Source organism: Ambystoma mexicanum, chromosome 6p (genome assembly GCF_040938575.1).
Source record: "Ambystoma mexicanum isolate Mex_15411 chromosome 6p, UKY_AmexF1_1, whole genome shotgun sequence".
NCBI classification, from domain to species: Eukaryota; Metazoa; Chordata; class Amphibia; order Caudata; family Ambystomatidae; genus Ambystoma; species Ambystoma mexicanum.
Genome location: NC_090935.1, coordinates 86381696 through 86670053, shown reverse-complemented (window position 1 = coordinate 86670053; position 288358 = coordinate 86381696). Strand labels below are relative to the sequence as shown.

General features: G+C 44.6%; 1 protein-coding gene across 1 annotated transcript; it reads right to left on the bottom strand.

Moving 5' to 3' along the window:
* Positions 1–45880: 45880 nt before the first annotated feature.
* LOC138510692 (extracellular calcium-sensing receptor-like) lies at positions 45881–284404 on the bottom strand. The gene is made up of 7 exons (XM_069626466.1): positions 284292–284404; positions 268788–269079; positions 163841–164686; positions 117092–117328; positions 113523–113653; positions 50300–50319; positions 45881–46782 (listed from the first exon to the last, which is right to left on the bottom strand). Exons 1-7 carry the CDS (start codon positions 284402–284404, stop codon positions 45881–45883), a joined length of 2541 nt encoding a protein of 846 aa, XP_069482567.1.
* Positions 284405–288358: the final 3954 nt, after the last annotated feature.

Here is a 288358-nt window from a genome sequence, read left to right as displayed (position 1 = left end):
AGGGACTTCCCTTTTCTAAGACTTCTCCTTCTGGGATTGCTTGTAAACATGCTTCTGTGAGAGCTGGATCAAAGGCTAGATCGGGATCCTTTTTTCCCCTCGATATTGAGAGATTTATCAGCCTCTCCAAAGCCTAGGTTTCCTCTGTGCGTTCTGTCTGGCTCACTTCCCTTAAACTGAGGGAACAATGCTCTTTCTAAAAATGTCTTGGGCAATTTGATCCCCTCAACGTATCTCAAAAGGGATTGCACCATGATTCCGTAAGAGAACCTTCACATCTCCCCGGAAGTCTGGATCAATAACGCCTGCTAAAACATCTATCCCAAACTTCCACGCTGGTCCGGATTTTGGTGCCAATCATATGTAATATCCTGGAGGGGGTATCAGGACCAAGTCCATAGGAATCATTCATCTTTTCGCTGGAGGGAAAATAGCTTCCCTACTACTGCAGATATCAAACCCTATTGATTCCTTTGTGGCGATGGAAGGGTTGGAGGCTCTTTGACTAAGTTTTTGAAACTTTAGGGTTCCCAATTGGTTTCAATTGAGTCACATCCCATTGCTGACACCATATGTGATACATATTATTATTGTATCACGTCTTAACATGTACTCTATGCTGCATACCGCTATTCCCTATTGTCTACTAAGACATGTTATACTAGAGCCATAGTGGCTGAGTCATATTACTTTAGACTTGCAATGTACTATGTTACTGCTCTAATGCCTCGGGAAGTGCCTGTGAACACCCACATTAGCATGATCTCATCTGTTGAACCCCTTCGTATCATACTGTCTTACAGCGTTTTCAGATATTTATGTTGGATATCTCTGACTGTACCTAAGTGCATCACACTGACATAGCACTGCCTGAAACTCATTTTATAAATACCAAAATTGTACATGTTGCCACTTGTATTATGCTTAAATGTATGTAAATCAAATACCCATGGTAATTGTTAGCATTTCGTAAACAGTTTACGCTACATCTGCTATCTGCTCACATAGCACTGCCCCATTGTACTTCCTGTCTAGTTACTAGCACCTCTGAAACCACCGACCCATATCGCCACTAAATAAGCAGAAGAGTCGCCACTAAATAAGCAGAAGAGTGTGTTCAGCCCTGTGTACTTAACCTTGCCACCCTGCACTATCTTCCTATCTTCAATTGGCTATCGCTAGTGCCACCCTTGACCTCAGGTTTGGAGTACCTAGTCTCCAAGACTATGACTGGCCTGCTTCTAGGCCAACAATCAGACCCACATCACACCAACTGTTAAAACCGAATTGCAGTGATATGAAGGTAAGGGACCTGTTACAGTTGCCTGCTGCCCGCCATATTTACTGAGGGAAACCTCTACCCCCTGGGATAACTCATACCAAGGCCCACCTAAGGCATGGCACTGCACTGCAGGCGCCTATATAGAGGTTAGAAACGGCATTGCCCGTCTCTATTGCCTGCACCATACCATTACCCCTTGCCCTACTCCCTTCCTCCCCAAAGCCTCCCCATTTGCAGCACCCCTCATTCCACCATCAGATAACCAGCCACCATCTAGTTAACCCATTTCCACCGAAGTCCTAGATCACCTGGCTAATCATGCCACTGTTACCCCAGTAACTAGTTCTAGACCTGGACCCCTTGCATCCTCCCAAACTAAACAGCCACACGCCAAAACTCAGCTCCAGCATCCGTCATCTACGCTTACCATAACGTCCGCCGAGCAGGACCCTAATACCACTGGTAAAACATCCACACCCCCTAGACAGACCTGCAAGCTGCTCAGCCAGCACACACCGTCCGGTGCCCAGACACAACATGTCTTGCGTGCACTAGTATCACAACTTTAGTAACCCAGAACCTTAGCACCATTCCTGTACTAGGACCAGTCAGACCTGCCAGACATTCGTCATGAACACGCCATAACTACTATCACACCTACTCCACTACCCCCATTCTCAATGATCCCCCACATACCACTAACACTTCACTGTTATACACACCAGCTAGCTCATTACTTGATTAACCCCTCTTGTCACAGCAAGAACAGGGGATGACAACACCTAAGAGTCCCATCCTTGCAGCCCTTACCACTATTGATTTGGATTCTTCATCTCACTCAACAGCCTCCAACTCTAGAAGGGTGCATTGTTAAATGCGCGCTCCTAAGGAGCTCATGCCATTGATATCCATGACTTACTTCTGGATCATCAATTAGAATTTGTATAGAAGTGGTTATAGCCCCCCTCTCAAACTGAATGTAATGAAGATAGACCCACTCCCCCTCACACCGAACAGACAACTTGTTGGGGTGATCAATGACTCTAAATGTTGTAGAAATCAGAAATGTAGTGCCTCACAGAAAAGCACTATGGAGGACTATCCATTTATGAAGTTAGAATGTCATGTACAGTAGAGAATGTGCCAGGTAGTACATCTTATGATACATTATCAAATAATCTAGGTTCAAAACTAAGCAGATCTGAAGTTATGGGTAAAAATAGGTTGGCCAGGCATTTCGTAATTGGTCGACCATTCTTCTTTTAAGACAAAGTCCGGCACTCTAAGATGGATACTTGCTTGAGTACAAAAATGGTCGATTTTTTGCTAATTTATGATGACCTCAATGGACAGTCTTTTTTTAAAAAAGTTCATCCAGGGGACAATGGTGGGGGAATGAGTGAGTACAAACCTGTTTAGACTTGTTCTGAGTGGCAGATAGGCCAACCAATCATAAGTAGGAAGAGGGATTGTACATAGATCATGCCATATAAGTCAACGAATCACAGGCAGGAAAGGGGCTGTACTTATGATCAGGCCATTACCTCACCTTCCTAGAGTGCATATAAGGAAGGGTGAGCCTAGTGATTTTAGCAGAGTCCCAGAGATGTTGGTGATGCTGTATCCTGTGTCTTGCCTGCTGGAAGAAATAAACCTGATGATTTTTTGAAACCAGTCTGAGTGTCCTGCTTTGCTCCAGAGTTTCTTCTTTGCCCAGACATGCCAATGCCCAGGTGTAGGGATGATGGACCCTCCTCTACATTTGGCGAGCCAACGCCAGCAGTCCTGAGCTGATGTCTCCAGGACAATAACTGAACCTGGAAGACAATGTAAAACATGCTATGAGGCCTGAAAGAGGAGGAGAGAGAAAGAGAGAGATTGGGGCCAAGCTGCAGTTGCCCGCACATCCCTAAAGAGCGAGGTCTTGCAGGCCTGATAGCATGGCAGAGGGCCTTGGTACCTGGGGGTTGGAGAGGGCAATTTGTTTTTTGGCAGTCTGAAAATTATTTCAAAGTTATTTTGGAAAAGTTCCAAAGAATATTTAAATTGGGAAATTTACGAAGGTCTTCAAAAAAAAAATCTTAATTTTTAAGAAAATGTTTAAGAAAACTGAGAGCTAACCAACCCTTCTTCATGTTCAGGCGTAATACTATAAGATGGCTGGTTACCAATGATACAACTGGATAGTTAAGCCCGGGACAGACTAGAAGTTATGCCCTATTGACTCTGCATAGCAACCTCTCCCTGACCACCCTTTTATGCTCTGTGATACCTGTCACTTATGTATTTATCCTCTCACCTTATCTTGTATTATTCACTTTAATCATTATATATATGTTTTCCTCGTATAATTCACTGTTTCTGACTCACTGTATCCAATCTTTATCTGCATCTACTGTAACTAAGTTGAAAGTATACCTGCAACCTACTTGCGAAAGGCACCCAGTATAAACACACACACAATTAATTATTTAAAAATTCACTTTAGAAGAATTATTTTTGTGTTTATGTTTGAACAAGCTTTCAGAAACAATTGTAATCACTCATGGGGAACCCCTCTAAGAAAAATGTTTTTGAGATTATCTGTTGACGGTCTTTCAGAAACAATTTTTACCACTTGTAGGGAACCTCCCTAAGAATTATTTTCAGAAAAGCAGTGTTTTTAAAGTGTAATATGGTAGCTTAGAAGAAACAGGTTTGGGGTAAAAGTTACTTAAGAAAGAATAAGGGCTGTATATAGGGAGTATGATTGGGTTGAGGGGAGAATACCAAGCAATCAGGAGATACTGTGAGAAGAGATCACGAGAGAGGATACGCCTTAAGATACCTGTGGGTTAAAGATCACAGAAGAAACAGCACCTAGAGCCTTGTGAGACAAGGCAGTACAGAAAACCAACTTGTTTAAAGACAGTTGAAGAGGGCAGTTTAAACTCTGTAGGAGTATTTTTAAGAAGGCAAGACAGGGCCTGAGGACAGGACTGTGTGATTCATGTGGCCAGCCAGTCTGTTATGTTTGTCAAAAAAGTATATTTATGTGTTGTGTGTTGTGCACTGTACATTTGTGTATACATATTGAAGGATTGCAGAGAATGCATTTTATTAAATGAAAGTGTATTTTATTAAGTTTTAAGGAAAAGTGGCACCAAGCCAGAAAACTTAAATGTTCAATTATGGAAAATAAATGAAATAAATACATGCTATGGATGAAAGTATATAGTGGCATGTTGTTTAAAAGTTTGAATAACACAAATGAAGTGAACAAAATAAAGAAAAGGTAGAAAAAAAGTTGTTCACTTTGAAACATTATAGAAACCAAAATCCAGTAACTACAGAGTTAATTCTTGTATTTGCCAAAACTAGACAGGTTAATTTACCTAATGAATCCCATACAGCGAAAAACTGCATCGATCTTGATAGAAACATGCAGAAGATAAGAACTGACAACATTTGAGAAATGGTGCTTTAATTTAGATTGTGTAAATCACAGAAGAGTGAGTTATAATTGTGCTAATGCAGTCCTTTCGTTAAAGAATAGGAGTTGAGATACACACAGGGCTTAAGAAGGAGCTCCTGTGCAGGAGAAATAGATTTATTTAACTGTGTAGCAGATAAATCCCGCACGAAGCGATCTACGCAGTTAGATGTGGTGAGTTATGTTCGCAGTGTATGGTCTTTGGGATGGAATGTGGTTCAGGACTGTGTGCGCGGCAGACATGACAGTAGATAAATGATGCAGAAACAGATGTCAGGAAGGTTTTTGTTGAAAGACGGAGCAAGTTAACTCTTTAATCGAGAAAAAACGGATGGTTTAAAATTGAAGAACTGGAGAGTTTGGTTTGCTTTATATTGTTGGAGCACTTTTTAGAAAGTACCTGGGCTGGGTCCCAAACATAAGAAGAGTGTTTAAAGCAAGCTGACAATGGATGCTTTTTGATTCATGCATTATGAGCAAAATGTATACGCTATTTTGGTGGTGCATTGAAATTGATTAGAGAAGGAGGCATGTTATTAAATGACATGGATTGTTATGTGGGCCGTAACTAAGGAGTTGAGAATAGAGATGGCAGCACGCATGCAAGTTTAAAAAATGCATCAAATAAATTTGCACCGTAGACAGATGTCAAGAAAGGAAGAGATGTTCCCGGTGATATATACATTATGTCTGAGAATTTCAAAGACATTTGGAAATAAAATCAGAGAAAAGGTGCCCAGGAGCACACAATTTGAGAGAGGTGTAGATGAGATTCAATTTGTGTTTTTGTGTGCAGAATAGAGTGAAAAGCAGGCCAAAACATTAGTGAAGGTCATTGAATTAAGCTCAGATGCGGAAATGAAATCTTTCTATCTTAGTATAAGGGAATCAGTGAATATTGAAAGAAAGCATGCATAGCCATGCACATGAGAAGGTATGCATATAAATGCATACACATGGAGAGAAATCTATGCAGACATATATACAAAAGTGCACATGATTTTATGGCAGAGTAAGCAATTTGTGCAGAGAATTTGTGTGAGAAATGGAATCTCTAAAAATCCTAAGGGATAAGGCAGTAACTGATGTGTTAGCGCACATATAGAGTTAATATAGAGTTAATAAAGGATGATTAAAGTTGCCCAGACTCAATGGTAAGAGCATTGAGGACACGAGAGTGCAAAGCACTGGTTGCCTAAACGGAGAAATGATGAGAAATTTAAAAACCAGCAATGACGAAAAGCTAAGGTTTAAAAGAAGCCCTTATCGACGCATGAGTTGATAGTAGATCTATTTAGAATAGATTTGAAAGTCGAGGTGGACTTAGAAAAATATTGAACAAGAATGATAGAAGTCTATCGCGATACACAACAGAAGGAAGCCCCACAGGGGAAGAGTGAACAATGATCGAGTCACAATATGCAGTTATGCGTCATGAGCAAAGCCTTATGCAGTATAGGACCCAAGGGGTTGTCTCTTAACGAGACTGACTCTGAATAAGAAATGATGAAACGGATGATGAAACGGAAGGGTTATGCGAAGTAAGAAAATGAAGAGATCGGATGTAGACCTCCCCATATCTCGGACGTCACACTCTGGTGACACGGCTAAATTGACCTTATTAATAGGCAATTCTCGAGAGGTGGGACTGCATGCCCCCTAGTGTACAGTTCATAAATCAAGGAGGGGCTTTGATGAATGAGAGAAGGAATATTGAGTAGACTCCAGTTCAAAGACTGTCCTTTTTGCCATATGCAAATGGAACTGATATAATAAATGTGCACATGTAGAGACTCATATTAGGGCGGGCCTCGTGCGCACCACAGGGGGATTTTTGGACCCAGTAATAAGGGGTCACTCCCCTTGCGACTAAAGATGACAGCCGTTGAGTATGCCATGATGAGGGTTGACAGTAAGATCATTTTGTGACATAATGTATTGAACATGTAGGGGGTTTTCTGTTTAGGAAAATCTGAGGGTATGTTGGTGTCTCCCAGGGCTACTGCCTATGCAGGGGTTGTGTTAAAACTGGCTGATCAAATAGTCAGACAAAGAAAAGAGAATTCTGCCATGGGCGCATCTGAAAGCACTGGAAGAAACTGAACAAACTCATGGGTGTTTGTATTTGGAGAAATTTTTTGATGAACCCTCGAGGGTAAAGGAAGAGATAGTGGCAGTGGGGGAAATTCTCTTTATTGACAGTTCTTCGAGAATCAATCAGGGTAATAGACTTAGAGATACAGGTGCCGCTGGGGTAAAGGACACGACTAATGGAAAGGTGAGGTATTGACAAAATGTATGCCTACTGTTTTGCTTTTCATCACAGGCTGCTGAATAAGAGGCGCTGATTGTCGCGCCAGAGAAATCGCGCTGACCAGGAAGTAATGGTGTACAGTGACCCCGCCTATCAGACCTCGACAGTAAATGCAGAACTGCAGAACTAGCATGTTGGAAAAGGAGCGGTGACCTACGAGCGGGCAGCACTCCTGTGCAGCATGCAGCAGTATAAAATAGACCCATGGGAGCGAACACTACGACTCCCAGTAGCCATTATAGTAGGGTAATAGGATAGCTACACTGCCTTGAGTACGTCAATAAAAAAAGCCACGCCGCAATGAGTGCGAGGAATGGTTCGGTTTGAATAAAGTAGAACACGTTGCATGTTGTATACGTAAGGTGCACCGTATGCAAAATGGATTTACTGCAGAGGGCAAGTACAAATAGGCCCACATGCAGGCTCAGCAATGCGCAAACACTGAATAGTGGTGGTTTTAAATGGGAGAAATTATTTTACAAAGACATGAATATGCATGCCTCTACGGTAAAACAGCCTCAGAGGGTGACTTGATGCGTTCAGAATTGCTAGTGGCACTAGGTTTTAAGGAGTACCGACAATTAATAATGGCAAAGGGAGAACAATTTGTGTTCTAGTGGAAGACATTGGGACTGTATGTCCATGCAGCAAAGACAGAACGTGAATGAATATTAGAAGGTTGAGGATGTTTATGGAAAACTATGAATGTAGTTTTTAGTTTAGTGAGAAATTAGCAGTCTCTGGAGGAGAGTGTTATGACGAATTTTTGGTATATTTGCAACAAGCCAGTGTTTAAGGAAAGGATTGGATGATAAAAACCTGAAACATGATGTTGTTTAAGTGATGAAGGGAGAGTGTGTTTTGTTTTGGGAAATGCACCATTTGAATGAGGGTGCATCCATAGTGGCACGTACAGGGCAAACGATGGATGAGACGGTTCTGGTAGCGACCAAAGGTTTTTATTGTTGTAGCAAAAGCACAGTATTATAGATAACTGTGTGACCTAGTGGAAAAGTGATGAGCGTATTTGGTGAATTTAGTTTCAGATAACGGATATTTACGAGCAAAGCGGGGGGGGGACAGATGACCTCCGTAAAATAAGAAACTGCCATAGAGTAAGGAAACATGGCAAAATGATCAAGGATTAAATAATAAAAAAGGATCATGGAGGACATTAATGGCTCTCATGAAAAGGTTTAGGCAAAGTAACGTCACAGATGGTGATATATCTAGATAGGGCTTAATGAAGTATGATGTGGTGCTTTCTTTGGGAACATCACACCTTAAAAGCAAAGGAAAGGGCATATTTTAGTATGTATGACCATAATGTAGCAGCATCCAGCATAAATTAAAGAAGATTGGAGAGAGTGTCAAAACCAATAATTGAACTTTAGGATTTTTTGGCATGGGTCCAGAAAAAATGAATTAGGAGAAAATGAAAATAAATAATTTACCTTAAACAATATAGGAGTAAAGAGCTCAGTTTAAAAAATTGGTGTCATTCGGCGGTACAAAAAAAAAGTAATAATACATTAATGGAACAATAAATGAAGAAATGATTGGGTGAATGAAGGAATGCATCCTAAATGAAGAGGGGAACATAAAAAGACAATGGGCCTCATTACGACCCAGGCGGTAAGGGGTTTACGGCAACGTAAACAGCGCCGACCCTTACCGCCTGAGTACGAGGTCCCTTAGCGCCATGGCGGATTTAACACCTGCTTTTAGCAGGTGTTAAAATCCATGGCGCTAAGGGACCATGGAGTTAATTACGCCACCGTAATTTACGGTGGCGTAATTAACGCCTTCCCCACTCCCATTATGCCCTATGGGGCAAAAATGGGAATGGGGAAGGGTAAATGGGGATTGGGGACTTACCGCCCCGCCAAGGTCGGAATGGGGCGGTAAGTCCGCCAACCACCATGGCGTAAACGTAGTTTACGCCATGGTGGTAAAGTCACGGCCCAGGCGGTAACTTACCGCCTGGGTCGTAATCAGGCCCAATACATTCAAAATAGAAAAAACAAATAGCAACAGTAAGCGATAAAAGCCAAAATTGAAAGGTTGTACAGAGCAATAAAAAGATGTATGGAGTAACAGAGAACAAAAAGGAGTATGGTTGAACAAAATTGGGTTAACAAGACAAGGACAATTTTGTATAAAGCCAATTGAAGAAGAACGTACGAGGGTAAGTACATTACAATTTTTTGATGCCTGTAACAATGTTGTTTTATGTTACAGATGATGAAATTCATGGACCTTGCATGAACATAGGAGGAATGTCTGCATGGCCTTGGTAGGAAAAGAGACAGAGGTAAGTGTTAAGTGAATGGAGAGAAGAGAAAAGAAAAAAGAGGTCAGTAATGGATCACACCATAAGGGTGTGGACACACTGTTGATCATTATTATAGATAAGAGGACCCAGGTGAGTAACAGAAAAAGAGGCAAATAGAAACACAGTGTCTTCAATTATGTAGCCATTTTTCCCCAAGATAGGTGCAATCAGGGGTAAAAGAGTAATATATAGATGAAAGCATGGCCACTTCAGACAACGCAAAACATAGAAGTCGTCAAATGGAAGGTGGGTAAAAAAATGTATTTGTGGCACGCCAAAGGGACAGACTTGGCGAGTGTATGATAATGTTTAGAATAGGCAAACAATGTACGTTTATGATACAATATGAAGGCACATAGCAAGAATTGGTGTCATAGTCTAGAAAAACAGGGGTAGACTAGATTAAGCGTAGTGGGGTAAGGAGTAGATAATGTGCAGCAAAACGTTTTATTTGTCTCAACAGGATGAAAACAGAGCACAGAAGAAAAAGACAATGGTCCAACGCGATTGGGAGAAAGACGATGAAACAAGGCAGAATGAAGCATTTACAGCTATGCATCAAGCATTTACAGCTGAGCGGCAAGCATTTACAGCTAAGCGGAAAGTATTTACATCAAAGCAGAGAAACAGACTGAGTATTAGCCCTAACATTGAATAGGGCTGGTGAAAAGTGTTATTGTTTTGTGCACCAATGAATTATGGAGCACCTGTGAGTTAAAATGGCTTAAAATAGTGAGAAATGATTTTAAGAACACAGACGGAGTCTAGGTTGGGAAGTAACTTGACCTCCTTCCCAGTACCCAAATGACTTTTGTCTCTATTTCAATTCTCAACAGAGAACAGGGATCCCTGCAAATGATGTCCTCTTCTGCTACAGATGTGCCTAGAAAACTGAGAAGACGACAATATGTTTTTTTTAAATGTTTTCTGTTTATTATGTATTTCAAGTATCTCTACATCTTCCCAAGAAGCCATCGGCTGGATTGAGTCATTCCTGAGTAACAGATCTATGCGTGTCTTCTCCACTTCAGCCTCCGCTGACCCCATCCCCATCACATGCGGGGACCCTCAGGGATCATGCATCTCCCCCACACTGTACAACGTGTTCACAAATCCCCTGTTTGATGATCTTGACGGTCTGGGTATCACCTACACTAATTACACCGATGATACCCAGATCCTCATCCCGTTGACGGGAGATTACAATAAGGATTTGGCCTTGGTGAACAGGGTGTACCTCATCATCAAGGCATGGATGGCCTCCCACAGTCTATGCCTGAATGATGACAAGACTGAACTCATCATCCTCGGATCCACCTCAAACCTAAACAAACTGGATCACAACTACACCAGCTTCATCATAGATGGCAACTCTATCAAGGTAGCCAAGGAAGTGAAAACCCTAGGAATCTACCTAGATTCTTCCCTCTCCTTCCACAAACAGGTTAGCTCCATGGCCTTTTCCACAGCCTACACATGTAAGCTAATAAGAGCAGCCAAACCTTTCCTATCCACCCAGAGCTGCATTACCCTAGCCAGAGCCCTTGTACTATCACAACTGGACTATTGTAACGCCCTTTATGTAGGAGCCAACAAACAGGTTACTAATAAAATCCAAACTCTGCAAAACAATGCTCTCAGTGCAGCGCTTAGCATCCCCAAGAGGGAACACATCTCCAACATCAGGAGAACCCATAACTGGCTCGCCACCACCGACAAAATCCTGCTCAAAGTAGCCTCCTTAACACACAAATGCCTCAACAACGCAGCCCCTTGCTACTTAGCTGACAGAATAATAAGATACACCCCTAACAGGCACACCAGAACCACCAATGCAAACCTGCTCACAGTTCCCAGGTTCAAACGAACCAAAACGGGCGGCAACAGGTTCCAGGTGAAAGCAGCCCAACACTGGAACTCCCTACCACCTTCCTTAAGGACACCTCAAACCTACCCCCACTTTAGACGCAACTACATTCAGTGGATAAAGAACAATGACCGATAATTTACCATGCCTTTGTTAATTATGTGAATATGTATACTTATAAACTGTATATCTCTGAATCCTTCGCAACTGCCTTAACCTATGTACATACTGTAAATTACTCTGTATCATTGCAACTGCTCTAACCTATGTACACACTCTAAATCACTGTACAGCACTGTAACCAAGCTGAGAATAACCTTGCTGCTCCTGCGCCCTTATACCCTCGGGTGTGGCGCGCAATACAAATGAATAAACATAAACGTAAACATGATTGTGCGCTGCAAGCGTCTTCCCTTTGAAGTCCATAGATGGCATGGCCTTGACTAGGGGTGGTCGAAACGGCCGATAATTTGCTCAGCAGACAAATTGCAGAATTCTGGGCAAATTCTGCCACTTCGCCAGCATCCGCTCACAGAGCAAAATTGCCAATTTCAAGCTTTGTCTCCCTGAAATTCTGTTTTTTATGGGAATTCTGTTTTTTTGGTGGCCACAAAAAGTTTCAGACTGAAAAAAGAAAGTTTGTGGAAAAAACACCATTTCAGATGGTTTGCCAGTAGACATTTATATTTTCCATGAAATTTTGTTTTAGTGGTCAAAAACATGATATTTCAGGGAAGAAAACACATTTCAGGAAGCAAAATATGCATATAAAATTGGCACAACAGCTAAAAAAAAGTCCCTGCATTCAGAACAGAGCTGGAGGCGAATTTGGGCAATATGGTTCCACCAGCAGTGATGGTAACTTTTCCCACCCCTAGCCTTGAAATGAGTGGTGGGGACACCTCATGCAGGCCTCCCTGGGCCTCCTACAAACGGCTGCGTGAGGTACACCCCCCTCCATTTGGGGTGGAGGGGAGAGGGCCCCCAAAAATGGTGGGGCAGGCACCCCAGTGGGTGGGGCAGTAAGGTTTGGGCACCCCGACTCCAGATTGGCACACCAATGTGCCCCTCTGCGCCAAGGCAGGTATAGTTAACAAAGAAAATAATTCAAAATGGCAGGCTGCTCTTTAGCGGGGACTGAGGGCCCCCCTACACCGCTGTGGAATTTTCTACTGTGAAGGGGGGTGCACCTCTCCACCCCCACCCATATTGGAGGGGTGGCCCATCTCATGTAGCCCTCCCCAGGGGCATATAAGGGGGGCTGTCCTGCACTCCTCCCTGGGCTCAGGCTTCCGTTCCTAGGAGCAGATATCTGGTCCCAGGGAGGGCTGCATGACATGGCACCCACTCCATTGCGGGTGGGGGAGGGAGAGGGTCAACGCCCTATCCCATTACAAAATTCCCCATCCCTTTGGGGTGCCCCACAGCCCCCCTAAAATGCCTTCCACCATTTTCACTTTTTCCTTTGGTAACCCAATTCCCCTTGGTGCAGAGAGTCACATTGATGTGACTGGGGTGCCCAAACCTTACTTCCCCTCCCACTGGGGGACCTGTCCCACAATTTTTGGGGACCTCTCCCCCCTCACCCCAAATGGGTGGCGGGGGCACCTCATGCAGGCCTCCCTGGGCCTCCTACCAACGGCTGCTTGAGGTACACCCACCCTCCATTTGGGGTGGGGGGAGAGGGCCCCCAAAAATTGTGGGACAGGCCCCCCAGTGGGTGGGGCAGTAAGGTTTGGGCACCCCGGGGCCAGATTGACACACCAATGTGCCCCTCTGCACCAAGGCAAGTTTAGTAAACAAAGAAAATAATTCAACATGCCAGCCTGCCCTTTAGCGGGGACTGAGGGGCACCCTACACCGCTGGGGAATTTTCTAATGTGAAGGGGGGTGCACCTCTCCACCCCCACCCCAATTGGCGGGGCGGCGCATCTCATTTAGCCCTCACTAGGGGCAGATAAGGGGGGGCTGTCCTGCACTCCTCCCTGGGCTCAAGCGTCCCTTCCTAGGAGCAGATATCTGGTCCCAGGGAGGGCTGCATGACATTGCACCGACTCCATTGCGGGTGGGGGAGACGGGGTCACCACCACGTCCCATTAGAAAATTCCCCGTCCCTTTGGGGTGTCCCAAAGCCCCCCTAAAATGCGTTCCACCATTTTCCATTTTTTCCTTTGGTAACCCAACTCCCCGTGGCGCAGAGGGACACATTGGTGTGCCAATCTGGCCCCGGGGTGCCCAAACCTTACTGCTCCACCCACTGGGGGGCCTGTCCCACAATTTTTGGGGGCCCTCTCCTCCTTCGCCCCAGATCCAAACCAGTAGAGCAGAGCTGTAACCAGATAGTTGTCAGATCCAGTTCAGAGGCCGTGCAGTGTCCCAAGTGCCGTGCTGAGTGCAGAACCGAGCGCCTGAATCCTGTCCGGTGGCTAGCAGATTCCAGTCCAAAATCTTTGACCAGATCTTTGACGGGCCTATTCCAAAACCATAGTTGTGATTATCTATAGCATAGAATTGTCCATAGCCAGTATCTTAACCTTAAGAAATCCTATCCAACCCATTCCATCATATCCAGAACTGCATCTATATAGTCCTTTGTTAATGGTAGTGTTAAATTCATCTTTGCGCTAATATATTTGCTGAAGAAAGACAAGCGTCTTGGCGGGCAAAAGTCAGAGCAGAGGCGCCGCTGTTCTGGTGGCTGTTCCGTTGGGTATCGTGCATCCTCATAGCCTCCCTTGTAATTCAAAAGCGCATCTTTCATTTGAAAATCTTGACTCTTTTTGAGAAAAATCGACCTCCACTAAAACCTTCATAACTTCTGTACCGTACATGCTAGAAACGTGTCAAATTGAAGATAACATCCTCAGCCTTCAAACAAACCTAAAACCGCATTCCAACTCCTTATAGATTTCCCGCAATCACGTTTCTCATGCTCTGAAAAGTGTGCCTCGAATTCGCGTTTGGCTCAATTTCATCACTTGTAAAACAGCTATTCTTTGCATCTGACCTCAGAATTCAGTTTCCATCTGCTAGTTGTTCAATCATCATTGCTAGTATTCACCTGAAATGATACAAAGCGGCTCCGACTAGTTTTGAATACAATTAAGTGAATTAAATCCATTTTCCGTGTTTTTCCCATTCATTCCAAACCACGTTCAAAAGCATTTGACCTGTTTTAAAATCATTCCTGTTTCTCTCTATGCTTGCTGGGGGGAACTGGGATTGAAACTGGATTGGTTGAGATTGTTTATTCCTGAAACCTGTTTTCTCCCCTTCCATCTCTTTATACTGCATATTGGGGGGGATTGATTAGTATCAGGGGGAAAAGTGACATTGCATTGTTTTCCTATCCATATCAAGTATTACTCTATGCTGCATTATTTTCTTATCCATACTCATTCTGATTAAAGAGAGTGTTGATTGTTGTGGTATCACCCCAATGGTAATCATTGTATACATATTAATAGTGTGATATATATATATATATTGTTCAAATTCATAAAAATAAATCTTCTAACTTCGCAAAACAGCCTGCTTCCTGGATCAGTGAGACCGGGGGGATTCAAAGAGAGGGGCGTGATATAAGGGTACATCATTCAGAAATAAAAGAACTTATAGACATAAAAATATATAATTAAGGGTTCCAACTGCGCATCACACGCTTGGAATTGACTTAGGTGGAGTGCCGGGTTGAAATCACTTACAGGCACCTCATGCAGTCCTCCCTGGGCCTCCTACAAATGGCTGCGTGAGGTACACCCCCCTCCATTTGGGGTGGGGGGGAGAGGGCCACCAAAAATGTGTGGGATAGGCCCCCCGGTGGGTGGGGCAGTAAGGTTTGGGCACCCTCTAATGTAATAGGGGGTGACCCTCTACCCCCTCACACCAAATGCAGGGGGGGCATCTCATTCAGCCCTCCCTGGGGTCAAATGACCCTTCCTAGGAGCAGATATCTGCCCCCAGGGAGGGCTACAAGGGGTGCCCCCATTTCCCCTTGGGGTGAGGGGGAGGGCTAGCCCCCTTTCCGTAAAATAAATCCCACTCCCACCCAAAACTCCCTTTTGTTTTTTTTCGTTTTTTTTTTTGTTTTTTATTTTGCCCCCTTCCCTGGGGGCAGATGATCAGCCATCTGCCCCCAGGGGGGGCTAACCTGCAAGCCCCATCCTATGGGGGGCCTGCACCCTTATTCCTGGTGGCCCTCCCTCCCCTCCAATTGGATGGGGGGCCACCTCATGTACACCTGCCTGGGGAGGGCTACAAGGGGTGGCCTCCTTTCTACTTGGTGTGGGAGGGGGAGGGCCACCCCCCTTTCAGGTGGGCAAAACAATCCCTGGAGTCTAGGGACCCCCCATCGAAGTTGATTTAGTATTTAAAAAAAATATATATATTTTGCCCCCTTCCCCGGGGGCAGATGATCAGCCATCTGCCCCAGGGTTCAGCACATATGTGTCCGCATGCTTTGGGGGCCGGGGGGAGAGGGCTGCTTACTGTAAGTAGCCTCCTTAACCCCCACATCACAAACGTATCCCTGGTGGTCCAGTGGGCATTGCTGGGCATGAATCGAGCGCTCTGCGCCCTCTCCGCGCCCAGAAATGCTGTCACACAGGGTGTCGTTGGAAAGGGGAGAATCTCCCCTTTCCAACGACACCCTTTCTGAAAAAATCCCTGGTGGCTAGGGCCCCCAAAACCCTCCCCCCTTCCCATCACATTTTGTTTTCCCTGAATTTTTGTATTTTTTTATGCCCCCACCCCTGGGGCAGATGGTCACCTGTCTGCCCCCAGGTGTCTTTATATATGGGCCCCCATGCTTTTGGGGGCTGGGGGGGAGAGGGCTGCTTACTGTAAGCAGCCCCCCTCCCCCCACGTCACAAACGTATCCCTGGTGGTCCAGTGGGCATTGCTGCCCGCGCATCAAGCACCCTGCGCCCGATCCGCGAGCAGCAATGCTGTCACACATGGTGTCGTTGGAAAGGGGAGAATCTCCCCTTTCCAACGGCACCTCCCTCGATCTCCGGCTTGAAATACAGCCAGAGATCGAGGGGGAGAAAGGTGAAGACTCACCTTCTATTTTCACTGGAGCAGCCCGTGCCAAAACAAGGTGCCAAAAAGAACGAGCTATCTCATCCTTGGCTCTGCGTATGCAATTTCAAGGACGAGATACCTCGTCCTTGGCACTTAACGGGTTAATAGAAAAGAAGGTCCCTGAGCTTGCTCATTAGCAATATATTCAGGGATTTGGGACATGGCTCAGAGCTCGCCAATACACAAATGGATGTTCAGGTGGACGATTTCAAGGGGAAACCCACAGAAATAGCAGGCAGTATTAACATGAAGAAGTGAGCGGAAGTACGTAACGACACCGTAGCTTCTTATTTTATTCTTGGAATTGGAACGTAGCCAAAGATATACGCCAGGTGTCTCTAACCAGACTCTGATACAGTGGCTAAATGCTGCCATTTCCCAAATACCTGAATATATCACAACTGAGCAAGCTCATGGACCTTATTTTCTATTAAGAAGTGATACTGTGCCCTAAGAAGGACCAATTTGCCTGTATCAGTGTCTTTAACATTCTCATCCTATCTTCTTTTCACAGATGCTGGTCCGTGACGAGCATCAGAACGGCGAAAGTGAGGGATAGAAGCCAGTGCTGGTGAGGGATCATCTTCAGAGCTGCAGGTGGAGCTGAGAGAGGTTGCGCAATGTCACTGGTGAGTATTTTAGTTGCTATTAGATCTCCATTGCTGATATCTGCTTCTGATCAATCTTCTTTCTCTTGCTTGCAGGTCGGGAGCTGGAGCCTGCTGGTAAGTTTTAAGCTGCATGAGCAGAATAACGCGAAGCAACAGGCACGCCTGGGAGTGGCCTTTATAGATATCCACTCCCATCGACTAGATTGCACCTCCCAGTGCTTTCCTTGGCCTGCTGGTCAGCCATCTTGGTGGAAACAAGAAGTCCCTCATAGTCCTTGCCCCTTGACAGCAATAAGCACCAGGCGTGCCATAAATGGTTCCAGCACCAGTTCTTCTGGACCTGAGAGTATCCCTTGTGTGTGTCTGAGGAAGCAGTCTGGCCCTTAATAGTAGAGAGGTGTGCAAGTATGGGGTGGCTCTAGTGATCTATATCCTCAAATAATTGCCATAGATCTAGAATATCTTTTCTTTTTTGGAATTAGTTCCCTTTATATTTTGCTGCTAAAAAGATGGACATTTTTTCTGGTATTTTTCTGTTATGGGAGCCGTGCTCTGCCCAGGATCCTGCCTAGGGCCTGTGGGTCCAATGCCTATCTCCAGTTGCCACTGCATTGGGCCGGATCATGCTCTTGTTGCCCTAAACACCCCAGCATTGGTAGTGCTTAACTGCAATGTTTAGCCCTCTCAACGTCCACATTGTGGCCGAACTTCAAATGACACACGTTCATTTGTCAGACATTCCTTTGCTGAACATTCAGGTACCAATGGCTTGTCTTTTCAGAATAATGTGGGACATTTGCAATGTAGGCGTACCATTGAAGGACTATCGAATGCTAGTGATGGACATATGAATCCTAGACAACTTGTCAATAATTTTGGAATTACGGTTTTACTGGTGCCAAAATGGATAAAAGAGACAAAGTGTTCTGCAATATGAGTAGCAGGATGCGAAGGAGGGAAAATAACTATACATCTCAGAAATCATCAGAATTGTTGAGTGTGATACAACAGAGTTTAGACTGTTTTCTTCGACCGCTATCTTGTTTTCAACTGTTTTAGCACCATGTTTTCAGGCAGCTGCGAATGCAAAGTGGCTCCAAATTACCAGGTGGGAGCTTCTGCAGTTAGCAAATTAAACAGAGAAGGTTTAACTTCAATACGAGAGGGGCTTACGGCAGTGAGGTTGATGACCCCACAAAACAGGTATGTCTTAGACCTGTTGACAGCTATAGAAGGGGGTTTTGAGCAAAGATTGGTGCAAGCTGCTGCACCGTAACACCAGCTAACGATGAACGAAACTGTAGTTTAACAGCAGACATAAATGCTTTACACAAGTTAAACACAAAGATGTAAGAAGAATCTAGCAGTGTCATCAAGGAAGATTTGTATGATGCCATTTTTTCATGGTTGCCCACGTGGTTGGCTCAGGTCCTGAAGGTATTGGTCCCCGTCCTCGTATGGCAGTCATTGTTCTTTGCCCAACCCAAGTAGTATTGGGTTGTTGTGCGCAGCCTGGGGGAAGCTGGGGAAAAGAGTACGGAGAAGATTTGGGAGAAGGAGGGGAGGGGTGTTTAATTTGGAAGCAAGAAAGGAAGAAGGGAAGTTGGAGGAAAGGATTGCTAGGTTAGTAGGGGTGACAAAAATGTTTAATAGATCAGAGGTACTATTTACAGAACCACCAGAACAACCATACAGAAAATTATGAAACACGCTGGGTGAGTTGCATTGGCGGAGAGTGTTGTGTTATCCTCCCCCGGTCTTTAGAGGAATGTGTAGAGGAGGGATATGGCTTGAAGGGGTCTCTGGAAGATGTGGGTAAAGAAGAGGAAGGAGAAAGGAGGGACGGGGTAGGAGTTCTGAAGCAGGTGCACCGGCCACTCATGTGAATGCAGGTACAGTCTGAGAAAGATCATCTAACAGGACATCAGGACGTCAGCAGTGACATAATGGCCATGTACCATGAGGACATTATCAGGGTTCATACATTTAGGCTAACAGTGAAGAGGTGACGATCCAGCACACAGTAGTACATTTTTGCTTTCCACATAACATAGGCAGTGGTTGCATTATATTTTGCGTTTGCCAGCATTGTGGCACATAACATTGTACTGTTTGCATGCACTGCACTTCATAGAGAAGATGCAGCACATCATTTTTCGTGCAGCACATTGCCCCAAATCTCAGCACGACCCACAGCACACTGCATGACACTAAATTTACCACTCCTTATCTGCACGACACAATTGCAGAAAATACATGGTGCATGGTGCCACATTTCTGCATGTATCATACTACATAGAGAACATGCAGCACATTGTGTGACACACCTGACCACAGCCCAGCTCATGACACTACATCTTCGAGTTACAGGACAGCTGGACAGAAGTTGCATTGCACACAAGAACACTCTCAACTTCTGGCGTAGCACACACACACACACAGCTCACCACAGTATATTTTATCACATGATGGGCATGTGAACCTTTTGCTTTTGGTAGTTCTATAACAAATAGTGTGGAGCACATGACATGGCAATAGTGTGTCTTGTGCCTGCAGGGATGCTACGTGCTATGAGCAAGAGCTGTGCCATTTTGAATAGGCCTCAGTTAGAGGCACTAAGCTGCTATTATAGTGTACTAGGCCATAGTTGTTAACTGAGAGCACTTGACTTGAATTTCGTCTTGTTCTGCAAACAAGCGTGAGCTCAATGGCAGGTGGGGAGGGGTGTGAGGTAGTTGCCAGCTCACTATAGCAAGGGATGCATTTCTCAAGTGACGAATGCCTGGTCCCAGACAACAAGTACTGCCTCATCAGATTGGGAAAGAATACATAATGTTTGTGAAGGCTGCAGCAACGGTTCTCAGGCAGCCACAATCCGAAATGTGCTGAATAATATGGAGAATTCAGCAAAAAAGATGGTCCAGGAGCTGTGCTCGGCAGTGGACCTGTCACGTTTTTATATAGAAGGCCATTCATTGCAGGGAGGGTACTAGAAGGCAGTGTGGCAGGACTGGCAACATTTAACAAGATATGGAGGTACATAGTGATCAGGTGCAGATGGTGGGAATGGGAAATCAATAGACATGGTTTCTTCCATGCTGATTTGTTGCTTATTGGTGCATCTCAGTGGGACGTGTGGTATGGTCCAATTAAAATGAAGCCCTTTATCGAACTGCTTTACCAAGATGGGATTGGCACATTTTTTGGATTGATCAAGGGGGGTGTGACCATGTAGGGTGGGTGGTGTTCTTTCTGTGACAAAATATTACCTGGCAATAGTTTTAGAACAATGTATAGGGTTGTTTAGGTGGCTGGGTATGTTTTTGTTACATTTCTCTGTGATATGTTAATGTTCTGTTTGTGGCTATAAAAGTTTAGCCCTCAAGGGGCGGGTTGAAGTTGGCATGTTCTGTACATCTGGCCGTGAGGTACGAATACATTTTGTGTTTTTTCATGCATGTGGTGCACTCCTTTCTGAGTTTTTGTGGATTCTTTTTCCCAGCTTTTGGTCCTGAGTTGGGATTGCCCCCAGCTCTACACCTTCTAAACACTTCCCTGCGCTGCAGTTGCCTAGTTAAATTAAAAGGTGGCAGCAGAGTGAACTAGATTGCTTTAGGAAAGAGCTCTGCATTTCTAAGTGTTTTGTAAATGGGTGAAAAACAGAGCCGTCTGCAGACCCAAAGTGGAGAATGTGACACTTGCACTAGGACCCTCGCCAGCAGCAGCAGAAATGGCCATTTGATGGCATACTTTTACATTAGATGGAAGTGCATGCAGGCTCAGGCCTCAGATGGCAGAGTTATCCACCAGGTTGCAGAGGACCTGCAGACTTGGTCATCAGAAAGAGCCTTGCGCAAGGCCTTCTCTATTTCCCTATCTGAGAACTCTCTAGGTTTGTTTCAAAGTCCCTTTGATTTAGACAGAGGGACGCTGGTAATTTTCTCCATTTCACCTAATTGTCATCCAAAAGTACTAGAAACATATCATTTTAGCCTTTGGTTCAACTTTGCAGTTTTGTAGGGAGTGTCTGATGAGTACTGCATATGTGGCTATGACATATTCATTGTTTAAAACCTCACATTTTCTAGGACTGTATTTGGGATCAGGGTCATGCTCAGTTTGTAGATGTCCTCACCCGACCCCTTCCAATCTGTAGATGCCTAGCCAGTCATGTTTTTTTCTTTGCATTCTGTGACTTGTAGTATGAGTTTTAGAATGGAAAACGTGTAACTACAATTCCCAGAATGAAAAGAAAAAAACAGGACTGGATAAGCACCTTCAGATTGGAATGGGTCATGTTGGGAACTATGAGGCTGGTTGTGAAGCTCCAGGGTTGCAAGGACACTCTGGTTTGTTTGTTGCTGCTTCTTCCAGGAAGGGCTGTTGGGGGTGGAAGCAGCTGTGATGTCACAAGGGCTTCTTCAGCTCAAGGTTCCATGGTTGGCATGGTGAAGTGAGCAGAGGGGCCATGTACCAGGTCGAGGTAAAGGCCAGGACAGCCACAGTTAGGAACAGCAGAGACTGGGACCAGGGGAGGGCTTGAAACCCCAGAAGATACCAGAGTCCTCCTTCTGGTCCAGGGTCTTCTGAGGACCTGCTGCATTGCTGCTGCTGCCCCTGCTGCAAGAGCAGAGAGCCTTTCTCAAGCTTGGTGCTGAAAGAAGTGGATCTGGGGTCTAAAGTAAGATACTCTTAGAGGTGTGTTTCAAGCCTGTCTGTAACATGAGTGATGCCTGACTCTGAAATATGTTACTATGCCCCATGTCATTTAGGAGAGGGTCACCTACTCGTGGAAATATCATTGCATTCTGGGTCATGTAGTTCTATAATTCTAGTGGATAAAAGGAAAACTACAAGTCTGAGTAGTGGAGAGTGGTGGAGAGTGTTCTCTGTGCTTCTTACTGGACGAAAAGTCTGTTGTTCCTATACATTGTGAAGGAGGTGGAGCAACCCTTCAGTGAGCATTCAAAGCCATTACTCCCTAGCAGAGCATTACAGAGTGGTAGAGAGTGTTCTCTGTGTTGTTGGGGCTCTGGGGCTCTGGTGCTCAGAGGCTTTTTTTCTTCTTTGCATTTTGTGACTTGTAGTATGATTTTAGAATGGGAAAAGTGTAACTACAATTCGCAAAATGCAAAGGAAAAAACAGGACTGGATAAGCACCTACAGATTGGAATGGGTCATGTTGGCAACTATGAGGCTGGGTGTGAAGCTCCAGGGTCTCGAGGACACTCTGGCTTGTTGCTGCTTCTTCCAGGAAGGGCTGGCGGGCGAGGGAGCAGCTTTGATGTCACAAAGGCTGCTTCAGCTCAAGGTTCCATGGTTGGCATGGTGAAGTAAGCAGAGGGGCCATGTACCAGGTTGAGATAAATGGCAGGACAGCCACCGTTGGGAACAGCAGAGACTGGGACCAGGGGAGGGCTTGAAACCCCAGAAGATTCCAGAGTCCTCCTGCTGATCCAGGGTCTTTTGAGGACATGCTGCATTGCTGGTGCTGCAACAAATGGATCTGGGGTCTAAAGTAAGATGCATGTACATGTGTGTCTCAAGCCTGTCTGTAACATGTGTGACGCCTGTCTCTGACACACATTACTATGCCCCATGTCATTTAGGAGAGGGTCACCTACTCCTGGACATTTCTTTCAATTCTGGGCCATGTAGTTCTATATTTCTGGTGGATAAAAGGAAAACTACAAGTGGAGCGACCCTTCAATGAGCATTCAAAGCCATTACTCTCTAGCGGGAGCATTGCAGAGTAGTGGAGAGTGGTGGAGAGTGTTTTTGGTGCTTCTTACTGGAGGAAAAGTCTGTTGTCCCTATCTATTGTGAAGGAGGTGGAGCGACCTTCAGTGAGCATTCAAAGCCATTACTCCCTACCAGAACATTGCAGAGTGGAGGAGAGTGTTCTCAGTGTTCCTGGAGCTCTGGGGCTCAGCGGCTCCTCCAATTCTTTGGACTGGCACCTCGGTAAATTAGCTAAAACTGAGAGAGGCTGCACGGCTGAGATCTCTTATTAGATCTCTTCCTATTTGTCAGAGGTGAGAGCTTTGTCATGACACGTGACACGTGGCAGAAAATTGCATGGAAAAAAGCAGGAAAACACAAACGCAAACCTTGATCCTTTTGTAAAAACTGCCCTTAAATGCCACACAACCGTCACAAGATGACAAGGGACTCCTACCCCGGCTCATATGTTCCGCGAACAAGAGTCTATCTGAGGCTGTTTGACAGAGACTTTTTTCCCTCTGGCCAATAGGAAGGGAGCTTGCAATCTGCAACAAAGTCAACACGAAGCAAAATACGCTAATACATGGAGTCAACAGTCTGAGGTGGGTGTGGAGTGTGTGGGTATTGTGAATTTATTAAAAGCCAAGAAGGCACCTACCTTTTTGATGGACTTTCCTCCCCAACCCGAAGCATTATGTCCCCTCACCCGTTCTTAAAGAGGTATCAACAGGGAAATGGTGGAAACAAACAAACATGATTTAACTGACACTGAAGCGCTTGAGCTTAGCTTACCTATGTTAAATGACTTGTAAACTCCATCTATAGCGAATAAGAGTTTGGCTAAAACTATGGATTGTTTAACCCAAATTGTGCAAATCCTGCAAACCCCATAATGCAAAACTGAGTCTACATTAGGCCCTAACTTATTGGGAGACTGCAATATGGGAAGTACAGCGGGAATTTTTGGGCCCAAAGAGAAGAGATCTGCAATGAGCCTAAGTACATCTCTTGCTATCCCAAGCATGGCCCAATCAGGCGAATCAGATACATCGAACTCTAATATGGCAACAGCACTAAACCCCATGGATAAGTTAGAAATAGGGCTGAAGCCCTTGGAACCTTTCAATCAAGCTTCAACACCCAGTACAATACCTAGCACAATAGTGATTTCTAAGCTTGAGGGGGAACCTTCTTCTTTGGCTGTGTGTTTGTACAATACCTAGCACAATAGTGATTTCTAAGCTTGAGGGTGAACCTTCTTCTGAGGCACTGCATTTGTACAATACCTAGCACAATAGTGATTTCTAAGCTTGAGGGGGAACCTTCTTCTTTGGCTGTGCGTTTGTACAATACCTACCACAATAGTGATTTCTAAGCTTGAGGGGGAACCTTCTTCTGAGGCAGTGTGTTTGGTTAAGGACATAGCACTCATTAATGAGAAACTGGAACACAATTATAACGAAGGCAATATCTCAGGGGTTTTATTAGAGACACAATGTCTAGCTAAAGAAAGGGAAAAATAAGGAAGAGGTGGGCGTAGAATCCATCATAGAAAAACATCCAGACTCTATAAAGGATCCCAATATTCTAGATGGGGATGGGCCGGGCCAGTCAGAATTAACATTGACACAAGGTCGACTTCCCTCAAACATCCGTTCTATACATTCCATTGCGTCATCTTTATCTTGAACAAGTCTGTAAGAGTCTCTTGTCTTGCTAGAGACTAATCAAGCCTCCTCGAAACTATACCAGAGTGTGGCATTCCAATCACATTGCAATATTATGGCAGCATTGACCATTGAGCTAGCCCCCTTTTTAAATTATATTTAAACATCAATGACAATTCGAAAGATCATGCAACCATATTAGCAGTGATCCACTCCAAATGAACCCTTGTAGAATCATTTATAAGTTCACTGTTAACAAGAGTGGACCATGAAGCTGAGACCTCTTTCCGACTCCAAAGGAAACTGCAAGAGTTATTGGAAATAGAACAGGCTGTTAAAAAATGATTTAGGCTCATTATTAGAGATCCTAAAAGAACAAAAAGGTGAGCAAGCAATGGTTTGACATTGGTGTCTCAAGACAAATGTAAGGTATGGGAGGAAAGGTCTTCAAGACCCCTCCCCTCCATTCCGACCCTCCTGTACACGATGCTTGTCCTACAGCTGCCCATGCACCTGTGCTTAGAGGTGCCAGACTGCTGCGGAACGACACATATGGATGCAAAGCTCAATAAGAGGGCTAATTACTGACTCCATTTTGTACCAAACCCTGACTCCATTTTGTATATGTTAAAGCAGGCCTCATAGCAAAGCCAGCCTGCAGGGCTGCTGCTCTCCCTTGAACTCACACACAGTGAGCCCGTTATTTACCCAACCCACTCCCCTCCGTGTCCCTGCAGCAGTCCTGTTCTCACAGGAGACTAGGCGCAAACAAGCTCCAAGTCAAACACTGTATCTCTCGCCTTCCTCCGTCCATCACTGACCTTTGAATGACCGGTTACGAGCTTGATCAAGACGGACACGTGAGTATCAAGTGCGAGCAATGCTAAAAGAAGCTAGGGTATGGATGCAGATGTAGTGCATGGAGTCGGACGAAGTGAAGGGGATTAGAGGAGAGTAAAGGTTAATATAGTCAAGTGAAAACTCGTGGGCTTAATATATTTGCTTTCTCTTTCTGCATATGGCCATTAGGACAAGATAAGGAGATTACAAGGTGAAAAAGAAATATGGGAACCTAGTCCCGCGAGGGGGTAGAAGGCGGCACCGCATAGTGCTATCTCGACTAGTGCTGGATATAATGAGGAAAATAAGTGGAATCAGTAGGAGTCTTGTATAAAGGGAAGACTCAGAATAGAGTTAAGAAACGCCTCATTCTTTTCTTCATTGGGTAGGGGCGGGGTAATGGGTGAGGGATCAAGATAGGGAACGGTCTAGCATATCAAGGAAAAAAAGGGTAAAGGGGACAGGTAGGGAGGATTTATGTTAAATGTTATATCTGATATGTTTAATGGTTGTTGTTATGTAATTGTTTTGTTGTGTTTGTTGCGCATAGTGTACACAGACAAACCGTGACAAAAGGCAGTGTTGCAGGATGGTGTTTACATATTTTGTCATAGTAAGTGTGACAAGGTGGAAAGTATCAAATACAGTGTCACGGAAGTGACATACGAAGAAGTAAAGTATTGAAGTATTGTGGATTGCATTATTGTTGTACAGACTCACAAGGTGGGGAAGGAATTGTTAAGATAGAATGGGTGCGGAAACACTGTTTGCACACATCTGTCAAAGTTTGCCAGGATACGCAGATAGGATCACAAAATACCATGATCAATGGATCACAGAGTTAAAAGGTGAAGGCCTACCACAGGTATGGCCCAAAGGGGGATCGTTCGACAAGAACTTTCTAGACATGGTAGCCACCTGCTTGTTTGTAAAGTACAAGGGCAAACAATTGCACAATAGACAAGAAATATTAGATTTATGGAGGCTCTTTGAGGAAGTACCTCCAATCTAGGGAAAAGAACAGAGCAAGGAACAGATCACATTTCCCCTGGCAGCAAATAGTAGTGGGAAGGAGGGGAAGAGAAGGAGGGCAAAATAGAAATGGCACGACTATATCCCCTCCTGCCAAAGCCAGTACCAGCTGAAGGGTAAAGTGACCCAGTGTATGTGTCAAAGCCTACATCCCCGTCCACACCCCAACCCACAGCCCCTCCCCCATACGAGTGTCCAAGAGCAGGTGGACAGGTAAGTACCCCAGCAAGTGAATATAGAAAAATTCACTCGAGATTTAGACTCACGAATAACAATGGCTCGGACAGAACTATCACGATTAAGAGATATATGTGAACAAGGAGGCTCCGGTACCTCCAGGGGAGAACAAACACAGATGTCACAACCGCTTTAGAGGTCAACGGAGGACGATTGGAAGAAGGGAGAAATATTGTTCCGAATTAATGATACACCAACAAGAATAATAGAAATAGATCAAGCAGCAAGTGAGGGGGGCACTGAAGGAGGGGGCATGGCATCAGATAGATGGGAAGAATATCGGTGCGACATAGAAGAGCAAGAAGAAGAAGAGAGGAGACTGGGGAGTGCAATAGGTGGGGTGCCAGCAGGAATGGAACACACTCCCTTCGGGAGGGTGACGGAAGAAGAATGGAATGGAAGGCTGAGGTATAGGATGGAATGAATGGCAGTACTGGGAAAAAAGGGAGCGAAGGTAAGTATAGGGAAGGCAGCAAGAAAAAAGTTGCAGTTACCATTGATACACAGAGGGGGGGACCCAATTATATACCCTGGGCCCAAATGGATACGGCTAACTTACTAAAATTGTTACCCCCGCTTTCGGGAGGGGCAAGTAAGTGGATATACACATTTGAGAAAAACACTGCCGCGGTTCCCTTGCCAGTAGGTGATGTCAAAAGTTTATTAGTGTCCTCAGTAGGTGACCAAGCCAACAGGCTGTGGGCAAAGTCAGGCTTCCCCGGAATAACACTATACTGTGACGGCCATGATGGGGCATCCTTTAATACAGTGAGAGCAAGAGTATGGGGTACACTAAGAGACACTTTTCCCGATACACTGGATTTACAGTCTGTAATGCAGTGCACAATGGGAGAGGATGAGGATGCAATGTGGAGGTCGGAGACGGGCACAGCTTGGGATCAATCAACCTCCCTGTTCTACTTTATAATCAAAAGAGGGCTCCCGAAGGAAGTTCAGAAGGCTTGATAAAATAGCTTGGATAGAAGCCAAAGGCTGGCCAGAAACATCATTGCAGAAGAACTAAAAAGGGAGATAGCCCAAAAGAGGTTAGCAGACGAGGCTAAATTAATTCAAACAAAATTAGTGAAGGTCACAGCAGCAGTAGCCGCCCTCCCTGCAGACAGAGAACGAGAGGAGGAGGATGGGCCGATAGCAATACAAGCCAGGATGGCAGCATACTGGTCAGGAAATGGACAAGAGCAATGGAATGGAGAAGAACAATACGGAGGGCCACAATGGCAAGTAAGGAGCGCCCGTGGAGGCAGAGGAGTAACCATAGCAACGGAAGGGGCCCCCAATGTCAACAACAATAGATTAGATAGAAATAGGAATAGTGGATGTAATTTAAGACAATACTGATATGAGTCGGGGTTGTTTTTTTGTGCTGTCATTTTCTTTTCAATGTTGTTTGGCCTAGTGTTGTATTGGACAATAGTATTTATATCTATTGATCTAAATGAGGTGGGGGAGGGACCAACTTGGTAAAACAGGGCACCCACCTCATATGGGACGGGTTCAAACTTATTTGGGAACACGGGACATAGAGAAATGGCACACAGTACGAAAACCACACAACCAGCACTCTTGTATCACCCCACTGCCCGATATAATAAATCTGAGTTCAGTGTCTATGAGATGAATGACCCAGACCCCTCTGAATTACCCTGATCATATGATGATCCTGATTCAACTGTATCCCTTGTACCCGACACAACATGAACAACATGCATTATTCCCTAAGGGTGCAAAACGAGATGTTGAAAGTACTGTTCAAAGGTACATTGCTCTATATAACGAGTGGGAAAAAGGTGTTACAGGGGGAACACGCTTAACCCAGCATGATGAAAGAAAAGCTCTGGGACATCCGGGAGGGAACAGAAGAAGGAAAAGGGGGGCAGGATGGAAGAAATACGATGAATATCACGGGCTAGGACTAGACGCAATAGAAGACCCACAACGCCCGCACCAGTCTAATAAATGGTACGCAGACATGAGCTTCACTGCAAAGCAAACAACTAATGAGAGCAGCTATATGTGCTCTCTAATACCCCATGCATCGGGTACTCCTAAAGTGCTGTTCCCACAAGAATCACCTGTTGCAGAGGCATAGTGTCTCCTTCATCTTGCACTATGCAGAATAAAAAATACTTTTCAAGCACACATTGTTTCTTTTGAAATGCAACAGAATGAGAAGACATGCTACTCGAGACCCCAAGGAGTAATATGCCTGAAAGAACCTTTTTTAGTAATAAAGGGAACATTATATTTGGACAACGAGTGGCAAAACGAGCAAATAACATGCAAAGCAGAAGCACTACGAGGACTAATAGATGAAAAATTGCAATGGATCCAGAGAATATGCGCCCGATATGGAACAAACACATCGCAAAGCTCACGTGGGTCACGGCCCTTGAAAAGCCATTCAAACTGCAGAAGGATATATCATATGAGCTGTGCTTCAATGGAGAGGGAAAAGTGAATATGGGTGCAAACAAGAAGTGTAGCAAAACACACATTATCCCAGACATGAAAAAAGGGACTGCTGCATTAATGGACACTTACTGGGTTTGCGGCAAACAGGCGTAGTTGCACCTTCCACAGTCATGGAGGGGTACATGCTCACTGGCAACGCTGCATTCCACCCTGATGGTGATACCCGAAAGCCATATCCCAGGGGTGAAAGGGCCGGCAACACTCAAAGATCCAGAGCCCCTGCAACCAACTGAAGACACCCCCGTATATGCCTTATCCGAGGAAAAACTGTAAAGCACAGCCTCGAGAAAAAGAAGGTCGTCAAACTATATCTCCAAGGCATCCTCCGAACTTTTGGCGGAAATTCCAGATCAGTTCCGACTGTTTAACTCCGCTGAAACGTCCGTTGCCTTCCTCGTTCCCAGTATCCATGCGCAGGCCAACGCAAAATGGCTCCAGATCACCCGCTGGGAGCTGATCCAGCTGGCCAATGACACAAAAGAAGGATTCAATGTGATCAAGGGGGAGCTAAGGGCCCTGCTTTTGATGACGATGCAGAACAGGTATGTCTTAGACCTGTTGACAGCCATGGATGGAGGTGTTTGCGAAAAATAGGGAGCGCATGTTGCACTTTTGCACCTTCTGCAGATGCGGACAATGGTATCCTTTTGCATGTCATAGCAGCCGTGCACAACCTTGGCGGGCGCATGAAGGAAGAAGAAGGGGTACAGCCCAGAACTTGGTTCAACGACATGTTTTTGTGGGTACCTTCTTGGCTCGGAATGACTGTCAAACTATTAATACACACCATTGTTTTTCTGATTTTGATTTTTTGTGTGTGCCAATTAAGCCTTAGGTGCTGCGCAGATGCAGTACCTAACAGTGCAATGATGATGGTGACAATGGGCAGTGCAACAGGAGTGGTGCAGATGACACACGAGGCACAAGTACAAACAGGAGATAATTCAGAGCCAAAATATAGGCTGACGGCCATATATAACAATGGGTGTATTGTAGACAGATTATACCACACAACCATAAAAGAGCCCCGTGAACTAGTTTGGTATGACGAGGTGTGGGTCGACCTGGAGGGGGATAGGTGTTGTATGACCTGCACCCGAGATGAGTATTCTAGGGCTGGGGAAAGTCTCAGGTCAGTGTGCAGAGCATGGATGCCATGAAAGGGAACACCTGCATGGGATGAGGCAGTGGCCGAGGAGGAACAGTGTAAAAGACTGGGTGAATTACAATATTCGTTACTTAAGTAACTAAAGGGGGGAATGTATGGGAGGAAAGGTCTTCAAAGCCCCCTCCCCTCCATTCAGACCCTCCTGTACACGATGCTTGTCCTACAGCTGCCCATGCACCTGTGGCTAGAGGTGCCAGACTGCTGCGGAACGACACATATGGATGCAAAGCTCAATAAGAGGGCTGATTACTGACTCCATTTTGTACAAAACCCTGACTCCATTTTGCATATGCTAAAGCAGGCCTCATAGCAAAGCCAACCTGCAGGGCTGCAGCTCTCCCTTGAACACGCACACAGTGAGCCAGTTATTTCCCCCATCCTCTGCCCTCCATGCCCCTGCAGCAGTCCTGTTCTCACAGGAGACTAGGCGCAAACAAGCTCCAAGTCAAACACTGTATCTCTCGCCTTCCTCCGTCCATCACTGACCTTTGAATGACCGGTTACGAGCTTCGGTCTGGAAAAAACAATTCATCTCCACAAACATGTCTCATCACTTGCAGACCTTACATTTAAGATATATACTGTGGATAACCCCCCAACCTCACACCTCTTTTGATGTAACAGATACATACCCCACGACTGTGTGCCATCCCTGTTTCACCCCCATGTCTAAATCAAATTGAACTGAACATAAAGTTATGATCCATGTGTCTGGGTCTTATATTGTTAGTTACACATCGTTCCCTACCATAGACTCTTGCTAATGTACGACTTGCTAAGTGACTCGCTCGATATGATGCAAACTGTATGGTCCACATGTCACTGGTTTTTCAATACTATGTATACTCACAACTGGTATAAGACTCCCATGCGTACACTAGAAATGGCGAGGCCACGAGGCCAATGTAAATAGAGCTATTCAGCAGCACAATGATCATGGTAAATGCAGAGGCACAGCCTATAATGTAATCAGAACCTGCTTATTATTTGTTGTAAATGAAGTGGCAATAACCTGTTTTTATCTCACTCTAATGACTCATGTATAATTGCACTAATCAAAATGGACCAAACTTAACAAACCTCAGGGTCTTCTCTCCCCTCTCTAGCAGCGCCGCACACTCATCCCCCACCATTCCCCCCTCACACTGGGTTGATGGCCAAAGTCGCTTGTCTTACTGATGCCTGAATGTAACAAACGTAACCTCTCACCCTTCAGCTGAGCCCGCACCAAGTATCCTCCCCCTCCCCCTGTCATACGATGTCCCCAAAATCCCGCCTCACATCCCCAGACTCTGTTTAAAGAAATATAGGAAACAAGTCCCTCACCCAAAAGTCTTTTGCTGTAACAGTCGCATGCCCCTCATTGGTGTACTACCCCAGCTCACCCCAGACCACTAATCCAATGAGTGGCAATGTATTCCTGTCACGATAACAAACAATAAACCATTCTTTCATGGGATCTAAGGGAATGTTTGATGAATGTGTCAACGTAATATTGTGAACAGATTAGGTACCTGGGCCCATGTAGTCTCACTTTTATTGTCCAGGTCAAACATCCAGGCCAAAATGTATAAACAAATGTTCAATGTACGTGTGGCCACAAGGGCTAATGTTAGAAAGTATATATCTTCACGATTTGGACGTTGCCTGACCCTGCACCCCACCCAGATAAGCCCAGCTGACCCACATGCTCCACGACGTAACCAGTTCTATGCCAGCCAATCCGGGAGCACCACCCCTACAGCATGGATACAGTCCTGTCACTTTTGTCCAATGACCATCATTCAATGTATCCCCTATAGCACACATCATAGATGACGTGATTTTATAATATAATGTGCATTTTCTGATGTTTGGGCAGAGCACTCTCGGAGTTTGCAGAGTTCTCTGCTTGCCCTATTTGGTTTTGGATAAACTTTACTTTTTATCTTCACCCGCACTTGGTCTTGGTCTCATTCCTTCCTGGGGTGTGTCCATTATTGACTCTTATTGGGGAGTTTTCACTTAAATCAGACTGTTTTGAGATCATAATCACTTCCTGATAAAAAGAAGTCCAATCAGGTGTAACAAAATTATTCTAGATGAAAGATCTAGGCAACGGGAACTTGCCTTGTAACACACTATCAGCAACGACGAGCGATGGAAAACTCGAAGATCTATACTTTATAGAGGAACAATCCCCTCAGATGCAGGTGCAGCTAGAAATAAATCAAGATCTTACAAGGATATTGGAAACCCCCTTCCCAATCTCCCGAAAGCTCAAAAAAAGGAAAATATCAAACAAGAAGCAAAGGGTGGGGCTTCAGCAACAGAAAGCTAAAAACTTGTGACAAGGGAAAAGAGGGAAATCTAATGACGCAAGAAACGTTGTGCATAGTATAACAAGACCACCTACATTCACAAGGAGAGTGACTAATAAAAAGAATGGCTGCTTCTGAAGTATTATCATTACTACAAATTGGGAAGGAAAAAAGAATCCTGACTACCAGACTGATCTCAGAAGATCTTCTCAATATGTCAAGATATTTGATAGACAGCGATTCTGAGCAAATGGAGAGAATAGAGACTGGTTCTCAAATTAAATCACTGATTGACTCAGAGCGCGAAGAGGAACACATAAATGTGTCCTTGTCATTGATGGACACTTGCGGAAAAAAGGATGGCTTAGAACTGAAATCTAAGATGATTAGAAGACGCAAAATGTCTAAACCCTTATTTGAAAACTTTAGGAAATCAGATCATACAACGGCATCATCCAAAAAAGAGACTGGTAGTAAAAACTTGTTTCTACATCAAATCCTATAAACAAAAGATGGCCTAGTGTTAAACCAACATAATGTATTCAAACTATTACATCATATTACAAAAACGATGTTTCATTACCACAGGAGATAGGCAGATTAAAAAGGCTGTGAAAAATACAAAAGAAATACCACATGATGACCAATGGGCTTGGATGGCTAAGGCTTTAGTGTTATTCAAGAGCAAATAACATGAAAGAAATTGTAATACTAGCGATGGGGTTGTGGGATCCTGGAACACTTGAGGCTTCGTCCACTTGTTTAATAAGAATGCACTGGATTATGAAAATGTTGATATCTTATGCTTACAAGAACTGTGTTTGATCAAGCTCCCTCCTGCAAGTCCCGAACCAAGATTCCACGAACAAAGAAAAACGTTTAACTGCAAGATAACAGATTCCATTTTAATAATAAAAACACAACTCCATAAAACACTGAAAACGGAGTGTATTCACCAAAAAACACAGTTAATCAGCAATAGTACATGTCTTTTGAAAATCCTCCAACCAGTAAAACGCCTCCTTAGGGTCAGACATAGTTTATCACCCTCTGGAAGCATCAATGTTAGGAAATTAAACTTATTCAAGAAGACCCTCACTTGAAGCTCCTTTGCCAAGACTTGCACACCTTTAAAGTCTCTCCTAGCCTCCACAAGTTCCTTAGGATAGTCAGGATAGGCATAAATGGGTTTACCTTTGAAGGAAGCAGCTCCTCTACTCCTGGATGCAATCAATAAAAATTCCCTTTTCCTGGAGTGAGTGAAGGACACCAATATGTGCCTAGCTCTGGAACCAGGGGCTTTACCAACCCGGTATACATGATCAATGTCATTTTCACTGATATTATCCACTCCATAACACTCATTAGCAATCTGCATAACCAGTGGTATCAAATCCTCAGCCTTGGGATCAGCATGCTCCATAACTCCAACCAGTCTGATATTCCTTTCCCTCAATTTCAATCCATTTCCAGGTGCTTGTTTTTCTCACTCTGTAAATCCGTTTTCAGATTTTTATAGGCTCTGTAACTCCCTGCCATCTCTGAACCCATATTAGAAGATTGTTTTCACCAATTCAGATACCCTTGTATCCAGATGTGCAACTGTTAGATCCATCTCAGCCATGGTTGTCTTGACTTCAGCCATGTCCAGAGCAACTTGTCTCATCAACTTGAACAAATTCTGAATGCTGGGGTTTTCCTCATCCATATCTGAAAGATGCTTTTGTTTTTTAGATGAAGGATTTTCACGTTCCTGAATTTTTCTTCTTAGAATTCATATTAGTATGACATAGCTTCAGGGAGGGACCAGGAGCTGCAGGTTCAAGCTGCTTTCACCTTGGCCAACATTCCGGAAGCAAGGTGTTGTTTTGGCCAGAGTGTTTTCTCTGAGGGATTCAATGGATTAGTGATGTTTTTAAAAATGAGAAATGGATTAACTTTACTGAGCTAAGGGCTACTTTGACTGTAGACATTTTTTCTATCTCAGACTTCTGGAAATTGAAGAGATGTATTGGTGAAGTGCATTGTGACAGGGATGCGAATGTTGAACCTTTCACTACTGGTGTTCAGTCACTTGCAAGTAGGGTTTATCATCGAATTGTATCGAGTTATAAGGAGAATACAGAATTACTTAATGAATGGAGCAGAAAAGTGGGTTGTGAGATCACTTCTGACCTATGGCTTGAGATGTGTGCAAACGTGAAGCTTTGCTCGATAAGTTTGACCGAATGTTCGAAACAAATTAAAATTCTCAATCAAGTTTTTTGGAGCCCGGAAAGGCTTAAAAATAGAGGTTTGTGTGATTCTGATGTTTGTTGGTGTTGCTGGAGTGAGAAAGGCAGTATAGAACATCTTCTGTTTACCCTAGCCAAACAGATCCCCAAGTACTCTAAGGAATCGTTTTCACCTCTGGGTCTTCTGTGATGTTCATCGCTCTAGATTTAGAATAGTTTACTGCAAACCCTGATACAATGGTGAATTCCTTTAGTTTTCCTACGACCTTCGTTAGGGTATTCCTGGTGTCCGCCATGTAAAGCATCACGTCATCCGCATATAATGCTATTTTTTAACTTTGTTCCTAGCTAGTACCCCCTTTATTTCTAGGTCTTCTCTAAATTGGAGTTCCAAGGGCTCAATTGCCATTGCAAAGATTAATGGGGATAGGGGACATCCCTGTCGGGTACCCCTCCAGATGTCCACCTGTTTTGATTTCTGGCCATTCACTAGAAAATGTGTGGATAGGAATGGAAATTATCCAGTATCATCTTACTAAACATTGGCCCGCACCCGAACCCCTCCAGGACTAATTTTAGGTACTCCCAGTCTAAACTGTTGAAGGCCCGCCTGGCATCTAGGGCAGCTATTGAAAATGTCTGTTTAGATCTCGTTCCCCATTCCATTATATCTATGGCCCTTCTGACATTATCTTGCGTATGTCTTAATGAACCCCACTTGGTTCTCATGAATAATGCCCAGGAGGACCTTTGTCAATCTATTTGCGATTATTTTGGCATATAGTTTTGCGTCTGTATTTAGGAGCGCAATCCGGCGGTAACTCTGAGGGGTCTTTCCCTGGTTTTAGGGTCAGGATCATCAGCGACCTTGCCATATCTAAGGAGACCAACCCTGTATCTCTGATGTAATTGAAGAGGCGGGTAAGGGGCCCCAGGAGTTGAGCCCAAAATATTTTATAGTAGCCATTCCCCAGCCCGTCCGGTCCCAGGGTTTTATTCCCCGGAAGTGCTGATATAGCGTCATTGATTTCTTGGGCCGTGATTATTCCCCCCAGTTCTTCCCTGTCCTGTTCAGTAATTTGGGGTAACGGGGTTGTCAGCAGGTAGGATCTCTTGTCTGTCCCATTTAGGTTTTCTTTACATAGTAGCTCTTCGTGGAACTGGACCATTGTTTCTAGCTTATCCTCTTAAGACTTACTTGTATCTCCCCTTCTGTTCTTAAGACATACAATGTTGTTACAGGATCTTTGTTTATTCAGCTTGGCTGCAAGAAATCTGTTAGCTTTCCCACCATGTACATAATACCATTGCTTGGTATGTAGTAGTGAATGAGCCACGCGGTCCGCCGTGTGATGTTCTAACTGTGTGCAGGTTTTCTTTAGCTTCCATCATGTTTTTCGGGTTTGGCTACCTTTATGGGTATCTTCAGCCTCTTTCAATGCCTGTCCCAACTTTTGAGTTATTACGGCCCTTTCTCTATAATATGCTGCTGTTTGCACTATAAATTCACCTCTTATTATTGCCTTACTTGCATCCCATAGTGTTTTCCAGTCAACCTCCCCGTTGTCGTTTTCTTTGAAGTAGTTATTTATTCCTCCCTCCATATGAGCCATAAGCTCTATATCCTGCAGGATCAGTTCATTCAATCTCCAAGGAGGATGCTGTTTACCTCCACCCTTTTCTATTTTGATACCCACTATTACTGGGGCATGATCAGATAGGTATTGTACCCAAATCTCCACCTTTGTCACCTGGGGGATAAGAGTGGCTGAGACTAGTGCCATGTGTATCCTAGAGTATCCTCTATGTACGGCAGAATAGTGTGTGTACTCTCTGTTCTTTTTATGGAAAAGGCACCATGTCTCGATTACACCCAGATTCCTAAAGAATTTCCCCAGGGCTTGTCTAATCCTGGAGTCTGCCGCTGTAGGCGGTAGCGTTTTATCTAGGTTAGGGTCCATTACGTAGTTAAAGTCCCCCCCTATGATAATCTGCCCTTTGCACCAGCTTCCTATCTTCTGCAGGAGCGCGGTCATGTAAACATATTGTCTGTCATTGGGTGAATATACCGCAAGGATTGTATATGTTCTCCCTTTGATTGACCCTTTGATACCCAGGTATCTCCCTTCCACTTCACGGATTATATGTTGCTTCTGGAATCCCAGTTCTTTCTTGAGCAGGATGGCCACCCCTTTCGTTTTCAAGCCACTAGAGGTGAAATATTGCTAGGGGTAGGACCTACACTGGAGCCTTTTCTCATCAACTTGTAGCAAGTGAGTCTCTTGCAGGATCACTATCGCTGCTTGCATCTTTTCGAGTCTACCGAGGATAGCCCAGCACATTTTAGGAAAATTCAGCCCCTGTACGTTTAGCAATATTATTGTTGTTTCTGCCATAGGAACGTGGGTCTCTCATTTTGACCTTGCCATTCTTTAGTGCCTTTAGGATCCTTTCCCACCTCAGCCTCTAAGGACCTCTTCTCCCCCCCCTGTACGCACTCTGGACCTCTTGTCTTGTTCAGTATATTTCGTCTTATTCCCTCCTCTCATTATCCAACTTCGAAACTCCCCACTCCCCTCCCCCCACACCCTAACACCCCCCAGAGGACTATCGTGGCCTGGGAACTTTGGATCTCTCCCCCATGTCCCCTTCAGTCCATGGGCCACCTTCACCCCCCTATTAAACTTGTGCCGGGATTGGAGCATCTCCCAAACTGGATTCCAAAGATGAACGGTATTCCTGCCTCCGTGCAGGAGTCTTATGTATATCCTTGTGACCTATCAGCTTTGACTCGGCGCTTCACACCCAACCGTTCCACTGTCCACTTTGTTTTGTTTATTCTTCTGGGATTCTCTCTCATGGTATTTGAATGGACTGGTCAATTTATTTTCTCTGTTTGCTCTCTTTTTCTTTTCTGTCAACCATTCCCAGGGGTTGTTCTCGCTGCAGGAGGCTCTGTGTTGGGGAATATCTTCCACTTGGATGCCCCGCCTGTCTTCTATTCGTAGCAACGAGAGACCGTCCCCGCATGTACTGATTCTCCTTTGTTTCCCCTTCCATGAGAAGGCGAAGCCAAATGGATAGGTCCACCTGTATGTTATTTGCTTTGTGACCGGTTGCATGAGCCTCCTCTTATGGAGAGTGACTAGTGCCAGGTCTTGGTATATGCGGCCACCGTTAATCGTGAGCTCTTTGTGGGTGCGCAAAGCTCTAAGGATGTCTTCTTTTAGGCTGTAGGAAGTCATTGCGATTAAGATATCTCTGGGTCTAGCTCCCTTTTGTTCCTCTTGGGCCCCACTCGATGGATTCTGTCGAACTCAAATCTCTCTGGTGGGGTATTGTTTAGGATACTGCTAAAGAAGTGTGGCATAGTATCCTGCTGGTCTTTATCTAGGATAGTTTCCAGAAGGCCTTTGACCCTTATATTGGACTTTCGAGATCTATTTTCTAGGTCTTCAGCTTGAAGTTCTAGATTGTTTGTGGCCCTGGCAACCTGGTCTAGTAAGATGTTACTTTGCTTTGATTCCTTCGTCAAGCATGACAGACCGTTTTCACCCACATCCACTCTATCCCCCAGGTCATTCATTTCTTTCCTGACCTCTTGTAGCGAAGATCGAAGAGAAAAAGAATTTGCATGGGGTGTGCGCTGAATTGCAGTCAATTCCAAAAGACCTATTTAGATCAATAAGTCAGTACTGAATATTAGAACCCTACAACAATATGTATAATTCAAAAAACACCATAGAAGTCAGTTTTGAGCCCCTATTGAGCTAGTTATTTAATACAGCATGAATTAGACAAGTCTGTTAGTATTTCAGCTCGGTTACATTGTGCAAATAAAGAAGTCCCCTGATGTCGCTTCTGTGAGGGTGTGTCCCCTAGCATTCAAATCTGCCAAACGTGGCATAAGAAATCAAGTCCAGTAAGTAGAACGGAACTTAAACTGTATATTCTGTAAATCAATCCAGTGTACGTATTCACTTCCAAGCTGCATTTCTTTGGTAGCACGTTAGCAAAAAGGAATTCTTCATGCAAACTATGAATGTTCCGGTCGCACAGAGGCAGATTATGGCTTCCCTGAGTGGAGATTCTTCTGAGTGCCTGGCATGAATGCTGGGTTACCTCTCTGGAACGTATTTGTTAGCCTAACTTCCATGCCCTTCAACCAGCTTAGTAGTTCCTCCTTATCCGAGGTCATCTTGGATGGAGATGGAGAGCGGATTGCTATGGGAAGGCCTTCTGGAGATGGGGGAGCAAGATGCTGTTTTGCACTCCAGCACCTCTCAAGCTGACTTTATTGGCTCTTCGCTGGCGTCCTGGATCTCGGGTGGGCGCTTCTGGTCTTGATCCCTGGCATCGAGATCACCCTGTGCGGAGCTACTGTGCAGGGAGGTCCCTCTGTGTTTCTACTGGAAGAGAGTGTTCACCGGTCTTCTGTCGGAGGTCTTGCTGACTATCGAGTGGCTCTCACTTCTCCCCCGGCACCACACTCCCTCACTTTTCCTTCCATTAGTTAGGTTATGTTCTAATGACCTCGGTGGGTGCACGGGAGTTCCGTGAGTCATCTAGTGCCGAGTATCGGCTGAATTTTCTGTGCCTTGGTGCCACCCCGGTGCGACAATCATACGGGACTCCTGTGTGCGTTACATTAAGTACACCCCTGTTCCTGGCGCTGTGTCGCTTCCATTTGGAAGCTCTACACGCCTCCTCCATCTCACTCAGGGGCCGGGGCTGGTTAGGGCTGCTATTTGGACTCAATGATGGGATTCCCCAATTTGTAAGGAACACTACGTTTGTAGGGATCAGTGCGGAAGCTTCTTGGATTTACGATTGCCACCCCTCTGGGCCCCCGGGCTTGGTGCGGGGGTTTTCGTCAAGGCTGCTTGATGAATCTCTAGAGGTGCCAGATCTGAGCTATCCTCTAACTCCCCTTCTCCTGCTGCCAGTGTTCCAGTCCGGAGGAAGGCCCAGTTGATCTCCCTTGGTCGTGTGAGCAACACTGAATGACCCAGCACCAGCACTGTAACACAAGGGGCATCAGATTCACTACCTCAGAGGTACTTGTGGTCACAATTGTCCTGGCTCCCGTGGGCTGGCTCTGAGCCTAAGAGTCTTACTGGGTTGCAAAGTGCGGGAGCTAATGTCTATGTGCCCAATCCAGCCTGGGTGTCTCCCTCCTCACCTCTCCAGGGTGTTCCGGCTGTTGAGGGGGCTGGATGCAGGGAGTCTCACCCCAGTCTGGACAGCATGGGATGTAACTAGGTCACCCAGACCTACCTTGAAGTTGTATGTGGGGTGGTCCGGTTCTACTTGCCCACTTACTTGTCTCACGGTCCACTGGGGTCTCCCCATTCCCTTCTTCCATGATGCAGGGGTCCGCTCCGCTCTCAGCCCACACGAACTCGGTAGCTGGGAGGTGGGACCCCCGGTGGTGCAGGATCTGCCGTGGATGTTGTCCTGCGTGGACCTCCCGGGGTGGAGGAGGGGGGACACGGCAGGAGCTCCCCCTGCCCACCCTCGCTGGTGAGGCGGCCCAACTAGGCCCAGGATCTCACCTTCCCGTGAGGGTCACTCTCCCCGACAGTCGACTCCTGGCCCGGTCCGTCCAGCACTTCCTCGAGATGGTTTCTCTCTGCCCAGCGTCTGATGGGTATTTTCGGACATCCGCTGCTCAGTTTACTCTTCTGGTTCAGCGTGGCTGGGCTCCACAGACTTTCCTGGATGCTGAAGCTGCATGGCGCCGTTGCTGCTTGTTTCGCCCGCATATGGCAGGCAGGTTCGTACAAGGAGGCAGCAGCCTTGCTTTTCGAATTCCCTGATTGTCCCATAGACTCTGCGGGGTGGAGGAGCAGGACTCGGCAAGGGTTACCCTCGCCCCCCTCAACTGGCGGCACAGCCCCAACTGGACTCTAGATCTCTACCTCCCGCGAGGGTCGCTCTCCCTGGCAGGCCATTCCTAGCCCTGAGCGTCCAACACCTCCTCGGGATGGTTCTCCCTGCTCTGCTGGGCTTTTCTCACCACTGCTGAGTCAAATGGGTTTCTTCGGTCGACGCTGCTCAGCCTCCTCTTCAGGTTCAGCGCAGCCAGGCTCCACAGACGTTCCCGAATGCCCCAAGGCCACACCACGCGGTTGCTGCGTGTTTCACCCACATGTTCCAGATGGGTTTTTTCGGTGAGGCAGCAGCTTTGCTTTTCAAATCCGCAGATTGTAATGTATATGGTATCCCTGGGGTGGCCTTTCCTACTTGGATCTGGTCGTTTTAGCACCTTTCTGTACCTTCCTGCACGTAGGACTCCAGGAATGCGTCCCTAGAATCCGGCAGCCATCTTGGAATCCCATCATATCTTTAATCTCAGATATCAGTGTTATACAATCTATCAACGGGTCAGATGTAGCGTTGCTCTGTTTTAATTCCCATTTAGTGCCATAGTATTCTAGTTTCCTGTCAGCAGCAAGCTTTGCTTTGTCTGAGTCAGTTTTGTTCCACTGGATGCGATTTTCACCTTGATTTGGGTATGTGTCTCCATTTGTGTCATATTTGTCAGTTCTTAGTGTCTTAGTTAATCTGACACAAATTGGCATGTGGTCACTCTCACGTCATATGAGTACAGACATGTATTCAACTAATGTTATAGCCTCAGGTTTAACAAATACATAATCTAGCGTTGATGCTGACTTACCACTTATCCTATTATAGTCTTTTTTGTCATCTCCCCCACAATACCCGTTAAGCATTTTGAAGTTATAAGTATACTGCATTTCTGCCCATCTTTTTCCTTGTATGTTAAATTGAGTAACATTGTGGGCTTCAGACATATATGAGGCAGGAAGACCTTCCAGAAAAGCACTCATCCTGGCATTAAAGTCTCCAACAACCCATATGGGCGTGTTTTTTTGCTCCAGTTGGGTTTACTGTCACAACATTACTTTATTGGGTGAATCGTAGATGTTAATAATTACCATTTCCCTAGCTTCTGATATAGTACATGATATTTTGAGCAATTGGATCATGTTAGATATTCCACAGGATTCTGTTACATGCCATGGGTGCCGTACAGTTACTAATAAGCCTCCTTTTGGTCTTCCTGGCGGTCCTTTTATAGCCAGTGCCTGGGCAGTGCTTCTGTCATCTATCTCACGTAACTCCATCATCCACGTCTCTTGGAGAGCCACCATGACACAAAGATGAATATTTGCCAATAATCCTTCAGAGGCAAACAAATGGTTTGAACCTCTAGTGTTCCATGAACACAAGAAATTATTGTTATCTACAGGGCTGCAGAAAATGTGCTTTGAAAGCTGAGGGCAGCCATTGTCAATAGCCATAAGACTTCTCACTATCATTATGGGTTACCATGTCCTAATTTATTTTTGGCCACTGCACCTAGGGGGGATAGGCCGGTCTAGAGTCGGGACATATCGCCTGTGTCATATCTGATCTCTGATTTGGCACATGGCTCTTGGTGCTCTCATTGTAAATCGATTTAGTCTCTGCACTATATTTTACAGTATTCATATGTGCAATCCCACATTTATACCCAACTCGAAACAATTTGGCATCATATTTCAGAGTATAATCCGAGGCAAACCAGACATATCTACTATCAATATATCATTGATTGTTATACTTCTAAGCGCGACAACACTATGTAATAGTCTTAATACAGATGTTTTGTTGAGGGCCATTCTTGTGCAGTGATATATTGAAGTTGTAGCAATTTTACTCTTTCACCTTGCCTCTATGTGGGCCTATTGGCAGAAAGACAGCTAGGACATGAATTATCAGTCACACGCACTTCCTCATCTCCACCTCAAACCTCTACACTGATAGATCTAGAAGCTTCAGTGGTTCCTTCAAACAGACAATTTACATTTTCTAATACAACATACTTTAGATCAGCGCACAACCTTAGCTTTAGCTTTTTCCAAACTTTATGATTGGCTGCTATATGTGGTTGATTACTATTCTCACTTACTTTCTCAACATCATGTGTCGGCATGACCATGTCATTATGTATATCATTCGTAGATTGGGGTTCAGTTGAGACTGTCATACTTTTTGATACTGTTTGTCATGAATGTTGATTTTGATCACTATTCTCATTATATAATTCACAAATTGTCGTACTTAGTACAACTTCATTTGCTACACATGAGTTTTCTTTAGTTCTTGGGGCGTTGTTGTTATGCATAATGACTTGAAAAACATTAATTTTCTTTTTCTTTCTTAGCTTTTGACATCTTTTCTCTTCACATTTTGTTAGTTGTGTCTCAGCTTTGCGTTTTTGACTCGGCTGGCGAATTATACTTTTTACGCTTTTTTCGCGACCACCAGGCATATCAGCATCACCATCAGCTCCATCGGTGGGTTCCAGAGATGCGCACATCCCTCCATTAATTATTTCCAACTGAACAATATCTATTTCAGCATTATCTATATTTGTTTCAGTTCCCTGGTCTCTAAGTATTTATCTACCCTTGTTAACCCTTGTGCAATAGTATGGACTGTACATCAGTTTATTTTTCTAGTCTCACATAGATTTTGACCACTGTAGTTAGCAAGTTTTCAAGCACAGCATACATGGACGTCGAGGTGATACTGGCATTAATTCCCATACTGGTGTCTGCTTCATTTACTGTTGACATGTTACAAACCCGGGCAGCTCGTTCATCGTGAGTGCATTCAGTATAGGATTCTACCACGACTTCTCCACTTGCATTATATTCCACTTGATGTAACTAGCTGAGTAATGGGGTTGAGGTTGCTTGATATTGAGAATCATGGTTCGCTAGTATTTTGATGCTTGGGGATGCCTTTTCACATAAGTTACTTTTTTGGCTAATGATGTTTAATTGAGATGAAAACAAACGCCAAACTCTGATGTACTTGTGTGGTTCCTCACATCATGTGTGATTAGATTATTAGCTCTAGACTGAGAAATAGGAGGTGACTCATCATTCCTTATTAAAGCTTCACAACATGGGTTCAGATCAGAAATACTGAGCTCATTTGTGACTGCAGTAACACTACTACCAGTCGAGCTAATAACCTTGTCCAGTAAGTTAGTGCCCATGCTCAGATCGGTTACATCAAACTCTGTTATGGTTGCTGTATTACTGCAGCGCATGGAGCTAACGACCTTTTCCAATACTTTAGTGCCAACGTATTGTAGCGATTCGTTCAGGGCAGCCACTATCTCCTGAACGGCAAGTTCTTCCTCATTTGCCTCTAAACATTGCGGCACCGGTGGTGGGGTTGTTATACTCCTGCATTTATAATCAAATTTAGTTTTTATTGCTGTCTTAGTCTCATTTAGATTTTTATTCGATACAATGGTCTTGGGAATGCATGTCCTGCGATATCGCAATGGATATGCACACACTGGAGCCCCAACCGCAAATGGTGCTATCGCTTCCTGTTTGGTCTAGGTGTACCTAGATCTATCTCACTCGCACTGGAGCCCACTCCAATACTCATAGTATTCTCACTTGTGGTTTTCTCCACAATCACCATAATCGCCATATTCACATGTATATTTATTATGTTCCGCCATTGTGCCGGTACAGGGCTCCAGTAAAATCATCTACTACTACAAACCAGATATACATAGGAAAGCAGAACAGGAAGGGTGGGGCAGTGGAGGGGCGGTAGGGTGGGGGCAGAGGAGGAAGGAGAGGAGAGAGTACACCAGACAGGGAAGCAATAATCACACTGTTAAAAGTGTTAAGATAACAAATTATGTCGGGAATGGGCTGAATATAGTTCAGTGAATTTCACCAGTACTTCATTTTCTTTATTAAAAGCTAATCGCAAATTATCACCTCAACACGCATAAAATATACTGGTACACAAATAAATAGTGAGATGGTAGTAAAATAGATTACCTGATAGACTAAAGACTACGGACTGAATACACTGCTTGGGACAGAACACTGGCACAAGCACTGCTCGACTGCTCGATTGACGAACAGCGAACAGTATACTTCTGAGTACCCTCCCCAATGGGCGTGTCCAGAAGCAAATATAGGACTTCCTTAAAAGTGGGAGGAACCTCTTACAATCTAAAATAAGAAAAAGACACCATATTAGAGTCTGTTGCAGTAATATACTCCTAGGTGATAGCCTAATATTACAATAGAGCAAGCCCAGAGTTGGGCAGAATAATGTCCACCTTGGCTCAAATTCGTTTTCCAAGAGCTCACACAGCTTCAGGGTGCAGGTCAGCGAACAGTACACTTCTGAATGCACTACCCGATGCACGCCCGGATGTGCGTGCGGCCTGGAGCAAATATAGGACTTCCTTAAAAGTGGAGGGGCTTCTTACAATCTTGGCTCAACTTCGTTTTCCAAAAACTCACAAAGCTCAAGGGTGCAGGTTTATACAATTCTATACATACATACATAGACTAACTCACTGTCAGCCATTCCACCATTTCACAAAACCACAAAGAATTAACTTTAAAGGTCTCGGCAACATCTGAGAAGCGTTCCACCACAAGAACCGTTAGAACCGTTACAACAATTCAAGTTCATCACCCACATGAGCACTAGTCAAGCCAAGACAAATGTGTGTCCTACACTGCAAGGTGATTTGCACACAAAACCAGGTCTTCACCCATCAGGCACCATGCCCCAACTCCCCCACATTTGCTCCACCTCTTCCATTTGTACATTTTGCAAAATCCTCAAACATACCGCTTCCCTCACCTAATCCAGCTAAATCCCCTCTGCCACTATCATTTTCCCTATTGTGATCTTCCTATCCTGCAATAAAAATGTGTGACTTCCTTTCACCTCCATCCATCAAAGTTTGTAATGTGCTCCAAGATGCTATTGTCAGGGCCAGCACTGTATAACAAGTTTAAATAAATAAATAGGAGATATTATTTTTGGTAGTGAAAGTTTGCTTTCTAGAAAAACATTAATATTTGATAGTAACTTGCCCAACTTTTCAAATCCCCCAAATTCTTCTCATTAAAGTGTGGTTGAGCAGGATTGCATTACAATCTCAATAGTGGGGAAAGTGCTTGTTCCTTAATCCTTCCACTTTTCTACTCAAGGTTAATCAACTCTTTTCAAACTGCTCCACCCTAATCCATGTCCCTGAGCCCAAATCACCAATTCATTGAACCTGGAGACCCTCTCAATTTTAGAGAGACATGTTTTACCTCTAGGCAGTACACAAATATCATATAACACAACATAATCTTAGGTCACTATCAATTATTCTTTGAATTTCCATATTCTTTGGTGTTTATATCTGGTCTGAGCAGAATAATGTAACATTTGGGGATGAAGATACAGCCCAGCAGCCCAGCACTGGAAGCCAGCATGGCGAAGATCTCCACGGCTACCATGTACCTGCCCTTAGTGCTGAGGTATGCTGGGATGAAAGATACCCAGACGCTGCAGAACACCAGCATGCTGAATGTGATGAGCTGGGCTTCATTGAATCTATCTGGGAGGTTCCTGGCAAAGAATGCCACCATGAAGCTGGCAAGGGCAAGCAAACCCATGTATCCAATAACTATATAGAACGCAATGATAGAACCTACATCACACTGCAGGATTATTCTTCCTCTTTCAGACTGTGTGTCTGTGTGAGGGTGAGGTGGGGAGGTGAGCAGCCAAGTCAGACATATGACCACTTCTCCCAGTGTGCACACCAGGACCATTGAGAAGGACATCCGAGGTCCCAGCCATCTGCTCCATCTGCTCCCAGGCTTGGTGGCATTGAATGCAATAACAACAGTGATTGTCTTTGACAATACACAAGACACAGCAGCAGTGAAGATAATCCCAAATGCAGTTTGTTGGCTGAGACATGTACATGTTGTAGGACGTCCAATGAATAAGAGGGAACAGAGAAATGTCAACATCAGAGAGATGAGCAATGTGTAGCTGAGATCCCTGTTATTAGCCTTCACTATCGGCGTGTCCCGGTATTGGAGAAATATTCCCAGCACTCCAGTTGTTATTATAGACAAGACAACAGCTACAAAGGCCAAGCCCATGCCCAGGCTATCATAGTATGAGAGGTAAACAGTGATCTTATGAATGCAGCCGTCCTTCCAAATGTTGGACGATTGGTCCTCAGGACATTTCATGCAGTTTATCATGTCTGCAAAAACAAAATACAGATCTGTTTACAGGATGCAGAGTTTATTTTAATCTGAAATTGCTGGCTCTGATTGCATTATAATTCAGGTCCACAAGGAATCTACTAAGATAGCTCAGTGAGTTACACATTTACTGCAAAGATCGTTGTATAAGCTGAAGAGGACAGTTAGTAGTTACTCTTACTAAAGGAAGGTAGCATAAAAACACACACTATTCTTACTACTTGTATTGTGTATGCTAACATGGGAGTAAGGAGGCATTACAGGTGCACATGTAGCTGCACATTTAATAAGTAATTAAGTGTTCCTCACAATATGAGTCCATTTATACTTCAGTGTTAAAAAAGTATCATTTTTCATGAACATTTATGTGTCTTCTTTCTTGAGGGTGTTTTTGGAGGCACCAGTTACACCTTTACAGTTGCTTACAAGAGCCAGGTTTTAGAGAAATGGAAGTGAGGGGAAGAATAGCTGAAATAAAGATGATAAAGGGAGAGAGAGAACACTTGCACAGCTAATCAAAACTTGGCTTCCAATTACTGCAGGTGGTGGTGGATTGACAGCGGAAGGAGCAACATAATCAGCCATTACTGTGCCTCTGCAATTGCAGGCCTGGTCAAACGTGAAAAAGATGCTACAACCTCTACTCTGGGGACATTTTGTGTGAAGCATCCTTCTGTGCTTCTGGCATGAGGCCCTGAGTATTTTGACATTTTCCCTGAGCTTATTTACATAATATACACATATCAAAACAACTAGCAGGAATGTGAATACCAAAAATGAAACCATGGGTCCGCTGCTCCCTTAGGGTTAGGTTACACCAAAGATAATTCTGTCTGCCTGTGTTTAAGAGCTGACTGTGTGGGATGTGTTGGTGGCCCCTTTTATAGATTATAGGGTGTAATTTCCGGAAATCCCTGTGCAATTGCAGTAGGAGGCCCAAAGTCCAGACTTTGTTATTAAGAATGAGTGTGTGAGATTTGGCTATAGCCTTACATCGCTCCAGCTATTGCCTCCCTCAGAGAGAGAGGACTACAGTAGCCTGAATCGGATATCACTTGTCTATGGATGGTGCTTGTATTTTTAAGTCAATACAGAGACCCATCAGGAAGAGGCAAAGGTGCTGGGACACCTCACACTTTTCCCTTTCAAATGCCATGTTTAACCCTTCCACTTTGCTGAATCCTAGAACAATGAGTGGCTCCCACCTCCCTAGCACACGTGTCCCTACTCCCGACTTATGATAGTCAAACTTGGCTTGACTAGTGTCAGGTGACCGCTACTGTCTTGTGCTTTCCCTTTCTTAAACGAGCGCCTAAAGGCAGTGCCCTTCTCTGTCTGTCTGCCTCCAGGACTACCTAAGGGACCTCAACACTCTCCTATTCCCTGTAAAATATCTACTCCTCAGATATTCTTCACTCACCACCACTCCCCTCTCTCCTCTCACACCTCTCCCCACCTTACCACTAATCTATATCCATAATTTCTCTCTATGCTGTTGCTGATTTGACTGCCTTTTTTTTCGTGATTTTTTTTCTTCGAGATTTCTAATTTCGGTTTTATGACCATAAACCATATCCTCCAACTTGTCTCTCCGCCTCTCTGCCATACTGTTTTCCCCAATCTCGCCGCTCTCTTTATGCCTCACTCTCTGGTGGGGATAATGGGGTACTGGAGAAGGAAGATTGATGCAAAGGTAATGGGGATCAGGGTCAAGGAAGAGGGATGCAGGGATACATGGGATTCTGGGTGAGGAAGGGGAAGGCAGGGTAAGGCAACAGATTACTAATGGGTTACCAGGATGAAAAAGAGGGAGGTGGGCATAATGGAGGGCTGGAACAAGGACAAGTGAGCAGAGGTAATGCAGCAGATTACTAAAGGGATACTGGGACACTGGTGGGGCTTATGAGGAACCAGGAAATTGAAGATTAAATGGGGGTAATGGAATAGTGAGACGAGGAAGATGGCGGCGGTGATAAAGGGTTACTGGGACAACAGAGGCATGGTAATGTGGTGCCAGGAGGAGGAAGAGTGAGGCTGTGCTAATCTAGTTGAGGAAGAGTGAGGAGGTGTAATGGGGTACATAGATAAGAAAGAAGCTGAAGGGGTAAAAATAGGGAGGCAATGTAATGGGGGTCCTCGGAAGAGGAAGAATGAGGAGGTAGTACAGGGAGAAGGGAGAGAGGAGCGGCATAATGAAGTATGGGGAAGATGAAGACTAATGTGTGGATCTATGGATAATGGGGTACTGTGACAAATAAAGAAGTAGGAAAAGGAAATAGAGGACTGGGATCAGCTAGAGGAATGCAGAGGTAACCTGGTATAGTGTAGATGAACAGGAAGGGTGAAGTAAAGCAAACAATGACTAATTAGATTCTGGAATGAGGAAGAGGTAGATGGAGTATTGGGTAATGGGTTTATTTGGATGAAGAACAGTGAGCGGGATAATGCAACTGATTACTAATGGCAGGCCCGGCTCCAGCAGAGGGGCCCGGGATGCCAGGTCACCCCAAGGTCATTCCCTGCTCCCCCTAGAAAGGAGACATTACAAGTGGAACCTGAGGGAGTGGAGGCATGTGGGGTCTGTGGGGAGGCATTTCCCTCTAAACAGGAGGCAATGCATATCAATTAGCCATCTAATGGGCTGCACTGAAGGAGGCCTGGCCAGGATTTGTTTGCTTGTCCTAGACAATGATCTATGCCCTATAGCCAAGAAAGCACAAATGACCAGGGAGATGAAGGGCCATTCACACCTCGAAGTGAGGTAGCACTTACTCGATAAGGCTGCATACAACTATGTTCTCAATTCTAAAGTCGCAAAGTTGGTTTCTGTAATTTAAAGTATGTTTATTTTGTGTGTGAAAATAGCACTTTTTCACATCATGCTTAATAAAATGGTTGACCATGTCAAACAATAAATGGCAGGTGATGTTGATTGCACACAGATTTCTGCAGAAGGTGCATCACCGGACTGGGGACCCTTACAAAGATATTCTGCTGCATTAACTACTTGAGTATAAGCGAAGAAATAAGGTTGGTGGTAACAAAAATATAATTCTGGAGGGGAGATCAGTATAGTGAAAAAGGGATGGATTCGCGGCTTTGAATTAAACATTACGACTATCATTTCTTTGCACAACATTTCATGATATAAATCTTAAGTATGTCCTGCCATTACAGAAAGGGACAAACCATTAGCAAATGACTCTTGGTCCTATCACCAAAAGGCGCATATTAGTCTCAGTTGTTAGGCCATGTACCTTCTGCACTGGAACACAAGCAACCTCAGACAGTTTTTAGCCTTGTGGTCTAGCAGTCTAGCAGTTTTGGCAGGGCTTCTCACATTAATGGCAGAGTCAAGGATGATTTGCAGACAATGTTATGTAAGGCTGACCAGAGCAATGCCGGTGGTTATGATTCAGAGACAAACCTACATCCTTTTTTAGTTTTGCTTACTAGGTACAAGTCAGAACTCTTGCAGTGGAACACAGTTAGGAGGTAGGATGTGAGGAGAAGCACACATCCTATGGGCGTGTTTAGTCATTTACCCACCCAATGACTAGCAATGGCTATGTGAATGCCTATGGCATTACTACCAACTACCTGCACCTCACTGCCAAAACGTACCCTTTGGGAACTCTCTGTGCAAGTTTTATCACAAACGAACACCAATATTTGTGCTGTATAGGACCTGCCAGTGTTATATCTAGGCATTCTTTTGAGTGTTTAATTACTTAATTGCCTCTGTAAATGAGCTCCTGGGGTGATAACAATCTCTTAATGTGTCTCTTCAGCTAGTTGATTTTATAAGCAACTAGCAAATGGTGCCCGTACTTTGCACAGGTTCTTTAGACAGACATGATAACACTGTCATCAATTGTTGACAATCGCAGAGCAGACGTGGAGGGGAGCAGCATAATGGGACCTTCTGTGTGCTCTCTCGACCTGTCGCCTCACCCTGGCGCCAGGTGCAGTATGTTGCAGTGCATTGTGGTGCAGATATTTCGGAAACGGAGAGGCCTAGGGCCTTGAAACGTGGGTTTTGAGCCAGAACAAAATCTTGTTCCTGGCCTCCAGATGGTTAAAATTAGCTTTGTCCAGTCCTTCTATGACCACATTGATGTTTTGCACGTTGTGGTGCGTATATCTCAGAAACGGTGTATCCTAGGGCCTGGAAACGTGGTGGACCTTGAACTTCTGTTCCTCGCGTCCAGACACTTGAAATTACCTCTGCCGGTCCTTCTACAACCACCATGATGTTTCGCTGCTTCCAGCCAACCGGCTCATGTGTGCAGAGGCTTAAATCCAGGGAATGGATCGGGGTGTCCACATGTAATGTAGCCAGTGACATCCACAGAGTCCTAACAAGTAACTGTGCAAAATATGGTGCAGATTGGCTGAACTGTGTGGAATTGTATGAAGAACAAACAAAAAAACAGATTTTCCATTTGTATGTATATATATATATTCAATGAAAAAACTTTGTTAAAGGGACATTATGGTTAAGTTGCGCTACTAAAAACCTATGAAATTCAGTGAAAAAACTTTGTTAAAGGGACGTTATGGTTAAGTTGCGCTACTAAAAACCTATGAAATTCAGTGAAAAAACTTTGTTAAAGGGACGTTATGGTTAAGTTGCGCTACTAAAAACCTATGAAATTCAGTGAAAAAACTTTGTTAAAGGGACGTTAAAGTTAAGTTGCGCTACTAAAAACCTATGAAATTCAGTGAAAAAACTTTGTCAAAGGGACGTTATGGTTCCAAGTAAAACCAAAAAAAACCTTGAAATTCGCCAGTTATGGTAAGCTAAGCAACCATAACTCGCGCCACCACCGTTCACTGCTAAGACTAACACCCAGGACATCAAAGATGATATCACAAATGTCATTGATTACAATTATGTCTGGATGTTGCTCTTTCTCCAAAGTAGCACAGAGAGGTAGCAAGTCCAACCACTTCATTCCACGTACTCCATGCCAGTGTACTTCCACATGTGGGAATCCAAGATCTACAGCTACTCCACAGCTTTCTGCATGCACCTTCAACCAATGTATCCACGAATCTCCCAAAATCCAAACAATCTGTTTTCTGAAACACACAGCCATAGCTATCTTTTGTTCTCTCAGCAAAAAGAGTATCTGAAAAACTCTCTCCTGGCACAACACACCCACTAAACTTTCCTGACCAATCCCTTTCAGTGCTTATTCTCATTTGCATGACTTCTGAACCCAAAAATCCCCGGATGTAACTCCCGATGTCCGCAAACTACCGCCATGTCCGCGGACATATCGTAATATGAACAGCCCTTCTACCATTTCCACTTCTCTCTCGATGCCATTCCCTCATTGGATATAGCTAAAAAATCACCTGACCATGCACCAATCACATTCAAGACCTCTAGATCTAACTGCATAATCATATATCAGCACTGCAAATGTTCTGTGAATATCTCTGAGTACAAGTGTCATATCATTGGCAAGCACCATCTACCAGAAATACTGTACAAGTATCCAAGATTTCTACTTGCAGCTCCATGCATATCCATATGCATGAACACAAACTTCAGGTATGCATATTTTCTGACACATTTTCAAACATACTTTTAGCTTGTGTAATCTGTAAAATGAATTTACTGTATTTTTTCCATTATCCTAAAATCAACTATCACTTATAAACCTTTATACTTTTTTACTTTCTTTATACACACACTCAAATCATGTTAAACTAACATTTTTTAAATGAAATATATAGACTACATATATTCAAACAAAATTGCATGCAAGCACAATCTATGTTTAAATCTTTAAAAAAATACTTATACAATTTCATATTTTTTTGTTTTTATTTATTTATTTACTTAATTACTTTAATTTAGACATGACATTGTGGCGCTATTACCTAGAACAGCTTACTTACAGAAATAGTAGTATTCACTGGTATATTATAAATTTCACAAGACATAGTAAAGATATATTTTTTTGCTACAGTTAGTCATTCAATACAATTTGTTCATTAAGAACATATCATATGTACTGAACTGATGCAATGTATCTTATGTAAATAAATTAGTTTAATGGTTTTAAAGAAGGCACTGAGGATTTCAATTAAAAAAATCAATATCTAAATTAAAAACAGTGCTATATACAAACAAAGTTACTAATTTGAAGCTTTTACAATTGCAGTGAAGACCAGTTTCCTGAAAAGAAGCAGCCGAATTCGAAGAACAAAGAAGAACTAAGAAGTTACCTGTTAATTTAAGAAAAAAGTAGAATATCACCATAATATTTGTATTATTAATCAAACATACTATAGCATTAATACAAGCTATTTTGGTGCCTAAAAATAGAGATTGTGTACCATTTTGTCCAAAAATCTCCATGTCTTAAACAGCGATTTACAGCCAGAATGGCCCACAAATTTCTATTTTTGGACACACAAATTACCCAACTGAACCGCTACAATTTTCATATTATAGAACAAACAACTGTTTTAATTGTATACATTAGATTTACTATTTGTACTTTTCCACAACACTAGCTTACTTTTTTTTGTCATCTGAACCCCAGTTTAGTAACACATAAATTCAAGAATACCTATCCCTACTAGTTGTAGTTCCCAATGCACAATCACACACCATTACATACATCTTTATCATCTTACTCAAACACTCATGCACACAGCACACATACATTCCAGAACACCCCAACCCATATCTTCTTTATTTTTTTCAACAGACCTTAAAGAATGCCTACCAAAAGTCCACTCCGTAGAAAGCAACGCAAAAGTAGAGGAAATGAAAATAAAAGTGTCCAACATAAGCATCCATCTCTAGCAGAATTTGTAAAAAAAGTTGAAACAAAACAGCTAATACAGTCATTTAGTGAAACACAAGAAGTTTCAAGTACAAAAACTTTGCCTGCTCTATCAAAATGTAAAACAAACCAAAAAACAATTAACAGAAAATCAGCTATCACTACAGATAAAAGTACCTCTTCAAATTTTAATATAGTGAAAAGTAAGCATACCAAGAAAAGTATTTTAGCCAAAATGTACCGTCACAAAGTCCTTCAAAATCTTATAAAAACAGGAGAGAAATCAGGTTCAATGCTTAAAACCTATCGTAGGAAATTAATCTTAGAAGCGTTGATGGACAGTGCAATTCTTCTGAAAAGAAAGTTATTTATTTTACTGTTAAACAAAATGAAACCACTAACAAAACTAATAACTAAATTACAAAAAAGACTTCTCAATAAGCGAAATGTCAACAGAAAGAACTTCTTAAGTATCTTCGGAGGTGAATGGAATCACACTACGAGCACAGAACCATATTTTAATGAAGAACGGTACAAACAAAAGCAAAGAAATACAATTGCCATACATAGCAGTGGTCGAGGTTATGAAAAAGTGAATAATACCATAATGGAACAAGAAGTACTCCTTACAAAAATATGCCCTGAAAACTTAGAGTTACCCCTCCATTCAACTGAATCAGAACGCCTAGTGTACAAATGGCCATGCACGTCAATGTGTAACATTCCCAAACAATGTTTCAAATCTTTACGCCAATTCCTCAATAAATATGTAAAAAGCAAAGACAAAATCAAAATTAAATTACTGCAAAATTTGGATACCTGTCCAGTGCGCAAGTACACAGGACTACAAGGACATTCATTGGCCTGCAATACAGGACCTACTTGTAAAACCACTTTCCATGATATCAAAAGGATATTAACACATCATTCAACTATAAGAAATCTAGTCTATAAACTGTCCTATGCTAAAAGTCCTGCTTTAGCACTAGCAAAGTTAAATAACATCCTTCTACATGGTACAGCAAAAGACCTACTTGAAGAAATTCACTATATCCAGATATAATATTTTGGAAGTGAAAGCCACAGAATGAAATAGCTTTAAACCAATTAGGCAACAATTCTACACATGGCAACTTTTTGCTAAACACATACAAAAAAGAAATACTAAAATTTAAAAGTACAACAGCTGAAGTACCAAACCATGTATGTGTATGTTGCCGTAGAACATTTTATAAACGTAACACAAAAACTGTAGACCTATCATACAAAATAGAAGACAATGAAGATTCTAAATGGTTTGAATTAGCTCTCTACCTTGTAGCAGAAAACAAATATGAAATAACTGAGCCCTTAATACTTTGCAGTTACTGCACTACAAAACTTGACAACAACCAAACTCCTTCACGTGCTATCACAAATAATTTGGAATTATACCCAGTACCAAAACCCCTAAAACAACTTAATTTATATGAGAGCATCATAATTCAAACAGTACACCCATTTCAAGCAATAATACGCCTTCAACCAAAAACAGCAAAATTACCTCCTTCTGAATTGGTAAAAGGCATTCGTGGAAAAGTAGTTTATTTACCATTAGATCTAAAAGAAAATGTGCATATTCTAGGAGTGCAACGTCTAATGCAGCAATCTTTAATTATCTTAGTAAATGGAGTACCTACAAAAGACATAAAAAATATGGCGACAGCTGGTAGATTTATATAAAGTTAGACAAGCCTTCTAATATCTTAAAGAGAATAATGAATATTACAAAGAAATTAATATTGAAGAAAACTTGAAAGATACAACTGAAATAATTCAAGAAACACAAGAAGCTGGTCAATTTGAGCTACTAGATCCTGCTACAATATCAAATACTTTAGACCATTATACAATTCATCCTTTGCACTGTAATGACACCGTAGAAGATGCACTGGAAACTTACCAAATGCGTCAAACAAAAGGATCGCCAATCAGCATATGGGAAAAAAGTATAGAAGCACATGCTTTTCCTACTGGCAAAGGAGGAAGGTATGATGATAGACCTATTCAAATATCAGCTTCAGAATGCCGCTCATTACGGATGTATTCTGAAGATCCCAGATTTAGACAAAATGTGGAATACATATTCCACCTACTCTTTGGAAGTGAACTAGCAACTTTATGTTACGGAGTTGCACACTTATTAAAATCAGGATCACACTTTCAAAATATGACAGCTACACAATTATTAGAAAAAGTGCAACAAAAGGATGACGTTTTACAATCAAATATTACAAATCTATTAGCAAATATGCGTGGTACTAAAGAGTACTGGTTTCAACATCATGGAGATGTACGTTGTATGATCAGAAACCTTGGCCCACCCACTTGGTTTGTTACATTAAGTTGTGCAGAATATGCATGGGAAGATTTACATGATTTCCTACGCATTTCAAATAAAAACAAAACAAACATAGATATACTAACACCTGGAGAACTTTGTTCTTTAGATCCTGTTAATGTTTCAAGATATTTTCACCATCGCTTCATTGCTATGCTACATTTTATTTGCAACACTTCTTTTGGAGAAAAGAATACCAAGCCAGAGGAGCACCACATATCCACATGCTTTTATGGATTAAAGATGGATTAAAGATGCTCCTAAATTTGGTCAAGACAGTGATGCCACTGTTTTACAGTTTATTGTAAAATATGTCACTTGTGAAATTCCATCAGAAGCCACGAATTTTTTTTTTTTAATTACTTGTGTATAATCAAAGAAAAATGATTTTTACAAGAAGTTGTCATTTACAGTAGATGTAAATAACAGTTAAGAATAACTAAGTCAAGACGTGATGAATTCAGTGGAAGTCTCAAGAATTAATCAGGGTGAAAAAACCTCTATAGTTAGAGGAGAGTCCTTGACCGTCGAGGTCCTGTCGGACGTCTAGGTTACGGCGCTGAGTTTGTTGAAGGCTGCTTCCATTATTTTGGCCGTGACCACCGCCCAGCGGGATTTTACGCCAGATATCAAGCAACACCACCACGTGTGCTCATCGATCAGGACCAAGTCCAGCCATAAGGGAGTCAAAAAAGCTGAACGGACTTGCTTTAAAAAGGGGCAGTTTAGGAGAAGATGGCGAATGTTCTCAATAGAGTCAGAGTCTTTACACAGTCTGCACGTAGTGGTGCTGGAAAGCCATCTTCTCCCTAAGACTTTGCGAGTGTGGAGCAAGTTTAAACGCGCTCTTAGAAATATTGAGCGCAGTTTTTTGTCTGGGAATCTCAGACAGTACGCCGGGGCAATTTCAATTTATTGTAGGTAGGTGGGAGATGGTTTAGAAACTTGATTGCAGCGGCTTTGTCGATAGTGGTAATCCAATCATGGAGTTTCAGTTTTTCACTGACTCTTTGCGGGTTCGTTATCAGATCATTTAATGAGCATTGGAGGTCTTCCAGTTTGGTTTTTTGAAGGTGAGCCCATTTTTGAACCGCCTTACAATTTGTTGATTCCAGCTCCTGCCCAATGATCTTGAAGAATGGTACGCTGTCTTTGATTAAGGTTTTCCTGAATAAGGCAAGTGAGGCCCCACTGACGATGGCGCTTAGTGACACAAGGCCTAGCTCTCGTCTGACCGCTTCGATCGGGATGGCATTGGGTAGGCCTAGAAGGGATTTACAGATATAGGCCTCCAGTGTTCTCCATAGATGGGATGGTATGGTGAACATAGCATCCATGCCGTAGGTCAGTGCGGGGACCATTTTTCCCTTATAGAAATTAATGGCCGGCACTAGCGAGAATTTGCCAAACTTCCTTTCAATCGCTCGTAATTGGGAAGTCAATTGTTTGGTTTTAGCCCAAAGATGTTGCTGCATTTTGAGTTCTTGAGGCGTCCCGTCGATGAACACACCTAGGTATTTAAATTGCGGGACCACTTCGATTCGAGTTTTACACACTGACCATGACCGGGTATTTTTCAGGGAGTGACGAGAAGTGGAAAAAATCATAATTTTGGTTTTAGACTGATTTATTTGAAGATTATTGGTGGTCATGTAAACTGCCAGGTTGTCCAACTGCTGTTGAAGGCCGATCGGAGTTTGATCTAACAGGATCATATCGTCGGCATATAGTAGGCGAGACAGGGGGGAATTGCCGAACTTCGGAGGGAAGCTGCGGACCAAAGCTTCTGAATCTTTGTAGTCCCCCAAGAAAGCCACAAAGAGTGCCGGAGCCAGGGGGCAGCCTTGTTTAACTCCTCTGTGTGCTTGGATTTCTCTAGACAGGGCCCCCTGTTTATTCAACCGGACATTGAGTGAAGTATTGGTGTGAAGGGCTATTATTGCCTGTAGTACAGCATCTGGGCAGTTCCAATTTTCCAGCTGTGGTCTTGGATGCTCAACTTTGTCGAAGGCTTGTGAGAGGTCAATAAATGCCGCATACACCGTGGGGGCACCTTCTTTTATTTTAGCTTTTAAAATGGTGAGTATGAGAATGTTCAGTGCGGTGCTTCCATTTTTCTTGAAGCCTAGTTGGTAGGGATCACTGCAGGGGGCTGATTTCTCCCATCGATGGAAATGATCCAGGAGTAGGGTGGCAAAAAGTTTGCCCATGATGTCCAATAGGGCGATCGGACGGTAGTTTTCAGGGGCTTCCCTGCTTCCTTGTTTAAAGATTGGAATGATGGTAGCCTTGCACCACGATAGTGGAATCTTTCTAGTGGTTCTGCAATGATCACACAGAATGCCAATGAAGTCCACCCATTCGTCACGATGCTTCTTTAGATCTATATTAGTCAGGCCATCCGGGCCTGGAGCTCTTGACGATTTTAACTTTTGGATGGCTGTACTTATGCCTGCTGGCGCTGAGAGGTCAATCCATGGCGCTGCGGTGGAGTCAGAAGCCGGGATCATGTCCTGCGTCGGGCTGGCGAAGAGGTCAGTGAAAAAAGTGACCCAGACTTGTTCCGGGACTGAATTAGTCATGCTAGAGGCTGTGATGCATTGGGAGGCATTTACCAGGGACGAAAAGTCAGCCGTTTTCTTTGCTGTAAGGACTCTCGGCATAGATTCCGCGTCGTGTTGGTATAAAAAAGCTTGGCGTGCTCTGATCCATGATTTATAAGCTTTGTTTTAGTTTTTCCAGCGATCCCATGCAGAAACAGTGTTATCAGCTTTGGCATGTCTTTTTCAAGTTTCTCAAGGTGTTTTTTTCGTACTGATGGTTGTAGGATTTTGGAGTAGGCGGTCCAGCTGGCAAATGTTGCTTGTACTTGAGGAGCATAGGGAGGTAGTCCGGCCTGGAAGATGGGACGCAAGATTGTTCAGTCCCAAGTTCCGAGACGTAATGTTGGGTGATGGATCTAATATTAGCTGATGTCAAACGAAGGCGCGATTGTTGAGGGTTCGCTTCAACCGACGCTGAGTAATGTGCTGTATTGCGAGCAGTGGAGCTCCATGATACAGTTAACATGTTGTGGTCGCTTGATGGAGTTTTGACCACTTGAAAATCTTGAATTGCGGCACACAGAGCTTGCGAAGCAAAAATGTAATCCAGAGTAGCTGACGACCGGCCTCTCTCCCATGTCGGGTGATGGGACTGCCCTTGAAGGATCCAAGCAGCGTTGTGTAGATTCCTGGATGCCATAAGGGTCATCCAAGCTTGCCCCCTGAGCTCCGCCTCTGTGGCCTCGGCTGCATTTTGAAGATCGGTTCTGAGTTGAACACACTTCGCGTTAAGATCACCACATATGAGTACAAAGGGAGTGTTCCATTCGATAAGGATCTCATCAATGGCCTCGGCCATGGTTTGGCAAAAGAGTAGTGTCGATGTCCTTTGAGGATTCCAATATGTAGTGATTAAAGCGAGTGGCAAGGATGTGGGTTGCTTTGCCCATGGCTTTGAGTGTTCAGGAGAGGGGTTCCATTCAATTAGGGCCGCCAACACCCCGTAGGATCTGGCCGTGATCTTAAGGAGATTTAGGTTTTGATCTGACCTTATTCCGATAAGAAGGCCTGCTGAGGGACGGCCTAACAGCCCCTTTACAGCTGGGGAGATCACAATGTCGTACCCGTCCATTGACGGTTTGTCCTGGAGCCATGTTTCTTGTAAACAAAATATATCAAATTGACCCAGGTCGACAGTGTTGTGGTCGGTAAGGTGTGCATGTCCTCTCGTGTTCCAAGAGGCACAAATAGTGATCTTCATGCACAAATTTTACAATTTCAAAGACACAAATACAAAAACAAAGGCAAATACTACACCAAATGCCGATTTGGTTTCCCTAGACCAGTTACAAATGCAGGTCAAGTGAACAACCTCATGTCTTCAGTTAGACATAGTGTTAAAGGTAAGTCACCTAAAAATACATATTACATAAAAAGAAAAGAAGACAAATATATCAATGATTATAATGCAATCATTGCCCACTTATGGAATGCAAACATAGATGTGCAGTACATTGCAGACAATTCTACTGCAGTTGCACGATATGTCACAGCACACTTAACTAAAGCAGAAAAGACAGAGCTCCAAGACCTCTGGAATGACCTGTCATCAGATAAAACAGTATCTCAGAAATTATACAGCTTGGGCATAAAAATGCTCACCCATAGAGAATGTGGATCTTATGAAGCAGCTGATCGTTTAACTGGTACTTCATTGTATGGTAAATCTGAAAATATAGTATGGCTAAGTCTTGGTCCAGCTAAATCTAGAAAAAGAGTTCTAAAATCATATGAAGATATAGAAACAATAGCCAAACATGATCCCAACAGCCAAGACATTTTAAAAAACAATTTATTGGACACATACTACCCAAACAGAAGTAATACTTTGGAAAACATGTGTCTATACCAAATAGCCCAAAACTACACATACAAAAATAATATGAAACCTGATGAAAAAAAAGGTAAATATAGAGTGACAGACTGTGAAGGCAGCTTAGTTAAACTCACTAAACCAAATTTAATTAATCATATCAAATTGTCATTGAAGACTCCTCAACATAAAGAAGTATATTACATGTCCCTGCTACAACTCTTCAAACCATGTGTTAGGGAGAATTCTCTGTGAATTTCCTAACCTAGTGTGTCCCCCAGCAGCTTTGCTGGATTTCTGGAGTTTGTTTTTTCCATCCTGCCAAGAGTGAGACTCTTTTTCTCCCACTCTTGGACATGAATGTGTGTAATTCCTTTGAATATCAATGTGTTCCATGGGCTCTGAGGTCTTTTACTCCATAGGGTCTCTGCTTATAGAGAAGTCCCTCAGGAGGGAGTAGGTTATTCTCCCTTTGAGCTTCTCTATGGTCATCCCGTCAGAGGTCAATTGGCCCTGATTAAGGAGAGGTTGGAGAGTGCTCCTTCCCCCAAGCCAGTCAGAGTGACTGACTACGTGATAGGTCTCCGGAGGAGAATGTCACACATGATGGCGGAAGCAAGTGATAACTTGAAAGCTGGACAAGCATTGGTCAAGCACTGGCATGATCAAAAGGCTAACATGGTTGAGTTCATTCAAGACCAGCTAGTTCTCGTTATGATCCCAACAAGGCAGAGGTCCTTGCAAGACAAATGGATGGGACCCTTCAGAGTTGTGGGTAAACTTGGAGAGGTCAACTATCTGGTGGACTTGGGCAATCCAAAGGAGGCTCCGACAGTCTTTCCCACCACCCGACTCAAAGAGTATGTCTCAAGACCCTATGTAGGAGCGTTGCTTCTAGCATCATCCGAGGAAGAAGAAGAGAGTGAAGCTCTTCTGGTTCTCCTCAGAGGCTTACCTTTAGACGAAAAACCTGAAGGAGTAAATCTCTCCTCCAATCTGACACCCAAGCAACAAGAAGAGTGCAAATCTATGTTGAATCAGTTTGCCTCTCTGTTCTCGCTTTCACTAGGCTTGACCCCTTGGGGCCAGCACGACATACTCACTGGTGACTGTCTGCCGGTCAAAAGCAGAGGATACAGAATGTCAGAGAACGTACGAACCCACATCAAAGGTGAGGTCAGCAAGATGCTCGATCTTGGGGTAATAGAGCCCTCTACTAGTCCATGGTCTAGCCCAGTTGTGTTAGTACCAAAGGCCGGATCTAAAGAGCTTAGATTCTGCGTGGATTATAGAGCTCTCAATGCAGTCACCAAGACTGATGCCCACCCTTTGCCAAGAACAGATGAGTTGGTGGATAAACTTGGCGCCGCCAAGTTCCTCAGCACATTTGACTTGACGTCAGGCTATTGGCAAATAGCCCTGACAGACCATGCCAAGGAGAAAACTGCATTTTCTACCCCCGTTGGCTTATACCAGTTTAAGGTAATGCCTTTTGGATTGAAGAATGCACCTGCTACGTTTCAACGGATGGTAAACCAGGTTCTGAATGGGATGGAGGACTTCTGCATGGCATACTTGGATGACATCGCAGTGTTCAGCAATTCCTGGGAAGAACATGTATCCCACCTGAGAGATGTTTTGCAAGCTCTTGGACTAGCCAATCTGACCATAAAGGCGAGTAAATGCCAAATTGGACAGAGTAAGGTAGTCTATCTTGGACATGAGGTAGGAGGTGGAGAAATAAGGCCTTTGCTCAGTAAGATTGAAGCTGTGCAAAATTGGACAACACCAACTACTCAAACCCAAGTGAGAGCCTTCCTATGCCTCACTGGGTACTACAGGAATTTCATAGAGAACTATGGGACCATAGCTTCTCCACTGAATGTCATCTCCTCGCCCAAATTTCCTAAAAAGGTTAGATGGAACGAGGAGTGCAATCAGGCTTTTGAAAACCTGAAAAAGGCTCTTTGCCAAGCCCCAGTACTCAGAGCCCCTGATTACCGCTAACACTTCATTGTGCAGACAGATGCTTCGAATGTAGGAATAGGTGCCGTACTCAGTCAACTGGATGGGAAAGGTAGGGAGCACCCCGTTTGCTTCTTCAGCCGCAAGCTGAAGGATCCTGAAACAAGGTGGGCAACAATCGAAAGAGAGTGCTTTGCTATCGTGTGGGCTCTGAAGAAGTTTAGGCCGTACTTGTATGGTTCTACTTTTGTCATTCAGACTGACCACCAACCCTTGAGATGGTTAATGCAAATGAAAGGGGAAAACCCAAAACTATTGAGATGGTCGATCTGCCTGTGTGTGTTTGATTTCACCATTGAGCACAGGTCAGTGTGTCACCACCAAAATGCTGATGGTCTCTCTAGGATGTATGTCATCAACTAGAGGTATGAGATTCATCCAGGAGTGGATTAAATCCTCCTGTCCCTTAGTCTGGGGGGTGCGAGTGTTAGGGAGAATTCTCTGTTTAGGCTGAATTTCCTAACTTAGTGAGTCCTCCAGCAGCTTTGCTGGATTTCTGGAGTTTATTTTTCCATCCTGCCAAGAGTGAGACTCTTTTACTCCCACTCTTGGACATGAATGTGTGTAATTCCTTTGAATGTCAATGTGTTCTATGGGCTATGGGGTCTTTTACTCCATAGGGTCTCATATGTTTTTCTATGTGTGTTACACCGCACCCTACGTGCCGTAACACTGGGGCGTCCTAGAGGACCTCCATCATAGACTCCATACCCGGGGACTGACTACTGTCTCCCTGGGCATGTAAAGTCACCATTGGCTTTACTAGACCTAAATTTACTAACAGAACTAGTACAAACCATCCTATTGTGGACATACTAGTAGGGGTAATTTGATTACTCATAGGTCTGTTATTCGAGGGGGCACTGTCCCGTCCCCCCTCGTCGAGTTTTGGCTGGTGGCAGTGGAAACTACTTGTTATATTCGACCCCGAATATAACCCTATGGGATTCTTCCCATTGTTAGAGATTGATACTGTTTCTCGTTAATCTCTAACGTACCACCGGTCTACTTATCTTAAATAAGTCTATCGGATGGTATTTTCTGCCAGAACTCGGTTTTTAAAATGGCATCTGTGTTTGTCTCTGTGTCTCCTATACCAAAGGTCAAGCCCTTTGTTCCACTTTTGGCGGGCTCTGTACAGACACCCTCCAAGGTGGTGCCATTCTGTCTGGGTTACCACAGGTGTGTGGGAGGGGGTTTAGGCACCCTGGACTTGCCAACTCCGGTCGCACTCTGGTGTGATTGGCACAAGTGGTGAGCCTCCCCGCTCACCACTTAGCATGTGTTGATTGACAGCTAGGCTGAATGAATGGGGGTTTTCTGCATAAAAGCAGGGCTTTTGGGACTGGATCTTCAGAAGTCACCACAGGACCTAAGAATCCGACGAGGGTAAAGCTGAGCCGACCTGCAACGACGACACCTCCGGTGGAGCCCTACTGAACCGACTCACCACTTCCCGACGACAGAGGAGATCTCCCTGCCGGAGAGTCTCTTCCCCTGACTGGTGGGAACAACCAGTCCGTTTTGCTTTTTCTTCGCCTCAGGATGCAGTGGTCGAATTGCCTGTGCAGAGCACCTCGGCAACCAGATAGCCACTACCCCTGTACCGCGACCAAAAGGTGGTGCCTTGTGACGGAGCACTCCGCGGCTGGTCTCTTCCCTGGTGGTGCAACGATCTTCAACTTTCCTTCGACGACGAGATCATCTCTTCTCTTGGCAAAGACCGGACGTGCATCCACCACCAGGAACAACTGCCCCCGCCGGAGCTGTCTCTCCATAATCAAGGTACTGTGTCCGCCTGGCTTCCCTTGTTGCCGGATAGAGTGACGTGTCTTAATCCTCGCCTCTCCATAGGGTCGCCTCCAAGCTTTCTCTAGCGTGTTGTTCTGAACTGGTCCAATCTGCCGATAACAATTTGCTTCAAAGACTCGAACGCATTTCCACTAAGATACTTTTGGGACATATCGCCTCGCCTCTCTCCGAGTGGGCCTGGCCTCTGAACTTTATAATCTATGGTGGTTCTTGTCTTCTTGCCTTGCATTTGTCCGTTCAGTATTGGGACCGTGTTGATTTCGTAACCTGCTTATTTTCTCTCCCGTCCTAACAAATACTGGTGTGCCACCTAGGTTGAGGCATACACCTCTGTCTGCAAATAAGTGATGCTGGTAGAACCTAGATTTGTCGAACTATTGTTAGGGGGATTGATCTGTTTTCTTCGTAGAGTAATTGTAATTGAAGTGTTTGCCGTGATAGTGCCAAAATGTTTTCTATAGATGTGCTGCTATAAATAAATACCTTTATATCTTTACACTGAAGCCTTGTCCCGTGTTTGCTTGTCTTACTGTGAAGAATTGCCCTATCTTGTATACTCCACATACTGCTTAACTCTTCTTGAGAGAAGTCTGACTGCTCAACCACAGCTACCAAGTGAATCTGTGTGGTACAGACTGCTACCAAGTGGGTTTACTGCCAAACACCTGTAGTCCTAAATCTTTTGCAATGGTCCCAGAGGGAACTGCACAGGTTTCCGCCTAACACCATGGAGAAAAGAAGAACAATTACTAGATAACTATGACTCATATGAGGATGCTTTCAAAGCAAATGAAAGCACTATAACTGATGTAAACTTTACACAGTACAAAACAATGTTGCACAATGAACAGCAACACGAAGAAGAACTCCAAGCCCAACTAGATAAGGACACTCCTGACAGTAGTCAACCTTCTGTAACAGGAAGCCAAGAACCACTGGGAGAACCACTAATAATAAATGAGGCAGAATTAGCTATGATAGAAGTAGAAAACACCATGTGTCAGTATGAAGATAAGGAAGACTTAACTATACTACAATCAAAACTAAACAATGAGCAAAGTAGCATTTTTCAAGAAGTAACAAAACAAATTGCACATGGTGTAAAACATGAAAATAAAGAATGTTCCTGCCATAATTATAAACCTATACTACTGTACGTCAGTGGTGAAGCTGGTTCTGGCAAAACATTCCTAATCAAAATCATTAGTAACTTCCTTCAACAATTGACAAACAACAAACTGTCAGCTGTTGTCACTGCCCCCACAGGTTTAGCTGCCTACAACATAGGATGTGTTACATTACACCGATTACTACTATTACCAGTAGAACACCAGAACATATTAGACTATTATAAACTTTCTACAGAAGCTGCAATGGAATTACGCAGAGTATTGAAACACATGGAAATGCTACTAATAGATGAAGTGAGCATGGTCTCCAACCTAATGTTAGCTTTGATTCACCTCAGATTACAAGAAGTACTCAAAACAGACTATGAAGAGCTCTTTGCAGGAAAACACATTATTGTTTTTGGAGATCTGCTTCAATTAACACCAGTAAAAGGTGAGCCTATTTTTAAAACATTAGGACACAAACTCTGCCGTAAAACTGTTGGCAGCATTGGAAATGTCAACCTTTGGCAACATTTCCAGTACAGAGAATTAACAGAAAACATGCGGCAATCTGCAGATCTCACTTATGCCAACATTTTAAAAAGTATCAGAGTTGGTATACTTTCTAAAGAAGCAGAAGCAATATTGAAAACCCGGCACATTAATGCACTTTATGGCGATAATGCATGTGCTACAGATGTTATGGAACAATTAGCCAGCAAAAATGTCAATTGTATGGCCTTAATGCCAACTCTTTCAAGCTGTTTCAAATTCAATGAAATCATGCTAAGTAAAGAAATGCAACCAATCATGGAAATTAGCGCCACAGACAAACTAGATGTACATGGTATGACACTACCCATGTGTGATTATTAGCAAACAATGGGGCAATTTCTATAAGTTGACAGGGTATTGCCCTTAGATAGATACTATTAACACAAAAAGTTAGGCAACACACAACTGTGTAAAAGCTACTAGCAACCACCTGAAAAGCCAAGAATAGGTCCAGATCGTAAAACCAAACCCAAAGAGAAGGTTTTATTTATTTTATTTTACTGTGGGGTGGACTCGAATCTATTCAAAGAAGAATAGAACAAGGTTGTGGCTGAAGACAGGAGGATAGAGCGAAACAAGGGTGCTATCCCTGCCTAAAGTGCGCTCTTGACTAGGTTGCGGTGTTACAACGCCTGTCTATTAGTGACAGAATAAGAGTAAAATTGCCACTTCTATAGTATGTAATACATTCAACCTTGAGAGTCCCAACCCACTCTCTTCTCGATTAGCTTAAATCGGAAGAGACTACCAGTAAAACCAGGGAAAGGAAAAGAGAGTCAACCCAGGAAAGTGAAGAGAGTCAATTTTTCTCTCTAAACTAAACCATGTGGCATCTAATGGGATTGACAATTTTTAATAGCCCATTGATTGTCACACCCTCCTGGGGTACAAGTTGGTGCATTTTATTGTACAACAACCAGTTTAATGAGGAAAATGGTTAAAAACAGTAGATGGCATGGTACATTACCACCCTGCAGTAGGTGTCATGGAACAGGAACAGTCTGGGAAGGAACCTGTGGGATCAACAAAATGAACCACAGTTACTAGGAAGCTGCTAAATTCCACCTATTGGATTTAGGATGGCACAACACTGGTTTGCCAACCAAAACAAACACAGCACCATGGCTATCGCATAACACCACCTCAATTCCCAATCTCAATATCAAGGTCTCATCTATTGGTGTCAAAGAGTGCCACCTACATTTATTAGCCACAATGTTATTTTAGAAAAGTAACCACAACATATGTGATAATTCTAACGATGGTATGGAATGCTCTTAAACAACTCCTGAAATCGTGTTAACAACAGAGGAATCTCAACTCACCCTTGATGTTCACTCCCTTTTGTTCTAAAGACTGGTATGCCACGGATGAGTGCCCAACTTTTACTGTCCAGTCCACGTGTAATACATCTGTGAATAATTACAAGATTTATAATGATATTCAAACAGACTGGATGTCAGAAGCTCTCAATTTAGAGCGACCACAATTTATATCACATGGGCAATTATTTTAGGGCAAAGATATAAGGGGGAACAGAGAATCATAAGGTCCCGGCCAACAACGGCAAACTTGCTTTTTATTGGTAAAATCTGCAGTCAAGGGAAGGGGATAAATACAGCTACAGAATTATCCCAAGGGCATGGCCTGGCCGAACATTTCAGGACACTGCGAGTGTTCTTAGAACAGTTTCAGTTTGCTTGCGAACAAAACGGACACATATTGAGTCCTCAGAACACCCCCCATTCAGTTTATTTAGAAAATTTCAGAACACCCGTGATGTCCGCAGACAAATCGAACACAAAAAGAACGTCTAACACATAAAAAACACAACTTTCATCCTATCTCATACACTCCCACCCTCCCCAAACACTCCTACACACCAACACACTCTACTAAATACAAATTTTGAACAAAGTTTCACCGCGCTGTCCGCGGACGACCGCGAATCCAAGATGGCGGGCGCTACCGAAAATCCACGCCGTTCAATCAGCGAACACGTTGCATGTCCGCGAACATCACGCAAGCCGATTGGCCAATCAGGACACTGTCCGCGGAGCGAACAGGGAAGTTCGTCCGCGGACCGAACACAGATATCACTAATTTTTTTTGACCTACTTTTTGGTCATTTAAAAAAAAACTACTGGACGGATTTTCACCAGCACGCTTTCAGGACCAAGCCGCTGCTCCTGGTCCAAATTTGGTGAAAATCCGTCCAGCGGTTTGGGCTGTAGACGTGAGCAAAAAAAGTTTTGGGACCCCCCCCATAACTTTGCCCCCCCTGGACGAATGCTCACCAAAAATTCAGAGTGACCCAAATACTTTTTTTGCAAAGTTTGGTGAGGATCCGTCCAAAGAGAGCGAAGTTATAAGCTGCCCAAAAAGTGCTCTTCCTATGGAAACAGCAACTTAACCATAACTACATGGCCACTACCGTGGCCATGTAATATTACACGGCCACGGTAGTGGCTGTGTAGTTATGGTGAGGTTGCTGTTTCCGTTGCGTGCTTTTGTAAATTTGGTGCCAATCCATCCAGTAGTTTTCTTTAAAACGACCAAAAAGTATGTCTATAAAAATTAGTGATATCTATGTCCACTCTGCGGTCACACTTCCCTGTTCACTCCACGGACAAGATACCGATTGGCTAAGGGGCTCGCGTCATGACCGCAACACTCGACGTGTCCTCCGATTGGCTGGAGTGAGGTGTGATGTGCGTCAGATTGTTTGGATGCGCCCGAAATCTTGGATCCACCAACAGCACGGCACCAACCATAGGCAAAATGCTGTTTTGGGGAGTGTTTTGGTGTGTCACAGTGCTTGGGCAGGTTCAAAGAGTAGGAGATGGGTGAAATACTGTATTTGTTTAGGCAGCAGGTGCTAATGATGTATTCGCCATGCCTGCGCTGTCCAGGATGTTTGTAATTACTGAAAATGAGGGGTCTCATAAGGATAGTACTCACGTCCGTGCTGTGCGCAGGCAAGTTGAAACTGTTCTAAGGACACACGTGGTGTTAGCGAATGTTAAAATTGACCAAATGCCGCAGTTAAAATCTTTGTTTCTATGAGTGTGGTGCTGAGTTATAAGCCGCCATGGGTTTGATATGCTGTGGTGGTTGTGGCCAGGACCTAGAGTCTTGGGTGAATGGCCGTAGGCAGTAGGCCATAGGCCATACTCCCAAGACTCTAGGCCCTGGCCAGAACCACCGCAGCATATCACCGCAATAGTGTAGTATCGAATATCAATGAGGTGGTTGTGAGGAGGGCCTAGAGTGTTGGGTGCATGGCCAAAGGCCATGCACCCAAGACCAAATTTATACGTAGTGACGTTATAAGCCACAATGGGTGTGATATGCTGTGGTGGTTGTGGCCATAAGCACTGGAGTTATAAGCCACCATGTGTTTTATATAGTGCACGCTCATAGATTTGCTTATCTATGGCCACACACCCAAGACCCTAGGCCCTGTCCACAACCACTGCAGCATATCACAGCAATAGATACACCCGTAGTATCAAACATCGATCTGGTGGTTGTGTGGAGGGCTTGAGTCTTGTATGCATGGCCAAAGGCCATGCACCCAAGAACAAAGTTATAAGCACTGAAGTTATAAGCCAACATGGGTTTTATATAGTGCACGCCCATAGATTGCAATATATATGGCCATACACCTAAGACTCTAGGCCCTGGCCACAACTACTGCAGTACATCACAGCTATAGATACACCCGTAGTATCGAACATCGATCAGGTGGTTGTTGGGAGGGCTAAGAGTCCTGGGTGCAAATTTAGTATATGCTGCAGTTAAAATGTTTCATTCTATGGGTGTGGTAATGACTTTTAAGCCATCATGGGTCTGATATGCTGCGGTGGTTGTGGCCAGGGCCTAGAGTCTTGGGTGCATGGCCACAGGCAATAGGCTGTAGGCCATACACCCAAGACTCTACGCCCTGGCCACAACCACTGCAGCATATCACACTCATACATCACACCCATAGAATCGAATATCTATGAGGTGGTTGTGGGCAGGGTGTAGAGTCTTGGGTGCAAATTGAGTATATGCTGCAGTTAAAAAGACTGAATGTATGGGTGTGACAATGAGTTATAAGCTGCAATGGTTGTGATATGCTGCAGTGGTTGTGGCCAGTGCCTAGTCTTGGGTGCATGGCCGTAGGCCATATACCCAAGACTATAGGCCCTGGCCACAACCATCGCAGCATATCACACCCATACATACATGCATAGAATTGAATATCTATCAGGTGGTTGTGGCTAGGGCCCAAAGTCTTGCACCCAAGACTGAAGTTATAAGCACTGACGTTATAAGCCACAATGGGTTTCATATACTGCGGTGGTTGTGTCGAGGACCTACAGTCTTGGGTGCATGGTTGAAGGCCATGCACACATGACCAAAATTCTAGGTGCTAAAGTTATAAGCCACAATGGGTGTGATATGTTGCGATGGTTTTGGCCAGGACCTACAGTCTTCGATGCATAGCCGAAGGCCCTGGACACAAGACCAAAGTTATAAGAAGTGCAGTTTTAAGCAGTGAAGGAACCCAGGAACAAAGTATTAAGCCCTGAAGTTATACGCTAACATGGATTTCATATACTGAACTGGTTCTGTCCAGGACCCATGCACCCAAGAACAAAGTTCTAAATACTGAAGTTATAAGGCACACTGGGTGTGATATGCTGTATTGGTTGTGGCCAGGACCTACAGTTATAAGCTGTGAAGTTATAAGCCAGCATGGGTTTTATATAATGTGGTGGTTGTGGCCAGGATGTAGAGTCTTGGGTCCAAGACCAAAGTTGTCAGTACTGAAGTTATAAGCCACAATGGGTGTAATATGCAGCAGTGGTTGTGGCTAGGACCTAGAGTGCTGGGTGCATGGCCGAAGGCCATGCTCCCAAGACTGAAGTTATAAGCACTGAAGTTATAAGTCAGCATTGGTGTGCTGTGGTGCGGTGGTTGTGTACACGACCTAGTGTCTTCGGTGCATGGCCACAGGCCATGCACCTAAGACCAAAGTTATAAGCAATGAAGTTATAAGCAACCATGGTTTTGATATGCTGCGGTGGTTGTGGGTAGGACCTAAAGTCTGGTTGCATGGCTGCAGGATGTAGGCCATAGGTTATACATCCAAGACTCTAGGCCCTGCCTGCAGCCATTGCACCGTATTACAACCATACATCTCAAGTATAGATTCGAATATGTGAGAAATGTGTGAAATTATACTTACTTTTTAATTTGTTGAGATTCCATATATTTCTTGCATTTAGTACTTGGAGAAAATATTCTTTTTCAATTTCTGTGATAAAAGAAAAGAGCATGTTAATTTTTGTATTTTATAAAGACGTATTACATTGTATAGCAGACATTTTAGCTTTTTTTACCCTCATATTTAGTTCACAAACCAGTGTACTGTGCATTTTGCTCAGTTTCTGTGTATGATTTTCAAATCATTGGGTCTGGGGGAAAAAAATCCTTGTCGGATTTAAAAAAAAATGTTCTTTGCTATGCTACAAACTATTTCTTTGTTTCCTTTGAGTGTTCAGTTGTTATTTCTGATTAATGTTCTATATGTTGGCTTTTTGCAGATTTTTTAAACAGTTAGATACCTGTTGGCGCATTCTAACTGTGTATTTTTTTTTGCAAATCAGTGGTATTGATTTATCTGTGTGGATGTTGTACAATGTTGGGCAGTTGGATACCTGTTGGCGTATTCTAACTGTTTACAGTTTTTAATTGAATTTTTGTTAATGTTGACGTACACATTATTTATTACGTTTTGGCTTTAAGAAGATTAAATAAGCATTTGTAAGGTTTGCTGGTAATCTCTGCTTTAGAGTAATGCTACTATCATTACATTCGAACCATCCACTTTTCTTTTTGATATATGCAGTGTAGTGACCTGCATTGGTTGTGGTTCCTGTGTGGTAGATTATACCTATTGTTGTGAAGGTTTTCTTACCAAGTGAAACTTGACCGTGTGTGAATCCAGTCAGCTTGCAGTTGTTTTTGGTACCATCGGCATTGTAACGTAGAAGCATTAGTATTACGTAGTTACTATGTGTTTGTATCTGTAAGGTGCAGCGATTATCTGAATTGCAGATAGTACATAATCTGCCATGGTTTGCATTTTGTAGAAGTTGCTGAAATGGAATGGATTCACAATTAGGTATGGATACATACACAAATCGCTCATTAGGGATTTGTTCCTGTGTCACATTGTTACAGAGAGTGCATGTATGTTTCCACATGTATGAAATCTGGAAGATTTCATTTATAGGTATGTTTTTGTTTTCAAGTACTTGTAGTAAGTACATTAGAAATTCTTGTGGATCTTCTTGTGAGTTTATAGTGAACGTCACCATTCCAGCACAGTAGTCCAATTCTTGTCTTATTCCGTGAACACTATACGTGTTGTCAGGATTGTTTGTTGCATTTCTATGAAGGCCTAACATTTGCAAACACAATTGGTCTGTACTGTGTAAGTAAATGTTGTTAACAATTGGTGGCAATTGAAATAGAATATTCATTGCTACATTTGCGTAGCAACTTACACCAGTTACATTTGAAAATTTGAATGGACCAGATAGTTCTGTGTCTGAGTGATTTTTTCTGAGTTTGTGTTCCTTTTTTGGAAGATGTACCTGATTTACTTTCACTAACAGGTTCTTCTTTGTTTGTGGTAATTGGTAAAGTATTAGCTTCTTTTGATTTCTTTGAAGGATTTGCAGTCAGATCCTGTTGCATTTCTGTTTGAATTAGTTTTCTTTTACAACATTTTCCTTTTTCTGGAACAGGATATGATTTCAGATGGGGGGTGTACAGTGAACGCAGTCTATTGTATTCTAAAATGCAAGGAATATCAGCGTTCACTTTACTTGCATCAAAGTTGATTAGAAATAGACCGTCAAGTGTACGTAAGCGTGACAGTGCTACGTAGCTCATGCTTCTTTAAAGACTGTATTACCAATATCTATCAATGCTTTGTCTAGGGTAAGACTTTGAGATTTATGAATGTTGACTGCATATGCAAGAGTTAGAGAAACTTATTCTCTACGTACATACATGTCTTTGAAGAGAAGGAATCGAGCTGTTGAGCGCCCTATCCTTTTTACTTCTGAAAGTTTGTCAAAGAGAATAATGACAAACTGAATGTTGTTGTCACGTGGGTATGTTTGAAAGCCAACAACTGTGCCCCATTAACTAGTCCTTGCTCCACGTCAAAGTTACGTTTAAGCATTACTCTACAATTTAAGGACAATTTTAATATTTTTTCCAACCCAGCTGTGTTGAAGATTGAATTTTCTAAGGTATTTTAGTCTTGTGGTGGCTTGCTGACACATGGGTAGTTCATACCATGTCCGTCCAGCTTGTCCATGGAGCAAATTTCAATTATTGGTTGCATTCTTTTTTTAACATTGTTTCATTGAATTTGGAACAGCTTGCAAGAGTTGGCATTAAGGCCATACAATTGACATTTATGAGTGCTAATTGTTCCATAACATCAGTAGCACTTGCGTTATCGCCATGAAGTGCATGGATGTGCCAGTTTTTCAATATTGCTTGTGCTTCTTGAGATGGTACACCAATTCTAATACTTTTTAAAATGTTGGCATAAGTAAGGTCTGCAGATTGACACATGTTTTCTGTTAATTCGCTGTATTGGAAATGTTGCCAAAGGTTGACATTTCCTATGCTGCAAACAGTTTTACGGCAGAGTTTGTGTCCTAAGGTTTTAAAAATAGGTTCACCTTTGACTGGTGTCAATTGTAGAAGATCTCCAAAAACAATATTGTGTTTTCCTGCAAATAGTTCTTCGTACTTTGTTTTAAGTACTTCTTGCAATCTGAGGTGAATCAAAGCCAACATTAGGTTGGAGACCATGCTCACCTCATCTGTTAGTAGCATTTTCATTTGTTTTAATACTCTGCGTAGTTCCATTGCAGCTTCTGTAGAAAGTTTATAATAGTCTAATTTGTTTTGGTGTTCTACTGGAAGTAGTAGCAATCGGTGTAAAGTCACTACGCCTATGTTGTAGGCAGCTAAACCTGTGGGGGCAGTTACAACAGCTGACAGTTTGTTGTTTGTCAATTGTTGAAGGCACTTGCTGATGATTTTGATTAAGAATGTTTTGCCTGAACCAACTTCCCCACTGACGTACAGCAGTATAGGTTTGTAATTTTGGCAGGTACATTCTTTATTTTCATGCTGTACACCATGTGCAATTTATTTTGTTACTTCTTCAAAAATGGTGCGCTGGTCTTTGATAAGTTTTGGTTGTAGTACAGTTAAGTCTTCTGTATGTTCTTCATAGTGACACATGGTGTTTTCCACTTCTGTCATAGCTAATTCTGCCTCATTTGCTATTAGTGGCTGTCCTAGTGGTTCTTGACTTCCTGTTGTAGAAGGTTGACTACTGTCGGAAGTGTCCTTATCTAGTTGGGCCTGGAGTTCTTCTTCATGTTGCTGTTCATTGTGCAACATTGTTTTGTTCTGCGTAAAGTTCACATCAGTGATAGCGCTTTCATTTGCTTTGAAAGCCTCTTCATAGCAGTCATAGTTATCTAGTAGCTCTTCCTCTTTTCTCCATGGTTTAAAAAGTTGTAGCAGGGACATGTACTATAGTTCTTTCTGTTGATGAGTTTTTAATGACAATTTGACATGATTAATTAAGCTTTGTTTGGTACGTTTCACTAAGCTGCCTTCACAATCTGTCACTCTATCTCTACCTTTGCTTTTATCAGGTTTTTTTTTTTTCCAAAGTTTTGAGCTATGTGGTATAGACACATGGAGCCTCATTACGACCCTGGCGGTATTGGGTTAACGGCGCCGTAACAGGTGCCGGTGATGTCAACCCCGTACTGCCTCATTACGAGCCCTATGGTGGCTGAAATGGGAATTTTGGAAGGACCGGGTCCGGGTCCTTGGAGGGAGGAATTACCGGGCCTTCCGAACTCGGAATGGCCCGGTAATTCCTCATTTTGAGGACCCAGACCCGGATGCGATATTGGCCAATAGCGGCATGGCTATCGTCAAACTCGTAATGAGGGCCATTGTTTCCAAAGTGGTACTCCTGTTCGGGTAGTATGTGCTAGTAAATTGTTCTTTAAAATGTATTGGCTATTGTTTCTATGTCCTCATCTGATTTGAGAACTATTTGTCTAGATTTAGCAGGACCAATACTTAGCCATACTATATTTTCAGATTTTCCATACAAAGCAGTACCGGTCAAACGATCTGCAGCTTCATAGGTGCCACATTCTCTATGAGAGAGCATTTTTATGCCTAGGCTTTTCAATTTCTGAGATAGTGTTTTTTCTTTTGATAGGTCATTCCAGAGGTCTTGGCTGTAACATATTGTGCAACTGCAGTGGAATTGTCTGCAATGTACTGCACATCTATGTTTGCATTCCATAAGAGGGCAATGATTGCATTGTAATCATTGATATATTTTAATTCTTCTGTTTATGTAATACGTTTTCTTAGGTGATTTACCTTTAACACTACGTCGAACTGAAGACATGAAGTTGTTTACTTCACCTGTTTCTGTAACTGATCTAGGGAAACCAAAGTGGCATTTGGTGTAGTATTTCCCTTTGCTTTTGTATTTGTGACAACAATATTTGCCACATTTGTGTCTTTGAAAAGGTACAATTTGTCCATGAAGGTCACTATGTGTCCTTTGTGAAGGGATTTCACAAGTGACATATTTTTGGATGAACTGCAAAACAGTGGCATCACTGTCCTGACCAAATTTAGGTGCACCTTTAATCCATAAAAACATGTGGATATGTGGTGCTCCTCTGGCTTGGTATTCTTTTCTCCAAAAGAAGTGTTGCACTTCTCCGAGAGGAGGAACAGTTTTATTACAACTTAAGTGTAGCATAGCAATGAAACGATGGTGGAAATATCTTGAAACATTAACAGGATCTAGGGAGCAAAGTTCTCCGGATGCTAGTATATCTATGTTGGTTTTGTTGTTGTTTGATATGCGTAGGAAATCAAGTAAATCTTCCCATGCATATTCTGCACAACATAATGTAACAAACCAAGTGGGTGGTCCAAGGTTTCTGATCATACAACATACATCTCTGTGACGTCGGAACCAGTATTCTTTCGTACCACGCATGTTTGGAAAACAGATTTGTTTTGCTTTTTGCCTAAATCTGGGATCTTCAGAATACATTTCTAATGAGCGGTATTCTGATGCTGTTATCTGAGTGGGTCTATCATCGTATCTTCCTCTTTGCCAGTACGAAATAGTAGTGGAAAAGCATGTGCTTCTATACTTTTTTCCCATATGCCGATTGGTGACCCTTTGGTTTGTCGCATTTGGTAAGTTTCTAGTGCATCATCTATGCTCTCATTAGAGTGCAATAATGGTCTAAAAGAGTGGATACTGCATCAGGATCCAGAAGTTCAAATTTACCAGTTTCTGATGAGTTATTTCAGTTGTTTCCCTTAAGCTGTCTTCAATATTTATGTCTTTGTAGTATTGATTATTGTATTTCAGATATTGCAAGGCTTGTCTAACTTTATGTAAGTCCACGAGTTGGTGCCAAATGTTTTTGTCTTTTGTTGGTACACCATTTACTAAGACAATTAAAGAATGCTCTATTGGACGTTGCACTCCTAGAGTGTGCACATTTTCTGTCAGATCTAATGGTAAATAAACTACTTTGCCATGAATGTCTTTCACCAATTCAGAGGGAGGTAATTTTGCTGTTTTTGGCTGAAGGTGTATTATTGCTTGAAATGGGTGTACTGATTGAATTGTGATGCTCTCATACAAATTGAGTTGTTGCAGGGGTTTTGGTAGTGGGAATAATTCCAAATTATTTGTGATAGCACGTGACATAGTTTGGTTGTTGTCAAGTTTTTTAGTGCAGTAACTGCAACATATTAGGGGTTCACTTATTTGGTATTTGTTTTCTGCTAAAAGGTACAGAGCTAATTTTAACCATTTTGAATGCTCATTGTCTTCTATTTTGTATGTTACGTCTATAGTTTTTGTGTTACTTTTGTAAACAGTTCTGCCGCAACACACACACACATGGTTTGGTACTTCAGCGCATGTACGTTTACATTTTAGTATTTCTTTTTTGTATGTGTGTAATAGAAGGTTGCCATGTGCAGAATTGTTGCTAGTCTGTTCTACAACTATTGCATTTTGTACGTGGCTTTCACTTTCAAAATATTTTCTCTGGATACGGTGTATTTCTTCTTGTAGGTATTTGGGTGTACCATGCAGAAGAGTGTTATTTAAATTGGCTAGTTCAAAGCTGGACTTTAAGCATAGTACAGTTTATACACTAGATTTATTACATTTGAATGATGTGTTGATATCATTTTGATATCATGGAAGGTGCTTTTGCAAATAGGTCCTCAAATGCAGGGTAATGAATGCCCTTGTAGTCCTGTGTATTTGCGCACTGGACAGGTATCCATATTTTGTAGCACTTTCATTTTGATTTTGTCTTTACCTTTCACATACTGATTGAGGAACTGGCGTGAAGATTTGAATGATTTGTTAGGAATGTTACACATTGACATGCACAGCCATTTTTCTGGGGGAACTTTGGTAAGCAGTGTTTCTTGTTCCATGATGGTAATATTGATTTTTTCATATTCTTGTCCACTGCTATGGATGGCAATTGTGTTTGTTTGATTTTGTTTGTATTCTTCTTCATTAAAATATGGTTCTCTGGTCGTGGTGTGACTCCATTCACCTCCACAAATATTTAAGAAATCATTTTTGTTGACATTCCGTTTATTGAGAAGTTTCTTTTGTAGTTTCATACTTAGTTTTGTTAGTGGTTTCATCCTGTTTATAACTAAAATAAATAACTTCCTTTTGAGAAGGATTGCACTGTCTATGAGAGCTTCTAGGATTAATTTTCTACGATACATTTTAAGGGTTGTGGATGATTTCACTCCTCTTCTTATTCGATTCTGAAGTACTCTGTGGCAGAACATTTTTGCTAAAATACTTTTTTTTACTATGGTTTCTTGCTACTATATCAGGATTTATAGGAGCAGTGTTAGCAATAGTGGTAGCCAAAGTCTTGTTAAGTATTTTGTGTTTCGTGCTACATTTTGATAGAGGAGGCAACGTTTTTGTAGTTGAAGATTCATTTGTTTCACTAAATGACTGCATTAGCTGTTTTGTTTTAACGTTTTGTACAAACTCTGGTCGAGATGGATGCTTACTTTGGACACTTTTATTTAATTTGCTCTATTTCTGTGTTTCTTTCTACAGACTTTTGGTAGGCATTCTTTGGGGTCTGTTGAAAAAAAAGAAGGTATGGGTTGGTCTGTTTTACAATATATGTGTGCTGTGTGCATGCCTGTATGGTTTGATGGGGAAGATGTATGTGGTGGTGGGTGAATGTGCATTGGGCAGTTACAATGAGCTGGGAAGGCTATTCTTCTATATGTATGTTACTACACTGCGGTTCAGATGAGAGTAGAAAGTGAGCTAGTGGTGAAGAGAAGCATTAATAGTAAACGTAATGGTATAAAATTAAAAGTTATTTGTTTTCTAGTACTAACATTGTAAGGGATGAGTATGTTATTTGTGTTCCAAAAAAACAGAGATTTGTGTGCAATTCTGGCTGCTAATCTCTTTTTAATAAATAGGGATTTGTGGGCAGAATGGTTTAGAAATCAATGTTTTTTTTGTGTTTAAATTACATACATAACCCACACAATCTCTTTGAGGAAGAGTAAGAATATAAAGGTAGTTTTGTACTTACTTTTTTTGTGCAATGACCAGGTTTCTTCGGATATGTTGTTTGTAGTGTAGATGCTGTTGATTTTCAGGAGAGTGGTCTTCACCGCAATTGTAAAAGGAAGAAGTTAGTCATTTTGTGTGTTTATAGCACTGATGTTAATGTACAAGTTAATTTTTAAGCTTTTGTGGAAGTATTCTCGTTTGATATCTCGACAAAGTGTAGGCGTGCATTTCATTTGACTATGTGCAACCTTTATATGTTATTTGAAATATGTTAGTTGAACCTGCTTCGCAAATGAGTACAATTTTAAGTTCATGAAATTCCCTTGTTTTTTGCAGCTGTGTTGCAGATAGCACAGAGGTTTGGAAGTGATAGGTTATTATAGTAGATGGGAAAAATTTGAATACTTTCATATTATAAGTAGCAATACGAAAAACCGGGAGCACCCGAGAGGGACATGTCACCACAGCAATCAGGAACATTTATTTTTCGTGTACGATCGCATTGGAAGTAGCATTAATTTAGGCGGAAGACAGTAAAAAATGGTGTCATATTTTAATGAAAAATCGAGTTTTGCGCGTAAATCGGGAGGGTTGGCACATATGTATAGGTTATGTGGGAGATAGTAAGAAGTAGTGCGATATTTCAATGACAAATCGGAAGTCTCGCTCTTGAAGCGGGAGCGTTGGTATCTATGTATTGGCTATGCAAATTTAGTGGCATTCATTTGTTTAAAAGGATTCATAGAGTACTCTGAATAAAATATATGCATACCTGTACTTTGTAATCATGCATGTGGATATGCATGGAGCTGTAAGTAGAAACGTGCATAGTACTTTTTGTAGTAGGTGCTTTGCAACGATATGAGACTTGTATTCAGAGTGATCAACAGTACATTTGAAGTGCGGAACTCTGATGACGGAGTTAGATGTGGAGGTCTTGGATGTGATTGATTGATGGTTGTTTCACTGCTTAGCTGTGTCCAATGAGGGAATGGATTTGCGAGTGATGTGGCAATGGTAGAAGGGCTGGCTAAGAGTTACGTGCCACATGGACACCACGCTTGTCCGCAGGTAGGGTGTGCCACATACAGGGTTTTCCAGAAAATCCAGCATGGAAAGGGGACTGTAGGGATCAGCCAATCAGATGTTGACATTGTTCATTTGTGTAAGAGAGTGTGTGTAGTGAAGATGGCAGAGGTGGAGACAGTCAGGGTGTTGGTGCTCGGAGATATTTTTGTCCATGGTTTACAGCACTATTCTGAATGTAGGCATGTGGTAAACAATTTCGATGTACGAGGAGTGGAGGTGGTGTGGAGCGCTGCAACGGATTGCAATGTAGAGGCAATTCTCCAAGTTTGCAGATATATGCGTAGGATGAACAGTCCCCATGTGGTAGTTTTGAACTATGGTGCTTTCCATTTGGGCTACATGAGTTCACCTACTTTGTTAGGAGATTTGGAACAGTTGGTTCAAGCAGTCATCAACATCTTTCCACCTGCTAAAGTAATTTTTTCTGGCTTACACGCTCAAGTAAAATGGGACAACAGTTCTGTTTTTTGTCCTGATCAAAGTATTGCTAGGTGTGCAATCAATCGCAGCATGCATGCTTTCATGTTAAGAGCTGATATGTTTTTCTGCAGCCACAAGAACATCGTTTCCAGTAGTGCGGCTTATTTTGAAGTAGATGGTGTTTCTTTATCTTTTTTGTGAGATGCCATTTTCTTTTGGAATGTAAGGCTTGCTTTGGAGAAGGTTTTGTAATGATTGTAGGAGTAAACTAAGAAGAAAAAAAAATACAAAATAACAGGTGTCTGTCAGGCATCTGCAAAAAAAAACAAACAAAAAAAACGGCTCTTTTCAGAGCCCACCTTTAAGGGGAAAAGGGGAACACTATTTAAATGTACAGTTGCCACGTTCAAATCCTCTACATGTCCGCGGACATGGTGTTAGTCTGCAGGCAGCGCGTACTACATACGGGGATTCTGGGGTGAAGAGGCATGCAAATGAGAATGAGCGGAGCTAGGGATTGGTCAGTAAAGTTCACTGGGTGTGTTGTGAATGGAGAGATTTAGTGATAACGTCTTTTCCCTTCGAGAACAGACATCTATGGCTGTGTGTGCTCGAAAACAGATTATCTGGATTTTGGGAGACTCATGGATACATTGGTTGAAGGTGCATGCAGAATGTTGCGGTATATCTGCAGATCTTGGATTCCCTCATGTGGAAGTGCACTGGCATAGAGTGCATGGAATGAAGTGGCTGGACTTGGTACCTCTCGGTGCTACTTTACAGACAGAGCGTCATCCTGATATAATTATCATTCATTGAGGAGGAAACAGTTCAGGGCCTGTGTCTGGAATTTATTTGCAATTTGCAATGAAGGAAGGACTTGAGAAGGTCATGGACATGTTTCCAAATTGCCACGCAATTATTTCACGTATTGCACATAGACAAATGTGGCTGCGTTCTTTTTTATATGGTCCACAAATGGAGAAAGTGAGGCGCAATGTCAATAAGGGTGTTTGTGCCTTTCTAAGAGATATTGGCATGTCCTCTTTCCACAATGAAAATATTATGTTTCGTAGCACATTCATTTTTCGCAGATATGGAGTCCATCTTACATATGCTGGCAATTAGATTTTTCTTCGCAATGTACAAAATGCATTGCAACCTTTTTTGCCATTATAGTCATCTATTTTGCATTACATGTTGAGGAATCCAAGTTTTTCAAACACACGCCACACCACCAAAAGGCTCTTTTCAGAGCCACCACTTACTCCGAGAGAAAAGTGCATTGGTTTTGTTATGGTTGCATCCCAAAATGTTGTCTGTCCTAGGACTGTCTGCAGGCTTTTTAAAAAAATGCGCGGAGGCCTACACCGTTGACCTGGTAGTTACTTTTTTAAACTGAGAAAGGCAGCTCTGAAAAGAGCCTTTTTTAAAAATGTTTGTTGTTTTATATTTTTTGGGATTTTTTACACACGGCACACTAGGAGAGGAGGGGAAAGGAGGGTAAGGAAGGGACACCAACCATGGGGATAAGAAAGGGCAGGTGGAGAGAGAAAGATGTAGGGTGGGTCTTATTTAGGTAGGTAGCAGGTCTTCTGGTGCTCCGTGACCGAAGTCTCGAAAGCACTCCGAAGACTCTCTCCCCTGCAGAGTACTGTGTCGCAGTACATACACAATATTGTGACCTTTGAAAGGTAAGGGTCAACAACATTGCAAATGGCCTGTGAGGCAGCTGGAGGGAGGCGCTCTCCCACAGGAGTGTCTCTTGTGGAGAGAGGATCGGACACGGAGGATGCTGTGGAGGAACTCAACCTACTACGTTCTTTACATGGTACCACTTTGCGAATGTCCGCACCGTGGAACGAAGTTAGGTGTCGCTTCATGGTTGTCGTACCAAAGCTGTACTGTACGCACCAGGTCTCCCACGACTCAGCACCAAATGGCACTTTTTACAGGTGACCAGGTTCGCACATGCTTTTGGTACATTACCAAAAATGGTAAACAACCACCACACCCACGACTCCCGGTGAGTGGTGGTAGTAGGGAGTTCCCCCACCTCATTCTCTTCATCCTCTTCTTCCTCGCTCTCTACATCCTCACGCGTATTTCCCTCTGCAGGCCCTTGGGGAGGTGGTGGCGGTGGAGGGTTTGGGGTGGTGCTGAGGATGATGTAGCAAGAGCAGCTATAGATGCCATTACGGTTGGAGAGATAATCTCCACTAGAGCACTAAAGGCACCAAAACTCAATCTAGAATCGCCAGAAGTATAATGAATATGAGCGCAGGGGTGTGGCCATTTATAGGGGTGGAGGGGTGCACCTCGTGACCATATCGATCACTCAAAAGCGTTGAAAAAGTTCCAAACATTTTGTGAAAAGCTGGGGTATTTTATGGGACATGTGAAATGGTGATTTTGTATTCTGAAATAATTTGTCTTGCCTGCATAAGTTCTTTTGAAATGTTGCGGAAGCAGACAAATTGCTCAAATTAGGGCACATGCTCAGCGTGGGTGCGGTCACATGATGACGTCGTGAACACATCCGCAAAGGAATTGGGTGCCTGCAGGACACCAAATGCACAGGAACGGTCGTGCGCATGCGCGCGGGTGTTCTACGGACAGTGTTCGGGTGCTGAAACTAATTAAAAGTGCTACACAAGTGAGAAGGACACTTACGGACAGGCGCGATGTTCGCCGGATTTACGGGTGTGGTGCGCATGTGCGTAGATGTTCTGCTCACTGTACGGCCAGATGTAGTGTCCTTAGGACACCTCCATTTTGTTTGACTATGGACATGCCGGACACCGCACTTGTTCTATGGACAGTTCGATCTTCGCTGCGGACGGTACAGACAGGTATAGTGTCCTTAGGACACTCCTCTTTTGTTCATTTACGGACATCCCGGCCACTTGGTGTGTTCTAAAAACAGTTCCATCTTGGTTGCAAATGGTACAGGTAGGTGTATTGCCCTTAGGACATCCATATTTTATTAATTACGGACAGGCAGAACAGGCACTCTGTCTGTGGACATTTTAACTCTTTAAAAAAAAAAAAATTGACGCACACAATTCCATTAAAAGTAACATAACATTTTATTTTATTAAACACATTTACAGCAATTAAGAGAGAGAGAGAGAGGGGGAAGCAGACACTGAAACAAATAAATGGGAATTAGGGGTTTCCAGAGGCTCATTGTGATGGGATGAAGGGATGGAAGTTTTGTCGAAACTTTTATGTTGTTCTTCAGGATTTGGGGATAGTTCACTGGGAAATGGAGAAGTGGGACAGGTACAGGTAGCACAGTGGTATCTTATTTTTCCTTTGACGTGGTCCTCCACCAATTGCCTTCACCCATTAAAATTCTCTTTTAGCATGTCCACTTTGCCTTCTATGCGCTTCAAGGTGTCTTGTACTGTGTCTTTCGGTGGACTTTGTTCATTTTTTACCTGGTATGTTAAAAATAAATATATATATGTTATGTATCCATAAAGTACTGACTATTAATTTGCTTATGCAGAGAAGTGTGTACCATTATTATCGCTATCTTCCGACATTTCGCCATGCAGAAAATTCTCATCCAGCCAGTCCAAAGTACTGCACATTTTTGTGTGAAAACAACAGAAATACATTAATTGTTCTGCACCTCATACAAAAAGTGTACCAACATACACTTACTACTTTCTTGTAATTTGTATTCGTTCTGCTATGTTTGTCTACTGTCGCTCTTAGCTGTACAGTTTCTGTGAGGTAATTACGTTGGAGGCATATCTTTTTTTTGTTATGGTATAATTCATTTCATTACACATGGTATTTATATGGATGGGTTATGTGTGAGACGTGTAGGTTCCAATGGTTATTTATTACTACTTGAGCAGTTTTTATATGACATGATAGAACAATTTCAAATACCACCTGACTGTTTGGGTAGTGTTGCTCCCGTCCACGCCATGCTTGCGGACAGACGCTCAGTCCGTGGCCTTCAAATACCATTTACGAAGGAGGTTCAGTATGTTCTATGTTACATGTACACAAAGTAAGGGAATCCTAGTAATTATCTCCCAATTTCACATGATGAATGAGTATATTCAGTAAAAAAAAACTTTGTTAAAGGGATGTTATGATTAAGTTGCCCTACTAAAAAGCTATGAAATTCAGTTAAAAAATGTTGTTAATGGGACGTTATGGTTCCAAGTAAAACCGAAAAACCCTTGAAATTCGCCAGTTATGGTAAGCTAAGCAACCATAACTCGTGCCACCACTGTGCACTGCAATTACTAACAACCAGGACATCAAAGACAACATCAGAAATGTCTCCCCTCAAACACAGTCAGTGCTGCAAAGGTCCTCCCAGTGAGGTCTTTTTAATATGTCTCAGAGGCAGATTATTTACAACAGGAAGTGATTAGAGATGGAAAAAGGTAACTGTCTGTGACCATGCTGTGGCACCTTTATAAGGTGCTGTGATTGTAGGGTGATTAGAAATTAAGATGATACAGAACAAGCTGTGACCTTGTATGACTTGGAAAGCAGATTGGACTTAACAAGTTTGCCTGCTCTTACAAGTCCCCCTGCCCAATCCGATTGGTTTTTCGCAGTCATGTAGTGTTATGTTGGCGGAAAACCTATGGATTCCTATGGAATCAGACTGACTTTTACACCTGGTAAAAGCAGGCAGATTCCAAAAGAAACCACTGTGGATGGCTCCCGCAATCATTAATTGTGGGAGCGATTTACACTTTTCCAGACACGTAGTAGTAAAGTTAACATCAAAGGCGATATTTGCCAGTGTTTTATTCTTTACTTTTCCAGTACTTGGTGGAATGGAGGGGCCCTTTTGCTAAAAACGCCAAACACAAGTGGTCCTTCCTGTGCAATTTAAGGTTCAAAACAAAATGAATCCCTTACTGTTTTTCATCAACACATTTTCGCAATGATGCATACATTGTCAGGTTGGTTTATAATGTGACTTTTTAAAGTAATCTGTATAAATCGAGGATTTAAAACCAAACTTCAACAGATTTGTACAAACTTGAGCTTGGAAGATGCGTTGTCAAGTATCAACATTTCAGGATATGCTCAAATTCTGGCTTTACCATTTTAATCAAAGTGTGTGATCCTGGGCAAATCACACTGTGCCTTACCTGCCAACATTACGTGCCCCTAGAAGTGATTCAGTTCACAGTGTAAGCTATTTAAGAAAAGTCTCACTCATGGTTAAAGAGATGAGCAGCGCATGTGTCAGGACCTGATAAGAACACACACGTCTTTCTTTGAAATGATCATGTTACGCTCACCTGATTCTCACGGGGGCGTCGATCTGGACTGGCCCGCTGTTGCTTCCACCAGAGTAACACGTAGAGCCAAGATGACAGACTGGACAGACCCACTTAGCTTCGTTTGTTGGGCTCGTACGAATATCTTTCTGCAATGGAGAAAGGAAATGAACCTCCCGTAATCTGAGCGTTAACCCGCCTTCCCACTCCCCTTGTCTGCCCACAGAATACTCCTGAAGTCCCCTCTTAATCTCACCTGAAGATTTGGAAAGATGAGCTCTCCATCCTGCGTCGAGCGCAGGGGCGCGTAGACGACCAGTTACTTCACTGGCGTGGAGGAATTGGTGAGTTCCAGTATTGACTCTAAAGTCCAATTGTTCGTTAGAGTTCAAAAGTCTGATCTTCACTCTGCCAGATTCCTTGCAGGTTGCAGATTTAAACCACCAGAAGAGTTCCAAGTGGCAATTGGTAAGATCTTGGTAAGTCTATTGTGGTTCTCCCCTTTGGGGCCGGGGTGCGGCGGTGATGCAGAATTGACTGCGCCGACCCGAGATGAGGTGAGTACCCCCCTGTGTTAATCAGGTAAGTCTTTGGGGTGGTTTGTATTATCCTTGTTTTCCCCTTAGGGGGTGGGGTGCGGCGGTGATGCAGAATTGACTGCGCCGACCCGAGATGAGGTGATTACCCCCCTGTGGTAATCAGGTAAGTCTTTGGGGGTGGTTTGTATTGCCCTTGCTCACCTATTTGTTCTTGTCTCCCCCAGGTGTTGAAGAATGGCCTGGAGATGCTGGGTTCGAGATGGAGTAAAGGAATGCAGCCCCGGATGGTGAGTTCAGCGCGGCACTGCGAGGTGCGTGGCAATGCACCTGTGAAGGCTTCTCTCTTCCAGATCGACGAAGTGCTGGATCAAGGATTCAGGTAAGGGTTTTGTTCTGACCTCTTCTCCTTCTCCTTTTCTTGTTCCAGGTGTTCCAGGGCTGAAGCGGGCGTGGCTGAAGACTGGAGCTGCTGAAGACACGGTGAGCGTTACGCTGCAGCAAGCAGAATAACGAGAAGCACGTGTGGCTGTCCGGGTGTGGCTTAAATAGCCTTGGAAGAAGTCCCAGGTAGGTATTCTTCCACAGCCCCACCCGAGAGGAAAGGAGTCCCTGAGGTAAAGTAGTCCCTCTAACCCTCATTTGGCGTGTGGCTTCGTGCAGCAAGGTCTGCATCAGATAGGTATGCAGCATGGTCTGCATCAGGTAAGGTTTCTGTAATGAGCCTGGCGCCATAGGCGCCAGGACTGTAGCCAAATAGCCCCTAACTGGGGTTTTTGGGCATGCTTCAAGTGGCATGATGCCTGCTTCCGGGTTTGCTGGGCCTGGTCTGGCTTTCCGGGGGCACGCATCGTGACAGATCAGGCCACATTTATTGAACAAAATTGTTAAATTCAATAGCAAATCAAAGTAAACATATCAAAGAAAACACTCTAATTGACAATTGCATATAGTAACCAGTAAGTAAACAGTATGTAGACAATGCCGTAAAGGGAAGTGGCAGGGGAGCAAGGGCCCCTACTCCCTGCCAAGCACCACCCGGAGCGATACCAGGTAGACAGAAAACCCTAAACCTGCACCATCGGCCTCTTGACCCCATGTCTCACACCCTGGCTCTCTTCCCTGCATGCTACCACTCTCTAGTGCACTCAACTGAATAAGAATGATTTGCAAAAATGCAATAAAAAAGAAATTGTGCTTCAAAATGTAATTTTGTAAGAAACAAGATGTCCTATTCCTTGCTTCAGTATAATGGAGGGGGTGGGGGTGTCTTTCTCAACAAGGTGCCAGAACCACAAGCACCTCCTCCAAGGCCTACTGGGAGTAGCCACAGTGTTCAGGAAGGCATTGTTCAGAGCACACCATCTGAGATGGAACAAACACTGGTGTCTTGCTCATCAGCCCTTGCAGAGGAGGAAGCATCACCCTTTGTTCTCCCCAGCCAGGCCAGGAAAGACATGGTGATTGTTTTTGGGGGTAGTTGGGAGTGAAGATAAATGGGATTGGTGGTTAGGGGGAGATAATGGAAGGTACCTGGGGGGTGAAAGGTGAAGGAGAAGTGGATATAATAGAAAGGGGAGAACAGATGGCAAGGGATTACAGGTAGATTGAATTTGCAACACTATTTTACTTGATTCTCTTGTGCTTTGTACTGTATTTTATAGAGCTGTGAAAATGCATTTTTCTGGATCTGGGAAGACATTTTTTTACTGAATCACAGATCTGGGAAATCTGGATTAATGTCAGCACTTTGTTTAGGGTACTCCTACACCTACACCCAATGGAAATTACCCCCCCCCCCCGATCAGAATCCTGGCCCACCCAGATGCAAATTCCTGGAGCCGGGCCTGACTAATGGGGTGCCACAATGTGGCAGACGGAGACAGTGTCAATGCAAAAGATTACTATTGCAATACTGGGACCAGGAAGAATACGGATGAGAAAATCTGGTACTGGGACAAGGAAAAGTAAGACAGTAATAATGGGGTCCTTGGACGAGAGTTAGATGGAGTAATGGGGTAATAGAAAAAAGAAGAGCTAAGCAAATCTAATGGGGTATTGGGACAACAAAGGGGGCCCAAGGGGTAATGGGAAACTGATAATGCAATAAATTACATGGCATTGGGAGACGACAAAGGTAGGGAAACGGGGTACCAGGAAGAGGGACCAATACAACACACACAGGCCCTAATTTGAGTGAGATGATTCTTTTGAATACTGAAAATATGCATCTTCACGCCCCCATTTGAAATAATCCTTCCGATTAAAATGTGTGCTGTCAGTCGCAGCCTGTTTTTCTGCAGAAAAGCAGAATTTTCCCAAATGGTAACACTAGTTGGCGGTAGTCTGCTGCTGATCTTAAAGGGAAGAAAGATGTCTTAACCAACCAATGACTGTTTTTTTTTCTTTTTTCACAGTATTAGTTATTTGTATTTGAACATTATATCAGAAGGACCCCACGGCTAATGTGAAACATAATATTTAAAAAGAAATGTGCAGATGTGGGCGTGTACTACAATTTATTCTGCCCTTTACTGGCAACTCTCCCCAAACACCACTCTGGTACTGAGACAAAGAAGAGGGCTATGGAGGAGTTCAGATGGAGAAGCCAGGCATGTCCCTTTAACTGTGGTCATGGAATTGGACTAAATGACCACTACCTGTGATCACTTAGTAAGCCCAATGCTTATAAACATGCAGGCTGTTCACAATAAAGGGAGTTGCACAGCAGGCTGGAGCGTGGAGCCGGCTGGAGCTGGAAGCTGGAGGACCGGAGAGACAGGAGCGAGAGACGTATGTGGGGGAGCCGTGTCAGGCAAGGACCAGGGCCCAAGGCAACCCAGAGAAGGTCAGGAAGTCCTACGAACCATCCCTGCCATTTGCAAGCAGGAGCTGTAGGGCCCCTAGACAATCCAGTCACCACAGACCTCCGGGGGATCGAGCAGCGCTCTCCCCGCCCTCCGCAAGAGAAGAGCAAACACTTTGGAAGCTAGGAAGGCAAAGCTAGGAAAGGAACAAAACATGTTTTTGGAAACTGTCATAAGCACTTTTGAAGCAAGTGCTTATAATTTTGAAATTGATTGAAGGTGAATACCGAACAAACAAAGCATTATTGAATACCGTACAGAATAAATCAAATAAGGAGTATGATTATATAAGCACTTCTGAATGCTGCACTGAGACAAAGCAAATAATGAACGTGTTTTTAATGGAATTAAAGCAGCATTTTGTAGGTAGCAAATACCACTAAATTAATTGAATGAAATACAAGTGTTGGCAAAGCAAGTAAATTCCCAAGAAGGGTGCGAGAAGAGAAATAAGTATTTACACAAGCCAAGTGGTCAAGGAACTACAGGTTCAGCGGAAACCTGTATTGGCAAGAGCCAGAGAAGTATCAAAAGTGTAATCAAGTGAATGGTGGACGAGTTAGCCATGATACATTGGTGGAAGAAAATAATACTGATACGAGAAATACATGTCATTGTCAAAGGAAAGTAGTGGACAATTGTTGGTAAAACAGATGGAAAAGGGGTATCGGTTGCATAACCTGTAATGGGTGGACCGCATTGTCTGACAACTATGCCAAGACAAGAGCCCTACATGAAAAAACAAAAGAAAGAAGGAGTCTAAGAGTGTTGACATTAAAAGGACCAAGTCAATGAAAGTATACATGGCCTTGGCCGATTCCTGCAATCACTCCTTTGCCAGTGGAACTTTCCCTTCCCCCTTAAGCACTCCCTTGTGCACTCCCTTCTAAAGAAGCCATAGGCCGATCCTTCCTCTCCGGATAACTGTTGCCCTATCTCCATCACTCCTTTCCTGGGCAAACCCTTGGAAAAGCTGCCCATCTCACAGCTTAAACAACATGCTGAATCTGTTTGTTGCCTCCATGACCACCATTCTGGCTTCAAAGCTGCCATAAGCACGGAAACTGCCCTCTTGAACACCCGTGAAGACTTGCTCTCCAATCTTGACTCTAATCTCTCTTCTGTCCTCATTCCCCTTGATATATGCTTTGCTTTTGACATGGTCAACCATGCCATCCTGCTCAATCGCCTCCGCGACAACCTTGGTATTACAGATCAGACCCTGGCCTGGTTGACCTCCTTTCTCACCGACTGACCCTCTCAGGTCCAACTGTGTTGTTTCGTCTCTTCTATCTCTCTCTCCCTCTCTCTACTTGTGATGTTTTCCAGGGGTCTAACCTCTCTCCATGGATCTTCAATCACTAACGGGCCCCTCTTGACCACTGCATTGTTACTTTCTGCTCCAATTTTCAATGTTATGCTGATGACACTCAGTTCTCTTTCAGGCTCCCCTCAGCCAACTCTGCTTCTTCTCACATACCAGACTGTCTGGCTGCATTTCAGGAATGATGTGCCCCCATTGATCTCAGCCTTAATACAAGTAAAACTGAGATCCTCCTCATTGGGACACCTGCTCCCTCCTTTCGTCACTCACTCTGGCCGCCCACTCTGCATCCTCTTCCTGCTCCTTCCTGTGAAGCTAAGAACCTTGGTGTCATCTTCAACTTTACGCTCTCATTCTCTCCTCACATCTCTGACATCTCTTCTATCAGCTGCACCTCCTCAGAGGTATTCTTCCTTCTCTCACTTTCCCTGAGAAGCTCACTGTCCCCAGAGCTCTGGTCCTCTCTAGGCTGGACTATTGCAACAGCCTCTTACTAAATTATCACAGACCATAGGGAGCTTGTCAAGGCTACTGACAGGTAGGTAAGTACCAAAGTCCAGAAAAAGGCCCAGGCTAGTTCATCTCAGTCCGATGACAAGGGAAATGATAACAAACACACGGAGGGAAAGGATAGCGGTTTTAACCCTTACACAAAGAAAGGCACTCAAAAACATGGAAGGAAAACCCAGTCCCATGATTAGTCAGCCCCCAGAGAAAGAGTGAGGGCCCTTCTAGTGCTGAGGCAAATGTACCCTCAACACCCTGGTGTTGTTTTCTGTGTGATGATGTGACACATAAAAAGGTAGATACTGCTTGCGAGGGAAGGCCTAAGCAAGCAATGGTAAATGTTGTCTCCATTCTGAGTGGTAACGGTACCAGTTCCCGCCAATACTGAGACATTTTTGTACAGTGTATCCATAAATAGGGAAAAGTATTGATACTGCTGCAAGTATCACAGCTGTGAAGAGATAATGCATGAAGAAACAACTGTACATTCCAGGACCTAACCAACTGATAAGAAGGCTTGATGGTCTGACTTACTGCTCCATGGCCATGGTAGGCCTTAGTTGTTGGGGTAACACAACCCTGCACCGTGTTGCAGTCAATAACTCCATTCCAGTAGGGTGTTTGATAGGAAATTACATCACTGACCCAGACAGAGTCAAGGCAGTACTTAGAGCACAAGCTCAAAGAGCAGCACATGAGGCAGTGCTTGAGGTCCAAGGCCCGGAGGCAGGAGAGTTGGAGAGATCAGTCTTATCTATAGCTCCCAGTCGAGGCTTGAAGTCCCCTGAGGCTCCTACTCTTGCGTTGAGGACTCAGCATCCACTGAAGATGAACAGGTGCAGGGTGGAGGTCCTGAACCACTTCTGAAAGGGGAACCAGTGCAGAGTGAAGGCCCTAGCCTATTCAAAAACTGGGAACCAGCGCAAAGGAACTCCTCGGCAAATTCACAGACAAGGAGTTCAGAAATTCTGGGGAAGAGCACATGCAGGAGTTAGATGTGGCTGGAGCTGTCGGATCATTTCTGTAATCACTGTGCGGATTCAGAGAGGGAAACTGCCCTCAGTACAGTTTTGCCTAGGTACTGACAGGACAGGGGAGGCACACCAGATACCTTTAAATCCACTACCTGTTGTTGGGTGGTCACGTGAGAGGAAAAGTAATTTTTCTCGGTTGGGATCCCCCAAGAAGTCATAACTGACAGGGGACCGCATGTTATCTCTGTGGCTGTGCAGACACCACAGGCCTCAACAGGCCTCTGCCTGCCAACCCAATTTCCAGCGCTGAAAAGTTGGTTTAATCAGGTCCCTTAGAACTCCCTGACAATGGGCAGGGGAATTAAAACTAGACAGACACCTGTTAAACTGGAAGTGGAGTGGACTCACTGCAGCAGAGCCTCAATGTTGCTTATCAGACCATCATCACCTGTCTTCACAGGTAGCTGATGGGATTAGAATGAAACTGGGCAATGATTGAGAAGAGTCCAGAGCTTGGCCATTGGGACATCTCTCTACAGAGAGCTAAATGGACTTGATGCTTGAGTCTGGACCTCAAAATGCTAGTGCAGTTGGTATTCAGTTGTTTCCCCACCTTGAGGGTGAGGCTGACCCTTAGAAGGGTGAGTTTCAGCCTTTTTGGCTCCGGGGGCATGTAATGACTTGCCAGAACAGGGAAGGCAAGGTACTGGGATGATGAAGAGGGTACTTTGGAAAACAAGAATGAATCAATGGTAAGAGGGTACTGGAATGAGGAAGAGTTAGTCGAGATAATGGGCCACTAGAAGAACAATGGATGAGGTGGGGGTAATGGGGTACTGGGACTAGGAAGATTAAGGTATCTATCTATCTATCTATCTATCTATCTATCTATCTATCTATCTATCTATCTATCTATCTATCTATCTACCTCATATATCGCGCCACTCGCCCAAAGGCCTCAGGGCGCTCCGTAAGCGTAATATTATACTGGGATGAGGCGATGTAATGAGGTTCTTGGACGAGGATGACTTTGGAGGTTGTAATCGAGGACTGGGATGTGGAAGACTTGAGGGTGTAATGGGGCACTGAGACAAGGAAGAGTAAGGGAGGGAACTAATGTAGTGCCAGGGCACGGAGGAGTGACTTTGGGAAACATAACATATTACAAATATGATACTGGGGCGAGGATGAGGCGAGGCAGGGTAATACAATGGTTTACTAATGGGGTAGCAGGATGAGGAAGTGGGAGATGGGGTTAATGCAATGGAAAACTAATTGTGTACCCTGATGATGAAGAGAGAGATGGCATTATTGGGTACCAGGAGGTGGGGGTTATTGGATACCAGTACAAGGATGAGACAGGCAAGGGTAATTCAACAGATTACTGATGCGGTCTCTGGAAGACAGAGGCAGGGTCAATGGAGTATTTGTAAAAAGAAGATTAAGGAGATGTAAATGGAGTTCTAGGGTGGACAGAGAAAGATGAAAGATATTTTACAAAATATTTGCTTGTCCTGCCCCACCTGCCCCTATTAACAACATTTGGTGCAGTTCATCAAACAGTTCAAAAGGTATTTGGTGATGAATGAAAGCTGGTACCAGACTGATCCTGTTCATTTTCTGATAAAGATGCTGCAGCATCCTAATAAAAGTATTGCACATTTTGTGACTTGCTATGTAATGAAAATATTCAGATAGTGAGCCACGTCATACTTCGTCAAGGACAGCTGTGGTGGGCCTTTCCCTAAATATCTGCCAATAATGTGAATCCATTGTAACAGCTGCCAACTGCAGAACTCCTATGTGACTTCAGGATGGCATAGCTGAAATCAAAAGCTATCAGGGGGTTTATTAAGTAATTCACGGAGTGTTTAAGCAGTCCGTTGACTCTTTTAATGTCTAAAATCAGATACAATGCAACTTTATTTTAGAAAATGATAATTTATTTACAGGTGCTTGATCACAATTTACTGCCGTCATATACATATTGGTTCTAGGCTCTAATATCACAACATGTGTGTGTGTTGCTCTAGGGACCGTGAGGGTATGTAGAAGGGAAATAGGGAAGAAAGGTGGGGGATCAAGACCATAGGTAGATGTAAAAATAAGACATAAAAAAATAACAGTAGACGACGTGCAAATGAAAGCCAAGAGAGGGAATGAAGAGATGGAGTAATGAGAGAATGAGATGATAGGCGGCAAAGAGTATGAATAGCTGAATTAAAAATAGAGTGCAGGGGGCAAGATGTCCGCATATTACCCTTTAACACCCAGTCTACATCATCCTGTGCTTATTGCAAAGACAACCTTCCCTAGAATTGCCTAAAACATATGTTATGTTTCACTCTCTATGGCATGTTTAGTTGAAATGACATCCTGACTCTTTATTAAATACCAATATGAGTGTTCCATACATCTTCCACTGGGGAAATAGAGTATTTGAGAAAAGGATGATAGCAGCATACGAGAAGTCAAGCACGTTGAAAGACCACATGTCCCAAAATGACAAAATGTAACCTTTGGAATCTTTCTGGAGTCAAATCTTGGCATGGCTAGAAGAGAACGTGGAACACGTCCTTGTGTGCACCATTGGCCAGAAAAGAAAGTGGCAAACACAAGATTGTATAATAGTGTACTGTGGATAAGTAATCCACAGCCATCATCATTCATCAAAATAGTCACAAATGAGCCTGTTTATAGTGACGTGAATGTAGAACTGAGCCCCTCCTCCATTCATGCTCAGTACTTGGGAGAACAGTGCCTAGAACAGATTAACTTGAACATGAGCACTCCATGTAGCACAGTCAGACCAAAGCCTTTCACTAATGTTTTGCTTGGTCACACCATTTTGCATGTTCTTTTAATATATATTTCACATTTATCATTCTTGTATTCCCATTTCGTTTTTATCAATGCCCCTTGTTTGTGTTTTTCTGCTTCCAGATCTTTCCATACCTTCATGGCTGTATTGACAGCATTGAACCCATCAAATTCATCCTCAATTTACAACCTTCATGATTTACTGCAACCATTGTATGTAACTAATATATGCTTGTATAATTAATACATTAGATTTTGAACACCTGAGATTGAGAAGGTCACAAAACCAGGGGTTTTGCTAGGTCTGGAAAAGACCCGGGGCCACACTAATGTCGGGACTGTCGGGACTCGGGGCTAGCTAGCCTTTTGGTTGTAGCTCCTTGTATTCTATCCAGGGCTACAACCAAAAGACCAGGGGCTATAGCCCTCTTAGCACCCCCCTAGCAACACTTCTCCACAAAACATAGGCCAGCTTTGCTTAGTCTTCTCAGTTGAATGATCTTGGAACCGCGAGGAAGGGAAAAGACCTGGATCAATACGCACCTTTGTGCATTGCCAATGTTCGCCTCTGGGGCTCCACCCTCATTTTATTGCTACTACACAGCGGGACCTACAAGGCTGGACAGGCCTACTTTAGTTCAAACTGACCCAGGCATGTGCCTAAGTGGAAGTGTTATATTATGCATGCAGCCCACTCTGGGAGTGTATACAGTGATCACTGGCAGGAGCTGGTACACTATCTATCTATCCACTGTATATGCTTGTTTGCCCTCTGGAAATGCCTTTTGCTGATCAGTGCATTTCACTGATTAACACTTGCAGCTGCTCAACCGCTCTTCTAACTCTACCGGTACCTGCTCCGGCTCAGACAAACTTTTCTCTCGACAAAAGTCTGCTTTTGAATCAACTCGAGAAAGTAGTAGTCAGCTAGTAGCACTATTCATTTAAGTAGTAAAAATAACAGTGATAGCAATTATATTTGTATTTGATGTATTTGTGCAGTTTTCTAACATGCCACATCACAGACAATTTGCCTCAGAGAGCCTGTAAAGTATAGGGCATAGAAAAGTGCGGGTACTAGAGGCCGGTCAGTGGGAGAAGGAAGAAGCTAAGGTAAGCGTTCACAGCAAGATGAACATTGCATTCTAGAACCCCAAATACAATATGTATCATTTTTAACTATCTGATCATTGTATTGTATCACATTGCATTTATTGAAGGTTGGGGTGCCATTTTGACATTTCAACAAAAATGTACCTAGAAAATAAAATAGAAAACAAAATAGGAGGCAGAGGCAATCTCAGAATAGGGTGCCTTTACGATAGCATCAGAGTAGGTGGGAATTAATAGGCAGATATTGAGGAGGGAAAGTAATGGGGAGCAGAAACATGGGGTGTAGATGAGGACCCCGACATAGCAAGTGCACTTAGTATAGGACTAGAGCCTCCGTCAGTGAGCATAAGAATAGAAGATGGGTTTTAAGATTGTTCTGGAAGATACAGAGAGGGAGAAAGAACGAGAGAGGGAGAAAGTTCCAAAGTTTGGGAGCAATGAGGGCAAAGGAACAGAAATGAGAGGATGTGCAGAGGAGTTTTCGGAACAGAGAGAGGAAACTGATCCTGGGAACAAAGGGCATGGGGAGGAGAATAAAATTAAATAAGTGTAGAGGGTTAAAGAGGAGCGAGACCATGGATTCAATTGAAGACAATGGAGAGAACATGATAAAGAAGACAAGATTCGACAGAGAGAAGAGATATAGAGAGTAGAGAGGGTGTAATAGAAGATCGAGAAGAAAGAGAAGAGATGAACAGAGGAGGTATAGACAGAGCGAAGGGGAAGAAGATAAGATGCAGGAAGACCATGGAGAAGAGTAGAGCTGTAATCAATACAAGAGAAGACGAGGCAGAAAAGAAGAAGCTTGGTCGCCTGAAAAGAGAGAAGGGTCGGCAGTGTAGAGGTGAAAAAGAGCACAGTGACAGGATCGAGCAGTAGCAGAAATGTGTAGGGAAAAATAAAAAGAGGGATTAAACATTACACCCAGATTTCGAGTAGAGGGAGAGAAGGGAAGGGAAGGGGGAAGACTGGGATAAGGGAGAAACAGGGGAAGGCATCGTAGTGGACGTAAACAATAGAGCCACTGTTTTCAAAGGACTGAGGATTGAGGTGAAGAAAATGTGAGGACATTTAATTTCGAGCTGCAGAGAGGAAGTTAGAGACAGCAGCATTTAATGTGTTACTGAAGGAGGAAAAGAAAATGTGAGTATCATCGGCATATAGGTGAATAGAATGATTAAAAAGAAGAAACAAGAGCAGAGAGGGTATTCATGTAAAGTGATAAGAGCATGGCGCCAAGTACAGAACCTTAAGGGACTCCATAAAGAAGAGGATGGGAGTGGGAGGTTTGGCCAGCCCGGGTTACTAAGTAAGAATGGTGAGAACTATAAGAATAAAACCATTTAAGAACCAACCCAAATACACCAAGAAGGGACAGGGAGGAAATAAGAGGAGAGTGATCAACAGTATCAAACTCTGCATAGAAGTCAAGAAGAAGGATAGAAGAGCATTTAGAGTGACTAGATGTGAGAAGAGCATTGGAGACATGGAAGAAGGCAGTTTCTGTTGAATGGGATGGTCAAAATTCTGACTGAAGAGGAGGCAGAAGAGTGTGAAGATTTAGAATAGGCAGCACGCTTGAGAAGTTTAGATAGAAAGGGAGGGAGAGAAATTGTATGAAAGTTAGTGGGAACTGAGGGATTGTGAGATGGTTTCTTCAAGCTAGGGAGAATGAGCGCATATTTGAAAAGAGAAGGAAAACACGAATTATTAAGCGAGGAGTGATAAGATAGTTAAGATAAGGAAGACGATTAGGGTAAATAATGATTGCCTCTTAATATTTATTTGTCCACACATCTCCTAATTGGAAGGACAGGGTGTCCATCAAGTTAGATCAACACTCTCTCATTGGGCTAAGATTGGATAGCCTCACAATCGGTCTTAGGAGGATATGGGTGGGTACCAAGTAAAATGACACCAAGAAAACAAGCACAATATAATACAGCAGACATAATATTCTCTAAAATACAAATTCACTTACATAGTATTGTATCTTGGTTAAGCACTCTGTGATGTGCTTACTAAACATGTACAATAACAGTAATATGTGAACAGACAAGAATAAGGGGTACAGACAACGGTTCCACTCAACTCTAGGACTCACAATACAGGAGTATTACCTGGCAGGTAAGTACTAAGCCTATGTAAGTCCTAGAATCGATGAAAAAAAGGATTAAAACATCATCAGAAAGAGACCAATAGAGAAAATGAAAACCGACAATGAACTTAGACTTGCCCTAAATAGGATGCATTTCCCTTTAGAAACCAGGAGAAACCATTTCAATCCTACACAGATAACAAAACCACACAAAACACACTTCACAAACAAAGACAAACAACAAGGCGAAAGTCCTTATTAGTTCCCTCTCTATTCACGTCATGTTCACCTTTTAGCCTAGTAATGCTAGCATCAACTATACTGTTCATCGAATGGTCCCCATATATCAGCATAAGAGCCCTCTCGTTTCTGTTTTTTTTAAGCATGACTTTCTCATAACTAAACAGGATTCGCAAATACGACAACCATCCCTCCACATCCGGCTTTTTCCTCGACTTCAGTACCCTTAGAACTTGCTTTGCAGCCACCACCAGTGCTCTCTTAATCTACACAATATACTCTCAAGCTATTATACATCTCCCAGTATTTAACAGCAGAATTGTTGAATATGGCAATCTTGGTAGTGCAACTTCCAGTATTAAGTCCAAACTGCTCAGAACATCATCCCAGAAACCTACCACTCTTGGACATTCCCATAGCATATGTAATAAAGTATCTCCATTGAGGCCACAATCCCAGCATGAGTCATCATCGGCCATACTCAAACTAACCATCCGTGCAGGGGTCCAGTATAGGTGACACAGAATCCTTTGATGCACATATCTCAAATTCAGATCCATCTTCAAGTTTGTGCCAGTTCTCATCAGACTATCCCAATCTTTGACAGATAAATCCTTGTTCAACTCCTTCACCCATGCCTTGCCTGCCATAGTTCCTCCCATGCATTCGCTGTTATGGAGAATTCTCCAGAAAGGCAAATTTCCCTTTTTTCCCACTCTTACATGTGTTTTTTGCTATGTGTTGTACATTTTTATGTGTTCATGGACTGTGGAGCCCACCTACTCCATAGGCATCATCGTTTTACGGTGTGTCACACAGCATCTTCAGTGCAGTGACACAGGGTTGTCTTTCCCAGACTTCCCACTTCAAACTCCATTTTCTGGGACTGCCTACTGTCTCCCAGAACATGTAAAGTTGCCATTTACTTTATTAGTCTTTTTAAACTCACAGACCCAGTACAAACTATCTTCCATAGAGTACTGGAAAGGGTTAATAGTTATCTCTTTTGTCTGTTTCTCATGGAACATTACTGTGTTCCCCTTTCGTTAAGATCTGGCTGGTGGCAGTGGTATCTATCATTTTTTTCCTACCACGGTCTATGAAAATAGCCTTGGTACTGTTTTAGGCTAAGTTAGTAGCCTCGAACTTTAAACCCGCTGGACCCCTTTTATTTTATTTCGGTTCTGGCTGGGTTTAATCTCCATTTCTTCTCGTAAAGGTCTTTCTCTTTTTACTCCGCGCGCCATACCAGGTTTGGTTCCTTTTTTAGCCATCCTTTGAAGGGCTTCTGCACATAAGCCCTCCTTAGGAACCTAATGTCTGAGGGGGACAGGATGTTCGGGATTGGTTTGAGACTCCCTGCACAGGGTCTCCTTGGAGACCAATGTCGTACTCTGTATGATTGGCTCTGGTGACTGTCCCGCCAGGACAGCCAACCCGCTGTGTGATTGACAGCCAGGCTGTGTGAATGGGGAAAATTGGCATAAAAAGCAGGTCTCTGGGACTTGGAAGGCAGAGTCACCACTGGATCGAGAGAACCGAAGAGAAGCTGAAAAAAGAGGACCTCTACCACGACTGAACTTCCCGGTGAAGCCCTGCTGCGGGCCCGAATCTCCAAATTTCGACGACAGGGAAGATCTGAAAGGAATCTTCTCCCCTTGAGCTGGTGGGACCAACCAGTTCACCAAATTGTAAGCCAGGCCTCCCTCCTCTGGTCGGATTTGCTGTAAACAGCTACAGTGAACCGGATAGTCAGGAGGATCGGACCCTGTTTGGGTTTTAAGGAGCGCACCTTTTATTCATCGCTTTGCTCCGCTGCTGGTTTCTTCCCTGAGCATGCAGGACCCTCCAGTCTTCCTACTTCTTGTCAATCCGACAGTCGCTTCAGGAACCGTGAACCTGCAGGATCTGCCAGGAACGTCTGCCTCAGCTACAGCATTCTTCAGCTCTAAAGGTACTGTGCTAACCCAGATGTTCGTTCCGTCTGACCGTGGTGAAAGTATTTGAAATCTTTCGCCAATCCGAGGGCGTGTCCTTCTCTACTCTTTAAAGTAACTTTTCTTCCGACCAACTTCATTTCAAACTCTTGGCAATGACTTAACCGTGAACTACTCTGAACTGTGTGATCCTCTGCAAAGACTCTGGCTCAGGCCCCTTGATTTGATTTCCTCACCGTAGTTGCTATTTCTTGATTGTGCTGCTTACTTATTTGTTGGTGCTGCTTAATTGTGAAACCTTATCTTTCCCTCCCTTTTAAATTACTGGACTGCCATTTTGCTCTCAATTCATTTTGAGCTTAACGTGTCCAGAATCTTTTGGGTGTGGTGTAGTGTATTAAGAGTGTGATTTTCTGCTGCTTTACTTTAGTGAATTGTTTTATAAATGGTGTGTAAATAAATGTATATTCTTCTACTCAGAAACCTTGAGTCAGTGTTTGCTTGAACCATAGTAACTTGCTGTCCTTTGTGCAACTTCTGATACTGCTCACTTTACTCTTGAGATGAGTCTGGCTGCTCAGCCATCACAACCACTTCACTGTGTAGTACAGGCTTGTACCAAAGGTGAATTTGTACTGTCACTTGTAGTCTTAATTGTGTGTGGTGTTCCCAAAGGGTACTGCATATGATTCTGCTTAACACTGGTGTACAGCCATGAGGATTAAGTAAGTGCTGCTATTACCTTGGATCAACTAACTACAAGACTAAACATCACTAAAAAGCAATTGTAATCATGTCTGATATGGAAAGCTACAGTCAGGAGACCCTCCTTAGTTACACTGTAGATTATCTGAAAAATCTGTGTAGAGATAGGAATCCCTCTGTTAAAGGCAAACAGTCAGAATTAATTGAAAGGTTGTTAGAGAAACAAAGTCTGGAGAGTGGGTCTGAAAGACCTAACCCTCCAGCAAATGTGGAAAATGATGAGGATGATATTGTGTCTGTTATTGATGAGTTAGATGAGGCAGATGTGTCTCACAATGTAGGCCTCATTGATCCTCTGCCTGCTCAGCATCCTCAACCTTTGTCCACTGGGACCCCACCAGGTCCTTCACTCAGTCCTGAATTCATTGCTCTAGAAAAGATGAGGCTTGAATTGGAATTTAAATGTATAAATGCTCAAACTGAACAAAAGCATCAAGAACCTAAGCTCAGAGAAATGGAGTTGAATCATGCCTTAGAAATGAAAAAGTTGTCTTTGGAAAATGCTTCCCTCCCAGAGTCTTCTAGGTCTTCCTGTCCTAAGAGACAATGTATGCCATATAGAAATTGTTGGTATGTATGAGGCTAAGCTTGATATGTTGGATTGGTTGGCAATGTTTCAATATAACCATGAGATTCAAGACATTACAGGGAATCAGTTGCTTCCTTGGCTCTTCTCTAGGCTAGCAACTGCTGCATCTGATGCTGTGATGGAGTTGGGGGAGGTGATTAGGATGGATTATGAGTGTGTGAAGTTAGCTTTATTTGCTAGATTTGGGAAGAACCATTCCCAGTACCTTAAGAGGTGTAGGACCCTCAAAAAGCATGATGGTACCCCTTGGGCTACCTGGGTATGTGAATGTTTGAAAAACTTAGATGGTTGGGTTAAGGGTTACAGAGTAAACACTTATGAAGGTATTCCTACTGATGAAGCAAATGGGGTGCTCCCTACCTTTCTCATCCAGTTGACTAAGGGCTGCACCTATACCTGTATTGGAGGCATCTGTCTGCACAGTGAAGGGTTGGTGTTAATCAGGAGCTCTTAGGACTGGAGCTTGACAAAGGGCTTTCTTCAGGTTTTCAAAGGCTTGAGTGCACTCATCATTCCATCTAACCTTTTTAGGGAATCTTGGAGAGGAGACTAAATTCAAAGGTGTAGCTATGGTCCCATAGTTCTCAATGAAATTCCTGTAGTACCCAGTGAGACCTAGGAAGGCTCTTACTTGGGTTTGAGTAATAGGGGGGCCCAGTTTTGTACAGCTTTTACTTTGCTAGGCAATGGCCGTATTACACAAACTCCTACCTCATGACCAAGGTAGACCACTTTGCTCTGACCAATTTGACGTTTGCTTACCTTTATGGTCAGATGGGCCTGTTCAAGAGCCAGCAAAACATATCCTAAGTGATCAACATGTTCTTTCCAAGTAGGGCTGAAAACTGCAATGTCATCCAAGTATGCCATGCAGAAGTCCTCCATCCCATTCAGAACTTGATTTACCATCCTTTGGAATGTAGCAAGTGCATTCTTTAATCTGATATCAGATCAAATGTACTGAGGTACTTGTCTGCACCAAGTTTATCTGGTCATAGCAGGTCAAGTGGCACAGCGAGTAGAGCGCTCACTTTGACATTGTGCAGAGTCTGCTAACACAGGTTCAAATCCCGGCAGGGCCAAACTCAGCCTTTCATCCTTCCGAGGTCGATAAATGAGCACCACACACCATGGGTAATAATAAGCAGCGCTCAGATACCTGAGGGTTTGTAGCGCTATATAAATGCCAAATTATTATTTATTATTTTATTTATCCACCAGTTCCTCTGTCCTTGGCAAATGATGGGCATCAGTCCTAATGACTGCATTTAGGGATCTATAGTCCACACAGAATCTCAACTCCTTGGATCCTGCCTTTGGTACTAGAACAACTGGACTAGATCATGGACTTGTAGATGGCTATATAACCCCTGAGATAAAGCATCTTGTTCACCTCTCCTTTGATGTGGGATCCCACATGTTCTTACATTCTTTAACCTCTGCTTTTCACAGATAGACAGTCACCAGTGAGAATATCATGCTGGCCCCAAGGGGTCAAACCTGGTGAAAGTGAAAACAGGGAGGCAAACTGATTTAACAAAATGTTGCTCTCCTCCTGTTGCTCAGAAGTCAGTTGAGAAGAGAGATTAACTTCTTCTATTTTCTCATCCAAAGGTTGGCCTCTAAGATCTCAGGTAGAGGTTCACTCTCCCCCTCCTCTTGGACTGAAGCTAGAAGCAAAGCTCCCACTTCTGGTTTCGAGACCTATGCCTTCAACCGGTTGGTGTGAAAGACTCTGGGGGCCTCCTTAGGTTTGCCTAAATCCACCAAATAGTTCACCTCTCCAAGTTTTCCCACAACCTTGAAGGGTCCTATTCTTTTTGTCCTGCAAGGCCCTCTGTCTTGTTAGCACCATAACTAATACAAGCTAGTCTTGAGTAAACTCAACCATGCTGACCTTCTGGTCATGCCAATGTTTGACCAGAGCCTGACCTGCTTTTAAGTTATCACTAGTTTCTGCCATCATGTGTGACATTCTCCTCCGGAGACCTATCACATAGTCAGTCACTCTGACTGGCTTGGGGGAAAGAGCACTTTACAACCCCTCCTTAATCAGGGCCAATGGACCTCTGACCGGATGGCCATTGCGAAGTTCAAAGGGACTGTATCCAACTCCCTCCTGAGGCACTTCTCTATAAGCAAAGAGCAGACATGGCAGTAGAAGGTCCCACTTTCTTTTAAGGGGTTCCTCTAAAGCACTTATCATGCTCTTCATAATATGATTAAACCTCTCTACCAGTCTTTTTGTCTGTGGATGGTAGGCTATAGAGAACTTGTAAATGACACCACAGTTCTTCCACATGACTTGGGGCCTCATTACGAGATTGGTGGTAGTCATGGCGCTATTTGCACCATGACTGCCACCAATAACGGGTCCGGCACCGGTGTAGTTCAATGGGGACTTACCAGTGTAGTCCGACCCTGGCGGGACCGGTAAGTCCCCATTGAACATGCCATTCCCCATTCCCATTTGAGCCCCCATGGGGGAATGGGGAATGGCATGGGAAGGGCGCTAATAACGGGCGCTTATAACGGGCTCGCGACTTGCAAGCCCGTTATTAGCGCCCTGGTCGCTTAGCGGGACCCGTAAGGGACCTGTGGTCAGACCACACGTTCCTTACGGTTCCCTCCAAGGGACCTCAGAATAGGGCGGTAGAGGATTACCGGCACTGGTCTCCTTACCGGTGCCCGGTATCCCTCACTGCCCTACTCGTAATTATTCCCTTGCATGTAGTAGGACATAAAATTGGATCCCCTGTTGGATATCACTTCCTTAGGAAACCCTACTCTGGTAAAAATACCAAGTAGAGCCTTATCCACAGCCTGAACCATAACAGTTCCCATAGGTATGGCTTTTGGGTATCTTGTAGCATGGTCTACTACAACCAGGAAAACACCTGTTCCCTGAAGACTTGGGAGGGTCAAGCGGACTGACAATGTCGATGCCCTCCCTCTCAAAAGGAACTCCCACCACTGGAAGAGGCACCAGAGGCTTGGCAAGTGTGACAGCTCCTACACAATTTGTCAACTTCTGAACCCATCTTAGGATCTTAGGCCAGTAGAAGTATAAAGAGAGCCTTTCCTTGGTCTTTTTGAAACTCAAATGGCCAGCCAAAGGTATCTCATGGGCCAACTGTAGGAACTGGAGTCTGTTGGCAAGGGGTACTACAATTCTCTTGCAGTCCCCAGGGATAGACTCAGTTGGTTCGCTGTAGAAGAGGACATCTTCCCTGCTTAACCTATGCTTTCCAACTTCTTGCCCATCAAGTTGGTTAGCAGCCTATTGTCGAAGACCTTCGAGAGTAGGACACTCTCTTTGTCCTCTCCTGAAGTCTGCCCTGTTGAGTCCACCTTCTGGCAGTAAAGACTGCAGCTCAGGATGGTCAACAGGGTCAACAGGGTCAAGATCTCCAACTAAAACAGTGTCACTGGGGAGAAGGCTAAGGACACAGTGTGGATCCCTGAAGGTTTACCCTTACATCTGACTCTTCAGAAACGGGCTCAACCACACAAGGTTGCACCCCACATTCTGCCTCAGCAGGTGGAGGGATTACAGGTATGATCTTGGACAATCTTGGGGATGTCCTTGTTGGTAGCACAGGGGTACTGTCTGACTTTTTCCTCGAGGTCTTGGGTTTCCCTTTTGCCTCTTTTTTTCCAGAAATAGCAGTGAGCAACTCCTCTGGAGAGCCTCTCAAGGGCTACTCCCTTGCAGGCCTAGTGAGGTCCTGTCTCCTCTTACTGGGAGGCCTTGGGGTGCTTGACACACCTCCAAGAGTTTTCAGGTCATTACCCAGCAGGACTCTCCCAGGCACTTCACTCTGCACACTAACAGGTATTTTGACAGTCATATCATTACACTGGATGAGAGCTGGAAGCATTTTCACAGGGCCTCCAGCTAACTTGGTGAGGCATTTGGGTGCCTTAGCAACATCCTCCACCTTGAAAAATGATTCATCCACCACAGTTATGCTGGCTCCAGTGTCTTTGATGGCAGGGGTCTCCTGTCCATTCAACAGAACACTATATTTAAAGTACTCTTTAGTATTATCTGGGATGAAATTATAGACATCTAAATTCTGTTGTTCCCACAAGCCCAGGCTCACTTGCCATATATACTTCTTCCTCTGGGGAGAAGGCTACGGACACAGTGTGGATCCCTGAAGGTTTACCCTTACATCTGGGATCCCCTTTCACATGGTCAGTTGATCCACAAACATAACATTTCCCAAATGGCTTGATGAATGGGGGCTTGTTCTGGCCTCCATCTGGTTTGGGTCCAGATGGTGCACTAGCCTGATTCTGTTTTCCCTGAGGTTTACCCTTATGTTGCTGTTTGGGGCCCTCGTTTGGATTGGAGGTATTAGAATTCTCCTTGTTATCTTTGTTTGGCTGCTTTCCCTCATCCTTCTTCTGAGTTGCCCCAGAATCCTTGTGAGTAGCCCTGTTGACAACCGACAAGTCAGCAGCCTTAGCTAACTTCTTTAGATCTATCGCCTTAGAATCAGCCAAGTGCTGTCTGAGCTCAGGAGAGCACACATCATAGATTGTCTCCAACATAATAAGATTCCTTCATACGTGTTTTCTCTGTAACCCTTAACCCTTAACCCAACCATCTAAGCTTTTAAAGCATTCACATTTCTGCTGCATTATTCTTGTTGTATTCATTATTCTTGCTGTATTCATCGCAAGCGCCCGGATGCCCTAGGGCCAGGCGGCGCTATACAAATAATAAACTAAACTAAACTAAATAACCGGGTAGTCCAAGGGGGTACCATCATGCTATTTGAGGGTCCTAAACCTCTTAAGGTACTGGGAAGGGGTCTTTCCAAATCTAGCAATTAAAGCTAGCTTCACACACTCATAATCCATCCTATCCACCTCTGCAACTCCAACACAACATCAGATGCAACAGTAGGTAGCCTAGAGAAGAGCCAGGGAATCAACAAATTCCCTGTAAGACCTTGAATCCCATGGTTATATTCAAACGTTGCCAACCAATCCAAAATATCAAGCTTAACCTCATACATACCCACAATTTCTTTAGACATACAGGTCTCCTAGGACTGGAAGACCTAGAAGACTCTAGGAGAGAAGCATTTTCAAGAGATAACCTTTTCATTTCTAGTTCATGATTCAACTATTTTTCTCTGAGCTTAAGTTCTTAGTGTTTTTCTGCAGTTTGAGCATTAAAGCGTTTGAATTCCACTTCAAGCCTCATCTTTTCTAGAACAATGAATTCAGGACTGAGTGTAGGACTTGGTGGGGTCCCAGTGGACAAAGGTTGAGGTTGTTGAGCAGATAAGGGAGCAGTGAGGCCTACATTAGGAGACACATCTACTTCCTCTATCTCATCAATAATAGACACATTATCATCCTCATTATTTTCCACATTTGCTGAGGGGTCAGGTATTTCAGAGCCACCCTCCAGATTTGTTTCTCTAACAATCTTTCAATCAATTAGACTTTTTGCCCTTAACAGAGAGATTCCTTTCTCTACACAGATTTTTTAAATAATCCATAGTGTAATTAAGGAGGGTCTCCTGTCTGTAGCTTTCCATATCACACATGATTAATATTGCTTTTTAGTAATGTTAAGCCTTGTGGTTAATGGCAGCACTCTTGTGTAATTACTATACTTGATCCTCACCGCTGTACAGCAGTGTTGGGCAGAATTATATGCGGTACCCGTTGGGAACACCACACACAATTGGGACTACAAGTGACAGGACAAATTCACCTTTGGTACAAGCCTGTACTACACAGTGAAGTGGTAGCAATGGTTGAGCAGCCCGACTTATCTCAAGAGCAAGTGAGCAGTATCAATAGTTACACAAAGGACAGCAATTTCTATGATTCAAACTAACACTTATTCAAGGTTTCTGAGTAAAAGTGCTGCTCTAAGGCATTGTTCTGTGTGACTTGCAATTTATTGAGGTTTTTAGCGGATGTGCCCAGAAGAGGGCATTGCAGTAGTCAAGTTTGGTGCCGACAGTGGCTTTGGCAATAGCTAGGCAGTTTTTTGCGGAGAGGAATGGTTTGACTGCGTTGATGATCTTGGTGGTGAAGGCAGTGGAGGAAGCTATGGTGCTGACCTGGCGTGCCATGGACAGGGAGGAGTTGAGGTAGATTTGGGTAATAAGCGCCAGGGGGAGGGCGCAGGAGGTGGGACCACGCAGGGCAAGCTGTGGCGAGACTGGGAAGATGAATGAATTGATGTTTTGTTCATGGAACGTTGTAAAGGATTAAATAATCCCAGGAAAAGAAAGGAATTTTAATGAGGCTAAAAAGGGAGAAGGCAGATATTGTCCTTCTACAAGAGACCCATTTATTGGAAGAATCGAACATTCTAATGAACAATACATTGTATAATAGGATACTGTTAAACTGTTATGCTTCTAAATCAAGAGGAGTGGGAATACTATTTTGCAGAGGGTTAAATATGAGTGCAGAGAGAGTGATTATGGATGATGAAGGAAGAGTGATTCTGGTTGAGGTAAAGTATGAGGGGAATGTAGTTACAAAATGGATCCATTTATGGTCCATGTGCTGCGGGGAACCGTTTTTTTCTTTTTAACAAAAATATCATCTCTGCTGCAGAAGCTGTGTGGCAAGCACATTATATTGGGAGAGATTTTAATTGTGCCCTTGATCACAAGTTCGACCGTTCGACACAGTGCCGATATACGGCGGAGAGTGCAAGTAGATCAGTTTGGTGAACATTTGCATAGTCTTGATTTAGTTATAGATATATGGAGAACTTTGCATCAGTTACTTTTTGATTTCTGAAAGACTCATTGAAAAGGCTACTAGAGTAAAGATAATGGAACAAGGTTTATCGGACCATTCTTTGATCATGCTGAAGTTGGAACTGGGAGGTGTAAGGTCAACTACATCAAGATGGAGTTTAAACACATGTGTCTTAAAGGATTAGGATGTACTGACATCCTTAAAATCGTTTGTTAAGACCTGTTATGAAACAAATAAGGGCTCTACTGGTGAGATAGTGGTCTGGGATTTCTTTAAGGCGGCTATTTGGGTAGAATTGATAAATATTACAGCCCATGTTCAGTTACTTTAACACTACTACTTACTATAATAATACAGACTATTATACTGTATTAATACTTAGTATAACAAATAAAGAATTAACTGCAGTGATTTATTATATTATATATTATATTGTATTAAAAAAACACAATTCAGGACACCATTTGGAACTAAGAAATTATGTCTCAGTCCAGGTAAGTACTTTTGTTAATATGTTTGAAAGAGTCTGAGAGATTTCATGGGGTCTCAAACAGAACATAAGAAGAAACAACCAGCCACAGGTCCAGTGGGGGCCCTAAAAAGAGTTCCACCCCAGGGTTTGAAAACCATCACACATGAGACTGCTGGCTGCATGGGGAGCTCAGGGCCAGGAATTGTGCAATCACATATGTTTGCACAAACATACTTTGGGGCAGGGGAGGAGAAAATCCTAGGCGTATGGATTGATACATAGCAGGATGAGACTAGCAATAGATGTAGGGGCTACTCCCCCAGGCAAGGCCACTCACATAAGTGGTTATAGCAAGAAAGTCCTAGCATTGCCAGGCCTATGGTGATCATCTAATAGAGCCATAAAAGGTCTCAGGTGGGGCTTAAAGGGAGTGCATGAGGAAATTGAGGCAACACCAACAAACACTCAGGCACTCCCACCCTCCATGAAGATTAGGAAGGCCAAAGTACTTTACTACAGCCTACACCAGTTCAAGCCACAGCCAATGGTACAGTTGTGAGCTCAAAATGAACTTGTAGTAACACAAATGGCATTTTAGGCTTGCCTCATGGTCCACAAAGACAGAGAAACGCCACAAAACAAAAATGGCTGGGATCTGGTCATTAAATATGCATTAGTGCCCCCTGAACTATCCATTGTACCTCCATAAAAGCCACTCCCTGCTATTTGTGAGACCTGGTGAGGGTGGGGCAATGGCCCAAATTTCCCTAAGCCCACATGGCTGGGGGAAATCCCTCATGATCCTGTCAAATGAGGCACTTCACAGCACAAAACATACTGCTGCACCTCCTTTGGTCTCAGGATGGGTCCTGGGTCATATTGTTTCTGGCTGTTGTCAGAGGCCCTTGATAATTAACTTTTTTTAACAGGTGCAAAGTATAATGCAGGTGTTGCACTGAGAAAACCACCCACACCTGTATTTGCATTTATTTGCAAATACAGGTGTGCAAGAACAGGGATGTATATTAAAACAGAAATTACTTACTCATTTTAAGATGGCCAAAGCATTCCCACAAAGTTTGTCTGTTCAATGGCATACAGATGAGAAAGAGTAGTGAGCCAGTTTATGAGGGTGTAAAAAGTGTGGACATATAGCAAGGACAAAAAAAACAGAAACAAAATCTATATATGAAAGCAGGTGATTAACAAAGACGACATTAACAGAATTGCATTACTAAGCATCACTGAAGGCAGTGGTGGAGTCAGGCAGGAAGGGTGGAAGAGAGGGCAGGGGGAGTTCACTCTTTAGCAAGTAACTGAAGTTTAAGCTGAGCTTTGAAGTGATCCACAGTTGTTCTGGCTTTGATTGTTATGGGCAGTGGGTTCCAGTGGAGTGGGGCGAGTTGTGAGAAAGAGAGGGAGCAATAGCAGGCACAGAGAGGGTATGGAGCAGTGGGGTTGAGTACAGAGATGGATCAGAGGGAACAAGATGGTGAGTAAACTCAAACACAATCACACATGTTCTGAGGAGCAAGACATTGATAGATTTGTAGACTAGGAGAACTAGAGAGCCATCCAGAATGTGTATAATGTGCCTTCCAGAATTTTGTCAAGGACGCAGGGTGAAAGCACTAGAGAGGAGGGTCAAGTGGTATGCTTGAGCAGTAGTCCAGTTTGCTGATCAGAAGAGTTGATAGTAGAGTTTTTGTCGAGTGATTAGTAAGGAGTGGATGAATTGTCTGAATGTTGAGGCGGTCAGCAGAGGCAGTGGCAGTGATGAATTGTTGCAGTTATAGTCGCCACCAAAAAGGACCCAAGATTATGAGCCTTGGTTTAGGGAGCAAGAAGGTCAGATGGGAAGAAGGAGAGGGGTGGCATTGGAAGCTGGCATAGAGATGACCTCCCTTTTTAAAGAGTTCAGCAAGAGGGATCAGAGCTGTCAATTGAAAAATTGAAGTGAGAGGGAAATGAGAACAATACCTGATTGCCATCAGCAAGAAGCTGATAGTAAAATCCAAAGAATTAGCTAAGTGTTCTTAGGGCAGTGCTATAGACGGTGAAACACAGTGGTCTAAGGACTGATCCTGGGAGATGCCAACAGTGAGAGGGGTGGGTTCAGAGGTTTGTGAGTCCCAACAGATTTTAAAGGATTGACCCTCCAAGAAGGAGTGTCACAAGCAAGAGCAGATTTCTGAAACCCAAGGTCCTGGAGAGTGAGGAGGAGAGATGAGTGGTCACCAATGTCAAAAACAACATAAAGTTCCAAAAGGATGAGTATAGAAGAGAGTTTGGAGTGGTGAACATTAGAGAGAATGGTGGAGACATGCATGCAGCCCTCCGCTGAGTATTTACTACAGAAGACTGTTACGCTTTCCTGGTCTCTGAAGAGGTGTTGGGGCACGGTCACAGCCCTCACAGGGATGAAACTCCTCTTGTCTGTTCCTCTCTCTGCGTCTATGTGGGGAAATGCAGCGATGAACAGTGCGGTTCCTGTGAATATAAGGGGGGTTGTATGAGTATGCAGCCTGTGGTCCCTGACCCATTCTCCAGACCTCTTCTCCCTGGATGTGGCTTCCCTGTGGTTGCACTACTCTTGAGGCTCACCTGCTAAATGATGATGATCAGCTCTCCATCATGCTGCTTCTGGCAGGGGCGCTTGTTGAAGGGAACCGAATTCCTTCACTGGTCCCTTGTTGTGGAAGTCCAGGCCAGCTGTGACTAGTCCTCTTCTCTTGTGGGTCAGTGTTTCCCTTGTTTCCACTTGACCGCTTGTTGTCCGACTGTTGTAATTGTATTTTTAAAGATCGTTCTCTGTCCTTTGTATGTAATGTATCTTTTCTCTGCTCTCTCCCCTTGCAGGTGGTGTAGCGGTGCCTGCGGTAGTTGCGGTAGAAGAAGCAGAGCTGGCGGTACGGAGGAGCAGGGCTGAGATGGTCTGACAGCTGGTAAGTAGCCTTTAATGGTGCCTTAGGGTGCGCGTTGGTTTTTAAATGCGGCACGACCCTGGGTTGGGTGTTTTTGGGAGTTCTAACCGTGTCTTGTTTTCTTTTCTCGTTTTAGGACTTTGGCTTCGTGGGACAGAGAGCGTAGGTGCTGCAGCGTCGATTTGGGATCCGCCAAGAAGATGGAGCATTGCTGTGAGATGCAAGCTAGGGTCCAGGTAAGGATGCTCTTGTTGCAGGATCACAAGGTAAGTAGCTGGTCCAGGCGGCGGTGAGCGTCACGTTGCACGGAGGTGCAAAGTAACGTGAAGCGTTTGCTTGAGGGATCGGTGGGTTTATATAGTCTTGTTCCCGGCCACGCCCAGTAGCTCTGGCCTGCCTGCTGCCACGCCCTGCCACACCTGACGAGTCAGCACTTAAAGACCAGGCCTAGGGAGCTACGCCCGACGAGTCAGCACATGGGGGTGTTCTCTGGAATAAAGGCTTCCAGCACCTGGATAGTTCTTGTAAAATAAAAGCATTCCAGCACTGAAGTAAAATAAAAGCACTCCTGCACTGAAATAAAGTGTACTGATCACATCTCTATATGAGCCTGACCCCAAAGGCGCCAGGACTGAGTCCAGCCAGGGCCCCTGTGTTTATGAGTCCCAAAGGGAAATAAGTGAGTCAAGTGACCCATTGCCCCCATCACTAGATGGTGTGTTTTTTGTGTTCTGGGGCCCGTGGCCATGACAAAGCCATATTGAACTAGATTTCCAAGGTCATTTTCCTCAAGGCACTCAATGATCCAGTTGAAGACCACCCTCTCAAAGACTCAAGGACAAGGAATAATGGGGAAGGATAGAAACTTGGCTGAGATGTTTGGATAAGCAGAGGGTGTCTTCAATAGGAGTAAGACAGTTGACTATTTGAAGAAGGCAGGGAGTCCAGCAGAGAGAGAGGTTAAAGCGCTCACAGAGATATGGGCAAGTCATTGAGACTGAAATTCTGAACATTTGGGGAGGAAAAGGATTGATAGGAGTGTAACATGGGTTGGTACTGCATAGAATGTCCTCTAATTCAATGGGGGCTGTAGGGGGGAGTAAATATGGTAGAGCGAGAGAGGTAGTAGACAGAAGAAGGGCTGGGGAGGGTTAGGAAGAGAAAGAGGAGGACTGTGAGAGGGGCATGCATTTTAGAGATATTAGGAGAAAAGTAGTGAGTAAAGTCATTAGCAGAAAGGGAGGAGGAGATAGATATTGGCTTGGGAGATGTGGGCAAAGATCAGAGGGCAGTAGAACGTTTTTGGGGGTAACTGTGAAGGTAGGTGATTAGATGTGTGAAGGAGGAGAATTTGGTAGAGTCCAGTGCAGAGGTTAGGGCAGAAAGTGATTGTGTGTAGGCTAGGAGTAGGGAAGTGTTCATAATTTGTACCAGCGTTGCAGGTCGCATTGCCTGTTTGTTTTGAGAGTCTGAATTTCTGAGGTGATCCAAAACTGAGGACAGGGATGGGAAGGTGTGAATGTGTGCAGGATAGTGTTGGTCAAATGGAGTCATGGCTGCATAGCGAAAGTGAGAAAACTATAGTGAATGGAAGAGGCATGAACAGGGGAAAGAGACAAAAGAGGCAGCTGTCTGCAGTGGGATATGGGAAGGTTAAAGTCCTGCAGCACGACAATGGGGATGTCAGTAAGAAGTTACTCAAGGAGAAGGGTTCAGACCAGGAAAGGAGGAGTTGAGAGGATCAGGGGCCCATTAGAGAGCCAGAACAGTGAGAGGAGTAGGAGGGTGTAGTTGAATGGTGGCATATTAAAATGAGGAACAGTTGCTGTCATAGAGGGGTAAAGGGATAGTGTTGAGGGACTTATTGATAAGGAACCCCACACCACAGCCCTTCCCAACAGGTCGGAGTGAGTGGGAGATGGCAGCAGAGTCAGTGTGGAGGGCTGCTAATGTCGCAGAAACATGAGGGGATACACTGGTTTCTGTAATTACAAGAAGTGGAATTTGAGGGCGAGAAGTGTCAACATGAGCAGTGATTCCATCTTATTCAGAGAGTGGGTGCCCCTTCAAAGGGTCTTCACAATCATGGAAACCTTTGGTAAAAGTGTACAGAGTATAACGTATATGTCATTGACTCACAGTGTGGGCATAGTATATCACCCCTGTGAACAGTACCAGATGCAAAGACATCACTCACCGGTGCTGTTTGAAAACTCTCCTTCGGCACACGGCACACAGTCAAAGCAGCAGGTGGGCATCTGCTTTATAGGAGCTTTTCTGTACCCTGGAAGGCAGCTCTCACTGCAGACAGAGCGAGGAGCCTGGGTTGAAAAAGGAACATTGAAACACTGGAGAAAAGGTGGACACCTTTATAGGAGAACAGCACAAGCCATTTCAGGAAAAGATTGGCACTAGCAAATTAATTAACACTTAGACGTGTGTGAACATTCTCTTGTACTTGGCAGGGGAACACCCAGCCTTTCTGATTTACTTGAAAGAAAGTTCAGCGCATCCACTGACTCATGAATGAGCCAATGACAATCAAGGCTTGCACTGAAAGTGGCAACATGTATCCATTGAAGGCTACTAACGCTCCAGCTCGAGGCCATGTTATAAAGTACAACCCTTCTATTGCTTCCTTGCTGCACTTGCACTTTCTGAATATTCACAAGGCATAGGAGGTTTGTCCTTTTTTCACTGCACTTTATTTAATATGTTTGTGTATTTTAATGTGTTTCATTCCCATGTTCCGCTTTGGGCGATTTGAAACACTCAGCAAGTAGCCAGGCACAAAGGGTGGTTTGCACATGAGGATATTAATAGGAGTATCATTAACCCACTACAAGCACCAAGCCAATGCAGACCAATCTTTAGTTTGCCAATGTATGGGCGCGGCCAGGAAGATAGCGTAACATAGCAATTGTACATGCTGTTTGAATGTATGTTAAGATATTTTGCATAGCAAGCAATGCCATCTAGACTGTGGGATTTGAAGTTAAAGCAGCAGATAAGTATATGTCCAGTTATATAATCATGTTGGGTTAGAGCACAGCAGCTGAAGAGCAATATGTGTCACAAGTTCACAACGTGGCAAGCTAGCAGATGAGCAAGAAGGACATTACGAAGTGACTGTCTTCAAGAACTACCTTCTGTAGCCTTAGGGCATTGCCTTAGACGTTATCACCCCCCACAATTATCCACAGCCTCCATCAACACTGGACTCCAGAACTGCAAGTCTGCATATATATGTACTTATTGTAATAATTGAAGATATATTTAAGATCTGTTTGTGCTGTCCACATTTTCTGTTTCCAGCAACTCCCACCTCTAACACTTGATGAACACCTACCTCACCAAACCCCCCATCAGATCCACCAAGCCTCTGTTGAGGGTTTGGTAGACCTATCAAAGCCTTGCATCAATAGAATAATTTGATTGTCAATAAAAAGACACAAGCTCACTTGCTGTTTCTTGGTGGGTGCTGTTTGGCTATTAAAGTGAAGAACAGGATAGATCATCACTAGATGAGAGCAGGAGAGCCAATGATTTAGCCATTTGAACAATGTTGTGCTATTTATACCTGATTTGGTGGTATTTTATTTATGATTGTATCAGTTCTCTGAAGGTTCTTTTTACTGCTGGTCTGTGTAACCCTTTCCCTTACCCTCCTCACTACATCTAAAAAACAAAAAAGGAAAGACTTGTGAAGCTCTTGTTGACAACCTTTATGTTATCATTTGTAAAACCTTTGGGGAATCATTTCCCTTTCCTTTCCTGGCTTCAACAAAACACTTGTGAACTCCTTTGTGACACTCTGTCCCCTATACATTTATAGGGTATTCCTTCTTTCCAGCTGGGTTTATTTTGAGAGCATCTTAAGAGAGAATAGACACAAAGGGATACTAGATTTCTTGGAAGGTCAAGTTCATGTTGGCAAATATATGGTTGCAGAGTATTCAACGCCCATTGAGATTGAGGCTGGAACCTTTTCTGAGTATTTAATGAATATGTGATAAAATATGAGAGATCAGAAAGGTGCTCTGTACAGTTCCGTGGCCAGTGGTGGCATTGGTTTGTCATATGGTAGAGAGATGAAAAGCAAGATATGAAGAGGAGGTGGAAAGGAAGGAGCCACACAGTATTATGTGGTCATTGGGGGCAGTCACTCAACAGATGTGGTAGGACTAGGCATAGGTAGGCCACTAAAGGAGCGGGATGATGGCTCTGCAGCAGGAGATTGTGGCTGCAGCAAGTGAGGAGCGGTTGTGGCAAAGACTCCTGGGGGGAAGCTGCTGAAGAAAAACAAAGCTGGATGCTGGAACAAGGGATGAAGGAGATGAATGGGCAGAAGCAGGAGGGCCAGCAGGATGTGGAACATGAAGCCGTAGACACAAGGCAGGAGGAGATGGATGTGTATAAAGAGCAGACGGAGGTGGTGGATGTAGGGAAACAGGAAGGTGGATTAGTGGAAGGAGGCAGAGGTGCAGCAGCAGTTTGTACAGAAGGAGACAGATGCAGGGCAGGAGGAGGAGGATAGGAACACACATTTGATGTGTGAGGAAGAGGGATAGGTGGTGGTGGAGGGGTGGCATCCATTGTACAAGGAGTAGGCTAAGCATGTTGTTATTTCTGGCTCCCTTCTAGTAAACATTTGCCAATGGTCGGGACATAGCCGAGGTTCCTGCCCCACACACCTCTATAAAATGCTTCTCCTGGATGTGGCAGCACGACCTACTGCCTAAGTCGAAGCCAAATGCAGGGGAGTGCACTGCTGTTGGCAAGAGCAGTAATAAGATTGGGAAGTAAGAAAATAAGTGTATCTTTTACATTTTGGGATAGACTGCAATGTATAACCAAATTCTGAGGTTACAGTCATCCTTTTAGCCTCATTTTACACTGTGCACATTTCTCCTTGGCAGAGGAGTTATTAGAAATTGAGTATACAATTCTACCCGCTAAATGATTGACAACTGTGCCAACCCCTACCAGCAAACATGCAGTATAAAACTACACCCACTAGGCAAAGGCTGCCCCAAGACATTCCCTTCCCGAGATACTGTATTGATACTTATCTACAACCTCTGCAGGACTTCTTCTATGGTGGAGTTACCAGAAGGCTGCAGTATGTTTATATTTTTGTAAACTATTGTAGCAAGATGTATTTCCTTCTGCATGGATTTCTATAGCACAAAGGGACTTAGACAACAAACACAGTCAATCATATTATTACCAGATACTGCGTTCCTATTGGTTAAAAGAACGTTGTTGTATTAATATAAAAGTCAGCAATACATCTAAATGAGTGTTAAAACAAGTTGTCAGGGTGGAAACATCAGAAGTTCAAGAAGTGCCTTTATCATCTTCTGCATACTATCACAGCGACAGAAAAGGCACTCATATGCAAGCTTTACATTTTGCTTTGTAGTAGATCAGTGATGAAATGTTTTACATATGCATTTGACATGACACAATCTGCATCCGACTGTATAATAAGGTGTGTGTGCCATATGGAATTAAAAAAGCTAAAGCCATGGCAGGTGAGAGCAGAACTCTTTGCAAATATTTAAACAAGCTGCGCAATTTAGTTATGGACTGCCATGCCATAAACTGATAGCCTGCAAAACCCTAAAACCCTACATTGTCCTCTACATTGTGCTAATCAATGTTACATAAGGTAAGGGCCTGAATCATATACAATACATAAAATAGCATGTAGGTGAGACCATTCTGGTGCACAAGCAGCAACAGCTCATGCTCACCTCCTTCATGATTCCCCCGTCAGAGTGCCATAGGATGGAGTTGTCTTTGATGAAGAGTTGATGACCTGCTGGTGCCCCACTGTCATAATGCCCAACTTCAATGTTTTTCATGGATCCATTAGGAAAATAAACCGAGTTCATAATATCATACTGAGCCGGCACATCCCCTTTATCATCAAACGATAACTCATCTCCAGCAGGTGTCTTGGAGTGTAGATTCCGGAGGTACCTGTTCAGCTGATAAAAAGGAAAAGTGAATGAATTCAAACTAATGATCCATCATCATCCACAAGGTCATTTGGGTCAAGGATGTAATTAATACTAACTTAAGTTAGCGTAAGTGTTTATCTAGTAACATAGTCCATTAGTCCTTGGATTTTCTGCTACCTTTGGTAACAAGATTTCCTTGAAAGCCAGCATATTATTGACAATCTTCTCAATTATTAATTGATCAGCAGGTCTTAAGCTACAGGACCAAGAAGGTGTCACTCTTCTACCATAGAAAAGAGTAGTCATTCAAGAGTGATCGTTCAGTTTTTGGCATATTCCAGTTTGGTCTAATAGAAATGTGTTGTTTACAGAATATATTATACCACAATATATATAGATATATACCAAGATATACAGATATAGTAGCTTAAGTACCCGGCTTCGCCTAGGATGTCCATTGTCAGATTTGTTTTCATATTCCACCAAAAAGATAAACAATATTGTTGTTTGCCACAAAGGTAAAACGTGATATATATGTTCATTTCACTAATACATTGAACATCGCATTTTTATTTATCTTTGATTTAACTTCTCACATTAATGTCATATTTGTATGCTTACTGCTGTTAGCAGTGATGGCCATTTCCGCTGCTAAACACCTACTGCAAATAATCAGAGTAAGCATACAAATATGATATTCATGTGAACATTTTTATTTTTATTTTATTTGTATTTGATCCAGTTTGGATTTTTACAAAAGGAAGTTTCGTTGAGGCAGACTTTTCTTTTAAGACTTTGAAACTTTTAGAGTCAGGGTATCATTTTCATAGTCTGTTTGAGGATCTTTACTAATGCGATTTGCCAAGTTGTTCTGTCTCCGCCAATCATTCTGTTCCACCATTGTTCTTCTTCCAGCTAGTGGTCATCAGAGAGGAATTGACTGAGATGGGCAGATCTGATCACCAGGATTTTTGGGCAGGACAGAAGCAAGTGGCGAATCATCTCGTTTTCTGAGCCGCGTAAACAGCATTCACTAGTCGTAGAGTTACCCCATATTTTCCGAATTTCATTAGTTTCAAGAAGGTTCAATCTGGCCCTGAGCATGTAGTTTTGAGCTGGTCTACTTGGGATTTTTGTTATGTACCCTTGTAGCTCGTTGAGCTTACACAGCGTTTGCGGTAGATGAGAAATGGTTTTGTTTCCAGCCGCTGCGTCTAGTTTTTTCTACTGTGAGAATTTAAATTGCAGGTAAATACAAATGTGATAATCAATTTATTAGTGAAATTAATATGTATCTAGTGTATTGCAAAACAAATCAATGAAAAGAAAGACACACTCACTTGCTTCTAAAAAAAAATATAAAACAAAAAAAAGCAAGACCAGTTCAGCACAGACAGCGTGATGATGAGCACTTTCTACAAATGACCTTTAGATGGCAGTGGAGCAAGACAAAACATAATGCGGAAAAACAAAAATAATTATCTCTGGAATGGGATGACCAGCTAGAAATAGTTATGTTAATTTGGCAATGAAATAAATAATACTCCATGCAAAATTCATGATGCCAGACCTCACTGTTCATGAGGAGTTAAGTCCCCAAGTTCAACGCCACATACAAACCCACAAACAAACATGACTTTGATTTATATATCTAGATACCAAGATTTATAGACTCAGGAAATCTCCTAACTAGACGAACCTTGTTATGGTTCTAAGTTTGAGGGACACATTTCAGAATGTTTTACATAACAGTTGGATCACAGGTGGAGATGGATTGTCAATTTATGTAAACATGTCAAAGAATCAAAGCTGCTTTTTACCACATAATGAGTGCAGATTTCAGGTATTGTAATGGGAGGTTATTTACAAGTAGATGGGGTTACACATTAACTAGATGGGAACATATAATTATATGGAAGTTATTCACAAATATTCTGGTATTTAAAAGACATGCAGGGTCCTCAACAATGGGGACCTACATTGTTGATGTGGGCTGTTTCCAAGGGCAACTGATGCACTAGTCACCCCTCTTACACACATTAATAATTGTGGATGGCATAGCCCTAAATGGGTTCAAATAGTGTCTCATAAACAGCAGTAATAAAGTCAAGCACTTCCTAAAGTCGATGGTCCTTCTTCTGACCACTAAAGAAACACTGCCATCTTCAATACTACATGGGACTGATGAGATCACGATGAAACCACGATGAGACTACAGCTAAACATCAGAGGAGAGTATTTTCACTGCAAGAAATGAGAAGAGGGGTTAACGGAATGCAGAGCAGATACAATGCTAGAACTGGCAAAAGAAACAGTTGCACACCTTAATGGTATATGTCTTGCTGTGTGGAGAGAATACTGCACATTACTTACCTGGACTGATGTGAAGAAAAACTGATTTCACATACATAGGGTTAGCCACCCCTCACTATGTTTCAGATACAATGGAACAGTGAACGTGGGCATGAATATAGGGTATACGCTTAAAATGGACATAGCAGGAATAGGACTGGGAACTGCCGGCCTGATGGATCCTTATTGGTCTCATCGTACCCAAGCTATACACAGCTCCCGCTGAACTGGAGTGGTTTATGTTCACCAACCACTTTACACTCACGAGCACTTGTGGTGCCACAAAGTCAAATTTTGTCAATCACTGACGCAAACCTGGCGATCTTTGACATTACAATGGAACGAGCTTGATAATTATTTCTAGCAAGAATCTTCAAATAGATTGGTAGCACCTGTTCAGCAAAGCCGATATCTTTTTCACTTCCCTTCTTGCACCTTGCATTCAAGCTGTGGCAAATGCCAAATGGGTCAGGAAAACAAGGTGGGAGCTGCTACAGCTGGCGAATGCAACTGAGGAAGGCTTCAATGCCACCAAGGAGGATCTTGGGGCTGTTAGATTACCATTTTCTAAAATAAATGCATGCTCAACCTCCTCACTTCTATGGAGGGGGGGTATATGTGTGAAAATAGGCACAAGTTGCTGCTCGTTCCCAGCCAATGATGAGCAAATGGCAGACTGACTGTTGCTGTAAGTGCCTTACATATGTAACACACTACTATGGAGAAGGAGAGTAGTTCAGTGATAGATGAAGATTAGTATCACCTGATTTTCCCCTGGGTTCCAGCCTGGTTGGGCAAGATCTTTAAGGTGCTTGTTCCTCTCCACATTGTGCTACTCATAAGCCTTTTCATCCTACAGATCGTTTTGGGGTATTTTAAAGGTGTGGAGAAGAGAAAAGCACAAGCACAAATGTTATCACTTACACTTAGTTCTTTGGTGCCACTTACCTTTCGATACATGCCCATACGCAGATAGATACAAGGAATGGTGAAAAGAACACTGCATGGTCATATTTGAACACCTGATTGGCCCTCCAGCACATTTTTCAGCCCTCCCCCAGAACCTGAGAATTATGTGCAGAATTGGGTAGGTTGTGATAGACATGGGAAGTATTGTTTTATGACATGCACATAGGAGGAGTGCGTAGCATGTGGATTTATCATGAAGGGAGTGTGTAGAGTATGGATTCCAAAAGATGCCTATGACAGAATGATGGACGAATAACTAAACCAGAGGGGGCAATGTGATGGTGCAGGTAGCGCAGGTATAATGTCACAAACTGCCTCCCAGACCTCCCAAGCAAGAAACAAAATCTAAAATAAGAAAACTTCATTTTATATCCAGGCTTGTAACATTATGTGTTACTGCTGACTTCTGCAATTGTATTCGCTCTACCCTCTTGCTTCTCCACTCTTTTTGACTGCTTACTCTGTGTTCCCTCCGCCTCTCCTTTTCTCCCTTTTCCTATCTCCTCCCCTTACTTTCTTCTATGCACTTACTCTATCAGAATTGTCCCTGGACCTAGTAGGATAGCAACCTCGTCTGTCTCCTTCTGCCGTTCCTTACTTGCACCCCCAGCACTATCTAACCTTTTGTTTTCTCCGGCTCTACCAGAAATGTCGTCAGGCCTAGTGGGGTCGTCGCCTGTCTAATTCCATTTCCTTCCCACTCTCCCCCTTCCTTCCTTATCTATGTCCTAGCTCTTGCACTATCTGAAATGTCATCAGGCCGAGTACGATAGTTAATTTCACATCCTTACTGTTCAAGGCCTGTAAGAATGTTATTGTATTTTCTCTTGTTCACTCCCTTGCCTTGAAGCGTTTTGAAACACATTGTGTATAGGCGCTATATAAATAAACTATCATATGATAACTGTTTTAGTAAAGGTTCTTATGCCTTAGTTGTATAGCTGCCATGTTGCTTTGTCAATTGCGGACACAAATAGGGTAGAGGGATTTTCGCCACACTTCAGGCAACTAGTTCTGCTACCCCAAAGTGAGCCTGGAATTGTTGATTACATAGACGACACAGAAAGGCAATGAATTGTGGCAGCTATAGCTGAATACAGAATATATAAGAACATTTGTTTTGTTGAGTTGTGTCTGTAACATTGAGCAAGGGTATCACAATTTTGAGACAAACCCCCATTTGAAGCTGCACAATTTGTAAACTATTGCTGGAGAACTATTTGTTTATCAAAAGATTTTCTTTTCACTTCTGGTTGAAGAACACCAGGCAGCCAAGGCCAGGAAAGAAGGTAGCATAGGATGGTGGTAGCGGAAACTGTAAGAACCGGCTGTTCTGAGACTCAAAACTATAAATGTAACAATTAATTTTGTCCCAGACAATAACTAGATGAATATACAGAGATGTCATCGCCAGGTGCACAATGACCCATGTAGGAACAATTCTAATGATGCAATGCTAAGTTGAATACAGAGAGCCCCCTACAACAAGTCAGTATTATTCCACCTGTGATAGAATGCATTGGTGAAACAAATACATTTGAGAAAGGATTTTCAGTACACAGGGCTTCACCAGGTTTTTTCTAAAAGTAGCCACCCATCTCGTGACCTAATCAGAAGACTGTCTACCTGCGTTGGAAACATGTATTCAGGCAAGAGTTGCAGAATGAGCTTGTGGGATCATTGGGGCCTGGGTATGTGAGGCTATACCAAGAAGTGCCAACCAACGGTATGACATTTTTTCATCACCATCAACATAATACCTGCCAGCCAATAAACAGTGAGTTAATGATGTTCATGTTGATGATGTTATAGTTGATGGGATGGACGTGGCTGGTGCTGAAAATAGTGGTCTAGCCAATAACAGATTCCAAGGTACAGAGGTCAATAGGGCCTTGGTTAGAGAAGCCAATGACTATGTTAGAATTTAATGAAATGTTGGTTTTGTAATTATGTAAATTCTGTGATTTTCCACCTTATATTCTTCGGCTCAATGTGGGCTTAATGAGAGAAAGTTATTTGTTTTTTCTGAAGCCCTTTATTATTGCAAATAAAGCTGTGGTTTTTCTTTGCACCTGGTGCGCGCCTTTATTTTGTGTATTGGTTTGATTTTGACGGCACTTATACACATGCTTATGATTTCTCCTAGGTTTGGTAACTTTCCTCTTCAGTCATAATCACATTATGAGATTGTTAGATTTGACACATAAAACCTGTATGTGGGAAATATGGTTGTAGTGTGTAGCTTGGTTGAAATCTTCCACCCAATTATGGGAATACTGATACATCAGTCATAATGTTAATAGGGCAGGAGGATGGTAATACAATAACATAGTGGGCACAGCCGCGATCCGGAGAAGATGGCTGCCCTCACTGTGTTGATTTTGGGCCTTGGAGGAGGCCTCACTGATCTGCCCTACAGCCGAACCTTTGCTGACGCATCATGCATGAGGAATTTATACGTGAGGTAATTCTCTTGCTGCCGCAGAGATCTATACTGCAACCACTGTACATACGTCCACTTATCTGGTATGCAGTGGAGTACACCGGCGGGAAGTCCTGTTGTTTTTGTGGGCTGCGGCAGACACGGAATGTCTTGGGACACACAGGGTAATGATCAAAGCAAATGTGGGGGGTGGCCAATTGGCTGTGCGTGCAGATGCTTTGTGGGCCATTTAAAAACTGTTCTTGCAAGTCTTAGCGAGGTGCCAAATATCACTATAATTGACAGAGGACTATCAGTACTATAACTAACATTATATATATATGACTACTTAATCAGGGTCTGGGCATATTTAAATTGAGGATAATTATGTTTTCTTTGACATCAAACTGCACCTTAATAACATGTGAATGTTAGTATTTTAACCTAAATCTGCTGATTTTTGATGACCTCTGGATTACCGGATGACTGCTTCCTATTTGTTGCAGCCTTCATTGGGAGGAAGCGTTTTAGTCAGCTGACCCCCTTTGCAGCTCTGATGGTATCAGCACTCCAGCCTCCCCACCTTTGAATTTCAGGAGTTCCAAAATTAGTTCCAAGAACTATGCCTATGACAAAGACAGACATGACTCCAATGGATTATTTTCAAGACTAGGAAAGTGACTTAGGAAGTCATAATACTATTGTCCAATAAAAGCAACAACGTCCAGAAGATCTCTTAGTTAACATGAGCTCTTATACTGCAAGAGCGAACTTCCTTGAAAGTAACTGCATCCAATTGACATTCAGGGGCGGCTCGTCCATAATGGATTAGGGGGAGTCGACCCACCGGGACTTGGCCCCCTCTCACCCATTATGGAGGAGCCAGCGCAGTAAACTACGAGCACTCCCTCAGCTGTTGTTTCCCTTTCACAGTTACATTTCCCAAGCCGCGCAACCTCAATGAACCATGCAAGCCTGGGGGCGTTTGCTTCCCCAGCCTTGCATGACTCATTTGAAATGCTGGTTAGGGAACTGCACGTCTGTATGTGCAAGGGGGCGCTCCCGCGCTGCCTTGCACATAATGACAGAGCAGGCTGGAATGGGGCATCTCCAGACCCACGCTCAGGCCCCTTGCACACATGTGCAGGGGACGGGAAACTTCCTGATTCCTGTTCATGCTTACAGGAAGCTTGAGCACTGGAACCTCCAGACCCGCGGCATAAGGTATGTTTGTTTATGTTAGTTTTTTTATATTTTAATTATGTGTATGTATGCGTGCTTGCTTGTGTTGTTGGTTGTTGTTATGATGCTGGTGTTAGTGCTTCATTGTGCATTTTGTGTAAATGTGTGTGTTTGTATGTTAGTTTATTTAGTATTTAAATATGTGTATGGATGTGTGTATGCGTGTGCTATGAGAGTGCAAGGTGGCTGCTCTTGTAAATGAAAGAGTGCTTGCAGTTGTATGGGAGGATAGGTCCAAGAGAACCCCCTCCCCTGCAGCCCCCCCCTTGTTGGGTCCATGGCTCGTCCGGGGCTCCCCCTGCCACCAGGGCCCAGGTGGCGGGTGGGCCACTGGCTGAAACATTGACCAAACGTGCTGTATTAAGCTAGGCCCTGGAAACCATTTTGTGAAACCAGAATGACATGAGCCCCTGTGCGCCGCAGCGCGGCCCCCACCCTTGGAGAGTTCTCACTTGTCCCTGCGGCCGCAGCTCCCTGGCAGATCCGCTGAGAACCCGTTCCCACGAACAGACGGACATGAGCTAGTGTTAGAAACAAACACTGTAGCATTCACCTTCCGCAGTGTATCGCTGTCCTCAGTATGACCCGGCCAGCAGGGCCGGGGTGGAAAAGAACTGTAAAATGGTACCCCAAATACTAATATGCAGACTGCCTGTGATGAAACTCTTCTCTCCACGACCTTTTTGATAGGACATGAAACCTCCATGAAGATGGAAGAATGTGTGTTCATGTGGCATTCTGGTTGAAATACCCACATCCCCGTAGCTATGCGCAACTGGTGGAAGTATCCCGGGGTTTTATGTTATATGTTTTTCTGAGAAGAATATACTCCAAGGCCCTATGCCATAAATGAACTAATGCTGCTAGAGTGCAAAGGAAGACAAGTGCAACCGCATTGGGAGCTCACGTAAATTGTGTAAGAAAACGCATAGAATGTATTCGAACGTCCAAGCCCACCATGTGTCACTGCCATCAGTCTCATTGGCCAGTTTTTCCATCGTACTCCACCAACCTTAATACTACCTCGCTTATCGTGCAAGCATAGAGTGTTCAAAATGTCGTGGTTGTTAAATACTTAACATACAGTTATCAATTGCAAAATGGGTATAGGTAACGCATTTGAAATGGCCATGTAAAGGCACTAACAATGTAGAAACGTAAGCTTTGAAAAGACTCAATGAGTATTGTACATTATATGAATGTTTATGCCTTTTTTACATAATCTGCAACACACGAGGAAAATACCTGTGTGGGCACATCCGAGGCCATTCCCCCTCCCTCCCCATTGAAGCCTGCCAGAAGGAAAGCAGAGGCCTGTGCTGCTCTGCTTCACCTCCACCAATTCGGCTGGAGCCGCTTCAAGCATTCATGTTCCCCCGCAGCTCCCAGGGCCGCAACCAGCCACCTGAATTATTTACAACCCAGCAGTAAACCCCGGCCATAAACGCAGGCCAAAAGGTGCCCTTTCTTAGGCTCCACGACCCACCAGCTCACCCCAGGTTAATGGCCCCTGTAAAATTAGGACACCCAATATTATAGCAACACTGTAGGAACCCATTCATAATGACTTCTAACGAGACACGAAAACCTGACCAGCTCACCCCTTGCCCTGAGACCCAACCATGTGACCTATGATACCCGGCCAACAGGATGATGGTAACCATGTATTGATATATCACCAAAGGACCCCACTCTAGGTGCATTCCTCCTGTGTTGCATTAACCTATAGAATAACCGATTGTAGGATTTACAGGGGAAGATAATACTGAGGTATTGAATGAATGCGGTGTGCGTGGCCTTAGGGCAGAAAGCCAAGGAAGACGTTCATCAATGACACTGGCCACGCCTGGCACAACAGCAACACCCGGATGAGCCCAGCTGACCTGCCCGGCCCACGTTGGCAACCAGCGACGTCCACCAACCACGGCGAACCACATTACAGCTGCACCTATAGTTAGTCATCGCCACCCAATCCCCACGAACATGTGCCCCCTATAGTGTGTAGGTTCTTGTGACGTAATTTGTAAATATATACGCCTGTCTTTGCTAATGTCAGACAGAGCGCTCTCTGAGTTTGCAGAGTCCTTTGCATGCCCTATTTTGACTTATATAAACTCCCATTAAGCTCACCCGCACTTCGTTTTAGCCTTATTCTCATATGGGAGAGTCCATTATTGTCTCTCATTGAGGGGAGGATCGTGCTATCTGGGGACGCTCGCCTTCAGTGGTGACCCCGACGTGATTATTTTTTCCTTAAATATATCCCTACCGTCCCCTTTGGCACGAAAATCTCCGGTCGAAAAGGGATATGCACGGTGCACCGGCTCCGGTAGGCTGCCCGCCAACGGCGACCGGTACCCTTAGAAGTGCGCACTCAACAGAAAGAGGGTACGGGATCCCGGTTGAAAAATCCCCTTTGAGGACCGCTCGCCGGGAAGGGGGTAGAAGGTGGTGCCGCATAGTGCTAATAACCGAGGTAAAAAGACGAGTTTATATCAAACTACAAAAGACAAATTCATATGAGATTAAGAAAGGAAGGGACAACTAGCAAGGGAGGAAAGGGATTACAAATTGAGCTGTGAACAGAGTGTTGCCTATTGGTGTGCATGCATCACATGTGTCAGAACATATTTTGTCAAGATGAATGTGTAAAAGTGGTAAGGAGTGCATAATTATGGTATGGTCATGGTAAGTGTGACCAGAAGAAATTTGACGGGGAAGAGCCCGATGCAGTAAAATGAGTATTTTTTTAATAAATGTGCTGCAGATATTGGTAATGTACAAAAGGTGGTTTGCTTTTGTATGTGCCCCCTAAATTACACGGAATAGAGGCTGTGCGCGCCCATTTTCATATTGCCCAGGTGGCGGAAATACACACAGGTCCCTACACGCAGAGATACACACATATATAAAGATATCTAGTTATATATATATATATATATATATATATATATATAGAGCAACCACAAACCATGGGGGCAGAAACACCATTGCCCCATATTTGTAAGAATCTACCTGGGTACGCTGAACGTATTAAGAAATATCACGATCAATGGATTACAGAACTAAAGGGGGAAGGGTTACCCCAAATATGGCCAGAAAGAGGATCGTTTGACAAGAGTGTCCTGGACATGGTAGCTACATGCATTTGTTTAAAATACAAGGGGAAGCAGTTACATAATAGGAGAGAAATATTAGATCTATGGAGATTGTTTGAAGAAGTACCCCCTCCCAAAAAAAGAGAGCTAGGCACCGATTTGCCATCTACCACTGACAATCCATCGTTGATACCGAGAGAGGACAAGGTGTTGCAAGAAGGGGAACCACCAGTAGAGATAACTAAATTGTACCCAATATTAAATAAAGTAGTGCCCGCAGAAGGATACAGTGATCCCACATACGTGCCCCCAACATCAGTCACCACGACTCGAGGGCCAACGGCACCCCCACCGTATGAGAGCCATAGAGTGTGCGACCAGGTAAGTACACCCATAGTAAACAGAGAAACTAACAGAAGACCTAGAGTCTAGGCTCTCTGCAGCAAAAGACGAGCTCTCGAGGATACAAAGCATATGTGAACAGACTGGGGCTAACACCGCTCGGTCAGAGCTGACATCAAGAGCACAGAGTCATGATGAAACAATTGAGGAAGGATGGAAGAAGGGGGAGATACTGTCCAGAATACAAGAAGAACCAACTCGAATAATTGAACTGGAGGAGAGGGAGGAGCATACCGATGATGAGGTTATGGCCACAGGAGGTAAAGAGGAACTATTGTGCGATATAGAAGAGGACTTAGAGGAAAGTGAAATATTAAGCATGGCGATGGGAGGAGGAAATGAGGGGTTGGATGGTGCATGTTCGGAAAGAACAATGGAAGAAGAATGGACAGGACGACTAAGGAATAGGTTGGGGAAAATGGCACCACTAGGAAAGAACGGAATGAAGGTGAGTACAGATAAGACAACAAAGGGGAAGTTACAACTCCCACTGATACACAGGGGAGGAGGGAGGCCGAATTACATACCCTGGGCTCAGATGTACAAGGCCAATTTGTTAAAGTTATTACCACCGCTATCAGGAGGGGCAAGCAAGTGGATATATGCATTTGAGAAACACACAGCCGGGGTACCACTAGCAATAGGGGATGTGAAAAGTCTGCTGGTATCGGCAGTTGGGTATCAAGCTGACAGAGTATGGGTAAAGGCTGGCTTCCCCGGGGTAACGTTAGACTGCGATCGCCATGATGGTGCCTCTTTTAACACAGTACGTGCAAGGGTGTGGGACGCATTAAGAGAGACATTCCCAGACACCCCAGATTTGCAGTCAGTCATGCAATGTACGATGAATGATGGAGAAGATGCTATGGATTACATTTTTCGTGTCCAGGAGATGTGGAGAGCGGAAACGGGCACGCCCTGGTATCAGTCAACCTCATTATTTTACTTTATAATAAAGAGAGGGCTCCCCAAAGAAGTACAAAAGGCACTTGACAAAATTGCAGGTATTGAAGCTAAAAAGGGAGTATAATAGTTCACCAATATAAAAGAATAAAGGAGAGGGAAAAGGAAATAGCGCAAAAAAGATTGGCAGACGAGGCAAAGTTAGTACAAACAAAACTGGTGAAGGTCGCTCCAGCAGTAGCCGTGCTCCCACACAGCAGGGAGGGAGAAGAGGAGGAGGAGGGGCTGGTAGCAATACAGGGGAGGATGGCAACGAATTGGGCAGGAGCAGGGCAACCACAGTGGAACGAGAAGGAGCAGAACGAAGGTCCGCAGTGGCAAGATTGGGCCCCACGAGGGGGACGAGGTGGGTACAGGGGTCGCAGAGGGGGTGGACAAGGGTACGGGGGAAACTGAGGAAATGGGTGGCAAGGTCCCAGAGGTGCGCAGGGAAGCTGTTGGAACTGTGGGAGGTGGGGGCACTTTTCCAGAGAATGCAGGAGTAGTTCGAACAACGGATTTCAAGAGATGGAACACTATGGTAAGCCCCACCCGGGAAGCCCCTACGGTCTTCCAATGGGACGACAACAGAGGGAACAAGAACAGGGGTACACAGAGCAAAGACAAGTGCACCATTATAGAACACAGAATCACCCACAAAACAGCGACAATATGCACTACACCCCAGGCAACCCTTTCGCAACAAATGCCAATGGAGCACCAGCCCCGGCACCCTATAGTGGTGTGTCAGTAGTTTCAGAAAATGTCTTCAGCCAGGGGGGGGGACAATGAGACAACCAGCATAGGACAGCCCACAGAGAACACTTGTGTGTCCTGTTCTATCTACCACCTACGATGCAGCGGAGGAACCATTGGTGGGGGCGCAGATAGGAGAGAAGCAGTTCATATTTATGGTAGATTCGGCAGCCGAGAAATCATGTATCCGTGAAGGTCGGTTTCCGCTATCTAACCGGAAGTTAGAGACGCAGGGGTTCTCTGGGGCTGTAATTGAAGTTCCTTACACAGAAGATTTGGTTGTGACAGTGGGGGGTAAAACGGTAAAGACACCCTTACTGTATTATGAGCAATCGCCAATAAACCTGCTCGGAAGGGACCTTCTTAGCAAGCTTAACATGACAATATCGTTTACAGAAAGAGGGATAGTGTGCTGAACCCCAGGAATATGCCCATTACGCGTAATGCTAGTGGTACATGCCCGGGCAACAGCACCAGAAATACGCGGCATGCCAGTGGGCGAAAGAATGTTTATCGAAGGATTAAAAACACTGGCCCAAGTACTTCCCGAGCTAAACAAGTTAGAGTGGAGGATACCAGAATTTATCTTCCGCCCAATAGTACGCCCAGGCATAGCACCAGGTTCAGTGGTATCCCTAGACGTGCATGCTGTACAAGTATCAGCGAAAAGGATTGCAGTAATTGGGATGGACATAGACGGATGTGAATGGCGCACTGTACTGTGCATCAATGCTGATATTGCCCTACGTGACTTACCTGATGAGGATCTCTTCTTTGATTCAGAGAGTGATGGCGAGATAATAATGGAAATAGCAATACCCTGTGACATTTTAATTCAAACAAGACAAGTGCCCGTCCAGTTGATGGCAGTGGTGGGAGCCCCACCATCATTTTTTGAAGATGACATGCGACTGGTGCCAAACAATTTGTGGACAACAGACCCCCATGATGTAGGCTTGTTACATGGAGTGACACCAGTTGTGATAAAGCTCAAACCGGGGGCAATTGTGCCCCGAGTGAAGCAGTACCCATTATCCCGCGAAGCTGAGGAAGGGATAAAAGAGACACTAAGTGCATTGCTAGCACAGGGAATAATAGTGCCATCAAACTCCCCATGTAACACTTGTATCTATCCGATCAAAAAAGCAAAAGGAGGGGCATGGAGGATGATCCAAGATTTACGCCCCCTAAATGACGTCATATAAAAAGAATTTCCTTTGGTCCCGAATCCTGCATCCATACTGTGCAGTATCCCAAAAACAGCATCACATTTCACAGTGGTGGATTTGAAAAATGCATTTTTCTCCATCCCCTTGGCAGAAGAAAGCAGATACTTGACAGCATTCACACTAGGGGGGAAGAGATACGAGCATTGCAAGCTACCTCAGGGGTACTGTGAAAGTCCAAGCATATTCAACCGCATACTACACGAAGACCTGGGTAATCTATCAGTTGAAAGCACGATCATTGAGTACGTAGACGATTTGCTCGTCTGCGCGCAGAGTGAAGAGATGTGCAGAGGAGACTCAGTTACTCTCTTAACACTGCTGGCCAATAAAGGGTACAAAGTGGACAAGGGGAAACTACAATACTGCCAATCAGAAGTGCTGTACTTGGGACAGCTGATATCAAAGGATGGGAAAAGAATAATACCTGACAGAGTGGATGCAGTTAAGTCGTTTGTAGGGGTCCTCTTCTTCCAGTTCCTTGTTGGTTCTGCTTTTTATCCAGTTTTGCCCCATTCAGACGGCGTGGCTGTCAATCAGACAGCAGGGTGGCTGGCCTGGCAAGGCCAGTCCCTTTAGCCAATCAGACAAGAGTGTGACTTGGGTTACCAAGGGAACCCATGGCAGGGGTCCGAAGAACCCTCCCTCACATCCTGCCTACCTAGATATCAGGCACTTTAAGGAGGGCTTCTGTGCAGAAGCCCCTGAAAAGACAGTGAACAAAGGAGTCATCCCTAGTTTGGCGCGCAGAGAAAAACACGAGAAAGACTTTAACAAAAAGAAATGGTGAATAAACCCAGCTGGAACCAAAATAAAACATATCGTTAAGCAGGTTTTATGTTCGAGGCTAATATAATAGCCTAAAACAATACCACGCCATGTAAGATAACCGCGGTAGAAAAGTTAGTGTAGATACCACTGCCACCAGCCAAGTCTTAATGTAAAGGGAGCGAAATGAGGCTTCAAGAGGCACAGACAAAAAGGGGTAAGAGTTAACCCTTTCCAATACTCATGTAAAATGGGGTGTACTGGGTCTGTGGTTTACAGTGGTTTACAGTGACTATATAAACTTTACCTGTTTCTGGGGGACAGTAGTCAGCCCCAGAAAAATTGAGTAAGTGGGAAGTCTCAAAGACAACCCTGTGTCACTGCACTGAAGGTGCTGTGTAACACACAAACAAAGTGGTGCACATGGAGTAGGTGAGGCTCCATTGCCCAAGATCACACAGAAAGTAGAAATACACATAGCAAAACACATGTAAGAGTCGGATAAAAGGCTCACACTCTTACCAGGTGAAAAAAATAAATCCTGGAAATCCAACAAAGCTGCGGGGGGACTCTTTAGGTAAGGGAAATCAACCATTTATGAGAATTCTCCCTAACACTGTCACCTCTCTAACTGCTTCCCATTCCACCCACTTGGAGTGATAGTCCACCAACACAAACACATATTTGAATCCATCACCTTATCTATCACCCCGCAATAGGCCCATAATATCCACTACCAATTTTACCCACGGTTGGCCTGGCACCGTGTTGAGAACCATGGGTGTCTCCCGCACCACTCTACTTTTATCACTCGACTGACATGGTGCACAATCCTTTACACACCTCTCTACCATCCTATCCATACCTGGCCACCAGTGTCTTTGTCTCAATTTTCTCTTTGTTGCCCCCTCACCTGGATACCCTTGATGCACCAGTTCCACCTTACCAACTCTAAGGGCCTAATTAATGAAAGTGTTTCATAATGGCACAATCTCATAGGAAAACGTTCCATGAATCAGGCCCTAAGTGTCTCCAGAGGCACAAAGTACTGTCCCCTCCTCAGCTTCCCTTTAATAATACTTACTTCCTCTCTGACCTCCCGCCACACCTCAGACCTTTTGTCAAGCACTTCCCTATCTGGCCAGCCATCCACTGTCCACTGCTTGATCAACTTCAAGTCATTATCCAAAAGTTCTTCTTGAAGCCATTTCTCCTACTGCACTCTCCACCTCAGCCACCACACATTCCTCCTCCTCCTCTGTTCCCGCTCCTTCTCCCTTCTCCACAGGTAACCTAGAAAGGCAATCTGCTACCGCATTCTTTTTCCCCGGCAGGCAGCTCACATCAAGATTGTACGTATGAAGGCCTAAATCCCACCTGCTAATCCTGGGGGATCCCAATGCCCATCTACCACTCTGAAAGAGCTGTACCATTGGTTTATGGTCTGACCTTACAATAAACCTCCTCCCCCACAAGAGGTATTTCAAATGATTCACTGCCCAAAACATGGCCAAGGTTTCACGCTCAATGACTGAGTAATTGCCTTCTGCTCCACAGAGTCCGAGAAGCAAAAGCTATTACTCTTTCAGATGTGTTCCTGTCATACTGCATCAATGTTGCACCTAGACCTAGCACACTGGCATCTACCGCTAAGACACACTTGTCTGCAGGGTCAAACTTGCAATCGAGGGTGCTTTAGCTACTCCTTCTTTGATTTTACCAAATGCCTCCTCATTGTCTGCACCCCACCGAAACTTCACTTCCTTCTTTAATAAACTTCTCAGATGCGTAGAAATCACTGTGAAATCTTTTACAAACTTATGGTAGTATTCCGCCAACCCAAGGAACAATCTCACCTGATCCTTATCTGTTGGCGAGGCCCACTCCTGACTGCTTCCACCAGACTTTCTTTTTGTCTCACACCCTCGCTGCAAATCGCATGTCCCAAACATTCCACACGCTCTACTCCAATTTTGCACTTGTTTCTTCACACTGTCAATCCAGCATCTCCAAGTCTGCCCAACACTTGTCCAAGAATCTTATCATGCTCCACTCCTGAATTAGCATAAACCAATATATTGTCTTGGAAAATCACAAGGTTGTGCACCCCCTCCATTACTGTCTCTATTACCCTTTGAAAAACAGCTGCTGCCGACGCCAACCCAAAAGGCATCCTGCAATACTTGAAAGTCCCTAAAGTGGTTACAAATGCTGTTAAATGCGGGCAAATTTCAGTCAGCGTTGATAGGCTTGGGATAAATCTATAACAGAGAAAAGTTCTGTACCATTCAAAGTTGTCAACCTTTCACCAATGATGGGAAGAGGGTGTCTGTCAACTAGAATGTTCCTGTTTAAGTCTCTCAAGTCCACACAGAGTCTTAACTCTCCATTCGGCTTGGCTCCAACCACCACTGGGGACAACCATTCAGAACTTTCAATGCTTTCAATAATTCCCCTTTGCAACAGCCCCTCAATCTCCAGCTTCACTTTATCGCTCAGGTTCTGAGGCACTGGCCTTACTTTGTGCACTTTGGGAATAGCTCCACTCTTGAGTTTGATTTCATGCTCAAATCCCCTCAGCATTCCCAGCTCTTCCGAAAATACATTTGTTCCCATTTGTCCTTCACATCAGCGATGGTGATAGGGCATTCAGCACTAGCCTGCATCCTAATCCCTAACTTCCGCTGCTCACTCCAACCTAGGAATGACGATCCTTCCTGGGTAACGTAGACATCTGCTTCACAACTCCTGCCCTTATACTTGATAGTCGCTGGGAATTTTCCCAAAACCTCAATTTAAAAGTTACCATATGCATATGGGTCAATTCCATGTTCACTCAGGTGTCCTACTTTTCCGTGCACGCAACTTTTGAAGGTTCTTATTGATATTATTGTCCAGGGAGAGCAACTGTCAACCTTCATTGTGACCACTCTTCCTTCGATTAGAAAAACATCTGTAGGCCCCCTTCTGCCAGTGGACACGTCGGCTACTTCAAGTACATGTTTTCCTTGGTAGCCCTGTGGGACCACATAACATTTTCTTGCTCTGGAAACCTCCTTACAGCCTCCACATTCTCTACTTGTCCGGACTCTCAGCAAACCCTTGCGAAATGTCCGTTCCTTTTACATTTCAAACAATTAACATTCTTGGCAGGGCAAAACGAAATGTGGTGATTACTTCCACACTTGAAGCATTTGACTTCTCTGTTCATTCCAGTCTTCTTGTTGCTTTGTATCGCAGAAACCTCATTTCCTTGTTTGTCTCCCCTCATGGTTGACATATACTTGCATCGTTGCTCCATAATTCTAGCCACATCTACAGCCATTTCCAAAGGAAGATCCTTAGAGAGCTGTCTCTCTTGCACTTTGGCACTATTGGTACAGCAAACTAAGTGATCCCGTATGCGCAAATCTGTGAGCGGCCCAAAATCACAAGTATCACTTAATGTTCTTAGTGCAGCGATAAGATTTTCTACCGGTTCTTGCGGCACTTGAGATCTCTGAAAAAATGTGTGCCTTTCAAAGGTGGTGTTTCATTTGGGTTCAAAATGAATTGCCAATTTCTTTTCCGCTGTGCCATATTGATCAGCATCTCCTTGTCCTTCTTGTGGGGGATCTGATAGCCCATCAAAGACACTGCGGCCTTCTGTCCCCAGATTATGCAATAAAATCGCCTCTTTCCTGGCAGGCGCAAACATATCTCCCCCAATGGCAACTAAATACCTGTCGAACAATTTCTTCCATCGATCCCACCTAATGGCTGGTGTACCGGGTTCTGGTAGGAAAGGTGGGGTTGGGGGCATGCTTGCTGCTGCCATGTTTGAACAGACTCTGTAACACTTTTAATTTCCTTCCATAATATGGTTTAGCCTTAGAGTTCCTTCTGTCAGGACCTAGAAGTGTAGCTCCCTTAGGGAAGGTTAAAGTCTAGCTCAATGTCCCAAAAGTTATAACTTGAAAATGTTGCCAGGTGCAATTTCCCTTTCTTTATAGCTATGCTTCAATTTGCCAATGGGCACCTTAATCTCCTTGCTCCGCAGTTCGTATGCCCCTTCACGGATTTACATGGACCTCTACTGAGCTCAACCAATAGCGTCACGTCACGCTATCTGGTTGCTGGCTCTGCCTCCCTCTGGGCCCAAGGACGTGCTTTTGAGGAAGAGGATTTGAGGAAGCTCGGCTGTGATCGACCCCGATGAGGTCTCCTCCCCCGTCTCCTCACCTCGAATGGGTGCTCAGTTACGGCAACTAAACAGCTGATCGGGAGCACCGGGCTGTTCCTTTCTAACACGGCGCATCCCCCTCTCCACAGCAGGCCTGCTCTCCGCCAGATGAAGGAAAATAGCCGAGGCTTCAGGTAAGTTTTGCACCTTTTATTATGCAGGCCCGCCCGGAGCCCAACGCCACCTCCACCTCCACCTCTCATGTAATGGTCTGCCTAGCCCCGCGACACCACCCGTTCCAATAACAGACGCAGGGCTGCAGTCATCAAAACAAAGCAGCAACAAATCACTACAGTATGCATTTATTTAAAAATGTGTATGTATGAGTGTATGCATATGTTTTGAGGGAGTGCATGATGGATGTGCGTGTGAATGAAAGAGAGAGTGCTTGCTGTGTCGATGTTGTGTAAATGTGGGTGTTTGTATGTTTATCATTTAAATATGTGTATGGATGCGTGTATGTTTGTGTTTTGATTGAGTGCATGATGGAAGTTTGTGTGAATGATAGAGTGCTTGCTGTGTGTATGTTGTGTAGGTGTGTGTGTGTGTGTGTGTGTGCTTGTGCTGGTCCAAGATGATTTTGGCGAGTAGGGGTAGGAGGTTTGTACAACAAAGGCATTTTGGTGCACAAACCCCCTCCCCACCGCCCCCAAAATCAGCTCTCTGTCTGAGTGTTAGGGAGAATTCTCTCTTAAGGCTGAATTTCCTAACCTAGTGAGTCCCCCAGCAGCTTTGCTGGATTTCTGGAGTTTGTTTTTTTCTCCTGCCAAGAGTGAGACTCTTTTTCTCCCACTCTTGGACATGATTTGTGGTGTTCCTTTGACTGTTAATGTGTGTTATGGGCTATGGGGTCCTTTACTCCATAGGGTCTCATGTGGTTTTACTATGTGTGTTACACAGCACCCTCCCTGCAGTGACACAGGGGTGTAATAGTGACACCCCACCATAGACTCCATACCCTGGGACTGACTACTGTCTCCCAGGGCATGTAAAGTCACCATTGGCTTTACTAGTCCCAAACTATAAACAGAAACCGGTACAAACCATCATATTGCGGACGCACTGGTCGGGGCAATTCGATTGCCCCGGAGTCTGTTAGTCGAGGGGGCACGTCTCCGTCCCCCTGATCGAGTTTTGGCTGGTGGCAGTGGATACTACTTTTTATATTCGACCGCGAATATATCCCTATGGGATTTTCCCATTGTTCGAGGCTACCAACTTTAATTATTTAATTCTCATAGCCTCGAACATACCGCTGGTTTATTTATTTAATATTAATTCGCCGGTTGGTATTTTTTGCCAGGACTCGATTCGAAAATGGCGATTCTGTTCTCTTCTGTGACTCCAACCCAAGTTGAGCCCTTTGTTCCACTTTTTGGCGGGCTTCTCCACAGAAGCCTCCAAAAGTGGTGCCACTTTGTCTGAGTACCACAGGGGGCGTGGGAGGGGGTTTAGGCACCCTGGACTGAGTTACCTTGGTAACTCAAGTCGCACTCTTGTGTGATTGGCCCAAGTGGGGAGCCAACCGGCTTACCACTTAGCATGTTTGATTGACAGCTAGGCTGAGTGAATGGGGGTGTGCTGCATAAAAGCAGGGCTTTGAAGACTGGAACTTCAGAAGTCGCCACAGGACCTGAGAATCCGACGAGGGAGAAGCTGAGCCGACCTGCCACGACGACACCACCGGTGCAGCCCTGCGCAACCGACTCACCACTTCCCGATGACTGAGAAGATCTCCCGGCTGGAGAGGCTTCTTCCCCTGACTGGTGGGCACAACCAGTTTACCTTCTTTTCCTCGCATCCCAGGACATCTTGTGGTCGAATTGCCCGTGCCAAGCACCCCGGCAACCGGATAGCCACTTACCACTGGACCGCGAATGAAAGGACCGCTCCTTTTAACTGAGAACTCCGCGGCTGGTTTCTTCCCTGGCAGTGCAACGGACTCCTGTCTTCCTCCCCGACGAGATCCTCTCTTCCCCCGGACGAAGCACCGACTTGCATCTGCTGCCAGGAACAACTGCCCCCCCTGGGGTATTCTCACCACTTTAAGGTACCGTGTCCGCCAGGCCTCCCTTTCTAAAGATTGCTACAAGTTAAATAATAATCCCTTAACCTTTTGGACTGGGCTGGCCGCCTTGACCATCTAACTGGTCCCTTTCTTTTGGTCCAACTCTTTCTGAACCTTTTCGAGACTTTTGTGCACTTCAACCGTGTGACCTTGGACACATTTCGTTCTGATCCTCTTAAAGTGGATCCAGCCTTCTGAACTCTAACTTCACGGTTTTACTTTGCCTTCCTCTCTTGTTGTGTTCTTGTGAAAATGTTGGGATCTGTTTCAAATTATGCTCTGCTTTTCTCTCCCTTTTAAAACGAATTATTAGAGTGCATTCTGCGTTAAGCACTCACCGCTGTCTGAAAATAAGTGGAGCTTTACTTAAGACTTGTCTAAATATTCTTTTTAGGGAGTGTATATCTTTTAGTGACTGTGTTTTTGAACTGCTTAATATTAGTGCCTGTGTGTTTTACTAGATGTGGTTTTAAATAAATAATTATATCTCTTTTACACCAAGCTCTGGTCAGTGTTTACTTGTTCTACTGTGTTCTTTTGACCTATTGTGAATACTCTGTATACTGCCTAACTCTTCTTGAGGGAAGTCTGACTGCTCAGCCACAGCTACCAAGTGAATCTGTGTGGTACAGACTGCTACCAAGTGGGTTTACTGCCAAACACCTGTAGTCTTAAATCTTTTGCAGTGGTCCCAGCGGGAACTGCACAGGTTTCTGTCTAACAGTGAGTTTCAGTGGGGCCCAGGGAACAGGGATGGTATTATATTACTGGACATCCATCTTAGAAGTCTGATAAAAAATACCATGCCTGCTCCCCTGGACTCCCAGTGCCTGGAATACACACATAACACCATTGATTTTGTGCATGTGTGAGGAGCTCGGGACCCAGGGAACTGGCGTGTCTTCTTTTTACTGGGCATCTATGATAGATGGCCAGTAAAAAAAAAACATGCCTTACCCCAGTGCCTCCTAGCACCTTGCAATCACACATAATCACATTCATCATTATTATTATTATGTCTGACTGCAGGCGACGGCACACCATGGAGCAGGCATTGAATTTTTTACTGTGCATGGTTCATAAATCAAGCATGATACGTGTTATTTTGTAGCTAGACATGCATATTAAAGCAGTCTGTCTAGCCATTTCATATTGTAATATGACATTTTGTATTGTGCAACTTTGGTAAAGCAAGCATAAGTGTTGTTATGTAGTTAGACTGTCATTCCATGACAGCCAGTCTAGTCATTTCTTATTGTGGTATGACATTTTGTATTGGACATTGTTGGTAAACTCAAGCATGGTAAGTATTATTATGAAGCAAGACTAGCATTTGTTATGCAACCAGTCTAGCCATTTCTTACTAATGAATGACAGTTTGTATTGGGCATCTTTGCTAAATCAAGCAGGATCAGTGGTATTAGTCTTACTGTGGCATGACATTTTGTATTAGGCATCTTTGGTAAAACAAGCACAAGTGTTATTATGTAGCTAGACTGACATTCCATGGCAGCCAGTCTAGTCATTTCTTATTGTGGTATGACATTTTGTATTGGATATCGTTGGTAAACTCAAGCATGGTAAGTATCATTATGAAGCAAGACTGGCATTTGTTATGCAACCAGTCTAGCCATTTCTTACTGATGGATGACATTTTGTATTGGGCATCTTTGCTAAATCAAGCAGGATCAGTGGTATTAGTCTTACTTTGGCATGACATTTTGTATTAGGCATCTTTGGTAAAACAAGCACAAGTGTTCTTATGTAGCTAGACTGACATTCCATGGCAGCCAGTCTAGTCATTTCTTATGGTGGTATGATATTTTGTATTGGACATCTTTGGTAAAGCAAACATGGTCGCCATTTCTTACTTCTTACTGAGGCACAACGTATGTATTGGGCATCTTTCATAAAGTAAGCAGGATGAGTGGTATTATTCCTACTGTGGCATGCTATTTTGTAGTAGGCACCTTTGGTAAAACAAGCATAAGTGTTATTATGTATCTAGACTGGCATTTCAATGCAGACAGTTCAGTCATTTTGTATTGGATATTGTTGGTAAATCAAGCATGATAAGTGTTATTATTAAGCAAGACCGTCACTTGCATGCACTTAGTCTAGCCATTTGTTATTGCGGTATGACATTTTGTATTGGGCTTTTTTGATATAGCAAACATTATAAGTGTTATTATGTAGCTCGACTGATATTTTAGTACAGCCAGTTTGGACATGTTTTCATACTTTGGCATGTATTTTTCATGGTAAAGCCATTTGGAGTATGTTCTTATGTGGGGATATTGCCATATATTGGCATAACAAACATGGACATGTTCTTATAGTATCATTATGTACAAAGCTAACATTAGTATGTTCTTATATGGGAATAAGAGGGCATAATGTTGCTGTCAGCATGGAAATGTATGGGCACAGCAAGTGTGAAAATGTTTTATATGGGCACATATTGTGCGAAAAGGCATCATGAAAATGTGTTGGAGAAATGGTGTGTGCACTGTTGGTGACTTGCATCTATTGGATTCTTTTCATGAGTTACCCTACAAAACCCAATTGAAAACTGTTTGCCTTTTTACCCAATTTGTCTAAGAAGTGTGCTCTAAAATGCACCATTTTCACCCATTATTTTAAAGGAATTCTCGGTGGGAGAACCCTCCCGTACCCCTCTTGGGTGGTGTGTGCGTCAGCGCTATGCTCGTTAACAGTTGCCACTGTTGACGTTAACCCACTGTGATGCATAATGCTTTGCAGGACTTTTAGAAAAGGGCTCAAATGCTTTCTGGTCATCTTCGTGAAGTAGAAGAACATACATCATCAGTGGAAGACAAGTTAGAAGGTATGGAACACTTGCAATATAGAATATTTGAACTGGCGAAAGCAAAGAGGGACATAGAAGATCAGAATAGATCAGACATTGTGTGCTTCTTTCGCATTGTGGGAGACCAGTGGGGTGAAGACCCTGTAACCTTCATGGAGTTCTATATTCCTAAAATCAATAAACTGAATTTTGATGATAAAATGATTAAACAAAACACTCCTAAACGTTCATTGTCCTTGTGCTAAGGAATAAACAGGCAAGAGCAATTTAACAGGTTGCCAAAAAGAGAAATCCCTACACCTTTGGGGGTCAAAAAGTATATATTTCATAAGACTATTTGACTATTTGAAGACAGCCATTGAAAGCTAAAAACAGTTGTCGGACCTATGCGCATAGTTGAAAAGATGGAACATAAGCTGTGTCCTGGCAGACCAAACACATATGGTAATGATCAAAGACGTTACAAAGAAGACGTTCTTGTAACCAGATGATCTCTGGTCATTCCTACAAGTAGTTGATTTTGAAAAGATGGTCACCTCTTTCCCAACTCGCCCAGTGATTAATGAGACTTCATGTCTTCAAGCCTACAGATTGTTGCTGGAAATAGTTTTGATATAGATCTACCAAAGAACATAAATGGGGGGGGAACCTCCCATTTATCAAAAATACCCTCTCCTTACCAGGCTGAGGATCATGTATGAAATAAGTCAAGATTGCAGGTTGCATCACACACGTCGATCTCAGTGGAGAACCATGGCAATCTTCAGATGGAAGGGGCAAATTATCTTAAATTACTGTTTTTGATATGGTAATAGCTAACTAGTTTTATTCTAAAATGTTGCTTTTCTGGGGCAGAATTAGGACATTCAGTTTCTGGGGAATTCTACTCCTGTCGTGATGGTTGAAGGATGGCTTTGGAGACGGGAGTTACATTGACAGCGGCCATGCAGAGTTATTGAAGGTCTCAATGGTCAAAATACTACAAAAGCTATGGGTCTGTTGATATGGAGTATTGATCTTTTTTTCAAATTGATCTTTTTCGTTTACTGTTCACTCTTTTTGTAATGTTCTGTGGGTTTATATTGTGGCAGCTAAAGGTATTCAATTCAGGCATAAAAGCCTTATTGAGATTTTGTTCTATTTCAGGGAATGCACTTAATCCCAAAGGAAGCAGAAAAACTCAGAAGGTATAAAGTCGGGAATGTAATGTACATGTAATACCTTTGAAACAACTAACTGCGTCGGCAATTGAAAACAACAAATTCATAGTAAGGTAAACGGGCTTCACAGCCAATGTTGGAACAAATCTTAATCTCATATTACTCCAACTAATAAAGCATGAAGCCATCAACTCTCACACTACAATACACGCAACATTCATTGATTTAAAGATGGCCTTCGATGCGATTTCACGCCAAAAACTATGGTAAAAACTCAGAGCATGGAACTGTCCATCGAACATCCTTCAACCAATCATTCTCCTCTATTCAGAAACCACCATAAAAGTGAGATCATCAAAACAAGGAGCCACCACCAACGCAATTTCAACACTAAATGGCCTAAAGCAAGGCTGCCCCTGGGCAGCAACACTCTCCAACCTGTTCACGGCGGACATTGAGGAACACCTAAGATCCAACAAAACCAATCCACCAAAAATAAACTCTACACCAGTCCCTGTGATGGCATATGCAGATGATATTGTTTTGTTGACAAAACACCCACTGGACTACAAGCATCTCTGACAGCCCTGAGTAGCCAGTGGACAAAAACGAACTAACGATCAACATCGGGAAAACCAAGACAATGACCTTAACCAAATCATTCACAAAAAAACCACTCAAGTCGAGATTCAACATCAATGGGAACCAAATAGAAAATGTGACAACTTTCAAATATCTTGGTGTCCTAATTAACCAATCAAAATCGAAGGAGCAATGGATTGACAAAATCGAACAAACCGCACAAACTCTAGCAAGACAAGGATGTATACTTCACAGGAAATACGGGCAGTTTTCATTCAAACCTATCATTGCCTACTACAGACAGAAGTACATCCCGATACTAACAATGCTGAACGCCCGCACAATAAACTGGATGAAATTTTAAACAATTTCCTGGCGTAATATTTTCCACTTACCTCAGTCATATCCTATGCCAAGAATCCGCTATGAAATGGCAACGCAGTCAATTGAATCCATTGTACTATGGAAAAGACTAGATATCTTCTGAAAAATACTCACCGACCAAAAAACCCCAGCTATCCAAATCCTCCGAGCCCAGGCTAATACCTTCAACAAAACGGTACTACAAAAATGGAAACATTCAATAAGGAAGGAAATGGAAAACGAAGACATCACAGAAGAACAGCTAACTCTCCGTCCACAACATGCAAAAATAAAAGTTCTTCAGAACGACTGGATAAGAACTATTCAAAAGAAGAACGTCTACAAAAAGAATCTTCAATACACAAAAGATAACAGGAAAATCCATGAACTACCACAATACCTTCAAATCTTTCCAGATCAGAGCATTAGAACAACATTCTTAAGAGTGCGTCTGAACATTCTACCCACAAACTCATACCTATCAACAACAAGACAGATCGATGTCACAAACAACTACTGTCGATTTTGCAAGGATCAAGCCATCCCAGAAACTATATTCCATCTCGTTATGGAATGTCAAGCACTTTCTTCTCAAAGTAAACAATTTGGAGCATTCTTCCAACTCTCAGAACAACAAATGAACACTCAAGAAAGATGGACCACCCTACTTAGTGGACGTAACAATAAATAGACTTATACAATCACTCTTTTCCTAAGAACCATTTTGGAACTGAAAAAAAGATTACTGTGAGATCAATTCTAAATCACTAGCTCTTACCATTCACAGATCACAAAGGAAATGATGAAAAAGTTTACAAATAAACTAAATCATCAAAAAAAAAAAAAAGTACATCAGTTGATCTACCGGTGAGAAATGCTAGTAAATTACCTGTTGAACTGTAGGATTATACATTCATGGATGGATGGGAAAGACAGAATTTGTTTTATCAAGATTAAAATGCAGGAAACAACTCTCTATGCAACAACGGAAGACAAAAGGGCCTTTTTCTGCTTTCTTAACAGGATTGCAATTGACGAAGATAATGTACAAATCATAAATGGCGGGCATATGAATTTGGTACAAGATACATTATTGGACATATCCAAAGTTTAAGACAGTGCAGGGACTAAAGACAGACAGGTCTTTAAAGATGAACTGTTAGGGTGACGTGTGCACATCCCTCTGATGAGGCTGTGTAATATTGTAACCTAATGGTGGAACAGTGTGTCACCCAAAAGGAATGGCCAGACTTTCCAATGGTAGCTGTAGCAGAGCAGACAGGCTGAACCTTAGGAATGAAGAAGGTTGGTAGGGAGGTACAATTAATCCCAACAGATGCCACAAAACAATACACCACACTGGTATACTGAGCATCTATCCAAATTATTATAAGGTGATATATACAATATTTATGATTGGAACAATAAGTACTCGGGTAACATAACAGATAGCAAAGAATAATGTAAAACAGAGGAGTGTCTGGGAAACTCTTTACCAGCACAAACACAGCCCATTGACTTGTTCTTGGCTGGATGGCCCCTGGGAGAGTCTGAACCAAGTCTTTAGCTCACTGTTCTTTTCACAGAGAAGAAATGTCCCCGCATATCAGTCTTTGTCCTTCCCAGGGGCAGTCCAGCACCCCAATGTTAGGCAATTCTCCTCTGAACAAGTGTGCCACAGCAACCCCATACACGTGTTTCAGCCTAGTTGGGCATCATCAGTGAGGTGAAGCTGTGCCTCTCTAAGAGCAGTGAGCAAGGTGTCCACGACTGGATTCCCCTGGTATCTTGGGGTAGACCCAAAGTTACTTGGTATGCAAAACAGAGGGGTGTCTGGGAAACTCTCTACGAGCACAAACACAGCCCATTGACTTGTTCTTGGGTGTATGGCCCCTAGGAGAGTCTCAACCAAGTCTTTAGCTCGCTGTTCTTTTCACAGAGAAGAAATTTCCCTGCATTTCTGTCTTTGTTCTGCACAATAGCAGTCCAGCACCGAAATGCTAGGCAATTCTCCTCTGAACACAGCAACCCCATACACGTGTTTCAGCCTAGTTGGTCATCATCAGTGAGGTGATGCTGTGTTATTTAAGATAACCGCAGTATTCCAAGAGAAACAGACAAAAAGGGAGAAGTATTAACCCTTTCTAGTACTCTATGTAAGATAGTTTGTACTGGGTCTGTGGATTTAAAGAGACTAATAAAGTCAATGGCAACTTTACACATTCTAGGAGACAGTAGTCAGTCCCAGAAAATGGAGTCTCATTTGTGAAGTCTCTAAGACAGCCCTGTGTCACTGCACTGAAGGTGCTGTGTAACACACAGTAAAAAGATGATGCCGGTGGAGTAGGTGAGGCGCTACAGTCTATGAACACAAGAAAATGTTAAACACACACAGCAAAACACATATAAGAGTGCGGCAAAAGGCTCACACTCTTACCAGGTGAAAAAAATAAATCCTAGAAATCCAGCAATGCTGCTGAGGGACTCAGTAGGTAAGAGAAATTAGCCATTCTGGAGAATTCTCCCTAACAGATACATTTTGTGTACCTATCTTGATACGTAGATCTTCAGTAAAAGGAACCAAGAGGATATCCCCAGAGAATCCCTGTGTGTCTATTGTTTTGCCTGTCAACAGGAACTCCCTTCCTTAATGCAAGATTTTGTAGCCCGTATGTGGACCATGAATGAGAACATTTGGTCACCTACCTGCACACCTATCCAGGCTTCTACCTCAGGGTCAGTGGTAACGGACAGGACTGGAACATCAGAGACCCTTGTGGTCTGTCCTATCTCTGGTACATATTTGCACGTGGGAGTGAAAAAGGACTCCCTTCAAAAAACACTTACTCCACTGTAATGAGTAACCGTACCGTGGGGTAAATTATTTTTCTACCATGTCTGTGCCAGTGCATGTGCTGGCATGGTTGGTGGGACCCGATAGGTCTCTGCATCAACACTCGCAGGGTTCTGTTCAAGCCATGAAGAAAGAAAGGACTCAAGGTTGGGGTCCTCCCGTCCCCTGCACACCTTTGAAGCAGGCCCCTCGGGCGTGAAATGATTTAGAATGAACGGTAGTTATTGAATTAGTGTTTCCAAAGAACAGACTTTCTTCAAGTATAACACATAAACAAGAGATTTGTTAAAAGAAAACATCAATAATTTAATCATGAAAAGTTGTTGAAGCAAAAAAAAACACATCAAATAGTCCAGTGTTATAGGCTGACACATTTCGAGGATGACCCTCTTCTTCCAGAGCCTATTAGGACTATAGTTGAATCCCACATGTAAGAAAAATGAGATAAAACAATAGTAGATACTGTCTAGCTAGCCCAGCTAGAGCAAACTGATCAGTAAGCAGAAATTGCAGCATAATCATTAATCTAAATGTCACATCATGAAGTAGATAAAGAAAAATGTCCCAGCATGTCATAATTTCAACATGAAACAACACTTGACTGTAATCAATTCTGCATAGATGTGAATAAGTACTATACATATATGTGAATGGTAAAAGAACGGATAGAACCAAAAAATATCTAGGTTCTATTGGAAATATATGGTTCTGAAAAGTCGATAAAATGATAGGGGCGAGAAAAGGGACTCCTAATGTATCACAATGTCAGAAAAGTCTCATTGTAATTGATCAGCTCATAAAAAAGATAAATGGACAAGGTACGTAGATTAAAAAAAAAGAGATACCTGCAATGGTGATTGAATAAGCAAGTATATAATGAAAACAAGCTCTACTGACATCAGGGGGATGGTCTGCACTCGTCAGTGAAGGCCAGTAGCAGCCGGGGTACTCAGGATAAGAGAATCAACAGGGCTACAAGTGGCACTGGATTGGACTCATTATTAGCATAGTACTGCTGGAGGTAGAGAAGCTATGTCCGTGGTCACAGTGTATAACAGAGTATAAAACTGAAAATAAATAATAAGGAGACGGAAAAAAAACAAAATATTGGTACTCGACAAAAAAGCCAGTCAATACACCACCCAGTGATGAAATAGCAAAATGTAGAGACAAGTTTATCTATAAAAAACATATATAAGGCACAGAGTCTGGGGCATATGGCATATGTGATGCATCTGCTGAGCTCCCATGTTAAAATACTGTGACCTGTCTCAACAATCTCGTGACTCGTGTCCCAACCTTCTGCACAACCAAAACTGAATTCCATAGAACCCTCCATAATGATTTCCATTGGCCCATTAAACCGGGAGCCTATTCCTCCAAACCTGCCCAATGACCCACTTCCTCAAAGAAATCCTCTCCTGCCCCTAGGAAACCCTCTAATTTTCCTTGGACTTGGGGCTTACCCGTCCATCTAACCCTCAGTCATACCCGATTCACCCTGTCCCTGTTGTCCCAATTGCCCATGCCGTCCCTCCATGGAGTTGGTTATTACTGCCCCTTTTTTCGCAACAAGCTTGGCCTCTATCTTTTGTGGAAGTTGTAGACTTTACTTTTCTTTTTCTTGCCTCCTATTACAAAAATGTAAAATGTGTGTTGAATTTCTGGCTAACTCTTAGCCTCTAGCCCTACCACTTTATCTAAATTGTGCTGAACTTCCTTCTGAAGTCCCTTCTATAGCATGTGGTAAGAAATCTACACATTTTTATCCCACGCTTCTCCAATCTCTGCCCTCCTGCGGCAGGATCATCAGTCAATTTCATTGTTTTGGCTAAAATTTCATTTATATATTTTTTTAATGTATTTTAATGAGGATTTTAATGAGGATTTGTTAGGACTTATACATCAGAATTGTATTTCAAAGCGCCACATGGCTAAATGGAAAGGGACCAAGGGAGAGAAACCACATTGGCAAAAATAGTATATGTACATGTGTGGTACTACTCGGCCTTGTGGTTTTCGGACGTGCAAGTGCAGTGAAGAAGCACAGGAAATAGGGATGGGTGAGGGGGGTAAAGAATGGACAAATGCTGGTGGGGGCCCGTAAGGGAAGTGCTAAGAGGAGCCAGGAGGAGGCCTCAGACTAAGTGCTAATGTGGGCGACTCCCAAGGGTGGGATGAAGAGACGTCAGGCAGGGTCCCGCAGGGGCAGTGCAGTAGGGTGGAGGTGCTGGTATTGACTTGGTAGGAGGGCCTTGTATCCTGTGAGATTCATGAGGACCAGACCACCAGTCTCAGCGGCAGTGGGGTGATTAGCAGGGAAGAGGGGGAAAAGTAGAGAAGAGCAGAGTGTTGAGCAGTTTGCAGAACTTAAGGAGGTCTGGCTCAAGTCTGAGAGGGCCAAGGAGACTGTTCCAAAGGGAGGCACCAGCTGAGGAGACATACCTTCCCCCCATTCTCTGCTTGGAGAAGCGTTTGACAATCAAAGAGTTGGAGTTAGAGGAGTGCAGGGCTCTAGCAGGGGAGTATTTAGGGAGGGAAAGTTGGAGATAGCGTGGACTCAATCTCAGAAAGCCTTGTGGATGATGCAGAGAGTCTTGAATTTGATACATACTTGCAGCCACCAGGAGCCAGTGAAGAACTTTTAGGCCTGAATAGATACGGTCCTTGGGCTTGAGGCCAAGGATAAGTCTTGCAGCCCTATTCTGGATTAGCTGGAGTGGGTGCAGGGAGGAAAGAGGGAGATTGCAAAATAGTCTGTTGTAGTCCAGTCTAGAGAGAACTACAGCTCTGGAGACATTGAGCTTCTGGGGGAAGGTGAGGAAAGGGAGAATGCCTCAGAGTAGGTGGAGCTGGAAGTGAGATTTCTTGGTAAGGTCCAAGATTTGATGGTTGAAGGAGAGAGCGGGACAAAGTTGACCCCAAGGTTTTTGGCTTCACAGGATGGCGGATGTAGAGGCCCCCCAGAGACAGTAGCCAGAGGGTAGGAGGAAAGGAGGGCTCAGGTGTCCCCAATGAGAAGGATCACCATCTTACTGGCATTAAGGCAGAGAGCTTTGGTTGCACACCATGCCTGAATGGCGGACAGACAATCAGGGATGAGAGGAAGAAGAGTCACATTCCTGCTCCCTGTAATTATTAAAAGCTGTTCCATCGTGAGCATTTGTTTCCAACTTAACTCCTGGATCCCCTGATCTCCTCCAAAGCTCATCTGATTGCTCCCCCATTATGGCCGTGAATAGGCTCTTTATGTCACCTATGGACAACATGACACCATCAATGTGTTTCTCTTATGCATAAATCCACTTCCCAGCCCCTGCAGTGAGGCAAGGGAGTCTCTTCATCAAGTTAATAATACACCTTCCTGCACTCGTCTGGAGTTACATCCACTTTCACTGGGGCTTCCCCCAACTCTCTCATTCCCCTTCGTCTCCTACTCCTGTTATTCGTTCAACTGACACTTCTACATGCATGGAAGCAAACTCTGCACTACCATAGGGCATTGGCTTTCATCCTCCCGGCTCAAATCCTGTACTCATGGCAATATTTCTGTTCTCTATGTCCACATTGACCTCCTTGATAACCAATGTATCCAACCTAACAAGAACTTTTCCATGCCTCCACCTTCCTTACTCTACATCCTTTGCCTGCCTCTTCACTTCTCGCTCTTCATTTCTTTGCTGCCGTAGCAGCATTACCTCTTCTTCCTCCGCTGACCTCAGTGCTTCTTTCATTTTGTTTTGCTCCTGTATCTTTACCACCCTTCACAGACTATCCTATCCTCTATCCTAGCAGGAAAAGTCCTAACCTCCTTCTTCTCCTCATTTTAAATCCTCCATTCACTCTTGTAGCTGCCCGCCTCACTCTTGCTCGTTCTTCCACCCTTAATCTCTCTGCTAATCTAGAAGTCAGCAGAGTTATTCCCTTTCGACTCCCCGTTCTCAGAATTCCTGTATTCCTAACCATCGAAGTAGTTACCCTTCCCTTTCCTTGCTGTCACATTTTCTAGCAATCATAGATCATGATGGAGCTGTAACCTGTGCCTGTCACGCAACCACTGGAGTGGCGGGTGGGGAAAATGGAGATTCAAACTCAGGGTGTGCATACCTTTCTGCAGGCGATAAAGAATAGCACCCATATGGGGGGCAGTGTGGAAGGTATCCCTACACCCTTCTTTTCCATCCCCTCCTCTGAGACTTTAACACGATGGGCCTTCCCAACCTTTTCATACGTCCTCCAGATCTCTAAGATAACTTAGGTAGAAAGGTGCATCCTAGGTAGAAAGGTATACTGGTTATCCAATATTCCCTGTTCAAAGGCGAATAATTGAGGATTCTATCCTTAGTTTTTCCCGTAGCCATTCCCATTGGTATTTTAGAATCTTTGCCTTATAACCAGGCAACACCTGATACAAATGATTCAGTGGAGTCTCCATAACATAACAGGCATATTTGTAAAGCACGCGTTCACCCCAAAAGAAGAAACTTCGCGCTAATAACATATGTTTATTGTTACTCAACCTAATATTGCTCATTTTATCAACCTCGGAATGATGAAGGTCTGAGTGGACCTGCTGGGATTCGGACCTGTAACCATGAGGTCAAACACAGGTCCCTGTAGTGGATGCATTAGTCCACTGAGCCCCAGACCCAGCATAAAAGGAGTGCAAGGCTTTTCACTACAACACTGCTGCTCTCGCTCTTGTCATCACTAGGGCAGTCTTCTCTACAACAACACTCTCTTTCCCTGATTACACAACGTTTCCCCTTGACTACTTCGACTAACCAAGAAAAGGGTGGCAAGGGCTGCACCTGCACAGTCAATGCAGTATGAAAGATGTCAAGGTTATACTTTAGGAAAGTTTCTACGGTTGGACTTTTCATAGGATGCCACCCCACCTCTAAGTGAGGGCTCCAGCCAACCAGACAAGCAAAGTGAAGAGTATCAGGACACACCGCACAATGGCCGTGATGGGTGGGATACGACATCATGCCTCTAAAATAACAAACTTGGTAAAAATATATACAAAGGACTTACAATGCATCACAGTTCACTCCCTCTTCCAAAAGATTCCCTTTCAACCACTGTAACCTCAACTAACTTCACCCACGCACTCCAAGTGTACCCTTACCAAACCCCTTAAATTAAAAAAACAACCGTCTTTTACCCCTATTTTCCTTCTTGCTTTCCCCCAAAAAGTGTACCCACATGAACCCGAAGCGCTCCAATGTGGTGCTTTGTCAAGTTGTCATGCGTAGCTGGACCACAGCACCACGCCTACAGAGAACAGATGGGCCTGTAACCAAAATGTTGCCCACATTCCTATCTTTTTCACTGTGCACGTAAGACTGGGCCCGCATAGACATGCAGCGGCTGAGTTGTGTGGACAGGAGACACCCCAAAGTCCGGGAAAGCTTATGCTCCCTTCATGATTGCCAGATTTGTAGGGGCAGGCCCCTAATCACCTTAATCCAAAGAGGGCCTACCACCTAAGAAGCGAGTGCACATCTTGTACATAAAGCAGGTTTATTGTGCAATCGTCTGGGGAGCAGATAGACAACTCTGTTGAGCCAAATTCACCCAAGTCTCATTGAACCACATAAATTAACACATTATGTACATTTTTGCAACAGTTAAAACACTCCTATGTATTTGATTACACCCCTCCTCCCCACATGTAATTGGACAAAACATCATCTTTCTCCATTCTCATTGGCCACTTGTTTTCTGAATTACCATTTTAGATCATATTCATAACACACCCATTCTTGGGATTCGTCCGTGGTAGGTCATAGCATCATCGAACAGTTAAACATTTCAGTGCAAACATAATTCACTATTAGTAACAACTGACCTGAACCCTTTAACCCTAAACATAATTGCACATTGATACTTTAACAACATGAGTAAACAGGTTCTCTTTTAACTGGAATTAGCTATTTCATCCGCTCTGACTTACTGGCTCCATTGAAACATTGGTATCTAAATGACTACTTTTTTGACACGCACAGCACATCTAAAAATACAATTGAAACCCCTGGGTATCGATAACTTTGGCCTCGAGCGACACTTCACCTCATGTGCTGGTCAAAACAAATGGCCTTAAAAAGAGTACATCTATGTCCTGCGGAACTACCGTGCCATGAACATTGTATCCTGTTTGGCTGATTATCTGATTCTTTACATATCGCTGTTCCTCCTTCAATCCTGCAGATCTAGATTTTCCCAGTCACCTGAAATTCATTGCACAAACTGCTGGCTGCAGAGTCAAAATAATTCATAAAAGTTCATTAAATCAGATATATACATTCCCTTTGTATGTTCCTCAGTGTGCATGCATGAAAATTGTGTTTTCTTTGCCAATTTCTGGACTTTGCAGTGGCTTGTGGGTAATACATTCAGGGGTTTGTGCAAGTCTGACCTCTGCGGATTCCCACAGGTGTCTTCTTTTTGGAAATGCATGGGGTTTCCTGTTTTCCTTAGTGACTGCGACAACCTGGGCCCAAATCTGTAGGTTGTCCCCAAGAGCAAAATCATGCAAAATCTGCTCTGCGAAACACTTGGGCTTACCAGTGGTTTAGACTTTTCCCTTTGCGCCCAGGTAAGTGCACCCACACATCTGAGGTACCGTTTTTGTCGGGACACCTGTGGGAATGTGGGAATGTAGGATAAGTGTTGTTGGCGGCGTGTTTCCATGGGTTGGCGGTGGGAAATGTCTGAAAAATGTCTGACTTTGTCCGGGATTGTGGATAATACATTCTGGGGTGATTCACATAAGTCAGACCTCTGTGGATTCCCATGGGTGTCTTCTTTTTGGAAATGCACGGGGTTCCCTGTTTCCTTGGTGGCTGCGACACCCCAGGTCCAAATCTTTAGGTTGTCCACAAGAGCAAATTCCCACAAAATCTTCTCTGCCGACACAGTTGGGGCTACAAGTGTTTAGCCTTTTCCCTTTTGCTACCAGGTAGGTGCACCCACACATGTGAGGTACCATTTTTGTCAGGACACTTGTGGGAATGCAGGAAGGTAGGACATGTGTTGGTGGTGTGTTTTGGTGGGATGGAGGTGGAAATGTCAGAAAATTTTAGTTTTTTTGCCAATTTTCAGATTTTGCTGGAGCTTCTGGGTAATACATTCTGGGGCGATTTGCGCAAGTCTGACCTCTTTGGATTCCCACTGGTGTCTTCTTTTCGGAAATGCATGGGGTTCTCTGTTTTCCTTGGTGGATGCAACACCCTGGGCCCAAATATGTAGGTTATCCCCAAGAGCAAAATCACGCAAAATCTGCTCTGCCGAAAGACTTGGGGTTACCAGTGGTTTAGCCTTTTCCCTTTGCACTCAAGTAGGTGCAGCCACACATGTGAGGTACCATTTTGGTTGGGACACCTGTGGAAATGCGGGAAGGTAGTACATTTATAGTGTTAGCTTGGTTTTTATAACGTTTTCATACATTTGCTGCTACACTTTGTCACACAACACTTTTATTTCCCAAATGTGACCTTCATTTAGTCGTTGCTTTACGGATTATACGCTTTTGTATCCTACACAAGTCACCTACCCTTGAAAAGGTCTGCCTGTGCTCTTTCAAGAAATGTATGCTTGCCGTTCCTCACCACATTGTTTTCCTTATTTACACATATTAAGTATGTCTCTTTCGGCCGTAAGTATTAAAATGCTGTGTACCATGGCTCCATTTTTGGCTTGTGGTATTGCTTGTTTTGTGAAACATTATAAAAAATGTGTGATTTCCTAACTGGAAGAGTCGGGGGAATGTAGCGGGGCATTGCTTTTCTCAAAATTCACAGTAACCATTGCCTTACTGGGCTAACCATGTCCACCACATACCTTTTTTATCTGTCATTTTTCAAATGTTTCCCCAAACTATGGACATTTTCTCTACATAGTTGTTGCCTGACCTGGACAAATCAACCCTTCCTAAACTTGGAATTGTGTCTACTTTTCAGAAATGTATGCCTTTCTGTCTTCCCATTCAGCTTTCCTACCCACCTTTTCCATTCTCTCCAAGCCTGTCCTATTGGAAAAAAATGGCAAAATCGCCTATCTCTCACAAAATGGATGGGAACCATATCAAAATATATTTTTTTTGGTTTCCACTCAACCTGTTCTTGAAAGCCTGGGAAATGGCAAATTCAGCACAGCAAACCATTTGTTCCTAGCTCTTACAAGGAAGAAACCACAGGCTTCTTTGTACATCATTTATTGCCATTTTCTGAAAAAAATGCAAATGTTCTCCCTTTTTGGGATTGTTCTCTCATCCCCATACAGCAAACTAGGATAACAAAAAAGTTACAAGGGATTGAATTGCGACATACCGAAATCACCAAAAAAGGACTTTGCACAGGGGGGATGGGGGGGGGGCCCTTGGCAGTTAAGGGGTTGAACATATATACTAATTTATGAGCAAACATTGATAATGTCATTTTGAAATAGAATAGGATAATTAGCTGTCGGTTGCAGCAAAAAAAGAAGAGGAGAGGACCTAGAGCAACAGGCATTTGTACTTAGGCAGGAGCCCTGATTGGACAGTGGAACAGAGGCTCAGGACTACCATGTTGCAGGGGAGTTTCGTTGTTTACCACCATTTCTCTCTTTGTTTATTTTTTTGGTGTTTGCAGCTTCAGCTGACAAAGAACAAGAGAAAAAGTTCAGATGTAAAAGTCTGTTGGAAGCAGTAATAAAGAAGTAAAAGCATAATGCTCTCCTCCCATCTTGACATAGAATTAAATTCCTTTTCTGAACAGTTTACACATCTTTGTAGCGTGAGTTCTATCAAGGCGGGCCGCTGCTTTCTATATAGATTGTCATTTCCTATGGTTTTTCTCATGGATGTATTAATTATACTCTTGATTTGTGTGGTTTTAACTATTAATGGAGAAAATCAACTTTAATAGAGATTGACTGATTGATGACAAATAGAATTTGTTTTGAATGAATTATGGGTTGGAATCGTAGAGATCAGTTGCATCATGGGATATGTAAAAGGTCCAGCTGGGGTAAATATAAGTTCTTGCAGTGGGAACTAATAATTAGGTGTGATAGGAAATGGGTTCTTTTTGCTGCTTCCTCCCACAGGCTTCAGTGTGACACCCTATCTTTTTGCTATGGTCTGCATCCTTACCTGACTTTATGGAGGTTGGTAAAGCCAACAGCCTTACTTATCTTGCTTTTGTTTACTTTTTATGGAGAGATGTAACAGCCCCCAAGACTACCAGAACTGGGAGACCCTATCTGCCTTAATGGAAGAATGATCATCATTCTTACACTGAACGCGAGCACCTTACCATGAAGTGTATTAGGAATAATGGGAGTCCCTAGAAATTTTCCGTTCACACATTTCTATTGCAGAATGTGTCCAAGATGGGCTGATGGTAGCAGATGTTTTTCGACTGTGTTTTCACTTTGCATTTTACAGCATAATGCCATTTACAGTACCATATACTCTAAAAAGGCTGTGCCACAAAATATGTTCTTGTCCTTAGGCCATTTTGTGCATGGCCATCTTCCTGATGTCTTAAATCCAGAAAGACCATGTATTGAAATCCATTCCCCAGGCAAAGCTCTTGCTTTCTCGGGCAATGTGGGGGAGGGCTGTCTCTGTGTGTGGTGGAGACTTGGTCTGGGCCTAGTCCACATCCAAGCCAAAGTGTGTCTGTTGCTGTGCAGATGTGTTGGTTAAAGGCTGTCCATGATTGGCCAACCCATGCCAGTTTGGAGGGTGTGGATCCTTAACATTGGTGGGATTGGGATGGAGAACAACTCCAGCACAAATCTGGGATAGAAGGAGGACTCCAGCAGCTATTCTGTTCCTCTCTAGGCACTGGTTGGTGCTTGACCCCTAGACCAGTGGAAACAGCTTGTCCCACCCCTGCATGAAGATCTGTAACTAATGAGCCTTTGGAAGTTTCCCTGGACAACTTGGTGGATTTACCAGTAATCTTCTGGGCACCTTGCTGCACCAGTCGCCATTCTGAGTTCAGCACTGTAAAGTTGCAGATCTTCAATGCCTGGAGCAAGGCACTTTTCCCTGTAGCTTCAACCTCCCTGACCAATCAGAAGCCATGCAGGGTTTGTTCCATTGTTTTCACGAAAAGGAACGCCTGTCACCTGCCTCATTGCAGTGACCACTGCGGCAATCTGGATTCTTCCTCATGCTGTAGCTCTCCTGAGGTCTCTGATCGATGGAGGTTTTCATCCTGTTGTGACGCGCGTATTGAGCTGTTCATTCTCCAGCACTGTATCATCAGATGCCGGAACTGCTAACTAGAGAGTCCTAAATCTGACCAAAAAAATAACTTGTGCATCTGCAGGCCCCAGGACCTTCCTCGACCAGACAAAGCCTAGAGGTAAGTGGGTCCAGCAGATTCATAAACCCTTTAAGTGGTTAATTGGTTGATGAAGAAATCAGATTAAGGGGGGTTAGTGTTTATACCTTATTCAGCACTCTGCCATTGGGTTGTATGGACGTAAAGTCCAAACCCTAACTCTCCCTTCCCTTGCTAAGATTGCTGATGATCTGGTCAAGAGTCCCCGCCTGGGCTTCTACTAGAGTGATGGGATTAGGATAGAAGCTTTCAAGAACTTTACTTAACTTGTTTTACGGTTTGTAAAACACTTACCTGTAACCATTGACTTTTCAAACTCATGTTTCCAAATCACATATTAAATCCACCTGACTCTCTGCAAAGTGAATATTAAGGAACCAGTGACATTTGGGCACTAGGCCCCATCTACTATCAGAGCAGAACTGATTAAGAACTATGGGCCTGACCTAGGTTCAATTGTGAGTGTCCTAATTATTTTCTAATAATGTACTCACTATTCTCTAAATTGCTATTTATCCCAATCTTCACTTGCAGTACCCTATACAGTCACCTTAACATTTGCTTTTCATATTTAGACAATAGAGCTGGGGGAATGAATACTTTCTTCAGTGATGAGTGTGATTTGCATGTCACAGCTTCAAGTCCTGGCAAGGCCAACTCACCCTTTCAACCTTCCAAAGTTGATAAATGGGTACCAACTACAGTTGGGTGATATTGGATGTAAATATCTTGAATGTAAAGCACTTTGGCAAAAGCGCTATATAAATAACACATCCTTATCAATATAACTATTTATCATTAATATTGCTTACAATTGCCTGTTTCCAAGTGTAAGGGTGCAGAAGTAAGGCTCGGACACAATGATGGTATGTTTTTGGATTTAGACTTTTATTGATAGTAAGAGGGCTGGAAAAATGCCCCTGTATCGCTAAAGCTAAGAGTGGTTTCCCTGCCTCAAAGGAATCTAATGAAAGTCTGAAACTAAAACATCCATCACTGCCGTGTCCAAAATCCTACTACTGTCCCGACCACTAATAATATAGTATAACTGTGCAAGGATGGTCTTTTCTAGTATAAAGTGCGTGTTGTGCTTTCAGAACAACAGAAACTATCCCAGTCTCACTGGTAATAAAGTGGTACAAAATAATGTTCCAAAATATGCGACTCCAAAGGCTAGGCTTGTGCTCCTTTCCCCTGGACTTATTCTTCTCTAGTTCCCTGGATACCTCACAGGAATCTGTTGCTTGTCTTCACAGTTACTGTATCCTACCCGCTTGGTGTTCTCTGCTACCAAGCATAGGATTCCTTTTTGCTCATCTGTCCTAGGGTTCTTGACCCTCTTATCCTAAACCTCTAATGTGGGTGCAGGTCCCAGACTCGTAATACTTAACACAGCTTGGTTTGCTTCACTGCCAAGCAAGTGTTTACTCTTGTAATGATGATTTCCTTCCTTCAGGGTCCCAGACGCTCTTGGCTGCAAACGTTGGCTTCACATATTGTTGCAAGTCTCAGACTCGCAAGGTTGTGTTGTATCCACTTGGTTCACTCTCTTGCCATGTACACAACTCTCTCTCATTTACTTCAGGGTCCCAGACATTCTCTTTCAACAGGGCCCCAGACCGTATTGCTTTAAAGTGCGGGTCCCAGACTCACACAGTTTCATTATATCCGTTTGGTCCACTTTGCTACCATGTATACAACTGTCTCTTATTTACTTCAGGGACACAGACGCTCTCTCTCTTTTGGGTCTCAGACCCTCTTTCTCTTGGCTGCGGGTCCCAGACTCGCACCGTTGCATTGTATGCACTTGGATCACTCTCCTGCCAAGTATACAACTGTCTCTCCTTTGTTTCAGGGTCTGAGACCTTCTCTCTCTTTTGGGTCCAAGACCCACTTTCTCTTGGGTGCGGGTCCCAGACACGCACCTTTGCATTTTATACCCTTGGTTCACTCTACTTCTAAATATACACTGTCTCTCCTTTGTTTCAGGGTCCCAGTTGCACGTTATGTCACCTTTGTGTTTTGCCTCGCGTCGGTGTAAATATCTCGCTATTCCTCTTTGGGGGATGGCTCTCCTGCTCTCGCCTCTCTCCGTCGCGTTTGCTTGTGCATGAGCTTGACACTGGCTTTCTTTGGAACTCACATGTCGGGTGATGTATTCATTAGAGCCAATCCCTGGGCTTGGAAAGCTAGACTGCTCGCTCTGCTTCACGCGAGTTATCCTTGTATTCCTAGCCGTCTTCTTCATCACAGTATCAACCTTAAAGCTGCATGCATCCTACTTTGGACTACTTGGTTTCTCATTGTTGTCATTTAGTTTGGTTACCTAGACAGCAATACCTATTAGACCTATCCAGGGAGGGGGCAGGTAGATTTGGAAAAGGAGTTGGACATGGTGAAGTGGGGAGATGCCGCTCTCTAGTGATGATCGTCCCCAATCCCATAGGGGGGTCCCCAACCATGTGATCCATCTGCTGTGCACCACCCCCAGGAGAATTATTATACTGTGGACGCACCACCCCGGCCCCATGGGAATTGTCTCCCCTATGGAAGAAGGGACGACATCCTCAGATTCGTCACATAAGGTAATGGGCCAGTGTTTTGTTAGTAGAACCCCCACAACTATAAATGTGTATGAGCAGTAGTTGTAGGACAATACTCACCTGAGATTTTCATTGCTTATTCACAGGCCTAATAAATAATGTTATGTTTGTGTATATCTTTTGTGAATTATTGGAGTGCTCTGTGGGTGTCATTGTAGTTGTTGGCCACTCTCACACCCTCCCGAGTCTAAGCCTTACTGCTCTCCTACCATTCCTTGATTGATTTTGCCTGGACATCAGTGTCTTCTCCATGTCCCCTATAATAGGGTGGCCTCTCAGAAGCCACACCCAGGGTTGATTCTGAAAATCCATCTTAAAAAGGTGATATTTTAAAATGAAGAGCTATTTAAAGTACATGTTTTTCAGTGAGCATCGTAATGATGAATCCCAGGGTTTCTGTCCTTAATGTTTGATCTGGTTGTTGTATGTACATCTCAGGCTCGCAGCTGAGGAGTGGAGCATGAAGACCACTTCTGCCTCACCCATCTGCTCTGTGCATGCAATGCACATACATCTGCATGCACATTGCATATTCCTGTCAGAGGAGATGGTTGGATAGAAATTGAATCTGCCTGATTTCTCCAACTGTAAAAATGTAAAAATAGCAGCTCTGCAACAGCATCCCCGCCTCACTGAAACTTGAGGAGAACCATCTCTGGTTCCTCAAAACCTTTCTCTTTGCTTCTGCTTTTTCTCCTCCTCTCCCCTGCTGAACCCCTGGCTGAAAAGGCACTGGTTACCTGGCCACCTGCTGATCTCGGGCCCAGGTCCCCTCCAACGCCTTCCTGGCAACCCCCGTACTCTGGACTGTCGCTGTATCCCTTCAGTCCCTCTACCAGTACTTGATACCGGATGTCTGCACTTACCCTTGCACTTGTCACCAGCTGGCCATACTTACTATGTTATTAGTCTATTATACTGTGTACTGCACTCTTCCCTCCCCCTCTCCCTTGCACGTTCCCCACCCCCTCCCATGCACTTGCGCGATCTGAGTGACACCTGGCCTAGTAGGATCGCTGTTTGTCTTCCCACCGTTCCCCCTCCCTTGACTATAGGCACGTTATAAAAGCCATATCATATCATAGGATATCATTCCATGGAAATCAAAGTGAATGCTGTGCACCGTGAACATAAATGTTGAGCAGCATTAACTAGTTTGACCATACATAAGTAAATCATGCACAGAAACCCCAAACTACTCAGTGTTGTGTGCATGATTTCTACAGACGCATGTAAACAATCAAAGTAGCAGAGACGTGTAATAGTAATCAGTCCTGCACTTGCATCATGCCCACTTTTAAAAATAGAAATCATTAGATATCCATTTGTATCTGAACAGATGCCATCACCAGGACAACCCTGAGCCTCAGGCACCTATCAGAGACAACCCTGTCGCTGACATGCTTCCATCCCACCCGCTGGTGTCATGCCAGAGATATATGTAAGAACAAAGCAGGAGAAAACAGCTCATTATGGCATTTGGGGAACCAAAAGGGACAGTGCAGGTTTATTTTTGCATTTTCAGACAGAGATTTGATTCAATCAGGGAACTGTTGCATAAAATGTGATGCCAACGAATGTCAAACACTAAAACATCTGGTAATGAAGTCTACTGGTACAAGGGAGATGAGAATTGCGAGATTGAGAAGATTTGTACACGACATCATAGATACGGAGGAATTTTGGTCCAGAGCTTCTTCTGGTACTGAAACTTTCCTAACAGCAGAAATGGTAAGACTAATGGGAGATCTAAAGATAGATAACTATCAAAGGGAACCGGGATGAGAGTTGTAAGTTTTATTAATGTTTTAGTTTTAATTTTCTTTCTTTTTTATTCTCTTGGTTCAAATGTTTTTAGATAAAATATGTGTTGTCTGTTTTTTTGGAATTTTCTTTTTGTGAAATGTTTTATATGTAAATAACAGTGTAAAAAGTCATGTACTTTGGCTAATGCACAATAAATAAAAAAAAAATTTAAAAAAGAATTTGCATTTTTTATTTATTTAGCATTTTTAAAGCCTAACACAGCCAGCGGGCACCAAGCAGGAATTGTTTGTTTTTTAGATGCGTAATTGTTTTTGGTCTTAGTTCCATATTTATAACGTGCTTAAACACCCAGAGGTTCCTCAGTGCAGACCCAGGAATCGAACCTGTGTTGCTTCATGTCGTCTTGCTTTCAAAGCCAGCTTGTTGCCGCTGAGCTATCCTCCTGGAACAGGTGTGAACTGGTTTCTGCGTAGCTCTGACAAGACTCCATCCACTAATTCATTTTCAACTTAATCTACAGAACATCCAACTTTGATAAATCTGTTGTTTATCAATTTTCGCTAACAAATTAACCTCCACAATTGTATCAATGTAAACAATATCCCACTTGGAAGCTTGAACATCCCTCAACACCCCATTTCCAAATCCATGATTAAGTCCTCCTAGCTCACCAGGACTCCCATATCACTGCCCTCATTCACTCCAAAGGCAAAGACTGACCCCATAATCTCTGACCTCCACTCGCTCACATGCCACGTTCTTTCTCCCCTGGACTAAACAGGCCATAACACTGTGCCTTTTTATTATCGAGTGCAAGGCTCATTCTCATCAGCTTTAAACACCGGTGCCTATGCTCCCTCCACTCCACTTCTAAGCTTCGCATTTTCTGTACTGCTGCGCCCGGTTAACTTCGGGTCTGGTGCGCATTATAAGTGAATAAAACAAACAAACAAACAAACACTATCTCCATGGCGCTCACACCATCTTGCTAAGATGCCAGGTTCTATCTCCCCTGGACTAAACAGACCATCACACTGTGCCTTTGTATTATTGATCACAGGACTCATTCTCATAAGCTTTCAACCTCAGTCCCTCCTCTCCCTCCACTCCCTCCACTACGTCCATGAGGATCACACCCTCTCACTCACATGCCAGGTTCTGACTCCCCTGGACTAATCTGTGACTTTTTTATTATCGAGCGCAAGACCTTTAAACACTGGTTCCTCCACTCCCTCCACTAACTCCATGAGGCTCACACTATCTCACTCACATTGCAGGTTCTGACTCCCCTGGACTAAACAGGCCATCATACTGGGCCTTTGTATTATCGAGCATAAGACTCATTCTCATCAGCTTTAAACCTTGGTACCTCCCCTCCCTCCACTAACTCCATGAGGATCATACTATCTCACTCACGTCAGGTTCTGACTTTCCTGGACTAAACAGGCCATCACACTGTGCCTTTTTATTATCCAGCGCAAGACTCATTCTCATCTGATTTAAACCTTGGTTCCTCCACTCCCCCCACTAACTCCATGAGGCTCACACTATATCACTCACATTTCAGGTTCTGACTCTCCTGGACTAAATAGCCCATCACACTGTGCCTTTGTATTATCGAGCACAAGACTCATCCTCATATGCTTTCAACCTCAGCTCCTCCTCTTCCCCCACTACATCCATGAGGCTCATGCCATCTCACTCACATGCCAGGTTCTGACTCCACTGGATGAAATGGACCGTCATACAGTGTTTTTTTATGATCAATCACAGGACTCATTCTCATCAGCTTTTTACTTCAGTTCCTTCGTTCCCTCCACTCCCTGTACTACGTCCATGAGGCTCACACCATCTCACTCTCATGCCAGGTTCTGACTCCCCTGGACTAAACCGGCCATCACACTGTGTCTTTGTGTAATCGAGCACAAGACTCATTCTCCTAAGCTTTCAACCTCGGTTGCTCCCCCCCATCCACTCCCTCCACTACGTCCATGAGGATCACACCATCTCACTCACATGCCAGGTTCTGACTCCACTGGACAAAACAAACCATCGTACAGTGCCTTTTTATTATCAATCACTGGAATCCTTCTCATCATTTTTAAACCTCAGTTCCTCTGCTCCATCCACTCCCTGTACTGCGTCCATGAGGCTCACACCATCTCACTCTCATGCCAGGTTCTGACTCCCCTGGACTAATCTGAGCCTTTTTATTATCAAGTGTAAGACTAATTCTCATGTGCTTTAAACCTTGGTTCCTCCACTCCCTCCACTAACTCCATGAGGCTCACACTATCTCACTCACATTTCAGGTTCTGACTCCCCTGGACTAAACAGGCCATCACACTGGGCCTTTGTATTATCGAGCACAATACTCATTCCCATCAGCTTTAAACTTTGGTTCCTCCACTCCCTCCATGAGGCTCATACTATCTCACTCACATGTCAGGTATTGACTTTCCTGGATTAAACATGCCATCACACTGTGCCTTTTTATTATCCAGCGCAAGAATCATTCTCATCTGCTTTAAACTTTGGTTCCTCCACTCCCTCCACTAACTCCATGATGCTCACACTATCTCACTCTTATTTCAGTTTCTGACTCCCCTGGACTAAATAGCCAATCACACTGTGCCTTTGTATTATCGAGCACAAGACTCATCCTCATAAGCTTTCAACCTCGGCTCTTCCTCTCCCTCCACTACATCCATGAGGCTCACACCATCTCACTCACATGCCAGGTTCTGACTCCACTGGACGCAATGGACCATCACACAGTGTTTTTTTATTATCAATCACAGGACTAATTTTCATCAGCTTTAAACCTTGGTTCCTCCACTCCCTCCTTTACTCCATGAGGCTCACACCATCTCACTCACATGCCAGGTTCTGTCTCCCCTGGGCTAAACAGGCCATCATACTGGGCCTTTTTATTATCAAGCACAGGACTCAGTATCAACAGCTTTAAACCTCAGCTCCTCTGCCCCCTCCACCACTTCCATGGGGATCACACCATCCCACTCACATGCCAGGTTCTGTCTCCCCTGGGCTAAACATACTGGGCCTTTGTATTATCGAGCACAAGACTTATTCTCATCAGCATTAAACCTTGGTTCCTCCACTCCTTTCACTAACTCCATGAGGCCCACATCATCTCACTTACATGGCAGGTTAGGTCTACCCTAGATGAAACAGGCCTTTCCATTATCAAGCGCAAGACTCACTCTCAGAAGCTTTCAACATTGGTCCCTTCTCTCTCTCCACTCCCTCCACTCCCTCTATGGGGATCACACCATCTCTCTCCTATTCTGCAAGAAACCTGGTATTTTTCACAAGCTCATATCCTTCCCTCAGCAGATTCATGACATCACAAACATCTCACCTGCTACGTGCTACCCTGCATCCCCACGTGCATACTTCTTATTCTAAATACACCACACAGAGTTTGGGCCCCTTTACCAATGATCACATAGTGTCTGGGTGAGTGCAGCCTCCTTGACTTGAACAGGTATTCATTGGCAAGATGCACATGTTTGCTCTGCAGCTGCTTCTGTGCTGAACACTATTTACCTTCCATGGCCTGTGTTCCTGACTTGGTCTCTCAGCAGCACTCGCAGCTCCAGGTTTAGGGTCAGAAAGATACATGTCATGTAAGGCGTGTGCCATTGCATAGACAGCCACGTAAACCCTGTGTGTGAATCGAAAGTTGAAGACATCATAAATGAACGAGTCAAGACTTTGTAAGGTCTCATTTCCAGAGCAATAGGGAAGGTGTGATATATATTCCGTATATAAATAGGTCGGGTTTTCTCTATCCATCAATTTACACTTGAAAGCATCCTCCCACAGACTGTCAAATACATCATAGTCTCGAAACATGGATACTTTAATATCGTAGAGAAACTCCTTAAATCCAATTATTTTTCCAGTCTTGATTGAAAACGACAGGCTACCATTAAATATGTTCAGGTATTTTTCAAAATAATACTCTTTAAATGAAGACACAGTCACTGATGCAATCCAAATTTTAGGAGGCACATCCTCCCAATCACGATGCAGGAAATACTGCATCATTGATGTCCCTGTGCCGGACAAAATGATCACCTGCGCTGTGGCCTTCCGAATGGCATTGATAATGATTTTCAATCTTTCCGTACCAGGGATGTTAATCTCAGTGTCCAACCTATAGGTAAACTCGACACAGCCTCCAGTCTGGGTGATCACCTTCCTTAGTTCTTGCACTGCTCTCTCCCCGCTGTCATCATCAGAGGTCAGGATCCCAACCCAGGTCCAGCCAAAATGTTCTAACACCTGGGCGATTCCAGCATAATGCGAGCGCTCATTGGGGACAGTCCGGTAAAACGATGGAAACTCAATGTTCTCAGTAAGGAGAGGATCTAGCGCCCCATAACTGATCTGCCGGAAAGAGGAAATGGTTAATGAAACGAGGGCCTGAGATCTGTGGACACATCAAAATAGAACAACCGTCCTCTGCAGATTGACAATTATAAAATGATACCCAGAGTTTTAGCAAACCTGAGTCATGGCAAAAAGGATACACAACATATAAGTTTGCAGAACAGGGCATCCTCATAATCACTGAAAGATAGGAGGCTGCTTCTCTGCAATATTTAAAATCTAAAATTGTAGCAAAAATACAGTATTGAAGTGGCTATAAATGCAATAGCTTTTCTCCTTCAAACACAAAACATAGTGCATGCCTTTTTCATATATTTTGCAAGAATTTACACTGAAATCCTTTCTCTAGTCAGCTTGTCTCCCATCAATAACATTTGAGCAAGCCAAGCAGTTGATAGCTGTCTGTCTTCTCAAGATATTTTGGATGAGATAATACATTTTGATAACTAACATATGTAAACCCAATAGTTTTGGCTTTTGTATAGCAGCATTGGTTTCTCGCTTTTCATTTCTGAATATCAAAGTGCTCTTCTAATGCCAGGACGTCAGGTTACCATATGCCATGTATTCATGTCAAATGGCGGTCACTCAGATGAGGCTATGCCATGTATTCCATTCAAAGGCTCGGAAATTAATTATTTTCCCTTTATTCACATCTAGTGCCAGGTGCTCAGATCATGTTATGGCATGTATTTCCTTCAAATGGCAATCACAAGGTTGATCCTATGCCATGGATTCCACTCAAATGCCAGGTGCTCAGATCATCACATGCCAGGCGCTCAGATCATCACTTGCCATGTCTTCACATCAAACATTAGGCACTGAGATGTTCATATGCCATGTATTGACATCAAATGGCAGGTACACAGATGATAATATGCCACTTTACCACAAAAACTGAAAGGTACTCACATCATCACATCCCCATGACATGCTAGCTACTGAGATGATCATATGTCATGTAGGCTCATCAAATGTCTGATATATTTAGACGATCATATATAATTTATTTCCATGCAATGGCCACATGCTCAGATTATTTGCTAAATCTTGACACGAGGTGCATCAGCAACTCATGTTGGTGTGACATTTGGATTTGTAGATCACATAATTCAGAGGAGGTATATTGCTGTAGGGAGAAAAATATGTATGTCTAGAATGACACAAAGATGGCAGGAGATGAAAGCAAGTGGTAGGGGCCAGGGAGCAGGAATGGGTTTATTGCACAAAATATGATCTGTTGGTGTTCTAAGGCCTAGAGAGATCATATTCTAAATCATTGCCACCTGGCTGGAGAAAGCTCTTCAGCACCCTCTGACTGCTCTGGATTTTGGGATGAAAGTACGTCCTGGGAGGCAGATCTCAGTGTTCTGGTGGATGGATCACGCTCTTTGGTCTCCTTCTTTCTGGCACACTGCTTTAGGTGATCCACCAACTCCAGTGATAGTGGTCAAAAAACCTGGGAGTCTGTCTTTCTTCTTCACTCTCCATGACCACCCAGATGAATACAGTGTGTAAAATGGGTCACTTCTTATTGCGCATGCTTCATAGGGTGCTGCCGTTCTTACCTATTCATGTGCACCCATTGGTCATCGCTTCGTTTGTGATCAGCTGGATCGATTAATGCAATGCCTTGTTTCTGGCCCAAACGCTTTGGCTTATGCATCGCTATCAGCTTCTGCAAAACATGGCTGCTAGGGTGGCCACTTCCACCCCCTATGGGTTTCATATTAGTCCTGTGCTTCACACCCTTCATTGTCTACCAGTGGCCAAAAGGATTATATCCTTGTCTCTGGTCCATAGAGCATTTTGTCATCAGGGAGCCAATTACTTCCAAGATACATTTCAAACTTATATTTCTGGTTGTACTCTCTGCTCGGAAAATGAGTATTTAGTTGTCAACCCTAAATTCCGCCTTTGTAGGGTTTCAAGCCTTTTCTGTCTCTGCAGACAAATTATGGAACAACCTGCCCATGGCCCTCAGGCGTACAGAGACTCACCTTAATTGTTGTAGACTGCTAAAAACATTGTTATTCTAGGCCGAAAGTTTTGCAACATAGTTTGCACTGTCTGTTGTACTCCTCCTCGTGCCAAGATGCCTTTTGGCGAATGTTCGCATTATAAGATTGTTAACATAGCATGGTGAAAGTATAGCAGCCCAGAAAACAGAGAATTAAAACAATCCAAATGACAAAATAACCACTGAACCTCTTTGCAAGAGAAAACCAGGTTTATTACATGCAAAAAGGGTCTCAGGCGGTCCCGTAGAACCAAACTGACATCTGTCTTATATCGAGATAGAGAAGTTACACCTTATATAGCAGAATAAACTCAAATTAACAATACTATGCATAATAATGTGTACAGCATAATCAAAACACCCTCATTGGCTACCACCTAAAGAACATGCTAATTTCCCCCTATAGTTCCTTGACTGATTGGCCACATCTACACTACCCATGTCCCCTAGACACGTGGACCCCTACATTGTGACTGTCAAACCCAGGTATATGATTGGTGGGTTCTTGTCAAAAGGTTTGAAAATTTGGGACCATCATGTGATGTGCACCCTTCTGTTCCAGATGTGATATAAGTAACTTGACAAGGACAACCCAGTTCTTGATGAGACAATAATCTTCCTCCTTAACCCAGATGCCATGGTGCATGCAAGCTGTGTGCGACCTCGTTCTAAATTTATTGGCATCACCTCTTCTCCTCCTGTCCTGAATCACAAGATGAACCAGACACGGCTCCACCCTTATCTCCACCCAACCCCATGTGCCCAGGGATGACATGTCCAGGACACCGCTCTTGAGTCTGAATTACGAGGGTTTGTTCAAAATGGGAGGTTCTTGATGACACATTGGGCCTCATTACGAGGTCGTCGGCTGACTTCTCGGTACCACCGGGACATTACAAATCCCAACAGAGCAGGAAGTCAGGCGGCAGATTTTGTAAGTCCCCATTCTCATGGAGTCCCAAAGGACTCCACGGGAGTAGGGACACAAAAGCACTGGCGCCGTTAGTAACAGTGCCAGTGCTTCTGTGAAAACTCTGCGGGCAGGCGTAATTACGCCCGGCAGGTCAGACCTGTCAGGCGCAATGGCCCCCGCCCGCAGGGTTGTAGTATGGCGGCCCTGTCAGGCAGAAACCTGTGCAGTTCCCTCTGGGACCACTGCAAAAAGTTTAAATCTACAGGAGTTAGCAGTAAACCCAATTGATAGCAGTCTGCACCACCCAGATTTACCTGGTAGCTGTAGCTGAGCAGTCAGACTTCTCTCAAGACGAGTTAGGCAGTATTTGGAGTATACAAGATAGGGCAATTTACACAGTAGAACAAGCAGACACTGATCAGAGCTTGGGTGTAAAGATATATAATTATTTATTTAAAAACACATCTACTAAAAACACTCTGGCACTAATATGGCAAACAATTTCAATCACAGTTACTATAAGTATATATCAATCCCATACATCAATCCCATACAATATTTCGACAAGTCTAGGTTCAACGGCACCACTTCTTTGCAGACAGAGGTGTGTGCTTTCACCTAGATGGCACTCTAACATTCATTAGAACAGGAGAGAAAAAGGCAGGGTATGAAACCAACTCAGTACCAACTTTTTTATGAAACAAATGCAAGGCAAGTAAGGCAGGGTCTGCTGTAGGTCAAAGTTCAGAGGCCAGGCCCACTCGGAGAGAGGCAAGGCGATATGTTCCAAAAGTGGAAATGCACTTCAAGTCTTTGTAGCAAAATGTCACAGAAAGGTTGGACCAGTTTTAGAACAAAAGTTAAGAAGGTCTGGAGGCGACCCAGTGGAAAGGTAAGGATTTAAGACACCTCACGCTAACCGGTTCAAGGGAAGCCAGGTGGACACAGTACCTTGTAAGTGAAGAGACAGCTCCGGCGGGGGCAGTTGTTCCTGGTGGTGGATGCAAGTCAGGGATTTGTCAGAAGATGAGAGGATCTCGTCGTCGAGGAAAAGTTGAGGATCGTTGCACCACCAGGGAAGAGACCCGCTGCGGAGTGCTCCGTCACAAGGCACCACCTTTTGATTGCGGTACAGTGTTTAGTGGCTATCTGGTTGCCGGGGTGCTCAGCACGGGCAATTCGACCACTAGACGTCCTGGAAGCAAAGAAAAAGCAAGGGACTGGTTGTTCCCACCAGTCAGAGGAAGAAGACTCTCCTGCAGGGAGATCTCCTCTGTCGTTGGGAAGTGGTGAGTCGGTTCAGCAGGGCTCCACCGGAGGTGTCGTCGTTGCAGGTTGGCTCAGCTTTACCCTCGTCGGATTCTTAGGTCCTGTGGCGCCTTCTGAAGTTCCAGTCCCAAAAGCCCTGCTTTTATGCAGAAAACCCCCATTCATTCAGCATAGCTGTCAATCAAACATGCTAAGTGGTGAGCGGGGCGGCTCACCACTCGGGCCAATCACACCAGAGTGCGACTCGAGTTGGCAAGGCAACTCAGTCCAGGGTGCCTAAACCCCCTCCCACACCCCCTGTGGTACCCAGGCAGGATGGCACCACTCTGGAGGGCTTCTGTGCAGAAGCCTGCCAAAAGTGGAACAAAGGGCTCAACCTTTGGTTCGGAGTTGCAGAGGCAAACACATACGCCATTTTAAAAAACCGAGTTCTGGCAGAAAATACCAACCGGTGGATTTATTTAAGACAAATAAACCGACGGTATGTTACAGACTAACGTGAAAAAGATTTAGCCTCCAACAATGGGAAGAAGCCCATAGGAATATCTTTGCGGTCGAATATAAAAAGTAGTATCCACTGCCACCAGCCAAAACTCGACGAGGGGGGACGGGACAGTGCCCCCTCGAATAACAGACCCAGGGGTAATCAAATTACCCCTACCAGTACGTCCACAATAGGATGGTTTGTACTGGTTCTGTTAGTAAATTTAGGCATAGTAAAGCCAATGGTGACTTTACATGCCCTGGGAGACAGTAGTCAGTCCCGGGGTTTGGAGTCTATGGTGGGGGTCACCTAGGACACCCCAGTGTTATGGCTCGGAGGGTGCTGTGTAACACACATATCAAACACATGAGGCACTATGGAGTAAAAGACCCCATAGCCCATCAAACACATTGACATTCAAAGAAATCTACCACAAATCATGTCCAAGAGTGGGGGAAAAGAGTTTCACTCTTGGCAGGATGAACAAAAACAACCTCCAGAAATCCAGCAAAGCTGCTGGGGGACTCACTAGGTTAGGAAATTCAGCCTAAACAGAGAATTCTCCCTAACACTCGCCCCCCCCCCAGACTAAGGGACAGGAGGATTTAATCCACTCCTGGATGAATCTCATACCTCTAGTCGATGACATACATCCTAGAGAGACCATCAGCATTTTGGTGGTGACACCCTGACCTGTGCTCAATGGTGAAATCAAACCCTTGCAGGCAGATTGACCATCTCAGTAGTTTTGGGTTTTCCCATTTCATTTGCATTAACCATCTCAAGGGTTGGTGGTCAGTCTGAATGACAAAGGTAGAACCATACAAGTATGGCCTAAACTTCTTCAGAGCCCACACAATAGCAAAGCACTCTCTTTCGATTGTTGCCCACCTTGTTTCAGGATCCTTCAGCTTGTGGCTGATGAAGCAAACGGGGGGCTCCCTACCTTTCCCAGCCAGTTGACTGAGTACTGCACCTATTCCTACAATTGAAGCATCTGTCTGCACAATGAAAGTTTGGTGGTAATCAGGAGCTCTGAGTACTCGGGCTTGGCAAAGAGCCTTTCTCAGGTTTTCAAAGGCCTGATTGCACACCTCGTTCCATCTAACCTTCTTAGGGAATTTTGGAGAGGAGATGACATTCAGAGGAGAAGCTATGGTCCCATAGTTCTAAATGAAATTCCTGTAATACCCAGTGAGACCTAAGAAGGCTCTCACCTGGGTCTGAGTAGTATGTGTTGTCCAATTTTGCACATCTTCAATCTTACTGAGCAAAGGCCTTATTTCTCCACCTCCTACCTCATGTCCAAGATAGACTACCTTACTCTGTCCAATTTGGCATTTACTCGCCTTTATGGTCAGATTGGCTCGTCCAAGAGCCTGCAAAACATCTCTTAGGTGGGTTACATGTTCTTCCCAGGAATTGCTGAACACTGCTATGTCATCCAAGTATGCCATGCAGAAGTCCTCCATCCCATTCAGAACTTGGTTTACCATCCGTTGAAATGTAGCAGGTGCATTTTTCAATCCAAAAGGCATTACCTTAAACTGGTATAAGCCAACTGGGGTAGAAAATGCAGTTTTCTCCTTGGCATGGTCTGTGAGGGCTATTTGCCAATAGCCTGATGTCAAGTCAAATGTGCTGAGGAACTTGGCTGAACCAAGTCTATCCACCAACTCATCTGTTCTTGGCAAAGGGTGGGCATCAGTCTTGGTGACTGCATTAAGAGCTTTATAGTCCACACAGAATCTAAGTTCTTTAAATCCTGCCTTTGGTACTAACACAACTGGGCTAGACCATGGACTAGTAGAGGGCTCCATTAACCCGAGATCAAGCATCTTCCTGACCTCACCTTTGATGTGGGTTCTTACATTTTCTGACATTCTATATCCTCTGCTTTTGACTGGTAGACAGTCACCAGTGAGGATGTCATGCTGGCCCCAAAGGGTCACGCCTGGTGAAAGTGAGAACAGAGAGGCAAACTGATTCAACATAGATTTGCACTCTTCCTGTTGCTCAGGTGTCAGATTTGAAGAGAGATTTACTCCTTCAATCTTTTCGTCTAAAGGTAAGCCTCTGAGGAGATCAGGAAGAGCTTCACTCTCTTCTTCGTCCTCTGATGATGCTAGAAGCAACGCTCCTACATCGGGTCTCGAGACATACCCTTTGAGTTGGTTGGTGTGGAAGACTGTTGTAGCCTCCTTTGGATTGCCCAAGTCCACCAGATAGTTGACCTCTCCAAGTTTACCCACAACTCTGAAGGGTCCCATCCATTTGTCTTGCAAGGACCTCTGCCTTGTTGGGATCATAACGAGAACTAGCTGGTTTTGAGTGAACTCAACCAGGTTAGCCTTTTGATCATGCCAGTGCTTGACCAATGCTTGTCCAGCTTTCAAGTTATCACTTGCTTCCGCCATCATGTGTGACATTCTCCTCCGGAGACCTATCACGTAGTCAGTCACTCTGACTGGCTTGGGGGAAGGAGCACTCTCCAACCTCTCCTTAATCAGGGCCAATTGACCTCTGACGGGATGACCATAGAGAAGCTCAAAGGGAGAATAACCTACTCCCTCCTGAGGGACTTCTCTATAAGCAAAGAGAAGGCATGACAGTAGAAGGTCCCACTTTTGTTTAAGGGGTTCCTCTAAAGCACCTATCATGCTCTTCATGGTTCGGTTGAACCTTTCTACCAACCCATTGGTTTGTGGGTGGTAAGCTGTTGAGAACTTGTAATAAACTCCACAGGTTTTCCACATGGCTTTCATGTAGTGGGACATAAAGTTTGATCCCCTGTCAGAGATTACTTCCTTAGGAAACTCGACCCTGGTAAAAATACCAAGGAGGGCCTTAGCCACAGCCGGAGCCGTAACAGTCCTCAATGGAATGGCCTCAGGATACCTAGTAGCATGGTCTACTACAATAAGTATAAACCTGTTGCCTGAGGAGGTTGGAGGATCAAGGGGACCAACAATGTCAATCCCTACTCTCTCAAATGGGACTCCCACAACTGGGAGAGGCACTAAAGGTGCCACATTCTTGGAGCCAACCTTACGAGAGGTCTGGCAGGTGTGGCAGCTCCTGCAGTATTTTTCTACTTCGGCCCCCATCTTTGGCCAATAAAAGTAGAGATAGAGCCTTTCCTTAGTCTTCTTGAAACTCAAGTGACCAGCCAAAGGAATCTTGTGGGATAACTGCAAGAACTGTTGTCTGTTCTCTTGGGGTACTACAAGTCATCTGTAGTCTCCAGGTGCAGACTCGGTCGGTTCACTGTAGAAGAGGCCATCTTCCCAGTGCAACCTGAATTTCCCAGGCTCTTGCCCTTCAGCCTGAGCTTCTGCCTGGTGGTGAAGACCTTCCAGAGTTGGACATTCTCTCTGTCCCTTACTGAAGTCTGCCCTGTTGGGTCCACCTTCTGCCAGTAAAGACTGCAGCTCAGGATGGTCAACAGGATCCAGATCTCCAATGAGTTCCTGGCCTTCCATTAGCTCTTCCTCAGTGTCTAATTCTACCACACAGGGCTGTACCACCCTCTCAGCCTCAGCTGGAGGGGGAGTTACGGGTGTAACTTTGGACAACCGAGGGGAAGTCCTTGTTGGCTGCACTGAAGTGCTGGCTGCTGGTTTCTGTTGAGAAGTTTTAGGTTTCCCTTTCGCGTCTGATTTTTTTGAGACAGCAGCTGACAAATCCAGCGGAGCAGGAGTGATATCCTTCTTCGTCATCTCCTGGGGAGTACCTCTCATGGTTCTCACCCTTGCAGGACTGGTTAGCTCCTGTAACCGTTTACTAGGAGGTCTGGGGGTATGAGACACAACTCAGAGAGTTTTTAAATCGTTACCCAACAGAACACGTCCTGGTACCTCACTTTGTATGCTGACAGGTATCTTCACAGTCATGTCATTACTCTGGATGAGAACTGGTAACTGGGGGAGCATCTGCACAGGCCCTCCAGCTAACTTGGTGAGGCGTTTGGGTGCCTTAGGAACATCCTCAGCCTGAAAAAAAGATTTATCCACCACAGTTATGCTGGCCCCAGTGTCCCTAATGGCAGGAGTCTCCTGACCATTCACCTGGACACTGTCCTTATAATACTCTTTAGTATTATCTGGGATAGAATTATAGACATCTAAATTCTGTTGTTCCCACAAACCCAGAGACACTAAAGAAACACTGGCTGAGACTCCAATGGGTTCATCAGCCAGCAGTAGAAAGTTTCCACTTGCCATTTGGACTTCCTCCTCTGGAGCGAAGGCTAAGGAGACAAGCTGGACCCCTGAAGGTTTACCCTTGCATCTGGGATCTCCTATCACATGGTCAGTAGAGCCACAAACAAAGCATTTGCCAAATGCTTTCTGGAATGGTGGCTTGTTCTGGCCTCCCTCTGGTTTGGCACCAGAAGGTACACTATGCTGCTGTGGTTTTCCTTGTGGCTTACCCTTATGGTTTTGTTGGGGCCCCCTTTGGAATTTGAGTTATTAGAATTCTCCTTTGAGTCTTGTTTTGGCTGTTTTCCCTCATCCTTTTTCTGAGTTGCCCCAAAATCCTTATGAGTAGCCCTGTTGGCAACCCATAAGTCAGCAGACTTGGCTAGCTTCCTGGAATCCAATTCCTTCGAATCAGCCAAGTGCTGTCTGAGCTCAGGAGAACAGGCATCATAAATAGACTCCAACATAAAAAGATTATTCATACCCTCATAAGTGTTCACTTTGTAACCCTTTATCCATCCCTCTAAACTTTTCAACCCTTCACTCACCCAGGTAGCCCAAGGGGTACCATCATGCTTTTTGAGGGTTCTAAACCTCTTAAGATACTGGGAAGGGGTCTTCCCGGGTCTAGCTATGAAAGCTAGTTTCACACTTTCATAATCCTTCTTATCCACCTCCCCCAACTCCATTACCAAATCAGTTGCAACAGGGGGGAGCCTAGAGAACAACCAGGGAAGTAACTCATTCCCTGTGATGTCCTGGAGCCCATGATTATACTCAAACATTTTCAACCAATCCAACACATCCAATCTAGGTTCATACATACCCACTAATTCCTTAGGCATCCGGGGTCTTTTGGGACTGGAACTTCTAAAGGAACCAGAGGAGAGAAAAGCATTTTCCACAGACAACTTTTTCATTTCCAACTCATGATTAAGTTCGATTTCTCTGAGTCTTAACTCAGCTTGCTTCTGCTCAGCCTGGGCATTCATTCTTCTGAACTCTAGCTCTTGGTTTCTTTCAGATTGAGCTAAAAAACGATTGTACTCTAATTCGAGCTTCATTTTTTCAAGTTCAAAATAAGCAGGGTTACATGTGGGACCTGGTATGGACCCCATAGGTACAGTAGGTAAGGCAGACAGAGGCTCAGAGTGGCTAACTTCATTAGGTTCACTTTCCTCTTCTGACTCATTCTCAAGACTTTGATTCAGATCAATACCATCACTGTTTTCTACATTTGCTGGGGGGGGGTAGATTCCTCTGTACCACCCAGACTTTGGTTTTCCAGCAATCTTGCTATCAGTTCTATTTTTTTGCCTCTTACAGAAAGATTCTCTTGTCTACAGAGAGCTCTCAAACTCTCAGTATTTTCATCTGACAAGGACTCTTGACTGTAAATTTCCATAGTAGACATGTTTTTTAGAAAGTTGCTTTTTAGTGCTAAGCTTTGTGGTTAGTTATCCTAAAGTGTTGAAAAGCACTCTAAACTGTATACTCGATACAAAATCCCACCGCTGTACACCAGTGTTAGGCAGAAACCTGTGCAGTTCCCTCTGGGACCACTGCAAAAAGTTTAAGTCTACAGGAGTTAGCAGTAACCCCAATTGATAGCAGTCTGCACCACCCAGATTTACCTGGTAGCTGTAGCTGAGCAGTCAGACTTCTCTCAAGACGAGTTAGGCAGTATTTGGAGTATACAAGATAGGGCAATTTACACATTAGAACAAGCAGACACTGATCAGAGCTTGGTTCTAAAGATATACAATTATTTATTTAAAAACACATCTACGAAAAACACTCTGGCACTAATATGGCAAACAATTTAAATCACAGTTACTATAAGTATATATCAATCCGATACAATATTTCGACAAGTCTAGGTTCAACTGCACCACCTATTTGCAGACAGAGGTGAGTGCTTTCACCTAGATGGCACTCTAATATTCGTTAGAACGGGAGAGAAAAAGGCAGGGTATGAAACCAACTCAGTACCAACTTTTTTTACGAAACAAATGCAAGGCAAGTAAGGCAGGGTCTGCTGTAGGTCAAAGTTCAGAGGCCAGGCCCACTCGGAGAGAGGCAAGGCGCTATGTTCCAAAAAATACCACAGTGGAAATGCACTTCAAGTCTTTGTAGCAAAATGTCACAGAAAGGTTGGACCAGTTTTAGAACAAAAGTTAAGAAGGTCTGGAGGCGACCCAGTGGAAAGGTAAGGATTTAAGACACCTCACGCTAACCGGTTCAAGGGAAGCCAGGTGGACACAGTACCTTGTAATTGAAGAGACAGCTCCGGCGGGGGCAGTTGTTCCTGGAGGTGGATGCAAGTCGGGGCTTTGACAGAAGATGAGAGGATCTCGTCGTCGAGGAAAAGTTGAGGATCGTTGCACCAACAGGGAAGAGACCCGCCGCGGAGTGCTCCGTCACAAGGCACCACCTTTTGGTCGCGGTACAGTGGTTAGTGGCTATCCGGTTGCCGGGGTGCTCAGCACGGGCAATTCGACCACTAGACGTCCTGGAAGCGAAGAAAAAGCAAGGGACTGGTTGTTCCCACCAGTCAGAGGAAGAAGACTCTCCGGCAGGGAGATCTCCTCTGTCGTTGGGAAGTGGTGAGTCGGTTCAGCAGGGCTCCACCGGAGGTGTCGTCGTTGCAGGTCGGCTCAGCTTTACACTCATCGGATTCTTAGCTCCTGTGGCGACTTCTGAAGTTCCAGTCCCAAAAGCCCTGCTTTTATGCAGAAAACCCCCATTCATTCTGCCTAGCTGTCAATCAAACATGCTAAGTGGTGAGCGGGGCAGCTCACCACTCAGGCCAATCACACCAGAGTGCGACTCGAGTTGGCAAGGCAACTCAGTCCAGGGTGCCTAAACCCCCTCCCACACCCCCTGTGGTACCCAGACAGGATGGCACCACTCTGGAGGGCTTCTGTCCAGAAGCCCGCCAAAAGTGGAACAAAGGGCTCAACCTTTGGTTCGGAGTTACAGAGGCGAACACATACGCCATTTTAAAAAAACGAGTTCTGGCAGAAAATACCAACCGGTGGATTTATTTAAGAAAAATAAACTGGCGGTATGTTAGAGACTAACGTGAAAAAGTATTAGCCTCCAACAATGGGAAGAATCCCATAGGAATATCTTCGCGGTCGACTATAAAAAGTAATATCCCCTGCCACCAGCCAAAACTCGACGAGGGGGGACGGGACAGTGCCCCCTCGAATAACAGACCCAGGGGTAATCGAATTACCCCTACCAGTACGTCCACAATAGGATGGTTTGTACTGGTTCTGTTAGTAAATTTAGGCCTAGTAAAGCCAATGGTGACTTTACATGCCATGGGAGACAGTAGTCAGTCCCGGGGTATGGAGTCTATGGTGGGGGTCACCTAGGACACCCCAGTGTTACGGCACGGAGGGTGCTGTGTAACACACATAGTAAACACATGAGGCCCTATGGAGTAAAAGACCCCATAGCCCATCGAACACATTTACATTCAAATAAATCTACCACAAATCATGTCCAAGAGTGGGAGAAAAGAGTCTCACTCTTGGCAGGATGAAAAAAACAACCTCCAGAAATCCAGCAAAGCTGCTGGGGGACTCACTAGGTTAGGAAATTCAGCCTAAACAGAGAATTCTCCCTAACAGGCCCGGAAACAAGGGTGCAGGTAAGCTTCCTAGCACCCTTGTTTCCAGGCCGCCACACTGGTAATGAGGCCTGTCTGATGGACTATGCACAGGGCCTTTATTTTAATTCTATTAGGAAATGCCAGCCAATTCAAGGTGCCACAGATCCAGGACGTTGTGGAAATCCATATTGTTAATAGTCTTGGGGAAACCCTTGTATATTATATTGAAGTCAGACCTCTGTGTATTCTCACGGGTGTCCTCTTTTGGGAAATGGATGGGGTTCCCTGTTTTCCTTGCTGGCTTCGACACCCTATGCCCAAATCTGTAGGTTTCCCACATGAACAAAATGTGCTTTGCCAAAAGTCTTGGGGTTACCAGTGGGTTACCCTTTTCCTTTCTACTGAACCTCATCCACCCACTGATAACCCATTTGCCCCTTCCTACGGGCAGATATCTGCCCCCAGGGAGGCCTGCATGAGGTATCCCTGACACCTATTTTGGGTGAGGGGGAGAGGGCCACCAAAAATTGTGGGACAGGCCCCCCAGTGGATGGGGCAGTAAGGTATGGGCAGCCTGGGGGCAGATTGGCACACCAATGTGCCCATCTGTGCCAAGGGAAGTTTTGTAAACAAAGAAAGACATTGAAAATGGCAGGCTGCACTTTAGGTGGTGGGCTGAGGGGCACCCTAAACCGCCGGAAAATTTTCAAATGTGATGGGAGGTGCACCTCTCCACCCCACCCCATTTGGAGGGGCGAAGCATCTCATGTAGCCCTCCCTGGGGGCAGATAAGGGGGGACTGTCCTGCACTCCTCCCTTGGCTCAGGTGTCCCTTCCTAGGAGCAGATATATGGCCCCCTGGAGGGCTGCATGACATGGCTCCCACTCCATTGTGGGTGGGGGGGTCACCACCCCTTCCCATTAGAAAATTCCTCGTCGGTTTGGGGTGCCCCACAGCCCACCCTAAAATTAGGTCGACCATTTTCAAATTTTTTCTTTGCTAACCCAACTCCCCTTGGGGCAGATGGACCCAATAGTGTGCCAATCTGGCCACAGGGTGCCCACACCTTACTGCTCCACCCACTGAGGGGCCTGTCCCGTAATTATTAATAATAATAATAATAATAATAATATTGGTGGCGCTCTCCCCCCTCAACCCAAATGGGTGGCGGGGGCACCTTATGCAGGCCTCCCTTGCCCTCCTACAAACGGCTGCATGAGGTACACCCCCCTTGGGGTGGGGGGAGAGGGCCACCAAAAACTGTGGGACAGGCCCCCCAGTGGGTGGGGCAGTAAGGTTTGGGCCCCCTGATGCTAGATTGGCCCATCAATGTGCCCCTCTGCGCCTAGGCAAGTTTGGTAAAGAAAGAAAACATTTGAAAATGGCAGGCTGCACTTTAAGGGGGCTGAGGGGCACCCTACACCACCAGGGAATTTTGTAATGTAAAGGAGGGTGCACCTCTCCACTCCCGCCCTAATTGGAGGGGCGGCACATCTCATGTAGCTGTCCCTGGGGGCAGATATGGGTGGGAGCTGTCCTGCACTCCTCCCTGGGCTCAGGTGTCCCTTCCTAGGAGCAGATATCCACCACCAGGGAGGGCTGCATGACATAGACCCGACTCCATTGTGGGTGGGGGGAGGGGGTCACCAACCCTTCCCATTAGAAAATTCCCCATCAGTTTGGGGTGCCCCACAGCACCCCCTAAAATGCGATCTACCATTTCAGTTGTTTCCTTTGGTAACCCAACTCCCCTTGGTGCAGATGTGCCCAATAGTGTGCCAATCTGGCCCCAGGGTGCCCAAACCTTACTGCCCCACCCACTGCGGGGGCCTGTCCCATAATTCTTGGGGGCCCTCTCCCCCCCTCACTCCAAATGGGTGGCTTGGGCACCTCATGCAGCCCTTCCTGGGCCTCCTACAAACGGCGGCGTGAAGTACACCCCCCTCCATTTGGGGTGGGCGGGGATAGGGACCCGAAAAATTGTGGGACAGGCCCCCCAGTGTGTGGAGCAGTAAGGTTTGGGCACCCCAGGGCCAGATTGGCACACCAATGTGCCTCTCTGCGCCATACACTGCCAGGTAATTTTCTATTGTGAAGGGGGGTGCAGCTTTCCACTCCCACCCCAATTGGAGGGGTGGCACATCTGTCCTGCACTCCTCCCTGGGCTCAGGCGTCCCTTCCTGGGAGCAGATATCTGGTCCCAGGGAGGGCTGCATGACATGGCAACCACTCCATTGCGGGTGGGGGAGATAGGGTCACCACCCCGTCCCATTAGGAAATTCCCCCTCCCTTTGGGGTGCCCCACAGACCCCCCTAAAATGCGTTCCACTATTTTCCATTTTTTTCTTTGTTTACGAAACTTGCCTTGGCGCAGAGGGGCACATTGGTGTGCCACTCTGGCCCCGGGGTGCCCAAACCTTTCCAAGGACAGCACTTCCAATATCCAATATCCCTGGTGGCCTAGTGGGCCCCAGGGCCCCAAACACCTTCCCACCTCCCCCCATCCTTCGATTCTTTTCATTTTTTTATTTTTTTATTTTCACCCCTGGGGTCAGTGATCATCTGGCCCCAGGGGTCTCCAGCGCTGTGGCACCTAGTAAGCAGCCCCTCCTCCCCCGCGTAACAAATTGATCTCTATTGATCCCGTGACATTGCTGCACCCGATCCGCGGGCAGCAATGCCACACAATGGGTATCGTTGGAAAGGGGAGAATCCAACGATACCCGCCTTGATCTCCGGCTTGAAATACAGCCAGAGACTGACGCAGGGAAAGAGGGGCTCTTACCTTCTTTCTTCACTGCAGCAGTGATTTTACTTTTAGTTTCACGGCGACGTGCTTTACGCACACCGACGTGAAACTGAAGGTAATCCAGCCCCCTGGCAGTGAGGGGGGACCTCCCCCTCACATAGCCCGGGGGTTGGATTACAGTTTTGTGTAATCCCTGCGTTGCAGGGATCACACAAAACAAAGTGCCGAAAAGGACAAGGTATCTCGTCCTTGGCAACAGGTAGGGAATCCCAAGGACCAGATAGCTCGTCCTTGGCACTAATGAGGTTAAATGTCCCTTATAATACTTTTCATATTTACAAGAATGTATTGCTTTATAACTAAACTCCATTTTGCTAAACCTCTGTCCTTGGTTTTAGGAGCATCATAGAAAACGATTTATGGGCACTGATAACTATGCTATAGTGGCCTTTGAAATAAGCACAATCTTTTCTTAGTCTGTCGCTTTACATATCAATTTTTAAGATTAGCATTTCTAAATCAAATCAAATTTTCCCTATATAACTCCATGACTATGCACTGAATATGAAGGAGCAAGATTCTGCCTCCATGTCTTGCCTGGAGTCAACAAAAACTTTGAGCGCGTATCAGGTACTTTTATTTAGCTATTCAGTTCCGGAAATGTTGTATTCATGCAATTTGAGATCATATGATCAAATTTACTTATCCTGTCGTTTGTTTACACAATGTTTCATTTATATTTTTTATTGATATGTACCATTATCTGTATCACATTGTGTGTGTTCAATTTCAATTTTTTGATCCATACTGAAACAAGTACTTTGTTACAGGGAGATGCTGGAACTTCGAATACAAATTACATCATCCTTCGGAGTTGATCCAGAGTCAGAGGTATGCGTACTGACAGTTCCCTCGAATGAAAGAAAGTAGGTCCTAGATCTGATACTATTAGACAGTGACATTATCATAAACAAACAGCTTTTGCAAATTGCTTGAGTGCAACATTTTAATCAGTGTGTTTTGCACAGTCATCTTTGATCGAGTAAACTAGCCATGAATCAGGTGAAATTCGAAATGTATATTTTGACTAAATGACATACACAGTGTACGAGCATATCTGTGTAAGCCATGCGTGCAATGTAATAATTTGATTTCAAATACTAATGACTTTATTTTTAATGAATACTCTTTTCTAGGGATGTATACAAGATCGGGATATAGAAGAGGAGGCACGTGGATCCGAGTCGGTGGACCAGCTTGCTGGTGCAGTCGTTACAGTAAAGTAGAAGAAGGTTTCACAGAAAGCCAAGACAGCTACAGCGATTTACAAACTATTTCATTTTCAAACAGTGTTTTGACCTGGTGCCTTTTTTTTTAAATCTAAAGTGCCATATACTGTATGTTAGATTTACATTGAACATGTTTTTCCAACCTGTCTTCTAGTTGCCCGATGGTGTACGACAATAACAGCTACAGAAATCAGAGATGCTGCTTGCCAAACTGATTTCGCCATGGAGCAACTATTATTTGAGGGGCAGCGTGTTAAAATCAATAAGCAGACTCGAGATGCTTTTGCCCAATGGCCAGAGAATGAATTGAATGTGACCGGTGAAGCCAGCAAAGTGTTGTTGGACCATTGCTACAATGCGAGTGCTCCACCAGATGAAGGTGGAACTGAATGTAATGAAGATGCTTTTGAATTAGTCACAGACCACTTGACACAATCGACACCCACCAAAAAAGGGCCACCCAAAAAACAATCGACATTGATGTTTTCTCCGATTCATGTTAAAGTAACAGAAGCTGAAATGACAGAGACTGAAGCATCAACACGGTGTGCGGACATTTCGTCGAAAGACATTTCGTTGAAAGACATTTGGTCGACGGAATTTGGTCGAAAAACAAATGGTTGAATTTTTTTTTTAATTTATATATATTTTTTAGGTTTTAGTTTAGGGGAAAAAAGGGTTTTTTAGAAAAAAAAGGGGGTTGGGCGGGGGATCCCCCTAAAAAAAAAAAAAAGTGAAAATAAATTTTACAAAAAATTCGACCATTTGGTTTTCGACAAAATGGTTTCGACCAAATGTCCTGTCGACCATTTGTTTTCGACCAAATGTCTGGTAACCCATCAACACAATTGACCGAGGAACTAGCCAAAGATCTTGACTACAGTTTGTCCAATTGGGCTGATATGTCAACCACAGTTGAGTCAGGAACGACATTCATGCAGGATGATAGTCTAATAAAGGAGCCCAAATGCATTGTATTCAACAGCTGCTTAATGGAGATTATAATGATGCTGAAATGTGTGCATCCAGTGAGAGGGGAAGTATGTGGGAAGCCATTGGTGAATGTGACTTGTGTATCAAAAGGCAGTAATCTCAAAATATAAGCCACCTGTGAAATGCTACATGCAAAAAGTTTATGGTCCGCTCAACCAATGCCAGGGAAACTGCCAGCTGGTAATCTACTGTGTGGAGCCGCTTTACTTTTCAGTGGCTCTAGTTTCAGTAAGTTGTCCAGTTTCTGTCAATTTGTGGGATTCCATTTCCTTTCTAAAATGTAGTACTACAAATATCAACGTCAATATCTATTCCCTGCTATTAGTGAAGCTTGGAAAATGTAACAAATGTCTATTCAAAGTACATTCTCCGAAAAACGGTTCAGACTAGCTGGCAATGGCCAGTGTGACAGCCCGGGATTTTCAGCAAAGTACTGCACATAACACTTTCAGGACATGGAAACTTAAAGAATTGTGAGTTCGTGGTCGTGCAGGTGTCCGAATGTAAATCCTCAGTGGCCATGGTGAAACTTGGTTTTATAAAATCCCTGGAAGATCTCCAATCGAGGGGAATGCAAATCGACCTCATAGCCACGGACAGACATGTTTCGATAGCCAAGACAATGAGAGAGCAGTTTCCAAATATTCACCATCAATTTGATGTACGGCACGTTGCCAAATCAATCAATAAAAAATCTGAAAAAAAAAAGCTGGAGGAAAAGAAAAGGTTCTGAAAATATTATACAGTGGTCCCAGTCTTTCAGCAACCATCTTTGGTGGAGCTTAAAACTTGTGATGGGTCTGTGTAAATTCTACTAGAAAAATGGCGATGACTAAAGCACCACTGTTCCAACGTTCACTCTTGGACAGAAAATCAAGATTTCCACCAATGTGCACATGGCCCTTTGTCGCCAGAGCATGAACGGAAGAAGTGGTTGATTCCATCTTCACCTCCGCACAAAGGTCTTGAGAAGATAGTGTTTGATAAAACTCTATCAAGGGATCTGAAGGGACTCACAGAATTCTGTCACACGCGGGATTTGGAGGTGCTCCATAATATGTGCCTAAAGTACAGGCCCAAGAGATTACATTTCAGCATAGACGAGATGCAATATAGGACTTTACTAGCGGTATTAGTGCATAACGAGAATGTCGGATGTGAACAATCGAGGACTGTGGGAAACTTTGGGATGCTTTGCTACACAATGGCCTTTACGTAAAGAAGCAAAAAATCAGTGGTGAAGCCAATATACGAGGAAATGGAATTCGATTTTGTGAACAATCTTATTATAACTGTCTTGGACATACATATTTACAGAATCACACGCAATTGTGTTCCGAGGACACATACATTGCCACAAAACATTGCAAACGTGCCTGTCACACCTAAAGCAGAGCTCGTGGAAAAGTTCACTTCGAGGTACAAATGATTACCATCTGTTTCTTTGATCAACAATGTTTATATAAAGTGTCCAAACAAAGCATCCAATTTGTCTTTTGAAATCTATCCTCTTTGTCTATTTTTCTTTCAGCAAGTACCATTTTTACGAATGCCATACAATGTAATGCTGTGCTTTCATACTTCCCAGTTTCATCAAGCTACTGTGGGACCTTCACTGATCGTGGGAGGACCAGATGGCTAACAGCATGATAGCAATTTTGTGGTTCTGTGGTTGCCTTACCAAACAGTTGCCCAAATTGCTGAATACCTACTCATCCCACAAAAGGGATGAGACCTAGGCCAAATAAGATACTCGGCACGCTAGAACTTCTGACTGTGAGCAAAACAGCTCATCAAAGTGGGTTGTTGGTGAGATATAGCTGCACTCTTACCAATATATTCATGGGGGCATGTGTTGGGGGCTGTTGCTAATGTAAGGAAGGAGTGGGTCGGTTAAGCCCCCAGCCCCCAGACATTATACGCAAAAGTGACACCCTGCTCTTGCACTCGTGGGGGATGCCTCCTTTGCCCTTCTGCAGCCATGGGGAAGAAGGCCCTGACATAAGCAGAGGTGGGGCTATTGCTAGAAACACTTGGACTCCATTTTGTGTACCCTTGACTCCAACTTTGGAAACCAGATGCGTTCAAGGAGAACTGCGGTCATGGGTTCTGTGGACCGTGGCCTAGCAGGAGGGGGTTGCAGCAGGGCTAGCTCGGACATTCTCGTACAAGCAAATTTTGTCACGGCTCGTGACTTGCTCCTTGCGAAAAATGTTTACGTGATTTGCCGTTTTAATGCCACTATGGTCTGAAGGGTTATTCGCTCCCATTCTGAGTGAAGGTCATTTCTTTTCAATTTTTGCTTGCGAGCTGAGCAAACCCACGCATCGTACACAATATAAGGTTCAATTGTCTTTCGACCTTCAACGAAAGGGAGGATTCCGAAAGGAAGGAATGAAGGAAGGGGTGTGATACTGTCAAATATGATAAGGTTCACCATTCCAAAACTGTGCAAAGGAACATGTAATTTCATTTTATGAAAAAGTGTTAATCTGAACGGAGTCTCTGCGTTACGCTGAGTGTGATGCTGGAAATGCATCGAGGGACATGGCCTCCGTATCCTTGTCCTTCACTGCCTTTTTATCATGTGTTCTGTCGTGTTTTCTGCACAGGAGTTCATGTGGGACTCCTGACGGTGCAGCTCTCTCTCTTTTGGTTTGGTGAACAGACCCATGGGATACCCTTACGGCACCCATGGGTGAGGGTACAACACTGTGCCCCTAGTGTATGTTTTTGGGCACCTGTGGGTGGCCCACAGAGCAGGGTATGGGCTGGTGGCAGCTCCATGCTGAATTTGACAGATGCTCTGAGTATCCTCCATTTTGGGATACCCAGGCCCTGCCATTGGAATCAGTTGATTCCTGATAGAAAACAAGATGGCCCCTGTGGCCTCTTGCTTTCTATTGCCAGTTACCTTGTTTTCCCAAAGTCCTGGGAAGCCCTGACTCTGTCCCTTCCCCCTGACTAGCTGTTGGGGGGAAGTTCCATATATGGTGTTGTTGTGAAGTCCAGTCCAGACTGGCTGGAGCCTTCCCAGTGACTGTATGTTGTGGGTACACCCTGTGGGTGGGACCTGGGTGAATGGAGTGTGTGACCAATATGCACTTCTTGTTGTGGCTGTCTGGTTTCTGGTATGAGAGACAAAGACTGAGACAGCCCTGCCCGGAACTGGCCTAAATGCAGTGTGTAGTGTTGAATGTCTGGGTACTTGTCCCAATCCACATTCCTTGTTGTGAGTGTCCGAGAGGGAGGAGGATGGCCTGAATGCACTGTATGCCTGATTGGCTGATTGACTGCATGAATGCCCTTCTGTATGATTGGCTGCTGAGTGTGGCCCAGCAGTGTGGATGAGAGACAGGAAAGTACATCTGGGGACCTCTCACCACTGGAAATTGTTCAGAAGCTGTGTCTACACTTGAAGAGTAACTGGAACTGCTGATCCTCGACGCCCAGCTGGAAGAAGAAGACTTGCTGTTGCATTTGCTTCGACCTGATCTGAAAGCTGCCAAACTCATCGAAGACTGATCCGAGAGAGGGCCTGGTAAGGCGCCCTCTTCCCGTGCTCCGAGGGACCATCGAGCACCGCTAACCTTCGCTGAAGCTCCCTGGAAGTCAGACCCTCGAAAGGCTGCCGACCTGAGACGGGACCGCTGAGGAGAACGAAGTGGAGCACCCGGACTTCACCGCTGTCGAAGTCCATTGCCGTCGACCACGGTTCGCAGGTTTGTGTAACCGCTGGAGACCCATCGAAGTTGTATTTCCCCAGAAGAGGGGACCGCTTGATGCCGTGCCGCCGACAACCAGAGCTGCCCGCTCCTTTGCCTAAGAACATTCTACTCGAAGGACTCCCTTGTCTGCACCGTTGACCGCTTTGTCCTGCCAGAGAAAGTCAAGGCTGCCGACGCGCCGAGGAGAATCCGCTGGTGGGTTTCCCGCCACCCAGAGACCACAAAGACTTCGACGACTCAACGCCCTTGCTGGGCCACAGTTCATCTGAAACTCTTTGCAATCAATCACTGAGGTGCCCCGCACACCTCATCCTCGCACGATGTCTCTGACAAGCACCGCCTGGATCGACATTGTGGTCTCGGCACCCTCAAACTTCTCATCGACGCCGTCGAGGCCAAGTTCCCCTTCTTCGAGGCCTCTTGACGATCCTGCTTGAAAGGGGGTCACTCAAGAAGGATCCGTCGATGCTTCTTTGAAGAAATCTACTCCACCAGGTACATTGGGGGGGTAAAAACATTATAGGAGAGAACAAGACTATTGATCAATATATGGACTGGTCTTGTGCTATATCTTTATTTTACAGGTTGCCCAGGTGGTGGGGATCGCCACACAGAATTGTGCCTAATGGTAGAGGCCAGTATTCTGCCTATTGTTTCAACCATCTTGCTTTCCCTCCTCTCTCTATTGCTGGTTTCCTTTTTATTGATCTGTGTGACATTTTAACTGTATAGTTGATGCACTTCAGTGAGATTTGATAATATTGTTGGTACCACTTTAGAATTGTATATATTTGCCATTGTTGATTTCCGAGTACAAAGTGCGTTATTGTGATAGTGTACATACCTTTGAATATTAATTATATAAAGACTGTGTTTTCAGTAATATAGTGTGTGGACATTCCTTTGTGGGGGTTCGGGGACTACACTGTACTTATGAACCAGCCTGCATCACCTCCTGAGAAGCTAGGCCTTGATTGCTTGTCCATTGATACCAAATAGAGAATCTTGGCTGGGGTCCTCTGTGCCTCTCCTCTACCATATAGAGAGCAGAAGTACAGGCACCCCCCACCAGTATCTTTAAATTGGTGGCAGCGGTGGGATGCTTATGGTCTTAAGAATTGGTGTATAACTGTGCCACTTACAAAATATCCGCACTTTATTAAATTAAGGTTTGGTTGTGTACAAAATAACTGCATTACAAACAATGGAGTCCTTTGCAAATGGTAAATTGATTAGGATGAGCTTAGAGGCTCTCCAGAGTGCTTATGAAGCCAGGGAGTTAGACTTTGTGGATAAGTCTAGGGATGAGCTGATAGCTGCCCTGGTGGACTACCAGACTGATGGTGAAACTCTTGATGAGGGGGGGAATGCAACCAATGAGGACTCTGCCCCTGGGGTTTCTGCTGAATCTGTTTCTGGGAATGCCACCATTCCTGCTGCCTCTATTCCAAACCACAGCACTGCTCTTCAGGGAGAAGCCCTGAAGATTGAACTTTTAAAATTGGAGCTACAATGGGAACAGTTAGCCTTTCAATACAAAAAGTTGGCAACAGAAGCTGAGTTGAAGAAAGAGGAGTTGGCACAGCAAGTGATACTCAAAGATAGGAACACTGAGCACCAAATAATCCAGCTAGAGAAAGCTACAGTGGAGACTTCAGCTAAACGAGTTGAGAGTGGCAGGTCCTCAGTCACCAAGTTTATGAAAGATTTGGTTGGTGTGTTTGTGGAGGGTTCTGATATCCTCCAATGGATTGAAGCGTTTGAAATGGCGTGTGCAATTCATGATGTTGACAAAAGAGATTGGGCTAAGTGTTTGTTAAGCACAGTGCCTCAGACTGGGTATGACTATTCTGAAGCTGAGTGTGGAAGACAGGGGTCAGTATGAGTGTATGAAATCTGCTTTGATTGGCAAGTTTGGCAAGACACCTACTCAATACCTTAAAAGGTTCAGGGAATTTAAGAAAAGAGATAATGTGTCTTGGGTTGACTGGGTGAGTGCTGCGTACCTGAACATGATGGGTTGGATTGATGGTGACAAGGTGAAAACTTTTGTTGAATTGTCCCACCTGATGTTTTTTGAGCATTTTTCTGAAGCCTGTTCACCAGAGCTGCGTCAGTATATTGCTGACCGGAACATTTTGGATCCCTTTAAACTGGCTAGGCTAGCTGACAAATGGGTCTTCCACCGGGTGTCCACTAAGGACTCCAGTAGGAAGGACAAGGACAAAGAGAAGGGGGCCTCTCAGAAAGCTGAGGAGTCCCAAAAGCAGTCACAGCCTGGTAAACCTAAACTCTCCTCTCCTAAGACCCAAAAACCTAGTGAGGATAAGTCATCTGTGGGTGGGAATAAGACTAGTGGTCCACCTGCTGCAAAGCAGGCTCCCAGTGATTCCAGTACCGCACCCCACACTCCCGGCACTTGTTGGGATTGTGGGGCTCTGGATCACAAGAGGGGTGACTCCAAGTGTAAAGGTAAGGCACTTGGAGTACAGTCTGTCAGCCTGACCTACCCTTACCCCATGTCTGTGGTGGAGGCCACTGTCCTCCCCTCCTCTACCGGGATCACATTTGTTGATGCCCCTGTAGAGATTTCCTTACTGTCCCTTGGGGCCTGGGACCAGTATGCGGAAGTACTGGCGACTATCCCACAGAACACCCTTAGATTTTTGAGAAGTATCCTCTTGAACGCCAGCCTTCTACTGGTTTGAGAGACACTGGGGCAAGCATGACAGTGGTGGACAGGACCCTGCACAAGCCAGAGGACTATGTAGGGGCTCCTCTGAAAACCACCAGGTTAGCTGGTGGGCCTCCCAAATTATCGCCTGTAGGCTTAGTCACACTCATAATTGGAGACAAGACAGCAAAGCTTCCTGTCCTGGTTCAGGACAATGTCCCTGGTAACATTCTGTTAGGTAATGATCTTGTAGAATTGGGTTTGATCTCGGATGGTCTTCCCATGACTGCTGCTGCAGTCACTTGATCACAGGTGACACAGGGTCTGGCTATGAGTCAGGTACCCGAGCCAAAGGCGAGGCCTAAGGCAAGACGAAGAAAGAACAAGAAGGCAACCTCTGTGCAGGGGACTCCTTCTCTTCCTGCTGTTCCTACAGCACCCATTGGGATCCATGCTCCGGACGGGCTGGGTCTAGTGGTGTGGAATTAAGCTCGGAGTCAGATGGATGCTGAAACAATATTTTAATCGCTGGTTGAAGGATAGCGATGCTTAAGAGAATTACTATCAAGTCCTCCCGGTTAGCTTCACCGGTGTCTTGGTCTTCCGAAGTATAACGACGTTAGTCCTGGTCTGGTCCTATCTTGAGGTATCCGGATAGGCCCACCACTCTAGTTCTCCCTCCTCTCTCTTCTCCGTGTCCTGTGGAATGAGAGCAACCCATTAGTCTGGTTTGGCGCCCTTTTATCATAACAGGAGGTTTCAAACCCCCTCCAATCACTGGGAGTCTGGGCTTACCCCCTTCTCATTGGTTCCTGGGGCGTTTTCCCGCCTCCCTTAAAGGTTGCGCCCCGGGGTGTCGCCATTCCCGTATACCTTGAGCCGGTGAGGGTTCGCGTTGTCCATGCGGCCTTGGCCGCATGGTGTAAGGACGCATCCGGACGATGGGCGTCCTTCTCCAGCCATAGGTAGTCCTGGCACCGTCAGAAGGAGCACGGCGGTGAGCCGTGTCTTGGTACCACCGTGAGCACGGCTCCCCCTTCCCCGGGCCAGGGTGGAAGCCAGGTGTTTGCTCCATGGCCCCGCCGCGGCTGTCCATAGCGGCTTCTCTCGCGGCTTCGCCGCGGCTGCCTACAGCGGCTCCTTCCGCAGCATCACCGTGGCCACCAGCAGCACGGCTGTCCACGGCAGCTTCCCGTTTCCTTGCTACAACAGGAAGGGCGGACATGAATAGGAGGGCGGGCATGCCGCCAGGGAGTCCAGCGTCTCCGGACTCGTGCGGGCTGAGTGCATGCCGCGGCACCACCCGAGGCGTGACTCCACACATCCTTACCCTGATCCCAGGCCGTTCGGGCCAGGGTGAGCATCTAGACAGATAGTCCACCACCAGCTGGAACCTGGCAGGTCTGTGCAACGTGACGAAGTCGAAAGGCTGAAGGGAGAGAAACCAGCGGAGAACCCTCTGGTTAATGTGCTTATGTTGAGCCAGCCACTGGAGGAGGGCATGGTCGGTATACAGGTTGAACCGGCGACCCAGCAGATAATACCGGAGCGAGTCAACGGCCCACTTGATGGCCAAGCACTCCTTCTCAATGGTCGAGTAAGCCGCCTCGTGGGGCAACAACTTCCGACTAATGAAGCACACCGGTTGCAGATCCCCTCCATTCTCCTGCGATAGTACAGCCCCTAAGCCCTGGTTGGAGGCGTCTGTCTGTAAAAAGAAATGTTTCTGGAAGTCCGGACAGCAGAGGACCGAATTTGACGTGATCCGTCGCTTCAGGTCTGCTATGGCGTTCAAGGCACTCGGGTTGTTGGTCAGGTTGGGATCTCCCTTGAGCCTTAATGCGTCTGTCAAAGGTGCGGCCACCGAGGAGAAGTCAGGGATGAATCTCCGGTAATACCCGATCAACCCCAGGAACGCTCGTATTTGTTTCCTGTTGGTGGGAGTCGGTATATCGCATATAGCCTGGGTCTTGGACAACTGAGGTTTTAGCACTCCCGCAACCACTATGTGGCCCAGATATTTGGTTTTGGGGGTTCCCATCATAGTCTTCTTGGGGTTGATATGTAACCCTGCCCTCTGTAAATCAGCTACTACTAGTACCAGATGCGACCCCCAGGATTGGCTGTACACGACAATGTCGTCCAGGTAAGCAGCAACGTATCCAGCATGCGGTCTTAGTATGAGCCTCCATCAGACCCACCAGAGCTCACCGCACCAACATGATTGATGTCCCCACGTTTCAAAGATCCAGGGCGGGAGGAACCAGCTTCCAACACCTCGCACCAAAAAACTGGAACTCCCTACCTACCTCACTAAGGAACGAAAAATCATACCATACCTTCCGTAAAAACCTCAAAACCCTCCTATTCCGCTAAAGTCTGCCACATTCACTCTCATGCTTGCATTGTATCCACAGCATAGCATAACCTTTAAGCTCAATGTTTATTACCAATGTGAAATGTACTATGTAACTCGGTTACATCTGTAAACACATTCCTATGCTTGTGTTCATGACTAAGTCTGCTGTAACAGCGCCACGATGCCCCAGGGCAGTTCTGTGCGCTTTATAAATGCAAATAAATAAAATAAAATAAAATAAAATGTCCATCAGCCTCTGGAACGTGGCGGGGGCCTCATGGTGTCCAAAGGGTAGAACCTTATATTGGTATAAGCCTTGTGGGGTGGAAAAGGCAGTTTTCTCCCTATCCTGGGAGCGTAGGGGTATCTGCCAATAGCCCTTGGTTAAATCCAGAGTACTTAAGAAATGGGCCGCTCCAAGGCCCTCCAGTAGTTCGTCCATCCGAGGCATTGGATAGGCTTCGTATCGGGACACCGCGTTTGATTGACTGTAGTCCATACAGAAACGGACCGAACCGTCCGGTTTAGGAACGAGCACTAAGGGGGACGACCAAACGCTGACAGACAGCTCGATTATATCCATCTGTAACATTTCATCCACCTCGGATTTGATGATGTTCCGCCTGGCTTCGGGTTTCCGGTACAGTCTAAGCCTCACGGGTGGTCCGGGGTCCGTTTTGATTACATGCTCAAGCACATCGGTTTGTCCGGGTAAGGAGGAAAAGGCGTCAGCATAGGGGGACAGCCTGTTCCTAATGTCCGTCTTCATTTCGGGGGAAAGGGTGTCTCCCCTACTGACTGAATCCAGGGTATCGGGAACGGTGTTCAGGATCCCTTCCGATTCGGGTTCCTCGATGCTCACAAAGGCGCCCAGAAGGGGCTTGTTCCATTTTGTCAGAAGGTTGAAGTGATAGACCTTTTCTGGGGTAGCTCGATCGGGTTGCTGTACCCGGTAGGTCACTGGGCTTAGCACATCAATGATCTTGTAGGGCCCTCTCCATCTGGCTAAGAGCTTGTTGGTGCTGGTAGGCAGGAGTACCAATACCTGGTCCCCTGGGCTGAAGGTTCTCATTCGGCTCCCCTTGTTGTAATTTCTTTCTTGAGTTGTTTGGGCATGTCCAAGGTTGACCTGGGCCAGTGTACGTAATGCGGTTAGGTGTTCCTTTAATTCCTCTGTATACTCGGTTAAGGACACCTCTTCCGTGGATTCCCACTCCTCCTTAACCAGGTCCAGTATCGTCCGAGGTTGTCTCCCAAACAAGAGCTCGAAAGGGAGAAAAACCGGTGGAAGACTGGGTGGTGTCTCTTAACACCATTAACACCAGGGGGATCGCCCGATCCCAGTTTTTCCCGGTTGGTCCCGTCACCCTTCTTAGCATTTTCTTGATTGTCTGGTTATAATGTTCTACCAGCCCATCAGTTTGGGGATGGTATACAGAGGTTCTCAATTGTTTGATCTGAAGCTGTCCAGTTACTGGTTTTAGGAGGGTTGACATGAAATTAGTGCCCTGGTCGGTGATTATCTCGGAGGGTATCCCCACTCGGGCAAAGAACGGGATTAGTTGGTCGCACAATACCCGGGCTGATGTTCCCTTTAGGGGAAAGGCCTCTGGGTAGCGGGTGGCGTAGTCAACTACGACCAATAAGTATTTATAACCGAGGCTGGCTGGTTCCAGGATTCCCACTATGTCCATGGCGATCCTCTGGAATGGGATCGAAATGAGGGGCATTTTCTGTAGTGGTCCCTTGGCGGGTAGTACCCCGCTGGTTAGCTGGCAGGTGGGACAATTATTGCAATGTTGGGCTACCTCCCCGTAAATGCAGGGCCAGTAAAACCTCTTTAGTAGATTTTGTTGGGTCTTAAGGGAGGCCATGTGACCCCCACAGGGATGGTTGTGGGCCAGTTGTAGTACTATGAGACGGTGACTCTTCGGTAACACCAATTGTTCCTTTAGGGCGTCATCGTCATCCTTATACCTCCGGTATAGGAGACCATGGCGTAGAAGGAACCCTGGGCCTCTGGCTAGGTTGGGTTCCCCTTCCCGGGCTGCCCTTTCCTTGGCCACACGTAGGGTGGGGTCAGTTAGGGTCTCTCCCCTCATGGTGTCCTTGTTATCTTCAAGCTTCCAGTCGATGGGCCGGGTCATATAACTGGCCTGACACCATGGCATCCGGGTCTGCCTCTTTCGCCCTGGTAGGGGTTCCTGGGAAACAGGGTCCATTCCCGTAACATTGGATTCGGGTGGGTACTTCTCTTCCCTTAGGTCCCTTAAGGTCTGATTGAAGTGGGGGAGGTCAGTCCCAATTACCACCGGGGTGGGGAGACAAGGTAGGACGGCAACCCTCAAGGGAGTGGAGGTTTCATTTAAGTCAATCACTACATCCTTCATTGGGTAACACTTGGTGTCCCCGTGAATGCATCGGATAGGTACCGTTACGTTAGATAAGCAGGGAGAGTTACTCACAGTTGGTGATATGGCCGTCTGCCTGCTGCCGCTGTCCAAGAGTGCACGTGATGGTCGGCCGTCGACACGAATGTCCACCACATAGGGTCCCGGGACGCCCTCCTCGCCTATTGGGTTCAGGTAACCGATGTCCATGGGTTCAACCGGTCTTCTCCTGGGACAAAACCGGGCTATGTGGCCCCACTCGTTGCACTCATAACACTGCGGTTGCTTGTTACCAGGTGTCGCCATTGGGGCTTTCTTTTCGCTTCCTGGTCTCTTGTCCTCTGGTCTCCTGGTGTTTTCATCTGAGGGTTTCCATTTTATGGGTAGGGCTCGGCTACCCCTAATCACATGGGGGTCGGAAATCGGGATGGCAATGCGGGCTGATACTCCTGTGGGTGGTAGCCGGAAGTGACCTGCCTTCTGATATGCCGACGCAATGTCCACTGCTTCGGTTAGGGTGGGCCGATGGTGCTGCCTGACCCATTTCTGCATTTGCCCGGGCAGGGCTTCTATGAACTGTTCCAGTATGATTTTATCGAGCAGGGTTGGTTAGCGGGGTTTGGAGCCAGCAACCACTTCTCTGCTAGGTCCTTTATCCTATAATACAGCTGACGTGGGTTTTCCCCAGCCCTGAGTCTGGCTTCCCTTAGCTGGATCCGGTAGGCTTCATCGTCCAGGCCTAAGCGGTCTAGCACTGCGGCCTTAATCTCTCCGTACGGCGTATTGCCATTGGTGTTTACCGCCTGGTAGGCACCCTGCATCACCCCAGATAAAAGGGGGGCGACATACTGACCCCACCAGTCCGGAGGCCATTGCGCGTTTCTGGCTATGCGTTCCAAACTGGTAAAAAAAAGGCAGGATCCTTCCCATCCCTATACTTCTGCAGGAGGGCGGAGGGCACCAGTGGTTTGTTTCTCATATTGGCTACTGCATCCGTGAGACGGGTTATGGTCTCATGCTGTTTGTCCTGCGCAGTGGTCTGTATAGTACCCTGCAGCTGGATGGCCTGTTGAAAGGCTTGCCGATCCGCAGCTGCTTGTTGTGACTGCAGCTGCACCATCTGTTGCAATTGCTGTTGACTCTCGGACAGGGTCTTTATCAATGCCTCCATAGCGCTGTCAATAATCCCACCTTCGTCGCCAGTGTGGAATTAAGCTCGGAGTCAGATGGATGCTGAAACAATATTTTAATCACTGGTTGAAGGATAGCGATGCTTAAGAGAATTACTATCAAGTCCTCCCGGTAAGCTTCACCGGTGTCTTGGTCTTCCGAAGTATAACAATGTTAGTCCTGGTCTGGTCCTATCTTGAGGTGTCCGGATAGGCCCACCACTCTGGTTCTCCCTCCTCTCTCTTCTCCGTGTCCTGTGGAATGAGAGCAACCCATTAGCCTGGTTTGGCGCCCTTTTATCATAACAGGAGGTTTCAAACCCCCTCCAATCACTGGGAGCCTGGGCTAACCCCCTTCTCATTGGTTCCTGGGGCGTTGTCCCGCCTCCCTTAAAGGTTGCCGCCCCGGGGTGTCGCCACTCCCGTTTCCCCTGAGGTGGTGAGGGTTCGCGTTGGCCATGCGGCCGTGGCCGCATGGTGTAAGGACGCATCCGGACGATGGGTGTCCTTCTCCAGCCATAGGTAGTCCTGGCACCGTCAGAAGGAGCACGGGGGCGGCGAGCCGGTCGCTGCTCTCCCGTGTCTTGGTACCACCGTGAGCACGGCTCCCCCTTCCCCGGGCCAGGGTGGAACCCAGGTGTTTGCTCTGCGGCCCCACCGCGGCTGTCCATAGCTGTCAGGAACTGGAGATTGTGGAAGCGCTGGAGGCTATGATCAGCGCGCGCTCCAGTCCTCACCCAAGATGGCTGCCGTACCTTTAAGAGGCTGGCTCCTCCCACAAGCCGGTGCGTTGTATCTGTTTGTCAACGCTCGGTTCGTTTGTTGGAGTTTCCTCTTGGATCCTTCTGTGCCTTCAGCGAATCTACTTACCGCCTTGTTTCCTGCTCTAGTCACCCTCCTCCTACCTGCCGTGCCTCTTTTGTTTGTTTGCTCTATTTTCTCTCCCGCCTTATAATTCTTCATCTTGCCACTCCTGGTGTCTCGGCACCGCCTGTTTTTGTGCTTTTGCTTTTAGTTAGTCCTATTTGCTCCTGTTCCTTTCGCCACTCTGCTTATCCTTTTTTTTTACTTTTATTTTGAACTGTGGGTGCCGGTATCCTTACTTCTATCAGCGCTGCCTAGCCCTTCACAGGTCTGGGTCCCTGTTGCTCTGACCTCACCCTGGAAAGCTTTGCCTTTACTCAAACAGACGGAATCTGTATACTTTTCTATTTTTCTTTTCGGTCTGCCTTGCCTAAACTGTTTAGGATATTCTTTTTGTCATAATTTCTTCTTATCACGTGGTGTTGCCTTTTTCACCTTATATCCTTTACTCTTATCTGCATTTTATTAGGAGAACTTCGGGAGTTCTATGCAGTTTATACTCCCAGCAGTCTGAACTATTGAGGAATCTGTCTACTATTCTACAAGTATTCCTCTTTTGGTGTGGAGAAGCTACGCCTTCCTTTTCGATTGAGAGGAACCAACTACCCCCCATCTGAACCCATCCGGAAACAGGGTTTTTTCTGCATTTGTGCTTTTTCCCTGGAAATTAGGACTGGCCCTCTGGGGATCCCCGAGGTCAGAGTTACATCTCTGCCAAGGTGGCCTCCGGAGGGGCCAGACCCTACCTACACGATAAGAAGTTCCGAACTCCAAAGGACAAGACTCCCTCAAGGAGAAAGGATCAGAAGAAGCTCGAGGCCAACCCTAAAGAATCCTTCCCAGAAGATCCAGGTGAGGAGTTGGGGGAGGAAGCCTCGGTTCATGACAGCATACAACGCCCAATAACCATCATGGCCTCACTAGGGCAGTATCAGGAATTGGTGGCTGCTTTACAGAACCTTACTTTAGAGGTGCAGGCTTTACGGACAGAGAATGTAGCCCTCAGGCAGCAGGTAGTGTTACATCGGGATGATAATGGAGACATCTCCTACAAGGAGCCACACATCAATTCACCATTAGAACTGACCACCGTAACCTTCGGGTTTTGCAACAGTTAGAATGTTCTAACGCCAGACACGCCAGATGGGCGTATTTTTTCTTACAATACGACTTTATGATTACTTACATACCTGGCACAGAGAACAGGAAGGCTGACGCTTTGTCCAGAAGCCTAGGAGAGTCATCTAGTTCCTATAAGGAACATGAACTGGTTTTTCCGCATCTCACTGTCCTGGCTTCTACAGTTTCGTTCCTTCAAGACCTAATCCCACAGTATAAGAAGTGTTCCGAAGTTCCGTTATCTGTTAACCAGGATAAGGACGGATTGTTCTATCATGAAGGAGCTCTCTACATTCCTACGAAGGAGTTGCAAAGGCTAATACTTTCTTGGTGTCATGACACCCCTCTATCCGGTCATTTCGGTATTAGGAAGACCTTTGATCTTATCCAGAGAGGATTCTGGTGGCCTACCTAAAGAAGAGATGTAGGCCAGTATGTGTCTGCTTGTTCGGTATGTGCTTCCAACAAGAACCGAACAGGAAGGCCGTTGGGGTTGTTACAACAACACTCCCTACCAGACTGTCCTTGGGAACATATATCTACAGATTTTATCGTAGATCTCCCTCCATCATATGGCATGACTACAATCATGGTGACCATTGACTCCTTTAGCAAACTAGCGCATTTCTCTGCCTTCAAGCAAGTCCCTTCTGCCTCTGAGATGGCCGCAACTTTTCTCCAGGACATTGTTCGTCTTCATGGTGTACCTAAGACCATTGTGTCTGACAGGGGACCCCAATTCACCTCAAAGTTTTGGTCCTCCCTTTGCCAAGCACTCGGAATTCACAAGGCTCTTTCCTCAGGATATCATCCACAGAGCAACGGCCAAACAGAAAGACTTAATGCCAATTTAGAACAATATCTTAGGTGTTTTTTCAGTCCACAACAAGAAGAGTGGTATTGCTTTCTCCCACAAGCGGAATTCGCTTATAACAATTCCCTTCATACCTCGATCCAGATGAGCCCTTTCTATTGTACTTACGGATACCATCCTCAACACCTACCCTGGCTCAGTCCTCCTTCTACCAAGATTCCGGCTCTAGATTTGATTCTACTAGACCTACAGAAGGTGCACAAGCTCGCTAAGGAAGCTCACCAAGCAAGTCAACTAGCGCAGAAGAAGTGGGCTGACAAGGGTCGTCGCGCCCATCCAAGCTGGAAGGTCAGACAATTGGTCTGGTTATCCACCAGGTATCTACCTAGATGGGTTCATAGGGGGAAGTTCTCCTCTCGTTTTCTTGGGCCTTTCCCCATTTTGCAACAGATCAACCCGGTTGCATATAAGCTCCAGCTACCAGACTATCTTAGGAAGGTGCATCCGGTTTTTCATGTATCCCTTCTCAAAGAATACAAGGATGATCCCTTCAAGAGACCTGTGAACCGCTCACGTGCCCGAGTAATCTCGACGCCTGAAGAATATGAAGTATCTCATTTGGTGGATTCCCGTTACCGCAGAGGGCGGTTATACTACTTGGTTCATTGGAAGAATTAGCCAGTAGAAAAGAGGACATGGGAACCTGTGAGCCATATACATGCCCCACGTCTGGTGCAGAGGTTCCATCGACTTCATCCGGGCAAACCTGGGGGTGCCCCGAGGAAGAAGGAGTATACTGTCAGGAACTGGAGATTGTGGAAGCGCTGGAGGCTATGATCAGCGCGCGCTCCAGTCCTCACCCAAGATGGCTGCCGAACCTTTAAGAGGCTGGCTCCTCCCACAAGCCGGTGCGTTGTATCTGTTTGTCAACGCTCGGTTCGTGTGTTGGAGTTTCCTCTTGGATCCTTCTGTGCCTTCAGCGAATCTACTTACCGCCTTGTTTCCTGCTCTAGTCACCCTCCTCCTACCTGCCGTCCTCTTTTGTTTGTTTGCTCTATTTTCTCTCCCGCCTTATAATTCTTCATCTTGCCACTCCTGGTGTCTCGGCACCGCCTGTTTTTGTGCTTTTGCTTTTAGTTAGTCCTATTTGCTCCTGTTCCTTTCGCCACTCTGCTTATCCTTTTTTTTTACTTTTATTTTGAACTGTGGGTGCCGGTATCCTTACTTCTATCAGCGCTGCCTAGCCCTTCACAGATCTGGGTCCCTGTTGCTCCGACCTCACCCTGGAAAGCTTTGCCTTTACTCAAACAGACGAAATCCGTATACTTTTCTATTTTTCTTTTCGGTCTGCCTTGCCTAAACTGTTTAGGATATTCTTTTTGTCATAATTTCTTCTTATCACGTGGTGTTGCCTTTTTCACCTTATATCCTTTACTCTTATCTGCATTTTATTAGGAGAACTTCGGGAGTTCTATGCAGTTTATACTCCCAGCAGTCTGAACTATTGAGGAATCTGTCTACTATTCTACAAGTATTCCTCTTTTGGTGTGGAGAAGCTACGCCTTCCTTTTCGATTGAGAGGAACCAACTACCCCCCATCTGAACCCATCCGGAAACAGGGTTTTTTCTGCATTTGTGCTTTTTCCCTGGAAATTAGGACTGGCCCTCTGGGGATCCCCGAGGTCAGAGTTACATCTCTGCCAAGGTGGCCTCCGGAGGGGCCAGACCCTACCTACACGATAAGAAGTTCCGAACTCCAAAGGACAAGACTCCCTCAAGGAGAAAGGATCAGAAGAAGCTTGAGGCCAACCCTAAAGAATCCTTCCCAGAAGATCCAGGTGAGGAGTTGGGGGAGGAAGCCTCGGTTCATGACAATAGCGGCTTCTCTCGCGGCTTTGCCGCGGCTGCCTACAGCGGCTCCTTCTGCAGCATCACCGCGGCCACCAGCAGCACGGCTGTCCGCGGCAGCTTCCCCTTTCCTTGCTACAACAGGAAGGGCGGACATGAATAGGAGGGCGGGCATGCCGCCAGGGAGTCCAGCGTCTCCGGACTCGTGCGGGCTGAGTGCATGCCGCGGCACCACCCGAGGCGTGACTCCACACATCCTCACCCCGATCCCAGGCCGTTCGGGCCAGGGTGAGCATCTAGACAGATAGTCCTCCACCAGCTGGAACATGGCAGGTCTGTGCAACGTGACAAAGTCGAAAGGCTGAAGGGAGAGAAACCAGCGGAGAACCCTCTGGTTAGTGTCCGTATGTTGAGCCAGCCACTGGAGGAGGGTATGGTCGGTATACAGGGTGAACCGGCGACCCAGCAGATAATACTGGAGCGAGTCAACGGCCCACTTGATGGCCAAGCACTCCTTCTCAATTGTCGAGTAAGCCGCCTCGTGGGGCAACAACTTCCGACTAATGAAGCACACCGGTTGCAGATCCCCTCCGTTCTCCTTCGATAGTACAGCCCCTAGGCCCTGGTTGGAGGCGTCTGTCTGTAAAAAGAAATGTTTCTGGAAGTCCGGACAGCAGAGGACCGTCGTTTGACGTGATCCGTCGCTTCAGGTCTGCTATGGCGTTCAAGGCACTCGGGTTGTTGGTCAGGTTGGGATCTCCCTTGAGCCTTAATGCGTCTGTCAAAGGTGCGACCACCGAGGAGAAGTCAGGGATGAATCTCTGGTAACACCCGATCAACCCCAGGAACGCTCGTATTTGTTTCCTGTTGGTGGGAGTCGGTATATCGCGTATAGCCTGGGTCTTGGACAACTGAGGTTTTTGCACTCCCCCAACCCAGATATTTGGTTTTGTGGGTTCCCATCGTAGTCTTCTTGGGGTTGATATGTAACCCTGCCCTCTGTAAATCAGCTACTACTAGTACCAGATGCGACCCCCAGGATTGGCTGTACACGACAATGTCGTCCAGGTAAGCAGCAACGTATCCAGCATGCGGTCTTAGTATGATGTCCATCAGCCTCTGGAACGTGGCGGGGGCCCCATGGAGTCCAAAGGGTAGAACCTTATATTGGTATAAGCCTTGTGGGGTGGAAAAGGCAGTTTTCTCCCTATCCTGGGAGCGTAGGGGTATCTGCCAATAGCCCTTGGTTAAATCCAGAGTACTTAAGAAATGGGCAGCTCCAAGGCCCTCCAGTAGTTCGTCCATCCGAGGCATTGGACAGGCTTCGTATCGGGACACCGCGTTTGATTGTCTGTAGTCCATACAGAAACAGACCGAACCGTCCGGTTTAGGAACGAGCACTATGGGGGACGACCAAACGCTGACAGACAGCTCGATTATATCCATCTGTAACATTTCATCCACCTCGGACTTGATGATGTTCCGCCAGGCTTTGGGTTTCCGGTACAGTCTAAGCCTCACGGGTGGTCCGGGGTCCGTTTTGATTACATGCTCAAGCACATCGGTTTGTCCGGGTAAGGAGGAAAATGCGTCAGCATAGGGGGACAGCCTGTTCCTAATGTCTGTCTTCATTTCGGGGGAAAGGGTGTCTCCCCAATTGACTGAATCCAGGGTATCGGGAACGGTGTTCAGGATCTCTTCCGATTCGGGTTCCTCAATGCTCACAAAGGTGCCCAGAAGAGGCTTATTCCATTTTTTCAGAAGGTTGAAGTGATAGACCTTTTCTGGGATAGCTTGATCGGGTTGCTGTACCCGGTAGGTCACTGGGCTTAGCACATCAATGATCTTGTAGGGCCCTCTCCATCTGGCTAAGACCTTGTTGGTGCTGGTAGGCAGGAGTACCAATACCTGGTCCCCTGGGCTGAAGGTTCTCATTCGGCTCCCCTTGTTGTAATTTCTTTCTTGAGTTGTTTGGGCATGTCCAAGGTTGATCTGGGCCAGTGTACGTAATGCAGTTAGGTGTTCCTTTAATTCATCTGTATACTCGGTTAAAGACACCTCTTCCATGGATTCCCACTCCTCCTTAACCAGGTCCAGTATCGTCCGAGGTTGTCTCCCAAACAAGAGCTCGAAAGGGAGAAAAACCGGTGGAAGACTGGGGGGTGTCTCTTAACACCATTAACACCAGGGGGATCGCCCGATCCCAGTTTTTCCCGGTTGGTCCCGTCACTCTTCTTAGCATTTTCTTGATTGTCTGGTTATAATGTTCTACCAGCCCATCAGTTTGGGGATGGTATACTGAGGTTCTCAATTGTTTGATCTGAAGCTGTCCAGTTACTGGTTTTAGGAGGTTTGACATGAAATTAGTGCCCTGGTCGGTGATTATCTCGGAGGGTATCCCCACTCGGGCAAAGAATGGGAATTAGTTGGTCGCACAATACCCGGGCCGATGTTCCCTTTAGGGGAAAGGCCTCTGGGTAGCGGGTGGCATAGTCAACTACGACCAATAAGTATTTATAACCAAGGCTGGCTGGTTCCATGGGTCCCACTATGTCCATGGCGATCCTCTGGAATGGGATCGAAATGAGGGGCATTTTCTGTAGTGGTGCCTTGGCGGGTAGTACCCCGCTGGTTAGCTGGCAGGTGGGACAATTCTTGCAATGTTGGGCTACCTCCCCGTAAATGCCGGGCCAGTAAAACCTCTTCAGAAGATTTTGTTGGGTCTTAAGGGAGGCCATGTGACCCCCACAGGGATGGTTGTGGGCCAGTTGTAGCACTATGAGACGGTGACTCTTCGGTAACACCAATTGTTCCTTTATGGCGTCATCGTCATCCTTATACCTCCGGTATAGGAGACCATGGCGTAGAAGGAACCCTGGGCCTCTGGCTAGGTTGGGTTCCCCTTCCCGGGCTGCCCTTTCCCTGGCCACACGTAGGGTGGAGTTGGTTAGTGTCTATCCCCTCATGGTGTCCTTGTTATCTTCAAGCTTCCAGTCGATGGGCCGGGTCATATAACTGGCCTGACACCATGCCATCCGGGTCTGCCTCTTTCGCCCTGGTAGGGGTTCCCGGGAAACAGGGTCCGTTCCCGTAACATTGGATTCGGGCGGGTACTTCTCTTCCCTTAGGTCCCTTAAGGTCTGATTGAAGTGGGGGAGGTCAGTCCCAATTACCACCGGGGTGGGGAGACAAGGTAGGACGGCAACCCTCAAGGGAGTGGAGGTTTCATTTAAGTCAATAACTACATCCTTCATTGGGTAACACTTGGTGTCCCCGTGAATGCATCGGATAGGTACCGTTACGTTAGATAAGCAGGGAGAGTTACTCACGGTTGGTGATATGGCCGTCTGCCTGCTGCCGCTGTCCAAGAGTGCACGTGATGGTCGGCCGTCGACACGAATGTCCACCACATAGGGTCCCGGGACGCCCTCCTTGCCTATTGGGTTCAGGTAACCGATGTCCATGGGTTCAACCGGTCTTCTCCTGGGACAAAACCGGGCTATGTGGCCCCACTCGTTGCACTCATAACACTGCGGTTGCTTGTAACCAGTTGTCGCCATTGGGGATTTCTCTTCGCTTCCTGGTCTCTTGTCCTCTGGTCTCCTGGTGTTTTCATCTGAGGGTTTCCATTTTATGGGTAGGCCTCGGCTACCCCTAATCACATGGGGGTCAGAAATCGGGATGGCAATGCAGGCTGATACTCCTGTCGGTGGTAGCCGGAAGTGACCTGCCTTCTGATATGCCGACGCAATGTCCACTGCTTCGGTTAGGGTGGGCCGATGGTGCTGCCTGACCCATTTCTGCATTTGCCCGGGCAGGGCTTCTATGAACTGTTCCAGTATGATTTTATCGAGCAGGGGTTCGTTAGCGGGGTTTGGAGCCAGAAACCACTTCTCGGCTAGGTCCTTTATCCTATAATACAGCTGACGTGGGCTTTCCCCAGCCCTGAGTCTGGCTTCCCTTAGCTGGATCCGGTAGGCTTCATCGTCCAGGCCTAAGCGGTCTAGCACTGCGGCCTTAATCTCTCCGTACGGCGTATTGCCATTGGGGTATACCGCCTGGTAGGCACCCTGCATCACCCCAGATAAAAGGGGGGCGACATACTGACCCCACCGGTCCGGAGGCCATTGCGCGTTTCTGGCTATGCGTTTGAAACTGGTAAAAAAAAAGGCAGGATCCTTCCCATCCCTATACTTCTGCAGGAGGGCCGAGGGCACCAGTGGTTGGTTTCTCGTATTGGCTACTGCATCCGTGAGACGGGTTATGGTCTCATGCTGTTTGTCCTGCGCAGTGGTCTGTATAGTACCCTGCAGCTGGATGGCCTGTTGAAAGGCTTGCCGATCCGCAGCTGCTTGTTGTGACTGCAGCTGCACCATCTGTTGCAATTGCTGTTGACCCTCGGACAGGGTCTTTATCAATGCCTCCATAGCGCTGTCAATAATCCCACCTTCGTCGCCAGTGTGGAATTAAGCTCGGAGTCAGATGGATGCTGAAACAATATTTTAATCACTGGTTGAAGGATAGCAATGCTTAGGAGAATTACTATCAAGTCCTCCCGGTAAGCTTCACCGGTGTCTTGGTCTTCCGAAGTATAACAATGTTAGTCCTGGTCTGGTCCTATCTTGAGGTGTCCGGATAGGCCCACCACTCTGGTTCTCCCTCCTCTCTCTTATCCGTGTCCTGTGAAATGAGAGCCACCCATTAGTCTCGTTTGGTGCCCTTTTATCATAACAGGAGGTTTCAAACCCCCTCCAATCACTGGGAGCCTGGGCTAACCCCCTTCTCATTGGTTCCTGGGGCGTTGTCCCGCCTCCCTTAAAGGTTGCTGCCCCGGGGTGTCGCCATTCTTGTTTCCCTTGAGGTGGTGAGGGTTCGTGTTGGCCATGCGGCCGTGGCCGGGTGGTGTAAGGACGCATCCGGACGATGGGCGTCCTTCTCCAGCCATGGGTAGTCCTGGCACTGTCAGAAGGAGCACGGGGGCGGCAAGCCGGTCGCTGCTCTCCCGCGTCTTGGTATCACCGTGAGCACGGCTCTCCCTTCCTCGGGCTGGGGTGGAACCCAGGTGAGTGCTCTGCGGCCCCGCCGCGCTGTCCACAGCGGCTTCTCTCGTGGCTTCGCCACGGCTGCCTATAGCGGCTCCTTCCGCAGCATCACCGCGGCCACCAGCAGCGCGGCTGTCCGCGGCGGCTTCCCCTTTCCTTGCTATAACAGGAAGGGCGGACATGAATAGGAGGGCGGGCATGCCGCCAGGGAGTCCAGCGTCTCCGGACTCGTGCAGGCTGTGTGCACGCCACGGCACCACCCGAGGTGTGACTCCACAAGTGGTAAACCCTGTCTCAACTCCTGTGGGAGAAGAGGTGGAAGACTCTCCTGTGGGAGAGGTTCTCAACCCGGAGGATCACCCCGATCTTCAATGCTTGTTAGCTGAAGGGGCACCCTCCCGGGCAGACTTCTGTAAGGGACAGAGAGAGTGCCACTCTCTCCAGGGTCTGAGGAAACCGGCCCTGTCCCAGCCACAAGGAGAAGTGCCTAGGACCTTCCGGATATATTGGGAGGGTGAGCTCCTTGTTAGTGAGCCCACTAAGCCTGAACCTGGTGCCCTCAAGAGGTTGGTGGTACCCCAGGTTTACAGGCCCTTCCTACTGCAGTTGGCGCATGAGGTGCCCTTAGCTGGTCATCTTGGTACCAAGAAGACTAAGCAGAGGCTCTCTGCCCATTTCTACTGGCCTCGGATGGGAGTAGAAGTGGAGTCCCACTGCAGGACCTGCCCAACTTGTCAGTTGTCTGGCAAGAAAGGAGGCAGTGTCATTGCCCCACTGCAGCCATTGCCAGTGGTTGGCACACCATTTGAGAGGGTGGGCATCGACATTGTCGGTCGCCTGGACCCTCCCACTTCAGGTGGACATCGGTTCATCCTGGTCTTGGTAGATTATGCCACCAGGTACCCTGAGGCTATACCCCTTCGGACTGTGACTGCCACGGTGGTTGCCAGGGCTCTCCTGGGCATTTTCACCCGTGTTGGATTCCCCAAGGAGGTTGTCTCTGACAGAGGATCCAACTTCATGTCCAGTTACATGAAATCCATGTGGAAAGAGTGCAGGGTAACCTACAAGTTCTCCACCTTTTACCATCCCCAGACCAATGGTCTGGTTTTGAGATTTAATAAAACACTCAAGGGCATGATAGATGCTTTGGAAGAGCCCCTAAGGAGGAAATGGGATCTCCTCCTGCAATGCCTGCTGTTTGCTTACAGAGAGGTACCTCAAGAGGGTGTTGGTTCCAGCCCCTTTGAGTTACTCTTTGGACATCCCGTTAGGGGACCCCTCGCCTTGATCAGAGAAGGCTTGGAAGCCTCCCCTCCAGGTCCCACCAAGCAAGTGGGGGACAATGTGTTAGGCCTCAGACGGAGTATGACGCTGATGATGGGTCAAGCAACAGCGAATCTCAAGGCCAGCCAGGAATTGAACAAGTACTGGCATGACCTTAAAGCATCACAAGTGGATTGGACTCCGGGACAGGAGGTCCTCGTTATGGAGCCTATCAAGCCTCGGGCATTGGCAGATAAATGGACTGGACCCTTCAGGATAATCTCCAAAATGGGCGAGGTCAATTATCTGGTTGACATGGGAGCCTCTGGGGTAGCCCCTCAGGTATTCCATGTTAACAGGCTTAAGCCTTTCCAACGGCGAGCAGAAGTCTCATGTCTCTTGCTAGCTTCAGAGCAAGAAGAGGATGAGAGTGAGCCCCTTCCTGATTTGCTGTATAGCAACCATCAGGATGGCTCAGTGGAGGGAGTACATCTCTCTCCAGATTTGATAACAGAGCAGAAGAAGGCCTGCAGGGCTTTGCTCCAGCAGTACGCCTCTCTGTTTTCACAGACACCGGGCCTTACACCGTGGTGTAAGCACGAGATTGACACTGGTGACAGTGTGCCTGTCAAAAGCAGGAGCTACCGTATGTCAGATACTGTTAAGAATCACATCCAGGTGAGGGTGCCAAGATGTTGGATCTGGGTATTATTGAACCCTCAACCAGTCCCTGGTCCAGTCCTGTGGTCCTTGTCCCCAAGGCAGGTTCCCAGGCAGGTACCAAGGATTGTAGGTTCTGTGTGGACTACAGAGGAGTCGATGCCGTCACCAAAACTGACGCGCACCCATAGCACAGGGCTGATGAGCTTGTGGACACCATAGGTGCTGCCAAATTTGTGAGCACCTTTGACCTCACCTCAGGCTATTGACAAATAGCTCTGACGGACCATGCCAAGGAAAAGACGGCGTTCTCAATACCAGAGGGGCTCTACCAGTTTAGGGTCATGCCTTTGGGTTGAAGAATGCCCCTGCCACCTTCCAGAGATCGGTCAACCATGCGCTCAGTGGACTGGGAGCCTTTTGTGTGGCTTTCTTAGACGACATTGCCGTCTACAGTTCCACCTGGGAAGAGCATTTGACACATCGGGATAAGGTGTTGCAGGCCTTGAAAGGGCTAACCTCACTATCAAGGCCACCAAGTGCCAGATAGCTCAGGGGAAAGTTACATATCTTGGTCATGAGGTAGGAGGGGGTCAAATCCAACCTCTCCCCAGTAAGGTATACGATGAACAGGACTGGGAGACTCCCACTAGTGAAACCCAGGTGAGAGCCTTTTTGGGCCTCACTGGGTATTATCGCAATTTCATGGCAGTCTATGGAACCATAGCTGCACCCCTGACAGCTCTGACTTCACCCAAACAACCTAGGAAGGTTAATTGGACTGAAGACTGTCAGAGGGCCTTTGATGGCTTGAAAGAAAGTCTGTGTACGGCACCTGTTTTCTGTGCGCCTGACTACAGCCGACCCTTTATCATCCAGACGGATGCCTGCAACACCGGAATTGGAGCTGTCTTGTCCCAGTTAGATCAGAAAATACAAGAGAACTCAAACTAGTAGACAGAGGTAAGGATGACGGAATGCACAGGTGATTTTTGACTTGGTTTCAATTCGCAAGATTTTATTATTTTATTCAAACAAAAAATGCTATGTCTAAAAACATATTAAACATTTCATACAACAATATGGCCCATTCACTTTACATTCGTTCACATGCATACTGTTCTCATCAATCTCTCATTCCACAATTCATTCTTTTGAAAAAATGCTCTGTATATAAAAAACAGTTAAACATCTGTTATATCTCCATGTGATTACAATTCATTATAAAGCATCCCCACAAATTTGGGGTATTACAACAGTCTGTGTTCTCTTATTCCCACAGATTCACGTCGACACGTGTTTCAGTTGCTCTCTGCGAGCTTCACCATTAATACTCTCTCTGTACGGCAACCTTCTTCAGGACAAAACAACCCATTTTTCAGGCACCTATATTGGCATGGGCCACACCATCTATAAAAATATATAAAACACTGCATAAGTATTGGGCACTCCCGTCAATCCTTTTCAAATTATTTAATTGCATATTAATATGGTATGCTTTAAAAAATGCGTAAAGCATCATCCGACTCACCTCCTACCAGATGGAATCAGGAGGGACAGGATGTAGTATTAGATTTCAGCACATCTCAATTGGAATCTCGAGGATGATTGTCCTCGGATCTAACGGGTTAAGGCATATACCTATTACCATCTATTATACCCAATTTGTTCAATCACAAAAGCCAACATTATTTTTATGTTTTTAGTAAATCACAATCAGTCTCCATAAATGGAAGTACAAGGCTCTGTCACTTACTCAAAAGTGGAAACAGCCACGATCGGCGATGTTAATTCGTTTTGGGCGCTTTATTGGATGGAAAAGGTGGCTTCTAATTTCAAGGCTTGCCTACTTTCCACACCTTGTGTATGGTTCATCTAGTGGTTAGATTTTCTCAGGTACGTGAGTCTGTAAAAATATATACAGAGAACTTAGTTATTTACTCTGTATGACGGATGTTATTGAGTATAGACGTATCTAACTTCATGTTTAAACATTTTCCTTTTTCTTGTAGCACTAGTGCTCCCAATTGTCAAGATGGGGGCGCGCAAGCCTCTAGTAGTTGATTCAAAGGCACACCAGACCCTTATTGTTTTGTGGACCGCATCAATCTCTGATATTTAGGTAAGAAACAGTCAGTGTTGTTTCTCGGGCGGCATCATTCTTCAATTATCAACATTAGTGTCCGTATTGACTAGTTAGAGTATCAGTGCCTCCCGTTCTTAGAATTGACTGGGGCGACACCCTCCCGTTTCAAAAGTGCGTGGTTTCTACTTCCGCACTATTCAAGCAATCATGTCCGGTGGCTGACATGTGTGTTCCAACTTGCCTGATTCTCGCCGTCTGTAAATTCTCCTTTCCGCATACACCGCAGCATTGACAATCCAGCTGGCGGGGTCACGAGTTACCATTGATACGGCTCCTCATGTTCATATGCATAAAAAGAGGACTAGAAAAGCACTCGCGTGCATGAGGGAGAACCTCCTCACTTAGCAGGCTCTACATCAACTCGTTATTTTTCATTTTTTTAATTTATTTTATTTATAGACCATCTCGCTATGGTGATTCAGCTCCTATTCTAATTATTAATATTCGCCAAAGAACTGGAAGATCGAGATAACAATACCTCTATGTAGGCCATAGAGATAAAAAAAGGACTATTTGGATGTCTATTGCCGGATAATTTCAATCAATTAGTACATTCAGCCTTCATGCTATAGACACAGGCCTTCCACTTGCAATATGCATTTTATTTAGATCTGTATTCAAACAAATGTATATATACATTTCAACTACAAATATATAAAGTATATAAAATATATCAAATACACTGAAATGCGGCATGTTTTAATCAGCCTCTGCTATATGCGTATTTTAGTAAGCGAGCACTCAGTGTTGCACCAATATAGAGATGTTTATCTGTTTTTTATATACAGACCATTTTTTCAAAAGAATGAATTGTGGAATGAGAGATTGATGAGAACAGTATGCATGTGAACGAATGTAAAGTGAATGGGCCATAATGTTGTATGAAATATTTAATATGTTTTTAGACATAGCATTTTTTGTTTGAATAAAATAATAAAATCTTGGGAATTGAAACCAAGTCAAAAATCATACAAGAGGTTAGAATCCCTGCATCATGGAAAGAAGGCATCATAGTGCCGATATTTAAGAAAGGATGTCGCCTGAAACCAACAAATTACAGGCCAATTGCCCTGCTAGACGTACTTGGGAAGATCTTTGCAACTATGCTCTTACAGAAACTGAATACATGGCTAAAAGAAAGTAAGTCAATTGACGTCCGACAAGCAGGCTTTGTAAAAGGCGTGGGATGTAACCTAAATCTGCTAATATTGAACCTAGTAAAAATGGAAGCAATTAGATCGGGCCAGAAAGTGTATCTTGCTCTGATTGATCTGGCTCATGCGTTTGATGGGGTAGACAGAGAAACGCTATGGCAAAACCTGAAAGATCGTGGCTGCCCATTGAGCCTTATCCTGGCTATAAAAGAATTATATTCGCAAACATCCGTAAAAATTCGATTGGATGACCAGGGAAATCACTCAAAATCAATACCAACGGCCAGAGGGATAAAACAGGGCTGTCCATTGGGCGCTACCCTATTTAACTTTTATATATCAGAAGTGGGTAGGGTGTTTGAGGAAGTGCGAAGCACGCCCCCCACGATAAACGGAAATAAAGTTAGTTGGCTCCTATATGCAGACGATATGGTAATTTTAGATCTTACACCAATAGGCCTGCAACGCAAATTAACAGCACTTAAAGAATATACAATAAAAATGGGCTTGGAGGTCAATGTAGAGAAATCAGAGATCCTGACCCTAGAAAATCTAAAGGGTACCTCATCAAGAAAACGCCAATTCCAATGGTCACTCGGAAATGGAAAACTTAAAAAAGTAAAATGCAGCAGATACCTAGGGGTGTATATCAACTCAAGCCTGCGAGATGAACCTATGGTAGTTAAGACCCTGAGTAAATGTAAACAGCTGACAGCACAAGCCCGGGTAATCCATAACAAATATGGAAAATTCTCATATAAGCCAGTGATCAATTTCTATAAAAGCAAGGTAATCCCATCACTAATATTCGGAGCGGAATGTTTGTTCGGATGTTCCAGTGAGATCTGGGCAAGATGTGAGGGGCACTTTTGGAAAAAGATTCTGCAAATACCCCAAAGTTACCCGACCGCCTGTGTAATCTATGAAGTTGGTGTAGCAACGTTAGATGCGAAGATCACATGGAACATGCTAAACCTGTATAGGAAAACAATTGAAAATTGTGTCCCCCAATTTGAAATCTTGGCAGAACGGAACAGTATACAGCCCCACTCGATTCTCCAGCAATGGAGAGCAAACTGTAAAAGGATTCTGAAAGAGATAGAAGTAGACGAGAAACAGCTTGTCAACAACCCAAATGGAGTGAAAAAAAAACTAATGGATCTTGACTGGATTAAAACAATAGAAAAAAGAAATTCACACAAATGTATGAAGAACCATCCTGGAGAAGCAAAAGGGAGAATGCAGCTAACCCAATACCTTGAATTGTTTCCATTGAAAGTCCTAAGGAGGGCATATCTGCGATTCAGATTGAATCTATATGAAACTAAAGAAGCCCAAATCTATAACAGGAAATGGCCAAACGAAGATACAACATGCCGTTTCTGTCGAATAGAGTCAGAATCACTAAAACATTTGATACTTTATTGCAGCGAACTCAAGGAATTAAGAACAAAATACCTGGCAACGGAAAGAAAATTAGTCTCCACGTATAGTGAGGAAGAATGGTGGGGAAGGCTACACTGCAGTAACAACAAAAAACTGGCGGTGGCACTCACACTGCTCTTGAAACAAATAGAAATCATGTGGGGAAAAATGGAGGAACAAACACAGACATAATTCATATACAAAAGAACCACTGAGTATGGATTCTCCAAGAGACTGCGGCGTCGCTAAAATGTTTGATAAACGAGACACTGAGAAATGAGGACGAAGTATTATAAATAGAGATATTTTAAGGGAAAAATTTGAGTCCCGGACAGAGCCGAGGAGGCAATTGGACATTGTATATTGTATAATGTATAAGTTTTGATATAAAAAGATTTTCTAAAGTTTGTATAAACTAAATGAAAATAAAAAAAAAAAAAAAAAAAAGTCAAAAATCACGTGTGCATTCCGTCATCCTTACCTCTGTCTACTAGTTTGAGTTCTCTTGTATTTTCTGATTGATTGACCTGTAGAACTAGGGACGTTAAAACAGGTTCTATTTTTGCATTGTCCCAGTTAGATGAAAAAAGGAGGGAACATCCTATCATCTTCATCAGTAGACAACTCAAGGGTAGAGAACGTAGGTGGGCTACTGTTGAGAAGGAATGTTTCAGTATAGTTTGGAGCCTTAGGCATTTTAGACCCTACCTTATGGGGTCTCCCTTCAAGGTCCAAACAGATCATAAGCCCCTGAAGTGGCTTCAGATGAAGGGTGAAAACGGGAAACTGCTCAGGTGGTCCATTAGCCTGCAAGGGCTAGACTTCACCATAAAGCACAGACCAGGGAAGAGTCACGATAATGCTGATGGCCTTTCCAGAAGGTATGTTGACCATCTGGATGAGGGTGTCTATCCCGTGGGAGAATAGACACCCTCCTCCTCAGTCTGGGGGGGGCGACTGTGATGCTGGAAATGCATCCGAGGGCCAGGGCCTCCGTATCCTTGTCCTTTACTGCCTTTTTATTGTGTGTTCTGTCGTGTTTTCCGCGCCGGAATTCATGTGGGGCTCCTGACAGTGCAGCTCTCTCTCTTTTGGTTTGGTGAACAGACCCATGGGGTACCCTTACAGCACCCATGGGTGGGGGTACAACCCTGTGCCCCTAGTGTATGTTTTTGGGCATCTGTGGGTGGCCCACAGAGCAGGGTATGGGCTGGTGGCAGCTCCATGCTGAATTTGGCAGGTGCTCTGATAATCCTCCATTGTGTGATACCCAGGCCCTGCCATTGGAATCAGTTGATTCTGATAGAAAACAAGATGGCCCCTGTGGCCTCTTGCTTTCTATTGCATGTTACCTTGTTTTCCCAAAGTCCTGGGAAGCCCTGACTCTGTCCCTTCCCCCTGACTGGCTGTTGGGGGGAAGTTTCATATATGGTGTGGTTGTGAAGTCCAGTCCAGACCGGCTGGAGCCTTCCCAGTGACTGTATGTTGTGGGTACACCCTGTGGGTGGGACCTGGGTGAATGGAGTGTGTGATCAATATGCACTTCTTGTTGTGGCTGTCTGGTTTCTGGTATGAGAGACAAAGACTGAGACAGCCCTGCCCGAAACTGGCCTGAATACAGTATGTCCCAATCCACATTCCTTGTTGTGAGTGGCTGAGAGGGAGGAGGATGGCCTGAATGCACTGTATGCCTGATTGGCTGATTGACTGTATGAATGCCCTTCTGTATGATTGGCTGCTGAGTGTGACACAGCAGTGTGGATGAGAGACAGGATAGTATATCTGGGGACCTCTCACCACTCGACATTGTTCAGAAGCTGTGTCTACACTTGAAGAGTAACTGGAACTGCTGATCCTCGACGTCCAGCTGGAAGAAGAAGACTTGCTGTTACATTTGCTTCGACCTGATCTGAAAGCTGCCGAACTCGTTGAAGACTGATCCGAGAGAGGACCTGGTAAGGCGCCCTCTTCCCGTGTTCCAAGAGACCATCGAGAACCGCTAATCTTCGCCTAAGCTCCCTGGAAGTCAGACCCTCGAAAGGCTGCCGACCTGAGATGGGACAGCTGAGGAGAATGAAGTGAAGCACCCGGACTTCACCGCTGTCGAAATCCATTGCAGTCGACCAGGGTTTGCAGGTTTGTGTAACCGCTGGAGGCCCGGTTGAAGATGTGTTGCCCCAGAAGAGGGGACCGCTTGACGCAGTGCCCCCGATGACCGGATCCACCCGTTCCTTTTCCTAAGAACATTTGACTCGAAGGACTCCCTTGTCTGCACCGAGGACCGCTTTGTCCTGCCGGAGAAAGTCAAGGCCGCCGATGCGCCAAGGTGAATCCGCCGGTGGGTTTCCCGACACCCAGAGACCACAAAGACTTCGACGACTCGACCCCACAGTTGCTGTGCCACAGTTCATCTGAAACTCTTTGCGGTCCTGAACAATCAATCACCGAGGTGCCCCGCACACCTCATCCTCGCAGGATGTCACCGACGAGCACCGCCTGGATCGACATTGTGGTCTCGGCAACCTCGAACTTCTCATCGATGCCTTCAACGCCAAGTTCACCTTCTACGATGCCTCTCGACGATCTGTGACTCCTGCTTGAAAGGGGGTCACTCAAGAAGGATCCGTCACCGCTTCTTTGAAGAAATCTACTCCACCAGGTACATTGGGGGGGTAAAAACATTATAGGAGAACAAGACTTTTGATCAATATATGGACTGGGCTTGTGCTATATTTTTATTTTACAGGTTGCCAAGGTGGGGGGATCTCCACACAGAACTGTGCCTAACGGTAGAGGCCAGTATTCTGCATATTGTTTCAACCATCTTGCTTTCCCTCCTCTCTCTATTGCTGATTTCCCTTTTATTGATCTGTGTGACATTTTAACCGTATAGTTGATGCACTTCAATGAGATTTGATAATATTGGTGGTACCACTTTAGAATTGTATGCATTTGCCATTGTTGATTTCTGAGTACAAAGTGCGTTATTGTGTGTTAGGGAGAATTCTCTCTTTCAGCTGAATTTCCTAACCTAGTGAGTCCCCCAGCAACTTTGCTGGATTTCTGGAGTTTTTTTTGTTCTCCTGCCAAGAGTGAGACTCTTTTTCTCCCACTCTTGGACCTGATTTATGGTATTCCTTTGACTGGTAATGTGTTTTATGGGCTATGGGGTCCTTTACTCCATAGGGTCTCATGTGTTTTTCTTATGTGTGTTACACATCACCCTTCGTGCAGTAACACAGGGGTGTCATAGTGACACCCCACCATAGACTCCATACCCTGGGATTGACTACTGTCTCCCAGGGCATGTAAAGTCACCATTGGCTTTACTAGTCCCAAATTATTAACAGAAACCAGTACAAACCATCATATTGTGGACGTACTGGTCGGGGCAATTCGATTGCCCCGGGGACTGTTAGTCGAGGGGGCACTTCTCCGTCCCCCCTGATCGAGTTTTGGCTGGTGGCAGTGGAAACTACTTTTTACATTCGACCGCAAATATTTTCCTATGGGATTTTCCCATTATACGAGGCTACCAACTTTAATTATTTAATTCTCATAGCCTCAGACATACCGCCGGTTTATTTAATTAATATTAATTCTCCGGTTGGTATTTTTTGCCAAGACTCGATTTTAAAATGGCGTTTGTGTTGTCTTCTGTGACTCCACCCCAAGTCGAGCCCTTTGTTCCACTTTTTGGCGGGCTTCTCCACAGAAGCCTCCAAAAGTGGTGCCACTCTGTCTGGGTACCACAGGGGGTGTGGGAGGGGGTTTAGGCACCCTGGACTGAGTTACCTTGGTAACTCAAGTCGCACTCTTGTGTGATTGGCCCAAGTGGTGTGTCAATCTGGAAAAGTGAATACCCTTCGTTTGGATGATAGACGTATCTTGATGGCCGAAGGTCAACCGTCTTATGCACAGAATTATAGAAATACAGACTGCTATGCTTGATCAACAAGCGGCCATTTTAAACGTAGCAAGAATCGCAATTTTGCTTGTTAACCATTGCTCATTGCTTTCTGTCTAAACTGCTTTGCAGCTTGCAATTCTTGTGAATTCTGCTTGCTCTGCTCAACTGTTAACATTGCTGTCTGAATATGACAGGGCAAGGCCGTGGGACTGAGGAGTTCGTTGAAACTCCTCATGAGCAGCCCAGAAAGGCATGACCACCCTCCCTCTCTGTAGCCTTGAGAGAGAGCTGCAGGGCATTTAATCATTTCACAGCTGCCAGCCAGTCTCGTACTGTGGTAGAATATGTTAGAATAAAGCAGCTAAAGGCTTGAATTATGTTCTTCTAATGGCCACCCCCTCACAAAACCCTTTAGAGCGTGTCGGCTCCCAGGACACGAATAGCACCTCATAGATAGCAAAGCTTGGAATGTGACTCTTCCCCCGTGTGCAGCTTGCTTCCAAGAACAGAAGCACCGTGTTCTGATCAACAACTAGAAGATGCCTCCGCACTTTCTTAATTGCACATTGTTACTAGAATAGACATCAAAAGTGTCATAATTGTCATACTCGTCGGATATGCCCATCATCATCCCGAGTTCAAAGAAACTCAATAAAAGGGGGCTGTTAAACATGTCATAGCTGATTGTATGATATGCATTTTGTATATATGTAACTGATGTACGTAATTCGCTCTCTTGCGTCCCTCGAGGTCTAGAAAATACACGTTGCGGGGCGTGAGACCACAGTTGGCCAATTGGGTCTATTTTCCTTGCAATAAACCCTAGCATTGGGTATTTTAACCTCGTGTCTGGCGCATCCTTTCATGTATGGTTATTGCCTTGTTTCCATATAGCGAGGGACCCCTAAGGGCCCCTTTCAAGATGGCGCCCGAATAGGAACCCTCCCCCACTTGCCCCTTCGTAGATGTTGTAACGGAGTAAAGGCGGAAGAACGACGAGGACGGGACGATCGAGCCGGGATCAAGAGGTGTACGGGGCGACCTGTAGAAGTGAGGAAAGATTCCTTCGCAGATCTGCACACATCTGATCCCTGATCGACGTACCGGGCCAGAGGGCAAAGGAGGCGAGGGTCCCGAAACGAGGCAGAAGCCAGAGAAGCGCAGACACAACGTTGGGAGAGGTTGCGTCAGGAAACAGGCGACTTGTTTTATCAGGTGAGTCATTCCCCGATTCAAACGAAACCCTGATTATTGGTAGAGTGTTGATTTTGCAAATTCAAACATTCAGGTAAAGGTTGGTTAACCAAGGGGAAGGTTAAAAACATGCCTGGAGTACTGTCCAGGTCTTTTCCGCTGCGGTAGACAGTCCTTGGAAAATGACCAAAGTGCACCGCCTGGGGGAACGCCGACTTATGACATGTATGCAAAATATGGTGTGGGTGCGATAATATTTTGTGAAATTTGGCATAGCCAAACTAGAAAGCAACAGGACCCGAGGTGGCCGATTAATGGTAGTTCTGAGATTGCGAGGATAGATAACTTAGAAAGAGTGTTGATAAGGAAAAAAGCACGACCCGCAGCTTTTGAGACTATCAAAGATTGGAGGAGGGAAGGAGTAGAGAGAAGCATGCGCGTAGGCACAAATCAAAGCTTGAGGTAGCAGAAGAAAAGGAGGAGGAGGAGTGGACAGCAAGTCTAAGACGGAAAGGGAGACATGAGCAAATGAACATAGAAGGAATATACCCGCAGCGGGAACTACACATAGCAGACGAATTAATGGAACATTTATTAACCCATACGGGTCGAGGCCCAAAACCAGGATCGAAACCAAACACGCCAGTAGTGACTGCGCAGGCCCAACCAGTAGCTCTCATACCCCCTCCTGTAGCCCAAGCACTTCCTCTCACCCAAGCATTAACCTACAACCCACCCACAGCTCGAGCCCTCCCACAAGCGCAGACCGCAGACGCGCAATTTCCCAGCACCCAGCAAGGCCCTTCACAGATGCCACCTGTGTCACTTGTCCCATCCGCACCTCCCGCTCCAGAGACAGATTCAGCACCATCCGCCCCTCCCGAAGTCGAAATTGAGACTGGGGAGGCGAGAGGCGGGGCTGAAGGAAAAGGATTTGGACGGGTAACTCGAAGCGCGATCAGCAAAGAAAGAAAGGTTGAATTACAGCAAGAGGCAGAAATGTACATAGAAGGAAATGATGGGACGGCAGCATTGGCCTCATTATATGGGTACCGAAGAAGCAACGAGAGACAGGTAGTGTTGGAATGCATGGGGGAATTTTTGGTGGGAGAATGGAAAAAGATACTTGGGAATTTACCGCCACAACGATTGTTAGATTTAAATAAGTTAGCACGCAGTGAGCAAAGAGATGAAGATGTAAGAAAACATGTGTACAAACTCATTGAACTGAAAAATGAAATGGAAGATAGATATGCTGAAATGTTTGCTACACCTGAATATAGTTATGAGTGTATTAAGAAAGGTAGGAAGGAGGCGTCGAGGTTGTATATGCAAAAATCGTGGCCAACAGTTTTTCCAGGTGGTGCAAAGCATTTGTCGGCACCGGGACAAATAAGTGATAAACAAAGGTTGCAGGCATGGGTGGGGGAAACAATGCGATGGATGTCGAACAAAAGAACGTCAGTGAAGGAAGTAAGTGAGATGTGTAATGGGTACCCATTGGAGATGAGAAAAGAAGCGATGCAAACGATGGTAGGGGTGTTACTGCAGCAGGTAATTGGATACAATAGAGGTAGAGGGAACGTGCAAGGCAGAGGAAATTTGAATAATATGCACGGGGTGTCATTGGGATTAAATTAATGTGCGTACTGTAAAGAGGAAGGACACTGGCGAGCGCAATGCCCGCACCTACAGAATAGAGGTGGGTTTGGCCAGAGAAGGCCTCATAGAGGACATCAGGGGTCAATTGGCCCAAGCAGAAATAGCATGCAGCAGCAGGGATATACCAATGGAAGTAATCAAAATCAATCCCATGGTCAAAACCAAGCTCAACAGAACCAGGCATAGAACCAAGGTGTTCCGAACCAAAATCAGGGCGGGCAGGGCCAACAGAGAAATGATCAGAGTGGAGGACACCGAGGGGGAAATGGGAATATTTTTGATACACAGCCAAACATGTATTATAGCAGCAGCGGTGACTACACATCGGACAATGTGTTATTTTCACAATAGGACAGCCCACGGCAGGGGTCGGAACCAGTGTCTATTCCCGTGAATCAGAGAGGACCCTACGTAGGAATGAGAGTCGGGAATAAGGAGCACCGTTTCCTTGTAGATACAGGGGCACAAAAGTGTTCGATAGACCACCACTTGGTTCCGGAGATCCCACTTTCGGGGCAAAAGAATGTTTCTGTAGGATTCGCAGGTACACCAGTAATTAACCCCATGTCCGAAGCTGTCCCAATTACAATAGGACCATTTACGGAACAGTGTCCATTTCTTCTGACAGAAAATTGTGGGGAGAACTTGCTAGGATTAAACTTGCTGAGAAAATTGGGGGCAGTTATACATTGTACGGCAGATGGGGTGTTCCTCACGATTTGGCCTCACGATGCACCGGTGACGGAATTTATATCAGAAGCGTTACCAGAAGAGCTAAGTAGAGTACCAACCTGTCTATGGGCAATGCATGATAACGATGTAGGGTGCTTGAAAATAGAGCCAGCAAAAATAACTTTGAAAGAAGGTGTTACATTACCACGAATTCCCCAGTATAAAATTTCTGTTGAAGGCGAGAAGGGATTAAAGAGTATTGTTACTGACCTTGTGAGATTGGGGGTGGTTGAAGAAATTGCAGGTAGAACATGCAACAGCCCGATTCTTCCAGTTTACAAGAAAGGAGGCAATGAAGTACCATATCGTTTCATAATTGATCTGCGCGCATTGAACAAAGTGGTAGACCCACAATTCCCTTTGGTCCCAGATGTCACAACAATACTGACAATGATACCGGCCACTGCAGAATACTTTTGTTTAGTTGATTTGAAGAACGCGTTCTTTAGCATTCCAGTGGATAAAAGCAGTAGATATCTGTTCGCATTCACTCTAGGAGGTCGATCATTCACATTCACACGCATTCCACAAGGATACACAGAAAGCCAGAGTATTTACAGCAGAGCGCTAAAAGAGCAGCTAGATATGCTAGAATTACCCGAAGGTTGCGTACTCTTGCAGTACATAGATGACTTGTTACTAGCTGCTGACACAAAAGAGATCTGCAAAGAAAGTACCATATTACTAATGACACAACTAGCGACCCATGGTCACAAGGCACGTTTGAAGAAATTCCAGTATAATCAAAAGGAGGTGTCTTATTTGGGTTACAATACTTTCGAAAGAAGGGAGAAGATTAACACCAGAACGCATAGAAAGTATTTCTAGTATGCCTATTCCAAAAACTCAAAAAGGAGTGAGAGCTGTAATAGGCATAGCCTCTTATTGTCGGCAGTGGATCAGTAATTTTACGTTGATTGTGAAGCCGATGATAAAATTAACTAAAAAGGATGCAGTGATGCCTTTACAGTGGGATGAGGAATGTCAGAAAGCGTTTGAGCAATTGAAAGCTGCATTGTGTGCTGCGCCAGTTTTAGGCACTCCTAACTATAAAAAGATATTTAGACTATTTGTGAGCAAGAGTGAAGGATGTGCATTGGCGGTTTTGACACAGGAACAAGGTGGAAGAAATAGGCCGTGCGGCTATTATTCTTCCGCGCTGGACCCTGTAGCGCGCGCACTACCACGATGTTTGCGATCTGTTGCAGCGGCTGCTGCGTCAGTGAAACAAACGGAAGGAATGGTATTGGGGCACACTTTAATTCTGATGGTGCCACATGCTATAGACATTCTATTAAATAGAACACAGACGCAACACCTCACTTCTGCCAGACTAACAAGATATGAGCTCATCTTGTTTGCACCCCACATCCAAATTATGAGGTGTAGCGCCTTGAATCCTGCAGAATTAATGCCACTACCCATAGCAGAAATTGGTGACAACGAATCACCACCCCATGATTGTTTAATGGTCACTGAGGAAGAAACTAAGGGAAGAGTTAATCTGAGTGACACCCCACAAAAAGAGCCAGATGGGGAGTTGTTTTGTGACGGCTCTTGTTTCAAATTGCCAGATGGCACGTCAACTGCCGCGTATGCTATCACTACTCTAGAAAGGGTTGTGGAAAGTAAAAGAATCCCATATAATTCAGCACAAGCCGCAGAAATTATAGCCTTGACTAGAGCTTGTGAACTCTCTGAAAATTTGAACGTGAATATTTATACTGACAGCCAGTGCGCCTTTGGAGTGGTTAATAACTTTGGCCGACTCTGGGCTGAGAGGGGTTTCTTGACATCACATGGAGCTAGGATTCAACATGGCCCTTTGATTGTACGATTGTTGTCTGCACTTACGTTTCCAAAGCACCTAGCAATAGTAAAATGCGAGGCGCATAAAAAGGTAACATGCAAAGTGGGAGAGGGAAACGCATTTGCAGACAGGATTGCGAAACAAACAGCCACTGATTTGAGTGCTAGAATGATGACAGTACAAACAGAGGAAGTACCTTGTATGATAGAGAATGGAGTTGCCACAGTGAAAGAAATGCCGGCTGAGGCCACGACCGAAGAGATTCAGGGGTGGGCTGAGGGCTCTGCTGAGTTAGATTTGGAAGGATGTTGGGTGGAAAAAGAGACCAAGAACTGGATGTTGCCAAATTGTTACGTAACTGCAATGGTTACAATGGCACATAGCCCTACCCACATTTGCGCGAAGAAGATGGTACAGCATTTATCCACAGTATGGAAAAATGAGCACATAAAAAAGAATGCAGAAAGGCTAGTGCAGAATTGTATTACGTGCCTGCAACACAATGTAGGGAAGGGAACCGTGACTCCAGTAGGTAGTTTTGGCCCACCCTCTTTGCCATTCGAGGTGATCAATTTTGATTTCATAGAAATGGAAAGGTGCCAGAACTACAAATATGTGTTAGTGGTGATTTGTGCGATTAGCAAGTGGGTGGAGGCATATCCTTTAAAAGACTGTACTGCCATGTCAACGGCAAAAGTAATGTTGAAGGAGTATTTCTCCCGGTTCGGGCTGCCCCGTGTCCTGTGGTCAGATAACGGCCCACACTTTGTGGGCGCAGTGGTGTTACAGATCTGTGCAGGTCTACAGATAGAGAAACGATTCCACAGTTCCAGGCATCCCAGTTCTGCCGGGCTTGTTGAGAGACATAACGGTATCTTAAAGTCAAAGATAGCTAAAATCTGTGCTGGGAGCAAGTTGATTTGGGTGGATGCATTACCCCTAGCGCTATTGTGCATGCGCACGTCTGTGCAGGCTAAAACTGGGCTCTCTCCCAATGAAATTATCATGGGGAGACCGGCAAATGTATGGTGCACACCGCAGCCCAAAAGATTATGTGAGGTCGAGCATCCTGTGTTAAGCACGTATTGTGGCCTTTTAATGCAGAAAATGCGTTTGATTCATCAGCAAGTGCAGGATGCGTTACCAGTGCGATACACCGGACTGGGGCACGCGCTGGAGCCTGGAAGCTGGGTCCTGATTAAGAACTTTGAGCGGAAGACAGCATTAGCACCCAGCTGGTGCGGCCCCTATGAAGTGTTGCTGGCGACGCAGACGGCCATACGGGTGCAGGAGGCGTTACCAGTGTGATACACCGGACCGGGGCACGCGCTGGAGCCTGGAAGCTGGGTCCTGATTAAGAACTTTGAGCGGAAGACAGCATTAGCACCCAGCTGGCGCGGCCCCTATCAAGTGTTGCTGGCGACGCAGACGGCCATACGGGTGGACGGCTGCAAGGCCTGGATTCATGCTACCCATGCCAAAAGGTTCCCATCTTCACTGAAAACTTTACCTGATCCAGACGACCAGAAAGAGACAATGGTCTCGGACACGAAAGAAACTGTTGCCAGTCCACTGCCACAGCATCAGCCTGAGCGAGAAGTGAAACTTGAAACAAAGCCTGAGCGAGAAGTGAAACTCATAACAGAGCCTGAGGAGGCTACCAGAAAGGGGAAAGGGCGAAAAGTGCCCCAACGTTGCCCAGCAGAAACAACATCACTGCCGAGCGACACAAACTCTGCATTGCAAACACCAGCAGAAACAACGCGTGTACCCCTTTGGCGCCCACCAGCTTCTGCAAATGCACCAGAGCCAAAGAAAGAAACTACATCATTGCCACGGCGCTCATAGCTACCCATCATTGCGCCGCAGGCTGACACTGAGCCTGATACTGGAAGTGCATCGGCACTGTTCACCGATCACACAATACCAGGAGTAAAACGTTACGATCTCAGGCCTCGAAAGGCAAAGTGATCCACAGATCTTTGGTGCTTTTCTTTTGCCATTGGTTCCACTCACGGACGGAGTAGGAGCCAGGGGTATAGAGGAGAGAAGTGTGAGAGTTGTGCAAGTCAGACAATTCAAGACTCACGGCTCCTCGGTGCGCTTATAATAGAGTACATGTGTCAGGAGCCAGAGGAGGACAAGCTGGACGCACATAAATACTGAGGCAAACAGAGTACATGTGTCCTAAGCCAGAGTGGGACAAGATGGATGCACATAGTACTCTGTCGATAAAGAACTGTTCAGAAATCGTCTGAGCAGTGGTAGAAAGAACAACTAATCTTGCTCGGAGTGGATAGGCTGTGAAAGGGCTGGCAGAATTGAACTGTGACATTTTCATTGAACTTTTCTGGCGTCAAGAACGAGAGCCATTTGCGACGAACTTTGCCAGCAAGAAGAAGGATGATGAAGAACAAATCAAGACCGGTTTCAGCCTCCTCCTGCACCCCTGCTGAAAAGATGATAGTTTTAGAGACTGTAAATTTAGGGAAAAAGCATGGTAAAAGGAATAAGGTACTGATTTGGACATTGGTCCTGTGTTTTCTAAGTATGGTAGTACCAACAATAATAGCTATTAATCTATGGCACCCATTAGAAACACTTTTGCCAAAGGCAGCTACTGAAAGCCCGGTTCATGTAATCACTGGTACTTTGTCACCAATGGAAGAAAGATATAGAGAAGGATATGGCAACAATACATTGTTGCTCATCATGAACATGACCCATGCGGTTTCAAAGAAAAAAGATTGCTGGGTTTGTGCCCATATACCACAGCACGGTGGGAAAGGGATAGGCTGGTATGTACAACCTTTATCATTGGTTTATTCATGTGAAGTATCGTTGAGTGCAATGTTCTTTGGAAAATGGAACAAGAGTAATACGGGTCAGCTAGATGAGACCAATATGAATGAATTTGAGGAAGTGATCATGAAACCTGTGGGTTGTTCCATATTCCACAAAGCTTGCGTGTTTTCACCAGATCCCATGAGGAAAAATAAACGAAAGACAACAAGACTAGATAGATTACATAGGCAGAATAGACCGACCCCGCCAGCAGAAGAAACATCAGTAATGACATTTCGAATGAGGGATGAATGGAATAAAGATGCTGTGCCTCCTGCCTATACAGTGGATTACAGTCCCAAAACTGCTGTCCTATGTTTAAAGAAAAAAGTTTCCTATAAAGTAGGAACGTTTAGCAGCTGCCTGAACACAGTGGTTTTAAAGCACGAATTAGAACCCGTGTACGTAGGGGACCCTGTTTACTTTATATGTGGGGAAAAAGCATATCCATGGTTACCTAGGAACTGGGCAGGTACGTGTTACTTGAGTCTACTATTCCCAGGAGTGTTCCACTTAGAAACTGCAGTGAGGCGATTAAAAGGTAGAACCCGAAGAAGTAGTGAAGATGGAATGATAGCAATGGATGTAGCCAAATCGTTTATACCATTCTTGGCCCAAATAGAAAATTCCTATAACATAAGAAAACTGTCTAGAATATTAAAAAATACAATAGATTCAACAACGGATATTTTATTCAATATGACGTTAGAAGAGAAAGGAATAAGACTAATGGCACTACAAAACACAATGGCTCTTGACATGATATTAGTTGATCGTGGGGGAGTTTGCAAACTCGTAAAAACGGCATGCTGTGTGTTCATAGATGACTACTCCCCTACTATATTCAGAGCCATCAGGAAACTACATGTCCTTAGTTCCACACTCTCTACTGAAGAAGGGGGTTGGGGGATAGGATCCTGGTTTTGGGGACTATTGCGGTCCTGGGGATGGAAGCTAATTTCGATACTAATGGTGGTACTTGGTATATTCATAACATGTTGCTGTTGCATACAATGCCTACCAATAGTTTGCACTGAGATAACTGAGGGATGTACTAACGGATGTATGCACATGGTGTCGAGAGGAAAGCAAACACATGGCCGAAATAACAGAGACACTGATGAAACAAAAACAGTAAAACAATTCATGGCTATAGACATTAATGATGAAGATGATGCTTATGATAACATGAAAGGTTCAGACATAGATACCCCAGACTTATCCTCATAAGAGGAGGATACAATGAATGAATAAGACGTTTGGCATACGGCCAAAAGGAGGGTTTGTCAATCTGGAAAAGTGAATACCCTTCGTTTGGATGATAGACGTATCTTGATGGCCGAAGGCCAACCGTCTTATGCACAGAGTTATAGAAATACAGACTGCTATGCTTGACCAACAAGCGGCCATTTTAAACGTAGCAAGAATTGCCATTTTGCTTGTTAACCATTGCTCATTGCTTTCTGTCTAAACTGCTTTGCGAATTCTGCTTACTCTGCTCAACTGTTAACATTGTTGTCTGAATGTGAAAGGGCAAGGCCGTGGGACTGAGGAGTTTGTTGAAACTCCTCATGAGCAGCCCAGAAAGGAATGCCCACGCTCCCTCTCTGTAGCCTTGAGAAAGAGCTGCAGGGCATTTAATCATTTCACAGCTGCCAGCCAGTCTCGTACTGTGGTAGAATATGTTAGAATAAAGCAGCTAAAGGCTTGAATTATGCTCTTCTTACGGCCCCCCCTCACAAAACCCTTTAGAGCGTGTCGGCTCCCAGGACACGAATAGCACCTCATAGATAGCAAAGCTTGGAATGTGACTCTTCACCCGTGTGCAGCTTGCTTTCAAGAACAGAAGCACCGTGTTCTGTTCAACAACTAGAAGATGCCTCCGCACTTTCTTAATTGAACATTATTACTAAAATAAACATCGAAAGTGTCATAATTGTCATACTCGTCGGATATGTCCATCATCATCCCGAGTTCAAAGAAACTCAATAAAAGCGGGGTGTTAAACATGTCATAGCTGATTGTATGATATGCATTTTGTATATATGTAACTGATGTATGTAATTCGCTCTCCTGCGTCCCTTGAGGTCTAGAAAATACACGTCGTGGGGCGTGAGACCACAGTTGGCCAATTGGGATTATTTTGCTTGCAATAAACCCTAGCATTGGGAATTTTAACCTCATGTGTGGCGCATCCTTTCGTGTATGGTTATTGCCTTGTTTCCATATCGCGAGGGACCCCTAAGGGCCCCTTTCTGGTGAGCCGGGCGGTGACAGCTAGGCTGAGTGAATGGGGGTTTTCTGCATAAAAGCAGGGCTTTGGGGACTGGAACTTCAGAAGTCGCCACAGGACCTGAGAATCCAACGAGGTAGAAACGACAGCACCACCGTTGGAGCCCTGCAGAACCGACTCACCACTTCCCGACGACAGAGAAGATCTACCGGCTGGAGAGGCTTCTTCCCCTGACTGGTGGGCACAACCAATTTACCTTCCTTTCTTCCCACCCCAGCCCGGTTTGTGGTCGAACTGCCCGTGCCAAGCACCCCGACAGCCGGATAGCCACTCACCACTGAACCGCAAATCACCGGACCGCTCTTTGTACCTGAGAAACTCAGCGGCTGGTTTCTTCCCTGGCAGTGCAACTGACTCCTGTCTTCCTCCACGACGAGATCCTCTATTCCCCTGGACGAAGCACCGACTTGCACCCACTGCCAGGAACAACTGCCTCCACTGGAGCGTTCTCACCACTTTAAGGTACCGTGTCCGCCAGGCCTCCCTTTCTAAAGATTGCTACAAGGTAATAATAACCCCTTAACCTTCTGGACTGGGCTGGCCGCCTTGACCCTATAACTGGTCCCTTTCTTTGGTCCAACTCCTTTTTGAACCTTTACAAGGCTTTTGTGCACTGCAACGGTGTGACCGTGGACACATTTCGTTTGGATCCTCTGAAAGTGGATCCGGCCTCTTGAACTCTAACGTCACGGTTTTACTTTGCCTTCCTCTCTTGTTATGTTCTGATAAAAGTGTTGGGATCTGTTTCAACTTGTTCTCTGCTTTCCTCTCCCTTTTTAAAACAAACTATTAGAGTGCCATCTACGTTAAGCGCTCACCGCTGTCTGAAAATAAGTGGGGCTTTACTTAAGACTTGTCTAATATTCTTTTAAGGGAGTTTATATCTTTTAGTGACCGTGTTTTTGAATTGCTTACTATTAGTGCCTGTGTGTTTTTCTAGATGTGGTTTTAAATAAATAATTATATCTCTTTTACACCAAGTCCTGGTCAGTGTTTACTTGTTCTACTGTGTTCTCTTGACCTATTGTGAATACTCTGTATACTGCCTAACTCTTCTTGAGGGAAGTCTGACTGCTCAGCCACAGCTATCAAGTTAATCTGTGTGGTACAGACTGCTGCCAAGTGGGTTTACTGCCAAACACCTGTAGTCCTAAATCGTTTGCATTGGTCCCAGAGGGAACTGCACAGGTTTCTGCCTAACATTGTGATAGTGTACATACCTTTGAATATTAATTATATAAAGACTGTGTTTTCAGTAATACAGTGTGTGGACATTCCTTTGTGGGGGCTCGGGGACTACACTGTACTTAAGAACCAGCCTGCATCACCTCCTGAGAAGCTTGACCTTGATTGCTCGTTCAATTGCTACCAAATAGAGAATCTTGCCTGGGGTCCTCTGTGCCTCTCCTCTACCATATAGAGAGCAGTAGTACAGGCACCCCCCACCAGTATCTTTACACCGAGAGAATGGAAATGCCGAATAATATATAAGTTTTACTTTTGACGATTTTATAGACCAACGGGTCAATGTATCATTAGCCGTTCGTTATTGCTGGCTTACATTATACTGGGTTGTTCTTTGTGGCATATTGCAACGACACACAAATACAATATGTGTGTGTACTTTTCTTTGTCCCAGGCACATAGGCAGTCCAGCATCAAGATGCATGTAATCCACCACTGGGTTCCCCCAGGTTCCACAAATGCCAAATTCGATGCTAATATTTAATAACAAATGCTGTCTATGTGTTCTTCGAATTGTAGCGTCAGCTTCCGCATCCCATTTCGCGCTGAACATACTCCATAGCACTAAACTCTGATGCAAATTGTAAACTACTTTACACGTTGTAAAGAAAATATGCGAAAGCATAAAAGAAGATCCAGGACATTGCGCCTTATTTCCGGTGATTATAGATGTATTTTAATATTTTTTCTCAAAAAAGTTATAGTATTACACGTGTTTCGGCCTCTGCGGGCCTTTTTCAAATTAGGGCTAATATGTTGAACCACACTGGGGCTCACTGACTTCTTATTCGCGAAAAATGTGTTGGGTCGAATCCCATTATTATTTGACGAAGGAAGTAATCACTTGCGTGATTTTTGACGGGTTTCTTTGTGGCTTACCGTCGGTCCAGTGATTTGCGACAGACCAGTGAATATCAGCAAGAGAGGAGTTATAGATCCCTGTTCACATTTTGGATTCTTTTGCATTTAATTTAAGGTCGAAAGAGTCGCCCAACAGCTGTAACCTTAAACCCAGTTTTTTTGTCTTTACTTTACACGTTGTTTTCTCTGTGTTCCCATTGTTTTACGTCTGTGTTCATCAATAGTTTTAACACAGGGCTAAATTAATGGGTAAAATGATAAATTGTAATAAAGATCGGCTACTGAGACACATTTTTGTTATTTTTTCAAACAGCTACATCCTGCCTTTCTGCAATTGTCATCGATTCCAGATACCAACTGACAGGTTTTTTAACAAGCACATGCAGATACACTTGAATGACTGGTTCACCATGACACTTTTTTGGGACGATTGCCACGGGCAGATATGCCCTTATGAAGTACCAGCGATAAGGAGCAACCTGACATTGTTTACGGTGGCCTAGCGCCAGGCTGAGGCCCAAGAATTGTGATTCACGGTGTGTCCAATGAGCTTCTTATATCCAAAAGGAGCACCGCGTGACTAACGATAAACATTTGTGGATCGAGAACAAAGAAAAAAATTACTCATTTCCTTGAATATGGCAAACGCCAGATGTTCTCTGAGTGTTTATTGTGAAATAAAAGTACTTAACAAATTGTACAGTTATGCTATTTCATTTCAAAGTTTAGTTTTATATTCAAAATTGGGATGCGCTGTGTTGTGAGATGTGTGTTGATGTTCTGGGTTCTGCGTCAACCTATGTTAACACGCAGGTGATGACTGGGCGTGTTTGGCTACGCTCCCCAGTAACATCATGGAGATAGGCAGAGAAAATCACTAGGTTTGGAGATGTCAACCTCAGAGGCGGGGGGATATGATTTAGTGCCACGGATAAGATTAGCTCAAAATGGCCACGCCCTGCTGCCTGATTTTGCATGTGTAAAAAAGATGAAAACTACAGTAAGGCACATAGGAATTGTTTGTATGATAGATCAACGTATGCTTAAAAACACATGCCCCAACCCTCGGGAAATTAATGTTTTTGAACGCACTATTCCTTTAAGAAAAGTGGCCAGATGGTCAATAAAAAATTTTTTGGATGCTATGAAATGCGATTTCCTCTGTGGTTCAAGGTGATGTTATCAGTGGTTTTAGGTCTAGGTATTTCTACTTCAGCTGTTAGCCAAGGACAGCAAAGAGCTCAATGATTACTACTATTTCTATGCATAAATGTTAGCAAGGAACAGCCTATCGAAAAGAGGAAAATGGTAAACATGTAATCGAGGATAGCTGCCGATGACCCTCTACACAATGAGTATTGCAAGGGCACATCACCCTTTAAATTGCTGTTCAGTTCTTCAAAGCCTCTACATTCATCAGTTGCAACCACGTTTCACCTCGATCACTGGAGTTTGTATGCTGTTGCGCAGGGTGACAATCATTACTTCTGGATTATTTGTTAAATATCCAGTTATGGTCTCCTACTAACAACATGCTATTCCTATTCTCAATAGATCTTCACTCCTCAAATACTTTGAAAGAATTCTCAAATAAGTCACGCTCTGCTACAGACAGGGGATTCTTATACACATTAATAAGTAAAGCTGTCTCTGTCCAGGAGTAAGAAGCTTTTACATAGTGTAGCTTAACCACTTGAGCATAAGACGAAGGGTCCGGGCAAACAGTTGTGGTTAAGAGCCCACCATCAGGTCTTCCCCTGCGACCCTTCAAATCTGGTTTCAGGAATACTGTGTACCAATCTTGGACGGGTTTATCCTTTAACCAAACTTCCTGTAGCAGCAGAACATCACATTTCCCCAGATGAAGGTCATCTAAATGATCCCGAAAGAGGTGTGAAAAGCCCTACATGTTCCAAGACAGGATTAATTAATTGTGGTTGCTAAAGACATGGACCTGTGTTGAACGCCATCGACACATGCAATGCTTTTGTCAACCATTTCCAATGTTGGTGATCGAATGCAACAACATCCTCAGAGCTGGCAGAATTGACAGATACTGTGGCTCATCTGAAAATGACCAGCTGCAAGGGGGACACTGTCATGATCACTGCTTCCAAGGAGCCAGGATCAGCCCAACGTCCTTGGAAGCAGGCCCCTAACCCTGATCCTAGGCACCAGCCGGTCCCCACAGGGACCTTTTGGACCTTGTCCTGGCGCCGGTGGCACCAGGCTCATCAGAAGCATCGGTCCCGGCACTGGAAGCGCCGGGCTCATCATTGATGTGAAGGTGCTTGGGTGGACTTACCTGCGGCAGACCATGCTGCTTACTTACCAGACTCTTAGAAGTCCTCGGTGAACTGGGACTACTTTCTTACCTGGGTGGGGCAGCTCCACTCCCTGGATACAGCACTGGAACTCTTCTGGAAGCAGGAACTCTTTTCTTACCTAGGCGGGGCCGTGGAAGGAGACGCCTCATCACTCCAAGGCTATTTAAACCACACTCGATTGATGAAACGTGCTTTGCGTTATTCTGTATCTGCAGCAGAACGCTCACCGAGTCTGTTCCAGTCTTTCTTCTTTGGATCCTGAACCTGCAAGAATTATACTTACCATTCCTGTACCCGATCAACATCAGCACCTGCAAAAGACCAGAAACAACAGGTTAGCAGAACGAACTTTAACACGCAGTGCTTACTTACCTGATCCATCGGCAGCGGCCGGGTCTCACGCTGCACCTTCGCCTGCAAAGATAAACAGCATTATTCTACTTACCGGCACGCTGTGCATTCCGGATTCTTCACGCTGCATCTTCACCTGCAAAGACAACAGCAGTGTTACACTTACCGGCACGCGGCGAATTCCGGATTTCTTCATTCTGCATCGTCGCCTGCAAAGACAAAGAAAGAGACAGTAAGAGCGCTTGCCATACGTACGCAATTCCAGGCGCTTCACTGCCACGCATAAAAAGACTATAAAGACTAAAGGTGTCCAGAAACTTACCGGTCGTGCAGACAACGACGGTACCCATCCTCTGAAGTCAAGAGGCCAACGTTTCACCAGTGAAGGAACTGGCAACGGCACCCTGCACTAGACGCAGATGGAGAGCCCAGCATTCACCTATCTAAGGTGAGCACGTTGACCTGGGAGGGGGGCTCAACAGACAAGCTGGGAGGAGAGAGAGATAGGGACATTCAACAACCCACACCTTTAATCCCCATATTATTTCACCTGCAGAAACCTCACCCTTCGAGTTCGACACACAGTGCGGAGAGGTTCGACCCCAGAAGCCAACCGAATCCTGCACATCACGTTTCGTGTTACAGACACCTTCCTGCCAAGACCTGCGCCTCCGTGGGAATCAGGTGAGCGTTACAGACACTTTCTCCACTGTCATTATTAAATTCCTGCCCTCCCAATCTGTTGCAGGTCATTCTTCAGTTTGTTAATTCATCCCCCAGAGAGGGCATTGTGCTTGATGACTTGAAACACTCTTGGGTGACCCCGTTGTTAAAAAAAGCAGTCCTCCCCAAGGATGTCAGTTTGAATTACAGACCTATTACCAATTCGGCATTTTTGATGACGATTTTGGATAGGCTTGTTTATAAGCAGATAGCCCAACATCTCAGAAGCTTCCCCATACTTAATTGTCGACAAATAGGCTTTAGAGCCAAGCATAGTACTGAAACGGCCCTCCTCGACCTCAAATCTAGGCTGTTGGCCAACAGTGGCAAGGGAGAGGTGTCTATGCTCATGTTACTGGACTTATCTGCTGCTTTCAACCTGGTAGACCACACGTTGTTGGTCTCCAGGTTTGAAAAAGTGTCAGCATTCTCTCCAGATGCCTCCCGATGGGTAACCTCTTTTCTTTCAGAATAGGGCAACCTGTGTTTGGTCGGAAACTGCTGAAGCAGTCGTGATGCCTATTGAATACGGAGTGCCGCAAGGAGCGAGCCTCTCTCCGTGCTTTAATAGCATCGTCACAGCTCCCTTTTTTGCTATGTTGGAGCAAGACGGCATCTGGTTTACTAATTTTGCAGATGATACTCAATGTATCATCCCTCTGTCCGGCTCCAACGCACCAGACGAAGCCAGGCTAAACAAAGCCTACACTTGCATCGAAAATTGGATGGTCATGAATGGATTAGTCCAGAACAGATCCAAGACGGAACTCATGATTGTGATGTCTCCTTGTATGATCTCCAAGATGGATTCTTTGTATAAAAGTTTCCAACTTGGTGATGTGAAGATCAATACACTGAAGAAAGTAAAATGGAGTTATTTTAGACCAGCACCACTTCATGAAAGCCCACATGGGGAGTGTGGTCTCGGGTGCAACATATTATCGAAGACTCTTTGCGCACCTGCGGCCCTTAATCTCCCAGCCCAACGCTGAAACGTTAGCAAGAGCCATAGTAGGCGCAAAAATGGACTACTGCTGCAGTCTACTGACAGGCATCAGTAAAACGGAGATAAACTGTCTCCAGGTGATTCAAAATGGGGGCGTGCAGGTAGTAACGGGCCTAGTAAGACGTGACCATGTCACGTCAGCCAGAAGAAACCTGAATTGGCTACACATGGAGGCTAGGATTCAATGGCACCTTCTTTTGATCACCTTTAAGAGCTTAGCAGGAACCATGCCCCGGTACCTTGAAGAAATCATTATGATTAAGTCCACCTCATGAACACTTAGATCAAATGAAATGAAAATGCTAGTTATCCCCAGAAGCAAATCAAAAAAGTCTGAAAAGGGAGCTTTCGCAACCGCAGCACCGGCTGCCTGGAACGGTATGGCTCTGGATGTAAGGCGTGATTAGAAACTCAAGCCTTTTAAGAAAAAGCGAAACACCTGGCTACTTGACTAAACTCCCACCATTTGCATGACTTTTCCCCTCCGGCCTGACCAGTGTTTTGTCTGTCTCTTTGTTTATGTCTGCACCATCATGCCTTCGAGTTTATTAAAGTAAAGTAAAGTGAAGTGACACCTTTCTACCAAAGGCTATATTTTTATCACAAGTTATTACTAACAGCAATATATTTGTTAAGTTAGGAGAAGGTTTACTGCTTAGTTTATCATGTTGAATGTAAGGCCACATGTCTTTTCTATCCTTAACTACCACCAAATCATACCTCAACACAAGTGAAGTAGGAGGAGCGAACAATAATGTGTCCACAATTATTCTAGATCGTATATGAAGAGTAACCTTGTCCATTTTGGAGCCCTGTACGAATGCCACCTGATCTATGTCACTATATTTAAAAAATCTCAAACAAGGAATTGTGCCTAATCACAATAGGACATTTTTTTCTATTTAAAGTGATCATATTATCTGTAGGTGCAATACATTCCGGCCTAGATAGAACTGTGGTGCAGAGACAATGAGAATGCTGTGTGTTCCTTTGCAGCAAATGTAGTTCCAGGTTCCACATATACTAGAAAAGTAAGTGCTCTAACTGTAGGAATACTTTCCACGTAGCTAGATGGCACAGTTGGAAGTACTTGTTACTCAAGAAAGTAAGTGTATAGATCATGGAGTAGCTGCATACTGGCCGACAAGCCCATGCATGATTGTTCTACTAGAATGGTAGGATGGATCTACGTGAAATAATTGAAGTGAAAAAAAAACGGCAGAATTTTGCGAAGTAGAATGCGTTGCATTACCAAAGTGTTGAATCCTGCTTTCCCCTGAACCACCGCACCCTACTTACCTTCACTTGTTGCCACTTACCTTCTCTTCCATCCGATCCTCCTGTTGCCCTTCCCCCTGTGCTGTTTGTCTCCTACCCCTAAAATGTGTAGGGACTTCCATGACAGGGTGGCAGGGTCCTTTTCTTTTTTTTTTACTTTATTATTCCTCGCCACACTCCTTCCTTAGGAATCGGGGGGACACCCCTGCAGCCCCAATCCCATTATATAGATCCTGGGGAAAGTGGTACATCCCAGCAACCCCATTTCCATATAATGAAAATCAGCATTTCCTTCCAGCATAATTGCCCAAAAACACCTTGCAAGGCCATGGTGAGTCTTGCCTCCCGAGCCCGCTGCCTCTCTGCCCCGATTCGCTGCCCGTACAGAAGACACAGAAAAGACATCCTCAACCGGAGGTCCACATTTTCGTCCTGCCTGACGTTGGATACCTGCCCCCTTTGGATGAGATGTCCTGAGTCACAAAGCCTCCTAGTCAGAGCCTGCTGCTGCCTTATTGCCCGGTGCCTGCGTTTCATGTCCACCCTCCGGGCTAATGAAATCACCCGGGGGTGTCTGGCATGTGCCCTGCTCCTGGGTGCCTGCTCTCCCTCGATTGCCATGGCTCCTGTCGTAGCCTGGATCAGCATGGTGACCAACTCGGCTGATCCAATGTTGACTCGCAACTCAGGCAGGGATGTGATCTCCACCAGACGTACCGACGTGGGTGGGACAGGAACACAAGGGGGCCCTGGTCGTATCAGGGCTGGAAGGCACATGGGAAGATGACTGGCGCACAGAGGAGCACGGCGAGGTGGGGGTTGCATAAGTGGCAATCCCACAAAGCCAATTTAAGACCAGGAATGTTGCTAGCCAATTCTGGAGACGGCAGACTTCATTGTGATGATGTGGAAGCCCACAATTGTAAGGCTGAACATCATCACGAATGAAGGCTGTACACCTCGCGTTACGAGCTACCAGGGGTTCCACTCTGTCTCAAATGGCCAGATCTGTAGGCATTGGGGTGTCGGTTTGTGTGGAAACATCCGACACCTGCGGATTGGTCTGGCCTGGGGCATGCCGGCAGGTGGATACTCGTGCAGGTGCTGTCCCTGGGGCAGGATTTGGCACAGGCACCTCCATTGCAATCTGCACTGCCTCCTGCCCCTGAGTCTGGACTGTCTGGACTCCTGATGACTGGGCTGATACAGCTCCCTCCTCCTCCTTCTCCTGCCACACCAACCTGGATGCCTCCCCAGCATCTTCTGTAGTGGATTGCCCCTGTGTGAGCTCACCTGTCCCCCCCCCATTGCTGAGGAGCCCACATCTACTTTCGCCCTCTTGGACCTCCCCTTAGCAGCTATGGCCGATGTTTGAGATGTGGCACCATTCTCCTCGCTCCCTGATGATGTTGATGCCAGGGGGAAGGGGGAGTTACTGGGCCTTGGGTCTCTGCCGATAGAGGCATCCCAGCTGCCTTGCTCCACAGCACTTTTGCTGCCCTCTTCTTCCAACGCTGCTGTGGATAATTAGAAATAGAACACATACATCAGATTACTGTACCTATGTGTGTTTGGCACAAAACATATGCACATCAAGTACACTGTGAAAGATCACGACCATCATCACCCTCCACAACACACATGTACATGCGATGTACATACATGCACATACATGCCTGTCCTTCGCAACAATCACATCATTGGACATGGCACTGTCACCACCTACAAATTGTGCATGCTACACAAACATGCGTCATGGGACACACACATGTCATGCAACAAATCATCTGACAGTCCTGAAGCAGTGCACTGAGCAATCACATCAGTGTGCCCTCACTAACAATTAGGCAGCAAGAGTAGGGCACACATTGAAATGCACCAGTTACATCCATCCAGGAGTGATGGCCAGTCACACAGCCACATCTCAGACACATACGCATGTACACCATGCCTGTTCATGATGTTGACGACAACAACCATGTGTCACACCTCTCACACGGGCACGTCTCAGACACATGTAAGAAACCATGTGCATGTCGTAATATGGTGCAGTGCAACACACGTTGCAAAAGTTACACCGTTGTAATCATGCATGCTTCATAACACATGGGAAAGCACTGTCTGGGACATGCACACAGACATCCATACAAGAGGCATACTTGCTGTAAGGCCAAGGTGCACACTCCCACCATACATCAACATGCACAGCGGAGGACAGCAATACATGGACACTCACCTGACAACTCCAGACGGTGATGCAAATCGCTCACCTGGGTGTGCAGCGCCAGGTAAAACCTCTCCAGGACCTGCATGTCTGTGGTGTTCAACGGGCCCTGGTGCACCCCTTGGTTGGCACGAGCCTGGAGGAAGCGCTGGGCCTTGTTGCGGGTCCTTAACTTCAGGTCCTCCCTGCACTTGCACACATGGTGGTAGTCACAGGGTATCACCCCCTCTACGTTGATGGCACCCACAATCTGGTCCCAGATCAGCTTCCGTTCTTCCTTGCCGACTTGCGTTGCAAGGTTGAAGAGGGCATCATAATGGCCAAGGACTTGCTTCACCAGGATGTCAACTTCCCTGGATGTGAAGTTGACAGCCCTCTGCCTCGGTGCTGCGGGGTAGCCACTTTCACCTGGAGATGTTTGCTCAGACATGACAACCCCAGAGGCAGGTGTGGGTGGGCAAGATGGTCCTGGGGCTGTGCTGTGGAGAGGTGGTGAGGTTCTGGCACATTGAGAGTCTTCTGAATCAGCTGAGGTGGTCACAGGGCCAAGGACAGGAGCACTGGCAATGCCTTGACAGCAGGCACTCAAAATGCAGGGCAGGTGGGCAGCAGGCACACACAGTGGGCAGGTAGCAGCAGATTGCTCCTAGGAGGCAGCTCAGGGCAGTAGGAGGCAGGTCAAATGGCCTGCGCTTGGGTCTTACTCACATGGGCAGCCGGAAACAGAGTGACGGTCACTTTGCATGTGCAAAATTAGAACGTACACGTGAAATCATAGGAAAGGGCCTAATCGTGTAAGTTACGTGACACGCGCTGGCCGTTGGCGTTCAGATTCAGGATAAAGGAGTGCGTAGGAGAACATCACACCGCTTGTGTGAGTTGGAGCAGACAGACGTGTGAACTTCAGAGATTTTTGGGGCGCCACACATTTTGTTCACTACTGTGAGAGTGCGTACTTCTTATTTTGATGGGGGTATTGCCTTGGCGCGTTTTATTTTTCCCTGTTTACAGAGGCTAATGGTGAGTCGTGTATCCATTATCCATTCTATGGATGCCCCTGCGCATCGCGTACCTCCATTCTAAACATCAGAGTAGCTTACCTGGGCCGCACATATGCATTTTTCGTGTTGGTGGGTGCCACAGCGACCGCGTAATGCTTATTATTTTCACATGAGCTACCGAGGGGTCACGCACACGCATTTTTGTTGGCTGCCTGCGCGTTCCGCATCCTGCTTTTTTTTTTCAACAGGGGTCAAATTGAGCCTTTCTGGACCATACTAGTACGGTTTACATCACATACACTGCCCCCTCTCTCCAATTGCCCAGGACAATTGCTTGCTGCACCTCCCATTGTACAAATCAATATTTGCCATGAGTAGGAAGGGCACAAGAGGGAAGGGTGGCAGAGGTGGGTGAGGTGTCCAGGGTTGGAGACGTGCACAGAGAGCTATGCCCCCCACCCAACAGGGTCAGGGAGATGGAGGGGCAGCTGCAGTCCCCACCAGTCAGGGTCAGGAAGCTTCAGGGGCAGATGCAGTCCCCACCACCCAGGCTCGGGAACCTGCAGACATGCCTGTAGTGGACACGGCCCAGGTGCACATAGACGCAGAGGTAGATGTTGTCCGTGCATCCAAGTTAAGGGACGTTCCCACAAAACCCATGACCCCAAAACCCAGGGTCCGACAGCTGCAGTTGCTGTCCCCACCACCCAGGCTCAGGGACCACCAGCCATGCCTGTAATGGTCATGGCCCAGGTCCACAGAGAAACAGGGGCAGATGTTGTCCGTGCATCCAAGGGGAAGGGACATTCCCACAAAACCCATGTCCCCAGAACCCAGGGTCTGAGAGCTGCAGGGCCAGCTGCTGTCCCCACCACCCAGGCTCAGTAACCACCAGCCATGCCTGTAATGGTCATGGCCCAGGTCCACAGAGATGCAGAGGCAGATGTTGTCTGTGCGTCTAAGGGGAAGGGACGTGCAGTGAAAAGACCTGGCACCAGCCCCCAGGTACGGCTACCTGCAGGAACACCTACTGTCCCAGCATCAGTGGGACATGCCATGGCCCAGGCCACTAGTGCTCCAGCCCCTACTGATCCGAGTGATCCCAGCCACACAGGGTCTGCACGACCTTCCAATAAAGTAAAGTTTGTTAGCAGAACAGGCAAAATCCCAATGCATGGCACAGAATGCCACATCCAGGAAGAGGAGCTTCAATGGTGAAGAAATCCAGATCCTCGTGGACTACATGGGCGTACACTACCGTTACATGCTCACGTCGGCAGGGAGGACACATATGCCTGCTCAGCATATGGTCCACTGGCAGCAAGTCACGGATAGAATCAACGCCTTGGGCAATGAGAGGTGCACGGCTCGTGATGTGGTGAAGCAGTGGAATGACCTCCACCGTCGAACCAAACACAAGCTGGGTACCAACCTCGCCTCTACTCTGGTGACTGGAGGTAGGTCACCACAAGAGGACGAGGATCTCACTCCACATCAAGAGGCCATTCGTGAGTTCATTAATGTGGAGCAGGTCCAAGGTGTGGGAAGCCTGCCAAATTACAAGGAAATGCCCAGTGAGTGATGCATCCAGAATATGTGTATGTCGATTGAGTGAATTGTTCTGATTGTGTAGCACTTCTGTCTGCATTCCCATGACTGCCATGGGTGAACCATGTCATGGTGTACTGACCCATGCATGGTCTCCTTCAAATTGCAGACTGCATACAACTGATGTGCTGCACATGAAGATTCTCCTCATAAGCACATCTGCTCCCTCCTTTCCTGTCACTCTCTGGCCGGCCTCTCTTGGTCCTCTTGCTGCTCCCACCTGTGGTGCTGGATACCTTCGACTCCACACTCTCCTTCTCTCCTCACATTTCTGATGTCTCTGAGAGGTCAAACTACCAGCTTTCCTCTCCTTCCCCCAGCAGCTCACTGTCTCCAGAGCAATGGTTCTTTCTACGCTGGGCTACTGCAACAGCCTCTTTCTTAATTTGGCTGCTTCAACGCTCTGCCCTTTGCAACCCATGCAGAACAGGACTGCGAGAATTGTCCTTGTTCTCCAGCCCAGGTATCGTATCTCTCCAGGACTATAATCATGGCACTGGCTCCCAGTGGTTATGATTATTAAGTTCAAAACTCTCTGCATTGTCCACAAGGATTTCTGGGTCCTGGGGCTGCAATACCTTTAAGTGTATCTTCCTCAATATCTTCCTTCTAAAGCTCTACAATCATCCCTCTCCTACTCCCTCAGGGTCAGTTGCTTCTTCTCGCAAAGAGTTGGTGGTTGATGTCTTTTTTTGGCTGGGGCCTCCCTCTGGAACAGCCTCCCTGAAACGTGAGGTGAACCATCTCTGGTTCTGTAAGCACATCTGATACTTTCTCTTGGGTTGTGCTTTCTCTCCTCTTCTCCTGAACTCCTGGCTGAATATGTAACTGCACTAGTCATTTGGCCACACTCTGATCTCCAGCCCGGTCCTCTAGCCCACCAGTTGCACACATGCACTGCCTCCCTGGCATCCCCGCACTTGGGGACTGTTCACTATATCCCTACAGCCCCCTACCAGCACTTGACACCTGATGTCTGCACTTACCCTTCCACTGCCACCAGCAGGATGCATTTTACTTAGTGCTTATGTTGTTATGTTTTTTTACTGCTGTCCCATGTGCTGCACTGCCCTCTGACACCCTCCCCAAGTCTCCCCTCCCCCCTTCCCCTGCACTTGCGCAATCTCAATGTCACCTGGCCTCATAAAATGGGTATGTCTGGTTTCGCTCTATTGTCCCACCCTTGTCTTGTCGCACCTTGTAACACTTGTGTATATGCACTTTATGAATACCATATCATATCTTGTCACATACATTGTACATGGCTTTGGGACAGTAGTCATCAATAACTGTCTCATGCTACTAGACAGTTCTGGCATGCCTATACAACTTGGCATCTGGGTATTTACATCAGTGATGTTAGTGACTCAACTATGCCAGTAAGTGCTTGTATCTGAAGCAGGTGCCAAGTCCATCCACACAAGTCCATAGGTGGTTTCATGCTTCCCATACCTTCCATTGACACTGGCAACGGGCAGGACATTGTGCCATGAGTGACATAGCTTGTTAATGTGTTGCAGGACACCACTGTGATACCTATGTATGCGGGCTATGCTATTCACATGGCTTGTCATGTATTTTGCTGTCCATGCGCAGGTGATGAGGCACTGGATGCAGAGGAGGGGGTTGAGGAGGAAGAGGATACTCAGCTGCAACAGAGCACCAGTGGAGGATGTATTGTGGCAGACCATGAAAATCCATTGGTGCCTCAAGCCATCCGGGGCATGATTGAGTCCACCTCTCATGAAACCAGTGGCTCTGGTGGTGAACGGATGTGAATTCCTCTATGCTGTCGCAGGTGAATGCTTCAGTGTTGGTGCTGTTTTATCCCAAGCATCTGCAGGCGGTCACATCCCCTCAGAGGGCCAGTCAGTGTTGTCACGTGTATCTGTGGTGGTTATGCTGCAGAGTCACGCTCAGCAGTATTGCTTCCTGGTCCTGTGGCATCACATCAAGGGCCATGCTCCCTTGGGTCAGGCAGGCATAGGGCCTGCACACGCGATGGCCATGTTGCAGCTGGCGATACAGTGTGGGAGCAGTCCATGTATACTGTTGCACAACAACAGGGTGCTTCCTATGAGATGTGGGCTCAGGCTATGGATAGGGTGGCCAATTCCATGATCCCACCAGCAACACAGGTAGAGCACCAGCTGCAGGCATTGCGGTCCACATTCCGCTCACATAGGCTGCACATGGAGGCCAGCAACAGGAGCCGACGGGCGAAACTGAGGTCTCTGCGGGCATCCCTGCTTGCCGAGGATATGGCCCACAGGGAAGACCTGAGACAAGAGTTCATGTCCCTTATAGCTACACTGGCAGTGCTAGAGGCAGCTGTTACGCTCACCTGGTATCCACAGAGATGCCACCCAGCCGGGTTACTCGCTGGTATGCTTCTCAGCTTTGCCCTGATGTGGTCTGCGGGGAGGTTCTGCCTTGAGGTAGAATTAGGCGTGCTCTCCGTCCTGCCTTCTTTGCAGGGGTGCGTTGTCTTTCATGGGTGAGTGCTGTCCAGTTACTTCACTGACACCGGCCAGTTTGATATTTTTCAGGTAGGTCTTATTGCTGTTCTTTAGTTTTGTTGCTATCCTGTATGCCTTTCTTTGTTTAAAATCTCCCTTAGGTATGCAAAGCTTCATCGTGGCGAACTGGCTTGGTTGAGCCCCGTTGGTAAATGATGGCGCATTAAGAGCGCTATGATGTGGTAAGTATGCGCTATGCGCTGCAAAGTCTTGTCTTTGCTAACCTGTGTTTTCCTTCCTTGTAGGTTGTGGTGTTCTTCAGCGTGAGTGGAATGTCCGGAGTGGTGCTAGCCGAGAGGCGACCAGCCAGGTAAGCCTTTTGAGCAGTTTGTAATTTGTAAATGTCTGTACTGGTTTCTTTAATGTTGCCTCTATCTTCCTCTTTCAGGTCGCTCTGTCCGGGAGGCGTGCAGATTCGAGGAAGCTGTTCTCAGTAGCTGCGAGTGTTTAAAGATGAAGACTGCAGGTAAGATGCTGCTGCTAATGATGTTCCTTTTGTCTGCTTGCAGGTGCTGCTTTTCCGAGGTTCGAGGGAATAGCTGGACACGGTGAGCGTCACGTTGCAAGCTGCAAAGTAACGCGAAGCGTGTTGTCTTGCTCGTGTGTGGTTTAAATAGCCCCAACAAAATAGTCCAGGTAAAGTAGTCCCTAGGCTACCACACCCAAAACACTAGACCGCATAGCTTGGTTCTTAAAGTAGTTCCCAAGCACATTGTTTTTCATGGTGTATGAGCCTGGCGCCATAGGTGCCAGGACTGGCCCCATGAGGGCTTTTGAAGAGGATGCCAGACTCTAGAGGCCCGAGTCCTGACTCCACCTGGCCAATGGGTTTGCCAGAGGGGGTTTTGGGCAAGGGTCTTGACAGCACTCCCCCTTAAGGCCCCTCCCATGGTGTTCCTTCTGTCTGGCCCAGGTTTGGTTGGGAAGTTCCGATGGAATTTCCTGATTAGACGTGGTGCATGGATATTCTCACTGGGCTCCCATGATCTATCTTGTGGTCCAAATCCTTTCCAATCGACGAGATAATATAGCTTGGTCCTAGAGTATTTAGAGTCCAAGATATCTTTGACTTCGAATTCTGGTTCTCCGTCAACAAGTATGGGCTTAGGTGGTGTCCAAATCTGTGTGCCGGGTTGCATTGGTTTCAGGAGGGACACATGGAATACCGGTGGATGTGTAGATTAGGTGGTAAATCCAGTTTCACGGCTGCTGGGTTGATAATTGCCTTAATGGTATAGGGTCCTAAGAATCTGGGATGAAAGGTCCGGGTTCCCTTGATAGGTACGACTTTAGCAGCTAACCAAACTTTGTCTCCTACTTGATAATCAGGGGCCTTTTTCCGGTGTTGGTCGGCGAATCTCTTTTGTTTTTCTTTGGCATGAATAAGGTGTTCCTTTTCCCTTTTGAAAGCCTGAGTAATGGTTGTGTGTAGAGTCTTAACCGCTGGCATTTCCAAGCTGGCTGGAAGGTCTAGTTCAGAGGTACGTGGATGTCTGCCATAAAGGGTATAGAAGGGCGTTTGTCCCGTGCTTGAATGCAAAGAATTGTTATATGCATATTCGGCTATCCATAGTAGGTCTTTCCAATTCCTTTGTTCGTGGTGCAGCATGTATCATAAATATTGCTTGAGTGTCTGATTGGTTCTCTCAGTTTGGCCGTCCGTTTGGGGATGGTGACTGGTAGATAGCTGAACGGCTATCTGCGCCATTGCACAACATTTTTTCCAGAAGTTTGAAACAAACTGCTGCCTCGATCAGAGACCAGAATCGAAGGGAAGCTATGTAGCTTAACCACGCCCTCCAGGAACACTTTTGCTAAAGTGGCTGCGTCAGGGAGGCCTTTGAGAGGAATAAAATGGGCCATCTTCGAGAATAAATCCACAACTACAAGGATGGTGTTGAACCCTTGGCTTGGAGGTAGATCAGTGATGAAGTCAAGGGAAAGAGTGTGCCATGGAACTGGAGGAATGTCCAATGGTTGTAGGAGACCAGATGGTTTTTGATTCTGTGATTTATTTTGTGCACAGACACCGCAGGACTGAATATACTGAATGATGTCCTTACGCCAGATAGGCCACCAAAAGTTCTCTTTCACCTTAGCTAGGCTTTTGGCAATTCCAGGATGCCCTTCGATCAGTGAATCGTGATAGTTTGAAATAATATGCTGTTGTAATTCCTTCTTGGGTACATATAGGCGATCCCTAAAAAAGGGTAGATGGTCCTTGATGGTATATTGTTGTCCTTGAGTTTGCCATGCGAGGTAGGCATCAGGATTCATTGTCCGTTGGATTTCTTTTCGTAGTTCTGCTTGTGTTAAGGCTGTCGTGATACCCAAATGTTTGTCTTCAGGTATAATAGGTACTGGGTCTGGAGTTGTATATACTATTTCATCTATGCCCGTGCGAGATAAGGCATCCGCCTTTCCGTTTCTGACTCCTGGACGAAATGTGATTACATAATCATATTCGGCGAAGAAAAGGGCCCACCGTAATTGGCGCGAGGACTGGGCCGTGGCTGTTTTGAGATATTGCAGGTTTCGGTGGTCTGTGATGACTGTAATGGTGTGTCTGGCCCCCAGAAGGTAGTGCCTCCAGGCTTTAAAGGCAGATTTGATAGCCAGGAGTTCCTTGTCCGTGATGGCATAATTAATCTGTGGGGGTGAGAACTTTTTCCACCAGAAGGCCACAGGATGTAGCTGGCCGTTTTGCGGGTCTCTCTGTGAAAGGACAGCCCCCATTTCGAGACTGGACGCCTCAGTTTCAACGACATAAGGGAGGTCTGGACGAGGATGTTGCAGGATTGGAGCGGAGGTAAACCTTTGTTTAAGTTCCTGAAAGGCTTCATCTGCTTCTTCGGTCCTTGCAAACTTTTTATTGTTTTTTCGTAATAGTACTGTGATTGGGTGCACAACCTGAGAGAAGTCTGGGATGACCCGGTGGGAGAAGTTCGCAAAGCCCAGCATGCTTTGTACCACTTTCAGAGACGTCGGTAAAGGCCATTTCAGAATGGCATCTACCTTGTGCACGTCCATTCTGATGCCTCCTGGAGTAAGGATAAAACCAAGAAATTCTATTTCGGTGACGTGAAAAAATAATTTTTCAAACTTTGCAAACAAGCGATGTGGATGGAGCTTGGTGAGGACTGAACGAACGTGCCTGACATGATCTTGTTCCGAGGCTGAGTATACTAAGATGTCGTCTATGTACACTAAGGCGCACACATCAATTAACTCCCTTAAGACGTCATTCATGAAATATTGGAATGCCGCAGGAGCGTTGCATAACTCGAAGGGCATGACTTGATATTCAAACAAGCCGTACTTAGTACGGAAGGTGGTTTTCCATTCATCTCCTTTTCTGACTCGGACCAGGTGATACGCTCCTCGAAGGTCCAATTCGGTATAAATTTGGGCATCTTTAAGTTGGTCTAGCATGTCAGGGATAAGTGGCAAGGGGTAGCGGTTCTTCACAGTGATCTGGTTCAATCCGCGGTAGTCAATACAGGTTCTCAAGTCTCCTTCCTTTTTAGTACGAAGAACAAAGGACTGGCTGCGGGGGCCTTCGAAGGACGGATAAATCCGTTTGCAAAGTACTGGTCTAAATAGGATTTCAAATGAAGGTTTTCTGGTTCTGTGAGAGCGTAGATCCTGCCGCAAGGGATTTGTGCACCAGGAACAAGGTCGATCTGACAGTTATAGGGCCTGTGCGGCGGCAATGTATTGGCTTGGTCCTTTCGGAAAACATCCTGGAAATCATGGTATTCACTTGGCAAAGTATTAGTTGTTCCCAGGGTTGATACTGTCGCTCCGGGAGTCATGGGGATACAGACATCGGGTTTCTCCTCTTGGTAATAGCAGGCAGGGGAGCAGTCACCGGGGAAGGATCATTTTCGTGCCCGCCAGTCTATTAAAGGGTTGTGAGCAACCAACCATGGCATCCCTAGTATTAGCCTGAACTGAGGTGCCTTGATGAAATCGCATGAAATAGACTCCCGATGTCCATCCTGGCACAGCAAGGTTACTCTGGCTGTGCACTGGGTTACTGGTCCGGAAGCAATTTCTGTCCCATCCACGGTGGTTACCTTGTCCATAGTTGGCTTAGAATACAAAGGAAGCCCCATCTCTGCTGCCAGTTCTTGATCAATATAATTTCCAACTGCTCCGCTATCGATGTATGCTTCAACAGCATGCATTCTTGACGACTGTTGGTGGTTGATTAAGATCACTGGTATTGCAAAGTGCGATGTCAGCAACTCTTTCTTCTCACTCGACAAACTGACCTCTACGTTTGTCGAGCTTGGTAGTTTTCTGATTCCCTAGCTTCATCCTTCTCTGTGGCCTCGACTGTTCTTCTTTGGTGGTTTTACTGGACAGTCCTTCAGGAAATGTCCTGGTTTCCCACAATACAAACATTGTTGTCTTCTTTAGTCCCGCTCTTGTTTTGTTAATACAGGCCGTATCCCTCCAATCTGCATGGGTTCTACAGCATTTTCAGGTACACAGGGTGTGTTTTCCCTTGGTCGAACATATGCAGTCCGAGGGTCCGTCTTAGACCTGTCTGCCTTTTCGTCCTGCAACCGGTGGTCTAGCTGCACGACCAAATTTATGAATTCTGAACCACCTGGGCTAAGACGTCCTTTCATTCGCCTCGTAAGCCTCAATGGAATAACGTGGTTCTTTTGTTTTCTGGCCACCTAGCTTCGGCAACCAGTCTGTTGAAGGTAGCAATGTACGTTAACAAGTCCTGATTCCCCTGTTCGAGGGACAAGAGTTAATTGTCTACTGCTTGTTCCTGGGTATGGCGAGCAAAACGTGTTTCCATCTCTCTCTGGAACCCCCAAAGTCATGTAATAGAGGATCGTCATGGGTTACCAATGTCACCGACCAATCTGCTGCACTACCACTCAGGTATGATAAAACAAAAGCTACCCGAGCTTGGTCGTTTGGAAATGATCCAGGCCTACAAAGAAAATGAAGGCAGCACTGATTGATGAATGCTGCATACTTCCGTGGGTCGCCTGAGAACCTTTCTGGTGGTGCCAGGGGTACTGTTCCAGGTAACGTGATCTGTACCGGAGTGGGTGGTATGGCGGGGTTTTGGGCATCGTTGGATTGCTTCCAGGTAGAGGCGTCTCTCCTGCCTGTGATTGCAAGTGTTGCCTGCTAATCTCTTCAGTGCGTTCTTTGGTCACTATTAGGTCTCTCTGGAGGGCATTAGTCTCTTGTCAGGCAGAATGAACCTCAGCACGAAGCTCTCCTAGTAATTGGGCCAATTGGTCCATTTCTGATATCTCCATGGCGCCCAGGTGGATTTGTTATGGTAGGCTTCGCGTTCTGTTACGCTCACCTGGTATCCACAGGGACGCCACCCAGCCGGGTTACTCGCTGGTATGCTTCTCAGCTTTGCCCTGATGTGGTCTGCGGATAAGGTTCTGCCTTAGAATTAGGTGAGCTCTCCGTCCTGCCTTCTTTGCAGGGGCGCGTTGTCTTTCATGGGCGAGTGCAGTCCAGTTACTTCACTGACGCCGGCCCATTTGATATTGTTCAGGTAGGTCTTATTGCTGTTCTTTAGTTATGTTGCTATCCTGCCTCCCTTTCTTTGTTTAAAATGTCTCTTTTTTCTCCCTTAGGTATGCAGAGCTTCAGCGCAGCCCGAACTGGCTTGGTTGAGCCCCGCTTGTAAATGATGGCGCATTAAGAGCGCTATGATGCGGTAAGTAAGCGCTATGCGCAGCGCTGCAAAGTCTTGCCTTTGCTAATCTGTGTTTTCCTTCCTTGTAGGTCGCGGTGTTCTTCAGCGCGAGTGGAATGTCCGGAGTGGTGCCAGCCGAGAGGCGACCAGCCAAGTAAGCCTTTTGAGCAGTTCGTAATTTGTAAATGTCTCTACTGCTTTCTTCAATGTTGCCTCTATCTTCCTCTTTCAGGTTGTTCTGTCCGGGAGGCATGTAGATTCGAGGAAGCTGTTCTCAGTAGCTGCAAGTGTTTAAAGATGAAGACTGCAGGTAAGATGCTGCTGCTAATGATGTTCCTTTTGTCTCCTTCCAGGTTCTGCTTCTCCGAGGTTCGAGGGAATAGCTGGACACGGTGAGCGTCACGTTGCAAGCTGCAAAGTAACGCAAAGCGTGTTGTCTTGCTCGGGTGTGGTTTAAATAGCCCCAACAAAACAGTCCATGTAAAGTAGTGCCAAGGCTACCACACCCAAAACACTAGACCGCATAGCTTGGTTCTTCGGAACCAAGCTATGTGGATGCCTCCATGTTGGCTGACAATACGATAGAGTAGTTCCAAAGCACATTGTTTTTCATGGTGTATGAGCCTGGCGCCACAGGCGTCAGGACTGGCCCCATGAGGGCTTTTGATGAGGATTCCAGGCTCTAGAGGCCTGAGTCCTGACTCCACCTGGCCAATGGGTTTGCCAGACAGGGTTTTGGGCGAGGGTCGTGACAGCAGCCCGTAATACACAGTTTGAACAGCAGATGCAACTGTTGACTCATGCCATCTCAGAGGAACTCCGTGCATTCCGCGAGGTGTTGAATGCGGACCTTTGAGGCTTCATGTTGCAGACGCATTCATCTCTGTCCCGCCTGGCCGCTGCCATAGAGGACCAGGCCCGGGCTATACGTGGAACTTAAGGGACAAACTGGTGGAAGGCGGAGAAACCATAAAAGGAAAAACAACTCTTCCTCAAGACAAGGAAAAAGGGAACATGCCCTTGTCTAAGCTGTACACACTGCAATAACGTGACTAAAGGAGATACCATCGCCCATCCTCAAACGGGAAAGAGAATCAAACTGAGAGAATTTTCCACCTGCTTGACATCAGGGGTAATCTATTCCATCAAATGCCCCTGTGGGAAACTATAGGTGGGACAGACCATGAGGCCCATCAAAGATAGATGGACGGAGCATAAATCGAACATAAGATGCAGGAGTGTCAGACCTCCAGTAGAAAGACATTTTGCAGAACAGCACCACATCATTGCCCAGATGAAGTTCCAGGTAATAGAGGTTGTCAAACGACAGCAAAGGGGTGGTGACTATCAATCTCTTCTGTCACGAAGAGAAAAATATTGGATCTACTTCCTGGACACTGTACACCCCAAGGGCCTGAATGAGGAGTGCTCCATGAACTCCTTTATACACTAGGTTCCTCCTGTTTAAATGGTTTTCATAGACCACAGATTCAACCAACATATCAAATGTGATCTATACTGATAGATTGTCACACTATGAAGAGATAACTCTATTATGATAGCATGAATTGAATAGTTGACACTTTGTTTGCAATTTAGCTCCATAAGAGAATATTACATATGCCGCTACTTCTAAACTTCATTATAGCTATCAAAAGTGTATATCCAGATGTTAGGATGAATCTTTTGTTTAATCATTGATACATTTTGTTGTGACCACACTTGTCACCACCTACGTAATGGTTGCTGGCCTACCACACTCAATACATATCTGTATTTATGTCTTCTTGGGGGGGAGAGAATTTGAGGAATCACCCATGTAGTATATCTGACTTTCTGGACTAAGAATTTGAATATAGCCACGATAATGTGTACTGTAATTTTTCCAGAATATTGAATATCAATCATCCATTGCCATGCTATATACTGCAAAGATTGACAGTTTAGGCACCGGATATGCAGTGTACCCCGAAGTACCTATTTTTCTTTCTGACATTTAAAGCACTCTGTGTCAGGAATTCCCGCTGACTATGAATTGAAGTGGGTGAATTAGTCGTTGAAGATACCACATGCAAAAGGTAGGTAGAGACAAAAAAGTTCTGTGACCCAAGGCGCTAGGACATAATGTCCTGAGCAGCTGGCAGTGGATTGCAGATGAGGTCACTTTCCACCTGCGTTTACACTCTGTGCTTAGCACATCTTTTGTAGCACCACCTCCACCGAGTGATCCTGCAATAATGGTCCTCACGCACCAAAGTCACTGAAGTAAATTGGCTTTGTAGATGACTGCACTTTACTGCAGCACATCCACTCTGAGCACTGTGCTGAGTGCAACTCTTGTAGCACCACCTCCACTGAGTGCTCCTTAATAGCGGTCCTCACACAACAAGTCATTGAAGCAATTTCCTTCCGCACTTCGATGCCACGCACTGGGCTGAGAACAAATCTTGTAACACCACCCCCACAGAGTGATCCTAAAATAGCGGTCCTCAAGTAACAAAGTCACTGAAGCAAAGTGGCTGTGCATATAACTGCACATCCTGCTACACTTCTGCCCGGCAGCTCCCACCTCTTGAATCCTCATTCCACTTAAAGCACTGCTTGTGATACTTGAAGATTAGAATTTATTGGGGGTAACGCAAAATACTAAAATACAGTGGAATCTGGGATAGATCACCTTTGTGCCCCCAGAAAGTAAAAAGTGAAGATATTTAGGGATTCGTTGAGAGCGGCGGTACAAGCTACTCTGGTAAGTTTTTTGCAGGCATCTCAGCATTGCCCACAAGCCTAGCAGAACTAAATTTGGATAAATGCAAGAATTCTCAAACAATTAGTTAGAAAAACAAAATGTCCCCTGGCTACATTTATCTTTTTATCTCACGTTTCTATAATTCTAATTAAATATTATTATGTAAAAAGTGCTCGACATATATAATACACTTGTATTGCTTCTATCTATGCAACACTATATTGTTAAATGATAGTATTGCCACCTATCAGCCAGTTCGTTCATATATATTTTTTTTTCAGTGAAAAAACTTTGTTAAAGGGACGTTATGGTTAAGTTGCGCTACTAAAAACGTATGAAATCTAGTGTTAAAACATTGTTAAAGGGACGTTATGGTTACAAGTAAAACCGAAATTCGACAGTTATGGTAAGCTAAGCAACCATAACTCGCGCCACCACGTGCACTGCTAAGAGTAACACCCAGGACATTAAAGATGACATCACAAATGTCATTGATGACATCACTGATGTCATACCCTCTGTTCACGTTGTTTGCAACTACAATAAAAATGTCCGTAGAACACATAGCCCGTCCGCATGTCTGCAAAGTTGTGACGCACATTCACAGTACGTAGAACACCCGCACACATGCGTATTACACCCTTGGGTCCTATGAACAATGCGCCTGTCCATAACTGTCCGTCGCACATGTGTCACACTTTTAATTAGTTCAGCGACACAAACACTATCCGTAGAACACCTGCACGCATGCGTGCATCCGACCCCGTGCATTTGGTGTGCTATGGACACCCGTCACATTCTCAAACGTGTCTGCAAAGTCATCATTGAGCAATCCGAAGTATTTTCCTAGAAAAATTCAGCCTTGTACATGTCCCAGACAATGTCCCAACTGATCTACATACTTTTTGGAATTATTTTAGCCCTTTTTTGGGGTTCGAAGTGTTTGCAGACAGCGCAGGAGTTTGCGAAGCATGCCCCAGCACCCTCTTGAAAGGCCACACCCCAGAGCGGATCCTCATTCTGCTTTTGGATTTCCAAGCAAGACACACCATGCTGGACATTGATCCTTGGTGGACCTGCTTTTGGTACTGCATTCATTCCTTTTGGAAAATTCCTGCCAGCTGTCTTGATGGCATCCATAGCTGCTGATGGTCCTACCTCTGTCTCAGCACCACCCTAACCCCTCCACCACCACCACCTACTCAAGGGCCTGCAGAGGGGAACAGGCATGAGGATACAGTGGAGGATGAAGAGGATGACGAGTATGAGGTAGTCGAAGTCCCTACTACTAGCACTCACTAGGAGTCTTGGGTGTGGAGGTTGTTTACTACTCTTGATGTAGTACCCAAAGCTCGAGCAAACAAGGTGTGTTGGATTCAATGCCAGTTGGTTCTGAGTCGTGGCAAAACAGGTTTGTACAGCTATGGTACAACCTCAATGAAGATACACCTAAAGTCGTTCCATTGTGTGGCTATTCGTAAGGTTGTACTTTGCGTTAAACGTAGTAGGTTGAGTTCCTCTGCAGCATCCTCCGTTTCTGCTCCTGCCACCACAAAAGACACTCCTGTGGGGCAGCGCATCCCTCCAGCTGCCTCGCAGGCCATACGTGATTCTGTAGACCCTTACCTTTCGAGGGTCACAGTAATATGTATGTAGGGGGAGACCCTTCGAAGTGCTTTTGAGCTGTGGTCTGGGAGCTTGAGATGGACTGCCAACTACCTGATTAAGGCCCAGCCTATGTCTTCCTCTCTCCTCCTGCCCTTTCTTATCCCCGTGGTTGGTGCCCCTTCCTTAACCTCCCTTCCCGTCCTTTCCTTATGTGTCATGTCTGCAAAATCTAAAGAAAATACAAAACAATAAAAAAAGGCTCTTTTCAGAGCCGCCTTTCACAGTTCAAAAATAGAAGTGCCAATGAAATGCTGCAGGGCCCTATGTATTTTTTTTAGAAGTCTGCGGACAGTTCACGGACAACGATATTTTTTGGGGGTTGCCCTATGAAAACCATTGCACTCATCTCTGAAAGGAAGAGGTGACTCTGAAAAGAGCCGTTTGCTGTTTTTTTGTGTTTCAAAACTTTAAATGGTTAACACCTACTGGAAAAAGAATTACTATAAATCCAAAAAGGGTTGCAATGCATTTTGTATATTTCGCAGAAAAATCTGATTACCAGCATAAGTACGATGTACTCCATCTCTGTGAAAAATGTGTACTACGAAACATAATATTTTCATTGTGAAAAGAGGACATGCCAACATCTCTCAAAAAGGCACAAACAGCCTTGTTGACATTGCGTCTCGCTTTCTCCATTTGTGGACCAAATGAAGAAGAATACAGCCACATTTGTCTCTGCACAATACGAGAAAAAAATACTCGGGACTTTGGAAATATGTCCATGACTTTCTTAAAGTCCTTCTTTCATTTCAAATTGCAAAGAGACACCAGAGACATATCCTAAACTGTTCCCTCCACAATGAATAATAATAATGTCTCGGTGACGCTGTGTCACCAAAGTAGCACAAAGAGTTACCAAATCTTGCCACTTTATTCCACGCACTCCATGCCAGTGCACTTCCACATGAGGGAATCCAAGATGCGCAGCCACTCCACAGCGATCTGCATGCACCTACAACCAATTTATCCACTAGTTTCCCAAAATCGAGACAATCTGCCTTCTGAAAGACACAGCCATAGTTATCTGCTCTCCTCTCAGGAAAAATACTTTCTGATGAAGTCTCTCCTTACACATCACACCCAGCAAACCTTATTGACCAATCCCTTGCCTTGCTAAGTCTCAGTCTCATTTGCAAGTCTCTCTGCTTCAAAATCCCTGTATGTAATATGCGCTGTCCGCGAACAACCGCGGAGTCCATGAACAAATGGTACAATCTGAGAGTGGAGGATGAAAATTTTAATCATGTGCCCCATTTCCCCTTTGAGGTTGGCTCTGAAAAGAGCCTTTTTTTTGTTTTTTTTAAGCTACTTCAGAAACACCTATCATTTTGTAAATTTTTTGTTTTTCTCACATATTTTCCTCCAAATATCTTCACATTAGCTTCTCCAAAGCAATCCTTATGTTCTAAAAAGAGCATGGCATTTCCCATAAAAGATAACGACATGCCATCTTCTTTAAAAAAAACAACATTACCAGAATCAATGTTGTCATTATTGCAAAAGAACATGCCAGCTCTAATCATAAAAGCGAACATGCCTTGGTTAATTAAACACCTAGTAACATTTTTGCTGAGGACAAAAATCAGAACTATTGTCTCATACTGTTCTAGGTGCCAAAGCAGAAAAAATAACCTTGGCATTTGGAAGTACTTTAAAGACTGCCTGAACCAAGTTTTCCAGATCTTGCAACAAAGTAGGGGCACTGACATAGCCCAAATGCAAAGCACCACAGTGTAGGACAACTAAATGTGGACTATTACACCTAGCCATATCCTGAAAAACTTCTAGCATTACATGCAAATTGGAACCAGACACAGTGCTCCACACCACCTCCATGCTTTTACGTCAAAATTGGTAGCCACATTTAGCAATTTAGCAACTGCTCCAAATCATTTACAAACATATCTCCAAGCACCAACACCCTGACTTTCTCCACCTCTGCCTTCTTCATTACACACAGCATCTCTCAATACGAAGCATAACCTCAAAACCTGATTGGCTAATCCCCAAAATACACTCCCATTTCATGCTCAGAAGCCCCGGATGTGGCACGCCCTGTCCGCGAACAACCGCAGTGTCCGCATAGCGCGTAAGTAACACTGGGGCAGCCTTTCTGCCCTTTCCGCTTCACTCTCTTCACCATTCCCTCATTGGCTACTGTTAAGCAATCACACAACCATCTACCAATCACATCCAAAAACACAAAAAAAGTACAATTGTGCTGTGATTGCAAAGCGTGTACATCAACAACTATTGCAAAAGTCGCCTAGATTTCTGCACAGTACATGTACAGTTCTTGTATAAATGCATATAAACAGGGTAACTGCCACTGACCCTGTATCACCCATAGCTCCCAACCTTTTGTGTCACCAAGGAAGGTGAGAGGCCATATAAGTGAACGGGCGTATGAGGGACTTGGTGGGTGATTCAGCTGCTCGCAAGGCCGGTAACACCCGCCAGAAGCGTGTGTCTAGAGCTATCTAAACCTGTAAAAAAAGCTTACTCTCATTCCTCCCATCTGCTATGATCCAGTGTCGCTTCCAAAGCTGTCTGCTCTCCAAATTTGTATTTATCTATATTACTAACTGTAATGTGCAAACTGTTATTCTGTTCATTCATTCTGTCATTTGTGTAAAGACTGCCTCCTATTTATCCACATTTCAACTATAATAGCATTTGATGCATTATAGTGCATAGGATGTACATACAGAGTCCTTTCTATACAATCTGGATATGTTACACAATCTATCATTTGAAATTCCTTTACAAATGATTATAATAGTAATCAGACACAACACACACACCTATCTAACAAACTGGCATTTCATGTTAAAAGTTGTGTGAAATAACAGTATAATTGTGGGAGAAGGCTTTGTAGTGTGTTATAAAAACACACGCAGCCAGGATGAATACATGCATCTTTATTCATGCACACAGATAGCCAATATCATTTGAAAGGCTTCCAGCTGAAACAGCATCACTTCATCTACAACTATTATTCCAGTCTTCACAGCTCTCTCATACCAGATGGTTGCCCATTCTGTTTTAGAATGCACCACAGCATTCAACTATACACAGGTGCAGCCATGTCTAACACATCATATACAACTATGCACGACCAATGTAGTAGACGGACACATACAACATCTCCCCCTTTTCTTCAGTCTGCGATGCAAGCACCACACCCTTAATTGCAACCCTTACTTTATTACAGACTCTCCCATCTCCAAGCACCACAGGATCACCCAGTAGTTTGCTAATGACCAGCAGTCAGGTACACATGCTTTGTCCCATTGCCACTTTTCCTGGTTTTCTTAATTCAACCTTCTTCCCTACAACCATCCCGAAGAGTAATAAGCTGCTAAACCCATCAAATCCTGCTACTTTATTTGCCACACCATTACAAATGCATACATCGCATGCTTTTCCAGATAATTCCTGCCATTTACCCTGTATAAATAGCAAGAAAAGCAGACAGTTATTTCTCCTATCTCCTAACATCCAATAGCACCGCCTTAAAAAGCCAAGTGCTCTCTGTGTGCTTACTATTGTAATCATTTCTAAAGCACGCTCAACTGACAGGTTCTAAGTAAAATATACAGAATGCACATAGACAAAGGAAAGTGCATCTACATGCTATGCATAGTTATCAGAAAGCACTGCTACTGCCAAAAAACAAAAAAAAATCATGTCTACATTAACAACACTGCTATTAACACACATATTTACTAAGTTCTTTCTTTCACAATTGCAGTGAAGACCACTCTCCTGAAAACCAGCAGCATCTAAAGTACGAACCAGAACTCAGAAGAAACCTACTCTTTCCATCCTAAAAATTAAGTCAATACTGCCTTAATGTTCTAACTGTTACCCAAACAGTATAGAATTCTAGTATTGTAGAAGAAACAATTGTATTAAGCTTGCATCATTAGATTCAGCATTACTGCTTGCCCCTCAGCAGCTGCATACTTTGTATTGTCACCTGAACACCAGTATAGTACCACACAAATACGAGAATAGCCTTCCAAACCTGAAGTAACAGCCCATGACACAATCACACACCTCTACATACATGCTTACCATCATACTTAGACACTCATGCACAAAGAACACATAAATTGCACAACATCCCAGCCCACACTTTCTTTTTTTCTGCAACAGACCCCAAAAAATGCCTACCAAAAAGCATCTCCGTAGAAAGCAACGGAAAAGTAGACATAATCAAAATACAAGTGTCCAAAGTAAGCATCCACCTCTAGCGTAATTTGCACAAAATGTTAAAACAAAACAGCTAATACAGTCAGTAATCGAAAACAAAAACAGCTTCCAGTAAACAAATTTAGCCTCCTCTTTCAGAATGTGAAACGAAACAGAAAGTGATTAACAGGACTGCAGCTACCACTAGTGCTAACACTGCACCTAGAAATCCCAATGTAGAGAGAAATCACTCACAACCCTACAACCCTTAAAACTACCGTAGAAAATTAATCCTAAAATTAATCCTAGAAGCTCTCATAGACAGTGCAATCCTTCTGAAAAGGAAATTATTTATTTTAGTTTTAAACAGAATGAAACCACTAACACAACTAAGTAATAAACTACAAAAAAGACTGAGGAGGTGAATGTATTCACACCGCCAGCACAGAACCATATTTCAATGAAGAAGCATACAAACAAAAGCAAATAAACGCAATTGCCATACATAGCAGTGGATGAGGGTATGAAAAACTTAAGAATACCATTATGGAACAAGAAATGCTGCTAACAAAAATATCCCCAGAAGACTTAGTATCAACTCTCCATTCCACTTAACCAATGCGTCCAGTATACAAATGGCCGTACACATCAATGTGTAACATAGCCAAAACATCTTTAAAATCTTTACCCCAGTTCCTCAATCAATATGTGAAAGGCAAAGAGAAATTGAAAATAAAACTATTACAAAGTATGGACTCCTCTCCAGTGCACAAATACAAGGGACTACAAGGACATTCATTAGCCTGCATTTCTGGACCTATTTGCAAAAGCACCTTCCACCATATCAAAATGATATCAACACACCATACAACTATAAGAAATCCGGTTCATAAACTGTACTATGCCAAAAGTACTGCTTTAGCACTAGCCAATTTAAATATCATTCTTCTATATGGTACAGCAAAAGAACTACTCAAAGAACTAGAACATATCCATAGAAAATATTTTGCAAGTGAAAGCCACTTAAAAATTACAATTGCTTTAGAACAGACTCCCAACAACTTTACAAATGCCAACCTTCTACTTCGCCCAAACAAAAAAGAAACACTAAAGTTTAAAAGTACATCTGCTGAAGTACCAAACCATGTGTGTGTGTTGCTGCAGGACTTTTTATAAGAATAGCACAAACACTGTTGAGATAACGCACAAAATAGACAGTGACGATTCCAAGTGGTTCCAATTAGCTCTCTATCTTATAACAGAAAAAAAAACAAATTACTGATCCCTTAATACTTTGCAGTTACTGCACTGAAAAACTTGACAACAACCAAAAACCTTCAAGTGCTATCACAAGTAACTTGGAATTATTCCCACTACCAAAACCCCTGCAACAACTTAACTTGTATGAGAACATCATAATTCAAACAGTGCACCCATTTCAAGCAATAATACGCCTTCACCCAAAAACAGCTAAAACGACCTCCCTCTGAATTACCGAAAGGTATCTCAAAGAAAATGTACACACTCTGGGAGTGCAACATCCAATTCATCAATCTTTAATTATCTTAGTAAATGGTGTACCTAAAAAAGGCAAAATAATTTGGCAACAACTTGTGGATTTACATAAAGTTAGACAAGCCCTGCAATATCTAAAAGACAACAATGAATACTACAAAGAAATAAATATTGAAGAAAACCTGAGGGAACCACTCATCAGAAATTGGTCAATTTCCACTTCTAGATCCTGCTGCAGAATTCAATATTTTAGACCATTATACAATTCACCCATTACATTCTAAAGACACCATAGATGACTCACTGGAAACGTACCAAATGCGACAAGCCAAAGGATCTCCAATCAGCATATGGGAAAAAAGAATAGAAGCACGTGCCTTTCGTCTACTCTTTCCTACTGGAAAAAGGAGGAAGGTACGATGATAGACCCACACAAATAACAGCATCAGAATACCGCTGTTTACGAATGTATTCTGAAGACCCCAGATTCAGACAAAACGTGGAATATATATTCTACCTTCTCTTTGAAAGTGAGCCAGCAACTATATGCTACAGAGTTACACACACATTGAAATCAGGTACCAATTTTCATAATATGTCAGCTACGCAATTACTACAAAAAGTGCAAGAAAAAGATGACGTTTTACAGTCAAGCATTACAAATCTTTTAGCAAACAGGCGTGGTACAAAAGAATACTGGTTCTAACGTCACAGAGATGTACACTGTATCATAAGAAACCTTGGCTCACCCATTCGGTTTGGGACATTAAGTTGTGCAGAATAAGCATGGGAAGATTTACAAGATTTACGCATGGCACACAAAATTAAAACAATAATAGATATAAAAAGACCAGGAGAACTCTGCTCTCTAGATCCTGTAAATGTATCAAGATATTTCCATCATCGCTTCATTGCTATGCTGCATTTCAATTGTAATATAACTGTTCCTCCCCTCGGAGAAGTGCAATACTTCTTTTGGAGAAAAGAATACCAATCCAGAGGAGCACCACACATCTAAATGCTTTTGTGGATTAAAGATGCTCCTAAATTTGGTGAGGACAGTGATTCCACTGTTTTGCAGTTCATCAGAAAATATGTCACTTGTGAAATCCCTTCACAAACGACACATGGTGACCTTCATGCACAAATTTTACAATTTCAATGACACAAATGTGGGAAGTATTGTTGTTGCAAATATAAAAACGAAGGGAAATACTACACCAAGCAACAGGTGAAGTAAACAACTTCATGAAGTAAAAAACTTAATATCTTCAGTTAGACACAGTGTCAAAGGTAAATCACCTAAAAACACCTATTACATAAAAAGAACAGAAGGATCAAAATACAATCATTGCCCTCCTATGGAATGCAAATATAGATGTGCAGTATGTTGCAGACAATTCCACTGCAGTTGCACGATATGTCAAAGCATACTTAACCAAAGCAGAAAAAACAGAGATCCAAGATCTCTGGGATGACATATCATCTGACAAAACACTGTCACAGAAATTGTACAGCTTAGGCATAGAAATGCTCTCTCATAGAGAATGTGGCTGCTATGAAGCAGCAGACTGTTTAACCAGTACTGCCTTGTATGGAAAATCTGAAAATATAGTATGGCTAAGCCTTGGTCCTGCTAAATCTAGAAAAAGATTTCTGAAATCATATGAAGACATAGAAATAATAGCCAAAAATTATTCCAGCAGCCAAGACATTTTGAAAAACAATTTACTAGACACATACTACCCAAACAGGAGTACCACTTTGGAAACCATGTGTCTATATCACCTAGCCCAAAACTTCACATACGAAAATAATATTAAACCAGATGAGAAGAAAGGTAGATACAGAGTGGAAAATTGTGAAGGCAGCTTAGTGAAACTTACCAAATGAAGCTTAATTAATCATATCAAATTGTCATTAAAAATTCCTCAACATATAGAACTATATTACATGTCCCTGCTACAACATTTTAAACCATGGAGAAAAGAAGTTTTACTAGATACCTATGACTCCTATGAAGATACTTTCAAAGCAAATGAAAGCACTATAACAGACGTAAACTTTGCACAGTACAAAACAATGTTGTACAATGAACAGCAACAAGAAGAAGAACTCCAGGCACAACTAGATGTGGACACTCTTGACAGTAGTCAACCTTCTGTAAAAGGAAGCCAAGAACCACTTGGACAGCCACTAATACAAATGAGGCAAAATTAGCCATGACAGAAGTAGAAAACACCAATTGTCAGTATGAGCAATCTACAGAAGACTTTGCTGTACTAAAATCACAACTAAATAATGAGCAGAGTGGCATTTTCCAAGAAATAACAAAACAAATTGAACATGGTGTGCAGAATGAAACTAAAAATGTTACCTGCCAAGACTACAAACCTATACTACTATACTTTAGTGGTCAAGCTGGTTCAAGCAAAACGTTCTTAATCAAAATCATCAGCAAGTTCCTCGAACAATTGACAAACAACAAACTGCCAGCTGTTGTAACTGCCCCCACAGGCTTAGCTGCCTACAACATAGGCGATGTCATTTTACACCGATTACTACTCCTTCCAGTAGAAAACCAAATCAAAATAGACTATTACAAACTTTCTCCAGAAGCTGCATTGGACCTATGCAGAGTTTTCAAACAAATGAAAATGCTTAAGGCACAAACTATGCCGTCGAACTCTTGGCAGCATAGGAAATGTCAACCTTTGGCAACATTTCCAATACAGAGAATTAACTGAAAACGTGTCACTCTGCAGACCTCACATATGCCAACATTTTGTAAAGTATTAGAGTTGGTGTACTATCTCAAGAAGCACACTCTATATTGAAAGCCGCGCACATCCATGCACTCTATGGCCATAATTCATGTGCTACTGATGTCATGGAACAATTAGCACACAAAAATGTAACGTGTATGTCCTTGATGCCAACTCTTGCAACCTGTTCAAAATTTAATGAAACAATGTTGAAAAAAAGAAATGCAACCAATACTTGAAATTTGCTTCACAGAAAAAACTGGACATACATGGTATGACACTACCCATTTGCCAACAAGCGACAACAATGCTAAATACCTTAGAAAACTCTAACTCTAACACAGCTGGTTTGGAGAAAATATTAAAATTATCTTTAAACTGTCAAGTAATGCTTAAACGTAACCTTGACGTGGACCAAGGACTAGTTAATGGAGCACTTAGTACAGTTGTTGGCTTTCAGACATACCCACGTCACAACAACATTCAGTTTGTCAATATTCTCTTTGGCAAACTATCAGAAGTTAAAAGGATAGGACGCTCAACAGCACGCTTCCTTCTTTTCAAAGACATGCATGTGCGCAGAGAACTATTTTCTCTAACTCTAGCATATGCAGTCACCATTCACAAATCATAAGGTCTTACCCTAGATAAAGCATTGATAGATATTGGTAGCACAGTGTTTTAAGAAGGCATGAGCTATGTAGCACTATCACGCTTACGTACACTTGACAGACTATTTCTAATCAACTTTGATGCAAGTAAAGTAAATGCTGATATTCCTTGCATTCTAGAATACAATAGAATATGTTCACTCTATACCCCCATCTAAAAACCTATCCTGTTCTGCAAAAAGCAAAACTTTGTTAAAGAAAACTACTTAACTCTCAAATTATGCAGGATCTCATAGCAATTCCTCCAAAGAAATTAAAAGAAGCTACTACTTCATCAAGAACCACAACCAAAGAAGAATGTACTGCACAAACACAGTCAACTACCTCTTCAAAGAAAGAACACACACGCCGAACAAATGACTTGGACACAGAACTGTCAGGTCCATTCAAATTTTCAAATACAACTGGTGTAAATTGCTACGCAAATGCAGCACTCAATATTCTATTCCAATTGCCACCAATTATTGACAACATTTACTTACGCGGGACAGACCAATTGTGTTTGCAAATGTTAGTACTTCATAGAAATGCAACCAACAATCATGACAACGCTTACAGTGTTTCTGGAATAAGGCGGGCATTGGACTACTGTGCTGGAATAGTCAAATTCACTATAAACAGACAAGAATATCCACATGAAATTCTACTGTACTTACTACAAGTACTAGAAAACAAAAGCGTACCTATAAATGAAATCTTCCAGATTTCACGCATGTGGAAACATACATGCACTCTTTGCAGCCATGTCGCACAAGAAGAAGTTCCTAATGAACGCTTTGTATATTTATCCATACCTAACTGTGAATCCATTCCATTTCAGCAACTTGTACAAAATGCAAACCATAGCAGATTATGTACCACCTGCAATTCAGATAATCTCTCTATTTTACAAATACAGACACATAGTAAATATGTAATAGTATTGCTTTTACGTTACAATGCAGATGGTACTAAGAACAACAGTAAGTTGACTGGATACACACATGGTCAAGGATCACTTGGTAAGAAACACCTTTACAACAATATATATAATCTACCACGCAGGAGCCACAACCAATGCAGATCAGTACACTGTATATATAAAAAAGAATTTTGGATGGTTCGAATGCAATGATACTACCATTACTGTAAAACAGAGATTACCAGCAAATCTTGTGAATGCTTACTTAATATTCTTAAAACCAAAATTTAATACGTAATCTGTGTATGAACATAAACAAAACTTCAACTTCACAGTTAGGATACGCCAACAGGTATCTAACTCTCCCAAGATTAGTCAACAAGCAAACAGATGAATGAATAGCACTAAAATAAAACAAGAAGTAAACAGTTAGAATACACCAACAGGTATCTAACTGCCCCAAAAGTCTGCAACAAGCCAACAGATAGATAAATACCACTAAATAGAAAAACAAATAAACAAATAGAATACACCAACTGCTATCTGCAACAATACTACCACCAATTCCAAATCAAAAACCATACACCTATTCATTTCCTCCTACTGAAATCAATGAAAGAAATATATTGTACCACCATTTATTTTTAATCCAGCATGGAATTTATTTTCCCACAGACCCAATGATTTAATGAACAAACACAGGAACTGAGCAAATTGCAGAGTTTTAACTATAGTACTTCTAAAGTACTAACTATGGGGGTCGAAAAAATTCAGAAATGACTACTATGCAATGCAATGCTCATTATAAACTACCTACATCAACATGTATTTTTTTTTAAAAATCTGCTCCAACTACCATGTCATGAAAAAACAACAAAAAGTGGAACAGTAAGTATATAATGATTGAACTCACAAACAGCACAGCATAACACACCCATTCAAGCAAACACTTGACCATAGACCACAATCCAAAATGTTTGCTTCCATGGGTATCTTATGTTGCAATGCTTGTTGCCAAACACTGCAATCTTTACTGCATGGCCTGGCCAAAACTCAGCATACAACCTCAACAATGGAAACAGTAAGCATACAATAATTAGACTCACAAACACTGCAACATTACACAGTCATGCAAACGAACACCTCACCAATAAATACAACCCAAAATGCCTACAGTCTTCAATACCAACAAACTGAACACAATCCAACAAACAAACTAACACACATCATCTCACTATCCTATAAACACTATTACACTACTGCCAATCAATACTCACATTTTTGAAAACATATCCCCTAAGCAGCCCACATATCACAACCAAAATGTTTGGTAGCATTGTAGAGTGATTACACATTACAGCATTACACACCCATATGAGACAACACCTACAAATTGACCATAACCTGAACACATAACACATCCACCTCACAACCTATCCACTTCAATTAACATTCTAAAATGATCATTACAACCAACGCACAAACTCTTAAATACATACCCTCTTCACCCAATGCTCTACTAACGACCCAAAACCAACATCATAGAAAAGTAAAATAGCCAGTAGCGCGCCCAGTGTTTAGTATGTCCGCGGCCTTCTCCCACCTAAACAAATACATCATTTGACCCATCTCTTTCTCCACCACCCTATCCAAGCACTCCTACACACCAATGCACTCCCCAAAATTGGATTTATGGTTACTTCCACGCCGCGGATGTCTGCGGATGCAATATGGCAGGCACATCGAATGAATGTGATGCACCTCAGGCTTCACCCCAACCAATCAGCAAACATGTCATATGTCTGCGGACACGACGCAAGCCGATTATCCAATCGGTGTCCTGTCCGCAGAGCGAACAGGGAAGTGTGTCCACTAATTTTTTTACAACTACTTTTTCGTGATTTTTTAAAAAAGTAGTGGATGGATTTTCACCAAATTTACAAAAGCACATTTTTGGGACCAAGCCGCCGCTCCTGCCACAAATTTGGTGAAAATCCATCCAGCAGTTTGGGCTGTAGGCGTGCGCAACATTTTCTCTCCATTCAATCTATGGGAAAAAAATACATTCAGGGACCCCCCTCTAACTTTGCCTCCCCTTAATCAAACCTTGCGAAACTTAGTAAAAATAATTCAGAGTGGGCCATGTATTCCTTTTCCAACGTTTGGTGAGGATTCCTCCAGGGGGAGCAAAGTTATAAGCCGCCCAAAAAGTGATCTTCCTATGGGTTTAGCAACTTAACCATAACTACATGGCCAATCAAACCGCACCAAACTTTGCAAAAATAATTCAGAGTGGGCCATATAATTTTTTTGCAAAATTTGGTGAGGATTCCTCCAGGGGGAGCGAAGTTATAAGCCGTCCAAAAAGTGCTCTTCCTATGGGTTTAGCAACTACATAACCATAACCATAACTACATTGCCGCTATTGCAGGCCATGTAATACAGCCATTGTAAAATTCTTCAAAAACACTTGATTTTCTCCAGTATCACACAAGTAGGGTATCAGAGAAAGGTTACTTGGATAATTAGCATGTGTAGGCAGATATTAACTTCAAATGGTTTCCCTATATGTGTGTTTGTGAATTAATAAGCTATGTGTAGGTTATTTAAATATAGGCAAGAACAAATTGCATCTGCCTACTACCAATTTTAGTTAGGAAAAGAATACTCTCAGGTATTGTGCTCTCTTCTGTTAAACACATGTGCGTGCAGTCTTCTCAGAATATGTGTGTGCAGCTTTCAATAAACATGTGTGTGCAACTTTCAATCTATGTATGGGCTCAACTTCAAGCTACATATGTGTGTGTACAGTTTCAAGCTATTCCTGTTCATTTGCCTCCAGATCTACACATTTTGGGCAGAGGATGTACTATTCTCTAATAAAAGGTATAATCTTAGAGCACCTTTGCCCTTTCACATTACACTTTACACATTGGTCTACCGGTGCATTTTAAGACAAGGAATTGCATGGGTTTTAAACTTTGCACACATGTCTGTGAATAGAATGTATTCTTTGCGCTATTTTCAGTTGTGCAAATATTGTAGGACTCAATGTGGCAGCAATTTCAAAGGATACTTAAGCAGCCAATAATGTTTCATGAAGGCACTATGGTCTGCATGATCCTATGCTGGTTTGAGCCACGGATTCCATCTTAAATGGTGTTTAATTTTAGAAAAAAGAAACTGCATTTAAGTTTGGCCAAAATTCTGTCCGTTTTAAACTATGCTTCCCAATAAAGCACTTGGTACCTGTAACTTAGCATCCCCTAGGATCCCTGCTCTATATTCCCAGGATGTACCGTGGACAGCACTATGGGGCTATGTGGAGTTACAGTCAACAGATACAGTTACATCAGGGTTTTCTCACTTCGCTTAACATCCTTCACTTAACTGGATGATGACTGTATTTTGCAAACTGCTGCTAGCACGTTTGTTGCGTACCATTGCCTACATTGAGATTGTTTTGAACATTTATGAGTATATAGGGCTTTCCCTTCGATGAGTATATTCCTTCTGATGAGTATATACCTGAGAATGAGTAGTTTTGATGTCCACAATTATGACAGACTCACAGTCACATAAATTAGACAGTCACATGAAGCGTGCATGAATGACGCCACCAACAGCCCTGTGCTGTAATGCTTAATGCAGCTTGAGCCTATGGGTTTGACCTTGTGTCTCCCCTTTTCTATAGGAGATGGGGGTGAATGATGAAACTGGATCTGCAGATTTTTTACTGAGTAATACCCAAGTTCTAATTATTGGGTCCTGAAGCAGACGACCTGAGCAGTACTAGTCGAATCCTAGAATAGTGTTGGGATACATGACTCTGAACTAGCCAGCTTTTGCTCATGGTAACAGGGCATCCACAAGCCTTTTATTTTTGATCCCCATGTGGGGGTCTTGGTTTTAATATCCACAAGTGACCCATAAATACGTACTGAGAACAGACTGCCAAGTTGGTTGATAAATATATGTTAAATTCCCCTAGGCAATGTGGCTCTTGCACCTAATCAATGGCACCTAATCAATGTTATAATTGGCCACCCTGGTTGGGCCACTTCCTGATTGGATTTTTATTGAGCAATCGTATGATGCCATATTGTTAAGGAGGGACAGTGTTCTCTTCCTTTCCCTTTTAGATAGGCGGTGCTTCACCGTCAACCAAGGATTAGCACTTCCTGACAGGCTCAGGGTGTGCTTCCGATGAGGGACAGTGGTAGTGTTCTCCAATCCCCCTTTTTTTGGGCTGTAAAATCAGAGAACGCTTTCCCTTCCTTTTATGTGTGTGAAATAACGTTCATCGGGACATGCCTCAGCCGCATGCCTCACCCGACCTGCCCCCAACTCCTTCCCACCCTAGTGGTGCTCAAGTGCTCATCTTGGTCCAGAGTTCAATCTTCTTTCTTATATTCCATCATTTAGGTTTGTAACCACTCTTTCCAACGTAGACATTTAACTAATACACAGAATTTTGAGGCCACTGGCAATCAGGGTTGCTGGTACATTTATATGTGACTGCAGCTGATGTACGGCTAACTGGCAATAAGCAGCCCCACTATCAGCTGCTGACACTGCAGCGGGGCCGCGGTGCTGGGAATCAGGGCTGAGTCCAGACTTACTATCAATACACCTCTGTACAAAGGATGACATCTACAGACTGTTCAGGTTGGTGGATGTCAGCAGGTGTGCACTCGGCTACTGTGAGTCTAGACACTTTGAGAATATTCTAGTGACTTGATTTGGTGCAGCAGGTGCATCTGAGAATGATGATGGGTTTATGGTTCTATGGACAGGCTCACCCAGACCCATTCCTGAAGCAATGCACTGTGCTTTCCCAGGGCTATCCAAGGCCACGTGAGCTCATCTTCTTTGCTAACCTTCCTTTCCTGACAGCGCATATTTTCTTATAAAAGGTCCATATTTAGGGGGTGGGTCTAAGTTGCTGCTGGAAAGCTTGAAGGCCAGATGCTATAGGTTTTTCGATTTCATTGCAATGCTCTTCCTACAGTTTATAGATCATGTTTTCAGTCTCACCTCCACTGATGACAAAGCAATTCCTGATTTTGGCAAAGGCACCTGGCAGGGGCGTTGCTAGGGGGGGGGTAAAGGGGCTATAGCCCCTGGTCTTTTGGTTGTAGCCCCGGATAGAATCTCAGGAGCTACAGCCAAAAGACTAGCTAGCCCCCAGTCCCAACAGTTCCGACATCAGCGTAGCCCCGGGTCTTTTCCAGACCTAGCAACTCCCCTGGCACCTGGCAAGGTGTACTATAACTGAGGATTGTAACTTTTAACTGACACTCGCATTCTATCACACTTGATTCTTGTAAATTAAGAATGATCCAATCTCTTGATATATTAGTAGGTACCCCAATAGGCGTTCAGATTCAATCAAAAGTGACCATTAGAGATTTGCAAACACTATTCAGTAAGTTAACATGCGAGTATTGCATATATTCTTATATTTACCAATATTGATAATGTTCGCATGTCATGAGAAAAATACTGATACCTATGTATTTTTGAATGGGAGGATTGTAGTGTAGGCAAGCGTGCATAGCAGCATCAGTACAGTATGGAGATTGCGCATGAACCAATGGCATAGATTGAGCACTGTTTTTATATGAGAGATTGTGTACAAGTATTCACAATCACATTAGAAACTATGTAGTCTATATATTAATTAAAGGTACAGTTTGAGCAGCAACAGCTGTTCCGCGTTGTCACTCGGACACAGCGTGTTCGCGGCATGGCCACAGGATTTGTTCTTTGGATTCTGTGTAACGTCACCAAGTTAATTTGTGAAATAATACAGTCACCACAGGCAAGCTGAGAGAATGGTTATGAGGAAAGAAAGATGTAATATTATTATTTAACTAACCATGTTTTTCTTATTGTTTTGTTCCTCCATGTATGTCTCTACATGTCACTTTTGGAGTTACTTTACTTCTACATTCTTATCTCTTGTCTCATTGTATAATTTGATTAGGAACTGGGTTTGATTTATCATCATTTATTCACCTGCTATTGTTTTTTTTTTAATGGGGTTTATACTTTTATTGCAAATGTTTCTTTTCAATTACCTTTTACTGACAGCACCAAAGTTTTGATCGTGTTATAATTCAACATTTTATTTGAGATTTTGAAATTGAAGAGCCCTGAGGAAGAACCCGTTGGCTTGAAATACATGTTGGCTCATGTTTATGTGTACATTGCATTGCCATATGCAACACATATTCTTTTGAATATGGCTCAAACTTATTTACAAATTGTATTGTTATATCTAACACAAACTCTGTGAATATAGATAAAACAAAATGGTAACCACCCATATGTGTTGACACATTGGTTACTTTTCAAACCCTGCATGTACTTCATTGTTTGAGTAGTGAGCTTAGGGAACCTAGTAACCTTTTTTGGTTCTAAATTCTTGTTGAGGGAGAGAACTTCCAGTGAGAGCACCTTATTCAAAGATGCTTTTGTTGGCATGGGTGTACTTTAAAAAAATAAAAAAACGTTATTAATGAGTTTTCAAGTTACAATTGTAGCCTTAGTTTGAGTGACTCCTTTGGTCTCCATCCAGCCACCCACCCCTCCTTCTCGTGCTTTCCCTCCCATTCCATTCCACCAGCCGCATCTTGTGGCCTGCCATGTGCGTGCGCGTAAATGTGTGTACATAATTATGAAATGTGCTTGTGAAGAGTGAGCTTGTTTATATGTGAGCTGATGCGTGTGTGGGTATGTGACCTGTGCTGATGATCAAGTGCGTGGGTATAAGTGTGATGATGCATGGGTGCAAGTAAGAAATGTGCTTGTGAACGGATGTCTGCCCATGGGTCTGCTGCATAAGTGAGTTCTAGTATGTCTGCATGTATGTGGGTGTATGTCCTTTGGTGAATTAAAATTGCAACACTAAACTTGAATGATTTTGCCATGTTTGTCCCTATCAGGTGCCAGATCTGTCATGTGATTACGTGAGGGTCCCTTTACTCTGCTTGATTGTTTGTTTGTTGGTTTATTTATATAGCGCGCAAACCCCTGAGGTATCAAGGCGCTTACCTTAAGAGATTGGTTTCAGTGCTTCAGGTTACTAAAAAATAAAAAATAAACGTTAGAGGCATGAGCCTAGAACTGTGTTCATAATGGTAAAGACCCCTTAAGGGTTTTCAGGTGCTCCACACCGTCTCCGCCTGGGCCTTCACGCAGCACTCGTCTGACTAGCAGGGGAGCACCTGTGAACACTGCCACCCCCAGGTGGCCAACAGCTATGCTGCGGACCCCGGCACATTAAATGGATGACGCTCCTCACAGCCGCGGAGCACCCAATATGTTTAGCACTCCTGGACTGTTTAGACATTAAAGGGGCCACCCCCTTGACAGGTGGCCTACCAGAACTCCCTGGGCCACACCTGGCAGACATGGCGCAGGTTGAATAGTGGTGTGGGGCCCCCACTGCTGAAGACAACGCTGGGCTGCCTCTGACATGCGTAGCCCGGTCAAATTAGAATAAAAGGCTTTGGGGCCCATACACACTGTTGCTTCTACTGCTTAGTTTGATTTGTACATATTGTCTTGTGTTTTTGCCTTTTTTTAAAGAAATGTTTTAAAACCCTGCTGGTGTACAAGAGGAAAAGTGAAAGTATAACAACTAAACATAACTGTACGCCAGCATTCCTTTGTCTGCCTTTCCTTTTGTGTGCCAGATACTATAACCTTGTGTCTTTCTCCCTTAGTGGTATTTGGGGATACTGCCCTAGCTTTCTAAATTTCCCTACATTCATTACCTTCACAATGGGGCTCACCGGAGTGGTCTTGAATACAGGATAGTGAGGTTTGGAGACAGGTAAGAGGTGGGTCAAGTTATGAATAAGGCATAAGACATGTATTGTGTGCCCCCATACACCTGTCTCCCAATAAGGTGCTTAATGCATCCCCTTTCTACAGAAAGACTTTGGCTAATTCATTTTCAATGAACGTTTCCAGGTATTGCATTACTTATTTAATTATGCCATGCCCCCAATTTCAAAAAAATATTTTGACATAATATCTTAAGCCACATAGTCACAAGGTTAACATCACTCCTGAGATTGATTGGATGATTGCGGAATATAATAAACTATGAACACAGCCTGATTATTTCGAAGCACCTTACCTGTGGATACTTGTAAAGTTTGACAAGTTGAGCTATTTCGTAAGATGTTACTGATGAAATGTCTCCAATGAAACCAGCCAATATACTTTTTCTGTGACAGCTGTAGTTTGGAACAGGTTCTCCTTTGTTTGAGAGTATGCTCAGAGTGCCCAGAATACTACTAGTGACACTGGAGCAGGAGTCATATATTTCATAACCCAATGTGATGTTTGGTAAGATTTCAGGGTTGTGGTTGATCTCCTTTGTGGCAAAGACCAAAGCCATGAGGTGCCGGAAATAACGGAAGGATGGTCTGAAAGTTACAAGATTAGATATGTTGAATAAGTTAAAGAGGACACATATCCAGTCAGTTCAGTTTAGCTAGTAGCAGGCGGTGGGACACGCCATCATAGCAAGCATGCACAAGAAGTTCATCAACAAAAGTGCTCTTCACTGGGTATTGTCTCTATAGCATCCTAATCAGGAGATTTCACCCATACATTTTGCAGTCTTGTCTCACCAATCTTCATAAGTGAAATGTGCCCAATTTACTGAACCTTCTGTATATCAGAGGCCTTCTCCTCATTAATTAACAAAAATATAGCATGCGAAAATGTAGTCAACAAAAAGGTGTTTTATAAAATGCAGTCGTTCCAAACAAGCACTGCAAAGTGTGGAAATGTTGCCAGTAATAATGTCGCCCAAAAAGCTATTTTTAAATAAACAAAGGTATTGGGCTGTAACCCTAGCGATGAAAGAAACCTCTATTAAATCCTCCAAAATCACCCTAACTCCATTTCCTAACTCTAACGCCTTCTCCTCATTAATTAACAGGGCCCGAACATGATGTATTTATGAGCACTATGAAGTGGAATGAGGTTTAGTGAAGATGTATGTATGTGTGTGACAAATTACCCATGGATGGTAATGGTGCTATGCAATGTAGTTATAGAGATAGATGATATGGTATGTATCATTGTGTAAGATGTTAAAATCCGTTTCTTAGGGAAAATTTGTGTGCACGAATGAATGTGTAATAAAATCTGTGTACGTGTCTCTGTTGAGTGTTGTATGACTGAGCAAGGGTGCTTGGGAAAGAGAGAGGGTGTGCTATTTCTGACTTATGTGTTTATCTCTGAGCAGGTGTATGATGTCAGAGTGGGTGTGACGTCATTGATAGAATCTGTACTGCTATTGATGGTAGAATGCCCTAATCAGTGTTCCAGACTAGTCAGTTGTAAAGATGGGACCTGGGTGTTGGGCACCAGTAGGTCCTCCATGTAATATATAATGGACTTACTGAGAAACCTAAATAACTTGAATACAATGTTCTTAAAGACTTACCTGAGTGATGATGGAGTATGCTTTACAACAATATTGCCCATAAATGAAGTACTAGAATCTTCTACATATTTTTTATTGAAAGTCCTTTGATGAAAAACATGATTTTCTTGGGAGGCTGAGCAATATTTCGATCCGTTTTCAGGGACAATGAGTCTTCTTGCACATCTCAATAGTTTGTATGATGACAGATCACCAGACTTTGAGACAGGACCCATACTGAGGCAAAAAGGAAAGCAGTCTCACAACATGTACTGAGCAACATGCCAGGAGACACTCCTCCCCTTCGTTGCGCCCCACGTCAGGTCATCTGGTGATTCAACAGATACAGCGGTTGCTTTGGTTCTATGCGAAAATGTCCCCAAAAAAATATAGCATGCGAAAATGTAGTCAGCAAAAAGGTGTTTTATAAAATGCAGTCGTTCCAAACAAGCATTGCAAAGTGTGGAAATGTTGCTAGTAATAATGTCGCCGAAAAAGCTATTTTTAAATAAACAAAAGTACTGGGCTGTAACCCTAGCGATGACAGAAACCTCTACTAAATCCTCCACAAAACTCCATTTCTAAACCCTCTGCTAACTCTAATTGCAGCCCTTATTTGCCCTAAACTCTCACAGAACACTAATCCTTCAGTGTGCTAAAGCATTCTATGTGATTGTTACTCAATTGAAAATGAACCTAACTCCAACCCCATTACCAGCTCGCCATAAATTACATAGTCTCCTGCCCTAATCCCGGGCCTATCCCAAACCCTTGCTCTAATCTTAACTGCAACTCTAACACTAATGCCTACTTTATCCTAACCCCAATCCAATGCCAACATCACCAGCCATCTCCAACCTCCGTACCCAATCCATTAATCTATTAGTCCTAGCCTTACCTTAACCACCACCGTAACACTTACCCAGGCGTTTTATCTACCCTAATGACAAACCAATCCCCAACCTTACCAGTCCTACAGCAACCACTCTGACCTTAGATCACCATCAAAAGCTCACAACACGCTCCTTAACCCTAACACTTACCTTAGCAGCACTGCATTTTTTCTTGGCTACTTTCAGCTGCATTTTTTGACTACGGAGGTATTTTCATAATGACGTTTTAACTGACTACATTTTTGTTGGCAACATTTTCACTGGATACGGTTGCCTTTATATAAAACCTACATGGACGCAAAAGGTCCCTTGCGTACAAGCAAGACAGAAGAAAATAATGTTAAGCTCTTTATGGTTTAGGGACAGTGAGTCTTTTCAGGACTAAACCCTGATCCAAAACTGCAAGATGTTACTGATAGCAATGTGCATATGTGAGACGTAGGAAGACCTGCAAAATGGTCAAATAATAAGGAGAACATAGGCTTACAGAAAATCCACATCTATACAAGACATGGAGCTGCCAATGAACTTGTGGGTGAGTTTGTGACTGGGTGGAGAGAGTTAACAGCAATATGTGAGTTTGGAACAATGCAGAAAGTGCAAGACAAATGTATACATGAAAAGGAAATAGATAAGGCAATATACAATAGGCTGACTATCAGAAGAGGCTAATGCACGATCTGGCCATTTACAAAGTACATATTAAGTGTGAGAAAGAAAGAAGAAAGCACAATGAGAATAGGGTACAAACACATTGATGACCAATGCAGTTAAAATGTCACAGGTGTAGAAGTTCAAACACTTAGCAAACAATCGACACAGCCTAGCAGGAAAAAAAGAATGCAGCACTTGTGAGAAAATGGGTCACATTGCCAAGGTCTGTTGCCAAAAGGAGCGTGGAGTGGCTACCAATAATAGCGTGGACAGTAATTTGAGAGAAAGCTCCTCATATGTTAATGTTAATGTTAAAGGTTTTTATATAGCGCACCATCACCAATGGAGTTGGTCTCCAGGCGCTCAGGCGGATCTGTAAACAAAGGTGGACAGGGTGGGTTAGTGGGTGAAGAGGGCGTAGGAAAGTGAGAGGTGGTGTACAGTTGGCAGCTTCAGTTCGGTTTTCACTGTGCGCCGAGCTTGGGGGTGCAAATAGTATCGAAGCAGGTCCTTGCGTGCTGTTGTTGCAAACTATCTTGAAGGGGCCCTTGAGGGACCCTCGCATATGGAAACAAGGCACAATCACCACACACAAACTGATACGCCAGAAACAAGGTTATATTCCCAAAAGCTAGAGTTTATTGCAAAGCAAATAGTCGCAGTTGGCCAACTGGGTCTCACGCCCGCGACGTGTGTTGCCAGACCTCGGGGGACTCAAGCGAGAGAGAAATGTACAACAGTTACATATATACAAAACAAACATCTTATAATCAGTAGTGTCACATCCAATACCATCCATAATACATTTCCTTTGAATTGGGCATGATGATTGACATTGGTGACGAGTATGTCACCTTCAAATATTCATTTAGCAACAGTTTGCAATTCTGCGAATCTACAGACGTAAGTCTTTGTTTTAAAGAACACAATGCTTCTGTTTTTACAAGCAAGCTGCGCGTAGGGGAGAGACACATTCCAGGCCTTGCTATCTCCTAGTTTCTATTTGTGCACTGGGGGAGAACTTGCTCTCCAGGGCTCAGGAAAGGGGGGCTGCAAAGAAGAGCATAATTCAAGCCCTTTAATGTCCGCTTCTAACATTTCTACTGTATTAACGAGACTGGCTGGCACCTGTGTTCTGATTACAATGCCTCGCTGCTTACTTCCAAGGATTTGTGAGGGAGGAGGCCGGGCATTTGTGTCAGGGTTGCTGCGTAAGGTTTCAACATGTCTCTCATGGCCTTGCGTTATGCACCAGTGGAGCAGAATAAGTTTTCAGCAAAGCAGTTTTAACAGAAAGCAAAAGGCAAACGTTAGAGAAAACAAAATGGCGATTTTAGTCACCTTAAAATGGCTGCACTTTAGTCAAGTTTATGGCTATATATTTCTGGTACTGAACACATGAGGTGGTTGGTCTTCGGCCAATAAAGTACAGTGCCTCACCATTGAGGGGTGTCTACTTTTTCTGGACTGACAATGTGTTGATTGTTTGTTGTTGCTGTGTGGTGAAGTCAGTGCGGTTTGCTGTGAGAGAGGTGGTTGTGTGGGTTTTGTGTGCATTAAGTAAGCAGAAATTAGAGGTTTTGGTTAGTAAGTTGTATGTCTCATCATCCCTGTAGTTTAGTTTGTGTATCAGGTAGTCATATTGGGTTGGTATATTCTCTCCCTAGGTTTGTTGATAGTCTAGTTTCTATGGTGATACTGTGGCTGGTTCAGCAAATTAATTGGCATAGTACCGCTGGTTCACTGAGCATTCTCTCTAGATCAATAGTGGTGTTTTATTATCATAAACCAGCTTCATATGACGATGATGTCTTATGACGTCATATGACGATGAATTTAGGCAACATACACAATGCCAACTTTGAGGTGCAAGTGATGTCAGTAGAATTCATAGAAACTGACAGTTTAAAGAAAAAACATACTATGTTGTTCTCCTACATATTATGTTGTGTGAAAGTAAACAGGCACAAAATCTATCCATATGAAGCATACGATCCACCCGAACCAGATACAGCATGACAATGCCTATGAGATCAGCTGGAGAAGTTGACAAACGACGGAACCATAGAGAAAGTCAGATTATCCAATTGGTTGAGTCCAGCCATTCTTTTTTTTAAAACACACTGATATGACTTTCGAAGTCGGTATGAGGCGATAATAATGGATAGCTATCCTTTACTCAGCATAAATGAAATACATGCAGGAAAAATCAAAAATCTTCTCAGAACCCGATATGCGTGACACTTGTCATCACATCAGACTAAATGGGGACTCAAAGCCACTCACAGCATCTATTACATAGCCTGGTGTCTCATATGTCCTAATCCTCCTGAAATGGGACACTTCCTATCTATCCGGAAAACAACAAGACGTTCAGATCCAAGCAACTTTCAGTCACGTGTGGCACAGACCAAGGTTCCATCCTCTCCCGAATCATCTTTACCCTCTAAATGGAACATCTGGAAGTTTTCATAAAAGATCCGAAAGTAGTCATTCATCAATATGCCAATGGCACCCACCTACCCCGCATTTCATAGGCCCCCAAGGAATCACTCACTCCCTTGAGTGTCTATCCACCATCCAAAAGGACATTTCAAACGCCTACTTAAGGTTAACTACACAAGACCAAATGTGTCCTCATCAGTCCCCCTGGTCATCAACAGGAATTCCACAAATGGCTTGACATATTGCACCTATAAGGATGCACCCCACAGCTGTCAAATATAGCCAAATCCCAAGGCATCATTGTTGAAAGCAGCCTCCCCTTCCAAAAGCACGTAGCAAAGAAAGCTCAGAATGCCTGGCCTCAGATTGCCACACTATACAAAACTGAACATTTCTTCACCCAGCATTGTTATCACATGTTTTTAAAATCTCCTGCGATGTTCCTCACTGACTTGGGAAATGCGATCTTTCTGCTGCTCCAAGCCATGCACATGGCACCTCCTCAAGCCTGATCACCATGCTCAGCCGTCCTCATTACCGGCACCCGCTAATAGGATTGATTTTCTCCCTCCCTGTGTGAGCTTTGCTGTCTCCCCTCATCACCAGTGTCCTATTAAAGCAGTCTTGAAAGGCACACCAACATAGCTGTTGGCTTAAGACTGCACCTCTGAAATGCTCTCACGCCTCCTGTAGCAAATCCATAAAAAGGTTGGTGGTCAAAGCTGGCCCGCAAAGAGTAATGTGGATGGTATTGTTGTTCCAATAACTCCCACACAACTTAAAGGATAGTTCTGGGACTTTTTTTTTATTGTCCCTACGGTTCGGCCATGCGTTTTTAAGCATAAATCGGTAGATCGTAGAAAAATTTCCTATGGACCTTACCCGACTTTTCGTCCATTAACGCACTCGAAATCAGCCGCCATTTTCTGATAATCCTATCATTTCCCCCCATCGACCTGGCTCACCTGCTTTTGCGGCACTAAATCAAATCCCCCGCCCCTGAAACAGACTTTATCAAAACATTCATATTCCCCGCCTCAATCCGTGACGTGACTGTGCTGCGTAGGCAAACGCGCCCAGGCGTCTTCTACGCGACTCCACACAGAACCCAGAAACCAACACAGATTAGCTCACAACACAGCGCGCCACAATTCGGAATATGAAACTGTACTTTTAAATCAAACCGCAAGATTGTAAATTTGGTAAAGTACATTTATTTGACATCAAATGTTTAGAGAATATTCAGCGATTTGCATTTTTATTTGCTCACGTTCCAAAAAGTTCGTTTTGAGGCACGCAATGTTCCTTTGCTGTACACAGGGTCTTAGATCATCTCACAATACAGCGCCACAATTCGGAATATGAAACTGTGGTTTAAAAGCAAACGGCAAGATTGTACATTTGGCAAAGTACATTTATTGGACATCAAATGTTTAGAGAATATTCAGCGATTTGCATTTTTCTTTGCTGTCAATCCAAAATAGTTCGTCTTGAGGCAAGCGATGTTCGTGTGCAGTACACAGGGTGTTGGATTACGATAAAATAAGCTCTTCGGTCGCACTGATAATCGCATGGCTGTTCCATCAACGAGGCACTAGGCCACCACAACGGTCTGTATGTTGCATCTAGCCATTAGTACCGCGTAAGGGCATACTTGTACTTGGCGATCGTCCCATAAAATGGTCAGGGTGGTAACGTTGTTCATGCGGAGAAGCAACTGGCGGTTATAAAAGCCATCCGCCGGTGTCTGGTACTCGTGACACATACAATAATGAAGGATGTACCTGTTTTAAAAACATAAAAAATGAAATTAGTCTCACCATCAGATCTTTATTAAAATTATTCATTTTATATATTAGGTCGGGAAATTATTTCATAGCCAGGACAGTGCAACTGGGTATTATACGTCAAGGGGGGGCTGTAGGATACTGAGACAGTCCCCCAGTGCAGGGGTTGACAGGGAGGCAGTGCAGGTGGAGAGTGGAAGGGCCCAGGACCGAGCTCGCAGACAGTGGACCAGTTGTAGCAGGGGAGAGGGAGAGAGAAAGCAGAAGCAAAGAGGAAGGTTTTGAGGTGCTTCCGTAAAAGGAGATGGTTCTCCTCAAGATAATGCGTGGTACAAAACAATATGCCACACAGAACGAACAAGTACAACTTATCCCGTCTTTAAAGCTACTGTATAGTAATTAAATTGCGGTATAAACTCATCTAAAGAGTTACTTACATTATATTTGCATTTTCCATTGTGTCTGTGCGTAGGGCAGCCCCGAAATACCACTCCTTCTATGCCGACGTTATTTCTTCTAATGAACGAACATTAAATGGCTTTCGTTTCTGAAATCATATTCATTATCGTTTACGTTATTGCACCACACCCCCAAAAAGAAGTCTTTCGCGATGGTCCTGGCCTGTCAAGGTCAAATAACAATAGAACCTTATACTGAGTTGTGGGCCATTCCGGCACCCGAGCAAAAAATCAAAGCAGCTGACCTTCACTTTGAACGAGCACACATTCCTAGTTAGCTACATTCAGTGTAAGGCCATCTCACAGGACTTGAAATTTACACTCCATCTTTGCATTTTGTCTGCATGCTTTGCAGCCCCAGAGAACCATAAATACGGAGACATTCTATATTTTTTGAAAAATGATTTATATTACTGTTTGGTTTAATTTAATGCACAAATGAACAAGGTTGGATAGACACATTGCATGTACACTGAGCAATCACTTTTATATACACAATACATAGCTACACATATTCAATGTGCCTGCGACATGAGGAGACTCGAGAGCAAAGTCACAGGTGACACCCGGGTGGTTCGCACTACTGCACGGTGAAGGGAGGGGCAAGGGTGGAGAGACACATTGCATGTACACTGAGCAATCACTTTTATTTACACATTACATAGATAAACATATTCAATGGGCCTGCAACATGAGGAGACTCGAGAGAACAGACAATCAAATTACAATCATTTAAACCGTGATGTGTATTTCTCAATGAGCTCTGCTTTAGGTGGACATGGAACAGAGGCAATGTTGGGTGGCAATGCAGTTGTCCCCTGCACAGGTTCGTTCACAACTCCATGTATGTGCCTATCTAGGACATCAACAATAAGTCTCTCAATAAACTCATATTGCATATCCTCAAACACTGGTTTGATCACCCATTGTTTACTTCTTTTAGTGAAGGCCTTATTGTAGCGAAGCGTCACTAAAGTTCCGGTCGTCCTACTTTGTTGACGGCCAACATTATGGTTATGTGTCAAGACCGCTAGAAGAGTCTGATTTATCATGCCCTCCATGCCAAAATGCAATCGTTTTGGCCTGTACTTTAGGCACATATTATGGAACACCTCCAAATCTCCTGTGTGGCAGAATTCTGTGAGTCCCCTCAAATCTCTTGTTATAGTTTTATGAAATACAATCTTTTCAATGGCTTTGTGAGTGGGTGATGAAGGAATCAACCACTTCTTCTTCCGTGCCTCCTCTGTGGACAAATGGCCATGTTCACAATTGTGGAAATGTTGGTTTGTGGTCCAGCGGTGAACGTTGCTACAGTGTAGCATTACTGACCGCCATTTTTCAAGTAGAATTTCCAACGACCCTCCACATGTTTTTGAGCTTCACCAAAGATGGTTGCTGATTGACTTGGACCACTGTGAAATACCTTGCATATCTTTTTTTTTACCTGCAGCCAACATTTTTTTATTGATTGTTTTTGCAAGATGCCATACGTCAAATTGGTGATTTATATTTTTGTACTCTTCTCTCATTGTCTTGGCAATTGAAACGTGTCTGTCCGTGGCTATCAGGTTGATCACCATTCCCCGCGATTGTAGTTCTTGCAATGATGCTACAAAGCCAACTTTCTCCATGGCCACTGAGGATGTACTTTGTGACACCTGCACGACCACCGAACTCACAATTTTCTTACTTTCCATGTCCTGAAAGTGGTAGGTGCAGTACTTGGCTGAAAATCCTGGGCTGTCGCACTGTCCATCACCGGCTAGCCTGAACCGTTTGCCCGCGAATGTACTATCAATAGAAATTTTTTCCATTCTCCAAGCTTCGCTAATGGCTGGAAATAGATAATCGGTTTGGTATTTGTAGAACTGAGTTTTCGCAATGAAATGGATTCCCACAAACTGAAAGATAGACTCTAACTTTTTAAAACTTGAACCACTAAAAAGTGCAGCCGCTGCACAAAGTAGATTGCCTGCTGGCAGTTGCCCCAGCATGGGTTGTGCAGACCATGAAAAAGGATGATATTTTGTACAGGTGGCATGTATTTTAAGGTTAGTGCCTCGAATTGCACAAGTCACATTAATCAATGGCTCCCCACATACTTCTCCACCAACCGAATGCCCACATTTCATCCGAATAATAATATCAATCAAACAACTATCGAATACAATGAATTTGGCCTCTTTCCTTATACTGTCACTCTGCATCCCAGCTGGTTCGGCCTGTAACGTTGAGGACATGTCACTCGCATGAAAGGTAGAATCTCTGATATCGTCTTCCGCTATGTTCAGTGATATTGATGGTGTTTCATTGTCGTCCACTTCATTCTCTTCCATAGCAACATCTGTTCCTTCTCCAGTGATGAGTGAATAAAACAATTTCTTCAACTTTCTCGCGTTCTTAGTTTTTGCAGGTGTGGATTCTGTGAATTGATCTCCGACTGCATCCGAACTACCAGGAGGACATTCACTAGCTCCGTTGTCAATCACTTCATATTCTTCCCATTGGCACGATGCATCTCCAGTCTCAAGTCCCTGCCAAAAGGTTTGACAAGCAACATCTCTCGTTCGCTTCACTGTCTGTGTAGATCTAGTTCGTACACCCACTCGCAACTAGAGGACAGATTGGAAAAGGGATGTTCAGTTTAAACACAACTTACAGTATTGAACTATTAACAGTGAAAAACAACATAATATAGTGACCAGGACACTAACCTTCTTTTGCTTTCTTTTCTTTGAAACTTTCTTGCCTCGAACTTCAACATCAGGACGCTGTTGCTCCGACTCGTGTGTGCATGTCTCCACTTCCTCTTGCGCAACAACGACTATATTTTCATGATAAGCACATCCATCACGCACTGACGCTCCATCGACTCCCTGAAACATAGAACTTTCATTAGTATGTATAATAATATTGAAAACACAAAATGTACTTGGGGACCAATACCCACGTACATCTCAATAGCAAAACACGAATGAACGCTTTATGTAGAACATTCAAACGACAATTATTCGCGCATTGTTGATCTAGTTAGATGGAACTGTCAAGATCCATACCTCGGGCTCCTCATAGACTTCCATTTATGATATTATTGAAGATGATGCTTCAATAACTCCCTGAAACACAGTAATTGCATTAGTATGGTTTTCTATTTTGTTAAAAAGAACATAAACTTTGTGCAGGCGTCAACGGCTCATCTAAATAGACCTGCACAAATGATCAGTTGTCTAAAATAAATAATGGATATCTAAATATGATTCGATTTGCTCGATCGTTGGAAGTGTCACCACCCAGAGATCTGCATCAACTACTAGGGGTGATGTTCTTGTAGAAGAAGCTCTGTCAACTCCCTGAAACATAGTACTTGCGTTAATAAAGAAGGAAGTATAGGGGATGTAATCACGTCATATGATTTTGCTTGATCGAACTGTCAGTATCCATACCTCGAAATGCATAAGAACATCAAGGGACGATGTAACTGTGGTGCACACTTCTGCAAGCTGTTGCGCCGACCCGTAATTGCATGCTCCCCCTTCTTCGGACTAATGCTCCATCGACTCCCTGAAACATAGGACTTTCATTAGTAATGAACACATTATTGAAAAAAGAAGACACATAGGAGGGCGACGACAGAAGGACATATCAATGGCTAAAAACGAAAGAAACATTGTGTGTAACAATCACGCTACAAGAATGCAAGATCTGATGATCGACATCGATGGAACCGTCCGGAAACGTACCTCGAGCATCTGAGTGACATCAACGGTTGTCGTCAATGCGTTGGACTCCTCAGCATCTCCCTGAAAGACAGTACTTGCATTATTTTGGATAACAATAATTATAACTGAAAACAAAGACTAGAGGACGAGTACTAGGGTGTACCATTAGGTAAAATAATTACACGATAAATTAAAACTATTGATTTACATTCCTAAAACAAGTCAGTGGCAGAATAGCTAAGTAAGATTACCCGATAGGCGCTTGAAGTGGCTGATGACTGCAATAACGACACGGATGGAGAATCTTCCGCCTTCATATTGAGTGGAAACATAAATGGGGAAATTATTGTTAGCTAATGCTACACACTACCGCAAGGCCGAGAGCTAAATCCGTAAACTTGACTCACCAGTGGAGGGATGTGGACGAATAGAGTGGGAATAGCGGTTGGGAGCAATTTTCGCCTCGCTCACGGTGTGTTCTTCTTTATTAGCAATGATGTGGAGTACATGTCTGAGCTAAAGTGCCTGCTGCAGATGCGGTATCGATCACCCCTCTTGTCCGCAAAGACTTCTAGGACTCTACTTTCAAGCTCAGACGGTGGATATCCGCAATATCGGACCCATTCTCTTATCTGATCTATTGTCTTAGGGAAAACATGCATTATAGTACCTTCAGATTTATTATGGGTCTTCGAAGGGCAACCACCAATGGAACAGGCAGGCATTGTGGAAAGTTCTGAAAAGTAAAGATCAACAATTCTCTATGAATACCAATGTGTTAAAAAATTAAATGACACATAAAAGGTTCAATGCAAGGTTCGTTTTGGTTCTTGGAACTATACACGTTATTCACATGCGGATAAGTATTTGAATAACTTTAAAAAAATAGAAAAATAATTTGACTAAACTCAGAACATGTGACTAGTTCATTGCATGTACTGTCTTGAACGAAAAGAAAACATGGATGCAATTTGATGACTACTAGCAAATAGATATAAATTAAAAAATTGGACGCAAAATGATTATGGTACATGGCCTTACCTTGACGAACAAACAGTTAGATGCAGGGATCAGAGTAGTTTCTTGTCGTAGAACAGGGAGCAGTTCACAGGTTGCAAACTGATGAGTTTGCTCGAAGTGGTCACGGAAGTTCACAGAGACGAAGAGCAGACAACCAGCACCTTCACGGGTTGACTAGCAACGCGCAAAGAAGTTCTCATTAGAAATATGAAGTGGGTTATAAAGAATTTGAAACAGGGGTGTGTTTGTGAATGAATGACGTGTATATGTCGTGGCATTATGCGGTTTGCAGGGGGGCGTCCCGCGTGAGGGGGGATGCTTGGCAGGAGACACGGGGTCTGGAGGTAGACATGGGAACAACAACCCATGCTCTATAGACCACTTTGAAGTGTACATGGTCTTTGGCACCTCTTGGCCTTTATCGCTCCCTGACAGCTCCACTTGCCAGCACAAGTACCCCGGTGCGAACTGCCTTTGATAGGGCGGGGGGTGGATTGGGGCGGTGGTCGTGCAGACAAGACACAGGAAGACTCCTGAATGGAGACACACTTATGTGGATTGCAGGGGGGCGTCCCGCGTGAGGGGGGATGCTTGGCAGGAGACACGGGGTCTGGAGGTAGACATGGGAACAACAACCCATGCTCTATAGACCACTTTGAAGTGTACATGGTATTTGGCACCTCTTGGCCTTTATCGCTCCCTGACAGCTCCACTTGCCAGCACAAGTACCCCGGTGCGAACTGCCTTTGATAGGGCGGGGGGTGGATTGGGGCGGTGGTCGTGCAGACAAGACACAGGAAGACTCCTGAATGGAGACACACTTATGTGGATTGCAGGGGGGCGTCCCGCGTGAGGGGGGATGCTTGGCAGGAGACACGGGGTCTGGAGGTAGACATGGGAACAACAACCCATGCTCTATAGACCACTTCGAAGTGTACATGGTCTTTGGCACCTCTTGGCCTTTATCGCTCCCTGACAGCTCCACTTGCCAGCACAAGTACCCCGGTGCGAACTGCCTTTGATAGGGCGGGGGGTGGATTGGGGCGGTGGTCGTGCAGACAAGACTCGTTTGCCGCAGGGCCTCACCAAGGAGAGGTCATCTAACTGCATGTAAGAGGCAGGCTGCAGGATCTAGTACATGGAAGGCAGGGGGGTGAGTTTATAAATACCTCACCCTCCCAGGAGAATATATGGGTGGCTGCTGCATATGGGTTCAACGGTTACGTGGATTGAAGGTGGGCGGCCAGCGTGAGGGAGGATGCTGGCCGGAGACATGTGGTGTGACAAGACAAGGCACAGGAAGACTATTCAATGGAGACACACTAGATTCATTTAAAAAATCAAAACAACCATTGTCAAAATATATGTTGGGTTTTATTTTAGATCTTAATTTCAATTGAACATAAATAATAAAAATTACACATTGTAAAGTTCCGGTTGCAGCACATCCAGGGAAAATCCGCGGTATTGTCCACTGTCGCTGGGGAAATGTTGTCTAATGGCAAGTACCGCACAGGCAGGTATTACTCTCCGAACGCGGTGTCCGAGCCTCCCGTGAAGCCACCAAGTGAAGCAACGATAGGCCACCAGCCTGTACCACCTGTGAAAAAGAAAGATGCAAACTGTATTAAAATGACAAAACTTTCTTATCACTGTCGATTCAGGTAAAAAATGTCATTCTGCTTTGAAAAAAATTCTATCTAGAAAATACACAATATGGAACCAATTTACATGCATTCGAATGATATGTAGATGTAATTTTATATGTGGGAGACGACCATGAAATAGTAGTGGCATCACTGACATCAAAACGAGAGTATACTTACTCGTTACTCGGATTACGCGGACGAACAGTGCCACAAAGTTCGTGCATAAGCACCATCATCATCCTCAACACGGTCCGTGAGAGGCAGGCTTCCCTGAACTCTGGCAGCTCGGTGATGCATTGCGGACTTGGCTCGCCTTCCGAAATGTAGGCCAAGCACCCGGAATTTTCACGGCAGCAGCAGTTCTCCTCCTCAGTTGGCATTAGCTCGCACCGATTGCACGTGCACCAGGTGGAGACGCCGTCCATGCGACATGGTCCAGGCTCTTCATCCGTTGACTGGTCCTCCCAACTGCCGTCCGAATCCCCATCGTTTTCGTGTGCTTGCCTTTCCAGTAGTTCCTCCTCGGTGTACTCGGGCTCGTACATATACGGCATTATTGTAGCCATTGTGTGGTAAAGAAAGTAAAATAATTTACAGAGATGGTACAGGTGTTCACAAGGCCTAGAAGCGGCGAAGGTAGCTGACCAGAGCACAGAAACGAGTCACAGAATACTCAAATTAACCCAGAGAGAGGAATGGAATCGAAAATCTGCTGCTGTGTGTTGTGAAACGGTGTGTTTATACTTATTGAGGAAAGAGGCGTCCTGCCATTTCCATGGCGACACTTCATTAGCTGAGGCACAGCGATTGTTGACACGAAACGTGCTTTGGCGTTGCGAAATGGGCGGTGCGCGTCTGCTGATGTCAGGCTCAGGGGCGGGGGATTTGATTTAGTGCCGCAAAAGCAGGTCAGCCAGGGCGATGGGGGGAAATGATAGGATTATCAGAAAATGGCGGCTGATTTCGAGTGCGTTAATGGACGAAAAGTCGGGTAAGGTCCATAGGAAAGTTTTCTACGATCTACCGATGTATGCTTAAAAACACATGGCCGAACCGTAGGGACAATAAAAAAAAGTCCCGGAACTTTCCTTTAATACACATTTTCCTACCCTTCCACTAACAGTACTGCAAAAGTGCCCACAATCGCCATGCTCGACACTGACTTCTGCACAAGGTAATGCCTCTGCTGCACTATAAACAATACAATAAAATAAATGGTACATTCCAGTTCACTCACATGGTTTTTGGCATTTCCTCCACTGCCTATGTGTTTTAACAGATGATGGACTCTATGCTGAACAAATACACATGGGTATCCTACTATCAATATGATAGCCTGATCTACGGTAGACAAGAAAAGCACAATCTAATAATAGAAACAGGTTTTAAAAAAAATGGAAAATGCAGGAATCCGTCTCAAGCACATTTTCAGAACAAGGGTAGCTCCGTACTTAAGGTATGCAGTAAAGTCAGAGGGCCTCAAACACAAATTGAATTTTCTCAAAGCTGTAGCTGAAGCACCGATACCAAGCAACAAAGAAGAGTTGCGACCATATTTAGAAATGGTTAAATACTCTTTGAATTTCTTGCCCAGATTTTCAGAGAGAATGGCTCTCACAAGGTTGTTGCTCAAAGGTTGTTTGGAATACACATGGTCAGGAGCCACGGTCAGGAGCTCTGCTTTCATCTATTCAGCATGAAGTGGGATACTTACATGGATGCAGAAGCCAGTGCATGTGGCTTGGGAGTGCCCTTGAACGAAAGACAGGGAGATTGGAAAAACATAGTGGCATTTGCATTAAAAGCGCTGACCCAGTCATTGAAGAACCACTCAACCATTGAAACGAAGATCCATGCATGTGCAAGGAGGGTGAACATTTTTGCCCATATCTATGGACTACTATTTTTTACTTTGTCACTGTTAATAAACTGTTAATCCATCTGTTGAGTCGGGCAGGTACGACGACAACAATGCAGTGGCTGGGAGAACTGACTGCATTTTCCAAAATAGGAAGAATGTGCAAGCGGATTACTTGTCCAGACTGCCCACGAAGTCAACCACTGATTACACTGTCCTGAATGAGAATTGATAATTTTTCACTGGAAGAGGTGTGCGAGGAGTGTGGAAGAGAAATGCTGTTACATGCTGAGGTATGCATTAAGAACGTGAACAAGAAAGTACATGTAACTTGAATTTAAATGGACATGGGTAGCATGTGTTCTCATAGAGACGCCATCTTGAATCAAATGCTAGTAGTCAGAAAGAAGGAATAGACACTTGGCACAGCAGATTTGTGCATCTTAGCATCTGCATCATTCAGCACATTTATATGTAACCTTGCTTATATTGTCGAAGATATGTTTATGTATTAACTGAATAATGATAAGAAAGTGTGGTCTTGAGTGTGCAGTCTTTGCAGTCTGTATTCAAACCCATTTAGAAATAAACAACGTACTTGGCACCAGACAATCTGGTTTCAGGCCAAGACACAGCACTGAATCCAGCCTCCTCCACCTAAAGATTCAGCTGGATCACATCCGTGAAGCTGGGGACCTCGATATCCTCCTCCTATTTCACCTCTCGGCTGCCTTCCACCTTGTCGACCTCATCGACCACAACATCCTCTGACAGCTCACTGGCATGTTCAACCTCTACTTTCAAGCAGCAACTGGATCAAGTCCTGCTTAAGTGAATGGACCTATAGGGTTTTCGCTGGGGCTGAATCAGCCGATCCTATTGCAGTCTCCTATGGGATCCCACAAGGATCCTGTCTCTCACCCACATTATGCAATATGTACACTAAGCCACTCTTCGAACACTTAGACAGCCTAAACATCTTTGCTGATGTCACGCTGGTCCTCCACAAACTCACTGGAAACCATGAACCTGACTCTGCAAACATCAACCAGGTCTTCAGCATCATCCAGGCTTGGATGGCAAACCACCATCTCTGCCTGAATGATGAAACTGAGCTGTTCATTGTTGGATCTCTGCACCGCCTCAAGCATCTCGACCCTGCCTTTGCCTCCTTTCGTATCAATGGTAACACAACCCATGTCTCAACCCATGTCAAAACTTTGGGAGTCTACCCAAACGCTGAACTAAACATGCATAAAAATGCCAAGACTGTTGCCTCATCCATGGCCTATTCAACCAACCTTATCAACCTATCCAGAAAGTTCCTTACCTCCACCAACTGCCTAACACTGTCAAGGGCCATCATTGGCAGCAAATTAGATTATTGCAACTCCATCCTCGCAGGAATCTCAACAACAAATATGAATAAATGACAGGTGATCCAAAACAACACCCCCCGAGCAGTGTGGGGCATGAAACGATCTGATCATATCTCCAAAGTTAGATGTGAAGACCATTGGCTACTTATCAATTTGCGTATTGTGTTTGAAATCCTATCCGTCACCCAACGTTGCCCCCACAACACCATCCCACTTACCTCACCCACCGCATCTCGTAAAAATCCAACCTACACAACCTGCGATCCTCCTACTCCACCTCACTAGATTCACCCTAGATTCACCTTCAATCAGACCTATTTGTAAAGAAAACTGCTGCGCCTAGCTTTTGTGAATGAGCTTATGTAGCTTACAAATGCATGACTGTACATGCAACACAGCATAAGGTAGAGGTATTCTTTATTAAAACGGAGCATAGCTCTGTAAGATCTGCCAATCAATGTGGCTTTGTTCTCTGTACGTGCCTTCCTTTCTTCTTTCTTGCTTTGTCTTCTCTGTACATACATGGACATGGAGATAAGGGGCGCGTGAGGTATGTGAGGACAGTAGAGCAGGAATGCTTGATGGGACGAGAGACAGAACACTACATCAACTCTTTTTATTGGTTTAGTAGTGTGTGTACCGTTTGAATGTGGCAGACTCTCTCCTTACAGAGCACCTGTTCGAAAAAGGAAGTAAACATTTATACCTACGCTGGCACTGAGAGAATAACGCTGGAAGTTTCCTTGACTCGCGCTTCATCGACTCCCATTTCCTGGAGAGGGAGGAGCTTCGTGCCACACACGTGACTGCTCACGTGACACTGCCTGCCATCAAAATCAGGGCGAGTGCAGCAGAGCGACGCAAACTCTCTCCTTACAGAGCACCTGTTCGAAAAAGGAAGTAAACATTTGTACCTACGCTGGCACTGAGAGAATAGCGCTGGGAGTTTCCTTGACTCGCGCTTCATCGACTCTCATTTCCTGGATGGGGAGGAGCTTCGTGCCGCACACGTGACTGCTCACGTGACACTGCCTGCCATCAAAATCAGGGCGAGTGTACCCTTGCGGCGTGAAGCCCTTCGGAGTATAGTCCACCGGCTGTTGTGCGGCTGTTCGTCGGTGGAGGAGCGTGGTCACAGTTCTTCAGCTTTTGGACATCATCCTTGAAGTGCTGGGAGCGTAAGAAATCGTGATTGACATGATGATGACGACGAAGGATGGCCCTCAGACTCGCCAGAAATCCTTGCTCTACAGAAGAAAAGCGATTTCAAGTCTCACAAAGGAGGTAAGCCCAGCTCACCCGGTGGAGTTAAAATCCTATGTAGATCTAATCGAGTATGCCATTGAGAGCGGATTGGAGGTGGTTACTTGCTTGGGCAAAGGCTTGGTGCCATCATTAGCCACACTGGCACAAACATTGTTGGCCCCCCTGAGAAAGCTGACTGATTGTCTTAGCAATACATGTACTCCAAGGCCAAGCTCCGATCTTAGCATTGTGGAATCGTCCCGGGCTTTTTCTCCATCAGTGTATGTTGATGCGTGCGATGTTGTGCAGACATCTCCATTTGAAATAACTGACTCAGACCTGATGGGAATCAATCTACCAATTGTTTTACCGCAGGAAGCGGTTCGGGCAAAATCGTCACTGGGAAATTTCTTTCCCGCTGAAAAGTCTAGAAAGGCTGACGCACCCCTGCTTTTCTTGCCCTCTACTGAAGGCGAGAATACCTGCGTTGCACATAGCCCCTCAAATGACAATCGTAAGGACTCAGATTGGAACACGGAATCTGGCGTGGGGGCTCCTTCAGAATCGTTTCTAGTATCTGTGCCAGTAACAAAGCAAAATTCTATTGATCTTTCGGCTTGTGAAGCTCGTCTGACTGCTCGTTTGAAAGCAGACTCTCTAGCTACATATGAACGTCTGAATACTAGTTTCTTGAAAAATCAGTCCATAAGGAAAAGCAAGTCTCATTTTCAGAAAAAAAGTTGTTCTGTGAGCGAAACACACAACTGCACTGAAAGATCTGATACTTCGTTACTGTCCAGTTCAAACGACTCCTTCCATCAATCATTACATGAAAACCCTGAGGTATCTGGTACAGACGATGTAGAAAAAAGAGCTGTAACGTGTATGCTACCCGTGGACGACTTGAATAAGAAGATTACTACATCTTCTAGGACGATAAAAACTGTCCCTGAGACGATCAAAACTGACCAACCGTCTAAAAGCTCCATATCTACTGTATCCGGAATCCAAATACATAACAACGTATTAGCTGCAACATCAGTCGCTTTACTTCCATTCATGAAGCTTTACGAATCTATACATGATGCCATTACCGATCAAATGACCTAGCTAGCAGACATCAATGTAAAAGTGAAAAGTTTAGAAAGTTTCTCGAATG

What these genes read in the sequence shown, in the direction of transcription:
- LOC138510692 (XM_069626466.1), bottom strand. Translation starts at nt 284,404, where the DNA reads ATGAAAGCAGAGCTCCTGACCGTGGCTCCTGACCATGTGTATTCCAAA. An exon ending in AACTTTACAAGTATCCACAG is followed by an intron (nt 164,687 to 268,787) that starts GTAAGGTGCTTC and finishes TCTTTCCGGCAG; the next exon opens with ATCAGTTATGGGGCGCTAGA. An exon ending in TCAAACAGCACCGGTGAGTG is followed by an intron (nt 50,320 to 113,522) that starts ATGTCTTTGCAT and finishes TGGGTAAATGAC; the next exon opens with TAAACACGCCCATAGGATGT.